Raw genomic sequence first — 288,358 nt, forward strand, 5'->3', positions numbered from 1 at the left:
ATTTTATTATTTATTTACATTACTTAATTATTTAAAAAGAATATTCTTCCAATGGACATATGATTGTATGCAGTACATCTATTACGCTGTATTCGAGTAAAACAGTGAAAACTTTAACAACAGCATGACATAGGCAGAAGCATATTTGCCCTAATGTTACATATAGCTTTAATGATATACGTATTTTTGAGCCACTTATATAGTTAGCATGATACCTGTCAATTGTTAACGTATGTTCTATATTTTTTATAATAGTACATTTGTTCTACTCATTGTACAGGGACCTGAAGATGGCATCAATGCAATGCCGAAACTGGTAGCGCATAAGAAGTTCATAAAATATATTACTACAATACATACGGCTGTTAGTAAATTATTGCATCAAGAAATACATGCCAGCCGTTGTCCCACAGTCCATAATGGATCAACAAAGACAAAATTCTTAAGTTTAGTTGGGAACTGATGTTAAACGTGGTGGAGGAGAGGGGGGTGTACTAGCTAATATCTGATTGCCCTCGGGGGTAATGGTCTCAGAAAGCTTGGGAAAAACTGCATTAGACAGTAGCTAAGGTATTACACCTCAATATCCTTCCTTCCACGAGTGTTAGTCTAGAAAGGTATGCTGGAGAGCTTCTGTGAAATTTGGACAGTAGGAGGAAGGTGCTGGCGAAAGTAAAGCTGCGCGCGTGGATCGTGAGACGTACGTGGATAACATTTCTGGAAGACGGTTGAATCTGCCAACAAGTTCCAAACTAGCGCACCATCTGCTCCAAAGTGAAAGACACATTCTGTCTCTTCTGACGACGTCCAGTTGATGTTATGCACGGTAAAAAAAATTTTAAATAACAGGTTATCCGTTTAGAGAAGTTGTATTACTCATTCTATGATTTGCATGCAATCGTAAGAAGAGCAAGTTATTTGGATGCTATCGTAAGAAGAGCAATTGACTTAAATTTCTTCGACACTGATCGATGAGCTACAGCTTCAAGAAAAACTTTCCTTATCACCTGTGCGTGTTCGTGTAAGGAAAGAGTGTTCATTTAAGGAAAGAAGAATTTTGCGAATAAAGAAGGAAAACTTTGAGCTATGAAGATTGATGATGTCTCCCTGTCCACATACGCTTTAACATCTTAGATGTAGCGTAGCCTTGGGTCATATGTATATTATTGTCTAGATTGTTCCAAAACTTGCAGCTAAAACGGAGAACGCGTAGGAAAACGTTTAGTATTACATACTGTTACAACCGGTATACTCGATATATCTCACCAAGGACTGAACGCGAAGACAAAGTGACGTGGCGCAATGCATTCATCGCTAATCTCTTTTCCAGCGCAAAGTTGGAAATGACTGAAAAGAGCGCAGATGACTCTCGTATGTAAGAAGGGTAATAGAGCGAACCCGCAAATTTACAGACCAGTATCCTTAACATCAATGTGATGTAGTATTCTTGAGCATATCTAAGTTCGAATTTAGTAAATTTCCCTGAGAGAGAAAATTTCCATCCACAAAGCAACACGGATTTACAAAGCCTCGTTCGTGCTAAACTCAGCTTGCCCTTTTCATGCACTGTACCCTGCTCGTCACGGATGCGGGGCAACAGGCAAATTCCATATTCCTGCATTTACGGATAGCTTTCGACGCAGCGCCACAATGGAGACTGTTAACAAAGATCCGAGCATGTCAGAATAGGTTCTCATATATGTGAGTGGCTCGAAGACTTTGTAAGTAATGGGATCCAGGATATTGTCCTGCTCGGCGAGTATTCATTGGAGACACAGGTATTACCAGGAGTGTCCTAGAGACGTGTGACAGCACCACTTTGTTCCTTCTTTACACAAACGGTCCAACGTGTAGGGTGAACAGCAATCTACGACTGCTTGCTCATGACGCTGTTATGTACGGAAAAGTGTGGTCTTTAAGTAACTGTAGTAGGATACAGGGTGACATAGTATTTCTGTTTGGTGTGATGAACGGCAGCTTGTTCTAAATGTGGTAAAATGTAAATGAATTCAGATTATCAGGAAAATCAGTCCTATTAAGATAGAATACAGTGTTAACGGTGTACTGCTTGACACAGTCACCCCGGGTGATATCTAGCGACGGGAAAAAGGAACGAGTGACGTCGGCTGTAGGAAAGCCGATTGGTCCACTTCGGCTTACCGCGAGAATTTTATCGCGTCTACAACGTACAGAAAACGACCTATTCTTCAGTACCTGCTCGAATGTTTGGGTTCCCTCCCAGGACGGATTAGAGGAAGACATCGAGGCAATTCAGAAGCGCGCTGCTAGACTTTTTACGGGTAGGTTCGATCAACACGCGAGTATTACAGCAATGCTCCGCGAACTCACATGGGAATCTCTGGAGGGAAGAAGGCGTTCTTTTCGTGAATCACTATTCAAATGGATCAAATGGCTCTGAGCACTACGGGGCTTAACATCTGAGGTCATCAGTTCAAATGGCTCTGAGCACTATGGGACTTAACACCTATGGTCATCAGTCCCCTAGAACTTAGAACTACTTAAACCTAACTAACCTAAGGACATCACACACATCCATGCCCGAGGCAGGATTCGAACCTGCGACCGTAGCAGTCGCGCGGTTCCGGACTGAGCGCCTAGAACCGCTAGACCACCGCGGCCGGCAAGGTCATCAGTCCCCTAGACTCACTTAAACATAACTAGACTTACTTAAACATAACTAAGCTAAGGACATCACACACATCCATGCCCGAGGCAGGAGTCGAACCTGCGACCGTAGCAGCAGCGTGGTTCCGGAATGAAGCGCCTAGAACCGCACGGTCACAGAGGCCGGCGAATCACTATTCAAAAAGTTTATAGCTGCGGTGTTTCCAACTGCAGAACGATTCTATTGCCAGCAACGTACATCTAGCGTAAGGATTGGAAAGAGAAGATAACCAGGCTCCGTACGGCAGCAAATAAACAATCATTATTCCCTCGCTCCTTTTGCGAGTGGAACATGAAGGGCAACTACTAGCACTGGTACAAGGTACCCTCCACCATGCACCCTATGGTGGCTTGAGGAGTATGTAAGTAGACGCAGATTAAGTGATTAACACATTGGAATCTGAAGCGAAACAAGCGCTGTATCGTGTGTGAGATACAGAGGCGAGCGAGTGTGCCGGGACTTTCCCCAGTTCACTGCTAGTAGCGCCACGTCACCTTAACGCGTTTGCGCGTAGCGCACAAGTATTTTACCATAATTAAGTATAAAATTAAAAGTAAAAATTTTATACTCAAGCTTTGTAAACATATACTTTAATGCAATAAGGTTTTAAAAGTCAAGTCTTAATGTAATTAAATCAGTAGTTTTCGTAAAAACACCGTTTTAAGAAGAAAATAAGTGGCACTAAATAATAAAGCTACAAAGCCAGAATTTGGTCATAATGTGCCTGTGGAGGTCATAAATAAGTGGTACAAGTTTCAAAATAATAGAATTAAAATTACAGTCGGAATCCACGTTTCAAAATAATAATAATAATAATAATAATAATTGAAGGCGCTCAATATTAGACTTAGAAGTGTAAAAATTTCTATGATGCTTCAGGTCAACCAAAAGATAATAACTAAGAAACCACGTTAAGCTACGTCTTATAGTTAGTAATTTAATGAAAACCAAATTTGTAACTAAAATATTCCCATTTGTAGTGTGAGATATTTTACTCAATAAACTTTATACCTTCATTTATAATCATAGTTCTGATCCCGCTAAGTAGAAAGAGAATAGAAACATTCCTTTCATTGGGCTGGTCCAGAATGTGGCCGTGCAGACTGGAAATTATGGTCACTATGTTCTCCATCGCTTTCTGGCTGACCACAAAAATAGCTGCCGGGCTCGCGTGAGAAAGACGGCGAACAATAAACTTTAATTAACTACATAAACCAACAAAAATAAACAGAAATTTATTTTACCCGCCGCCTCACAAGCCGTTTGCAGAGGGTCGTGGTTCAAACTCGGTGCGCCATCGAGATTTCGGTTTCTCGTGGGTTCCCTAAATCAACTAACAAAATTAAGGCGAATGCAAGAATGATTCTTTTGAAAAGGACACAGCTACTTTCCTCCTATCCTCGTACTACGCGAGTTCTATTACCCTTGTTGTTATCCGCCTCCGTAACGAATATCGCGAACGCAGGCTTGTGCGTTGGGGCTCCACTCGGATGTTCAGACCTTGGTGGTGGGTGAAAGTTTTTCACGGCCAGTGTTAGGCCAGGAAGGGGGACGGGAGGTGGTGGTGTAAAGTTCCTGATCACTAGACTTTGCAGCAATGCGCTGGATTAAATCCCAAACCTCTCCGTAGTGCTTCATGAACTGTTGATGTTGATCCATCCGTCGGATAGGGACGTTAAGATCGGCGGCTGCCTTGGTGCTGTTCGAGAGGGCTTTGCTCACTTCTCTCACCAGGATCATCATCAACATCGTCATCAGCAAAACTCGTACAACAGAACACTACATTAAACACGCAACTATTACACTCACATACTCTCCACAATTACACATACGACAAGTCTCATATTTCCGCAAGGAAAGGGGCCGATGTGTGCGGTAGGACACTATTTCCGATAGACAGCTGAAATTACCCCGTTAGATATCCCAGGCAAGAATGCTGTACGACATTTACATTTTTTACAACCTTCTTGCCGACGGATCGCTGGGTCCTGATCTTCCATACCTAGCACGTAATCGTATTTAATGAGGCAGTGTCCCTTGATTCTTTCAAGTTTCACTTTTTGTGTGGCGTAATTAGTGTAACGTCTGCATTAACAACGTTTGAAGATCATCTGTTGCGACCGTGTTTCAAATGATAAAGTGCTAAGAAGAAATGGTCTACGCAACCTGCATAAAATCGTCGCTGAAAGGATACTGAAACTCGCTGGCCACGTTCTAAGCATGAAAGATGGAAGAATTCCCAAGTCAGCACTTTTGTGGAAACCAACGGACATACACAGACGTAGAGGACGACCTCGTAACAGCTGGAAACGAACTTTCGCATAGGATGGACATGAAACTGGGAGGAATCTGCAAACCTGGGAGCTGATCGAGGTCGCTGGAAGAAACTTGTTCCCGATGCGGTATCTAGCATTGCAGTAACTACATCTAGCTATATAAGTAAATCTACTCCATTTGCCAGCTTACAAACAACGCATCTGAACTTCGTTAATGTCTAAAAAAAAAAACAATAATAATGAATCATTTACAGTGTAAAAATATCACGCACATTTATTTTTATGGACAATAATAACTTTACAAGTTAAAACCATTGATATAAAATTACTAATACCAATTGTATTTCGACACAATTCCATTTTAGTTAATCACGAGAGTCACAATCCATTGAATTCCCAATCAATTGTAAATTAGGTATTGCACAAAAAATTATTCTTTGGATAAATTTCCGGCAAATGACTTTGCTTTCTTCTCAAACAGTGAAAATCTTTTACCAACAACGCAACTTCAAATTACAACGATTTGTAAGACTAGAAAATAAGAAAGAGAATAAGGAGAACGTAAATAACATTAGATTTCTCCCCCTTCCCCCCTTTTATCTGTGACATCCTCAGTATCACTACTTCATTACCTGTTGAATTTACCCTAGACACATCAGAAATGTACGAATTTCTTCCGCATTCAGTGCAGATAAAAAGACATTTACTTGCGTACGTCAATAAACACTGTGCAGTATCTGTTGAGAGGTGATTATAGCCTAACTGAGAGACGCAGAGCAAAACAAGCCTTTGACGCTACCGTATCACACCTTCGGGGAGCCACTGACTCTTCTTTTATGGAAGTGCTGCTATGAGGGAGTATTATGCATAAGGCAGCTCCCTCCATACACTGAACCGCACGGCTCCTGTCCTGCGTCACCAAATAAATAATCCCTCGTCGACAGGTCCTTTTGACCGCTAGGGACGCCCCAGCTAACATCAAAAGCCACCTGCACCTCCTTTCTCTGCACTGGCACCTGGCTGACAAGCCCCAAAACTTGCCCCTGCCAGAAGAAACACGACTACTAAGACTACGTTTCCCAAGTCCCCGTTACTCACCAAGATCCTTACCGAAATAAACTCGTACAACCGGGTATAAAATTACCATAAATTACTGGAATCAGTGATATTATATGTTACAAACCAAAAAACACTGAAACACAGGGAAAACTCCTTTCAAGCGCTCCGTGCAAGAAACTGTACTTCATCACTAAAATCACAATTAAAAAGACTGCTTCAGGAAAACAAAGCCACTTTCCATATGGCAAATCTTAATTACAAACAATTTGAATTTCCAAAATAATACAACAATAACATTTTTCTCCCACTGCCAATCTCCATCTTGGTTTCACTTTTGTCAGAGCCAAGAGTCCATCTTGCTGTGTGCGAACGCTCGTTTTCCGTGGCAGTCCACCTAAAATGAAAAGAAACACAATTTTAGACCTCTGACCGAACAATAATAAGGAAAATATTACACATTCTGTGTTGTACACAAGTACATTACAAAAGGATGGAAGCATAACATTTCACTTCCAACCATCAGGAGCTTGCGTATTATAAAAATGGCCAGTATAATCCTTTCGCCATTTCGTGACACCGGTATTAAAACTGAAAACAGATCATTACTTAACTATTCGAAACCAACGCCAACATCTGAACACATTGCTCAAGTGGAAGGCAGTCTGCAGGAATGTCACAAAAGTTACTACATGCAATTAAATGAAGTGTTTATTTTTTTTCGTTTAAGATTGTAGGACGAACGACATACAGGCTGCACATAACGCCCCATTACCATTTCAAAATTTCATATTTGAGAAAGGGCGCAATGGTTTGTTGTAAAACGTTTAGCACCTCTCAGTTTTTATTCTATTGCATTAGAATTTCAATATGTGGCTCATTCTTCGTTAGTAGAATATCAAGGCGACATTCGAGTTCTGCCCATGTACGGGTCAGCATGGCAGCATCAATAGTTATGATTGTTTCACTGATTCGTGCACGAAGGGTAGCAATGTCACTGACTGGTGTGTACAAGCGTTCTGTGGAGAGACCCACAAAAAGAAGTCTAACGGCGTGGCACTGCGAGAGTGCTGGGGCTATGCGAAGGGATCATCACGACCCAACCATCTCTCAAGAAATATGTCCTCTAGCACATCCACCACGTTCAGACACCAATGTGACCGGCTGAGGTGGTGCAGTGGTTAGCACATTGGACTCGCATTCGGGAGCACGACGGTTCAAATCCGCATCCGGTCATCCTGATCTACGTTTTCCGTGATTTCCCTACATCGCTTCAAGCAAATGCTGTCAGGGTTCCTCCGAGCCACAATCCGTAGGTAGCGGTCATCAACTACAGTAGTAGCCCGTGGCCGGCCTCAGCGAGGCATGTCATCGACAGTCCCTGTTTCTCTGTATCTCCTCCACGTCCGAACAACATTGCTTTGGTTCACACCGAGGCGCCTGGACACCTCCCTCGTTGAGAGCCCTTCCTTTGAAAGGGCACGGCCGACTTCCTTCCCCAACCTTCCCTAATCGTTCCACCAAATCAACCAACCAACCAACCCCAATGTGGACGAGGACCATCACGCTGGAAGATGATAGAAGGCTGCAACTTTTCGATCTGTGGTAGCCCAGAACTGTTCGATAATATCCAGGTAGATACTCCCAGTTATGGTTGTCTTTACGAAGGGAAATGGGGCTATCACGCTGCCATGTGTGCTGTGAGCGTTTCTGGAGCCCGAAATCCAAATGTTGTGGCGATTCACATGTCCAGAAATGTGGACAAGTGGGGATGCACACACTGAAAATCGGGCGTAATAGGTGAAAAAAAAAACACCTTTGAGAGCTGCTAAACGTTTTACAACAAACCAAGATTCTCTGTTCAAAAAATGGCTCTGAGCACTATGGGACTTAACACCTATGGTCATCAGTCCCCTAGAACTTAGAACTACTTAAACCTAACTAACCTAAGGACATCACACAACACCCAGTCATCACGAGGCAGAGAAAATCCCTGACCCCGCCGGGAATCGAACCCGGGAACCCGGGCGTGGGAAGCGAGAACGCTACCGCACGACTTCGAGCTGCGGACAAGATTCTCTGTCTCTAATGGTTTCCAAGTTATGATTTTTTAAAACGATAGCTGGAATTTATGGACAGCCTGTAGATTCTTTGCGGAGGGAAAAGGATATATAGAAAAGGGACCAAATCATAAGTCAAGAATGTGGAGAAACTTTGCAAGAGCTGTGCGGATTTTTATAGAGAACTGAGTATAGTGTTTGCGTAAAACTTATATTATCAGTTAGAAGTGCCGTGTCAATGAGTACCACATTCCTTTACAAATTTTCTTTCTATCTTAACAATGGTTGTTACACCAGATACTGTTTTAATAGGATAGAAGATGTATTTTGGCTATGTACACACACCAAAAAAGTTTTGCATCACCCCTGTTTCCAGAACTCCTGAAGATGGACGTTGACTGTGGATACTGTATCACAGACACAGTCATTTGGCTGCTCAGAGATATTACTAAACCCGCCCAAAGATGTAAACAACCATGCATGAGCAGCGCGTATTAGACTGAGTGGGTCCGACAGTCGATCAGTTCCAGTCATTCCACCAGGAAGAAGGTACGTGGCTCGTGTTGTCTGTAGTTCACCCATGCCTGGACGGTCAATACCGCGGTTCGATCGCGTCTGCATTGTTATTTTGTGCCAGGAAGGGCTCTCCTCAACAAGGGAAGTGTCCAGGCGTCTCGGAGTGAACCAAAGCGACGTTTTCGGACATGGAGGAGACACAGAGAGACAGGAACTGTCGATGACATGCCTCGCTCAGGCCGCCCAAGGGCTACTACTGCAGTGGACGACCGCTGTCTACGGATTATGGCTCGGAGGAACCCTGACAGCAACGCCACCATGTTGGATAATGCTTTTCGGGAAGACACAGGACGTCGTGTTACGACTCAAACTGTGCGCAATATGCTACATGATGCGCAACTTCACTCCCGATGTCCACGGCGAGGTCCATCTTTGCAACCACGACACCATGCAGTGCGGTTCAGGTGGGCTCAACAACATGCCGAATGGACCGCTCTGGATTGGCATCACATTTTCTTCACCGATGAGTGTTGCGTATGCGTTCAACCAGACAATCGTCAGAGACGTGTTTGGAGGCAACCCGGCCAGGCTGAACGCCTTAGACACACTGTCCAGTGAGTGCAGCTAGGTGGAGGTTCCCTGCTGTTTTGCGGTGGCATTATGTGGGTCCGACGTACGCCGCTGGTGGTCATGGAAGGCGCCGTATGGCTGGACGATAAGTGAATGCCACCCTCCAACCGATAGTCAACCACATCGGCAGCATATTAGCGAGACATTCGTCTTCATGGACGACAATTCGCACCCCATCGTGGACATCTTGTTAATGACTTCCTTCAGGATAACGACAGCGCCCGACTAGGGCGGCCAACATGTTCTCCAGATATGAACCCTATCGAACATGCCTGAGATATATTGAAAAGGACTGTTTATGGACGACTTGGCCCACCAACCACTCTGAGGGATCTACGCCGAATCGCCATTGAGGTATGGTACAATCTGGACCAAGAGTGCCTTGATGAACTTGTGGATAGTATGCCACGACGGATACAGGTATGCATCAATGCAGGAGGACGTGCTACTGAGTATTAGAGATACTGGACCACCACCTCTGAAGCTCTCGCTCTATGGTGGTACAACATGCAATGTGTGGTTTTCATGAGCAATAAAAAGGGCGGAAATGATGTTTATGTTGATCTCTATTCCAATTTTCTGTACCAATTCGGGAACTCTCGGAATCGAGGAGATGCAAAACTTTATTTGATGTGTGCATATGGCCTCCCAATGTACACAGCACTCACTCGAGAGTTTCAGCATGCAAACGTCTGCCGTAATAACTTGGATTTTTCACAGAATATAGAAACGACTCTTCCGTAAAAGCGTCAGTTAAGGCAATAATACAGTTATTCCCAACCTGGGGATAGTTTACCCCGTGAGGGGTACAATGAAGTTTTCTACAGAGTAAAAACAAAAGTGTTCATCTTGTTTCGGCCACGAAACTAAGTTGCCAATAATAAAAGCTTTTTAATACTGCCATTAACATGTGACACAATGTGGTGGAGGTTATAGCCTATGAAACGAATTTACAAACATCTTATTTCTCACATAGTCCATCCACTTGCACACACAGTTTATGCTTTGCACCATTCATTATCACAGTAAAATTGAGACACAGAAATACATATGCTTCAATAGCTAATGAAAACGACTTCTCCGATTTGTAGATAATTACCACATTGGACAAAAAATTGCTTGGTCATTCACTTCGCAACAAAGAAAGGCAATAATTGACAGCACAACAAAACTCACTATGTAATGGCTAGTACATTGCTGCAGGGTCCGCAGCTCGTGGTCGTGCGGTAGCGTTCTCGCTTCCCGCGCCCGTGTTCGATTCCCGGCGGGGTCAGGGATTTTCTCTGCCTCGTGATTACTGGGTGTTGCGTAATGTCCTTAGGTTAGTTAGGTTTAAGTAGTTCTAAGTTCTAGGGGACTGATGACCATAGATGTTAAGTCCCATAGTGCTCAGAGTCATTTGAACCATTGTTGTAGGGCCTATACTATATTATTATTATTGTTGTTGTTGTTGTTGGTGGTGGTGGTGGTGGTGGTGGTGGTGGTGGTGGTGTTCTTAGTGACAGTGGTCATATGCAAGGCACTGGTAGTCTGAAATCTTCCAATTTCTGCAAGTTCTGAAACAAGGAGTCCAGCAATCAAAGTGATTTTATGCTTTTTAACGAGTGTCTACCCTCAATTTGGATAGTTAGCGCTCTTTTCTGAGGAGGAGTTGTAGGTAACACTCGCAATGCACTGAGAATTTTCTCATCATTCTATATATAAAAAAAAAAAAAATGTTGTTAGAAATAAGCATCACCATTTGTCTCATTGGCTGATTTGAACGTGGTTTAATAATACATCTACAACAACTAAATATCATTTATCTTTCTACATTAAAAAATAGTTGTTCGAAGAAAATTAATTTTCATTCTAAAGTTTAGTTAAGAGCTAATGTTGATTATGGTGGGTGGTACAAGCTAACATATGACTGCGCTTGGTGTTAATGGTCTCCCACGGAAACGATCACCAACTCAAATTCATATCTTAAGAAGGAAAAAAGTACGGTACAAAGGTATCAGCCCGAGAAATCGATCCCGCTAGAAAGTCTGCGCCATAACTCTGAGAGTACGCAATTATGACCTTCGGCAAGTACAGCCTTTAAACTTACGCGCGCACCGTTTGTCAATCATCCGCCCTGTTGCGATCGCTTAATGCCCGAACGCGAATGCTGCATATTGGAGTGAATGAGAGGATTGAGAAATACTGTTTTGACTTTGGTGTAACATGCATTGTTCATTGTGTCAAACTGCGCGATTTCTAAACTGTAACTGGTCCCAGAGATTTATTTTCTTTGAACGAAAATGCAGTGTATATGAATGAAACGAATTATAGTGTCATTAATGAAGTAGCGTAGCGCTATTCAATTATTAACATTGCTGTTGAGCGTTATCGTTTTTGGACTTTAAGGGTGGCACTGTTGAAATGAAGTATATTTGCAGGAGATGCGCTATTCTCCAGCGTGATTGACATGGTTAAATTGTAAATAAAAAATCATTAACTTCATTTCATAATAATTCTTCCGTTGCTTACAGTTATTCTTTCTAACTTTGAGGCATCTTTAGAACGTCAATACGGGAATACTGTTAAAGTAATACTGAATGAATATATGGGTGAGATTGACACATTAAGTACTCTTTTGTTTGCGTAAAGTACAGTGTTCTCGAATAAGATTTCAAAACACCTGCCGGCCGCTGGTGGCCGAGCGGTTCTAGGCGCTTCAGTCTGGAACTGCGCGACCGCTACGGTCGCAGGTTCGAATCCTGCCTTGGGCATGGATGTGTGTGATGTCCATAGGTTAGTTAGGTTTCATTAGTTCTAAGCTCTAGGGGACTGATGACCTCAGATGTTAAGTCCCATAGTGCACAGAGCAATTTTTTTTTTCAAAACACCTTGGGCAGATATGTTTACCTTCCCCCTCCAGTTCTCTCGCCTTCAACATACAGCGGATACGAGAGCTCTGTACAGTTCTTCGCGCTATGTCATTTGGCGGCAGAGCGGGTCGGAGCGAGTGAGAAACAAACGGTGTGCGCGATAGTTTAAAGCTGTACTTTAAGAACATTATAACTGCGTACTATTAGAACAAAGTCCTAAACTTTCCATTGGAAGGACTGCTATCTCACATGTGTGCTGTTTTCTACTTAAAATATGAGAGAGAGTTGGTATTTCGAAACACCGCTCTCGCCTAACGTGTAACTCTGGAAGAATAGCTGTGAATATTAACATTATCATACCGCCCAACTTTTTGCCAGTTGAGTTGCTGAAACTGCTAATCTGAGATCCTGATAAGTAATCGTTGTTCAGGGGGAACTTATTACATCCACTGCGTTGACATACACCGAGATGAAAAAGTCATGGGATACCACCTAATATCGTGTCATACCTCCTTTTGCCAGGCATAGCACAACAACTCTACGTGGCACCAACTCAACAAGTTGCTAGAAGCTCACCTGCAGGAATACTGAGCCACGGTGCCTCTATAGCAGCCCATAACTACGAAAGAGTTGCCGGTGCAGGAGTTTTGCACGAACTGGCCTCCCGATTATGTCCCATAAATATTCCATGCGATTCATGTCGGGCCATATGGGTGCCCAAACCATTCGCCCGAACGGTCAAGAATGTTTTAGCGTGGTACACAGTCATCCATAAAAATTCTGCTGTTGTTTGGGAACATGAAGTCCATGAACGGCTGCAAATGGTCGCCAAACAGCCAAACATAACCATTTCCAGTCAATGATCGATTCTGTTGGACAAGAGGACCCAGTCCATTCGATCTAAACACAATCCAGACCATTATGGAGCCAACACCAGCTTGCACAGTGCCTTGTTGACAACTTGGGTCCATGGCTTTCTATGGTCTGCGCCACACTGGAACTCTATCATCAACTCTTACCAGCTGAAACTGGGATTCACCCGACCAGGACACAATTGCCCTGTCGTCTAGGGTCCAACCGATATGTTTACAAGCCCAAGGGAGTCGCTGCAGGCGATGTCGTGCTGTTGGCAAAGGCACTCGCGTCGATCGTCTGCTGTCATAGCCCATCAACGCCACATTTCGCCACACTGTCCTAACTTATGTTCGTCGTATGGTTGGTTGGTTTGTGGGATTAAAGGGACCAGACTGCGATGGTCATCGGTCCCTTCGTCGTACGTCACACACAAGATTTCTGCGGTTATTTCACGCAGTGTTGCTTGTCTCAGCACTGTCAACTCTACGCAAACGCTGCTGCTCTCGGGCGTTAAGTGAAGGCTGTCGGCCACTACGTTGTCATAGTATTCTCGGCACACTCTTGACGCTGTGGATCTCGGAATATTGAGTTCCCAAACAGTTTCCGAAATGGAATGACACATACTTCTAGCTCCAGCTACCGTTCTGCGTTGAAAGTCAGTTCACCACTGTCGTGCAGCCATAATCGCGTCGGAAACCTTTTCAAGTGAATCACCTGAGTACAAATTACACCTCCGCTAATCCACTGCTCTTTTATGCCTTGTGTAGCGACACTACCGCCATCGTATATGTGCATATCGCTATCCCATGACTTCCGTCACCTGAGTGCGATTCACTAGGCAACATAATACACTGAAGCGCCAACGAAACTGGTATAGGCATGTGTATTGAAATTCAGAGATATGTAAACAGGCAGAACGTGGCGCTGTTGTCGGCAACGGACATATAAGGCAACAAGTGTCTGGCGCAGTTGTTACATCGGTTACTGCTGCTACAATGGCAGGTTATCAAGATTTAAGTGAGATTGAACGTGGTGTAATAGGCGGCGCACGAGCGACGGGACACACAGCATCTTGGAGGTAGCGATGAAATCGGGTTTTCCCGTACGATCATTTCAGGACTGTGACGTGAATATCAGGAATCCTATAAAACGTCAAATCTTCGACATCGCTGCGGCCGGAAAAAGGTCCTGCGAGAACAGGACCAACGACGACTGAAGAGAATCGTTCAACGTGACAGAAGTGCAACCTTTCCTCAAATTGCTGCAGATTTCACTGCTGGGCTATCAACAAGGGTCAGCGTGTGAAAAAAAAAATGGTTCAAATGGCTCTGAGCACTATGCGACTTAACTTCTGAGGTCATCAGTCGCGTCCGCAGCTAGTGGTCGTGCGGTAGCGTTCTCGCTTTCCGCGCCCGGGTCCGATTCCCGGCGGGGTCAGGGATTTTCTCTGCCTCGTGATGACTGGGTGTTGTTTCATGTCCTTAGGTTAGTTAGGTTTAAGTAGTTCTAAGTTCTAGGGGACTGATGACCATAGTGCTCAGAGCCATTTGAACCATTCATAAGCCGCCTAGAACTTAGAACTAATTAAACATAACCAGCCTAAGCACATCACACACATCCATGTCCGACGCAGGATTCGAACCTGCGACCGCAGCGGTCGCTCGGCTCCAGACTGTAGCGCCTAGAACCGCACGGCCACTCCGGCCGGCTCAGCGTGTGAACCATTCAACAGTGCGGGCCTTCAGAGCCGAAGGCCCTCTCATGTACCCCTGGTGACGGCACGACACAAAGCTTTACGCCTCGCCTTGGCCCGTCGACACCGACGTTGGGCTGTTGATGAGTGCCTGGTCGGACGAATCTCGTTTCAAATTGTATCGAGCAGATGGACGTGTACAGGTATGGAAATAGCCTCTTGAATCCATGGACCCCGCATGTCGGCTGGGGACTGTTCAAGCTGGTGGAGGGACCGTAATGGTGTAGAGCGTGTGCAGCTGGAGTAATGTGGGACCCCTGATACGTCTAGATACGACTCTGACAGGTAACACATACGTAAGGATCCTGTCTGATCACCTGCATCCATTCATGTCCACTGTGCACTCCGACGGACTTGGGCAATTCCATCAGGACAATGCGACACCACAAATGTCCAGAATTGCTACGGAGTGGCTCCGGAACACTCTTCTGAGTTTAAACGCTTCCGTTGGCCACCTAACTCCCCAGACATGGCCGCACGGTCGGGGCGCCTTGTCACGGCCCGCGTGGCTCCCCCCCGTCGGAGGTTCGAGTCCTGCCTCGGGCATGGGTGTGTGTTGTCGTTAGTATAAGTCAGTTTAAGTTAGATTAAGTAGTGAGTAATCTTAGGGACCGATGACCTGAGCAGCTTTATCCCGTAAGATCTTACCATAAATTTTCAAAGTTTTCCCCACACAAGGACATTATTTATCATATCTGGGATGCCTTGCAACGTTCTGTTCAGAGATCTCCACCCCCTTGTACTCTTTCTGGTTTATGGACAGCCCTGCAGGGTTCATGGTGTCATTTCCCTCCAGCACTACTTCAGACATTAGTCGAGTCTGTACCACGCCGTGTTGTGGCACTTCTGCGCGCTCGCGGGGGCCCTACACGATATTAGGCAAGTATATCAGTTTCTTTGTCTCTTCAGTGTACCAATTGTCTTGTGGCAGCTACGGTGATAAATAACAGAATGAACATTATAACGTTGGTGCAGTGCGCAGGGATACGGTTTTGAGTTTGTAAACTGTTATTTAAAACTGTGACAAATCACAACTAAAAATATCAGCTACCGAAAAGTACGATTAACCCATTAGCGCCATGCGTTGCCATATGGCAACGATTGTAACACTTTTTTAAAATCGTTGATTCCACGACATCAACGAAGCGAGAGTGTTGGCAGCACTGGATTCCATTCCGCAAGACTGTAAAGATCACTACAATGCAACTGTTTCAACAATACATTTAAATTCTGCCGCGTAAGCAGTGTTGGAAGTCGTTGTTTGCTGAATGACGAAGAAAAATGGAGTATAAGTTCGAGTAAGTATGTTTTACACAGTAACTTATGATATATAATTTGGTTTTTTAGTATGGTTGTGCTTTAAATACTCAAATATACATTCTTTAGAGGTTACTGCTTGCTGTGAAATGAATTACGTTCGTTTAGGCCGTTTGAACGTCGGTGTTGCCATATGGCAACGCTAGGCGCTTGTCCTCAGTAAAAGGACGAATTTTCTCTTTTTTGTTTTAGAAGAGGTTTCTCGCTTGCTGAGGCGCTGGAGATTCTTTATAATGACGATATTGAAGGTGATGTCTTTGTTGAGCCCCCAGATCCGAATAGAGAAGAATGATGGATTATTGTATGTGCGGTGGCTGGACAACTCAGTTGTCACAATGATCTCTTCTTCATGTGGTGCACAAGAAGTTGGCCAAGCCAAGAGAATCTCGCAACTAAAAAAGCGAAATATAATGATCCCCAGACCAAAACTGGTAGCCAAATATAATAGATATATGGGAGGTACTGATCAGATGGGTCAGAATCTAGCATGCCATCTCATTGCAATAAGAAGCAAGAAATCGTACTGGTGTCTCTTTACATGGATATTAGATGTCGCCATACAAAACAGTTGGATTTTGTATAATATAGCAAGAAACCAAACTATTTTTCAGCTTGATTTCAAGAGAGAAGTAGCAACAGTGTACTTGCAAAGACACCAAGCTTTACCAAAAGGAGCTGAGAGACCATTTGCATCAAGAGCATGTTCCGACAGCCGCATATCAGATTCAATTAGGTTTGATAAGACTGACCACCTCGTCTAGCACACATAAGGAAAGAAGAAGAAAAGGTGTGCACACAAGGACTGTAAATCTATTGTGAGAACAATGCGTTCAAAGTGTAATGTGGGATTGTGTATTGACTGTTTTATTCCATTTCATGTAAAATAATGCTGAGTTCAAGGCTTGATTTTTGATTATTAATTGTACTGTGTTATAAAATATCAATTTATGATGAAGACTGAATAATAAATTTGAACAAAACTTGTATATGTAATAAGAAATTTCAATAACCTACTTATTTTAGTTGAAGTTGTAATCCATATAAATTTAGGTAGTGAAAGCACCTAGCGTTGCCATATGGCAACATCAAATATCTCGCTAATAGCGGTAATGACTTTCGTCGAAACAACTCTGGTGTGTAATTTATGCCTTTTACAGACATAATAACGCAAATATTTTTAAAAAAATCACGAAAAAAATAATTCCGACGCTAATGGGTTAATGGAAATCGCCGTTATCGGAGTGTCACACTTTAGGCCATTCCCAGTCGCACTGGGCGCCGCCGTCTCCCGAGGCAGCACCCACATCCCGCGGCGCCCGGCCCACACCCACAGGCTGGCCCGAGATGCCGGCCTGCGATGGCGGCGCGGCCTTTGTGTGGCGGGGCCTTTGTCCCGCGCACGCAGCCGCCGTTTCTGATCCGTCTGCCCGCTATTGAGACCCTTACTGCAGCTCGCCGTCGCGCTACGTGAGCCTCCCAGGTGTTATAAGTGCGGCTGCTGACGCTTACAAAGGAAAATTACTCAAAGGATACTCCCTCGAGGCACCGGTCACCACGCTGCGCCGCGGGGTGCCACTTAATTGCTTGTATACTAGAGACAGGCGATCCGCTCCACTGAACTGATTCGAAGAGCTAGATCCGTCTATGGAGGGAGCGATCGATGAATCGCAAAAAAAGGAGCGGTAGTTCTTCGGATCCGAAATGTCTCCGCAGTGACGTGAGTGAGCAAATGAATAATCTAGGCTGGACTGCTGTAACAGCGTCCCACGCAACATGCTGAATTAGTTACTATGGCATACACGAGTGTACACTGCTCAAAAAATTAGGTGGACTTGTATATCGACGTTCAGTACGTTAAATCTATTTTGATACAGGATGCAGGCCTACCTGTGGTCTTACTACATAGCCTAAGATCCTAGTTTCCATGTATGCAACAGCTAAAGTGATTCACAATCTATCAGCTATGTTACGCATTAGAGTATCAGTTGAATCTCGAAAGGAAGTCACTACCAGTGCCCCAGTGTCATGCAGCGAGGCACACGGACAGCAGTTGTCATTTATGGACGTTGTATTCAACCAAGGATATGCAATACAACATCTTAATGCAGTGCAATTTCGAAGGGCAGTCTGTTTAATCCTAGAAGGATGGACTTTTCGTCATGTTGCTGTAGATGCTAATGTCTCTCCATGTGTGATCCATAGATTGTGGACACGCTACAGGGAGACAGGCCAGTTTACAAGGCAAGATGGACAAGGTCGTCGATGTATTACAGCCCCACGTGAATACGACTGCAGCTCGATTGCAGAACGATCACTGGAGCTGCTTTGTCCGATCGGACTGTAAGGAGCAAGTTACGAGAAAGGCCCTTAAACTCCCGACGTCCTGTTCGAGTACCCACTCTACACGTCATCTCGCAGCTGGCCTTTAGTTCTGCCATTCCCATATCAACTGGCGACTTCGTCACTGGCGAAACAGTGATGGCCGTGTTCGTGTTTGGAGACACCGTGGTGACCGGTACCTGCCAAATGTTGTCCAGGATATCGACAGAGTTGGCCAAGGTTCTGTGGTTGTGTAGGGAGACACCGGTGTTCACAGCCGCATGGATCTGGTCATTGTTCATGATCGCCTTACCGCCAGGCAGTACATGGGACAGATCCTGTTGGGCTATGTTGTAGCTGCTGCGTGCGATGGTGGCCCTGAATTCCTTCTAATGCATGATAATGTCAGAGCACATGGGGCGGGCATCACCAGCGATGTCTTGCGAAGCCTAGACATCGCATGGCGAGCGGGAGTCCCGATCTAAACCCAATCGAGCACGTGTGGGTCATGCTTGACAGACGTATTCACAGTCAGGCTGTTCCACCACAGATTCTCCCAGAACGCTGAAGGCCTCTCACTGAAGAATGGGAATGTGTACCACAAGGTGACCTCCGCTGACTTAATACGGAGCGTGCCACATAGGTGTAAGGCAGTGATAAACGGTGATATATGGCATACACGCTATCGAAGCTCTCAAGGTCCATTGAAAAGCATCCAGGATGGTGAGATAAACGACTGTTCCCATTTTGTTTTCGACACCTGGTGGACATTTCAGTTATTGCAATGTACATGAACGAGAACATAATGATGTTTTGTTGTTTACGTAATTTGTGAAAGATAAAAGTATAATATCTGTTGTTATAGGTTATTTGTCTTGAGCTGACTGCAATCTAATTAAAAAGAATTACACCAGACGCGTTTCGCTTTTATTTACAAAGCATCTTCTGTGGTATTCTGTAAATTGGATACACACTTTTATATATTTTTTAATTGTTTTGCGTTAAAAACAGCGCTTTCTTTATAAAGTTGGTCTGCAAGCTACTTCAGGTGTTTCTTTTGATAATCTGCTCTTTCCCTTCTTGCTAGCAGTGGTTGGTGTCGACTGGCTTCATTTCATATCTGCACTTGGCAGTTTTTGGCATTTTGCGTTATTTTCTGCGCTGCACTATTTACTATTGACTTTCTTAACTGTTTTACGTTTATCACTGCGACAGTGTTTATGCCTATACGAATAAGCATGAACACTGTGGCAGTGATGAATGAAAAACAGTTAAGAAAGTCAATAGTAAATAGTGCAGCGCAGGAAATAACGCAAAATGCCAAAAACCTGCTAAGTGCAGATATGAAATAAACACCAACCACTGCTAGCAAGAAGGGAGAGAGCAGATTATGAACAAAAGCACCTTAAGTAGCTTGCAGACCTACTTTATAAAGAAAGCGCTGTTTTTAATGTAAAACAATAAAAAACGTATTAACGTGTGTATTCAATTTACAGAATACCACAGAAAATGCTTCGTAAATAAAAGCGAAAAGCGTCTGGTGTAATTCTTTTTAATTAGACTGGAGTCAGCTCAGGACAGATAACCTATAATAACAGATGTTAACAGCTGCTGCGGAAGATGGCCACACAAACAAACGTACTATGCAAAAGAATAATAATTTGACAGCTACATACCAAGTCCTCAATTATTGCTCACTTGAGTATGGAAGACACCCAAAGTCATGTTCTCCTAAGTCTTTTTGAGCAGCATAGGAAGAAACTTCTCTCAGGCGCCACAAAAATACGCTATAGACGGTGTGCCTGTACGTGTTTATACACCTTAGTGCTGTGAGCAGCTTTTGTCAGCCAAGAAAAGAACAGAATGGGAAGTCAGGTCAGTTCTTTATGATGCTGCATTAACGCACAAAACAATTTCTCGCCTCTTACTTACCCAGTTCATTTGAAACGCAACTTGTAATGAGTTGCCATGCTGGCCCATAAGATGATGCTATACTGAGTGCAAGCTCTCGGCAGCTCATTCGGCAACGAACAAGCTGCAATCAACCGACTCGCGACACCGACTCGCGACAGATAGAAAGCCATGGGACGACTTCAAAAAGTACTCAAGTTACACATTAATACGACAGGCCAAGTAACTTCTATTGAATGCTGTACTACACTTTCAAAGTGGCACACACAGATGACAATGTTTTTCAACACAGTCACCTAGTCTCTGTAACTAACGGTCGAAACGTTTTATCAGTCGTTCATTTCCTTAGCGATAGAATTCCCCTCCGTGGTCATCGAGAACCGATGTGTGAACCTCTTCCCCACTGGAAAATCGCTTTACCGCAAATTTTCTTTCAGCTTGCCGAGAAGATGGAAATCTCAAGGCAAATGGTCTGTACTGTATGGCGGATCAGCAGCGCTCACAACTATTTGCACCATTTCAGCACGGCTAGGCGCGACATACCATCTGATCCACATACCCGCAGAATCTGACAGTGAATCTGTGTGCAATTTAGATGTTTTGGCCACAACAATCATAGTGTACCGCGTACTTCAACTCTGGAGTATGTTTCCAGCCGACACGCCATTTCAGTGGTACACAGCGATGCACCTGTTATCTGTATGGCAGCAGAACTGTGTCTGCTTGAAACCAGGAACATATACTCTACTCTGACAATGCGCCATTCTTATTGCACAATGGCCGGCCGAAGTGGCCGCGCGGTTCTGGGCGCTGCAGTTTGGAACCGCGAGACCGCTACGGTCGCAGGTTCGAATCCTGCTTCGGGCATGGATGTGTGTGATGTCCTTAGGTTAGTTAGGTTTAAGTAGTTCTAGGGGACTAATGACCTCAGAAGTTGAGTCCCATAGTGCTCAGAGACATTTGAACCATTTTTTATTGCACAATGATTTCAGCGCAATACGGCATGTGTAACTTCGTTTATAAACTCCGTACATAATTCTCCACTCACCGCTCTCGGCTCCACGTCAAGAAATGAAAAGCTAATACTTTGTTTCCACGGGGTAACGAAACAAGAAAGCCTCTACGCAAGTGGATGCCGAATACTGAACTATAAATCTGAGAAACTAGAGATATCAGAGTGTAAAATCATGAGGCAAATGACAGAAACAGCAAAGAAAAGAAGACATATTTTTTGGGCATTTGTACAGGGCGAGTGACACTAGGCTGGCAAAATAGATCTTCAAGCATCTCTGAGAACAGAAATGAAAAACAAGCAGGATCCAAGAAGTTACAAGGAGACTTAGAAACACACTAAATAAAAGCAGAAGTATTAGAAAGACATATTTTCAGAAGGAAAGAAGCATTCCTAAACAGAAGCAGTAGAAGAACAGGTGTGAAGTGGTCTGAAGAAAGACGATAGGGGACAAAGTGAAGAGATTAAAGAGGAGCAAATGACAAGGGAGAAAAACTATCACACACTCCCTAGCTCACAAAAACGGAAGGGCAAAAATGGACCCACAGATTTAGCGAAGATATGCTGAAACGTTGTATGGGCAACGAAATTAATAATATGACCTCAGTCGCATAACCTTCCTGCCATGACGTCTACGTTTGGCTGTAAGTTACACGTTGTGTAGACTCTTATGAGACTAGAGATGTATCATCTGACTTTCGGAAAAATACCATCTACACAATTCTGAAGGTAGCAAGGGCAGATCAGTGAGACAACTAGCGCACAAATAGCTTAACAGCTCATGCACCCAAGCGTCTGACAAGAGTAATATACAGAAGACTGGGAAAGAAACTTGAGGATCTGTTAGATGAATATCGGTTTAGCTCAAGGAATGGTAAAGTCACGATACAGACGCAGTCTCACGTTACGCTTGATAATGGAAGAAAGACTGGTAAGACTGAAGAAAAATCATAGAGTTTGTCGACCTAGAAAAAGCGTTCGACAGTGTAAAATGATGCAGCTAGATGGTAGAATTTCTGAGAAAAATAGGAGTTAACTACAGGGAAAGAGGGTAATATACAAAATATACAAGGACCAAGAGGGAACAACAACAATGGAAGAACAAGAACGAAATGCTCGGATTCAAATGGTTCAAATGGCTCTGAGCACTATGGGACTTAACATCTCAGTTCATCAGTCCCCTAGAACTTAGAACTACTTAAACCTAACTAACCTAAGGACGTCACACACATCCATGCCCGAGGCAGGATTCGAACCTGCGACCGTAACAGTCGCGCGGTTCCGGACTGAAGCGCCTAGAACCGCTCGGCCACCGCGGTCGGCAAATGCTCGGATTAAAAAGGGTGTAACACAGCGATGGAGTCTTTCGCCCCTACAGTTCACTCTGTACTTTGAAGAAGCACTGACGAAAATAAGTTAAAGATCCTAAAGTGGGCTGAAAATTCATGGTGAAAGGGCATCAATTATAAGATTGGCTGATAACACTGAGATCCTTATTGAAAGTTAACAATTACAGGATCTGTTGAATAGAACAAACAGTTTAACGAGTAAAAAATACGGACTGAAAGTATACAGAAGAAAGAAGAAGGTAATGAGGATTAGCAGAAAAGAGATTAGCGTTAAATTTAAGATAAAAATTGAGGATCACGCAGTATATGACGTCCAGGAATTCTGCTATCTTGGGAGCGAAATAACGTCTGCATCTACTTCTGTACCCTGCAAGCCACTTAACGGTTTGTGGAGAAGGGTACTTCTTTATCTTCATGGTATCTTCGCGAGATATATATTTGTTGACTCTTCCAGGAATGTACGGTCTGGGAACTTTACAGTAAGCCATAGCGTGCTGCAAATTGCGTCTCTTGCAGCGTCTGACAGTGGATTTGAGTGAACAGCTCCGCGAGGTTTTCGCGCTTGACGTTTCCGCAGTTACTAATTGAACTGGTAACGAAACGCCCTGCTCTTCGTGGGATCCTCTCTAGTTCCTCTGACAATCCTATCCGGTTCCGAACCCAGACTGACGAGCATTATTCAAGTATCGGTCGAACGAGTGTTTTTTTAGCTACTTCCTTCGTTGATGGATTACGTTTTCCGAGGATTCTTCCTCGGATTCCTGAAATAGATTCCTGAAAACAATTATCACCTGAAATAGCCCATTTCTCTAAGCAATCAAATGGTATGGTACAGAAAGCCACTGTCTCTTCCTCAAATTTCGAAGTCAAAATAATTATTTATTGGTTAGGGTCCTCATTCTTTAATTTGTTCCAATTAGTTGAGAAAGAATCGTCTTATCAGATCGCCGATTCTACCGCGTGGCACTGCTTAAATACGAGGGCAGTTCAATAAGTAATGCAACATATTTTTTTCTCGGCCAATTTTGGTTGAAAAAACCGGAAATTTCTTGTGGAATATTTTCAAACATTCCCGCTTCGTCTCGTATAGTTTCATTGACTTCCGACAGGTGGCAGCGCTGTACGAAGCTGTTAAAATGGCGTCTGTAACGGATGTGCGTTGCAAACAACGGGCAGTGATCGAGTTTCTTTTGGTGGAAAACCAGGGCATCTCAGATATTCATAGGCGCTTGGAGAATGTCTACGGTGATCTGACAGTGGAAAAAAGCACGGTGAGTCGTTGGGCAAAGCGTGTGTCATCATCGCCGCAAGGTCAAGCAAGACTGTCTGATCTCCCGCGTGCGGGCCGGCCGTGCACAGCTGTGACTCCTGCAATGTCGGAGCGTGCGAACACACTCGTTCGAGATGATCGACGGATCACCATCAAACAACTCAGTGCTCAACTTGACATCTCTGTTGGTAGTGCTATCACAATTGTTCACCAGTTGGGATATTCAAAGGTTTGTTCCCGCTGGGTCGCTCGTTGTCCAACCGAACACCATAGAGAGCAAAGGAGAACCATCTGTGCAGAATTGCTTGCTCGTCATGTGGCTGAGGGTGACAATTTCTTGTCAAAGATTGTTACAGGCGATGAAACATGGTTTCATCACTTCGACACCTGAAACAAAACGGCAATCAATGGAGTGGCGCCACACCCACTCCCCTACCAAGAAAAAGTTTAAAGCCATACCCTCAGCCGGTAAAATCATGGTTACAGTCTTCTGGGACGCTGAAGGGGTTATTCTGTTCGATGTCCTTCCCCATGGTCAAACGATCAACTCTGAAGTGTATTGTGCTACTCTTCAGAAATTGAAGAAACGACTTCAGCGTTTCGTAGGCACAAAAATCTGAACGAACTTCTCCTTCTTCATGACAACGCAAGACCTCACACAAGTCTTCGCACCCGAGAGGAGCTCACAAAACTTCAGTGGACTGTTCTTCCTCATGCACCCTACAGCCCCGATCTCGCACCGTCGGATTTCCATATGTTTGGCCCAATGAAGGACGCAATCCGTGGGAGGCACTACGCGGATGATGACGAAGTTATTGATGCAGTACGACGTTGGCTCCGACATCGACCAGTGGAATGGTACCGTGCAGGCATACAGGCCCTCATTTCAAGGTGACGTAAGGCCGTAGCATTGAATGGAGATTACGTTGAAAAATAGTGTTGTGTAGCTAAAAGATTGGGGAATAACCTGGTGTATTTCAATGCTGAATAAAACAAACCCTGTTTCAGAAAAAAAATGTGTTGCATTACTTATTGAACTGCCCTCGTAGTTCCAGCCCCATAACTACTGGAGAAGTCTGGTATTTTCTCGAATAATGGCGCTGGATCTATAAGGTGCTTGCATCGTCGATACAGGATACGCAACATGCAATACCATCTGTGAGATGACCCTTTCATTAGAAATTTGTTGACATAAATACAACTAACTGAGGATGCACTTAAGTGCTGCGCTAACAGATTGCGTACTTCAGTACTTGAGCCAAGCTCGTAACAGTATTTTGCAAAATCGAGTGTTGTCGGAGAAGAAAGTCCATAACGGTGGCGGTCCCGATGTGGGACAGATGCAACCCTAAACTAGTGGGATGCGAAAATCGCCTAAAACCACATACAGGCTGGCTGACACACCGACTCTCCGTGCTAATCCATCGGGCGGAATTCGACACGAGGCCGGCGCACTTATCCCACCCCGAAGCGGCGCTTAAACACGCACAGCTATCCGGGCGCGTAGTGAACAGGTAACGATAATCGAGTTTATTAATTAATGACTAAAGCAGAATTCATATTGGCATTCTTGCCAAAGGTCATGTGGTAATTTCTGTACACACCTGAGTACTGAAAGAATAGGAAAAGTATAATCCAAACATTTGTAGAACATGCACATTTGCGTGCTCGAGAAATAATGTACTTGCAATCACATCAAACACTATGTAGAACGCGGTAAATAGTGGCTTTTTGCTTTAGCCTATGTATTTTATTTTCTTGCTGAATGGCAAGTAACATCGAAAATTATACTCCTCGTCAAATAATTCTGACTTTTTCACTATGAAATAATTTTCACTGAATAAAACAGGTTAATCTATGAACATTCTTACTTATGCATAATGTGAGCTTTTTCTCTGTAAAACATAAATACGTTTTTGAGGGTTGAATAACACTTAGGCGGTTTTGTGTTATTGATTTTTATTTGTATGAACTAGTTTTCGGCTTATTAGGCCATATTCAGATAACTACTGGCTATTGTTTACACAGAGCTTGTGTTCTTACGAACCAAACTTTCTGGACTAAGATACAACGCACTTACATATGATCTTTAGTTGTGGTATTGTCTCTGGAATTGTCAAACTGGTCTTTTGACTTTTTGTTCTGTAAAACTGTTCTTTAACATAAAAAAAAAAAATCACACGTCATGGTACTGACAAACCACAAAATGTGCTTTTTTAATACCGAATGATATGTCATTATCGTCATGAAGGTTGTACGTGGTCTGGAACGAGTGTACGATACTCTTTGCCCGTCATGATGCATTGCACGAACTCCAGTGGACTTATGGATGCCCACGTGGATGTTTCCCAGAGCATAATGGAGCCGCCAGCGTTTCTCCGTCCCGCCGCACAAGTGTCAAGGAACTGTTCCCCTGGAAGGCGACGGATTCGCGCCCTTCCGTCGGCACAATGAAGAAGGTATCGGGATTCATGGGACCATGCAACGCTCTGCCACTGCGCCAACTTCCAGTGCCGATGGTTACGTGCCCATTTCAGTCGTGGCTGCCGATGTCGTGGTGTTAGCTTTGGCACTTGCATGTATCGTTGGCTGCAGAGGCCCATCGTTAGGAGTGTACGATGTACTGTGTGTTAAGACACACTTGTACTCTGCCCAGCATTCATGTCTTGTGGTAGTTCCGCCACAGTTTGCCCCCTGTCCTGTTTCACGAGTCTGCCCATAGTACGACGTCCGACATGTGGAATGGGGGCGGCCGCCCAACGCCGTGACGTCTGGATGTGGTTTCACCTTGGTTCTGCCACGTGGTGAAGACACGAGCCACAGCTCTCAGCGAACACCCAATAATTCGTGCAATTTCCGAAATGCTCGTGCCGAGCCTCCGGGCCATCATAATCTGTCCTCGGTAAAACTCAGATAGATCGGGCGCCTTCCCCATTCTTCACACGGACAGCACGTGTCTGACTAGCAGTCATCCATCGCGAGGTGATGCTGCTATCGTTTGGACAGGCTTATGTAGATAGTGGGCCGGTGGTCATAATGTTACGGCTGATCAGGGATATAAATAAAAAAAATATTAATCAGACGCGCATCGAATAAAATTAAACTTTATTCGAATTTGCCTGATTTTTATGGTTTCGTACCTCAAACGGTAAAAATAGAACCGTTATACGATCACTTTGTCACAGTATGTCTGTCTGCCGCCGGCCGCTGTGGCCGAGCGGTTCTAGGCGCTTCAGTCCGGAACCGCGCTGCTGCTACGGTCGCAGGTTAGAATCCTGCCTCGGGCATGGATGTGGGTGATGTCCTTAGGTTAGTCAGGTTTAAGTAGCTCTAAGTCTAGGGGACTGATGACCTCAGATGTTAAGTCCCATACTGTTCGGAGCCAGTTTTTTTTTTTTTTTTTTTTTTTTTTTTTTTTGTTTGAATCTGGTGAGTCGTTTTGGTTTCGTAACGAAACAAGGCCCCGGGAGTAGACAACATTTCATTAGAACTACTGACAGCCTTGAGAGAGCCAGTCCTGACAAAACCCTACCATCTGGTGAGCAAGATGTATGAGACAGGCGAAATACCCTCAGACTTCAAGAAGAATATAATAATACCAATCCCAAAGAAAGCGGGTGTTGAAAGATGTGAAAATTACCTATCAGTTTAATAAGTCTCGGCTGCAAAATACTAACGCGAATTCTTTACAGACGAATGGAAAAACTGGTAGGTGCCGACCTCGGGGAAGATCAGTTTGGATTCCGTAAAAATATTGGAACACGTGAGGCAATACTGACCCTACGACTTATCTTAGAAGATAGATTACGGAAAGGCAAACCTACGTTTCTGGCATAGAGAAAGCTTTTGACAATGTTGACTGGAATACTCTCTTTCAAATTCTGAAGGTGGCAGGGGTAAAATACAGGGATCGAAAGGCTATTTACAATTTGTACAGAAACCAGAAGGCCACACCAGCCGGCCCGGATTCCCAACTAAAATGTTATTCCTACGTGTACTCGGAAGCAGCGTCAAATCACAACTTATTGTTAACATCTACTTCCTAAAACATTCCAGACGTTGCGCTCTGGTGAAAACTCCCAAAGTGGGAGTGCCGCCACACGATCGTCGCAAGAAATGACCCCTGGCGCCAAATGCATGCCCAATTTGGTGGAAACTGAAAATGTCAATTCCTGTTACTCAGCCTCTCACCAGTTCACTGCACAAAAAGTCCCTTAGTGCTTAGAGTTATTTGACCATGTCTGTCTGCCCGACTGTTTATCACCTTTCCTCAGGGACGTGTAAAGGTAACGTCATGTTCACGCGGATGGTCTGCTGTGATACGTTTTTGAACAGCTCTAGGAGAGGAACTGGATAACCGCGTAAAATTGTAGGGTTCCGTGTAAAAATAGGTACAGCTGTTCAAATCTTTGTTACAAAAAAAGGCAGTCATGCTGGTTAATTCCCTTTGGTACCTAAAAACATTCCTTTGACATCTTTTTTTAAGTCTTGCTTCGACGTCTTGAAGCTTTTAAGAACAAATCTTTACAGTAAAATAGTGCAGAACGTGTGCAGGCCTCTGTGAGAAACAAAGCTATACGGGATATAACACATGTGAAACAGTCGCGGCAGAGTAAATAACTGAGTTGTCACTGCGAAACCGCACAAAAGGACCGGCCGCACGCAGCGTTCGTTCGTGGAAGTGAACCAGCGGGGCACCGCCGCGTGCGTGCTGTCCGCTGGACAGGTAGGGCTCTGGATCAGACGGCACACCGCCCGGGGTGGGGTTGGGGGCGCCTTACCTGTACCTGTAGACTGTGGACGACAAATCCGCCCGGCGCTTGTCTTCCCACGGCCGGAGGTCCCTCCTCGCATACACCTGACAGCGGAAACTCCGCCGTAAACGACACCCCATAGCGCAGGAGTGCTGCGCCCCAACGTCGGTGTGGTCCGCCTGGCGGACATAGCGGTTTTCTCCTTCCTTCGTTTCACCCGACTTCAGAGTACTTTAAACTCAGTTTTTAACGTTCTGTCCCTTTCATTAGCCCAGTATTGTTTCACTTTTTTTCTGATCTAGCTTTCCTTTCATCTTCATAGATTTCGATTATTCGGCCAGCTCATACAAATACCAGGGTGTAACACACCGTAGGGATATGAAATGGAATGATCATATAGCCTCAATCGTGGGTAAAACAGGTGGTACACTTTGGTTTATTGATAGAATACCAGGGAAGTGTACTCCGTCTACAAAGGATATTGATTATTCATCACCCGTGCGACCCATCCTAGAATATTGCTCAAGTGAGTCGGGTCCATAGCAAATAGGACTAACAGGGGATATTGAACGTATACAGAGAAGGGCAGCCGAATGGTCACAGATTTGTTTAATCCATGAGGGAATGTAACAGATATTCTGAAGGAGCTGAACTGGAAGACTCTTGAAGACAGACGTAAGCTATCCCGAGAAAGTCTATTAACAAACTTTCAAGAACCAGCTTTACATTGTGATTCTAGGTATACACTACAATCCCCTACGTATCGCTCACATAGGGACTATGAGGATAAGATCAGAATAATTACTTCGCGTACAGAGGCATTCAAACAATCATTCTTCCCGCGCTCCATACATGAATCGAACGAGAACAAACCCTAACAACTGGTACAATGGGAGGTACCGTTTGCCATGCACCTCACGTTGGTTTGCAGAGTATAGATGAAGATGTAGAAACATCCCCTCTTGAGGCCTGCGAACGACGCCGTAGAACTCAGAGCGTCCGATGCAGTTAATGTACTTTTAGAGTGCGATATCGCTACGTATGCATACAGTGGGCTTGAAAGCATCTACTTCTGCATTCTTGCTTTCGAAACCTATGTGATGTGCTGTGAGGCAAAGGGTACGTTCCTCTGCACCATTTACTGGGGCTACTCCGCGTTCCATTCGCCTACCGACTGCGGGCAGAATGATTGTTTTAATGCCTCTGTGCGAGCTGTAATTTAATCTGGTTCAAATGGCTCTGAGCACTATGGGACTTAACTTCTGAGGTCATCATTCCCCTAGAACTTTACTTAAACCTAACTAACCTAAGGACATCACACCCATCCATGCCCGAGGCAGGATTCGAACCTGCGACCGTAGCGGTCGCGCGGTTCCAGACTGACGCGCCTAGAATCGCTCGGCCACAACGAGAATCGCCGGCTGTAATTAAATCTGTTCTTTTCCTCGCGGTCCCTATGCGACTGATATGTAGGGGGTTGTAGTATATTCCTAGATTCCACCCTTAAAGCTCGTTCTTGGAAGTGTATAAGTACGCTTTCGCGGGTTAGTTGGCGCCTATCTTCAAGCATCCGTCAGTTCAGATTTCTCAGAATTTCTGAGGCCCCGCCGCAGGTCAAGCAATTGTGTCATTGTTCGTGCTGCTATTCTTTCCATACGCCCAATACCCCCTGTTAGTTCTATTTGATATGATGCCGGCCGCGGTGGTCTAGCGGTTCTAGGCGCTCAGTCCGGAACCGCGCGACTGCTACGGTCGCAGGTTCGAATCCTGCCTCGGGCATGGATGTGTGTGATGTCCTTAGGTTAGTTAGGTTTAAGTAGTTCTAAGTTCTAGGGGACTGATGACCACAGCTGTTAAGTCCCATAGTGCTCAGAGCCATTTGAACCATTTGATATGAGGCGCACGCACTTCGACAAAATTCTAGGATGGGATTCTCGGCTATTTTTGCAGACTGACTGCATTCTACCAATATCCCAACAATGTGCAGACCATTTTCTTTGCATACGACTGAGCCTGAGTGATGGTTCCACTTGAAATCTCTACAAATGGCTACACCCGGATACTTGTATGAGCTTACTGAATCCAACTGGTACTCATTGACACTGAAGTCATAAGATACTGTGTTTCTGTGTTTTGTGAAGTGGACAGTTTTTATATTTCTGAACATTTCAAGCAAGCTGCCAATTTTCGAAATGTTAAAAAGATCCGCTTGATTATTTTTCAGCTTTCCTTAGAGAGTAACTCATTAAAGATAACTGCGTCATCTGCAAAAAGTCTGAAGGTAGCAGTAATATTATCTGATATACAACATTAACAGCAAGAGTCCGACACACATTTCCTTCGGGCACAGGTGAAGTTAACTTTTACATCTGTCGATGGCTCTCCATCTAAGATAACATATTGCGTCCTCTCCATCGAGAAAAACTCAATCCACTCACAAACTTCGTTAGATACCCATTAACAATGCACCTTCATTAATAAGTGTTGGAATGCTACTGACTCAAACGCTTTTCGGAAATCGAGAAATAATGCATCTACCCGGCTGCCCTGCTTCTTGGCTCTCATGGTATCATGCGAGAAAAGTTGAAGTTTGGTTTCACGTCGGGAACGATTTCGGAATCAATGGTAGCCAGCATGGAGCAGGTCATTCTGTTCGAGATACCTCATTACGTCTGACTTGGAAATATGTTCTAAGATTCTAAAACGAATGGATGTCACGGTTATTGGACGGTAGCTTCGATGTTTCCTTTTTTCTAAAATTTTCAACCTTCCGTCACGTGCTAGAGCATGCAGACAAAAACACTTGTCGGGAGCAACAGGGCTCACGTTTCCGCCTCCACCGCCACACGCTAGAATTTTATTAATTGCTCAGAAAAAGTCAATATACGACACCTACTCGTGGGGTACTGCCCATTTCTCGTTTTGGACTCGGCGTAAACGAGGAGGCAGGGTAGCGCCTGTAATAACGTGGAAGGTGAGAAGTGGAAAATACACACACAGACGCGCTCGTGCGTACCACACAGGAACTTCTGCAGAAAACTCGAAGCTTAAACCGTGTGATGACGTGGCACTTCCTAAACAAGACACTCAGCAAACTCGGCACAGCTAACCAGCAGCCCCTCCCATTAGCAAGGAGGTCGTGGCGCCATGCAAACGCAACGGACGCCGCCAATGGTACACAACCACCCACGCATTACCGAGAAAATCAAGAGTCTAAGGAAATATTAGCAAAACGTAAGAGCGCGCGCGCGCACACACACACACACACACACACACACAGCACACACGTACACACAGCACTATTAACTAAAAATTTTCAAATCCAGTGAGGCCAGCCGGATTTCAGTTTTCAGTGGTGACCCTAAACCGAATACAGTGAATGCTGGATCAGTTCGCTTAGGGGCGAAATTGTCAACTTTCACCCTCACCTAACCGAGCTTGTGCACGACTCTAATGACCTCGTTATCGATGGGCCGTTAAATCCTAATCTTCCTTCCTTCCTTCCTTCCATCACAGGCACCGCTCTGTTGCCACGCGTCTTGCCCACGAGAAGCAACAGTACTGTACTACACTGCTGGAGATTAAAACTGCCATACCACGTACACAGCATACAAAAAACGTCAAATCAGAATCAAGATTACAACATGCTAATATAGGCAGATGTTTACCATTTCAGAAATAGAAAGGAATAATGTCATCTACGTTCTGTGTACACAATCTGATCGAAAGTAGACCCTGCGCAACCAGGATTTGACCATTAGATATAACAAGAGGCTCAAATGCCAATTAAATTGTCAGCAGAAGAAGCAGTAACGGCAGGCTGGGTCGGGCACGAGAGCTCAGTGACTTTGAACGTGGACTAGTTATTGGATGTCACCTGAGTAACAGCCAGATGGCAGTTATAAGAGTCGAAGGACATGAAAGGGAAGCAGTGGTTGGGAAGGGAGTAAGACAGGGTTGTAGCCTCTCTCCGATGTTATTCAATCTGTATATTGAGCAAGCAATAAAGGAAACAAAAGAAAAATTTGGAGTAGGTATTAAAATCCATGGAGAAGAAATAAAAACTTTGAGGTTCGTCGATGACATTGTAATTCTGTCAGAGGCAGCAAAGGACTTGGAAGAGCAGGTGAATGGAATGGATGGTGTCTTGAAGGGAGGATATAAGATGAACATCAACAAAAGCAAAACGAGGATAATGGAATGTAGTCGAATTAAGTCGGGTGATGTTGAGGGGATTAGATTAGGAAATGAGACACTTAAAGTAGTAAAGGAGTTTTGCTATTTGGGGAGCAAAATAACTGATGATGGTCGAAGTAGAGAGGATATAAAATGTAGACTGGCAATGGCAAGGAAAGCGTTTCTGAAGAAGACAAATTTGTTAACATCGAGTATAGATTTAAGTGTCAGGAAGTCGTTTCTGAAAGTATTTGTAAGGCGTATAGCCTTGTATGGAAGCGAAACATGGACGGTAAATAGTTTGGACAAGAAGAGAATAGAAGCTTTCGAAATGTGGTGTTACAGAAGCATGCCGAAGATTAGATGGGTAGATCACATAACTAATGAGGAAGTATTGAATAGGATTGGGGAGAAGAGAAGTTTGTGGCACAACTTGACCAGAAGAAGGGATCGGTTGGTAGGACATGTTCTGAGGCATCAAGGGATCACCAATTTAGTATTGGAGGGCAGCGTGGAGGGTAAAAATCGTAGGGGGAGACCAAGAGATGAATACACTAAGCAGATTCAGAAGGATGTAGGTTGCAGTAGGTACTGGGAGATGAAGAAGCTTGCACAGGATAGAGTAGCATGGAGAGCTGCATCAAACCAGTCTCAGGACTGAAGACCACAACAACAACAACTGAGTAACAGATCCATAAGAGACATTTCAACGCTTCTAAAGCTGCACAGGTCGAATGATGGTGATGTGGTTGTAAAGTAGAAGCGGTACCACAGCTAAAACAAGATCAGGTGGAACTTATGTACTGACGGACAGGGACCGCTGAACACTGCGGAGGGATGTTGAACAAATTCATATGAAATCAGCGGAAGAAATCACACACGAGTTCGAAAGTGCTACTGGCAGCCCAGCTGTGTGCAGGGAGTTGAAAGGAATAGGGGTACAAAATGGTCGAGCAGCTCCTAACAAGGCGCACATTTTTGTAGTCATTGATAGGCGACTCTCGAGGTGATGTAAATAGCGACGACATTGGGCTGTGCTTTACGGGAAACGAGTGATTTGGAAAGGGGAATCACGTTTTATCCTCTGGCAATCGATTGGGAGGGGGGGGGGGTCTGGATTTGGCGAATGCATGGAAAACGTTACCTGCCATCATGTCTGACGCCAAAGGTGAAGCACGGAGGAGGTGGTGTTATAGTGTGGGTCAATTGACTTATCTAGCGCAGCCCCGTAGTCAGGTAATAAATTACGTTAACCTATTCTTGTGTTGCAGTAGAGGACTTCCTAATTTTTATTTTATGGCTTGCTTCCTCTGTACAAGGTGTAATTCAGGGTACAAACCTTAAATCTCCGACACCTGCTACAACTGGCAGGTATATCGTAGTTATAGATAATCGCAGAGAAGATGGAATAATTTTCGCTTAATTGTCTTTTCATTATTAGACGTTTCATTGTTCATTGTCTGAAAGTAGATGCGGTCGTTCACTTCTTTGTCTAACACACTCTAAGACAACAAAAAAGATGCGCCACGAAGAAATTCTCCAAATGGGTCGGAAATCAGTAGATGTGTACATGTACAGACAAATAAATTATGACAATTTCAGAAAAAATTGGATGATTTATGCCTGAAAAAGAGCTTCTGAAATTGAGCAAGTCAATGAAGCGTAGATCCACTTCTGGTCATTATGCAAGCAGTTATTCAGCTTGGTATTGGTCGACAAGAGTTGTTGGATGTCTTCCTGAGAGATATAGTGCCAAATTTTGTTCAACTATCGCATTAGATCGTCAAAATTCCAAATGGTCGGAGGCCGTGCTCATAATCCTCTAAAAGTTCTCAATTGAGGAGAGATTCGGCGACCTTGCTGGCCAAGTTAATGTTTGGCAAGGACGACAACTGTCGTCGTGTGCAGGAGGGCATTAGCTCTCTGAAATGTATGCCATAAAGGGAAAAAAAGACCGTCGAATATCGTCGACGTACAGCTATGCTGTAAGAGTGCTGCAGATAACAACTAAAGGGGTCCTGCAGTGAAAAGACATGTCACACCACACCATCACGCCTGTTTGTCGCACCGCATGGCGGGTGACACTCAGCCCACTGCGGTGTCTCCAAAGGCGTCTTCGGGCTGGAATCTGATTGACTGGAGTACAATTGTCTTGAGTCCCACTTCGGAATGAGCCCCGATGACCAGCAAAGAAGTGTCTGGAGACGCCCCGGACAGAGTTTCTACTGCTTTTTTTCGTGCTTGCCAAACCCTACCGTGGCCAGCAAGGTCGCGGGATCTCTTCACAGAACGTTTGGGGCATCATGTGCAGAGCCCTCCAATTACAATGGAATTTTGACGGTCTAACACGCCAGCTGGGTAGACTTTAGCACGATATCTCTCGGAATACCCAACAACTCTGTCAATCGATGCCAAGCCGAATAGCTGCTTGCTTAAGTACCAAAGATGGACCAAGGCCTTACTGACTTGCTCAATTTGAGTAAATCGTCCAGTTTTTCTGATATTGTAAAATTTGTTTGTCTGTACATGTACCCCTTTTCCGTCTCATTCGGACACTTCCTGTGTGGTGCGTCTTCACTTTCTTCGAGCATATTTCCTTTAGTAGATGTTTCACAGATATTTATCTATCAATTCCACGTACTCACTGGAACACAGTTCTTTCCGTTATACAGGGTGGTGCATTGATAGTGACCGTGACAAATATCTCACGAAGTAAGCATCAAACGAAAGAACTACTAAGAACGAAACTCGTCTAACTTGAAGGGGGAAACCAGATGGCGCTATGGTTGGCCCGCTAGACGGCGCTGCCATAGGTCAAACGGATATGAACTGCGTTTTTTTAAAAATAGGAACGCCCATTTTTTATTACATATTCGTGTAGTAAGTAAAGAAATATGGATGTTTTAGTTGGACCACTTTTTTCGCTTTGTGATAGATGGCGCTAGAAAAGTCACAAACTTATGAGTAAGTGATATCACGGAACATTCCGCCGGTGCGGACGGTATTTGCTTCGTGATACATTACCCGTGTTAAAATGGACCGTTTACCAATTGCGGAAAAGGTTGATATCGTGTTGATGTATGGCTATTGTGATCAAAATGCCCAACAGGCGTGTGCTATATATGCTGCTCGCTATCCTGGACGACATCATCCAAGTGTCCGGACCGTTCGCCGGATAGTTACGTTATTTAAAGAAACACGTAGTGTTCAGCCACATGTGAAATGTCAACCACGATCTGCAACAAATGATGATGCCCAAGTAGGTGTTTAGCTGCTCTCGCGGCTAATCTGCACATCAGTAGCAGACAAACTGCGCGAGAATCGGGAATCTCAAAAACGTCAGTGTTGAGAATGCTACATCTACATCGATTGCACCCGTACCATATTTCTATGCACGAGGAATTGCATGGCAACGACTTTGAACGGCGTGTACAGTTCTGCCACTGGACACAAGAGAAATTACGGGACGATGACAGATTTTTTTCCACGCGTTCTATTTAGTGTCATTCACCAACAGCGGTAACATAAACCGGCATAATATGCACTATTGGGCAACGGAAAATCCACGATGGGTGCGACAAGTGGAACATCAGCGACCGTGGCGGGTTAATGTATGGTGCGGCATTATGGGGGGAATGATAATTGGCCCCCATTTTATCGATGGCAGTCTAAATGGTGCAGTGTATGCTGATTTCCTACGTAATGTTCTACCGATGTTACTACAAGATGTTTCACTGCATGACAGAATGGCGATGCACTTACAATATGATGTATGTCCGACACATAGCTCGCGTGCGGTTGAAGCGGTATTGAATAGCATATTTCATGACAGATGGATTGGTCGTCGATGCACCATACCATGGGCCGCACGTTCACGGATCTGACGTCCCCGGATTTCTTTCTGTGGGGAAAGTTGAAGGATATTTGCTATCGTGATCCACCGACAACGCCTGACAACATGCATCAGAGCATTGTCAATGCATGTGCGAACATTACGGAAGGCGAACTACTAGCTGTTGGGAGGAATGTCGTTAGACGTATTGCCAAATGCATTGAGGTTGACGGACATCATTTTGAGCATTTATTGCATTAATGTGGTATTTACAGGTAATCACTCTGTAACACCATGCATCTCAGAAATGATAAAATTGAGAGCCATTTGTTTACGACTATTACAGCGCCATCTATCAAAAAGCGAAAAAGTGGTCCAACTAAAACATTCATATTTCTTTACGTAGTGCACGAATATGTGATAAAAATGGGGGTTCCTATTTAAAGAACGCAGTTGATATCCGTTTGACCTATGGCAGCGCCATCTAGCGGGCCAACCATAGCGCCATCTGGTTGCCCCCTTCAATCTAGACAAGTTTCGTTCTTTGTAGTTTTTTCGTTTGACGCTTATTTCGTGAGATATTTGGCCCGGTCACGATCAATGGACCACCCTGTATATTAAGTCAGCGCACGAAAGTTTTTGCGTTGGTAGCCATTCCCAATTGTGTACAAATACTCGGCGACGCGAAAACTGCACAAAGCGAGAGTTGCTCCAAAAGTGAAGTTACGTTTTACAAACTTCGTCAGCACCTCCGCTCGCCTGTTTTGTCAAACCCGTGGAAAGCAAACTGCGAATTTGATCGTTTACAGGGAGGGACCTTTACAGCGATTCTCAACGACAGGGCGCGAAATCCCGTCCGCTTCCGTCTGCGTGTCGTCAGATTAGGACTGGGGTGAGTGCATGCGCAGCGGTGCTGCGCTTTGTTTCCCGGTGCAGTGCTTGGCTGTTGTGCCCGCGCGCTCGGCGCAATCTTGGCCGGCGAGCTGTGCGCGGAAGAGAGCCCGCGCCACTGCATAATGCATGAGCAGCGCCAGCCCGCGGCCTGAGACGGCGACAGCGGCGGCGACTGCGACTGCGAGATAGCAGGGCGTCGCCGCTAGGGGCAGCACCAGACGCACGCAACTGCAGCGCGCTGGCGCCAGCGGTGCGTGCGGAGTCACGAACTCGCGGAGCGCTCTGTACCACACCGGTATGAAAAACTCGGATCCAACAGAGTGTAGGTAGGATGGCGTGGATTCTTGATCTGGTATTCAGAAACTGAGACGTCGGTGACTATTCATTCAAGTGTACGAGAATGCTTTACCGCATCACTCACAATTTTTATGTTTACTTCGTTAATCGACACTATGTCTTTCGAGAATACAACATAGCATCAGGTGCTTTTACATTAATTTATGCTCGCAATATGACAGGCGCGGATACAGGGTTTCGGTGTTGGTTCTAGAAAGGTGGTGGTGGTGGTGGTGGTGGTGGTGGTGGGGAGCGAATGGGTGGTACGGGAGCGGGAAGGATTTTAGTTTCTTACTGTATTCCCCCCCTCCCCCTTTCTCAAATATAGCAGTCTATGACGTCAAATTTTAGCCTGCTACATATGTCTCGTATTTTAATCACGGTAACATACGGTTGTATGATCATATCAGTCCTTCATACTCCCAGCTAGGTTGGATACGCCCACATAAGGCACGCGATCTCCACACGATGTGCTTACTTCATCGATTTCCTAGTCGCTGGTACCCCCAATACTTATCTTCTCACATTAAACACCTATAATCATTCTACAACCGCAATACCAGATCGGATACGTCTAGCATCTTGGCTGTACCTTTACATAACATAAAATCTTTCTCCGTGTCGTTCTCCATCTCAGCCATACGACTACGGAACTCGCTCCCCTGTGATCTGCGTCTTATCCGAACCACTCAACATTCAAGAGGGAACTCAAAACTTACATATTAGGGACGGTATAGCCACCATTGTTGTGCCCCTCTCATCTCTTTCTTTCTCCTCTCCATCATAGCTTCGAATTTTACAATTCTATTTCTCTTCCTCTAACATAGCTACCTCTTCTATCTCTCTTTCACCCCATTCTATCGTCTTATGTCTCTGCTCGATGAGAATAACTCACAAGCTGCAAGAACATATCGAGAAAATTCCCAACTAGCAATAGGACTGACATTCATAAAAGAAAAATATGTTTACTTTCATATACATAGTCATTACTATTATTATTATTATTATTATTATTCTTGATTGTTATAATTATTTTTTGATTGTTATAATTATTTTTTGATTGTTATAATTATCATTGTACTACTGTTATAATCTCTATTTTTTTCTTCTTTAACATTAATACTGTATAACACGTTATATGTCCTTAATGTTCTGTACAAACTGAAATTCGTTCAATCTCAGTATGCCTGGTTAGGTGCAAGAGAGGGCCTGAAGGCCCTAATCTTGCCAGGTAAAATAAATGCAAAAATAAATAAATAAATAACAATGAAACTATATCTTTTTTGAGATAATAGTTGTAATTTGCTTACATCAGTGTTTCGTACATCGCTAGCATAACTTCAAGAAATTAAAATTCAGAAAAATATATCAAACCATATTATGTGACTGAGTCACTCGTGTCTTCTTGGATTAGTCACATGAAACGACACAACCAGTTCCTTGTAAATTTCCTATAAGACAAATTATAAGGGAAGAAAGGCCAAGGCAATCGTGTCTGGCATATTTAAAACAAGTTACACATAATGCAGGAGTTCCTAATTATGCACAAAGGAAGAAACTGGCTACTGACAGATGCAGGTGGAGAACTGCCAACTAACCCAAAGATTAATGACGACAAAGAAGAAGTAACTTTAGAAGTACTAGTCTGAAAATCTAATAAGTACACTGGCCATGCAGTTGAGGTAAGAACTATAATAGCTACAAACTATCACAACTTCAAAATCGAACTATGCACTCACATCGCTTTGCATAATATGGCTGTGCGAGCATGAAAATGAGGAGAATACTACTTCTTTCAGTCGTTTCCTCTGACGTTCGGGAAGGCAGTCCTTGTTAGTTTTTTCTTAATGGAGGCTCTTTCCCTTTTTGTCGTGTCCTACCTTCTTGGGGTTTGCGGGTTTCCCCTGTGGAATCACGAACCGTGTCGGATTTGTCGCTGGTAGCAGTTATACATTTTCAAAACATTGTTGTCTGGACATTTTGTCCAACTTGTTTTGCGAATTTGCCTTTGTCGTTAAAATTAATATTACTGTATCTCAAACGGCGGCTACGCAGCGGTATCCCCCGTTGCCCTTCAATGTCACTATTTCACGTCTACTGTGAAAATCCAGAGCTAACATACGACCTTTTAAGCATTGATCCATATACGTTTTGGAACAGAACTTTTAGGAGATGCATTACTGAATTTGTCACGTGTGTGGGAAATGTGAGATCAATTTCTGCAGTTCGTTCAGAAGATCATAACGGTAGCACTTTCGGAGAGACTTCAATACAGTTCCACAACACCAACTAGCAAACAAATTATGTATGCCTCCAGAACGAATTATCACCCTTCAGCGGTAAATGAGCTAGTTTAAAACTTCATGGCTGATTAGCACTGTGTGCCTGCGGCTTTTGCCTTTCGCGGGAACGTGCTGTATCGTCTGAGCCATACAGCACGACTCACAACTCACGAACCTCACAGCTCTACTTTCGCCAGTTGCTGTGCTCCTACTTTCCACGTTTCACAGAAGTTCTCCTGATACCATGAGGGACCCTACTCCTGCAAGAAACGATATTGCGGGGAATTGGCTTTAGCCGCATCCTTAAGGATCGTTTCCAGAATGAAATTTTCGCCCTCCAGCGGAGTGTGCGCTGACTTAAAACTTTCTGGTGGAGTACCCGCCCGCGTGAACCAAATATCCCAGTTTCGTGTCTCTCTGCAGCACACAATTATTAACTTCTGGACATTTTCAACAAAATATGTATTACGAAATATTAAAACAGGCATAAGATTGGAGTGAAAGCTTCCAACTTCGAAGACAGCAGAACTCAGTACGTCCTTCTTAATGTAGAGATATCATCACAAGGAATGCAGTGTTCCGTGTACCCGAAAGATGTGTGATAGGACCGAAATTTCAAGGTACATGGCAGAAGTTTATAGCACTCTGAAGCTCTTCGCTTCGCCACTGTTTTATACAGGAAGGTCACATCTTTAGAAAACTGTTAGTAAATGTAGACAGGCTTTTAGATGGTAAACGTTTGGCTGAAAGATTTACTGCAACTGCCGATATTGCTTGACAATATGATCGGCAGTCAGTCACAGAACTCAGTTACAACCGTCAACTATCTATGAATATCTGTCTGGAGCGATTGCATGTGCAACGGCCACCAGCTGTGGGGAAGGCAAATGCTGCAAGGCTGACATTTAGTGTAAGGATATGAGGACGCTTACTAAATACTCATATGACCGATTCTTGAGTATTGCTCGTTGGTTGGAAGTATTGCTCGTTGGTTGGAACCCTTATGAAGTTGCATTGACAGAATAGAGTGAGTGAGAGAGAGAGAGAGAGAGAGAGAGAGAGAGAGAGAGAGAGAGATTCAAAGCAGAGCTGCACAGTTCGAACCAAGTTTTAATCAGCGAAAGGACGTCACAGACATAAAGAACAGACTCTAATGGCAGACGCAACAGACGGACTGGCGAGAACCAGGGGACCACTGAGAACATCCTACTTAATAAATACGATCAGTGAAATTGGATGTTCTTTATACAAGAAGATGAAACTGGAGCTGTGGCTGTGGAGACAAGGCTTCGCCTTTTGAAAGAAGAAGAACCACCAGCTTAGCACTTGCTGTTGGCAGTATTCACATGAAGGTTAGGATTTAACGTCTCGCCGAGGACTAAAGCTCGGAATGCGAGAGGATGGTACAGGAAATCGGCTGTGGTCTTTTTTTCCGATTTTTACCCAAAGGAGCCATCCTGGCATTCTGTAGTGCTTGTAGTAGCATTAGTAGTTGGGTAATTGGTTATGGTTTTCACTGTAGTTTTGCAGTAGTAGTAGCAGCAGTTGTACTATTTAAAAATTAAGAATCAGAAATAAATGGTTAAAAATGGCTCTGAGCACTATGGGACTCAACTGCTGAGGTCATTAGTCCCCTAGAACTTAGAACTAGTTAAACCTAACTAACCTAAGGACATCACAAACATCCATGCCCGAGGCAGGATTCGAACCTGCGACCGTAGCGGTCTTGCGGTTCCAGACTGCAGCGCCTTTAACCGCACGGCCACTTCGGCCGGCTAAATAAATGGTTAATACGTAATTATTACTATTCAAGGAAATGTGATATGTGTGGCCTATTTTAGTTTTTCAGTTAAAAGGCTGTAACTATGAAGAATAAATAAATGAATAAATAAATAAACCATCTAAGGGTTTCTACAGTCACCCAATCCCACAGTAGCAGGCTGTCTACCTGATGGATCTCAGGGGCAACAAATATTTGATTTTCATCGTTTAAGAAAGAAAACGGTCTAATGTTTTGTGAAATTATTTGTCTAAACGTAAGAAATAAAAGAAAGTAGAGAAACATTTGACGTACAATTGAATGATGCTCGAAATCATGGTTCAAATGGCTCTAAGCACTATGGGACTTGACATCTGAGGTCATCAGTCCCCTAGACTTAGAACTACTTAAGCCTAACTAACCTAAGGACACCACACACATCCATGCCCGATGCAGGATTCGAACCTGCGACCGTAGCAGCAGCGCGGTTCCGCACTGAAACGGCTAGAACCGCTCGGTCACAGCGGCCGGCTCGAAATCATGTAAAGCAAATGAGATGCCGATTGAGAATTTAAAGTTTAATGTTTAACTTATATTATTAAACAGTATTAGAGCACATTGCCTGGTGGATTACGTAGATCGCACAGTCTGCTGTTGTGTGGCCTTGAGAAAGGCCTACTGTTGTTAGGTACAGTCAACCGGTAACATATTTTACCATTGAAGGTACTCCTGCTGCATAGGATTTCGAGTATCACACAAATTTTTCTCTGTTCTATTTTGCTGCTTTTAGACGAATCATTTCACACAACATTAGAACATTTCTTACTATTTTATTTCAAAGTTTTCCCCAGAAAGCATGAAATATCACGCCAAAATAACTTTTTATGTGCAAAATGGCTAGGCCTTGCCGAGGAGAACTTTTTATACTTCATTTACGTAGCTAGCAGCAGCTGTCTGTGAGATATTTCAATTGTCTCTCAAATCACTAACTAAATTTTTCTTAACTAGCCTAATTTCTTTCAAGCAATAACATATTTTTTCACAGAACTAGACATCACGGCGTTCGATTTGTACATTTCCCCCTCTTTGTTTGACTGCGAAAATTCGGGCAAAAATTTTCCCTCAGATCACTAAGTTTTTCTTAATTACCCTGATTCCTTCCAAGCAATTAAATCTTGTTTTGCAGAACTAGACCTCAGTCTGGTAGTTTGATACTTTAATTTGTCCATTTCCCGCTGTTCGTTTTATTACGAAAATTAAGACAAAAATTAAATGTGTAATTTCTAGGCAGTCTTTTTCGCTTCGCTCAACATCTGGCCAATAATTACTGACAGAATCTAAAAAGGTAAAATACGATCATAATCCACTCATCAAGAATTACAATTTTACCCTAAAGGCTTAACACAGTAAGTCAAGTATGAAAATTAAATAGAGTGCACATGTCTTGAGCTTCATAACTCATGGCACGCAAATTACCCAGACTACACCCATCCAGTATTTGAAATTGAGAGCACTTAGCGACTTCCAATAAACTGTACACGTAATCTGAAACCTGAATGAAATTTTCACTCAGCAGCGGAGTTAGCGCTGATATGAAACTTCCTGACTGATTAAAACTATGTGCCGGACCGAGACTCGAACTAGGTACCTTTGCCTTTCGCGGGCAAATGCTCTACCAACTGTCGTCTCCTACCTTCCAAACTTCGCAGAAGCTCTCCTGCGAACCTTGCGGAACTAGCGCTTCTTCAGGAGACAAGATACTGGCGGAATTAAAACTGTGAGGACGGGGCGTGACTCGTGCTTGGATAGCTCAGTTCGTAGAGCACTTGCCCGCGAAAGGCAACGGTCCCGAGTTCGAGTCTCGGTCTGGCACACAGTTATAAACAGCCGGGAAATTTCAGTTTGAAGCCTTTTCGAAGATATTTCTTAGTGACACCCCACACAAAATAATAAATGGGAAAAAGTTTATCGCTTACTAGAATTTGCACAGTTCATGCTGTATCCACATATATTACTGATGTATCTGCGAAGTTACAATCGTACGACACATAGTTCAGGAGATGACGTCACAAACAAAGAGATGCGTGAAAGAGTAGCTGTTTGCATGGTTAATGTCAAATATTCAACACATTGGTCGGCAGCTCGTGGTCTCGCGGTAGCGTTCTCGCTTCCCGAGCATGGGGTCCCGGGATCGATTCCCGGCAGGGCCAGGGATGTTCATCTGCCCCCAGATGACTGGGTGTAGTTGTGTCATCATCATCATCATCATCATTCATCCCCATTACGGTCGGAGGAAGGCAAGGGCAAACCACCTCCATTAGGACCTTGCCTAGTACGGCGGCGCGGGTCTCCCGTATCGCTCCCGTAGGCTCTGTCAAGAAGCATGCGCCTTCATTTCCATTTTCCCTTCAAAACATTAACAAATACAACACATTCAATTGTAATGACACTTACTGATTCGTAAATCGTTGGTGCAGTTCGGACTTACTGATTTAGGTTTTCTGTTCTTCTCTTTTTGGCTTTTCAGATTCGTAAGTTAACCCTGTTCCGATTTCACAGTCTTGTCGTTGGGCTGCCCACTAAGCTACTCCTCAAAGTTTTATAATGTAAGGTTCGCTTTGGGATCCCGTTCCTTCCACTCCTTTTTGTGCTGTGCAGCTTTCTCTCAAATGGATTTCACACCTAATTCTGCCCTTATGTAGTTGTTCCTTATACCGGGTGCAGCTACTCACAGAGGTCCAGCGTGAGCTGTAATTATCGTAAGGCAACGAAACTTGGTAGACATTTTAATGCGTTAATGCGGAACCGATTCACGGTGGGGGAAAAAAAATAGTTCCAATTTTGGCCGCCATGTGCAATTCTGGTGCAGCACTTCATCGACTTCTGTGGTGGTCACACTGAGCGAATTGTGTAAATGGTGGTTAATAACTACATCAACATTACGTCTTTCTCACTTGTTTGATCTTTTCGGCCCACGTCCAATTTCTCCTCCAACAGATGTGGAAACATTTCTGTATCTCTTTCTTGCGTTCATAGCGCCAGTTTTGCACTTGGTGCTCAAAATTGGAACTACTTTTTTTTCAGTGTAAATTGGTTTCACATTAACGAATCAGAGTGCCTGTCAGTTATTTGAATGTTGTGCAGGGGCAGTTGAATTTAGTGAAACTAAAGTTCTAATTGTTGTTGTTTATAGGTCCCATAACTCTGACTTCAGAGCATTTCTGTTCAAGCTGGAGAGGGTTCTTGATTCACTTCATAGGAAGTACCAGAAATTAGTTATATGTGGTGACTTTAATATTAATTTTGTATATGGTGGTGCAAGAAAAAGGATGTTGGTAGATTTCCTAAATTCATACGATCTGATGCAGACTGTGCTTTTTTCAACTAGGGGAATATTTTTATTCATTCTTCATTACTAGGTGGGCATTCTGTTAGTAAAAGGGTGAACGGCCTTTCAGGCCATGATGCACAAATTTTAACACTAAACGGCTTTTGTACTCAAAGAATGTCACATGTAATTACAAACTATGTGGGTAAGTTAATCCAATAGCAATAAAGAGTTTTTTAAAACTTGGCAAGTAACAAGAGTGGGAGAATGCTTTAAGTGCTGCTAACACAGACAATAAATATAATGCTTTCCTTGACTCATTTCTCATGCTCTTTGAGATTTGCTTCCCATTAGAACGTTCTAATTGAGGTACTAGAAGTAATAAGCAACCTGGGTGGCTGACTAGTGGGATAAAGATATCATATAGAAACAAAGCAGAAGTTATAGCAGAATGTCAGAAGCAGTCACAATCAAGCTACAGTATTCCATTACAACCAGTATCGTAAGGTGCTTAAAAATGTTATTATGAAGGCAAAGAGTACGTGGTATGCAAATAGAATAGCTAATTCACAGGATAAAATTAATACCATATGGTCAGTTGTGAAGGAAGTTTCTAGTCAGCAGTACAAGGTCGACAATATAAAGTGAATTCGTAGTAAAAATATTTCTGTAACTGATAAATGAGAGATATGTACGGTATTTAACAATCATTTTGAGAATGGTTGTGATATGGGCTCTGAGTGGGGTATGATCAAATGGGGGGTGCCCCAGGGATCAGTGTTGGGGCCACTCCTGTTCCTTATTTGTATAAGTGATATGCCCTCTAGTATTATGGGTAACTCTAAAATATTTCTGTTTGCTGATGACACTAGCTTGGTAGTGAAGGATGTTGTGTGCAACATTGGCTCGGTTTCAAATAGTGCAGTTCATGACATAAGTTCATGGCTTGTAGAAAATAAACTAACGCTAAATCACAGTAAGACTCGGTTTTTACAGTTTCTAACACACAATTCAACAAAACCTGACGTTTTAATTTCAGAGAATGGGCATATGATTAGTGAAACAGAACAGTTCAAATTTCTAGATGAACAGGTAGATATTAAACTGTCGTGAAAAGCCCACGTTCAGGAATACTTAATGCTGCCATTTTTACTATTCGATTATCTGAAGTGAGTGATCGTTCGACACGAAAATTAGTCTACTTTATCATATTTTCATTCGCTTATGTCGTATGGTAGTATATTTTGGGGTAACTATTCCCGTTCTAAAAGGATATTTTTGGCTTAGAAACGGGCGGTTCGGGCAGTAAGTGGTGTAAGTTCGCGAACCTCTTATAGATCCACGAGTCTGGATATTTTGACACTGGTCTCTAAATATATACATATTCCTTACTGTCATTTCTTGTTAACAATATTATCTTATTCCTAAGAATAAAAAGCATTCACTCAGTTAATACTCGGCAGAAATCAAAGCTGCATTTGGATCCGGCTTCCTTCACTCTTGTCCAGAAAGACTGCTGCATCCCTTTTCAATAAGCTACAACAAGAATTCAAAACACTTAGCGGTTATACACGCGCTTTCGAATCGAAACTGAAGAGTTTGCTATGTGTCACTCCTTCCATTCTGCTGAGGAGTTCCTTGAAAAATTAACCTGATTCTTGTTGTATTGTTGATTGCCTGACATTTTTCGGCTTCACAAACATTTTGTTTTTATCTGTTATTACTTTTATGATGAAATTTCAGGTCGTGACACGTTCCGTGACCTTGGAGATTTGCCCCTCAATTCGGTCCTACAGAACTTGACGTGTAAATAAAATAAAGTTTCGCTTTCGTAAGTAATTACAGCCCACTCTAGGCGTCTATGTGTAGACGCATTTTAATTATAACCGCCCAGTTGTATTATCTCTGCTACATCCTTCTACAGATCTGTGAAGCTTCAGTTTTGCTGTTTTCAAATGCCGAGAAGGTATTTAGTCTATTTCTTAAACTACTCAGACATACCTCAGAGTGCTTACATCAAGACAGGATGTGGCAGACTACTCCTTCAATCTTATCCATTCGAACTGGCAGTTCATACCTAATGATTTCCTTGTCGGCGAGACGTTAAATCATAAGGAGGAAGCTTGCAACCTTTCAATTTTCGTTTAATACAGATATCATCAGGTAACACCGCAAAGCGTAGCATACTGGCGAAGCGGGTGAAAGCTACATAGAAAAAGCAGAGAGCAGCAGTTTCCAGGAACGAGTGGAGCCTCGTCCCGCGCTGAAGGGATAACATTTCCATAGAATGGGGCAGCCAGAGTGGAGCCGCTCGGCTGGAGTGACGCCTGGGGACAAGGCGTGGCTGTTCGTGACTCGAACTCGTGACCCGTCGGCTATTGCGACACGGCCGGGTCGGGCGCACGCCTGACAACCAGATCGGGCTTCAAGGAAACGTCGCAACGGCCAATTCTGGCTACGTGTACCGTATGCACGCGCCATGCAAATCAGTGATATGGCGCCGTCTGCGAATGAGAGCAGTTTCGAAATTTATAGGAACAACCATTTTCGGCAGCAGCGTTTCAGAAAGTATTACTATAGTCTGACAAGGGCCGTTACAAGACACCGCTTCTGGTGCACTGTTAAGAGAGCACGATTTAACACCATTTTGCTGCCACCTCTTCGGTTGCTCTGGCCGAACCACGGTCTCATACCGTCAAACCGCAGCCACTGATACGACAGAGACGATCATGCGCTCTCCCTCCCCCCCCCCCCCTCCCCCTCACTATTTTCTATTTTACCCGCAACGCTGCAACTCTCCCCATCAGGGTGGTACGTTGAAAACCGCAAATTGGGACAAATGATACAAGGAGAGAACAATACGGCTTACCTGTACTCCCTTGGACGTTTCCTTTTAACCAAGGAAGCTCGCAATACCAAAACACAAGTATCCTCGGTAACAATGGGTTCGTAATTCGCGCGTTACTTCCCCATGAAGGTAGCTTATACATTAGGCCAAATACGTGTGAGAAGATAAATCTGAGCGCCGTTGGTCGAAAACATATCATACATTACCCAAGACGGAGGCCTTGTGCTGTTTTTTGGACACCATTGGGTCTCATGAGCGACCCCAGCTGCTATGAACTGCAGGTACCCCCACAGTTACTGCAAATTCAGCCCACAGTTACTGCAAATTCAGGGGCGTACTGAGGTTCCAAGTGGTACATTTCCTTACTCCAACCCATTCCCACAGGATAACGTTTGTCTATATACATAATGGGCTCCTGATATCGCTACTTCCCTGATCCGTCCCTTAATGGTTAATGACATTGGACTCGCTTTAAAAAATAACATGGTTCAGTTTTCCATCCAGCCATATGTTTTCCATGGTTTCCTTAAATTACTTAAGACAAGTGCTGGGGTGCTCCTTTTGATACGGCCAATTTCTTCCCTCATCCTTTTAAAACACGATATTCTGCTGCCTTTTATCTAGTGACTTGACACCCACAAAAACGTCTAGGATTTAGTCAGTTAACGAGATGTGATACTCGATTATAAGTCAATACTGGAAGCAAGCAAGGTTATTGTATACTGTCCCGTCGACGACACAGTTATTAGGGACGGAGCACAAGCTTGGAATGGGGAAGAAAATCGGCCATGTCCTCAGTGCAGGAATTATGCCAATATACGCTTTAAGCGAAAAAGCTGAATCTGGGTGGAACGAGGGGTATTCGAACCGCTGTCCTTCCGGCTGCTGCAAGACTTCGCTATTCTGCGGCGTTCTGTAGAGTTGTCAGTGCTAAGAGACAAGTAACTCTGCGTGAAATAATCGCTGAAGTCTATGTGGGACGTATCCGTTAGGACAGTGGGGCGAAATCTGGCGTTAATGGACTACGGCAGCAGACGGACAATGCGAGTGCCTTTGCTAAGAAAACATCACCTGCAGCGCCTCTCCCACGCTCGTTACCATATCGGTTGGCCCTAGACGACTGGAAAACCGTGGCCAGGTTAGATAGTCCCTATTTCAGCTGGTAAGTGCTGATGGTAGGGTTCAAGTGTGGCATAGAACGAAGCTATGAACCCAAGTTGTCGACAAGGCACAGTGCAAGCTGTCGGTGGCTCCATAATGGTGTGAGCTACATTTACGTGGAATGGACTGCGTCCCCTGGTCCAACTGGTGCTACGGTATAGGGCTGAATTTCGTGATCAGGGTGCAGTCCTCTCATTGAGCTTACGAAAAAGCTAAATGTGCCACGATATGCAAACATTTACAGCACTCTATACTACGTACGGCAGAGGAACAGTTCCGAGAAGATGACTGTAACATCATGACAATGCACCCTCTCATAAAGCAGCAACTACAGGCAACGGTTCGTGAACAACAGCATTCCTGAAATGGACTGGTCTGCCCAGAGTCCAGACCTGAAGCCAAAGAAACTTCACTCCAGATCCCAGCGCCCAACATCACTAACTTCTCTGGTTTCGATTCTGGAGGAAGAAAGGGCTGCCGTTGCTCCACAGACATTTGGGCATCTCACTGAAAGTGTCCGCAAGTCATCATAAAGACGAAAGGTGGACACATCCCACCTTAGTGTTCACTAATAAGTGTTCAGACTGCCATGTGTAGAACCGTGATTCAATTCCCCGTACTGCCAGAGAGTTTTCCACGATGGGCGGACTGGTACTGAATGCTCTCAGCCTCGTGAGGCCAACTAAGGTACTACTCGACCGATTAGCACCGTCTGCAAGGTCAGGAACACGACTTAGATCGGGAGAGCGGTATGCTGACCACATGCCCTTCCATGCGACATCCAATGACGCCATTGGCAGAGGATGACGCGGCAGTCGATGGGACCCATATGGCCCGTCTCGGGCCAGTATGCGGAAATTTACCTTACCTTTTTTAATAGCTGTCAAAATACTTCTGGTCAGATAGTGTATGCTCGATTTCCGCACACACTTGAGCGGTACTCAAATATGGGCTGCACAAGTGTCTTGTATGTAATGTCTTTTGCAGCCACACTGCCGTTTCTCAGTATCCTACCAACGAATCGTTACATGCAACTTAGGCTATGTTGTTGTTCCACTTTATATCCCTACACACTGTTACACCCAAATACTTGTATGGCGTTGTTGTAGTTGCTGCTTATTAATTCGGTAGCCGAAATACATCAATAATTTACTTTACTCGATGTGCACGGTTTTACATTTCCCTAAATTTTGGAAGTTATTAGGTTCTGTACCACGTTAATCGACATCTACCTGGATATTAGTGTAATTTTTACCGAATGGAATTTGTTAATCGTCTAGATATACAAATAAACTACGCAGACAACCTTACTGTACGGTGTGAGGCTGAGGGTATTTCTACAACCATTATAATTCCCCCAAACCTCAGTATAGACCCTAATGTAATAATTCCAATTCAAAAGTCACGGTTGCAAAATATTTACAAGAATTATTTACAGAAGAATGGAAAAACTGACAGGAGCCGACCTCCTCAGGAAACTGCAGTTTGGGTTCCGGAGAAATGTAGAAACACGCGAAGCATTACTGATCCTACTACTTATCCTATAATATAGGCTGAACACGGGCGAACCTATGTTTAGAGCTTTTGTATATTTAGAGAAAGCTTTTGGCAATGCTGAGCGGAATACATTTTTATAAATAAATCTGAAGGCAGCAAGGATAAAGTACAGGGAGCGGCAGGTTATTTGCAATTTGTACAGAAACCAGATGGCAGTTATAAGTGTCCAAGGGCATGAAAGGGAAGCAGCGGTTCAGAAGGTAGTGAGACAGCGTTGCAAGCTATCACCAATGGTGTTCAGTCTGTACACTGGGTAAGCTGTGAAGGAGAGTAAGGAGAAATTTGAAGAGAGAATTTTAAAGTTCAGAGAGAACAAGTAAAAACTTTGAGGTTTGCCGACGACATTATAATTCTCTCAGGGACAGCAAAAGACATGGAACAGCAGTGTCTTGAAAGAAGGATATAAGATGAAACGAACAAAAACAAAACAAAGCTGATGGAATGTAGTCGAAATTAACCAGGTGACGCTGAGGGTATTAGATTAGGAAATGAGACATTAAGAGTAGTAGCTATTTTGCTATTTCGGGAGTAAAATAACTGACGATGGCCAAAGTAGTGAGGATATAAAATGTAGATTGGCAATGGCAAAAAAGTATTTCTAAAGAAGAGAAATCTGTTAACATGAGATACGGATTTAAGGGCTAGGAAGTCTCTTCTGAAGGCATTTGTCCGTAGTGCTACAAATAAATGCATAAGACTGGATGGGTAGATCGCGTGGTAATGAGCCATGTAATGAGGAGGTAATGAATAGAACTGGGGAGAAAAGAAATCTGTGGTATACCCGGACTAGAAGAACGGATCAGTTGACAGGACACGATCTGAGACATCAAGGAATCTGCAATTCAGTGTTAGAGGGAAGTGGGGGAGGATGAAAATTGCAGAGGAAGACCAAGAGATGAATACAGCAAGCAGGTTCAAATGGATGTGGGTAGCAGTAATTACTGGGGGATGAAGAGGGTCGCACTTGATACAGTAGTGTGGAGAGCTGCATCACACCGGTCTTCGGACTGAAGAACACCACACCAACAACAATAAGCTCTAATAGTCTCTTCGCGGTCATTTCGCGAGAAGTGTGTGGGAGGAAGTAATGTGTTCGCCGACTCATCTTGGAATTTCAGCAGCAAAACCTCTCCGTTGTAGCGTTTGTCTTGGAGTTAGCTGAGCAGTCTCCATAATACTCGGTGAGGTTCTATGGGACCAAACTGCTGAGGTCATCGGTCTCGAGGCTTACACACTAATTAAACAAACTTAAACTAAATTACACTAAGGACAAAAACTAAATTACACTAAGGACAACACATACACCATACACCCATGCCCGAGGCAGGATTCGAACCTGCGACCGTAGCGGTCCCAAACTGTAGCGCCTATAACCGCTCGGCCACTCCGGCCGGCGGTTGTTCTTCTCATTTCCTCTACTAATACCGGTACTACTTGGTAAGGGTGTCCAACCGACGAGCGATACTCAAGAACACGTCGAACCAAACTTTTGTAATCCACTTCTTTTGTAGAAGAATCGCAATTCCTTAATATTCTTTTAACTGATTATAGGCTGGCGTCTGATTTTACTGTAGTTGCATCTCTTCTTTATTTACGTTCAGGCTAAACCACCAAACCCTTAACCTATCATCGATCTTCGGCAGGCCTTCCTACATATCACTAAAAGATATCTTGAGCTACCTTTACTTTTACCGAAATAAAAAATAATCAAGTAATATGCAAATTTTAAGAAAATTTTATTTAAACTGATTATACACATATACAAAGCAATGCCATCTTATGATATAACAAAGTTACAATTGTGGTTCTCTTCCTTAAATGATGAATTCTATACGCCTATTCTTCCTGGCAAATTGGTTAATTACATCATCAATAGGACTATCAATGTCATAGTGAGTGTTCAACAGAGCTAAGCCATTAAGTTGATCCTCCTTCACTGTCGACCTCAGCCATGCCTTTAATGCCGCAATGTTGAAAAACTTCTTTCTACCGTAGCAACAGATGTAATAGATAGATTGCTACAACTAGGACGTTCTACTTATTCATTCTTCAGTCTTAATGTTTCTGCTTCTGAATGTAAACTAGCTTCCTATTCGGTGAATAGTCCGTATTTATAACGCTACGTATCGAAGGTTCTCTGTACAAGAAAACAGTAGAATATTCGCGACTTTTCTCGAACAAATGCCAGACAGAATGATGTATCGAGATCACTAGAATGGCCGCGACTTTTGTCAAATGTATGTGTTGGCTATCTATGTGCTAGCAGAAACGTATAAAATACGATGACGCGGACACGGGTGCTACACAGTAAAGTACAACTAACTACTCGACAACTCGATTCAGTCGAGTGGACTGACGAAAGAAACGAACGAACAGCGTGCGGGCTGGCTGGCGGGGGCGGCGCGGGTGGCAATGCGGGCGGCTCCACAAGGGGGGGGGGGGCGAAGCACCCCCCCCCCCCTTACGTAATCACCACTGCAACTAACACCATCATCCGTGGGGAGCCTCGCGGAGTCTTTCATTTTAACCACCAAATCTTTAATATAATAACAGTAAAGGCCTACGTATAACGCTCACTTGGGATACTGTTGAAATTGCATTTACGAGTACACCTATCGTTTGCGTGCCGTTAGAATAAACTGTTATGTTCTATCTGCTAGAGAGCCCTAAATTGAGTCATACATCTGGTCCGATATTAATTTTGTTCACTGGACGACAGCGTGGAAATGCATCGAATCTGTCTGATATTGTACCCAATAGTATCCTCTAAGTCATCTGCATCTGCTTTCGTATAACCTTATGAACTTCCGCAATAACTAGGAACTGTGGCGTTTCTTTATTTTTTCTTTTTAAGAATGCAGTGTCAGCGCCACAAATGCTCAACAAAACACTACTAATACGAGATCTGTTCAAAAAATTCAGGAACATTCGTAATTTCACGCCTATGGTGTATTCGAGCTAAATGCGGTTGGCATCCCTGCACACGCCTGTGTTTAATGTGTAACTGCCGGAAGTTTCATTGTTGTATGTCTGTAAGCTGTTGTTCAGTGCAATATTGAGAAAAACGATGTGCTGCACGCTAGCGTTTCTGCCTCTGGATCACGGGGTCCCGGGTTCGATTCCCGACCTGGTCGGAAATTTTCTCTGTCAGGGGACTGGGTGTTTGTGTTGTCCTCATCATTTTCTCATCATCATTCATGACAGTGGCTAGATTGGACGGTGTACAAAAACTGTACTGTGTAAAAATTGGGACCTCGTACGGGCGCAGATGACAGCGCAGTTGAGCGCCTCACAAACCAAACATTGTTATCATGTGTCGCACAGTTTGCGAATTTCGAGACGGCAGAGCTAGAGCAGCATCGCTTCTGCATTAAATGTTGCATGAAATTCTAGAAAATCTTTACAAAAACACATCAAATGATGGAGGACGTCTACGGTGATGATGGTTTCACCCATACTTGGTATTATGACTGGTTCACACGGTTTAAAAATGGCCGGACGGAAGTTAAAGATGAACCTCGTTCAGGACGCCCTTGCCGTCCGGAGTGGCCGTGCGGTTCTAGGCGCTACAGTCTGGAACCGAGCGACCGCTACGGTCGCAGGTTCGAATCCTGCCTAGGGCATGGATGTGTGTGATGTCCTTAGGTTAGTTAGGTTTAATTAGTTCTAAGTTCTAGGCGACTGATGACCTCAGAAAAGTTAAGTCGCATAGTGCTCAGAGCCATTTGAATCATTTTTGAACCAGGACGCCCTTCGACGCTTATGACAGGAACGTCAACGAAACTGTACGTGCCAATCGAAGACAGACTGTCTGAGAGACTGCAGAAGAATGTAACGTTTCAGTTGGATCATGTCATGAAATCCTGACACAGCATCTTGGTACAGATCGTGTTGCTGCCCAGTTCGTCCCACGACTCAGGAGTTCAAAAAATGGCTCTGAGCACTATGGGACTCAACTGCTTAGGTCATTAGTCCCCTAGAACTTAGAACTAGTTAAACCTAACTTTAAGTTACGTTGTGCAAGACGCGACAGTTGGCTGCGACTGCGACGCTGCCCCCTCCTCTTTTCCCACCCTGGCAGACGGCGATACGGCCGCAACACGACTGGAGTCGTCGCCGTTTCCCAAGCTCCGGTCGGCGGCGGATTCAAATACATAAGAAAAATAAGAATTCCGATTTTCTTGCTGTAAAAAAATACTGTATGTTAATGCAACAAAGTTACATCGGCTCCCAGAGTTAGTTTTTCGATACAGATTCTCCTTTTACTTTAAAAAATTGAAAAGTATCTCTTCCGGTTTTGCGTGTTTTTTTCGCTGTATATTACTTCTCTATCAATTGTGAGGAAAGTAAAAGGCACAAAAAATTGATGTTTGCGTATCTTACAGTTTCACATCACAGCTTGATAATGAGGTGTCTATTTTTCCCATATTCGTCACAGTTATCCCGATACTTAATTTACAAGTAACCTACTGCATAAAATTTGAATTGTGTATAGTGAAAAATGTGGTCGCTGGCTACTTTACGTATGGTTCACGTTAGGTCATACATCGTTGCCGATGAAAAGAAGCTAACATATCGAAATTATTTTTTAAGTTGAGATCAGATTGATATCGATCTCCGTTTCCGAGATTTGGGCTCATATATCTCCGGGAGCGTCGCGACTAGCCGCCAGTTCTGTCGACGCGCAACGAGAATGGTGTGGTCATCACACGATAGAGAATGCATTTGTTTTGTTTCGCCGACACATTTGGACCTAATGAAACCATTTTATGTCATATTCCTCCGGTATGAGCTACTAATATTTCTCCATATGCTCTTGACAATAACATTTAAAATGCCACGAAATGTAGGTTTCTTAAAGCCAAGTGATCAAGCAGAACCCATTTTCTTGATTTTGCTGAGGCATCTGAACCTGTTCCAAGCTTTCTTTCTCGTTTATTTCTCTGATACGAGTCCCGAATATTCCTCCATCTGTTTTTGCACATTTCACCTAAAATTCCAATGAAAGATAAGCTTATTAACAATAAGCGCACGCTAGCTTCATTGCATTGTTTCAAGTTCTTGACAACAAGATAGGGTTACACCTTAAACATCTCTAGAATTTTGATTCTGAACGTCTACAGTATACACTGGCAGAAATGTGGAAGAAATAATGTCCGTGCTTGTTCACAAAATTTCCCCAAATTATATTTGTCAGTTTCTCCCATGCAGAAACGTTTGGAACAAGCTAAGGCAACTTTCATAGCCGACTGAATCTTTATTCCCATCGAAATGAACTTCCATATTCTTGTATTCTGACAGCATACATCGTTATGGATGACATCAACATTTAATCTTGCCAAGCTGCACTCAAAAGATGACTCCAGGATTTACAAAAGACGAATTTCAATTGTGAACTGTGTCAGACCAGAAGGGCCTTGTAAAACAGTAGTGCACTTTTGGCACAAGTTTTTTGAGCACCATCTTCTACCAATGAATTGAAGTGAATGTGACAAATTACTTATTGCAGCATACTGTTTGCGCAATCTGTTGAGAAACGCCTTCCTCAAAAACGAACATCTATTGATTACAGAAAGCTGTACAACAATCTGGTGGTGGTTTTTCACAACTAGAAGGTATCATCAAGACACCAATCTACCGTTTACTTTCAAAGTGAAGGTATTGTAAAATGTAACTTTCTCGTTGTACTTTAGATTGTTCATTTTATAATGTATTTGCCGTTTTCAATTTTTATCGTCACAAAAAAGAGTAATGCGAAAATTGAACTTCAAGTTCATTTTCATCATTCTAATTCTACATCTGCATGGATTATACTGATTTTCATAACAGGCCTGAAAAATTTGCATTAATGGGAAAATATTATATATTTCACTCACCTGCCAGTTTCAACTGTGCACCAATTTCTTCCCAAATTCTGTCTCTGAACATAGTGTCTCTATATTTAGGGTTCTTCAAATCGTAAAGGCAAGGCTGTTGCGAGACCAGCTCACAGAGCATCACATCCTGTGAGTGGCTCATTTCAGTTTTCCTTGACTGGCTCGACATCTTTCTCGCAGCCGTACGTCTTTGTGTCGTGCGACTTCCGTCGCAACACTGCTCACTGGTGCAGTGCTGCGACAGCTGCCGCAACAGTCGCGCGTCGCATCCCAAACTCGAACTGCGCATGCGCCAGCGGACAACTCCTGACGTCACGTAGCGACCCGTCGCAGTCGCTAGTGTGCGTCGCGTCTTGGACAACGTACCTAACCGCACGGCCACTTCGGCCGGCCGACTCAGGAGTCGAGACCAGAAATATCTTCGCTTCACAATCCGTTATGGAGGTTTTTGTGTCGCGCAAATGAGAACGAAATATTCCTTAAGAGAATCATAACTGGCGATGAGACGCGGGTCTACGGATGTGATGTTGAAACCAAGGTTCAATCTTCACAATGGGTCGAGAAAGCTTCTCCAAAAACAAGAAAAGCTCGTCAGGTCAGGTCAAATGTCAAAGCCATGCTGGTAGTTTTCTTTGACTTTGAAGAATTAGTTCATCATGAGTACGTGCCACAAGGACAAACTGTTAATTGGTGGTACTGTTGCGACGTCTGCGAGAAAATGTGGGATGGAAACGTCCTGAAATGTGACAATTCATGGCTCCTGCATCACGATAACGTACCGGCACGTTCATACCCGTTGGTGCGTGACTACTGTATAAAAGAACGAAATTACTCTGCTGTCTCGTCCTCTATACTCTCTGGACCTGGCATATGCGGACCTTTTTTTCTTCTTGCAAAGTTGGAAACGCCGTTGAAAGAACGAATATTTGCAACGATAGACGAGACAAAACAAAATTCGCAGACGGCGCTTCGCCTATCCAGCAAGAGGCGTACCAAGACTGCTTCCAGCGTTGGGGGCGATGCATCAATTGTGGAGGAGAGTATTTCGAAGGAGACCATGCACAATAAGTAAAGGTAAGTTTGAACAGACCTCGTGCATGTACGCTTGATAAACGTGCTATCTTGGCTGTTGACATCAAATAGCATACGATATTGTCACCAAGTGCTGGGAACTATGCCTTTTGACAAAACAAGCAAACGCGAAATGGGTCTTCCTCGTGCCGCCGTCACGCGCATGCGCAAAACTGAACGGAATAAAAATGTACACCCCGAGAGGGGGGGGACTGCACACGTTGTTGCTACGTTGGAGGTCAGCCCTCAGTGTAGCACGGTCCTGTGGTTAGCCGCGCACGAAGACTGAAGACAGCGACGTAGTTGCTTGAGCGGGGGACTCCGGAGGAGACTAGGGAAGCGGCGGAGGATCACGAGGTGTCAACGGCAGAGTGGGGGGCTCGGTCATCCACCCCCGGCGGCAGTATTTACATACGCACGCGAGCGTCGTTCTCGAGGATGCGCCTGACGTAAGAAACGTGAACCACGAGGCGCCGGCCCAACCAGTCTTACAGCAACAGCTTAGCTTGCCTGGCTCGCGGCCAATACGTACACAGCGCTGTTTAACGCCGTGCCGTGCGCGTCCCGCCAAAAGGAAATATCCTAATGCTTTTCATCGCAGCAGTCCATCCTTTCAATGTAAGTCTGGCGTCACGTTTTGAGGCCAAAGTTCACGAAAATTATTGCGCACCACCAAAATAATTCCCACTCAAATGGAAAACTTGGCCCCTCATTGACAGTTCCTTTGGTGCTGGACGGTCACCGGTGAGATCTATACTACCCGGCTGTCGAACTGCAGCAGAGCCGGCCAGAGATCCACGTAACTACAACATGGCGGCAATGAGTATTAATAGAATGCAAAAGAAAATACTTTCAAACTGCCCAATATCTTTTGGAGAAGACCAAAACAGTCTATTTCAAAATTAGTTGAAAGGAAATTGTGTCAGTACTGTTGTATTGTTTCACAAATCTCGAGAGGTCTGGACTTTGACAAGCAGATCATAAAATTGATTCTGCTTTATTCCACATATGCTTCGCCCATGCTTTCCACTGTAATGCAAAATAATGCCACGGCATGCAAGGAGAAAGCGAAAACTTTTGTACTAAATTAGTCAAATCTTTAATGCGAGTAATTCATAAGATCAAGTGTCGTAAGCAATGCTAACACCTCTCGAATATACACTCGTGCTCATAAATTAAGGATAATTGCAGAATGTGGTGCCACACAACATGGCACTACACAAAATTGGCGTTAATGGCAAAAGCACATAGGGAACACAGACGACACAGATCTGTAAGTCCACGGTATTTGTGATAAATCGAGAAAACCGTCCCAAAACACATGCACTACAAAACGTCACTGTTTCCTACACATGTACCCAAACACCAATATGGGATATGATCACCATGCACACATACACAGGCCGCACAACGGGTTGGCATACTCTGGATCAGGTGATCGAGCAGCGGCTAGTCTATAGCCTCCCATTCTTGCAGCAGTGCCTGTCGGAGCTCCTTAAGTGTCGTAGGGGTTTTACGACGTGCAGCGACACGTCGACCGAGAGCATCCCAGACGTGCTCGATGGCGTTTAGGTCTGGAGAACAGGCAGGCCACTCCATTCACCTGATATCTTCTTTTTCAAGGTACACCTCCACGATGGCGGCTCGGTGGCGCCGTGCATTATCATCCATCAGGAGGAAGGTGGGACCCACTGCACCCCTGAAAAGGCGGACATACTGGTGCAAAATGACGTCCTGATACACCTGACCTATTACAGTTCCTCTGTCAAAGACATGCAGGGGTGTATGTGCACCAATCATAATCCCACCCCAGACCATCAAACCACGACCTCCATACAGGTCCCATTCAAGGACATTAAGGGGTTGATATCTGGTTGACGCCAGATGAAAACCCAGTAAGAATCACTGTTCACTCTATACCTGGACTTGTCCGTGAACGTAACCTGGAACCACTGCTCCAATGACCATGTACTGTGTTCTTGATACCAGGCTTTATGGACTCTCCTGTGACCAGGGGTCAGTGGAATGCACCATGAAGGTCTTCAGGCGAATAAACCATGTCTGTTCGGTCGTCTGTAGGCTGTGTGTCTGGAGGCAGCTGTTCCAGTGGCTGCGGTAAGTTCCCGAGCAAAGCTACCTGCATTACTCTGTGGCCATCTGCAGGCACTGATGGTGAGATATCAGTCTTTTTGTGGTGTTTTACACTGTGGACGTCCCATACCGTAGCACCTGGACACTTTTCCTGTCTGCTGGAATTGTTGCCATAATCTTGAGATTACACTTTGTGGCAGACGGAGGGCCTGTGCTACGACCTGCTGTGTTTGACCAGCCTCCAGTCGCCCTAATATTCTATCCCTCATAATGTCATCAATATATGTTCTTTGAGCCATTTTCAACACACAGCCACCATTAGAACGTCTGAAAACGTCTGCACACTTACTCGCTGCACCGTACTCTGACATGCATCAACACGCCTCTGCGTATGTGGACTGCTGCCAGTAACACCGTGCAATGACCGCAGGTCAAAATGCACCACATGGTCATACCCTGAGGTGATTTAAACCCTCAAATGGTGCACCAAAGCGTTGTTTCACCATGTATCAGCATTACCGTTAATTGATGAGCATGAGTGTAGATGACAATGCTTTTTCACTGTCAAACATACCACTACCGAATGTATGGATGCAGTTATAGCAGAGTGGTGTGCGGCACAACCAGATCAGTGCTGGTGACACGAGCAAGAAGTGCTGCTCAGTGTGTCAGATTATAGTGGAGCGGCATAGAGTGGGAAGTGACTGCGGCTGCATTTGGGCAACGCCGGCAGCATTCGGCTGTTGCTGCGGGTAGCAGAGTCAGTACTATAGCCGGCACTTGCATTTCTTTTGTTGTGATGTTGAGAAAAAATTTCATCAGGGGAAGCATTGATTGTAGCAGCTTTTTTTAATCGGCATCCTTTATTGAGACCAGCAAAACAATTATCATCACAACTGATTCATTTTCAACAAGTTGTCTGCTCAGGTGTCAGCAGAATTACAAACTATAGCCAACACATTTCCTTAATCTCCTTATTTCTTTCATTGTCTTAAAACAGGAGGCGATAATAAAGTTCAAGTAATATAGTTGACCAACAAATGAAAATCATGTTTTGCTATGTGAGAAAAAGTATTTGAATCTATTATTCTGAAAGCTTTATCTGAAGTTCTGTTAAGATTTTGTCCTGTCTGATAAGTGCCTCGTATAGAATACTCAATTTCAACTCGATGTTGCTCGTCCACACTCAGGTATATTTCTAGCTCAATAATAGTCTTGAGGAGAACGTGTACATTTACAATATCATCAGCAGTTTCAACTGGCTTTAAAATATACTCCAAGTAGCGCTCATTATTCCAAAAGCACATTCAATTAATCATTGTGGCATGGAGACGTGCCTGTAGAAATATTCTTTCCTTGGATCTAAAACACATTAACTGTGATATTTGATAAAATGCCTCAATGCAGGATGTGCCTAATCTCCAGCGAATTAAAAGGCAATGCAAGCGATGTCTTTGGCAGTGGAGGGTCTGGTGATGCATCAAGGGTCTGGTGATGTATCTAGCAAAATACACTAGAAGAATGAAATCTACCACTTTCGTTTTCCTTCTCATACCCTCCAGCACTGATTATGATGAATTTCCTACGAGGATCTGCAACTACTTGTAGCAGAATTGAATGAAAACGTTTATAATTATAAAATATTGTAGCAGAACTTTTGGGCAATTTTAGACAAATCCTTTCCTGTCATCATCATCATCATCAACTGCCTTTTAAAAGTTCTGCATGTCATATAAATCATTTTCAGTATTTATAAAATTACTTTCAAAAGGCACTCTCATGTGGAGTGGCTGGAGGCATGCCCACAACACTCTGGTAGTTGACTCCACAATTCTTACAATGATTGTGAATGTTAGAGCAACGTCTCAAAAACTACATCTGATTTCTAGGAACAAACCTGTAACAATTTTCTGTAGTTTCACCTTTATAAACAGTATGGCACTGCAGCTGGTCGAAGACTTGAAGAAGACAGATACCAACAGCCATATTTCTATTAATTATTTTATTGGACTACCAGTTTTGGTGCCTCATTGGCTCTATCTTCAGGCCCCTGTACAAATCAACAAACTCAAGCTTAAAATAAACAACAAATCTGAAATGCAAAATCAGTCTTTATTATTAAAAATAAAGTAACCATACATATATATTAGCAACAAGTATAAGATGATATATCAAAGTTATCAAGATGGTAAACTGTGTGACATGTAAAAGTTTCCATATTGTGGTAACTAGAAGAGCCTTCACTGAAAAATATGCTGAGTCATTTTGTACAATCAATGGCATCACATACAGTGGTCATACTGTAACAAAACGCCCTGAAGACAGAGAATCTGTCTCAGTACATATAAATCGAAAAATAAGGAATCAAAATAATGAGTGCATAAGCACGATAAAGGAATGACTTAGGCTAACTCTAGCAGTGTAACTGAATTGTGAAGGAATGCAATAACCATTAGAAAACTAGAAATGAACCATGCATTTAGGTCAAAGTAAGAGCCTAAAAAAGCAATTTGTTGTTGTTGTTGTTCTTGTGTTTATGTGTGATTCACATGTCCTATTACATCGACCAAATCGACCAAAAAAAAATCTCAACTCAACAAATAAATAAATAAATAAATAAATAAATAAATTTTAAAAACATAACAAAAGGTATAAAAGACAAGATAATAAAACTAGAAGTCATCAACAAGGTAAAATTTCAAGCTGTACATGTTACTGTAGAAGCATAGAGGAAGTGAACTCTAAAACTCTAGTTAATGATGAAAACTGATATGTTAAAATAATGTGAACAGAGCCTCAAAAAAATGCAAGTGTACGCACAATGATTTGAGAGAGATTGAATAATATAAATAAGACAGGATATGAATCGATATCTGTCAAATTGTAGAAATTCTGCACAAATATGAGAGATGAGACATGAACAAGCACATAGATAACGTGTGCAAATAGAAACATGGATGGTGTGCTAAACTAGCCAATATCTAGGGAAGACAACTCAAACCATAGAAACCAATAAAGAAAAGCAGTGTGCAATCACTTTCCTGTCAGCTGATAAGACATGTACCTAAAAATTAATGATGAGAATGTCTAACGCAATGACAAAAAGGTTAAAAGCCAAAAAAGATTATTAACATATGAAATGAAGTAACACACTGACAGCATGCTCTCCCGAACCATAAAATCCACTGAGAAGCTAAGCAAATCCTGATGGATGACCTGCCAGTCAGACTTCTTCACTACATAAATAAATAAAAAAGTAAATTAATTAATTAATTAAAGTAAAGAACGATGCTAAAAAGTAACTGTAACCACATTGCGACATTTATCACCATAATTACCACAACACCAAAAATGTTGGTAACAGAATCAAACCTTATTACAGGTCCACATTTAGTGGACTGCAGTAAACTAAAGTGATAACAATACACATTATAGTGGACAATGTATAGAGGATACCTCACTTGTGAACAAGTTGGAAAATATTACAAGAAAAATGGCCAAATAAAATGCCAAATACAGAAAGTTCTGTTAAGGATGAGCTGTAATACAAAATAACAGTCAGCAACAAGTTTGTTTGTGTGGCCATCTTCTGCAGCAAGCATATAAATACTTGTTTTGAAATAAAACTGCCTTTTCTTGCTGCTACTTAATTTATTTATCCCATACGCGTTTCGCCTTATCTTGTTCTAAGGCATCATCAGTTTGTAAAAAAAAATCGTGACGTGAACTGTTTAATAATCTAAAACTAACAAAAATGTATTGTTGTAGATCCCACTGATGGTGCCTTAGAACAAGATAAGGCGAAATGCGTATAAGATAAATAAATTAAGTAGCAGCAAGAAGAGGCAGTTTTATTTACAAAACAAACCATCAGTAAAATTATGGTAGTACAAAGTAACATTGTGTATAGACACTGTTGCGTGTCAATGAAGCCAAAATGCGAAACAATGTAGCTAAGTTTGGAAGCTATGTTAAAGAAAGGGCGGTTAACAAAGGAGACTGTCAAATGAGGCAAGACTGCAAGAAGGAATTATATACATAATTACATCTGCAAAAAACACCCAATCATCAACTGTCAGATACACAAATAAGTATTTGAAGGTGAGTAATGGTCACAAATAGTTGTGTGTCATTATTATTATGCCCATACTACATGTATTTGTTGTGTGGCAATGTGTGTAAATGCCAAAACATATTATGTTAGTAACTTAGCACCCACAGTTTCAGAAGTAGTTAATAGTGACGGAGACAACAGGAGGACCTTTTATTAAAAATATAGTAGACGATTGATCACATAGGTGAAAGCTCATGTCAAGAAAGATCAGAAAGCCAGAAGGGATTTTCGAAACTATATAAAAAAGGAACACACTAACGGCACTACTTTGTTTCTATGGTTTGAGTTGTCTTTCCTAGATACTGACTACTTTGGTACACCATTCGTATTTATATCTGCACTTGTTTTCTATGTGCTTGTTCTTGTTTTATCTCCCATGTTTGCACAGAGTTTCAAATGATTTGACAGATATTTTTTCATGTCCTTCTTATTCATATTTTTCAATTTGTCTTGGTTCTTTATTCATACACTCATATTATTTTGAGCATCTGTTCTCATTATTTAAATATATCAGTTTTCTTCATGAACTATTTTATTCTACACTATTACAGCTTATAACAATTGACAAAGTTTTTAATGCAATAATTCTCATTTTACATTATATGGGGATAGCTCATGCAAAGGTTGAAGAGTTTGCTTCCTCTATGCTTCTACAGCAGCATACATGGCTTGCGAGTTTACTTTGTTGATGACTTCTCATTTTACTTTCCTGTGCTTTACACCTTTTGTTATATTTCTAAAATTTGTTTTTTTGGTTGATATGATACATGCGTAATAGGACATGTGAATCAAGCAAGTGAGGTGGCGTAGTGGTTAGTACACTGGACTCGCATTCAGGACGATGGTTCAAATTCGCATCCGGGCATCCTGTTTTAGATTTTTCATGATTTCCCAAAATCACTTCAGGCAAATACTGGGTTGGTTCGTATGAAAGGGCACGGCACACTACCTTCCACATCCTTCCATAGTCTGATGGGACCAGTGACCTTGTTGTCTGGTGCTCTCCCCCAAATCAACCAAGCAGGCAATATGTAAATCACAGCTTTAAAAAAATTACATTTTTGATCTTAGGCTCTTACTTTGACTTATGGTTTTTTAGTCTTTTTAATGAATATTGCATTCCTTCACAATTCAGTTATACTAGGGTTAGTCTGATTTATTCCTTTATCATATACATGCAATTATTCTGGATCTATATTTTTCAGTATTTATATAATGAGACAGAGTCTTTATCTTCAGGATGTTTTGTTACAGTAGAACCACTGTATGTGGCACCATTGTTTGTACAACATCACTCAGCTCATTTTTCCAGTGAAGGCTTTTCTAGTCACTTCAGTATGAGAACTTTTACTTTATTTCACAATATTATAACAGCACTGTACTTTATGCAGTTTTTATTAATACAGTTGATGGAACTATGACAATTCTGTGACTAAAGTTTGTACGTCATTAGTTTACCACCTTGATAACTTATCTCTCTTCTTATACTTTCTACTAATGTTTCTGTATGATTAATTTATTTTAAAGAATGACAACTGATGTTGCATATAAGATTTGTTGTCTATTTTAAGCTTGATTTTGTCAATTTACACAGGAGTCTGAAGGTGGTGCCAATGAGGCACCAAAACTGCCACTCCACTAAAATAATTAGCAAAATTACATCTGTCAGTATTTATTTATCTCATGTAACAATTTTTGTTTTCCTTATTCCATTGAAAAACAGGTAGCTAGTTGTACTTTATTGAGCTAGATAAGGAAGTTATGCACAGTAACCATACGACAACCTACAGTCCTCTTTGTATGCTATGATTTTCCAGAATCTTGTTTTGATACCTCAAACCATTTATGAGATGCAATAGTGTTGTGAATATATCTTTATTACTTTTCATTTGGGCACACTGTGAAAAAGCAAGCTGGGATCTTTTTACTTCCCCTCTCGTGATGCCATCTGACTCCTTAAATTCATTTTTAACTAATCACTATTAACATACGTAAGTATAATCTGCAGTTTCATAAAAGAGAAACGTTGATCCTTAGTTTTAAATAATATAACACCAGATCTAATTTTGTGCTTAGTTTTATGTATATAATTGATTTTCTAATTTATTTCAAGTATTCCTAGTTAATATCTTTTGTTATAGGGTGAAATCAGTAATTGTTTTGTAACTTAAATTCTATTGTTGGCTTATAAACAAATATAAATTCTATACTAACTATAAACATTTGAAAGACAGAACACTGGCATCCTTTAAATATTTATTTGGCTCTATTTGAAAACATGTTAGCACAACTAGCCCTTAATTAATTCCAAAATAATTAACGGTTTTGTCAGAAGTATTGTTTGTATAACTATATCTGTTAATTTCATCATTTAAACAAATAATTCTGCTTAACCCTTGTAGTAGAAGGAACTGTTAAAACAAAATTTCAAACAGAAACTTTTTATATTACTATACGGGTACTAAACATTGTTTACGAGCAAATTGACTGTACATAACATGGGCTAACATTTGCTTACCACGTTCACTTGCTGGGCGAATTAACGAACATAAACCTCTCAAAAATATACATTTAAAAGGTCTGAAATGATTCAGTTTTTGAAACTGAGATTTTTGCAAAATTAATCTCCAATTCAGCACAATATAAAATTAATTTTAGCAAGTACCTCGCTACAGCATGTAAAACAGGGTTAAGGATGGCTCTCAACATTCCCACCGAAACCTGCCATCTAAATTCAAGTAAACTATGGTACGGAACACAACTTAACATTGTTAACTTGCTTAAAAATAATATTAACATTTACATGATTAGCAACAATTTTTTATGCGCATTTGTGTTCAGCAACATATTCATGATAATTATCTGATTCGTAGTTGTCCACATTGTCCTCACATACACAAAAATTGTCCCTGAAAAGCATTTTCTGGGCACAAACACTGCACTTGTTACTAATACGCAGCAATGTTTTCGCAGTTACCACAGTTTACATGGACACACCGTGACGCAGCTGCCTTTAGTGAGAATCTGAAATTAGAGACGGAGCTCAGTTTATTGTGGAAATACCTATAAAATGAATAAAGCATATCACTCCCCATGTTCTACATGAAAAAAACTGTGTTCCTCACTGACTGTCCCTTTACAGCTGAGGTCCTGATTTTAGATGAAGAATGCAGCTACTAATTTTTTGTACTATTCCAAACCATGGATCTGAAGTGTTCACGTAAATAAATGGGGCAAAACATGACCAATGAGAATGTTTCTTGGTGGCGGGGCAGTGGGTAGTACAAGAGACACAAGGTTGGGTGCTTTGTGAGACCGATTAAGGCAGAAGGTTGGCAGACGCGGACACTCGCCACTGTGTGTGGATGATAATAGCAGCCAGCAGAGGTTCTTCAGCACAGGAGAATGCTGCACCTGGTTCTACATGATGTCGCCATTGTAGGCTATGCATCTGCTGCTGTTTTGGAGATTCTGCCCACAATTATGGGCTAATTCAGCCCATAAAATCTAGGCTCCAGGGATTGGATGGGTAGCAACCTTGAAAGTAAAGGAGGCTGCCACGTCCTCTGCCATGTAAAAAAAGGGACTGCCACCATCTTGCCAAACATCCCCCATAGCTTCAAAGGCTATCTGGAAGGGCATTTTACTGACTGATCTTAATGTAGTCATGGGTCAGAATTGCATTTACAAAAGCTACCACGTTTGCTGGGAATACAACACTCTTAAAAGATATCTGGACCAATGAGTTACCATCTCCTCAAGCCATTGTAAATCAGTGACTCTGCCTCATTGCAAACCTTCTCCTGGAATATTTAGAGGGGAACGACATTGGAGCATGTAGGGTGATGCCTGGTGTCATCTCACAGAAGTCAGTGCTATGAAGACATTGCAAGTACATGAACTGTGGCCAGTAAAATTTCAATCAATATACTTAATTGCATCAGTTTCCTTCTACTTGATTTACTCCGTTGCTGTCGTAACTTGATGCCGGAATATTAATTACTAATTTCTTTTACTCATATCTTAGAGTTAAAATTAATATGAAACCTTTATTTTCATAATGATCTCTCCCTCTACAGTGGAGTGTGCACCATTTGAAACTTCATGGCAGATTAAAACTGTGTGTCAGACTGGAAGTCGAACCTAGGACCTCCTTTCTTCCATGATTGCTTGTCCTGCGAGTTTCGCAGGAGAACTTCTGTGAACCCTGGAAGGTACGATATGAGGTATTGATGGAAGTAAGGCTGTGAGGTCAGGTTGTGCATCGTGTTTGAGTACCTCAACTCTAATAATAACATTGCAAGTGAGGTGCAATAGTTGAGGGCGGTACTGAGCATGCGTCCTATGGGTTCTGGTGTATGAATCTTTGATCGTCCCTGTGGGACAGGGAGCTGTCAGGAGAAAGATCCCAGTATTAAGAGTGAAGAACCACTGGTTCTTGATCAACTATATGCATGGCATTTATCAAATGTCTTCACTCAGAGACATGAATATGGAATTCTACTGAATGCACTGTCCCATCAATTGAAGATATGTTGAGTAAGTCACAGTCTGTTATACTGGTGTCTTATGCATATGGCTGTAAGCATTCATTAACAGGTGTTTCAGTAATAAGTAATAAGGGTATTATTGGTTATTTTATGACAGAGTCATCTCTGGCAATTATTAATTTTTAAACTGTGGGGTTGGAGCTTGAATTGCAGAGCACTTGCTTGGTGTAGCACCATGACACAGTCTTTGGACAGTTTGCCAGTTGGCACAATTTCTGCGAATCAACTGGGGTTTTGCTATTGCTTAAAATCTAGCATCTTTTTCCTCAGGAACAGAGCCATGAATGGTTGTGAAAGGAGCCAAAAGTGACAACAGCAGAAAGCAAGTTTCCAGCTCAGTGACAAGTAACGACAGACTGGAGAAAGATGTTCAGTTCACTAGGTGAACTCATGATGATGTGCTGCTGTAAGCTGCTGTGTGCTACCCATGGGTAGTTTTGGTTGTGGCCAGCAGTCGATACGAGTTGTGCGGATGAGCATCCTGTTGTCACTTGGATTTTAGAATACTGTCTGGTGGAATAGCGCTGGCCAGTCTCACATTTTCTTGTGTATGAATCTTCGATCTACCCTGTGAAACAGGGAACTGGGAGGATGAAGACCTCAGCATCATGAATGAAGGACTTGGTTCTTGATCAACTGTATGCATGGCATTTCTGAAAATGTTCTCACTCAAAGACACAAATATGGAATTATACTGGATGCTCTGTCTCATCAATTAAAGATATGTTGAGTAAATCACAGTCTATTATACTGATGTTTTATGTATATAGTTGTAAGCATTCATTAACAGATGCTTTAGTAATAGGAATTAAGGATATTGTTGGTTATTTAATGGCAGAGTCACCAAGGGCAGTTTATTAATTTTAAGTCAGAGGGGGAGGGGGGTGGGGAAGCCTTCAGAACTTATGGTACGGAAAAATTTATATGTTTTTGTTATAATGTATTGGACCAGTTGCTCTCAGAAATGCTTGTGTAACATTCTCTTGTCCCTTTATGAGCTGCTGTTTAGTATGGAGTAACAGATTATCCTGAGAGTCAGCTTTTTATAATATTTGCATGTTATGATTTCAGTTTGTGGTTTCAATGAATTAAAAAAATGTCACTATGGACTTCTTTCCTGGTTAATTCAAGAGTACCTTAAATTTCCAGACAGCTTGCACATTATGATTTCAATGTCCGGTTTGAATGAATGTCACTGTGAACCACCTTTCAGGTTAATTCAAGGGTACTGTAATGCCCCAGGATAGTATCCCCTGCAGACACTAAAAATTCATCCAAGTTCTACGTTGGCAGCTCCTAGAAGCTGAATTGCTTGTGTCAACAACCAGTAGACTGCCAGCTAGGGAGGGGGGGGGGGGGGGGGGAGGAGGAGGTTAATCCAGTGAGAGGCGAGGCTATGGAGATCGATCCTTGGCATGCATAGCTGTCTTTGATCATGTATGGAGTCAATAGTCCAGCTGGAAGGATGCTTCTGTTGTCTGCTGCACTGGCAACTTCTGAGACAACACTGATGGGATGGGGAGGCTACGATCACTCTGCAGGTCTACTGGAGGCTTGACCTGCATGACCTGGAAGCTTTCCATCACCCGCCTTCGAGAGGTGAGGGGGCGAGGGGCATTGCTGCTGCTCATCCCACTCCTGAGGCTGTTACTGATGCTACTGGGACCTGTCTCCTAAATGTGGGTTGAGAATTGACCCCTGCGAGCCAGCACATACTTCAGGTGGATGTGGGGGCATGACTGAGTGGCAAATATTTTATGTCAACAAGAGCACTTGGGAGTTGGTATATAGAGCTGGAGGCTACCAGTGTCCACAGGTCAATAGGTACCCTGTGATGTAACAGCCACCACCCAACGCTTTGCTGCCCTTAGGAAACTGCAAGTTGAGTGCATGTCAACCTTCTTCTGCTGATGTGGTGCTGCTCTGCCAGCCCAGCTGTGGTGAGGTACTTTTTAAGGCAGTGCTGTGTTACTGCTTAATAAATGTGTTACTATCAATCATTTTTCTTGATGCTCTCTAGTGCAGCTATGCCCTCACCAGCACATCCCACTCAGTTCTCTCCTGACAATTGTAGGAGTCTGGGACTGTAGCCTCACGGCTCAATTCCTGAGGATGGACAGTAATCGATAGCAAAACCCTAGCTGATTCACAGAATCATTTCAGCGAGCACAGGCACAATAGATTATTATAAGTCTTTAACAAAAGTAATGAGAAATGGCATGGATGCTGCCAAAGAGCACTGCACTAACAACTGTGGGTCGGCAGCCACAAGTGCGGTGACATGTGGATACTATTGTAAAAATGGATTGTGAAGCAAGAGTAGCCAAGCTCAGTGGTAAATGGTGCCACACAATGGTAACCATGTAGCAAATGGGGTGGTGTCACCACACTAGAGTAAGTCTCTTTTATAGCAACATGACTACTTGCTGAGTTCTACTGAAACAAATGAGTACCGAAGGCATATAAATAAATCTGGATTTCAAGGCATGGATCACTTCCTGTCACTGGAAACCAGCAGCTGCACCACCATGACACCAAAGTGACACAGCCAGTGAGACAACTGGGCTCCCCAAGCAGTAGCCGTGGGTTTGAGACATGGCTGCACCTGCCATCTGCACTAAGTCCTCCACTGGACTTGGTGCCACAGAGCCACTGAACTGTTGTCGTTGTCTGCTCCCACCAAAGCTAAATTCATAATGGGATTTGGCGCTATAGCGCCAGCTGTCATCTGACTCCTGTCCAAAGGCAGCGAGTTGTACTCTGCACGTAATGGACTCCATGTGCTGCCACAGCGCCCATGTGCAGAGCCGAGGAATAGTTTTCTGTGTGCAGCGCCACCACAGCACAATACATAGTGCTGATGACTTTAAAAAATGTGGGCTCCAAAGGCTGCTAGCCTTAGTGAAGGGCAATGGATCAGCAGCTCTGCACGGATGTCACTGTCCTTTTATCAGCCCCAGCCAGAGACAACGAGAAGACAGATGCCTGACTCATTACATCATGTACTGAGGTCAACAAAAATCATTTGCACCTTTTTGACAGTCTTTGCCCTGGACTCCATGGCCCATCATTTACCACCTTGGCAATTAAGAGTTTTGTCAGGGTGCCGAAATCGTCACAACCAGCAGGAGAGAGGGGGACTGGGTTGTCATCCCCGAAGTGTGACATCCGAGCCACAGCCCACAGTATCTTTATGTAGGGTGAGTCAGACCATTTTGTCCTAGTGTGGTGACTGCATGGGGTCAAAGTATAGGGGATGTGATATATGAGTGTTACCTTTGTAAAACTGGAATAACCAGTGGATTTGTCACAGTTTAGGGATAATGCTAGGGATGAACGATTGGTGCCTACAAGTTGTACTCTGTGTAATTTACACACACAAACACACACACACACACACACACACACACACACATACACACACACACACACACACACACACTCACTCACTCACTCACTCACTCACTCACTCACTCACTCACTCACTCTCTCTCTCTCTCTCTCTCTCTCTCTCTCTCTCTCTCCCCCTCTCCCTCTTTAGATGGCAGCACAGTCTACAGTTTTCTATACAACATCAACAGATGGCTTAACAGCCTCTTATTCTCCAACATCCTTCCTACCCTGTTATATCTCAAGAGGGATGACCAGCTGCACCAGCCAATAGATGTTTGTGCCATCCGGCTATTGGAGAATGATGTATCTTATTTTATCATCTCAGTAATGCGACACCTCCTCCACCGCAGTGGTTTGATGTCCTCCTGAAGTAGAACAACTACTCCAACTATTGGTCTTCAACTTGAAGGGCACCCATTCACCTTATATTTAGCTTCTTAGCAGCAGGAGGTATTCACTTTTCTATCTACATAAAATGTCACTGACCATTTGTCTTAGAGCTCTTGGCAGGGTCCCTTATAGTTGCTGGTTTTGGGCCAAATGTAATGGTTACTAGTTTGTCGCCATTGAGAAAACCAGTTGGCATCAATGCTGTATCATTCTCTCGTTGAGTGATGGATCTTGAGTTTATTGCAGCCTCTATTCCTATCGAATTGGTGTTTAGGCTCTCTTCTTCCAAGTGACCATCCACCTTCCTCAAGCAACGCTTTGCAGAGTGTATCGCGCATTCCCACCAGCCTCTCCACCAAACCACCTGTGGTAGTATATATTTCCAGGTGATTGCAGTGGGCACAGTAATACTATATATCAGTATGCTGGACTGTTCTGAAGTGCTCAGACATTTCTGTATTGGCTGCATGAAATGTTGTGACATTGTTTGAGTAAATAGTGGGTGGTAAGCTTCTACATCCTACAAAGTGTTGTATGGCTATCGGTGGACATACCAGTGACAAGTTAATGTGAACTGCACATGTTGTAGTGCATGTGAATAGGAGACCATGTACAACTTCCTGCAGGTTGAACTCTGTCTAGTAGTAATGGAGCCTCCATTTCTTCATATCGGTAATTGTACATTATCTTACAGGGAAGGCAAGAAGGGAGAACGCTCTTAACAGCTTGTTGTCCTAGCAAAATCCAAAATTCTTGACATAGTTCTCCTAGTACAATGTATACTCTGATATGGTGCAGTTGTAATGCATGCATTTTATGAAATTTTCCATGAAATTATGACTTCCGATCAGTGTAATTGGATGCGTCTCCAAGTTGGACACTGTAGCACATCGTAGCCTATCACCATGCCGAATCACGCTATCCAGCACGAAAGGATTGTATCGAGCTAGCTTTAATGGTTTGGGTAACTGTTCTCCCTTACACAATCCAGATAGATTGGTTGTTTGGAGGAAGAGACCAAACATCGAGGTCATCGGTCTCATCGGATTAGGGAAGGACGGGGAAGGAAGTCAGCCATGCCCTTTCAGAGGAACCATCCCGGCATTTGCAACAATCCAGATAGTTTGGTAGTGAAAAACTCCTCTTGAACTCTTCTGATCCATTATGCTCAGGCGTGTTGTATAAGTCCACAGCACTCAAACCAACAGCATTTCTAATCTTAATCTTCATGCTCTCAATAAATTGAAATATAAGGGCGCTTTTGTGAATTATTCACCAGCAGGAACTAAATTTTGCAATGTTGAACAGGGGTTCAATGATAGTGATCAGAGTTACATTTGTCCAGATTTTGGCTTCCACCATTACTTTGGGAGCAGAGGTTTTCCATTTGTTGAGATCATTTCATAGACATTCAAAGGTAACTGCTGAATCACTCCACAAAGTAGCCTTGTTGTCACCAAACCCTATTTCCTGGCAAAAGTAATGAAGGAGTTGTGGGCCAACCAATGCAGCAAGCAATTCCAACTTAGGTAAAGTTACTTTCTTGACTGGTGTCAAATTGTTCTTGCTGCAAACAATATATGCTATGTAGCTGACTCCAGTAGTTGAGAACATAGAGAACAGCACCATAGGTTCTTTCCGATGCATCGCAGAACACATGCACTTATGCACAGTCATTTATGTCTCTCAGGCCTATCCAAATGGAAATGTGCAGCTATGACAAGTGATGAAGCTTTGAGACCCAAGAGTGCCAACTACATACAAGATCTGTGGACAAAACTACCTTCCCTGCACAACCTCTTAGCTTAGCAATTACCCCAACAGGTGTGAACAGACCAACAGGGACATAAAACTGAGTGTCTGCTTGGTTGCCAGTTTGTCATTCAGGTCTTCCACTATCCTTTGGTAGTCAGTGGAGATGGAGTCATCTTTTTTATTCCAACTGATTCCCAAGACTTGTGTTGTGGGCTTGGTTCCAAGGTCTTTGGCATGCCATATTGTCCTCAGTTCCTTCGAATTGGTTGCCCATTTCAAAAGTGGAAGACTTATTTGCTGGAAGAGTACTATCAGCTTCTGGTAAATAGTTGCAGCATCCTCACTGTCTCTTACACTAACTAAAAAATTGTCCCTGAATATAGAATTGTCAAATAATGCTGACACTCACATGTATTTGTCATTATTTAGTGTTGCTATCTCCCTTTAGCAGCTGATAAAAGGAATGGGCTTGGTGTAAGTCCAAACGGTAAACATTTGAACTGATATGTTATCACATTGTCTGGAGTAGGCACTATTTTCAGTTTGTTCAACACAATACAAAAAGAACCTAGTGAGATCTCTGTCTTACTCATTCAAGGTCAACTGTAAGATGGCTTGGTCTACAACACATACAAGTCTCATCGGAATTTTGCAGAATTGTAACAAGGTTGCGAGTAAGTCTGGCAGTAAATCTGATCCTGTTTCCAGGGCATCATTAAAAGATGGAAAGTCTGGTTCATGTGATGATGCATTGAACATGATCCTGTACTTGATGTTTCCACTGCTGGACATCTTCACTATGTGGTGTGGCAAATAAAATATGTTTCTATCTGCGTAGTCCTCAGGTGCAGCTTCTACCTGAGCCCTCTTAATGTAATTTGACATAGTCTCTTGATAAATGAGCTTCAGTGCTTCATTATAAGGAGCAAAGATGTACTTCAGCAGTAGTGCGTTTGCTAGAGAAACGTACATCCTCCTTACGAGGCAGGCATAAAACTCTGCAGCCATTCTCCATGCAGTATGACTCTCAGAATTCCTTCTGGACAGGGTGGTGCATGTGTGTCAATGCTCACTCTTGATGCTCTGTTATGCCAATTGACTCCAAGTAAGAAAAAAGGCACATAGATCTCATTGCAGCTACCCTGCTGTTACTGCTTTCAAAACCTATAAGTGAGACATCGGCGTTGGTGGAGTATCCCATTGTATCAAAATGAACTTTTCTCCTTGAGAGGGATGAAGTGCAGGATGACTCTCATGTCATTATCTCCAGAGTTGTGGCTGCAGTGATCTTGAGTTGGAGGAATTTTATCAGTGGATGGTGTACAAAACTTGACTAACGTCCTGTGTCTAACATGTCACATCAATTTACTCCTACCAGTTGGTCTTTTGATACTGACACAAGCAGTTTGTATGTGAAACTGAATGTCACTGTTTCAATTCTGTTTATTGTTGCAAGACTAACCTACAATAAATTAGACCTTAAGGCAGATATCGATAGTTGACAATATGGCGGCAATCGTGGGGGAAAACAAACCAGCATGCTTATGTTTTTGTAATGTCTGTGTAACACTGTATACATGATGTTCAATAGATTATTAGCTAAAGCATTTATTGCTACCTATTACGTATGCTATATGCTCTGAATGTCATCACAAGTGCTACACTAGTATTTATTTTCTAGATTCTCTAGTAAGTTCACCATAATTTAAAGTGTAAACTGTTCTTGAGATGGGTCGTAACTGTTGCGTACAAGGGTGTAAATCCAATTATGGTAAAACAAGTTTCCCTAAGAAACAGCACTGAGGGATAAATGGATTAAACTAATTCATAGAGATAATTTAGAAGTAAACGATAAAACTGTGGTATGCATTAAGATTTTTGAACCTAAGTTTGTGGTTAGGGAAGACACTTTTCCTGTGGAAAATAGTGAACCCATACGTGTGACGCAAAAAATACTAAAACTAACAAATAATGCAATTCCAACTATCTTTCCTAATTGACCTTCTTATCATAAAGTACCAGTTCCTAAGGCAAGGAAGAGTCCCGAAGAGCATGTTCAAGAGCTACTGGACCATGATAGATGTAGTTTCAGTAATTGGTGCGTAAATGACAATATACCTGACTTTCAGCATTTTAAAAGTGAAATGCAGAAAAGGAATGTTTATCCATTTACACTTTTAGTAAAGGATGACTACATGTCTTTCATTAAATTAAAGGATGATTTAGTCAGTGATGTGCCATTTGTTTCAGTGTGCTTCAAGATATCAAGTTCCTTGGAAGTAAAAGTGTTTCACAAAAATGTGTGTTTGCCTGCAGAAACCTTGAAATGGATACTACAGCCTAGGGAGCAAGAGAATTTGAAATGTGACAAATGGATGAAATTCGACAATCTGATGAGTCACCTAAATGGTTTCACAGATTTGTACCATCGACAAGGTTATAAATTTAGTCAATGTTCTCAAACAAGCACTGAAAGCTGGTAGTCATTTTGATGATGATATAGCCCCTAAAATATAATTTGTTTTGGAGCAATTACAACTTGCAATAACAAAGCAAATTCGATATTCTCCTGAGCTTTTGATGTGGGCAGCAACCATTTGCTTTTCATTTCCTGGTGCCTGCCAGAGAAAAACAAATGTGCTAGCATTACCTCATCCTTTCTATGCAAAATGGGTCAAAATAAACCTTTTATGGATCTATCACAGATAGCTTTTTTGAGGGAAAAAATAAATTTCTTTATGGAAATGACAAGGCAATTTCAATGATGCTAGATGAAGTTTATGTTAACTCAAAATTCTCTTATGAGGCAGTTGCTGAGAATACTTCAGATACTACAAGAGCAGGTAGAATGCAGGTTTTCATGACATCATCTTTACATTCTGATTATAAAGAATGTCATAGCTCGCTTTCCTGTAAAATATGTTAATTCTGATACACTAATAAACTGTTGAAACTTGGCCCAAAGCTAGTGAGAAAGTGTACAGGATGAGTCACCTAGCGTTACTGCTGGATGTATTTCGTAAACCACATCAAATACTGACGAACCGATTCCACAGACCGAACGTGAGGAGAGGGGCTAGTGTAATTGTTTAACACAAACCATACAAAAATGCACAGAAGTATGTTTTTAAACATAAACCTACATTTTTTAAAATGGAACCACGTTAGTTTTGTTAGCACATCTGAACATATAAACAAATACGTAATCAGTGCCATTTGTTGCATTGTAAAATGTTAATTACATCCGGAGATATTGTAACCTAAAGTTGACACTTGAAACCTCCAACGTTCAGCTGCGTGTTGTAACAAACATGGGCCACGGTCGGCGAGCAGCATCTGCAGGGACATGTTTACGATGACGACCGTGTTTACTAGTGTGGCTGTAGTGCACTGTTGTGGTTTGGTCTAGCTGTCGCAGTGTCTGCATGTAGCGCTTGCTGCTATTGTTATTCTGCATTCGTCTCCGCACGCAGACCAACTGTAGTACACCATGTTACCAGACCTCTGTGATAGTGTAGTGTTGTAGGAACTGTGACCATGGTGTAATCGAACTCTGAAAAGGCGGAGATGATACTCATCTATGGCGAGTGTCGACAAAATGCAGCTGAAGCCTGCAGGGTGTATGCAGAATGATACCCGGACAGAGAGCATCCAACGTGCCGCACATTGCAAAACATCTACCGCCAACTGTATGCAACAGGTATGGTCGTAGCACGCAAACGGGTCCATAACAGGCCCGTCACAGGAGAAGCGGGTGCAGTTGGTGTGTTAGCTGCTGTTGCCATGAACCCACACATGAGTACACAGGACATTGCGAGAGCCAGTGGACTGACTCAAAGTAGTGTCATGCGCATACTGCATCGTCACCGCTTTCACCCGTTTCATGTGTCGCTACATCAGCAATTACATGGTGATGACTTCAATCATCGAGTGCAATTCTGTCAATGGGCATTAACAGAGAATGTGTTGCAGTTCTACCTGTTTACCGATGAAGCGGGTTTCACAAACCACGGGGCAGTGAATCTACGAAACATGCATTACTGGTCCGTGGACAATCCTCGCTGGCTCAGACAGATAGAGCGACAGCGACCGTGGTCTGTAAATGTATGGTGTGGAATCATTGGCGACCACCTCATTGGTCCTCACTTCATTGCAGGGGCCCAAACAGCTGCAACATACATCGCGTTTCTACGGAATGATCTGCCAACATTGCTCGAAAATGTCCCATTGGAAACGTGTCGACGTATGTGGTATCAGCATGATGGTGCACCTGCACATTCCGCAATTAACACTAGGCTGACCCTTGACAGGATGTTCGACGGGCGTTTCATAGGACGTGGAGGACACATAAATTGGCCAGCCCGTTTTCCTGATCTTACTCCTCTGGACTTCTTTCTGTGGGGTATGTTAAAGGAGAATGTGTACCGTGATGTGCCTACAACCACAGAGGATATGAAACAACGTATTGTGGCAGCCTGCGGCGACATTACACCAGATGTACTGCGGCGTGTACGACATTCATTACGCCAGAGATTGCAATTGTGTGCAGCAAATGATGGCAACCACATTGAACATCTATTGGCCTGACATGTCGGGACACACTCTATTCCACTCCGTAATTGAAAACGGAAACCACAAGTGTACGTGTACCTCACCCCTCATGGTAATGGACATGTGCGTCAGTGAAAAAGACCAATAAAAAGGTGTTAGCATGTGGATGTAATGTGCTGTTCCAGTCTCTTCTGTACCTAAGGTCCATCACCGTTCCCTTTGGATCCCTACGTAATTCGGTGCTCTCCGATACACACGATCGAACAGCAGAGGAGTGGTACTCAAGCGTCAACTTTAGGTTACAATATCTCCGGATGTAATTAACATTTTACAATGCAACAAACGGCACTGATTACGTATTTCTTTATATGTTCAGATGTGCTAACAAAACTAAGTGGTTCCATTTAAAAAAACATAAGTTTGTGTTAAAAAACATACTTCCGTGCATTTTTTTATGGTTTGTATTAACCAATTACACTAGCCCCTCTCCTCACGTTCGGTCTGTGGAATCGATTCGTCAGTATTTGATGTGGTTAACGAAATATATCCAGCGGTAATGTTAGGTGACTCACCCTGTATACAACTTCTACTGAGAGACAGAATGTTTCCCTTGCTCTCAGTGTTTTTGATTCTAAAAATGTGGCAGCACTAGAAACTTTAAAAAGTCAGGGGATTGAGATTTCTGATGGCTCTACTTAGTTTTCAAAATTAATCAATAAATGGTGGAGAGTTTCTAATGTGAAGCATCCCATGAAAGGCAAATACATATCAGATGATAATGCTAGCCCATTCACTGATCCACTGACTCCAAACTTCTGTTTCTTGAAAATTTGAAAACATATTTTGATATCTGACATGCACTGCATACTCATGGAAAACTAACCAATGAAACATATACTGCTTTCTCTCACACACTTGCAACAACAGTTCAATTATGCAGATATATTTTTAACACATACAACTGGTCCTGCATTCTTACAGCAAAATTACACACTGATTCTTTAAGAAGCAAGATCTGGAGCTTATAGAATGCTAAGTGGCTTAACACACAATGTTTCAGTCAAGCAAATATTGGAATCTGAGAGGAAACTCTAACTTAAAGTCTACTAAAGCTCAGATCTACTAAACATGATATATTTACTTTAAGTGAATTTGCAGCAAAAGTGAATTATAGCATAAAACACCAAACATATGAAAATTTAGATATATTAGAATTTGCTCTAGAGGAACTAGCAAACATTCCCATGATGAATGAAGATTTGAAAGTCTTGGTTTGTATTGCTATCTACACTAGCACAACAGTACTTGAAAAGCTAACAAAAGATGGTAAATGTTCAGATTGTGAAGACATGTTACAGAGAGAGGATGAAATTTTGTTGCAGTGTGAAACCAAAGAACTCCTTTCCTATTTCAACCAACTGAATTGCGGGGGATTAAAATGTCCTTCTTCCATTATGATTTCCTAGTCTTGTAACACATATAAATTTTTTCAAGTTCTGATTAGCAGCATATATGAATCAGAATTTCTCAAACTTGAAAATCAAAGAGAGGCAGTACTTGCCTTAGGAACTGAATTGTGTGAAAATGCCATTAGTAACCTCAGTAACAAGTGGAAATGTGGCATTCCTTTAAAGACAATAATCAACGAAAGCATTAAAGTGCTTTCCAATATTTTTATTAATGATTATACAAAACTCTTGAATGAAAAGTGTGTTTCTAAGGAAATTGCTCAAACACTAGTATAACAAAAAAGAGCAACTCATGAAGACATTGCAGCAAAAATGGCAAAACACAAAGAGGCCAAGCTGAGCAGCAAATAAATCCAACAGGTACTCAAAATCAAACCACTTCTAGCATATTACATAATGACAGTGACTAGAATTAACTGCACGTAATTTAATACAATTATGAGCTTTAGCTGCACCCTTCACTTATTATTGCTGTGTAGTTCCTTCTTTGTAAATTATTGTTAGTGTCCAAATATGCAATTTGCTTGTGTAGTGTAGTAGTCTGTTTGGATGTGATTTTGAGTTGCATCTCCAAATTTTACTTCGTCATAGTACTTGTTGCATAATTTGTGACTTTAATACAACATTTTTTATTTTAATATAGAAAAATACATAACAATACATCATTTCTTACACAATTTAGAACCTATTTTCCATTTATGAAGTTAGTAAATAATTCATATTAGGGTACCGCTGAAATACTTGGTCTAAGACTGCCGCCATCTTGGTTTCTGTGTTGTGGTCTGATTTATTGTAGGTGGTCTTGTCTGCTGTGAGGTGGCTGTTGCAGATGGAAATGTGGTGCTCACCCTTACATTTCAACAGTATGCCTTTCCCCATTTAAAGCACTGATTTTTGTTGTGGCCACACCTAAGGCATTAGAAGCAGCAGTTCATTTGCAAGGTTGCAACGTTTCAGCAATCTTGGCCCCTGTGCTCCCTTTCTTTGCAGTACACACAGAAAAGGAGTGAATTATGTTGTTTCTTTTTCTTGTCAGCCATAATTTTAAATTCCACGTGCAAGGCAGATGCTGAGGGTACATAACTATGTTGTGGAACAGTATCTCCATGTATTCTGCTTTTGGTGATGGTTCCTGTGACGAAGAAAGTTGAGATCTTTTTACTTCCTCTCTTGTTCTACCATCTGCCTCCTTAAATTCATTTTATTTTCATTTTTGCCTAATTCCCTTTAACATAAATGAGTATAATCTGCATTTTCATAAAAGAGAAGGGTTGGTCCTCAGTCATGAGAAATATAGCGCCATATCTAACTTTGTGCTTAGTTTCGTGTATGTAATTAATTTCCTAATTTATTTTGACCATTCCTAGTTCATACTTTTGTTATAGGGCGAAACCTGTAATTGTTTCATGACTTAGATTCTATTATTGACTTATAATCAAATATAAATTCTGTAATAATTAAACAATGTGTTTATGTTCCTCCCTTACCTCGTGACATTGGTGAACGAAAAATCAGAACATCAGCTGCTGTAGATTCGGTGACAGAAGACACCTTACGCTCAGTTTCGGATGAATTCGGCTCTCGGCTAGGTGTTGTCCGTGTAGCCAATGGAGGACATATTGAACATTTATGATGGATTTTTATAAACTTTTGTCTTTTCTGAGTAATTTAGTATGCAATATGTTGGTGTTAAGCCGTTCTTCCTAATAAACAATTCTATTTAAAATCAGGTCATTCTTCTTGGGACACCGAACTGGAAATTGCTTGTCTTCTTCCTTCGTTAAGTTAGAATGTTTATTACTCATTCACACTGAAGCCACTGGATGGATTTGGATGAACTTTTGAGTGGAGATTACCCATATCTGAATTAACACATAGGCTAAAATCAAACAATGGAAAATCCAGGATGCTACCTTTTATTCTGAAAAAAAAAAAAAAAAAAAAAAAGCACTGTTCCAATGGGATGGTCAACATGACTACTGTTCCCATGGGATCGGTAACATGAGTAAGGAAGTGCACATTTTTATGTGATCATTTCCCACAATTCTTCTGATTTTCTCTGTCTCCTCTATTAATTCTGTCTAATAAGGGTTCCAAATTGACAAGCAGTATTCTAAATTTGGTTGAGAGAGGGTGTTGTCAACTGCCTCTTTCATGGGTGTGTTTGATTTCCATGGTTTCTTCGAATGAATCTCAGTCTGGAATCTGCAATGAGTCTTATGTGGTCATTCTACAGGAAATGCTTCAGATCCGTATGCCTGCAAATTTTATGGTTGTGGCTGTGTCTGATGATTGATTGCTAATTGTTTTATCAAACAATGATGGGTGTGATGTGATTCTGTAGATTTTCCTAGTGTCTTAAATGTTTATGCTCTTCACGTGTATGCTGCCAGATATGATTGTCTTCACTACATGATATTTCGGTGATCCATTTGGCTGCGATCTTCAGGTGCAATAGCTGGGTACACAATCACACCGGAATTGAATGAACATCAGAAATGGCGGCTCCTTTATACCCCAGGTATAGGCCACTGCACCTGTGCAAGAAGCGGAAGAGCTGCCCCCTGCGAAGTGAAGAATTGCAGCACTGCCGATATGGAACACTATTTTATTTGATAAAAAACAACAACGGTCTGGTTACGACCCGCTACATCTTAATTTGCGATTTATCACTTTTGCCAGTTTATCACATTTGGAAGAAGAACCACTAGGTTTCCTACAGTATTTATTTGGCTCTATTCGAAAATATATTAGCAAAGCCAGCCCTTAATTAATTCCAAAGTAATTACCAGTTTTGTCATAAGTACTGTTTGTATAATTATACTTGTTAATGTCATCAATTGAACACGTAAATTGGCTTAAAGCTTGCAGTAGAAGAAACTGTTGAAAAGAAGGAATTTTTCTATATATTCAATTAATTGAATGAGTTATGTTTTAATTGTTATTTCTGTCAATCAAACATCGACCAACGTGTAGTTTCAGTACCTATTATTGTGAGGATGTATAAAGGCCCAATTTTTGGTTCCGAGTCAGTCAGTTTACGGCCGATTTTCAGTCGAGAAACCTATATTGGTTAGGTCAACAACAATGCATCAACTTAACCGTGAAATAAGTGCAACACAAATAGGCTGTGTGTTAAAATAATGACAGTGTCCGTTCAATAGTGCCACACATACCGTATTATTCTGCAAGAACTGAGTGGTTAGGTTTTTACTGCTCATAGACATTCAATAAACTATTGTAGCAGTATGCTGACATTTGTTTGTAAACTATAAATGAGGCTTATCAAAAGATAACCAATAGTGAACTGGCCATATAACTATGTAATATTGTGGGGTTGTGAACAGTGAAAGTAAAGAACTGTGAAAAGCAACTGTGCAACTGTTGGCTACATCATTTACAGTAGTCAGTGTTGAACTTCCACCCCCCCCCCCCCACCCCCCCCCTCCATTTTTCAGCCAGTATAAAAATGCAGTATGTCAACACCAAGGACTATCAACAAAGAAATAAAGCAGGCAAACGCCACATTCCCTCCCCCCCTTCATTGAGAAACTCCATGAGTTGAGAGAGATTCCCCTCCTGGATCTTTTTCCACTCACAATATGTGGGAAATTCAGGTTTGAGTCCTCGTCTGCCACAAATTTTCCTTGTCATCATTCCATTACACAGCTGATGGCTGCCCATATTCACAATTGTGAATACATTTCATATAAGACGTATTATTGTCCAGCTATAGTTGATCAGTGAGGTCAATGTTTACTGTTTGGGCAGTGACAACAGTCAGCACGGTGCACAGGGCCAGAAGGGTAAGAAGGGGATGGATACATGCAGTGGGTGTAGGATACTGAAAACATTGTGCAGGACGGCAGACACAAGTGATGTGAACAGGCTGAATGAAATTGCAGGAGCTGCAAAAGAGTTGGATGAGACAAATAGAGCAACAACGAAGTGGCATTCTACACAGATTATGAAGCTCAAGTGTGGTGCTACATGCATGCTTAGACAGCTTACCTAGGAGGTTATGGAGTATACTGGGGCCTCAGCTAGTGTTCTGAATTAAGATTTGGGCGCTGTACAAGCCCAAGTGCAGGCACAGGATGTGGGGATAACATTGACAAGATTCAGCATAGGAATCTCACAGCCAACCAGCTGAAATAATTGTTTGGTACATTGATCTATGTTCCAACGCCTCTAAGGATGTCTTCATGAGAATGAAATTTTAAGAAACTGTAAAGTTACTCTGTGAGAAATCAATGGTCAAAGTTCTGAGTAGATATGTTCAAGTCAAAAATCAAAATTAAACGCATTCAAGCCTCTGATACATATTCCTTGCTACGAACAACATCAGACTATTTCACTCCGGTGAAGACATCCTTAGAGGCATCAAAACCTAAGTCAATACGTACCACATAGTTTTTTGCAACCAGTTGGTTGTCTGATTCCTATGCTGAAACTTATATATGATTCCTGAGAGACAGCCATGTTTGAAATTGACTGACAAGATTGTTGCAATCCATAGGTGATAGCAGTTTGGTTGCAAGAGTGGAGATGACAAACTTACAGGAAACTCTGCATCACGCACTTCGTGGGCAGCTGAATCAGTCTTGCTGTCCCCTGAGGAGTATTGAAGGGATTGACGAAGGTTCAGGAAGACTTACCGACAGAACTGCAGCTAGGAGGTGAGCTGGGTAGCCAGAAATCCTCTGCCAATGCACCTGCCTGTCTTTCCTCACTCCTCTCATTTTTCATTCCATTTTCCCTGCTTCCATGCCCCACAACCTCCTGATGCTGTGCCTGCTGGCAGTCTAGTCCCTGCACAGTCCACCAGATAGTGCTACTATTTCCCCCCCCCCCCCCCCCCCCCCAATTGTACATTGCAACCCCTTCTCCTTCTCCTTCCCCATCACCATCCTCTTCAGATTGCTGCTTCCATTTCACATGACTGTTGCTTTCCGGTCCAAGCTGCCGAAGTTGGCAGTCACATGCGCATAAGGTGGGCTTTCTTGTGTGAATAAATGGTGTGTGTTTCTTTTTCTTTTTCTGACAATAATTTGAATTGCTTCAGGCGGGAATGGGCCATGAAGTGGTTTGTTATACATCACTTCACGCACCAAACGCTTCAATAAGTAGCTACCTGAACACTACTTTTATATGTAATAAATGTTGCTTACTTAATATTCATTCACCATTAAGTACTATCAATCGGGGTCCAGTTAGTACGTGCCCTGAAACTGTCTGCCTTCTTCCTCCAACTTGGCTCACACATTGCCTCCTTACATGCTGAAAATGAACATCTCATTCTCATTTACTCCAACACATACATAAGAATTGAATTCAATTCAACTGCTCCCTCTTTTGAGTCATCAGCCCTCTGACTGGTTTGATGCGGCCCACCACGTATTCCTCTCCTGTGCCAACTTCTTCATCTCAGAGTAGGACTTGTAACCTACGCCCTCAATAATTTGCTGAATGTACTCCAATCTCTGTCTCCCTCTAGAGTTTTTGCCCTGTACAGTGGAAGTCATTCCCTGATGTCTTAACAGATGTCCTATCATCCTGTCCCTTCACCTTGTCAGTTTTCCACATATTCCTTCATGTCTCCGATTCTGTGCAAAACCTCCTCATTCCTTACCTTATCAGTCCACCTAATTTTCAACATTCATCTGTAGCATCACATCTTGAATGCTTTGATTCTCTTCTGTTCTGGTTTTCCCACAGTCCATGTTTCACTACCATAAAATGCCGTGCTCCAAATGTACATTCTAAGAAATTTCTTCCTCAAATTAAGGCCTAGTAGAATTCTCTTGGCTAGGAATGCCCTTTTTGCCAGTTCTAATCTGCTTTTGATGTCCTCCTTGTTCTGTCCATCATTGGTTATTTTGATGTCCAGATAGTAGGATTCCTTAACTACATCTACTTCGTGACCATCAATCATGACATTAAGTTTCTTGCTGTTCTCATTTCTACTCCTTCTCATTACCTTCATCTTTCTTCGATTTACTCTCAATCCATATTCTGTACTCATTAGACTGTTCATTCCATTCAGCACATCGTGTATTACTTCTTCACTTTCACTCAGGATAGCAATGTCATAAGTGAATTTTATCACTGATTTCCTTTCACCTTGAATTTTAATTCCACTCCTGAAGCTTCCTTTTATTTCCATCATTGCTTCCTTTATTTAGAAATTGAACAGTAGGGATGAAAGACTACATCCCTGTCTTACACCTTTTTAATTCAAGCAATTTGTTCTTGATCGTCCACTCTAATTATTCCCTCTTGGCTCTTGCACACATTGTATATTACCAATTTCTCCATACAGCATAGCCCTATTTTTCTCAGAATTTTGAACATCTGGCACTATTTTAAATTGTCTAATGCTTTTTCCAGGTCTACAGATCCTATGAACATGTCTCGATTTTTCTTTAGTCTTGCTTTCATTATCAATCACAGTGTCAGAACTGCCTCTCTGGTACCTTTATCTTTCATAAAGCCCAACTGATCGTCATCTAACACATCCTCAATTTTATTTTCCACTCTTCTGTATATTATTCTTGTCAGCAACTTGGATGCATGAGCTGTTAAGCTGATTGTGCCATAATTCTCAACCTTGTCAGCTTTTGCAGTCTTTAATTTTTCCAAAAGTCAGATGCTATATCACCAGATTCATACATTCTACACACCAGCGTGAATGGTCGTTCTGTTGCCACATCCCCCAACAATTTTAGGAATTATGATGGAATGTTATGTATCCTTCCTGCCATATTTCATCATAAGTCCTATAAAGCTCTTTTAAATTCTGGTTCTAATACTGGATCCCCTAACTCTTCTACACCAACCCCTTTTTCTTCTTCTTTCACATCAGACAAATCTTCTCCTTCATAGATGCCTTCCATGTACTCTTTCCACCTACCCACTCTCTGCTCTGAGTTTAGCAATGAAATTTCCGTTGCACTCTTAATGTTACCACCCTTGCTTTTAATTTCACTGAAGGTTATTTTGACTTTCCTATATGCTGAGTCAGTCCATCTGACAATCATTTCTTTTTTGATTTAAGCACATCTTGGGTCAAACAACACAGACACTGGCCTGTAGTTAGTTGGAGGTGTGTAGTGTGGTTTGGTAAGTTGAAGTTCTTGCCCCTATTCAAACAAGGGACGGCGGTGAGTACGCTGATGGCTCAGTGAAGCACTTAGCCTGCACTGTATGGAAGCAGTAAAGAAAGAGTGTTTCCATGATGTTTTGGAGGTGTTTTTCAAACTATAAATTGGGGCCATACACTCAGGTTATAGTGAACATAAATCAAGGTGTTTATTTCAGTACTGTCAGGGCCCAAACATGGCCATTTCTTTTATATCGACATGAAGAGCAGCCAGCTTAGTTTGAAGAACACTCAGTAACCCTATCATACCTTAACTAGCCCACTATATTGCCCAATCTTAATGTCTCAGAAAATGTCTGGGACATAGGATACCAAGTGAACCATAGTAATCAACAACATTGCAACTAGGTAGCACTATGGGATCTGATCAATGTGAATGGTTCCAGCTGATATGGTATACCTGAAGAAACTTCTGGACACTCTCTTCCTTGCTGAATTGATGCCCTAATTGAGGCTAGCCTGATGTCTCCAGACGTTGACTAATTTTTTATTCAATGTGGATACGACGTGGAAAAGACTGGAAGCTATATGATGCTGTTCACACAGATGATGCTGCTGTATATCACGAAGTCACAATGCGAGAAAACTGTAGTGAAATGCCAGACGACCCACAGAGGATCAACACTTGATGCAAAGACCCATCACTGTTTGCGCTCTTCGCTGGTATGCTGCCAGATATGATCATCTTCACTACACGATATTTCAGTGATCCACTGGCCACCATCTTCAGGTGTGACCGCCAAGTACACAATCACACTGGAACTGAATGAACATCAGAAATGGTGGCTCCTTTACACCCCGGGCATAGGCCACTGCGCTTGCATGAGAAGCGGAAGAGTTGCCCCATGTGAAGCGAAGAATTGCAGCGCCGCTGGTGGTAGAAAGTGGCAAAAGTGATAAATCGCAAATTAAGATGTAGCGGGTCATAACCAGACCGTTGTTGTTTTATATCAGATAACATAGTGTTCCATATCCATATCGGCACTGCTGCAAATCTTCACTTCGCAGGGGGCAGCGCTTCTTGCACAGGCGCAGTGGCCTATACCTGGGGTATAAAGGAGCCGCCGTTTCTGATATTCATTCAATTCCGGTGTGATTGTGTACCCAGCAATCGCACCTGAAGATCGCAGCCAAATGGATCACCGAAATATCATGTAGCGACGACAATCATATCCGGCAGCATACCTGTGAAGACCATAAACATTTAAGACACTGGGAAAATCTACAGAATCACATCACACCCATCATTGTTTGATAAAACAATTGGCGATCAATCATTGGACACAGCCACAATCATAAAATTTGCAGGCGTATGGATCTGAAGCATTTCCTGTGGAATGACCACTTACGACTTGTTGCAGATTCCAGACTGAGGTTCATTCGAAGAAACCATGGAAATCAAACACACCCATGAAAGAGGCAGTTGACAACACCCTCCCTCAACCAAATTTAGAATGCTGCTTGTCAATTTGGAACCCTTATTAGACAGAATTAATAGAGGAGACAGAGAAAATCAGAAGAATTGTGGGAAATGATCACATAAAAATGTGCACTTCCTTACTCATATTACCCATCCCATGGGAACAGTAGTCATGTTGACCATCCCACTGGAACAGTGATTTGTTTTCAGAATAAAAGGTAGCATCCTGGATTTTCCATTGTTTGATTTTAGCCTATATGTTAATTCAGATATGGGTAATCTTCATTCAAAAGTTCATCCAAATCCATCCAGTGGCTTCAGTGTGAATGAGTAATAAACATTCTAACTTAACGAAGGAAGAAGACAAGCAATTTCCAGTTCAGTGTCCCAAAAAGAATGACCTGATTTTAATTAGAATTGTTTATTAGGAAGAACGGCTTAACACCAACATATTGCATACTAAATTACTCAGAAAAGACAAAAGTTTATAAAAATCCATCATAAATGTTCAATATGTCCTCCATTGGCTACACGGACAACACCTAGCCGAGAGCCGAATTCATCCGAAACTGAGCGTAAGGTGTCTTCTGTCACTGAATCTACAGCAGCTGATATTCTGATTTTTCGTTCACCAATGTCACAAGGTAAGGGAGGAACATAAACACATTGTTTAACATATCCTCACAGGAAGAAATCACATGGTGTTAAATCAGGGGACCAAAGAGGCCAAGAGTGTAAAGCCTGGTCTCACGGTCCTGTACACCCTATCCAACATTGAGGCACGTTGGCATTGAGGAAACTGCGCACGTTGTTGTGCCAGTGCGGTGGTGCTCCATCTTGCTGATTGATGAAATTGTCAGAGTCAAGTTGTGGGAATAACCAGTATCATAGCATTGCAAGATATGATTGTCCTGTTACAGTTTCTTCCTCAAAAAAGTAGGGTCCATAAACCTTGCTTTGCGAGACGTAACAAAAAACATTCACTTCTGGTGAATCACGTTCATGTTAAATTGTTTCATGAGGATTTTTGAGCCCCCATATACGCACATTATGACTGTGAACCTTACCGCTAATATGGAAAGTTGCCTCATCGCTGAATATCAATCGTGCCATAAAAGTATCATCTTCCATGTCCTCTAGAATAGCACTGCTAAAGTCCACTCGCTTCACTTTGTCAGTATCTTGAAGAGCTTGTACCAGTTGTAATCGGTACGGTTTGAGGGCTAAACGATGCCATAACACACGTCACACTGTCATGCGCGGTAACGCAAGTTCTCGGCTAGCGCGATGCATAGGCTTGCGGGGGCTCCGCTCAAATGTTTGTTGGATTTGTTCCACTGTTTGTTCAGGAACGCTTGGCCAGCCAGGACTTTTGCCTTTACAGAGGCACCCTGTTTCTTCAAACTGTTTATACCACCGTCGAATGTTCTTTGGTGATGGTGATTTAGCACAAAATCAAATGTGAAATGCCCACTGAAATGCAATCACTGACTGAGTGTGACTAAATTCAATAACACAATACACCTTCCGTTGCGCAGATGCCATACTGTGTGAGACTGGCTGCACACTCCAGGTCAGTGCTCGTAGCGACATCTAGAGGATTTTTTCTGAAACTCTAGACCATGCCAATTTCATCTAGCACTGTTTCAGTTACCTAGTGACATTTGTCTCAATATTATTACAAGTTAAAATTGGGTCATTCTTTTTGGGACACCCTGTTTTTGTACATGCAACAACGTCATTTGCTTTCATGTGTGTGCCTCTTACTAGCGGATGTACTTGCATATCTTAATCAAATCCAGCCTCACTAAAAGCCTACCATGTTCTACACATAAAGGCATGATGTCTCTGTTGTATAGCATTTAAATGACTCCGTTATGAGTCTTCAAGTGTCTCAGAAGCTAGAAGATAAGCTTGATGCTCAGCAGCTAATATGCTATGGGCTTGTATGGAAATAGAGAATAAACGCTTCGAAGATTGTACTCATTGTGTCGAATCGTATTATGTAGGACATATTAAACAATGAAAGCATTTTAACAAATATGATACAGTTCAAAAGTCAAAGTACAAATAGCTTTTTCTAAGAGTAATTAATGTTCCACATTTTGCATTATATTCTTCAAATCAATCAATATCTTTACTTCAAATTTTGAAAAGTAGCCTATTTGTTAATTCAGGGTAAAAGCTAATCTCATTCCAAATTTCTTCCAAATCCATTCAGCCATTTCAGCATGAAAGAGCACAAACATACTAACACACAAACTTTCACATTTGTAACAATAAAAACAAACAATATTTGACAAAATAATTTAATTGGATAGATAAAAAATCTACTCAACAAGCAGCGACAGAAGTCTTTCCTTCTCATCCCATCTGGTAAGTCTCTCCTGAACTGGCTCCAAAAGCTTGCCAAATTATAACTTTTTATTGTGTGTGTGTTCTGCTGTTGCTTGGTGAGTTGGTATTTTGTCCATTCAATTAAATTAAACTTTTGTGTTTATAATAAATATGGGATTATAGAAATTGAAGAGGATGTAAATGAAGTTGAAATAGGAGATGTGATACTGGGAGGAGAATCTGACAGAGGACTAAATGATCTAAGTCGAAACAAGGCCCCAGGAGTAGACGACAATCTGTCAAAAACTATGATAGCCATGGGAGAACCATTCCACCAACCTCTCCCTCTGAAATCAGTAAAATAATAAACTCACTGAAAAGTAAAAGCTCTTACGGAATTGATGGCATTTCCAGCAAGCCCCACAGATAAAAATGGCTCTGAGCACTATGGGACTCAACTGCTGAGGTCATAAGTCCCCTAGAACTTAGAACTACTTAAACCTAACTAACCTAAGGATATCACACACATCCATGCCCGAGGCAGGATTCGAACCTGCGACCGTAGCGGTCGCGCGGTTCCAGGCTGTAGCGCCAGAACCGCTCGGCCACCAGCGGCCGGCTCCCCACAGATAAGTGGGATTCTCAGCCATGTATGTAATAGCTCTTTGGAACAGAGTGTTTTCCCCGATAGACTGAAATATGCCATTGTAAAACCACTGCATAAAAAGGGGGATACATCGGATGTCAACAACTACTGCCAAATCTCTCTTCTGACAGCTCTATCAAAATTTTTTGAGAAAGTAATGTATTCAAGAGTAGCCTCCCATATTTGTAAAAATAAAGTACTAACAAAATGTCAGTTTGGTTTTCAGAAAGGCTTTCCAACAGAAAATGCTATATACACTTTCACTGATCAAATATTAAATGCTCTGAATAACTGGACACCACCCATTGGTATTTTTTGTGATCTCTCAAAGGCCTTTGATTGTGTAAATCATGGAATTCTTTTAGATAAGCTAAATCATTATGGTTTGAGTGGGGCAGTGCACAAATGGTTTAATTCATACTTAACTGGAAGAATGCAGAAAGTTGAAATAAGTGGTTCATGTAATGTTAAAACAACAGCTGATTCCTCAAACTGGGGGGCTATCAAGTACGGGGTCCCACAGGGTTTGGTCTTAGGTCCTTTACTGTTCTTGATATACATTAATGACTTACCATTCCACATTGATGAAGATGCAAAGTTAGTTCTTTTTGCTGATGATACAAGTATAGTAATAACATCCAAAAACCAAGAACTAAGTGATGTAATTGTAAATGATGTTTTTCACAAAATTATTAAGTGGTTCTCAGCAAACAGACTGTCTTTAAATTTTGATAAAACACAGTATATACAGTTCCGTACAGTAAATGGCACAACTCCAGTAATAAATATAGACTTTGAACAGAAGTCTGCAGCTAAGGTAGAATTTTCAAAATTTTTAGGTGTGTCCATTGATGAGAGGTTAAACTGGAAGCAACACATTGATGGTCTGCTGAAACATCTGAGTTCAGCTACGTATGCTATTAGGGTTATTGCAAATTTTGGTGATAAGAATCTCAGTAAATTAGCTTACTATGCCTACTTTCATTCACTGCTTTCGTATGGCACCATATTCTGGGGTAATTCATCGTTGAGTAGAAAAGTATTCATTGCTCAAACATGTGTAATCAGAATAATTGCTGGAGCCCACCCACGGTCATCCTGCAGACATCTATTTAAGGATCTAGGGATCCTCACAGTAACCTCACAATGTATGTATTCACTTATGAAATTTGTTGTTAATAATCCAACCCAGTTCAAAAGTAATAGCAGTGTGCATAGCTATAACACCAGGAGAAAGGATGATCTTCACTATGCAGGGTTAAATCTGGCTTTGGCACAGAAAGGGGTAAATTATGCTGCCACAAAAGTCTTTGGTCACCTACCAAACAGCATCAAAAGCCTGACAGATAGCGAACTAACATTTAAAAATAAATTAAAAGAATTGCTAGATGACAACTCCTACACATTGGCTGAATTTTTAGATATAAATTAAGGGGGGGGAAAACACAACTTAAACATTAGTGTCATGCAATATTTTGTGTAATGTAATATCTTGTACAGACATATTTTATTAACCTGACACGTTCGACATCATTACAAAGTGTCGTATTCATGATCTATGGAACAAGTATTAATCTAATCTAATCTACTCTTCCACTTGATACGCATGATGTATTGTTGTTGTTGTTGTTGTTGTTGTTGTTGTGGTCTTCAGTCCTGAGACTGGTTTGATGCAGCTCTCCATGCTACTCTATCCTGTGCAAGCTTCTTCATCTCCCAGTACCTACTGCAACCTACATCCTTCTGAATCTGCTTAGTGTATTCATCTCTTGGTCTCCCTCTACGATTTTTACCCTCCACGCTGCCCTCCGATACTAAATTGGTGATCCCTTGATGCCTCAGAACATGTCCTACCAACCGATCCCTTCTTCTGGTCAAGTTGTGCCACAAACTTCTCTTCTCCCCTATCCTATTCAATACTTTCTCATTAGTTATGTGATCTACCCATCTAATCTTCAGCGTTCTTCTGTAGCACCACATTTCGAAAGCTTCTATTCTCTTCTTGTCCAAACTATTTATCGTCCATGTTTCACTTCCATACATGGCTACACTCCATACAAATACTTTCAGAAATGACTTCCTGACACTTAAATCTATACTCGATGATAACAAATTTCTCTTCTTCAGAAACGCTTTCCTTGGCATTGCCAGTCTACATTTTATATCCTCTCTACTTCGTCCATCATCAGTTATTTTGCTCCCCAAATAGCAAAACTCGTTTACTACTTTAAGTGTCTCATTTCCTAATCTAATTCCCTCAGCATCACCCGACTTAATTCGATTACATTCCATTATCCTTGTTTTGCTTTTGTTGATGTTCATCTTATATCCTCCTTTCAAGACACTGTCCATTGCATTCAACTGCTCTTCCAAGTCCTTTGCTGTCTCTGACAGAATTACAATGTCATCGGCGAACCTCAAAGTTTTTATTTCTTCTCCATGAATTTTAATACCTACTCCAAATTTTTCTTTTGTTTCCTTTACTGCTTGCTCAATATACAGATTGAACAACATCGGGGAGAGGCTACAACCCTGTCTTACTCCCTTCCCAACCACTGCTTCCCTTTCATGTCCCTCGACTCTTATAACTGCCATCTGGTTTCTGTACAAATTGTAAATAGCCTTTCGCTCCCTGTATTTTACCCCTGCCACCTTTAGAATTTGAAAGAGAGTATTCCAGTCAACATTGCCAAAAGCTTTCTGTAAGTCTACAAATGCTAGAAACGTAGGTTTGCCTTTCCTTAATCTTTCTTCTAAGATTAGTCGTAAGGCGAGTATTGCCTCACATGTTCCAGTGTTTCTACGGAATCCAAACTGATCTTCCCCGAGGTCGGCTTCTACTAGTTTTTCCATTCGTCTGTAAAGAATTCGTGTTACTATTTTGCAGCTGTGACTTATTAAACTGATAGTTCGGTAATTTTCACATCTGTCAACACCTGCTTTCTTTGGGATTGGAATTATTATATTCTTCTTGAAGTCTGAGGGTATTTCGCCTGTTTCATACATCTTGCTCACCAGATGGTAGAGTTTTGTCAGGACTGGCTCTCCCAAGACCGTCAGTAGTTCCAATGGAATGTTGTCTACTCCGGGGGCCTTGTTTCGACTCAGGTCTTTCAGTGCTCTGTCAAACTCTTCACGCAGTATCATATCTCCCATTTCATCTTCATCTACATCCTCTTCCATTTCCATAATATTGTCCTCAAGTACATCGCCCTTGTATAGACCCTCTATATACTCCTTCCACCTTTCTGCTTTCCCTTCTTTGCTTAGATCTGGGTTTCCATCTGAGCTCTTGATATTCATACAAGTCGTTCTCTTATCTCCAAAGGTCTCTCTAATTTTCCTGTAGGCAGTATCTATCTTACCCCTAGTGAGATAGGCCTCTACATCTTTACATCTGTCCTCTAGCCATCCCTGCTTAGCCATTTTGCACTTCCTGTTGATCTCATTTTTGAGACGTTTGTATTCCTTTTTGCCTGCTTCATTTACTGCATTTTTATATTTTCTCCTTTCATCAATTAAATTCAATATTTCTTCTGTTACCCAAGGATTTCTACTAGCCCTCGTCTTTTTACCTACTTGATCCTCAGCTGCCTTCACTACTTCATCCCTCAAAGCTACCCATTCTTCTTCTACTGTATTTCTTTCCCCCATTCCTGTCAGGTGTTCCCTTATGCTCTCCCTGAAACACTGTACAACCTCTGGTTTAGTCAGTTTACCAAGGTCCCATCTCCTTAAATTCCCACCTTTTTGCAGTTTCTTCAGTTTTAATCTACAGGTCATAACCAATAGATTGTGGTCAGAGTCCACATCTGCCCCTGGAAATGTCTTACAATTTAAAACCTGGTTCCTAAATCTCTGTCTTACCATTATATAATCTATCTGATACCTTTTAGTATCTCCAGGGTTCTTCCATGTATACAACCTTCTTTCATGATTCTTAAACCAAGTGTTAGCTATGATTATGTTGTGCTCTGTGCAAAATTCTACCAGGCGGCTTCCTCTTTCATTTCTTGGCCCCAATCCATATTCACCTACTATGTTTCCTTCTCTCCGTTTTCCTACACTCGAATTCCAGTCACCCATGACTATTAAATTTTCGTCTCCCTTCACAATCTGAATAATTTCTTTTATTTCATCATACATTTCTTCAATTTCTTCGTCATCTGCAGAGCTAGTTGGCATATAAACTTGTACTACTGTAGTAGGTGTGGGCTTCGTATCTATCTTGGCCACAATAATGCGTTCACTATGCTGCTTGTAGCAGCTCACCCGCATTCCTATTTTCCTATTCATTATTAAACCTACTCCTGCATTACCCCTATTTGATTTTGTGTTTATAGCCCTGTAGTCACCTGACCAGAAGTCTTGTTCCTTCTGCCACCGAACTTCACTAATTCCCACTATATCTAACTTCAACCTATCCATTTCCCTTTTTAAATTTTCTAACCTACCTACCCGATTAAGGGATCTGACATTCCACGCTCCGATCCGTAGAATGCCAGTTTTCTTTCTCCTGATAACGACATCCTCTTGAGTAGTCCCCGCCCGGAGATCCGAATGGGGGACTATTTTACCCCCGGAATATTTTACCCAAGAGGACGCCATCATCATTCAATCATACAGTAAAGCTGCATGCCCTCGGGAAAAATTACGGCTGTAGTTTCCCCTTGCTTTCAGCTGTTCGCAGTACCAGCACAGCAAGGCCGTTTTGGTTATTGTTACAAGGCCAGATCAGTCAATCATACAGACTGTTGCCGTTGCAACTACTGAAAAGGCTGCTGCCCCTCTTCAGGAACCACACGTTTGTCTGGCCTCTCAACAGATACCCATCCGTTGTGGTTGCACCTACGGTACGGCTATCTGTATCGCTGAGGCACGCAAGCCTCCCCACCAACGGCAAGGTCCATGGTTCATGGGGGGGGATGTATTAGACAGGTGAAATATCCTCAGACTTCAAGAAGAATACAATAATTTCAATTCTAAAGAAAGCAGGTGCTGACAGATGTAAATATTAACTGAACTATCGGTAAGTCATAGTTGCAAAACACTAACAGGAAACCTTTATAGAAGACTGGAAAAACTGATAGAAGACAACCTTGAGGATGATCAGTTTGTATTCCAGAGAAAAGTAGGGATACGCAAGGCAATATTCACCCTAAGACTGTCTTACAAGATAGGTTGAGGGAAGACAAACCAACATTTGTAGTCTTAGAGAAGGCTTTTGTCAATGTTGGCTGGAATACTTTCTTTGAAATTCTGAAGATAGCAGGGGTAAAATACAGGGACCAAAAGGCTATTTACAACTTGTACAGAAACTAGATGGCAGTTAAAAACCCAGGGGCATGACAGGTAAGCAGTGGTTGAGAAGAGAGTGAGACAGGGTTGTAGCCCATCCATGATGCTATTCAATTTGTACATTGAGCAAGAAGCAAAGGAAACCAAAGAGCAATTTGGAGTACGAATTAAAGTCCAGGAAGTGGAAATAAGAACTTTGAGGTTTGTCAATGAAACTGTCATTCTGTTAGTGACAGCAAATGACTTGGAAGATCACCTGAATGGAATGGATAGCATTTTGAAAGGAGGATATAAGATGAACATCAACAAAATAAAAACAAGGATGGTGGAATGCAGTCGAATAAAATCAGGTGATACTGAGGGAATCAGATTAGGAAATGAGACACAAAGTAGCAGAGAAGCAGATGAGTTTTGTTATTTGGGCAGCAAAATAATGATGATGGCTGAAGTAGAGAGGATATAAAATGTAGAATGCCAATGGCCAGAAAAGCGTTACTGAAGAAGAGATGTTTGTGAACATCAAATATAGATTTAAGTGTCAGGAAGTCTTTTATGAAAGCAGTTGAATGGAGTATGGCCATGTATGGAAGTGAAACATGGACAATGAACAATTTACACAAGAAGAGAATAGAAGATTTTGAAATGTGGTACGACAGAAGAATGCTGAAGATTAGATGGGTAGATCATATTACTAATGAGGAAGTACTGTACAAAACTGGGGAGAAAAGAAATTTGTGGCACAACATGAGTAGGAGATAGGACACATTCTGAGACGTTAAGGGATCACCAATTTAGTACTGGAGGGAAATGTTGGGGGGTGGGGCGGGGGGGGAGGGGGGGGAGGATAAAAATCGTACCGGGAGACCAAGAGATTAATACATAAGTGGACTCAGAAGGATGTAGGTTGCAGTAGTTAATCAGAGATTAAGAGGCTTGCACAGGACAGAGTAGCATGGAGAGCTCCATCAAACCAGTCTTCGGACTAAAGACAACAACAATAACAGCAACAATATGGGATTGGCCGGATTGAAGAAAACCTTGGTCAGATGACACATTTTCTCTTCTTCTATCTTTCTGTTAAAATGGAAGACAAATATCATTGTTTGTTAACTCAAAAATATAATGAAATTAATAGGAAATTTGACTATTCTTACCTTATTTCTTCAGCTTTTTTACCCTGTCTTTCTGAAATGGCTGATGTAGCACCTTATACAATCTTGAGGCTTTTTGTGGGCCAAGCCCAGGGCAAAGTGTCAAAGAATCTTGTGATGCTTTTATTATCTTCCCTAATGATCCAAAAGTTGATAATAAGGTTGCAGCATCTGTCCGGTTAACTGATCTGACAGATGTGAGAGCATTTGAAATCTAAAAAGATATAGTAAAAAAATAAAATCTTTGTTACATTGTCTTACATTTCAAATATTTTCAACAGTCACATGTGGCAATGACAAATTAATTAGAAAATTTGCATAATTCCAGTGTGGTTGGCATGAGAATGGGCTTAGCCTGAAACCAATCACCGACTAAATAAACATCCCACTCGAAGTATGAATTAAAAAGGTTTATTCAGTACACGATGCATTTCTGACTCTGAGGGTCCATATTCAGGTGTAATTCGTCTTAATACACGATTTATTTGTTCTCTTGAATAAGATGAAATGCATATTCCTGTTACAAAAAGGTTTGATGTTAGGTTACGAGCTTTGTAAGTCTGATGCGGAAAATATATGCGAAATAGTGGAACAGATGAATAGTGTAAACTTACCAACTTTTTTAAATTCATACCTCAAGTGTATTGAGTACAGTGACATTTTAAGCTGCAAAATATGGATAAAATTAAATAAAATAAACATCCATTTTAATTGGAATTCTGGCTGTCTCTTTTTACATCACAATTAAAACATAATATAATGAATAAAGAACGCAGCACTTTCAACAGAGTTGATGCAGCCAAAAGTTTGCAGTTTACCACTAATTTACCTGTTCCTCAGAAACTGACAGAAAAGTTTTGCATGCTTACTATGGTAGTAGAGTAGATTCAAAGAAAGAAATGGGTAACATATTCCTGTACATAACAGAGCCATGAGGGTGAAACCTGTCTGTATAATCTGCACCACCCATTTTCCTCTTCTATTCTCCACAATTACCCTTCTTTTCTTATTATTCCTTCCTCATTTGCTCATTCCTTCCCACTAACCTTCTCACTCTCTTTCCACCACTCTTGTACACATTTGACTCTGTTCTGCTCCTAACATTACCCAGGTGTTATCCCACGTCTTCCCACCTTATGCCCCACCTAATACAAATCTCCTGTCACCTGAGTCACATGAGTGTGAATAATTTAGGCCCATTACCTGTCACATTTAAACCTAGCACATTCTATTGCAGGTCTGTCACTGCAATTAGAACTAGAGCCAACTGTGTAAGCAGCTGTGTCATACAGCAACTTCAATGGAACCATGGTAAAACTTTTTGTGTGGACACAACCAGTAATCAACAGTCCACTTGTAGGAATGACAACTGTCAAACTGTGGCTAAGTGAAAGTTTGACCATTGACATGCAGAATATGCAATTCAGAACAACCTGGTCAACTTAATAATGGTCACACAACTGTCATCTCTCTCTCTCTCTCTCTCTCTCTTCTCTCTCTCTCTCTCTCTCTCTCTCTCTCTCTCTCTCATCATCATCATCATCAGTCTGCCCCTCCAATATTCTAAAAACAACCCTATTGAATTGCACAGATAAGCAATCTCTCTCCAATACATTCAGTCATGTTATCAACCTGCTCCAATCCCTTTCTTAAATCTACACAAAAACCCACTTTTAACTTATCTTCCACCCCCCCCCCCCCCCATACTCTATCTTCATACTTCTCTCTGCCCCTTACTTTGACACTAGAGCAATGGAAGAGGTCAAAAGGCCCCTTTTGATATTTTTCCACCGAACTTCATAACTATCCTTATTTCTCTTACTTCTGACAACAGTGTACTGCTATTTGCTAAATTTCATGATTTCTTGGAAATTCCATGTAGTATACCTAGAACAGTGGAGGGTTCAATTGACCCCTGACACAACTCATTTTCTGAATATTGGTGATTTGATAATTACAAAGGTACTCACATTGCATTTTCTTTGTGAGGCATATCTGAAACGGTAGCACATCTACAGTAATCACTGGAATCGTATGGGTGTACCAAGTGAAACTTGTGCCGATAACTGAATTCGGGTTTTCTCGGTAGGAAGGAAGCAGCATATAATCTTGAATAAAGAGTCACCAACAGATGTAGAAGTAACTCCTGGTGTGCCCCACTGAACTGTGATGGGGCACTTGCCTTTCATGTTGTAATTAATGACCTCCCAAACAATATTAATTAGTAAGCTCAGACTTTCTGCAGATGATGCAGTTATCTATAATGAAGTACTGTCTGAAAGAAGTTGCACAAGTACTCAGTCGAGTCTTGATAAGATTTCAAGGAGGTACAAAAATTGGCAAATTACTTTAAACGTTCAGAAACGTAAATTGTAAACTTCATAAAATGAAAAAAGTGTAGTTTCTGATACCTACAGTGTCAATGAATCACAACAGGAATCAGTCAACTCAAACAAATACACAGATGTAACAATTTGCATTGATATGGAATGGAATGATCAAATAAACACATTTATAGGTAGATCAGGTGCCAGATTTTGGTTCGCTGGTAGAGTACAAGGGAAATGCAATCAATATACAAAGATGATTGCTTACAAAACATTCATGTGGACCATCCTACAGTGCCACTCAACTGAGTGCAATGCATACCAAATAGGACTAGCAGGAGAACTGATCGTATACAGAGAAAAGCAGCACAAGTAGCCACAGGTTTACAGAATGGTATTTGTTGTGGGCTGACTGTCACATAGTATTTTTTAGTAACTTCATGTTCACTACTGACTGTTCATTTGTTACAATATCCATTATTGCAGTTTTGATCTTTTGGTCATTTTCAAGCGGCTACTGGTGCTGAAACCGGTTCTCGTCAGATCACCGAAGTTAATCACTGTTGGGCTGGGCTAGCACTTGGATGGGTGACCACCCAGTCTGCTGAGTGCTGTTGGCAAGTGGGGTGCACTCAGCCCTTAAAGGGCAAACTGAGGAGCTACTTGAATGCGAAGTAGTGGCTCTGGTCTCGTAAACTGACACGGCCAGGAGAGTGGTGTGCTGACCACCTGCCCCTCCATATCTGCATCCAGTGACACCTGTGGGCTGAGGATGACATGGCACCCAGTCAGTACCATTGGGCCTTCCAAGGCCTATTCGGATGGAGTTTAGTTTAGTTTAGTTTAGTATTGGTGCTGAAAACACAGCAGCAGTCAGCATTAATAAAAAGAACAAAAATGAAGTAAGCTTATATGGTTTGTGTCAGCCTTTGCCCAATGCACCATTGTTATGTGACAGATAAGATAAAAACCTAGGAAATTGAATTAACTGCACATATCAGAAATGAACACCATATACTGTAGAGTAGGGTGCTCATTACAAATATGTACAGTAAGCACAAATTTAGTTTCATGTGTTCTTATCCTGTCGGTCACATAAGGATAGTTTACGCGACAAAAGCTGATACGAGGCATAGAGGCTCTCATCATTTTTATGCTTTTTAGTGATGTTGACTAGTGATATGTTTTCAGCACCTGTTAGCCAATAGGTCAAAATTGCAATAGTAGATACTGCAATAAATGTACAGTCAATGGTGAATATTAAGTCATTTTTTAAAAAGGGCACAGTTTTGTTTGAACTTTGAGAGTTCCATGGACATGCTGAAGAAAATGAATTGACTGATGCTTGAAGATAGACACAAACTATCTTGAGAAAGCCTACTTACAAAGTTTCAAGAACCAGCTTCAAATGATGAATTGAGGAATATACTACAAAGCCTCTTATGTACTGTTCTCATAGGAGTTCATGAGAACAGTGTAATGCATCATTCTTTCCAGCTGCCGTTGAGGAATGGAACGGGAAGAAGCCCTAATAATTGGTAAAATGGGGAACGTTCTCTGCCATGCGCTTCACACTGGTTTGTAGAAGTAGAATCACTGTCTCGAATGGTGCAATGGTGTGCACACTGGACACTGTCACATGATGTTTCAATCATGTTTTGTGTGTTACTGTTGCCATTCTCCTCCTCACCAGTTAGTTAGTATTTTTTCCTGGCAAAAGACATTTAAATTATATGGTTTCAGCACATTCTTACTGATGAAGAGATTTTATGTATTCTACAGAATCCATAATGTGATTTATCAGATTCAGATGGTGATTTTCCGTCAGACACAACTGGCAGTGAAAATAATGAGACTGAGGAGTTACAATCACTACACGACTCCCCATTTCAGTTCTCTCCACAACAGTGTCAAGAGACAACTGACTCAACCAAAGATGGCAGACAGAGATGGGACAGAATGAAAGGTCTCAAACATGCCGTCACATGAAAGAAGTCAGCACTGGACATACTGCAGGAGGGCTCACTATATGTGCCTGCCACCAAGTGGGTAGCTCATCATCAATGCATTCTGACTTGTTTTTGACTGATGCATCAAATCACCACAGCAATTAAATACTTGGAATGGAATAAAAAGCATCCACTGAACATTGTCACTGGAGTAATTTGAGACAATGATTGCTATCACATTCACCAGATGTGCTTTTTGCACTAAAAGTGTTTCCTCAAATGATCTTGGTTCTTGTGGGCCTAATTTTATAAGAGATAAGGTGATGAATGTACACAATGTATTACGCTGCCAACAGACTTCTACAAAATCCCAAACAAACCGATTCACAAAATCATCAGTGGCTCATGTTAACAGCCAAAACAATGATGTTAACACATCAGTTTCAACAATGATACTGAAATACCAAGTGAAGTGACAGTAATGAATCAAGACGAAGTTGTCAACCATCCAACAGAGTTCTTGAATTCACTCGTTTTGCCAGGAATGCCACCTCATGTTTTAAGGTTAAAAACTGGCATGCCTATAATTCTTCTCTAAAACATAAATCCAGTGTGACTTTGCAATGGTTCCAGGCCTTCTGCGAAGAAGATGATGAACAATATTATTGAGCTACAATTTAAAATGGAAAATTGTCAGGAAAGATGTACTGTTGTCGTGTACCCCAATGATTCTGACAGATGCCATCCGAATTCAAATGTTGGCAGTTTCCAGTGGGGCATGCATTTGCAGTGACCGTCAAGGAAGCACAGGGATAATTGCTACAAGTGTATCAACTAAATTTGCCAAATTTATGCTTCTCATATGGACAGATACATAGGCTGCTCACACATCAGAATATCCTCTGATTTATTCCTGTATGCAACAGACAGGAAAACAATAAATATTTTGTAACGGAAAGCACTTCAATAAACAGAATTTAAACACAAAGCCTTTTATTCTCTGAGTGGCACTGCAACACCTGTCAAGGTACTTGCTAGTGACTGATAAACCAGAATGGGAAATAACAAAAAGCAGGGCAATAGCAAGAAAGTCAATCAAACAAAGAAACAACTGTAGGACCAGGAAAGACATGTCTATTTGGAAAGTGCAAAGGTAACAAGACATCTGTGAGAAATGAAAAAAAAAAAAAAATAAAAATAAAAAATAAAAATAGGCTGTCTGCAGAAAATCTGTATTAAAAATATCAATAATCTGTTTAAAGTGTGGTTTCAATGTTTAGAACAAAACACAATGCTTTTGTAACCAAAAGTGTTATCTAAACGTGTTACAGCTTTAGGTTAAGAATCTGAAATGTGTGGATGCCATGAAAATATAGGTCTTACTTTAATCTTGTTGTGAATTTTAATGCAAATCTTATTGGGATCAAATGGCATCTTCCCACTATTCTAAAGGTATTGATTTTTTCACTGTTCTAGTGTTAATTATCTTTAAAAAACAACAGATTGTTTTATATTAGACCATACATATTAGTAAATCCTCACATATATGTGATATTACCAGTTTCGAATGTTCCATGATAATTAATAAAATATTTATTTAATAGTCTGTATAACAATATGTATTACATTACCTGCTGGTATGGGTCACGGTCCTGTTTCTCCATTATCATGTCGGGTGGCTTATGTTCAAACATTTTATAAGTTTCAATTATGCGTCCAGCTTCTTCTGGACTCCAAGCAAGCATTAATGTTAAATCTGCAAGGATGCACATGCGCGTTAAGTACTTAAGGGAATGGTGTGGATCCAAGGTGTCCACCTGAAGAAACACAAGAAAATTATTTATGCATAAGAAAATGGGTAACAAGTCAAAAACAATAAGCTATTACTTCCAAATAACCATATGAAGCATAGAAAGGGAAAGGTGTCTGTGCTCATGTACAACCTTATGTGTCAAAAATAGGTTTCACTAATTAAATGACTGAAATAGAACATCTATTTTAATTCACACTGCCACAGTTAGGTATAGATCTTCTTAGCATATGAGTGACATTAACTGTGGAATTGGCCCTTACAAACTATGGTTTCTTACCATAGCCATTATGTCATTTGTGTACAGAGTCATTGACAGACATCAAACTGAGAAGCAACTACTAAACACTGTTCAGAAATATGAGTATTTTGTTGGAGGCTGAAGTATAATTTATTTTCTTGTTAAGAAAAGGGAAAAAAGACACAAATGATTAAAGCAACTCTGTAATACAGGCTGATCATCTTATCTCACTTTCCACAGATATTGCAAATTAAAGTCTGTCAGGAAATATGCTGCAAGTTATCGATAATTTACAAAAATAGCTTAAGGATGGTGCTATCAAATCAATACAACATCCTCTATTACAAATGGCATCACACTCAGAAGAGAAGTAGTCACTAATCCACCTATTCAGCATATTCTATATGTTAGAAATGTCCAGATGTTCACGTAAATACTGTCGAGAATGGATAAAAACTAATTATGCCCATAAATTAATACCAAGGAAAGCAAAATATGCAGGACAACTGTTGGATGGCCCAGAATCACTGAAAGATCACATAAAGAGTAGCTGGAATACTTTGTGATAAGATTAAGGGTAATAGATAAGTAGTATATCCAACACACTCACACAAAATTGAATTAGAAGTACCTATTGTATAAGAGGGAGAAAACTACTGCCACTACAGTGACATAAATGGTTCACTGTATAACAAGATTGGGATGTCATTAGGTCTCCTACCAGTTAATGGCACAATGGTCGAGAACAGACTGAGCTAGATGCAGAAAATCAGCGCATTTTATCCTGGTTGCCCAACATATGAGATAAACTGTTTTAGAGGCCATCGAGGCACTGGGCATTCTCATACTGCATGGCTTCAGTCAGTCATCAGGGTTAAATGGGATGCTAGATGCCATTATGAAGGTATCCCTACTTCAAAGTTTATCATTACAGAAAACCTGACAGGATTTGAAACAATAAAATGTGACCAAGATTTGGTACGTGGGACACCCACAACTGAGAGGTATGATAATTAATTCAGATAGATCTGCTTCAGCTGTATTAATTATTTATTCAAACAAAGACCTGTGACAGGATTTTAAAACGCTATCTTCAGAAGTACGATGATATTGTATTTTGTAACAGAGAACATTTCTTCAGGCCAGTGAGTGTAAGAACTCCAATCGCTGCACATTGGCAGGAACTGCCCGCAGCTACGCAGCCGTACCGTAGGAATGCCAACCATGGTGTTCCTACTGTGCGGCTGCCCTACGGTGAACAGTTTCTGCCAACATGGAGTGATTGGAGCTCTTACACTGACTGGCCCGACTGCATGTTGTGTGTTACCAAATACAATAATTTCTTACAACTGACAATAGGATTTTATAATATCCCAAATCCGGTCATGGTTTTAAAAAATAATTGGTGCAATGGAAGCAGATGTCTCTAAATTAATCATCAAATAAAATGGGAATTAAAAAGAAAAAAAAGATAAGAACACAGTGTTCTATGAGGGCACCAGAGAGAAGACCCAGACTGAAGTGGGAAAGAGGAAAGTAACAAAAACAATAAAGAGGATCCAAAATATATCCAGTTTCATGCTTTCTCCGAACAACTAATCATATGCACAAATATATAATTTTCAATGACAAATTTTCAGAAAATTAAAAAATGACTGTCATACTTCAATATTAAATACTTCAGTTTCTGTAGTATGGTCTATTCTCTCTCTCTCTCTCTCTCTCTCTCTCTCTCTCTCTCCACACACACACACACACACACACACACACACACACACACAGGCATGTATGTAAACAAATAATTGAAAAATACAAATGCTGTACCTGCACAAGTAGCACTCTCAATTCATACTGGCTACCCAAGAGCTTGAGTCGTTCATGAATATAATCTGGATTCAAGGTGTGGTATCGTAAACTAAGAAACAGTGCACAGGTTGTTCTGCCCATGACATAGTCAGGAATAATTTCCGAAAACTCCCATGGAACATTATAAATACTCTTCAGCAGTGGGTTTCCTTTCTGTAAAGAATAATAATTTCAATATTGTCTTTTTCTTGGGAAAAAGGCACAGTTCAGTCAAGAGTACTAGTCACAGGTTCAAATACAAATATGAACAAACAGAGCAAAAGATGCAAACCTAAGATGAAAACATCTTTAAAAAAACGTTAGCTATTCATTTATTGTGTGTTTCATTTTGGTCCTGGAGTAAATTTTCCAGATGTACTGAAAGGAGCACAAGGGGCATAGCAGCATTTTTATGGTCCTGGAGTCACCGCTGGTTGTTTATAGAGTGTGCAGTGACAGTGTAGAGAGATGCTGAAGAAACAGTGCAAAATATTTTTCATTACAACTTATCTTGTGCAAACTGTGTACGAACAATAGAACATTGTACAGTAGGGACCAACCAAATGAGTTGTTAAGGTGCTGACCTCATTTTCGGATGGATGGAAATTTTGTCTCTGTCCATCCATCCTGATTTAAGTTTTCCTAAATCATTCAGGCAACTGCTGGGATGGTTCCTTCATCAAGGCCACAGCCAACCACCTGCCCTGTTCTCACAATGCATACTTACATATTTTGTGTGTATGTACATTTTTGAGCTATTTATTTTCATTCAACTGTGATGACAAATCCAATATGATTATAAGATGATCCCTGGGTAAATAAATGAAATTAAATTACAGCACTCATATAGTTTCATTACGTCGGAGGAAGGCAATGGCAAACCACCTCTGTTAGGACCTTGCCTATTACAGCAGTGCAGGTCTCCCCGCATCGCCCCTATGCCTCTGAGTATGGGACCTCCTCCTCCTCATCATCATCATCAGTTTCATTACTGGTTTTGACTCCTTAACAAGTCATCATCAGATGATACTAGACAAGCAGGCTAGATGATGCTTGTCTCCAGATGCAATCCACAAGTGCCCAAATTAACACATTCTGGCTGTTTAGTATACACTTGCTACTGCCAGTTTACAATGTGCTATTAGTGGATCATGCCTGTAGATAGGCATCGTCTATCCCACTTCCAGTATCGTCTGAAGTATCTATGTTTCAAAACCAGTAATGAAACTATTTGTGTGACTTGAGGCTGAGAAATATGAAAAGTACAATAAAAGAACTTTGTCAGAAGACCATCATTGCGTTCCCTTAGGCAGCATGCTTGGTTTGTGTATGTTATTTTATTAAGGTGAAAAACTATTAATGAATTACCAATTAAAAAATCAATAATTACTGTAATAGTTCCAAACAAAAATAAAATTCCATTGAGGAACTGTTAAATTATGAGAACACAGAATGGCTGGCCATTAACTACCTTCAGCAAATAAAATATGAAGTACTATAATACATCTGGTTACAAAACACCATGTGCTGTGGCAAGCGTGTGGGCAGCTGTGCAGGGCCAGAAATAAAGATAAGTCAAGAAGTAATTAATAAATATAAAATCAGGTGACAGATTCGGGTCCTTTTAATGAGGAACAAATCTCTGCTGTACCATAATTTGCTTATGAATTTTATTCCAAAGTATCTAAAGATTCAACCGTGAATTAAAGCATCTAAATAATTATAGAAAGGGAAAAAAAACCTTATAATAATAATAACAATTCCCTACCCACAGAGGAACTAAAATCTGTAAACAGATTTCAGTTGCCACCACTTGGAGATGAATTAATAATTTGTTCAACAAGGCAGTGGTTGTCAAAAAGATTCAAGTTTAAATGGAATGTCTCCTTGGTCCTGAGGGGCACATGAATACAGAAAAGCCCACTGTTCCAGTGGCTCAGGTTAGGAAACCTCTGGGGTGAAAAGAAGTGGCCACTTCTACAGCCCAGCAGGTGACAGATAGCCACTTGACCAACCACCAAGTTGGCACCAGAACTGTCCCCCCCCCCCCCCCCCCTCAGGTGTAGGCACACTAGTGCAAGGTGCCAAGCAGCTAACAAAAGCCCCGAGCATCGTTGCTCCAGAACATTCTGTAACAGCTCCTTGGAAGGACCGCCACCTTCCCTCAACTGCTTTTTGTCTATACATCCACTCCACCATGCTGCGGTAAAGTTTAACAGTCCGTTACTAAGGGTACAGTTAAGTAGTAACACTCAGACTTGATCGCCATTTCGGTAGTCTGGCAATTATGAGTATTCTGCGATACTGTGGGAAAGCAGCAGTGCAGTTATGCTGTAAGGTTCACCACAGTACGCTGCCCTCCTTCTAGTTGCCTAAATCTAGTTCTTATGGTTCAGTATCCTCTCTCCGAAATGTTTCAGTTAAAGTTGTGTAGTTACAGGTCAATGCTCTTTCTATATGTCGTTCTGTGAATATTTTATGTCAGTGGAGGCTGCTGTCAGTTAAGAGTACCTTGTTCTTGTACTGATTTCAGGATATCTCTGTTTTATTTTCTAATCTTGTGTTTTTTAGTGTTGTGATTCATATCGCCTTTCCCCAGTATCCATAAAAACAAGTAACTCCCTGCAAGTAGGATCATAGGCCAGCCTGATACTGGGTAGGATATTAATACGAGATCCTGATGATCTACGACTATTTATCTTGCCAGCAAATTCGGAGAAAGCTCTTTTCATTTATGCTGCCTGCAATATGAGAACTGTGGCAGTCAGTTTAAGCATGGTCGTGCAGTATGACCATTACTATTTCTTAATATTTATATTTTATGGTCATCATTAGACCACTCTAATCAGTTATGCACAGGTTTGTGCAAGGAGTTACCATTATTCAATAATACAATTAAAACTACAATGGTCGTATTAAGGATTATTATACTTTATTATTGTATAAAGTGGTTTTTGTTCTTCTGTCTGCCCAATATCTCCTCATTCTTTCTTTGTTTGGGATTACCTTTCCCGTAGTCCTTTTATTGATCTTCCTTTGCAGTCTGGTTTGTGTGTCTACCCAAATTTCAGTTTTGTTTCATAAGTCATCTGCTGCAATTTGGCATTATATCTTTCTTAACTTCTATAATCTGTTTAATGTTGCTCTTATTGTTCCACAAATCTATTATTCTCTTACTAACTCTGTTTCCCGATGTTCTGATAAGGTCTCCAAGGAATGAGATTTTTTTAAAGATGGTATGTTATTTTTGGCTGTGTCAATGTTTTATGTTGCAGCAATTGACAGACTTTTTTTGATGAAGTGATTTTGATAATGTAATTCGCTTTGTTCATGTTTTTATTCTATCTTGGCATGTTAGTTTCTCATTTAGGTTTATGTTATGATTACACCTAGATTTTTAACTTTATCAATGACTTTTTCTTTTGTAATTTTGTTTGCAATTGGGGACTAATTAACATAATTTCTGTTCTTTTTTTTCTCCAAACAATATTCTAATACTGATTATCTGAGCTGTTTCTTGTTGTGATTTAACTTATATGGTTTCTTGAACATTGTAGACTGGGAAAGCAAGATCATCAACAAATCCCAAGCAGTTTTAAACTTATATAATTTTCAGATCTTCCAATTCTGATGTTCTCTGGGTTACTGTCATTAGAAACACTTAAAATTAGAAAACAAAATTATTTCTAGTTTTCAGAAGTTGTATGCTTCTTCATAAGGAAACAAACTGTTAGCGGTTGAGGACATTTGAACAGGAGGGGGAGGTTAGCCACAACCCCCTACAGAAGGGACACATAAATCCCAAAAGCTAAGAATAGTTTTTTTGCGTTTTTAAATGTATACTGGAACCACATCAAGGAGGTAAAGTACCGGCCAGCCATTCTGTCTCTTTGTAATCTAATAGTTTTAAACAATGTGTTTTCTGATGCCCAGATGAGATACAAATGAATTTTTCCATGCAATGTTTTGACAACTGCCTTAATCATCTTCATCAGGTGTTGCCACCAGTGGTCTTATGCGTGACAAACTGAGAAACCTGGCCTTTCCTGGGTATTTCTTTATAGCTGTGCCCGAGACTTTGTACATGTGAAATTTATTTTTTACTTATAAAGCTTCTTTGTATACAATGTTTGAAGTAGTATGATTTGCGATAGGAATGAAGATCTTGTTCACTTTACTAATGCAGGAGACAACCACGAAGAACTGGCCGTGTGAAAAGCAACTGACCGTAAGCTCCATGCCCACAACAGGCAGTGTCTTGAATTGTTCTTCGTTTATGGTCATTGCATGACAAGTTCACTGGGGACTGTTCACATTTAAAGAGAAATGGTAAACTGTTAGGAATAGATGGTATTTTGGGTATAAAAACTCACTTGCATGTGCCACTTCCCATCAAAATTTCTGCTTCTATGATTTTGTGTTGGAGAGCAGTAAATTTAACCCTTTGTACTCTGTAATGCAAACACAGGGTGTTTCCATGCGCTCTTATTTAAACTGCTGTAGCTCGGAAGGGAGGAAGGGGGGGGGGGGGGGAGGGGGCAGCGCATCACAGAGAATTGTGCGAGTATCTTTGTGGAAACAATGATGCCACTGACCATCAGTTATGGTCTACATTAAAACAAAAAAGTACACTTTCATTCAAATATATTTAATTACTCATTACAACACAAAACTTTTAATTGTGTGATATTTTTTTGCAATCTTCAGTGTGGATTGTTTCCATTGTCGTTTTAATATGATTGTTTACAAATGGATGTTCATACGTCTCACATGCTCCATTCTCGAATACGACTTTACTAACGATCGGTGCTGCATAGTAATGTCATCTAGGGACATCGACATTAACTCAGTGTTGAACTGCAGCAGTTGTATTGAGCGAAAGGTTGTAATTATTACATTCAAGTTAGTATATGTGAAATAGGTAGTTCTTCACGCATAGTCCTTTATGAGGGAGAGATTATAGAGCTTTTAGAGGAGTGTCTAAGACAAAATGCGAATGACAATAATTTTGATGACAAATTACTCTCTACATTTCTACCAGCATTGGTTATTTTTCTGTCCAAATAGCAAAACTCATCTACCACCTTTAGCATATCATTTTCTAATTTCATTCCCTCAGCACTGCCCGATTTACATCAAGGACACTCCAGTAGTTTCCTATTTTATTGATGATCACCTTATACATTCTCTTCAACTGATCTTCTAAGCCATCCCTGACAGAATTCCAAGCTCACAGCCATACCTTAAAGTTTTTACTTCTACTCCATGAGTTTCAATTCCATTTCCAAATTTCTCATTGGTTTTCTTCACAGCCTGCTACATGTACAGACTGAATAACACTGGGGACAGGCTACAGCCCTGTCTCATTGCCTTCTCAACTACTGCTTCCATTTCATGTGCTGTTTGATTTTAGTACAAGTTGAAGGTAAACTTGCTCCCTGGATTTCTTCTCTTCTAACTCCAGAATTTCAGGCTGTACTCCAGTCAACAGTTTTCCCCCCATAAATCTACAAATGTGGGTTTACATGTCTGCAAACTATATTCTAAGTAATAGGGCCAGTATTGCTATCCATGCTCCAACATTTCTGTGGAGTCCCAACTTTTTTCCTCCCTGGTCAGCTTCTAACTCCTGTAAATAACTCATGTTTGTTTGTGCTTTGCAGCCATGACTTATTAGCTAATGGTTCAATAATACTCATTCCTGCCGTTTTTTAATTGGAATTATTACATTGTTCTTGAAGGCTGGTTGCACATATCTTGGATACCAGGTGGAATAGTTTTGGTTGTCCCTATCTCAATAATTCTGAGGGAATGCCCTCTACTCCAGGGGCCTTGCTTAGACTTTGGTCTTTCAGTGCTCTGTCAAATTCTTCTAGCATTGCTATATATCTCATCGTATCCTTATCTACTTCTCTTCCTTTTCCATACTACTTGTCTTCACGTATCCTTCCATTATTTAGGTCCTTCTATATATTCCTTCCAGCTTTCAGGCTTCACTTCTTTGCTTAGTATTACCTGAGCTGAGCTCTTTATGTTGAAACTACTGCTTCTTGTTTCTCCAAAAATCTCTTTAACTTTCCTATACATGGCAACCATCTTTCCTATAGCCGCACATGCTTCTACAGCTTTGAATTGTTCCTCTAACTACACCTGCTTTGCCATTTTGTACTTTTCAGCAATTTCATTTTTAGTCCACTTTCCCATTTGCTTGCACAATTTTCATATTTTCTCCTTTCATCAGTTAAAGTTCATACATTACATATTATTTAGGTATTTCTATTAGGCATGGCATTTGTCTAGTCCTCTGCTACACTATTTCATCCCTCCAAGCTACTTATGCATCTTCTATTATGTTTATTTTGCTTACTTCAGTCAGCAGTTGCCTAATGCTCCATCAGAAGCTCTCAACAACCTGTAACACTTATGTTAAACGGTTACCCTAATGTCATGCAATAATGTTTCAGACTTCCAATCTGGGAAGGAGATAAATGTGGTGTTTTGATGACCAGGAGCTTCCACCACGGCAGTTTGCTGACACGGCACAGCGACACCTGCCTGCTAACAACATCCTTGCTAGTTTTTCTCTGACGGTATCCGATTCATATAAGAGATAAGAAAAATCCAGGCCCCTGATTGGACAAACACTTTCAGACCAGGAACGCCATTGTCACTGCTTGAGGAGTCTTGCGTCAGTCACAGCTTGCACAAACTGTTGCACAATGTCTTAATTATCATTAATTACAGTCAATATGATATTCAAAAGGCAACAGAAAAAGGTTAAAAGAGTGTTGACAATAGTAATTATTAAATCGAATGTGAATGCATTGCACTGTTGGGCACCATTGGGTACATGTGCTGTATGACATCAGTGATTAAAAAAAATGTCTTCATACTGTGCTGTGCTAGGAAGTGCAGACAGCTGTTGAAGCTGGCATTCCTAAAATTTACTTGAAGTGTTCATTATTGACGTCAAGTTCCTCACTGTCCCACAATTTTCACTTAACAGTACTCCGACATCTCAACAAGTCAACGACCTGGTGCTATCAACTGCTGTTATCTGTGGAAAATGGCAGGTAGGAGACTTCTGTAGATACTCTTGGCGAGGTATAAGGGATCTGCCCCTGGTGGCGTTATTTGGTTCAGGTTCATAGGGATGTGAACTGGCAGTAGATGGCTAGCACAAGTTCGGTAGTTAACAGTTACCAGCTCCGAGCATAGCAGCAATAACAGGAAGAGACAATCCGGTGAATTCGTGGATTGCGAACCATTATTACCTCAGTTATAGCCAGCTGAAAACTTTTGGACGTGTGGGTCATGTACAGAGGGAAGGAACACATTGTAAGCTTCACTGATCAACCAGACCTGCAGGTGTACCACCACTCTGTTGAAGCTGTGTGTTGGCTCCACATTGTGTTTCCTGGATTGTTGTGTGGATGTGTTTATGATTATTGATTCCACTTGTGTCTCTAGGCAGGAAACTAGTGTGTGCACTCCTATAAAACTGATTTGTTTCTTTATTTAATGCTCCAATCTGAGTGCTATTTGCAAAATATGATCTCACCTCTCTAGATGGCTGCTGTAACACATTTCATTTGTGGCAGCACACAATTATATATCAAGTGGGTTAATTTCATGTGCCATGCCTTGCTTGTACTATTACTAGAGTACACAGTTTCATCTGTTATCTTATTGGATGTTTATACTATCAAGTTTGATTGCATTTGTTCATTATTTGTGGTTAAGGTAGGGCATCTTAGTCTTCGTTATTAAGTCTTTCTCAGTGAGGACTTTATTTTGCATTTGTTCTACTATCTTATATGTTGTTTTAATGTTATTTAAAAGTTTATGTTTATCTACTGTAAGTCAGGGGTTCGTTAGGCAACTGAACGCATTGGAGTTTAGTGCTCTGCTCCACATGACAGTTACTTGTTTGTTTATTTTGGCTGACTTTAAGTTTCCTCGATTTGACTCCATTAACTCATTGAAAAATTAGTTACTTGTTTTTCTTGTTGCTGTAATTCTGACCGTTGTGTGGCGGCATTCGGTCTACAGTAGAGGCCTGGCTGAATTCCTGTACTGAACTATTTATTTCTCTGTTAATTAGGCTGTCATCTGTGTTTCTTCTGGTGGGATTTGGTTGAAATCTGCCCGGATGGAGCCAAGTCAGCATTCCACTGAATGGCCACTTAATCATCCTGAGCCCACTATGCATTGCCAAGACAGGTTTGCATAGCATGTCAAGATACTTATTTGTGTCTTAATCATTGTGTGCCTACTGTAGCTCTCCTTTTACTTCTTTTTTATTTCTAACTCAGGTAATTTGCTGGAGTGTTAACTAGCTAAATTGGCAACTGAGTAGTAACTAGATTTACTTACTTAAATGGTTTATACAAGTGTGGCTGGGCTAACTGCATATTATTAATCTTATTCCTTGTATGCGCTATCGGTTTTTGAACTGGCTAAAAACTAGGAGGTTTCAGATCTATTAGTTTCATGAAGGTTCTCACTAACTATTTGTACCATTCAGGACACAATTGTTTTGTTGAAGAGTTAACCGGCTAATTTGCATTTGTTGGTATCACCAAAATGTGAAGTTGATGATAGATGAAGCCTATCTTAGAGCTGGCTACAAAGACCTCTTGGAAGTTCTGGTACATAATACTGATGGTTACAACTGTATGATCATGGGAAAATGTCAAGACTGTCCTAGCAAACAAGCTTTAATTGACATGTCTGAAGAACTGGAAGAAGGTGATTTGATGCCTGACAATACAGAATGCAAACAATGGGTGACAAAAGACAGAATGGAAATGGTTGTTGTTGTGGTCTTCAGTCCTGACACTGGTTTGATGCAGCTCTCCATGTTACCCTATCCTGTGCAAGCTTCTTTAACTCCCTGTACTTACTGCAACCTACATCCTTCTGAGTCTGCTTAGTGTATTCATCTCTTCATCTCTTGGTCTCCCTATAAGATTTTTACCCTCCACGCTGACCTCCAATGCTAAATTTGTGATCCCTTGATGCCTCAGAACATGTCCTACCAACCGGTCCCTTCTTCTTGTCAAGTTGTGCCACAAACTCCTCTTCCAGCCAATTCTATTCAATACCTCCTCAATTAGTTATGTGATCTACCCATCTAATCTTCAGCAATCTTCTGTAGCACCACATTTTGAAAGCTTCCATTCTCTTCTTGTCCAGACTATTTATCGTCCATGTTTCACTTCCATACATGACTACACTCCATACATATACTTTCAGAAACGACTTCCTGGCACTTAAATCTATGCTCGATGTTAACAAATTTCTCTTCTTCAAAAACGCTTTCCTTGCCATTGCCAGTCTACATTTTATATCCTCTCTACTTCGACCATCATCAGTTATTTTGCTCCCCAAATAGCAAAACTCCTTTACTACTTTAAGTGTCTCATTTCCTAATCTAATTCCCTCAGCATCACCCGACTTAATTCGACTACATTCCATTATCCTCGTTTTGCTCTTGTTGATGTTCATCTTATATCTTCCTTACAAGACACTGTCCATTCCATTCAACTGCTCTACCAGATCTAGTGCTGCCTCTGACAGAATTACAATGTCATCGGCGAACCACAGTTTTTATTTCTTCTCCATGGATTTTAATACCTACTCCAAAGATTTCTTTTGTTTCCTTTACTGCTTGCTCAATATACGGATTGAATAACATCGGGGAGAGGCTACAACCCTGTCTCACTCCCTTCCCAACTGCTGGTTCCCTTTCATGCCACTCGACTCTTATAACTGCCATCTGGTCTCTGTACAAATTGTAAATAGCCTTTCGCTCCCTGTATTTTACCCCTGCCACCTTTAGAATCTGATAGAGAGTATTCCAGTCAACATTGTCAAAAGATTTTTCTAAGTCTACAAATGCTAGAAATGTAGGTTTGCCTTTCCTTAATCTATTTTCTCAGATAAGTCATAGGGTCAGTATTGCCACACGTGTTCCAACATTTCTACGGAATCCAAACTGACCTTCCCCGAGGTCAGGTTCTACCAGTTTTTCCATTCGTCTCTAAAGAATTCACATTAGTATTTTGCAGCTGTGACTTATTAAACTGACACTTCGGTAATTTTCACATCTGTCAACACCTGCTTTCTTTGGGATTGGAATTATTATATTCTTCTTCAAGTCTGAGGGTATTTCGCCTATCTCATATATCTTGCTCACCAGATGGTAGAGTTTTGTCAGGACTGGCTCTCCCAAGGCCGTCAGTAGTTCCAAGGGAATGTTGTCTACTCCCGGGGCCTTATTTCCACTCAGGTCTTTCAGTGCTCTGTCAAACTCTTCACGCAGTATCATATCTCCCATTTCATCTTCATCTACATCCTCTTCCATTTCCATAATATTGTCCTGAAGTACATCGCCCTTGTATAGACCCTCTATATACTCCTTCCACCTTTCTGCTTTCCCTTCTTTGTTTAGAACTGGGTTTCCATCTGAGCTCTTGATATTCATACAAGTGGCCCTCTTTTCTCCAAAGGTCTCTTTAATTTTCCTGTAGGCAGTATCTATCTTACCCCCAGTGAGGTAAGCCTCTACATCCTTACATGTGTCCTCTAACCATCCCTGCTTAGCCATTTTGCACTTCCTGTTGAGCTGATTTTTGAGACGTTTTGTATTCCTTTTTGCCTGCTTCACTTACTGCGTTTTTATATTTTCTCCTTTCATCAATTAAATTCAATATTTCTTCTGTTGCCCAAGGATTTCTACAAGCCCTCGTCTTTTTACCTACTTGATCCTCTGCTGCCTTCACTACTTCATCCCTCAGAGCTACCCATTCTTCTTCTACTGTATTTTTCTCCCCCGTTCCTGTCAATTGTTCCCTTATGCTCTCGCTGAAACTCTGTACAACCTCTGATTTAGTCAGTTTATCCAGGTCCCATCTCCTTAAATTCCCACCTTTTTGCAGTTTCTTCAGTTTTAATCTACAGTTCATAACCAATAGATTGTGGTCAGAGTCCACATCTGCCCCTGGAAATGTCTTACAATTTAAAGCGTGGTTCCTAAATCTCTGCCTTGCCATTACATAATCTATCTGATACCTTCTAGTATCTCCTGGATTCTTCCATGTATACAACCTTCTTTTATGATTCTTGAACCAAGTGTTAGTTATGATTAAGTTATGCTCTGTGCAAAATTCTACCAGGCGGCTTCCTCCTTCATTACTCACTCCCAATCCATATTCACCCACTATGTTCCCTTCTCTCCCTTTTCCTACTCTTGAATTGCAGTCACCCATGACTATTAAATTTTCGTCTCCCTTCACTACCTGAATAATTTCTTTTATCTCATCATACGTTTCATCAATTTCATCATCATCTGCAGAGCTAGTTGGCATATAAACTTGTACTACTGTAGTAGGCATGGGCTTCATGTCTATCTTGGCCACAATAATGCGTCCACTATGCTGTTTGTTGTGCCAATGTTCTGAGGCATCAAGGGATCACAAATTTAGTATTGGAGGTCAGCGTGGAGGGTAAAAATCGTAGAGGGAGACCAAGAGATGAATACACTAAGCAGATTCAGAAGGATGTAGGTTGCAGTAAGTACTGGGAGATGAAGAAGCTTGCACAGGATAGGGTAGCATGGAGAGCTGCATCAAACCAGTCTCAGGACTGAAGACCACAACAACAACAACAACAACAACATGCTGTTTGTAGTAGCTTACCCGTACTCCTATTTTTTATTCATTATTAAACCTACTCCTGCATTACCCCTATTTGATTTTGTATTTATAACCCTGTATTCACCTGACCAAAAGTCTTGTTCCACCTGCCACCGAACTTCACTAATTCCCACTATATCTAACTTTAACCTATCCATTTCCCCTTTTTAAATTTTCTAACCTACCTGCCCGATTAAGGGATCGGGCATTCCACACTCCGATCCGTAGAATGCCAGTTTTCTTTCTCCTGATAACGACGTCCTCCTGAGTAGTCCCCGCCAAGAGATCCGAATGGGGGACTATTTTACCTCCGGAATATTTTACCCAAGAGGATGCCATCATCATTTAACCATACAATAAAGCTGCATGCCCTCGGGAAAAATTACGGCTGTAGTTTCCACTTGCTTTCAGCTGTTCGCAATACCAGCACAGCAAGGCCGTTTTGGTTAGTGTTACAAGGCCAGATCAGTCAATCATCCAGACTGTTGCCCCTGCAACTACTGAAAAGGCTGCTGCCCCTCTTCAGAAACCACACATTTGTCTGACCTCTCAACAGATACCCCTCCATTGTGGTTGCACCTACGGTATGGTCATCTGTATCGCTGAGGCATGCAAGCCTTCCCACCAACGGCAAGGTCCATGGTTCATGAGGGGGATGGAAATGGTGACAATTATAAAGCCATGAGATGATTTTTTGAAGCGTTGGTAGCTAACAATGAAAATGCATCATTTTATTGCTAAAGCTCAAGGTAAATTTATGATAGACAAAAAGGAAACATTGGCAGTTAATGATTGCTTAATTCTTGCTGACTTTTTGGAAAACTAATCCTTTGTTGTTCAAGACTAAGTACAAAAGCACCAATGAGTAAACAAAAAGGCTACAATTCATCTATTTGTGTTCTATTATAAAAATCAAGATAAACTACAGAGCACAGTTGGTATGCCATAACTGACCACCTTGAACACAACATTACAGAAGTGCACACTTTTAACTGTAATTAATGGACTACATAAGACAGCACCACCAATTCACAAACAAACTAATCTACTTCTCTGATGGTGCTATAACAATAATAATTATTTAATAGTAATAATAATAATAAATAATATCTCCTTTCACAGAGATGATTTTGGATTTGATGTGGAATGGCATTTTTTCGCATCATGCCCTGGGAAGATGGGAAGAACACACATGATAGTGTCAACTTGCTATAGTACATGATCAGATCAACATATAGTGATAGTGAACTTCAATAATGCGGAAAACTTGTACCACTAACACTCCAAAATAAAGACAAAGTGGGCTTGTATTTCTGATGAACTGCATTGGACTTCCAGAGTTGACAATACTGATTGTGAAAACCAAGATGCACATGTTACATTTTACCACCCACCAGGACCAAGGACCTCGTTCAAAAAAGTTGAGAAGAATGAAGTTCAGCTGCCAGTTAAAAGTGTACTGACGAGATGTCTTCCCTGGAATTTACAGCACTGTCTAGGTGAACTTTTAACCTAACACCCAAACTTAATGAAGAAATTTCTCAGATGTTTTATGAATGACATAACAAAAACAAAGAAGATGAGAACATAGAGCAATTAGTAGGATAATTTTCAATAAAAAATAACAAGTAATCATAGATATGTTTAGATTATAAAATTGATACTTTTATTGTATTAGCCTACATACTGCATATTCAAAAAACATATTTTTGACTCATATTTGCAATTTTTTCATAGCTCCCAACTGAATCTCAAAGTTGACATTTGTACCGAGTTTTGATATCATACAGTCTATTATGCATATAACTTCCAGATTTTTATCTGGTCCCCTGACAAAAATATTGCAGGCAAAAAAAAAAAAAGAAATAATTCAAAAAATCTGGTCTTTAAAATAGGGTATTTTTTATGTGTAAACTTCTCACCATGGATAGTCTATAAAATGTAACTATACTGTATAGCATAACAGCGCAAAAAATGTTTAGGCTGAGAAATTACTCCTGTGGAAAACTACTGTTAAAAAAAATGAGGGTTTTTTTATTTAATTTTTTTAATAGCTTTGAGCTATTAAAAACCTACTAAGGAATACATTCAACTAGGCTATACTGGTTTTAATTTGTAGTCCAGTGTGTGCTGAACCAAACACTTTTTATTTGAAAGACCTAGGGCAACCCATTACTGAATAACACAAAAAACTGCAGATGCCTGCAGCAAAAAATTGCTTGCCGTCTGAAACAAAAATGGCTGCCATTTTAAATGATAAACAACAAAACTGTTTAAAAACGTTTTTGAGTCCACTAAACATTAGGGAATGCATGCAGCAAATACCAAATTTTTCTGAGATGGTCAAGCTAACAATAATTTTTTGCCTGGACCACTTGGTACAGAATGACCCTATTACCAAACTGTCAGTCTGATAAGTCATGATTTGATATGAATTATTTACAAATGAATGAAAAAACTGATGGAAACCAATATGGGAGTTTTCGGGTTCCAGTGAAATGTAGGGAGCCATGACGCAATACTGACAATATGTCTTATCTTAGAAGACAGGTTGAGGAAAGGCGAACCTACAATTATGGCATTTGTAGATTTAGAGAAAGTTTTCGACCATGTTGATTGGATTACCCTCTTTGAAATTTTAAAGGTAGCAGGGATGAAATAAAGGTATTGAAAGGTCATTTATAACTTATGAAGGAAACAGACTGCAGTTATAAGAGCTGAAGGAAAGGAAAGAGAAGCAGCGGCTGAGAAGGGATGAAACATGGTTGTGGCCTAACCCCAATGTTATTCAATCTGTACACTGAGCAAGCAGTAAAAAGAGGAGGAGAGGGGGGGGGGGGATGAGTAGAAATTTAAGTTGGGGAAGAAGAAACGAAAGATTTGAGGTTTGACAATGACACTGTAATTGAAAAGATTAAATCAAGTGTGCTGAGGGAATTTGATCAGGAAATGAGAAATTAAAGTAAGACATGAGGTTTGACACTGGGCTGCAAAATAAGTGATGATAAACAAAGTTGAGAGAATACAAAATGCAGACTGGCTATAGCAAGGAAAGCAGTTCTGAAAAAGAAGAATATGTTAACACTTAATACAAATGTAACTGTTAATAAGTCTTTCCTGAGGGTATTGGTCTGGAGTGTAGTGTTTTATGGAAATGAAATGTGTACGATAAACAGTTGAGATAAGAGGAGAATAGAAGCTGAAGATTAGGTGGGTAGATCACAAAACCAATGAGGACGTATTGAGCTGGGGAGTGAAAAAAATTATGCACAATTAGACTAAAAGAAGGGATCAGTTGATAATAAACATTAAGGAGTTGTCAATTTAACAACATTAGGAAAAGGATAGATTGCTACTCACCATGAAGATTACCCACTGAGTTGCAGACAGCACAACAAAAAGACTGTTACATGCTACAGCTTTCAGCCAACACCTTCTTCAGGAAAGGAAACACACACACATTCAAATAAGCACGCACACCTCAAGCACAGATGACTGCTACCAATGACGGCTCTGACCAGGATTCCAGACGGAGCTAAGGAAGGAAGATTGTGTTTAATGTCCTGTTGACATCAAGGTCATTATAGATGGAGCAGAGGCTTGGATTTTGTCAGTAATAGGGAACAAAATCGACCATGCCCTTTCAAAGGAACCATACCAGCCTTTGCCTGGAGCAATTTGGGGAAATCATGCAAAACCTAAATCTGGATGGCTAGATGTGGGTTTGAACCATTGTCATCCCAAATGTGAGGCCAGTGTGCTAACCAATGAGCCACATGTGCGTGAAGTGTGTTTGCTTGCGTGAATGAGTGTGTTTTTTCTTTGCTGAAGAAGGCTTTGGCCTAAAGCTATAATGTGTAGCAGTCTTTTCATTGCACCTGTTTCCAACTCATTGTGTCATCTTTATGGTGGGTAGCAATCTACCCTTTTCCTAGTATTGCTGATATTCCAACCTGGAGTTTTTAACTGTTTGAAACCGTCAATTTAGAATTTGAGGGAAGTGTGTGTGTTTGTTGGGGTGGGGGGTAAAAGCTGTACGAGGAGACCACGAGATGAGTATGGTAAGCAGATTCAAATGGATGTAGGTTGCAGTATTTTTGAGAAATGAAGAGGCTTTCACAGGATAGACTAGCTTGGCGAACTGCATCAAACTTGTCTTCGTACTGAAGATGATAACAGCAGCAGATTTTATATAAGAACCATTTCAAAGTATAAAACTTCCCACACTCTTCTTCCCTGCCAATCAACAACTGAACAACCATGGAACCCCAAACGCCTGCATGAAACAACATGTAAAAATGATATAGAAAATAACAAGTCAAGTGAATGATATTTTGGATTGCTTGAATAGATTTTCTGAACCATGTTCCCCACTGAATTGATCATCACTAATTGTCTTCAGAACAGCACAATATAATAACCACCATTGCTGTTGGAAGGAGTCATTTTAACAATTTTGATAGGCTTTCCACATTTTTGACATTCCATACATTCTGCCAATACTAAATACGACTGAGTGAAAGTTATGGTATGTCACACAACTGCTTCACCAAAACATGGCTGTCAAGCATCACTGTCTGATCAATCACACAACAATACATCATCTACAAATGACAAAACACTCAACAACTTTCCTCACACAGAAATTTAGTTTGAAAGAGTATCACGTCAAGTAACACACTTGATTCAAAACTCCCTCTTCTCAGATGCATATGGAGTGAGCTCACTGACAAAAATCATGTGTCCTCTCCTCAGAACTACAAACTTTGTTAGTGCTTGTAATCAAAAGGTAAATGAAAGGTTCAAAAAAACATGTGAGGACTGTCTTGATGGGTATGTAGTGAGTTGTATGTAAGAAGTTGATGATGTTTACTTATCAAGGAAGCTGACAGTGTACAATTTAGTTAGAAGATTTAGTGGTATTTCAGGATTTTTACATTATTTTCATGTGACATATCATTTATTTAATTGGGGAAAAGAGGAGTTTGTGGCGCAACTTGACGAGAAGAAGAGACCGGTTGGTAGGACATGTTCTGAGGCATCAGGGGATCACAAATTTAGCATTGGAGGGCAGCGTGGAGGGTAAAAATCGTAGAGGGAGACCAAGAGTTGATACAATAAGCAGATTCAGAAGGATGTAGGTTGCAGTAGCTACTGGGAGATGAAGAAACTTGCACAGGATAGGGTAGCATGGAGAGCTGCATCAAACCAGTCTCAGGACTGAAGACCACAACAACAACATCATTTATTTATTTTGAAAGGAGTGTTTCCTATCATTTCCAAATAAATTTTAGTTCATATGGCATTTGGTGTAAGAATGTAGTTATTGGCCGGTGCATTTTTGTTTATAAGGGGGAGCAGGGATAAACAGAAATGGTTGTTTGGGGGAAGTAATTGTGGTATTTGTGGTATTTGTTGTATTATTTTTTATGTTGTCTGATTTATATACTGAATGGTGCTTTATTTTGTCTTGTTAGTATGGATGTTCTTATACTGTAGTGTTCTTGACATGTATGTTGTTAAGATGAGTTTATTCAGTTTTTGGATTTTATTACGAAGACATCCATGCGTGTTTGGTGGGTATCATGGGTTTCATTTTCTCTGTGTAGGTATACTGAAGTTAATGATAAGGGCATTTCACAGTATTTTTTTCGTTAGGCATCTGACATTTGAAACTTAATTTTATCATTGCTTCTTTTGTTTAATAGCTGTCATGTACCTTCCAATTTACAAATAATTATAGCAACTAATACAATTAGGATAAGTACTACATGCAAGTTAGAATTTTAGTTTAGAACATAAAGTAAATTAATTTACATCTATTAGGCATGTGATAGAGAAGACATGGCAAAAAGTCATTCTGATAATTTGAGAAAATTTTCTGAAGTTTTGTTCCATATTTGATTTTTAATATTTTACTGGTACCCAAAATCTTTCATTATTATTGAATGCTAATGGTACCTTATTTTTACATTTCTGCAACTTATTATGTATTATTATATACAATACTTTGAATTAACCATGTGACTTTTAGGCATGTGACATTTTGTCCATGAAAAAGTTATTGCTATAGGGCATAAAAATTATTTAAATATACCACAAGAACATTACAAAACAAGAGTAAAGGCTGGAAATATGGAAGCGTCCGATCCCGCCCGTCTGCTTTGACCCATGACGTCACAAATATGGCGGAAACAAAAACACACACACACACTTTGCACAAGAAGCCTAATGACACTAACGGGACAAGCGCGGGAAATGGGGTGTTTTGGGTGGGGGGCAAACTAAATATAAACAAATTTAGACGCCTTGCGTAGCTACAACGTGTAAGTGAAGACAGCCATGCATGAATACCCACCCACCTCCCCAGGGGTCGTAACCCCTGCAACCCATAGAAGATAAAGATGCTTCAGTAGCTGATTAGTGTTTTTTGTCTTTTTTTAAAAAAAATCTCACGGGATAGAACAAACAGATCAGAAAGATAAATATAATAAACTAAAACAGAAATTGGAGGAAACAGATAATTAAAATAAGTAATAAGTGTTTTTAAATTTAAAAAAAACTCACGAGATAGAACGAACAGATCAGAAAAGTAAATAAAGTAAGATAAAACAGAACTGGAGACAGCCACACTCAAATCAAACTCCGCGCCGTCATGACGTCACACACAACACCCTTACGCCACGGGTCAAAGCCGAAGCGTGGGATTGGACGCTTCTGTCGACCCTAAAGGCTTACATATTCTATGGACTTATCAGGAAACCTCTTAATGATGACTATACTTCACAAAAAGGTATCAGAATGATGTCCATAATTGCTTTGTACGGTGTGTGTGTGTGTGTGTGTGTGTGTGTGTGTGTGTGTGTGTGTGTGTGTGTGCTGTAAATGATGGATTTGAACTAACGCAAATGTGGTGTGGTATTTCGCCGCACTTCACATAGAGTGAGGACAATGTTCCTTGCACTTTTTGCAAATTTTTCCATCATTCCTTGAGATCAACAGTACTGTGGACAATTTTTTCTGTAGGAACATACAAAATGCTAGGTTCTCTCACAACTCTTGATACAACCTCTGCAAATGTGCCTGCATTTGTACATGTTCCTTCCCATGCAGTACACTAAGCCATACCATCCTCTTGATATCACTTCCAATTCCATCAACAGCACCCTTTCTGTGAGAAGTTGCAAAGCAGTTCCAGTCAGTGGGAAATCCACAGTCTCCTTCGCTGTGCAGAATATTCTCAAAAATGAATCTATTTTTGAACTGAGACGCTGTTCCATCAGTCTTATAATACAGAATGTGGACTCGCTGAGGAAAATCAATTAAAATAGCCTTATAAAAGGCAACAACAGCGCACTTGTCATGATTTGTAGGATCTGATACAACACCATGCGAAAGTGGCTTTAGTTCATTAGTAGGATCATGACAGTATATCACAGCTGTGAATAATGTGACACTTTAAGTACCCCTATGAGTTTGCAGTGTTTCCTTCTGCAACTTGATGACAAAATTCTCTGAGAATTCAGAATGCAGAATTCTTTCGCAATCCTTGAAATTTGCCTTCAGTACATGAAGTTCTCTATGTTGTCTAACGCTGCTGCAGACATGGATAGATAAATCTTTTAGCAACTTATTTAAAAGGCCAAATGCTTTTGTGATGGTCATGAATTGAATCATCTTGGTTGCAGCTCATTTTCTACAGAACCACTGGAAGAAAGTAGTTCTTCAGTAATGTCAACTTTAGAAATAAATTTGACCACAGTGTTTACTCAATAATTTTAGCATTCTCCCTTTGCACAGGTGATATTATAAGGTGCACAAACAGTTTCAGCAACCGATGCATCTGCGCTGCGTGGAAATGATGGTATCTTGTGAGAAAGTTTATTCATAAGTAACTGCCCATTTTCATAATATCTGTACTTTCAAACTTCTGATCTTTCTCTGTTGTAAGAAGTACGTGAAGTGGTCGATAAGAATAGAACTTTGGAAGATCTTCATTTATATGTGAATATTCCTGTTCAAATAATTTGTAAGCCTCTTTGATATGCATGTTGATTAGATTAGTACTTGTTCCATAGATCATGAATACAACACTTCGTAATGATGTGGAATTGCCATCCAGAAATTCTTTTAATTTCCTTTTAAATGCTACGTGGCTATCTGTCAGACTTTTGATGCTATTAGGTAAGTGACCAAAGACTTTTGTGGCAGCATAATTTACCCCCTTCTGAGCCAAAGTTAGACTGAACCTTGAGTAGTGAAGATCATCCTTTCTCCTAGAGTTGTAGCCATGTACACTGCTATACTTTTGAATTCATTCGGATTTTTAATAACAAATTTCATATATATATATATATATATATATATATATATATTTTTTTTTTTTTTTTTGAGAGGCTACAGTGAGGATCCCTAGCTCTTTAAATAAGTGTATGCAGGATGATTTTGAATGAGCACCAGCAATTATTCTGATTACACGCTTTTGTGCAATGAACACTCTTTTACTCGATGATGAGTTACCCCAGAATATCATGCCATACTAAAGCAGTAGTTGAACTCAAACGTATCAGCAGATCTTCAGCATGTTTTTTCCAGTTCAACCCCTCATCAATGCATACACCTAGAAATTTTGAATATTCTACCTTAGCTACTGATTTCTGATTGAAGTCTATATTTATAAATGGTGTCATTCCGTTTACTGCGTGGAACTGTATATACTGTGTTTTGTCAAAGTTTAATGAGAGCCCATTTGCAGAGAACCACTTAAAGATTTTCTGAAAAACATCATTTACAATTTCATCAGTTAATTCCTGTCTGTTGGGTGTGACAGCTATACTTGTATCATCAGCAAAACGAACCAGCTTTGCATCTTTGTGAATATAGAATGGCATATCATTAATATATATTAAGAACAGCGGAGAACCGAAGACCGAACCTTGCAGCACCCCATTCTTGATTGTTTCCCAGTTTGAGAAATTGCCAGTTTTTTGCATACTATGTGAACTGCTTATTTCAACTTTCTGCACTCTTCCAGTTAGGTATGATTTAAACCATTTGAGCACTGTCCCATTCATACCACAGTACTTGAGCTTATCTAGAAGTATTCCATGATTTACACAATCAAAAGCCTTTGAGGGATCACAAAAAATACCAACGGGTGACTTCCAGTTACTAAGAGCATTTAATACTTCATTAGTGAAAGTATATATAGCATTTTCCGTTGAAAAACCTTTCTGGAAACCAAACTGACATTTTGTCAAAACTTTATTTTTAAAAAGGTGTGTAGCTACTGTACAATACATTACTTTTTCAAGAATTTTGGATAAGGCAGTCAGAAGAGAGACGGGGCAGTAGTTGTTAACATCAGACGTATCCCCTTTTTTATGCACTGGTTTAACAATGGCGTACTTCAGTCTATCTGGGAAAATACTCTGCTTCAGAGAGCTATTATATATGTGGCTAAGAATTCCACTTATCTCTTGGGAACAAGCTTTTATTATCCTGCTGGAAATGACATCAATTCCATGTGAGCTTTTATTCTTGAGAGAGTTTATTTTCTTCCTAATTTCAGAAAGAGATGTGGGTGGAATTTCAATTGTATCAAATTGTGTGGGTAAGGCCTCTTCCATTAACTGCCTTGCTTCTTCCTTGGCACCTTTTGTACATTAGAACTCCCCTTTTACCAACTTTTACGGATCTGACATCCTTGCAGGTTGGAGACACTCGGCTAATATCACCACAAACATCAAAAGCCTAATATCATCACAAACATCAAAAGTCTCAATCATGTCACTGATACAGTCTAGCATGCAATCTTGTCAGATCTCTCTTTGTGTGTTGTTTCACCAAAAACTGTCTTTTTTTTCACAACTTGTTGTAGTACCACTGCCTGTCTATTTGGCGACTTCGGCACTGCTTTCTTAGCTCTGCAGACAGCTTTTCCTAAATGCTCGAGGAGAAACTTTAGGCACATTCGTGTCTTGTTGCTGCTTTTTACTATCTGCTTTTTACTATCTACCTCTCTCTTGCAACTTGGCTTTATAATGTTTTTCTTCTTCACCTGCTAGCTTCTTTCTCCACTTTTGCCATCTTACTTTCCCAGGTGTATTAGACATGAACACTAGATTTGGCAAATACTGGAACAAGACCACCAGAATGCTATCCTCATATTTCAGAAACAACCACAATTAAATGAGAACCGATTGTTCAGTTAGGCTTACTTAATGACGAAATTAGAGTATACAAGTTTTCAATCCAGAAAGCACTGTTACACAACTTCAGCACAGAAAAATTAGGTATGTTTGTTAGGCCTGTGACTTCAGCCACAAGTTCAGATTGTTGCCAGCCATTTTGAACAATTCAAGCATTGTTGCTAGATATTATTCACAGATGCTAGATCAACTGTCAATGGCACCAACTTTGTAAAATATTTTCCTCTAGATCTGAACAGAAACAAAAATTAATATCACATGCTTAACAGGAATTTTACAATTTTCATGTCTACTGTTACATCAGCCTGGTGGTTAATTTTGTTATATCTGCAAAATATGTACAATTACCTTACATTACATATGTCATTTTCCATAGTTTCTTAAAAGTTTAAATATACATATAATGTCCAAAATAGTGTGAAATGCCCAATTCCATACACATGTCAATATTGTCATCTTATTTTGTCTCTTTGTGAGTAGGCCTATTGTTTGCTCATGGCTGGTGCCAAGTTGTGCCATTCATTATACCCGGATGTAGATTTATTGAAAATAATGATATCTAATTTGTGGTGTTTTTAGTATGGTTTATATAATGTGAGGTTAATGGATTTGTTTCTTATGTGAAGGAGGGAGTGGCACTACTTCCTCCCCTCCCAAAACCATCATTTCTCAGCGAGCACCCCTTAAGTTAGATACTGGTTGTTAGGTGGCGGAGTGAGTGATTTCATGGTTGACATGTTGAATTACGTTGTACTGTTTATGTCCACCATTTTGATAACATCACAGTCAAAGATCAGCATCAACCACTTAAGTATTTCCAAAATTTTAATTATTTAGGAACTAAGCAGAAAAATGACAAACATCAAATCAAAACAAGTATTAAACTGGTTAACAAGTGTTACAAATGATAAAAATATAGAAAACTGAAGATAGGCTGTAAAAGGTAATAGCCACATTTCTCCTCTGAAACAGATTTACTTTCAGAAAAATCAACTAAATAATTCAGTAAAACAAATTACGTGCAGATTTGATCCATGTGCATGTGTTGCAGGTTTGTAGATCATGAAATGTGTTCTCATCCAGTTTGAAGTAGATATTTAAATAACATACACTGGCCACGTTGAAATAAAATAAGCATTGACACTGTGCAATTATGTTAGTGGAGAACAAGAAATTGTCACTCTCATATTTTAGTCCTTAAGAACAAACGTACACTGGACACGAAAACTTTCAACTTCTGTACTCTAACAAAAGAGATTGTGCTGAAGGTCAAGACCATAGCTTTCTCTCAACCGCATCAAAGTACTAAAGCAGTGTTTTGTAGGCAAACTAAGAGGATACACAATATGTTTACGTAAAGTCAATAGTTTCAATATACTTTACTTGTCTCGGATTGACTAAGAGAGCGTTAGATTTTGTGACGGTATTTCTTATTGTGGTTGAAGGTCCAGCTGCTGATGAATTGTTTACTCCGATATCTTTATCCGCTGACTCAGGCAGTTGCTCTTCAATATTCTTGTAAAATTCCGACTTTTTAAGATTCTGGAAGGCCGCTGGAATAGTACAAGAAGATGAATAAAATGTTGAAAACAGTAACACTTATAATGTACCAAAAAATGTAATACTGACATGTGAACGATGAATGTCTTTCCGTGTTATTTTCTGGCACCAACCAGCTCCCAGAGTTGCTATTACCATCTTTCACTCCTGCCATATATACGATACATGAAAATAATGCAAAATTCCTGTAAAACAACTAATTCTTCTAACAAAAACGAACACTGTCAACTTCCTTGATAAATGAACATCACCAACTCCTTAGATACAACTCACTACATACTAATCAAGACAGCCCTCGCATGTTTCTTTGGTAAACTTTTCGTTTACCTTTTGATTACAAACACTTACAAAGTTCCTAGGTCTGAAGAGAGGACACATGGGAGCTTGTCAGTGAACTCACTCAGTAGTAGAATGGACTTCCTTGTACTGCTGGCTCTTGTATTTACATCGTTGACAACTAGGTGATAGTCCGCTCCAGTATTGGGGAACTGTGTGTGTCACGCTGTCAGTAACACCAGCTGCTATTGATTCTAAATCCACAGCGTCACCGAAAGGTACCGTGTGTCATAGTCACAAGTGCCTTTCTCCACGGATAATAATAGCTACAGTTGTTCTGCGGGGCTTGTGATCTGTGGATCACCCTAAAGTCAAGAAAGAGAAGCATACAATGTTTGACATGCTTGTAAATATTTTACTCGAAGTTCGAAAAAGTGCCAATAACGTGCAAATGTATTTTTCTGACATTTCCTTTCGGTTACAAAATGTTTAACTCACTATACCTGCTTTAAATGCGCAGTTAAGATAGACATGAATTTCGGACGTGATGGAAGTGCACCGCAAACGTCGTCGGATTTGGGAGTGATGGAACCACACAGCCGACTGAAAGCCTTGTCTGATTACGGAAATACCGTGGATATAGACTACAATATTCCTCCTCGAAGGTAATAATCAGATGTGTTTTAGAGTAGTTTGTTTATAGCCTAGTTCAGTTGTCATCAGCACGTACATGGGAATGATTTTGTGAATACTTCTGATTGAGTTTGTTAATCCTTTTCGCATCATAATGATCTTAAATATTCGTTGACAGTTTCACAATTATCGTTCACAGATATTTTAGATCCGGTCTGGAAATGGTCAGAATGGCGAATGTTTACCTTGATGAAGGAAGCCTGGAAAACGCCTTCATTCTTTATATGAAGTTTATGACGTAAGCACATTTATACTCATTTTGCTTGTAGACTTAATGTTTTATAGTATAGCAAGTTTTGGTTGCGCTCTTACTTTTTATATCACACACTGTGACATAAATGTTCACATATTGTTTACATGAGATTCTTGTAGCTGTGGCTTTCAGTTAAATATATTGTACTAATCGCATGAATAGTTTTTGAATCTTAGATATGATCAGTATTCTGCCTGATTCCGATATACTTCCTGGAAGAGTAATTCATTTGGTTGCTTAAACATTGTAATAATCTATAGATCTCATCTGAAAATGCTTTTAATTTATAACAATAAATTAGGAAACGAACACACAAAATGAAAATGCAAGATTAATTTTCAGGGTGCATGGATCAATAATGAAATTCCAGAGAAGGGCCAATGTTTACTTATTTGCATGCATATTGCAATTTTTACGGTTCAGTATCCGATCAGCCCTAGAATTTTTATCTGTCATTTTTCACTTATTTCATCTTTGGCAGTGTTTGTTAATGTGAAGAATGTCAAATTGTATCTTGTTTCTGAGTCTGCGTTCAACTGTATGTCCACTGAGTGAGTCAGTTTATAGCTAGGCAACAGCATACCATCACCAATAGGACTGTGCCAAGCAAGGCACTGGTGGTGTTCAAGCCTACTTTTAGGTTGAAGATAGTGGTACCTTTTTATGTCCATTTAGTTATGATGTACTTCAGCCATGTTCTGCTTACTTCCTCCTGGCCTTTTAGCAGACTGCTTTTTTTATATAATTGTTCACATATTTCGTTGTGTATGTCTGCAGTAGCGACGTATTATCCAAAATGAAATGCTAATACCCAGTTGAATCTCAACAAAGTATCAGCCTGGTGCATAGGGAGGAAACTTGCTCTTAATACATCCAAAGGTAAAAGTATGCACTTTATGAAACATAAAGACATCAGGGTGCGTAATTAATGAGTCAGAAGTAGAGTAGCTAGAAATGTTTTACCAATAACTGGAAGCAACAGTGTCCAGAGATATTTTCACTAGATTTCAACAACAACCATAGTTATTATTTACTTCACACGTAGGCCTAATGTACTTTTGTAGGCAATATGATACATTCACTGTGTTTATTCTGTGATGTGGGAAATGAACTGCTTGAAGAGTCTGAGCATTCTGGGCATTTGGCAACCTAAGTTATACCAATATTCATTTAAATTATGGGCTACAGGTACTCCTGGTTTGTTCTTCCTTTACTTTTTATCTGTGGTGGAATTACTTTTTCATGGCAAACATATCCACCATACCAAACTCTTACATGACAGAAGTGGCACACAAGTGACTTCTGTCATGTAGGACTTCAGTCATTAGAAGTATTTTACCACTGTGGCATACTTGTTTATCACAAACATATTGCAGAACAGTTGTGGATGTCCCACAAATAAAAATTAGTTATTACATTATATTTCATAACTAATTCATTGTAGGTAGCTAATTAAATAAATGCATTTTTCCTAGATAGACTTGCCTGCTTCATTTGCATTAAATGATCTGCGCTACACACTGCAAAATATCTAATTACTGAGTAGTGAGTGTCAGTGCTTAGTTTTGTAGAATCTTGTTCTCTTTTGGTCCTTTTTTTCCTGAAATTTGGGGTGTAGTGGACAGTGTGAGCCACAGTATATATTCTTTGACATATAATGTCATATGTTGTGCAGAACGAGTGTGGGATGTTTTTCTTTGTGTATTTTACTTGTAGAAATAACAATACTGCAGTTTGTGTGTTGTTCCGAAGTACGATGCAATAGTTCTTCGGGTATGTGTGCATACATTACATGCAAGCAAATAAGTTTCTTGTAAAAAATATATGGTATGTTTATAATATGTTGTTCATTTATTGTGGGTGGTGGATTAGATTTTGTTGTCTCTAGACCTATACAGGTGTAGTGGAGATCTATTGAGCGAAACAGTGTTTCGGATTGTGTTGTCCACCAGAACATTAGAGGTTCTGTTGTAAGATTGAGCTGTAGTGTAGCCCAGGGTATATATTAGATTGGAAGATGACAGTTTGGTTGTGACTTGGTGTAGCCAACTACTGTGATGTGATTTTTTTTGGGTCGACAGAAGCGTCCGATCCCACGCATCGGCTTTGACCCATGACGTAAGGGTGTTGTCGTGTGTGACGTCATGACGGTACGGAGTTTGGTTTGGGTGTGGCTGTCTCCAGTTCTGTTTTATCTTACTTTATTTACTTTTCTGATCTGTTCGTTCTATCTCGTGAGATTTTTTAAAATTTAAAAACACTTATTACTTATTTTAATTATCTGTTTCCTTGAATTTCTGTTTTAGTTTATTATATTTGTCTTTCTGATCTGTTCGTTCTATCACGTGAGATTTTTTTTTAAGAAGACAAAAAACACTAATCAGCTACTGAAGCATCTTTATCTTCTATGGGTTGCAGGGGTTACGACCCCTGGGGAGGTGGGTGGATATTCATGCATGGCTGTCTTCACTTACACGTTGTAGCTACGCAAGGCGTCTAAATTTGTTTATATTTAGTTTGCCCCCCCCCCCACCCAAAACACCCCATTTCCCGCGCTTGTTCCGTTAGTGTCATTAGGCTTCTTGTGGAAAGTGTGTGTGTTTGTTTTAGTTTCCGCCATATTTGTGACGTCATGGGTCAAAGCAGACGGGTGGGATCGGACGCTTCCGTATTTCCTTTTTTTTTTTAAATAAACTTTGCGCATTCCACAGCTGTGTTTATGTTCATGATCAAAAGAATTATTTTCCCAGTGTGTTGTTGTCGTTTCAAGGTTGTAATATATTTGAAGGTGTTAATACCAAGAAAATTCTCAGCCCAAAATTGCCTTTTTCCGGTAGTGTGTTAAATTTTATTTTGCTGACATTTTCATATTGTTGGTGACATCAACTGTTGGCTGTTGCTTAAGGCTCTTATCTCCACCTTGTTTATGACATTGTCCTGTTGGCAAAGTATCACATTGTTAACTAATCTCGAAATTTCATTCAGCATTTGTTCTGCAAGTATTCTTGCTTGTGTCACTGCCAAGTAGCTCCACCAGATCATTAACATTTTTGTTTCTGGATTCATTAACATTTTCGTTCATTATGTCTGTATACCAACATGGAAGTGAGAAGCAAGTGTTAGAAGCTGTTTCTGTGCTTTGACAGCTAAAAAAAAAAATTAGTAATAATGTACTATCTAATGTTTCCCATGTATAATTGTTATGTAGTATATATCTGAGTGTTCATTAGGTTAACAGTTCAGCACTCTGTGTGTTCAGAAAGTTTCTGGTATGACTTTTACAGAGGAGTATCCTCAGCTTTATCTTTGAGTACTTATTGGGGGTAATGCTCTGGATGTCTTTCTGAGAAACGAGTATTTCTTTCAGCTGAGAAGAGCCAAGGATATCTCTTCTTGTCAATCATGCATGTGTGCTTGTCAGAGACTGGCTGTTTATGGCAGTTGAGTCTTGCTTCAGAAATGGGAAAATATATTGCAAAATCTTCAACAATGGAGGTGACTTACGCTGATGTTCGTTTGTCACAGACCAGGCCTGCTATGAATAATTGATGCAAATGATTTCATGGGATGTAACATTCCTTGGAGTACGATTTAGAAGTGGCTTGGACAAACATTTACAAAGTCTGATATTTAAAATAACAGTAAATGCATTGCATATTAGCAAGACTGTTGTTCAAACCATTTTGCACTGTGTTGTGGCAAAACAAAAAATTTGCATAATTTGTATCACATTTACGAAAAGAAGTGTAGATGCACATAATGATTTGGCTCCGCTAATCCCATCTTCTTGATGTCCCTTTTGTCACAGCAGTAGAACTTGCTGAACCAACCAATGGACAATCCTAAATAAAGCAAACTAACATAGGTAAGAGTTTTTAGATCAAATAACTTGACAGTTCTCATTATCATCATCATTGGATGTTTTGCAGCCAAAGGATAGACTGTTAATGGCCGATTGTAAATAGAGGTGCAGTGTCAGACATGAAACCCATCTTCATCAAAAATATGTGTTGCACGAAAATACTCTAATGCATGGCTTAACAATTAACAATTGTTGACAGTTCCTAAGAGCAGTGGGGGGGGGGGGGGGGGGCCTTCCCTGTTCCCTGTTCCCTGTAAGCTCTTATTCACAGGCTGTGGCTCTGGTGGATTTCTGTCTTTTTCCAAAACTGATGGGGCCTTCAGGGAGAACCATTATGGGTCCATTACTGTCAGCGACTGATCACCTGAAAGGCATACAATAAAAAACATCTCCAGTGCATTCCTGGGGACTGTTTGAAGCAAAGTGTGCAGTGATAGGAGGCTGGTTATCTAAAAAGTTTTGTACCCAATGTTGATGAAAATATTGACACAAAGTGTTTTCAGAAGCACTGAAAAACTGATGGAGGCCAACCTCAGGAAAGATCAGTTTGGTTTCCAGAGAAATGTGCACACACATGAAGCAATAATGACCATATAAAGCTAAAAAAATAGGTTGAAGATAGGAAAACCTAAGTTTATCACATTTGTAGCTTTAGAGAAAGCTTTTAACAATGTTGAGTGAACAAAAATCTTTGAAATTCTGAAGGTAGCAGAGATAAAATTCAGGAAGTGAAAGAATATTTACAACTTGGACAGAAACCAGACTGCACTTGTAAATGGAACTACATGAAAATACACTGGACTCGCATTCGGGAGGACGACGGTTCGATCCCGCGTCCGGCCATCCTGATTTAGGTTTTCTGTGATTTCCCTAAATCGCTCCAGGCAAATGCTGGGATGGTTCCTCTGATAGGGCACGGCCGACTTCCTTCCCTAATCCGATGAGACCGATGACCTCGCAGTTTGGTCTCTTCCCCCAAACAACCCCAACCCAACCCAACTACATGAAAGAGAAGCTGTACTTAAGAAGGAAGTGAAACTGGTTTACTGCCTATCCCCACTGTTTTTCTATTTGTACATTGAGCAGGGCAGGCAGTAAAGGAAACCAAGAAGAAATTTGGAAAGGTAATTAAAGTTAATGGAGCAAAAAAAAAAAAAAAAAAAAAAAAGACAACATTGTAATTCTGTCAGAGATGGCTAAGGATATGGAAGAACATTTGGATGAAACAGATAGTGTCTTGAGAAGAGTTTATGAAGTGAACATCAATAAAAGTAAAACAAGGATTATGAGGGGTAATTTGATTAAATCAGGCACATATCCCTGCAATTGTGTTCAGACTTAAGACCACAACAACAGCAGCCACACAGTGTTTTTAGTCACTTAGTCTGGAAACTTTCTGGAAGACTGAGACTTTATTAGTATGGGATCATCAACCTGAATGGACACCTGGTAACAAGCTATCTGTCATTAATAATAGGCCCCTTGTATTTAAATCACTGCAAGGAAACCTTTTATTCAAGGTGCAGGAATGTTCTATTTTGGGGAAACAATGTCCTGCTATTTTAGCCACAGCATCCAGTTGCTATATATCAGTTACTTTTAACCAAATAAAGATAAAAAACAAACTTTTGAAGCCTCTAACTTAGTAGTTTAATTTAGTTTTTTGCTTCTTCCATAGATCGTATCCACAGCAATGCATGTGGAACGTGCCTACAGGTTTACAAGTTAGATACTTTTTCTCTGTGAAATGATGGCTACATGCTGCCCTTTACACAACTTGATTTTTCCCCTCCCTCCCTTTTTTCCCATCTTACAACAATTTTCTTAAATACAACCCAACTGTATAAGAACTCTCCAATTAGAAATTTGTTTGTGGAGGAGTAGTAGTAGTAGTAGTTCCCATACAGTGATTATTTAATTTATTTTTAAAACTGTGATTATCTTTCAGAACCTTTCATTCACAAAAGATGTGGTCAGATATTTTTATAGCTTTGCACATTGATCCCTTCTGTGCAAGAGTAAGATTAAGTTGTAGAAAGTGAGTGTACTATTTGTTCCTGGTGTTATATTTATGGATGCTACAATCATTTTCAGATTGTGGCTGATTGCTCGCAACAAACTTTATAAGAGAGGAATTTGTTGTGAGGCTGTTGTTAATGGACTAAAGAAAGTTTGCAAACACCACTTTTAAATATCAGGAAGCAATTCAACTTCAAAAGTCTACTTTTACAAACATACTCTGTAACCACTATCAAGTGTATGGCAGAGGTACTTTCTATTGTACTACTCATTAGAGTTTCTTTCCATTCCATTCACATTTGGGGCACAGGAGTAATGATTGCATAAATGCTATTGTGCATGCTGTAGTTAGTCTAGTCTTGTCTTCACAGTCCCTATGGAAGCAATATGTAGTGAGCTGTTGTTCATTCCCTGAGTCCACTTAATACAGGTTCTTGAACCTTTGTAAGCAAGCTTTTGTGGTCTAGTTGACAGCTATCTTAAAATGTCTGCCAGTTCAGGTGTTTCAACAATTTTGCGGTGCTCTCCCATGGATCAAACAAATGTGTGACTTCTTCATAATGAACCTGTTACTATTTGTACTGCCCTGCTTTGTATGTGTTGATTACCTCATATTATTCGTATTTGGTATGTGAAGAGGAGCTTGCAGGAAACATGACCTGTCAAAAATGAATTTTCACTCTGCAGTGGAGCGTGTGCTGTTATGAAACATCCTGGCAGATTAAAACTGTGCACCAAACGGGGACTCGACCTGTTGACCTTTGCCTTTTGCAGGCAAGTGCTGTAACAACCCATCCTTACAGCTTTACTTCCTACCTTCCAAACTTCATAGAAGTTTAAAATCCATAGTTTCTAATGTAAAATTTGTTTTGTGGTTGACTTTGTAGCTTATGTTTGTTCCCTCCAAATTTTAGCTTTTACTTTAATTTTTAATTTACACAATTAAGTGTTTGCTAATTACTGAAATGAATAATTGTATTGCTAAGTACTGTTTTTGTTTGATAGACTGTTCATTGAAAAGATACGACAACATCCTGATTTCAAGACAGTATCTGTGGCAGATCGAGCCATTAATGCCCAGAAACTGAGGGAAGTTTTACCAAGAGCTGAGAAACTTAAATCACGACTTTTAGAGCAGTACACTAAAGAATATCAGCGATATCTGGAAGATAAGGTTCGCATTTTAAAAATACTAATTTAATAAAAAGTAAGATTTGTATTATGATGTTACGTTGAATTCTTCTCTGTACTTACAGCGGCGCAGGGAAGAGAAGGAGAGGGAGCTTGAACGTAAGAGAAGGGAGTCTGAAGAAAAGAAGAAATTACTTCCTCCCAAAGTTGCTGAAAACTCAGAAATTAATACTGGGGATTTGATCTCACCAGTGATACTTGTTCCTCCACCTTCAACAGATGCGATATCATATCCTGAGAGTTTGGAACCAGTGAAACCACAAATACCCAAGCCTGACACTCTTGAATTGCCTGCACCAGGGTAGGTACTGATTGGAATTTTTTTTATTTCTCTTGAGGAAATCTTATTACTTCAAGATTTAAAAACAAATACAAAAAAATGTATCTTTAGTATGATACTGTTTCCTGTTTGATGCAGATATGAGGTTTGGTTTCTTAGATAAACTACCAAATCTTAACACGGAAGTCACAAATGAAGGATTGATATATTAATGGTAAATGAAAATGGAGCAGCTAACGATGTGATGTGTATGAGAAATAGATTGTGGAAGGAAATGTACCTTGTTGATAAAGAGATTGTAATGTAATCATGGAATTTGTAGTTCTAACTAGGAAAGCAAGGAAACACTTGGTCGGCTTTGAAAAAGATACAGTTTGTTTGATAACAGAGTGAAATCTACAAGAATACAATGAAAATAGACCACTTGTTTTAGACACATTTAACAACTGAGGGCCCAGAGGGTCATGCGTGGCGAAGATGCTAACCACGTCAGGTGCCACAGGTGTAGTGCTGCATGCTCACGGCAGACGTGTTGATTTGTTGGTGGTCGGTGACCAGGCTGCACCTGGTGGCCGCCTCAGGTAATTGTGGGGATGCTGTTTGAAAGTTGACATGCACTATGCTTGCCTAACTTATGTCCACTGTGGGTGGTAGATGTAGTAACTGGCAGGTTACTACACTCCTCCTTCCTTGCAGGGTTTTAAGACCAGGCATCGCCCTCCAAAATGCTGTGAGAGAAGAGACATCCGTGATGATGTAGGGGACAGTTGCCAAAGACACAAGACATTCTCGATCTGCATGGACCGGCACGTATGGATGAAAGTGAGTTGGACAAGGGCACCCCTCACGTCTGCAGACCTCAAGTTAACTGTTTAATATTTTTTTTGTGGGATTTAAAATTTTAAAAACCTCTCTCACACCGGCCTGATTTAGCTTCACTGATCAGGATAGTAAAAAACATGCATATATTAAGGGAATTTTCATTCACAAAGCCAGCTTATCACATTCACACAGTTCAATACTGTTCTATCCTGATTAAATTGAGCTTAACTTAAATTCTATAAGGCAGTGAAGCAATTTCGAAGTCTCGGTGCGACGAAAATTGTCAGTCGATCTCCTGAAAACATTTGTAATAATTATTAACTTTCAGTGATCACATGGGGGAAACCGGAGATCTGCTGGTAAGACCATGTTAGCTTATTTATTTGAAGTAACTGGATATCTTGAGCATACAAAACGGCAGGTTCGTCCAGTGTAAATCAGACGTTCCCCACTGATCCCGTGCAACACAGCGTAGTAAGCAGACACTGTCAATAATAATCAGTTAAATAATACGCGAACACACTTACTTTAGTTTAGTTCATGTATTAAATTCCTTCTCATACAGAATCTCATCAAGATGGCGACTAGCTCAACAATACATACATATACATCCTCCTTCTTTCACAGCTAATCGGCAAGCATTGCCTCATTCTTTTCATAAGTGAAAACAGATAGCAGAGAAGCTATTCCATGGAGTAAATGGACGCTCCAAGGAATAATAGGACTTGAAACTACGTTGCATTGATAATCATCGTATATTAAAGTTTAGGAATCGTTAAGATAAGAAGAGATATTTCGAGATATGTACTGAGTGATATAATTTATAAAATTTCTGAAAATATTGCGGAGAGACCGCTGCAAGAGACATTACATCTGGTGGACAGGATTGGTGACAGGGTGGTGTGAGCCATCCGGACTACGGAGCATATGACAAGGAGTACTGGCATGGGCAGCGATAATGGCAAACTGGAGAGGAGAGACTATGGCAATGGAACCAGGCTTCTGACCCACCAATGACGGTGGCTGCTCCATGCAGTGGGAGGTGCCAGCACCAGCTGCAGGAAGCATACCCACCATCAGTGCTGACGAAACCCCAACCGCCAGGATAGGCAGGCATGACCAGGCCTGCTTGACCCCCAGAGGGTCCAGTGCCAATGAAATACAAGGTGTTGGGCCCATGGGATGAGCAGAGGTCCCTGCATCCATCCAGGGATGCGACTGGTTCTTGTAGCATGCTACGAATCAGTCTTCAGTGTAAACCATGAAGAAGCGACAACTGTACTTCCTGTGGATGACGGTCAGAGTCCAGTGAAGGTGCTCTGAACCAGACTGGTGTACTGGGTGTGAACGTTGACAAAACTGGTGCCATTGGGGGATGCCTGCCCAGCAGGAAGAGAATGAACAGTGTCTGTGGCTGACGAACTCAATGGGACCTTGGCCTCAATTAACGTTCTATGACCACTTCCTAAGCCAGAAATCTTCTACGTACTTGGGAATCTGAATCTTAAAATGTTTGGACTGGGTATTCGACCTCATTATTAGTCTGAGAATGGAAATAAGGCGCCATGGCATGGTGACTGTCATTGTGGGTACAAAAATCCTTGAAAGATGCACCACAAACTAAGGACCATTTTCCAAAACTAGGGTGCAAGTCAAACCTGCTATGGAGAATATTTTTGACAGGGCCTTGACAATCGCGTATGCTGTCACAGATGGACAGTGAATGACATAAGGAAAATGAGAAGAAGCATCAGTTGCCCACAACCAGATAGTTTCTAAAAAATTCCAACGAAATCTGTATGAACTCTCCCAAGGTTGTGTAGGGGTTGGCCATGGCGAAAAAACAGGGTATGGTGTTGCCTGCTGAACTGAACACTTGTTGCAGGCCACGACAAAGTATTCCATCTTCTGATCGATGCCCAGCCAAAACAAACGGTGACACACCAGCAGTTGTGTGCGAGAGATCTCCCAGTGACCCTCATGTAATAAGTGGGGGACCTCCCACTGCAGAGCCACTGGAATTATAACATGAAGAGTAAACATTTCCATCAATGGGAGACTAATGCCATGCAAGAGCCGATGGCGCAGAGCGGAAAAAATTCCAAAGCATATCCGGTGCCTAGCCTGATGAATAGTCGGGCCACCCATGTTGTATCGTGTACAACCTACCAGAAGAAAGGATCCCCTGCCACAGCAGAGCAATACAGGAACCAGTGATGGTGAAGCTATCCACCATGTGCCTTGCATCTCTGCATCCAGTTGAAAACAAAGCAGTTCCTTCTGCTTGAACATGAGGTCAGTGAAAAATCTCCCAGATAACTGAGAACAGGAAACACTCTCACTTAATATGTTTATTAACACACAATTTGAAGAAAACTGATCTGGTGCTTGAATCAAAAAAGGAAACAAAAAAAGTCTTTTTGAATATTTAACAAAAAGTTAACTACTTCTTAAAATGTCCAGGTTCAAAGAACGAAATTTGTGAGTTCCTAGAAGGATATTCAAACAACACTCAGAACAAAGGAAAACAGGCAAACTTACTACCATGGAGCATGTCTTGCAATGGTTCTGAGCTCAAGTCTGTTTCAAGCATAAGTTATGAAAAATTGTCTAAGTTTAATAGCCACCATTGAAGACATTTCCAAGTCTGAAAGTGTTATGCTGAGCAGGACCCATCCCCAGAAACCCAACATTGTAGGCAGATGGCAATGACGGTGAGCGATGGGCAGGTTAGCAGCAGCTGTGGTGACTTCAGAGATGAACATTAACCTCCAGCAGATGACTGAACTGCCGGTTGCAGACAGACATCTTCTTAAATCCTGGCTATGGATGACTACAACTTTCTTAGTGGAGGTTTCCCTTGTTGGTGGGTGCATACCTGCCAACTTTTGAAAAGGGGATGCTTTAAATGGGATACTTCATTGAAATCACATCTACTTACATCATAGGCCAATGATTCGTACATGAACCTAACAATCAAAAAGAAATCCACACCAAACAGCAGCATGCTTGGTGAATATTGGTTTGGAGCATACATAACAGAACTTCCTTGATAATTTCAGTAGACAGGCGATAATTGAAAAAGGCTTTACATATTAAAACTTGTTTAACATAACACAGGCAAGAAATAATATAATACACACTGCAGATCACATGCTAGTTTGACTTTAAAGTCATATTTATGGCCTTTTTAGCTTCCTGCAAAAAGTCTTGAGAAAATGTGGGGGACCAAAACTCCTGGTCTTCAAAACAGAAATAGACTCCAGAGATGCAGTGGGCATGGATGATCTGAACTCTGTTCTGTCATTGGCTCCATGAATTCTTGATATTTGTGTCCATCGGGAATCACTTGCAGCATCTTGATTTGCAGCCAAAGTGTCATCTACCTGAAGAGTTGCGAGCTGCCTCTGAAGTGCATTCACCACCTCATCGGTAGTTTCATTCTCTCCATTGCATAACATGATAGTAAACTTTTCCAAGAAAAAACGTATATCTCGCGAAGAGACCATGAGGATAAAATCAGAGAGATTAGAGCCCACACAGAGGCATACCGACAATCCTTCTTTCCACGAACAATACGAGATTGGAATAGAATGGAGAACAGGTAGAGGTACTCAAGGTACCCTCCGCCACACACTGTCAGGTGGCTTGCGGAGTATGGATGTAGATGTAGAATGGAAGAAAACTGTGCATCTGAAATTTTTTCTCACCTAAGAACTTGAGCATGCTTTAATACATCATACTAGAGTGGAAACTTGTTGATGATGTAGTCACAGGCAGTGCAAAAGTAGTTTCTCACTGATGAAATGAAAGGGATTTATCTGTATTCTGGAGATCACTCACTATGTTTGAAGTCTGAATGCTGATAGCTAATTCAACATCACTTCTTCGATTGTGAATCAGGTTGAACTCAGCTTTTTACAATTTTGGGCATAATAAACTTGGTGAACAATTGCTAATGGTTCTAATAAAAAGTGGTCTTTGGGGGTAGAAGTCTGAAGGGCAACATTTGAGTTTGTTAAATTAGGAGTAGTCACATGAAGGAAAGTGCAAAAGGCCTTGTTCAAGTTTAAGGACAGGAACAAAATCAATTTTTCCTCATGTGTTTTAGCAGAAGTTTTACTTTTTAGGAAGAGTTTGTCACATTTGGAGGTATATGCTTTTGTTTTAGTAGCAGAATTAAGAATTCTCTTCTTCTGATACTCTTTTGATCCAATTTGTTCAACTCTAGGTATTCTGAAAGATGTCAAACTTGTGGAAATGTTTTGGGTACATAATATTACTTCCTCCTTGAAAAAAGAAAGTATCAGATCCCACTGGTCCGGTAGTCTATCCAATCTTCTGCCTGGAGATAAAAACCTAGTACATACATGCTTTAGAATTTTCTTTGCCTCTTCATTGTGAAAGTTCTGAAATTACTGAAAGTGTTCTTTTTGTGTGACCCTCTTCTCTAAGAAATATATCAACAAGTGTCTCATCCACTTTAGGTCCTAATCTTCCAGCACTTTTTTCAGTTGATAGATTAATCAGGTGGCAAATGCAGCTTATGAACTGGTTGAACTTCCTTCACAACTGCTGAAATCCCATTTTTGCATCCTATCATAACAGGAACATTGTCAGAGCAGAAAGCCATGCAGTTTTCAACTGGTACGTTACGAGAATTCAGCTGTGATAACTTCAGGTTACCTATTTTTTGCCCTATTGAGTCACCTTCTAACGCTGGTACAGATAGCACAGTGCTCACTACTTCTTCCTGCAGTATACCATGGAATGTAAAGGTACGTTGTCCAAGACGCGACGCACACCAGCGACTGCGACGGGTCGCTACGTGACGTCAGAAGTTGTCCGCTGGCGCATGCGCAGTTCGAGTTTGGGATGCGACGCGCGACTGTTGCGGCAGCTGTCGCAGCACTGCACCAGTGAGCAGTGTTGCGACGGAAGTCGCACGACACAAAGACGTACGGCTGCGAGAAGATGTCGAGCCAGTCAAGGAAAACTGAAATGAGCCACTCACAGGATGTGATGCTCTGTGAGCTGGTCTCGCAACAGCCTTGCCTTTACGATTTGAAGAACCCTAAATATAGAGACACTATGTTCAGAGACAGAATTTGGGAAGAAATTGGTGCACAGTTGAAACTGGCAGGTGAGTGAAATATATAATATTTTCCCATTAATGCAAATTTTTCAGGCCTGTTATGAAAATCAGTATAATCCATGCAGATGTAGAATTAGAATGATGAAAATGAACTTGAAGGTCAATTTTCGCATTAATCTTTTTTGTGACGATAAAAATTGAAAACGGCAAATACATTATAAAATGAACAATCTAGCGTACAACGAGAAAGTTACATTTTACAATACCTTCACTTTGAAAGTAAATGGTAGATTGGTGTCTTGATGATACCTTCTAGTTGTGAAAAACCACCGCCAGATTGTTGTACAGCTTTCTGTAATCAATAGATGTTCGTTTTTGAGGAAGGCGTTTCTCAACAGATTGCGCAAACAGTATGCTGCAATAAGTAATTTTTCACATTCACTTCAATTCATTGGTAGAAGATGGTGCTCAAAAAACTTGTGCCAAAAGTGCACTACTGTTTTACAAGGCCCTTCTGGTCTGACACAGTTCACAATTGAAATTCGTCTTTTGTAAATCCTGGAGTCATCTTTTGAGTGCAGCTTGGCAAGATTAAATGGATTAAATGTTGATGTCATCCATAACGATGTATGCTGTCAGAATACAAGAATATGGAAGTTCATTTCGATGGGAATAAAGATTCAGTCGGCTATGAAAGTTGCCTTAGCTTGTTCCAAAAGTTTCTGCATGGGAGAAACTGACAAGTATAATTTGGGGAAATTTTGTGAACAAGCACGGACATTATTTCTTCCACATTTCTGCCAGTGTATACTGTAGACGTTCAGAATCAAAATTCTAGAGATGTTTAAGGTGTAACCCTATCTTGTTGTCAAGAACTTGAAACAATGCAATGAAGCTAGCGTGCGCTTATTGTTAATAAGCTTATCTTTCATTGGAATTTTAGGTGAAATGTGCAAAAACAGATGGAGGAATATTCGGGACTCGTATCAGAGAAATAAACGAGAAAGAAAGCTTGGAACAGGTTCAGATGCCTCAGCAAAACCAAGAAAATGGGTTCTGCTTGATCACTTGGCTTTAAGAAACCTACGTTTCGTGGCATTTTAAATGAAATTGTCAAGAGCATATGGAGAAATATTAGTAACTCATACCGGAGGAATGACATAAAATGGTTTCATTAGGTCCAAATGTGTCAGCGAAACAAAACAAATGCATTCTCTATCGTGTGATGACCACACGATTCTCGTTGCGCGTCGACAGAACTGGCGGCTAGTCGCGACGCTCCCGGAGATATATGAGCCCAAATCTCGGAAACGGAGATCGATATCAATCTGATCTCAACTTAAAAAATAATTTCGATATGTTAGCTTCTTTTCATCGGCAACGATGCATGACCTAACGTGAACCATTCGTAAAGTAGCCAGCGACCACATTTTTCACTGTACACAATTCAAATTTTATGCAGTAGGTTACTTGTAAATTAAGTATCGGGATAACTGTGACGAATATCGGAAAAATAGACACCTCATTATCAAGCTGTGATGTGAAACTGTAAGATACGCAAACATCAATTTTTTGTGCCTTTTACTTTCCTCACAATTGATAGAGAAGTAATATACAGCGAAAAAAACACGCAAAACCGGAAGAGATACTTTTCAATTTTTTAAAGTAAAAGGAGAATCTGTATCGAAAAACTAACTCTGGGAGCCGATGTAACTTTGTTGCATGAACATACAGTATTTTTTACAGCAAGAAAATCGGAATTCTTATTTTTCTTATGTATTTGAATCCGCCGCCGCCGACCGGAGCTTGGGAAACGGCGACGACTCCAGTCGTGTTGCGGCCGTGTCGCCGTCTGCCAGGGTGGGGAAAGAGGAGGGGGCAGCGTCGCAGTCGCAGCCAAGTGTCGCGTCTTGCACAACGTAACTTAACAACAGTACGATGCAACTCGACATTTGTATCATTGCTTCCATCCATTGCCAAAGAAAATGGTCCATTCTGAAAGCATTTTACTACTTCATATGATGCATTTTTTGCCATTTTATTAACAATGCTTGTCATTTTCATGTGACAACAGCTGTATTTCTTTGCAGCTGCTGATGTGGGAAACATGTAAAACACCGACATGATAAGGTGCACTTAAAGGCACGTTGTGTTCCACCAGAAAGGAATTAAACAAGACACTTGACCCTAATTACGTCACTGTCATTGTTTCCAGGCTTGGCAAAAAAGCTGTTGATTTTCTTGTTATATTCGTTCGATTTAACATAACTTACATTTTTACTGCACATTACTTAAATAATTCCTTCCACCTTGAGCAATATCACAACCACATACTGTGCAAAAGCCAAATTTTTCTCCCTTTCTTGATTTTATTATGCACAGAAAATCAGCAGAACATGATTCTTTAAATGTCTGGAAGTACTGTTTCTTATTGGATTTATTCATGAATCCTGCAGTCCAAGAACAAATTTCTCGATGTGTACAGAAACATTGAAAGGCACCTGGATCACTGCACATCACCTAAAATTACAATGTAAATGCCCAAGACAGTCAAATACTTCATTGAAACATGTCAAAGCACACAACGTCTTAAACCATTAAATGAAGACAATGCCCACCTCGTGAACAAAGAATATGCACGTGGTAAAAAACATACACTTGTGGAACGAATGTAATTAGCCCACACGTGGTCAAAGAAAATGGGTTAAATCACAACAAGCAGAGTGGCACAATTTACTGAGTGGATCCTGTCAACATGTGATTATCTCTCATTTAATTCTTTGTTGACTCCCTGGATTTTGATGATGGTTTCAACCTATCAGACATGGACTGTCACTTGCTACCTGTGCTCGTGTTTTGACAGAGTTTTGGAGACATTTTACTGATCATGTGTGGTTTGGATCAGATGCCCATCTGCCGGTTCACCAATGGTTTTCCTGAAGAGTGATATGTTTTTATGCCCACTTGCACCTTGGGAGTTGTGGCACATGAAGTATTAGTTTTATATGACGTGAAGATATACCTCCAGGATATGAAACCAGTCATCACACTGGGAAACAGCTATTGCGAACGTGGACTTTCACTCAGTTTAAGATAAACTATCTTTGACTTTAAACTGTTTGATTGTTCTTTACATTATGTACAAGTACTTTAGCTGTGGTTGCCTGACCTATAAAGTTATTTTAAGACTTAACTGTGATGAACCAACCGTGAAGCTTAGTCACCCAAACTTGACACAGTTGCTGCTGCTGTTTACAACATTGGTAGAATTCAACACGCGCAATGACCACATGTGAGTGCTTGTGGCGATAGGAGTAAAGCTGACTATACACCATCAAAAGAAACTGATACTTCTTCTTGCCAAAAACCTAACTGGCACAGTAAGTGATACAAATGAGGGGGTATCCATGATCTGTGTCGACAACCCAGAATACCGCGAAATGTAGGCGATACTGCCACTTGTAAATGTCCCAGTCTTCCATGGATTGATCTTTTTTTTTGGGGGGGGGGGGGGGGGGGCGCGCAGTGGTTGGTGAACAACTGACACACCTGAGCCTGGGTCAACACAGCCAACAACCATTCCAACACAGCCATATGCACATGCTGTTATCATAGAAGTGGCTGGGGTAAAGCCTCCATGGAAGAGCCAAATGGTGAAAAATCACAGAATTCAAAACACACAAATATTTGGCCCTCAACATCACACTTGTGTTCTAACTAGAAACACAAGGGAACACAAGACCTTTGAAAAAGGTACAATTTATTGGGTCATGGAGTGACATCAACAAGAATACATGTCTGAAACACATTATCAATTGGGGGGGTCTCAGAGGCCGATGCATACCATTATGAAGAAGCTATACATGTCAGGTGCTACTTGTGTAGTTCTGCACATGCATGATGGACCTGGTGATGGTTGTCAGTGACAAGGCTGCAGTTGGTGGCCACCTCGGGTAATTACAAGTGCACTGTTTGAATAGACGCTGTGACTTGTGTCTGTTGTGGGCAGTAGGTGTAGTAACTGGCAGGTTACTGCATTTGTAAACTGCTTAAGGTTGCCATGGTCCGGTTATACAAAATCAATTAGTGTCTATATTATTTGCTATTTATGTATACTTTTTACTAGTCATTTGACTTAAACTATCAGTAAAAGAATGACATGGTTTTGAAACTATATCTTTGCTTTCTTATAGTGCAATAATAATAAAAACAAGACACAGATAACATAAACACCACCATGTCGTCGTCTTCAGCCTGAAGATTGGTTTGACGCATTTCTCCACACAAGTCTGTTGTGTGCAAGCCTCCTCATTTTTGAATAATTATTGCTGTCTACATCAAACCGAACTAGCTTACTTTGTTCATCCCTCGGTCTCCCTCTCCTTAATCCATCCATTAACAAACTGATGATTCCTTGATGCCTCAGGAAGTGTCCTATCGACTGACATCTGGGTCATTCCATGTCAATTCAACCAGTTTGAGAAAATGTTCCAGCTGATAGTCTCAGATGTGACTGACATTCAGTACACTAATTCTACCATGTGTGGAACACTCGTGTACAAAGCGTTAGTTTCTCCTACCAATTAGTTCCAGAATTATGACTTGTGAAAGAAGGTGGCGTGACCCGGAAATTGCAGCCCGCATCTGGCAATCTATCTTCAGACCCAACTTCAGGTGTTAATAACTTTGGAACTATTCCACACAGTCTAGTGAAATTTTTACAGCCCAGTAACATACACTTAGAGAACACACTCTATGAATCAAAACACCAACAACATGTTTCTGAGGGAAAGTAAAAAATTCCAAAATGTGATTAAAAAAAGTGTAATACGTTAAAGGTACATATTGTAGGTGCCCTCTATGCCAAATATAATTCACTCAAAAAGGGTATAAATTTTTTGTGGTAAGCTTAATGTGGCCTAAACACACACAGGATTCATCTTGCCCATATCAGTCACACAAACAGAGTCACATGCACATGAAAATACAAAAATTTGAAAAATTACCTGAAAAACATGGATTTTTGAAGTGTTGTAGCACAAAAGGGACAAGTGATATCCATGCCAAATTTCAAACACTGCCTAAGTAGACCATAATATAACATGTGGCAAAATTTCAACTTGTTATTGCAAGGCATTTGTGTACAATAAAAGTTGTCAGAGATGTGTTTGGTTACATTTCTTTTAACACGATTTAGCAAGTAATAGTGATAGTGCAGACAGCTTGTTTCAGATCAAGCTGCAGCAATTAACAACAAAGGAAACAAGCAACAATTACAGGTTACTCATGTTTTTAAGATTCTAGTTCAGACTGGTCAGTACTGCTGTGGAAAGTCAGTATGGAGGCAGAAGAGTGTACTAGTGGTGCTTTTGTTCAAACAAGTTGCAGTATTGGTAGAGCACAAGTATCTGAATGTCATAAAACAACATATGGAACAAAATGTGGCATTCGCTTTGTACTGTATGATCTGGATGAATCGGACCAAGATTTGTTGCTATGGAGATCCAGGATACACCCTGTGGGCACAAGAAGTACAGTTCCAAGAAACTTTAGTGTTTGTTATCCTCATATGAAAGTGTTTCTGGATAAGTATTCTTTCCTGCAAAAAAGTTGTTTTGACCCATTTCGGATTCATAAGAAGACAGTGAAGTGTAGCCTCAGAGAAATTGATATAAAATTAGTGTTGAAAGTGAATCAGTGCATGGAATTTAACATGAAACCAGGACAAAAGTTATGTTCCAGATGCGTTACACTGCTAAAAAATGAAGAATATTCTGATAATTTACATGACAGTGATGAAGAGTATCTGCCACCTACAACCACAGAATACTTCAGTGACTGCTCTTGATTTGTCTCCCACAAGGACACACAAAGTTGGGAAAAGAGATAGGCCCGGCTATGGTAGAAGAAAACTACAAGAAGCTCAAATGGAATTAAAACACAAAATAGCTGACACATTAATGGTGGGAGAGGAAGCACTATCTACTCCAAAGGAACAGAAATCATGCCAGAAATGCTCCGATTTGGACAAAATTGTGCATGATTTGAAAGAAAAATGTGCCATATCCACACACCAGAAAAAGGTAGCTATTCTTACCCTTGCACCTTCCAGCTTGTCTGTTGACTACACTGCAAAGGAGTTCAATGTTTCTACATATATGGTAAAGCAAGCTAGGAAAATAAAAGCAACCCAAGGAGTGCTTCCACAACTTCACTAGGCTCAGGGTAAGCAATTTAGTTCAGAAATAAATGTGTTAGTGTCGGAGTTTATGAAAATAATGACTACAACCGAATAATCCCTGGAAAAAAAGACTATGTAATGGTGAAAATGGGAAATTGCGTGTACAGATGGAAAAAAAGACTGTTGCTATGCTACATATCAGAACTATATGTAGAATTCAAGGAAAAGTATCCCAATACAAAAAAGTAGGTTTATCATCTTTTTTCAATCTTCGGCCAAAATGGGTTGTGCCTGTAAGTGCAAGGGGCACACACAATGTTTGTGTATGTGAGACCCATCAAAATGCTAAGCTGATGTTTGCTGCTATAAAGGATTCTGGTCTGGATTACAAAGGTGCAATGAAGCTGCTAGTGTGTGACATCAGTTCCTACCAGTGCATGATACACAGGTATGAAAAGTTTCCTGGTAAGGCAAATCTTGCAGAAAGCATGAATAACAAACTGTTTGGTGAACTACTTATGGATGATGATGAACTTGTTTCTTATAAACTATGGACGCACATGGATTGCACAAGTCATGAAACAAAGCAAAGCACAGTGAAAGATTTTGTTGAAATGTGTTGTCAAAAAATGGACAAACTGACCACACAGCTTCACAGCAACAGCACAATCGACTTATCTCCAGTTTTGTAAGGATAATTTGAAGCAAGGTGAAATTATAAGATGAAATTATAGTAATACTAGACTTTTCTGAAAATTATGCATTTATAGTTCAAGAAGCCATCCAAGGAAATCATTGGGACAACAGTCGAGGAACTCTCCAGCCGTTTGTGATTTACTATAGAGGCGAATCAGGTGATGTGTGTGTCATGAACCTGTGCGTTTTTAGTGACTGTTTAATTCATGATGCCATTGCAGTTCATGCCCACATTCGCACTGTTGTGGCATATGTGAAAAACAAGCTGCCTCACATACATTTTGCGAAATACTTCTGTGATGGGGCAGCTAGTCAGTACAAAAACTGTAAAAATCTCAAAAATTTATGCATGCATTACCATGATTTTCAGATTCACGCATAATGGAATTTTTTCGCAACAAGTCATGGTAAAAATCTTTGTAATGGTATTGGTGCTACCATTAAGCACATGGCATCATGAGCTAGTCTGCTGCAACCTACAGAAGGTCACATTCTAACACCTCTTCAATTATTTACCTGGGTACAGAAAAATATCTCTGGCATACAATCATTCTGTGTTTTGAAAGATGAGGTGAAATCAGTCAAAGAGTTGCTAAAAAGCAGACTAGAACATGTTAAAACTGTTGCAGGCACAAGGAGCCATCATCACTTCTCTCCGGCGGACTCTGATAATGTGCAGATGAGCAGACTGTCCGGTTATAACGATAGGTTCATGCACAACGTGTCTTCACAGTGTGTCTGACTCAGAATTCAGAAGCAAAAGCGTCAGGATACAACTATATTGCTATGTTATTGCTGTTTATGATGACAAATGGTACTTAGGATGTGTTGCAGAGTGCTGTGAAGCAGAAGGTGATGTATTTGTGAACTTCATGGCACCAGCAAGATCATTTCATTGGCCACGTTTGGCAGACAGGTGTTGGATTTCTTTTGAACATATTCTTATGGCAGTTCCAGTTCCTACCACAGTATCAGGAAGACAGTACAATTTGCCACTCAATGTACAGAGTACAGTAGCTAAAGTATGGGAGAATTTCTGTTCGAAGCACAATCAACTGGTATTTAGCAGTTAAGGTGCAGTAAACGTTAATGATAGGTTGTGTTAATCTGTCTATATGTTGTTGCTTAGTGTTTAAACAGTTGTGGGAGAGGATAAAAAGAGGCAGAACAGTTTACAATATGTTTCTACAAAATTGTATATTCGGAACAATGGCCACATCACCAAATACATCTGTCAACTCCCATTGTACACATATGTCTTGCAATAACATGCTGAAAGTTTGAGATATATATCATTATGGTCTACTTATGCAGTGTGTGAAATTTGGCTTGGATACCACTTGTCCCTTCTGTGCTACCACACTTCGAAAATTCAGGTTTTTCAGGTAATTTTTCAAATTTTTGTATTTTCGTGTGCATGTAACTCAGTTTTTGTGACTGATATGGGCATGATGAGTTCTGTGTGTGTTTAGGCCACATTAAGCTTACCACAAAAAAATTTATACCCTTTTTGAGTGAATTATATATGGCATAGAGGGCACCTACAATATGTACCTTTTAACGTATTACAATTTTTTAATCACACTTTGGAATTTTTTATTTTCCCTCAGAAATATGTTGTTGGTGTTTTGATTCATGGAGTGTATTCTCTAAATGGGTGTTACTAGGTTGTAAAAATTTCACTGGACTGTGTGGAATAGTTCCAAAGTTATTAACACCTGAAGTTGGGTCTGAAGATAGATTGCCAGATGCGGGTTGCAATTTCCGGGTCACGCCACCTTCTTTCACAAGTCATAATTCTGGAACTAATTGGCAGGGGAAACTAATACTTTGTACACGAGTGTTCCACACATGGTAGAATTAGTGTACTGAATTTTAGTCAAATCTGAGACTTATGAGCTGGAGCCCCTGGTTGAACTGACATGGAATAACCCATCTTTCTTTAGACAGGTTGTACCATAAATTTCATTTCATATCCTCTGTATGTTGATCATTAACAGTGTCACACTAGGAAGAAAGCTGTTGTCATATACAAAAATAGTTAATATTGTAAATTTGATGAAACAAAAATTTCATTTGAATTGCTCCTTTGAAATAATCAAGCAGTATCACCATTTAAAACACTGAGGGAAAGAAGACAAAGGCTTTAAAAACTATATTAACTGGAAAAAATACTGAATATTTTGATGTATCATCATCATCATCATCATCATCATCATCAGCCATTTGACATCCGCTGACAGATGAAGGCCACCAGTAAGCTTTTCCATGCTTTGTAGCCTTTAGCTGTATCCATCCATGTTGCTCCTCAGCTGTTTCTAATGTCATCCACCCACCTCCCCTTAGGTCATCATCTCACTGTTTTTATGTCTTTGTATCTATCAAAGATCATCTTCAATCCATCTAACTTCTATCTGTCTTCATGTCTCATCTGCTTTAATTTCATTTTCATTACAGACATAAATACATATCCAACTACTGTCTGTTCCCTAATCCATTTGCTTGGTTCCCTGCTTTTTCCTAGCAATCCCCAGCATGCCTTAGTACAGTATTGAGATGCAGCACTCCATTATTCCCTGTGGAGACCTCAGCTTGTAAGTGGTCTCCATGTTCAAAATCTAAGTTTAATTGTCACAAGTCGAAACTGGTAATACACTCCAATTATAAGCTCTCCTTCAGGAGCTATTGGAAGATTTCTTTTGAAAATCCAATGTACTTCCATATAAATAAGTATAGGCAATTTTTGTCCATGTGTTTCTTTCGTATGGTGTGTGTCTGGCTGTTTTCTGTACAGCCCTAAACACAAAATCTCATCAACTTGTGCTGTGACTTCGTTGTTTATTTGTACTGTTTCCCTTTCCTATTTATTGTGTGTTATTTTAGTCTTATTTCTTATTTGTTTCAGGCCTACTTTCAAACTTGCTCCATTGAGTACTTCAATTTTTTATTGACATTTATCTGTACAAGTGGCATATAATACAGTGTCGTCACACAAACAAAAGTTGTTCGGATATTCCCATTAACACACACTGACTTCATTTCTCCCAGTTCAAAAGTCTGAAAATTTCTCTATAGCTGCTAAGGTATTTTTGATGAAATCATCATGCCTGATTCCTGTGTCAGTTTGAAGTTTCCCACTGCTTTGATGAGGTCTCCTGGAAGTTGTGCCACAGATTTTTATATTGTTCACTATACTAATATATTTATTCATTACTTTGATTCTCTGGTGCTGTTATTACAAATTTGTAGACTCTAGTCAAATTCTAACACACAGCCAATTAGTTCTAGATGGACATATTTCATATTCATTGCTCTGCTCTGTAATTTTAGTCACAACTGGTTTCTGTTTTGTCTTCTTCATAATCTTATTTTTTCGAATAGTGTGCTGTTATGTGCTGAATTTTGGTACTCAGCCTACTGAAATAAAATTATCCATAATATCTTTGTGCTTTCCTGTTTAGAAGTACGCAGACTAATTTGAAATATTTAACTGATACAATATTGTTGCTATTTTTTTCTTATTTTCAGAGTACCATCAAGACCAACTTTTGACAGATCAGCAAAGCCTCTGAGTTTGCTGAGTCCATCAATACACAGCAAACCAGGTCTAAGAGATGTTGTCATACCTTCTAAGCTTATGGGCAAATTCATGGCATTAGCTCAACGGAATACAGAACATAATGTTGAGACATGTGGTATTTTGGCTGGCAAATTGGTAAGTTCAAATTATATATAGTTTCACTCCATTAGAAAAGAATGACCTGATTTAAAAACTTCATATTTATTGACAGAAACATACTAGAAAACAGAGACAAATTATGAAGCACTTACGAAGTCTTAGAACTTTTAGTTATGATATTACAATTGGTCTCTTTGTCCACCTCCAACAACACAGACAACATATAGATGATAAGTGAATTCGTCATACAGACCATGTAATCTCTTTGTGTTGACAGAAGTCTTTGCTGCTCTTATCCTGTTTGTCAGCTCATCTATGCTTTGTGGTAAAGGGAGGATGAAAGCACTTTTCTTCACATATCCCCACACTAAAAAATTGCACTGGGTCATGTCTGGAGATCCTGGAGGCCAAGAATGTAGAACAGTGTCTCGGGGTCCCGTGCACCTTATTCAGCATTTAGGCAGCGTGTAGTTGAATTGTCATACAATATCGTGCAAATGCTGAGGAGTTCCAGCCTCTTGGAATATGAAGCCATTGAGAGACCTTTTCAAGTTCTGGGAAAAGCCAAGTCTGATGTTCACTTTAGTGAGTCTCTTTCATGCTCGACAATTGTGTGAGGGTTCTTAAGTCCTCATATGTATGTTGGTTCACTTTGCTGCTATTATGAAACATAACTTCATCACTGAAAACTAACTGTGATAAAATCTATCTTCTTCCATGTCTTCCAGACTAACAAAGCTGAAGTCAACACATTTCCTTTTATCATCAACCCAAAGAGCTTGCAGTAGTTGTAGTCTGTATGATTTGTAGACCAAATGTAGCTTTAGCACTTGTTGTATGAGGCATTGCAGGTTCACTACTCCTGTAGCAAGTAGACTTTCATGGCCGCTGCACAAACATTTACCGAATTCCTTCCACCATTTCATTAGAAGTACACAGTCAGTAACACATTGACAGATTGGAGAATGTGAAATGGTACTCACCGGGTTTTGTCATTGCAAATCTTCAGTGGCACTTGATAAAATGTAGTCCCACACTCTCAAATTTCTGTAATGGTGGTCTCTCAGTTCAGTAACAGACACAACACCATTGGTTAAGTTTGAGATATTTCACTCTTATTTGGCAATGATTAGCTCACAATAGAGCTTTTCATAGTCCTAAAAATTGGTCAGCAAGAAAAATCATCAGTAATACTCATCTGATCAGTCCACTTTCCTTCACACTAATACTTCTAAACAGAGTTGGTTACTGCCCATAGTAGGTTCTAAACAGTGGTAATTTGTCCAAAATATATTTCCGTATCAAAGTTGGACAACAGCTGTGACAGCAGCCTCTTTTTAAGACTTTTTGTAAGGTCACTTTCTTTTCTGTCTCTCTAGTAAAAATTTTGCACCTGTTTTTAAACTAACTTTCCAATGAACCATAGACTTGAAATTTTAAAAATAGCACAAAACTGGATGAGAATGCAATATTAACTCACTTTCTTGTCTGTCTAATCCACCTAGCTCCCATGGGCATTGGACAGGGATGGAGGTGAAAAGGTTTTCACTTTTGAGTTACTTATTTGAACTTTGTTATTCTGCCAGCTGTCTCCATTGTCCTTTTTCCTCTTATTGTTGTCCTCCTGTCCACGTTCAGCTAATTGCTGTTGACAGTCTGGCGGGTTGGCCAGCCTCTGCTCGTTCTCCGAGTCATTTCGGAACCTTCTCAAATTCTTGTCACAGTAGTTTCCAAAAATAAAAATTGGTTGAAAAATTGTACACACACAAGACTAAAAATCAGAAAATCGTTATTTAAATAAAAATAATTTTTAATGTTTTGGAAAAAAAAAGAAAAAAACACCCAATCAGATGTAGTGTTCAAATGGCGAAATTTTGGATGTCATATGGAATTTAATGATGTATTTATATTGTTTGTAGATTGCTGTCTGTCGGCTGTATATGTATGTTATGTTCTGGACATGAGTAAATAAATAAATAAATAAATAAAAATTTTGTAATGTAACACATTAAATTGGATAAAAAAAAGTATGTAATAATTTCCACTAGGCTGTTACAAATTGCTAACCCTGTACTAAAAGTTCTGAAAATTTGTGATTGTGTGTGTTTTTTATTTTAGCTATGAAAATGCTTGTAGGATATACAACAAATAATATTAGGTGTGCACAATACAGCGAGCCAGGGTGTCTGCCCTGGGCGGCAATTTCATGAGGGGAGGGGGGCACCAAATTCATATTCTTGAGGAAAAAAACATTGCTTCATAAGCGTCTAGCATCCAGCGAACTTTGTTCTAGCGATTATTCATAAGATTTTGAAATGCATCCCTGTTGATTTTTTGACATTTTTGAACACATTCCTAGTTGATTTCTTACTGAATAATAAGTTGGTTTTTGAATGGGTGCATAGTGTACACAATGTTTCTGCCAGAGGAATCCTGGTTGCATTAGAAATAAACTTCCCTGCAGACAAAACAGGACAGGGCTATACAAGCTGAGTGGACTGAAGCCGAACGGGTGAAAGCCAATTGCTGTTTGTTATGTGGATGACTGAGTTTGCGAATTATCAGCTTTGTTATAATTACTCGCGAAATCCATAGATTCAGACTATCAGAGTGGAAATAAACAACGAACAGGAATAACATACAAGAAATATCATAGATCTGGGGCAGATGTGCAGAGCAGTCTGAATTGTAGTGGGGAGGTGGGTAGTCTCCACGTGACCCATGTTTACATTTAGTGATTTTGATATTGCCTCTTCATTTACTGCTCTCACGTCAAATAAAAACAAAATGATTTCTGTGGCCGGGAACTATCAAGTGAATTAAAATACATTCACATAATTATGAAGGACTAAAATGTTATTAGTTTCAGATATTATTTTACTTTCACCTTTGTGAGAGTCAAGCATTAATTGCCGTGCAGAAAAATGAAGTTATTTTTGTCAGTTTGCTAAAGAAATTTGGCTTTTATTAATCTTTTCCGCTGAGGCAGTCAATTTATTTGAATCGGAAGTGTTTAATTCCACACTATTGGCTAGTTTCAACTGTTCACTGCATTTCAAGTGCACATTTTCATCTTCTAGCATGTATGGCATTATGCCATAATAAAGAACCAAACATGAGATGATACAGTACTAGTACGCCAAGAAAATTTACATCCTGAAAACCACATTGGAAAGCTTAATATCAGGTCGAGGCCTACTTCATTGGGAATATGGACATGCAAATGTGCACTATAAGCCGAATTATGAATTTTACTATGGTTCACAAAATTCTGATGCTCTTGGAGTATCCTCTGATGTCTTGTTTTCTTTAGGACATAGTGTAAGATCCTTTAATATACGAACATACAGGCTTCCTACGTCATCGTAGCCGCACAAGCGCGGTGACGTCCATTATCTGGCGCTCTCTGCCAACTGCTGAAATGAACCTATTTCTAACAGGTCGCAGGAAAATATTGCGAATGGTGTTTCGAAAAGCGTTAAGCGTAGTTTACGTGATGACATTGGGTTGCGCCACTCGTTGTGTGGAATGAGTGACAGGCAAATGGTTTCATAAATGATTGTAGACACAGCGACACCAGTATAAATTTCAGATTTGTCATTTTGTGGGTTCCTGAGTCATGTCTGAAATAAAAGTTTTGGCAGCTGCACACTGCACGAGTTGTGATGGAGTTACAGCTTGTTGCGTGGAGTTTCTGCATAAGGAAAAAAGTAAGAAACGTGTTTGGATTCGTGACTGGATGAAGAAACGATGTCAGCTCCATTGCTACCGAGCGAGGTAGCGCAGTGGTTAGACACTGGACCCGCATTCGGGAGGACGGCGGTTCAATCCCACGTCTGGCTATCCTGATGTAGGTTTTCCGTGATTTCCCTAAATCGTTCCAGGCAAATGCCGGGATGGTTCCTTTCAAAGGGCACGGCCGACTTCCTTCCCCGTCCTTCCCTAATCTGATGAGACCGATGACCTCGCTGTCTGGTCTCCTTCCCCAAAACAACCCCAATCAGCTCCATTGCTCAGCAGCCTTGCTGAAATAATTGATAATGGAAGACCCAAGTTCTTTTATTTATCTTAGAATGTCACCAGAACTGTTCATGTTCCTTCAAAATACAGTTAATTATATGATAGGGAAAATATAGTGTAATGCATGAAGCATTGTCGCCAGAACTGGAATTACACATCACATTGCATGCATTACAGTCGAGAACACTCGGCATGCTAGAAGAGAGCAGTTTTAGTTGGTGATGACGTTTTTCTCATTAACACCAATAATTATTAACATTAACTAATAATAATTAACATTAATAGCAATAATTATTCGAAGAAGACCACATTAAGAAGACAATGGTTTCCAAACTACTGTCTTGAAGATAGATTTGTACAGTGGCAATATTTCAAAATTCAATCATGTGTGAATGGGGAGTGCTGCTGCGACATTTTAAACAGATGAATATTGAATAAAGAATGAAGCTTCTTGATTTGTGTATCTTTCCCTCCTGTCAACAGTAGTCCTTAAAAAAAAGTCGGCCAACTCGAACAATGGGATTTTAGGCTTGTAGACGAGAACATTTCCACAGCCAGAATTGTACTTGCTTGTATTTTTCTTAATTCAATAGTATATGTGCTCCTAACTCAATAAATTTTGCCCTGCAGCTCAGATATTGTCAAACCCTCAATGTTCTGATTGCACATGATGGTCACAGGAGCAGCAATATGTTGCTTATTTTTGTAATCGGCATCACTGAAATCCCACAAACACCTATGCAAAGCATAGATATCCAAAAATCAAACATTATTATCCGTTTCCCACCTCATATTTCAGTTTGTCCACATGCACTATGAACAAACATAATCTCAAACGCACAGTGCGCATGCGCAGTGGCCGGTAGCGCAGTTGCCTGCAACCTACTGTATTTACTCGAATCTAAGCCACACCTGAAAAATGAGACTCGAAATAAAGGAAAAAAAAAAAAATTCCTGAATTTAAGCCGCACCTGAAATTTGAGACTCGAAATTCAAGGGGAGAGAGAAGTTTTAGGCCGCACCTCCAAATCGAAACAAAGTTGGTCCATTGTAATATGAGACATAATTTAGGTCGAATAAATGATGATACAGCTATGGTAGTTTGGTTCGAATCGTAAGCTTAGCAGTTAAGCTTTACCAGGTAGCCATTGCTTTGCGTCAGGCGCTCCGTCCTTATTTATACGGGTACCCTTCCTTCTTCACGTGCTTCGTCTGGTTTGAATTGATTGCTTAGTTTTCTTTGATCTGATGAGTGCCGTTCTCTTTGTTATAGGTGTTTACGTCACTTTAAGCTGAAAATGCATTACTGTACTGTGTCATGCATTGTTTGTCGCATTCTGATAATGAGTGTTCACAGCCTGTTGCCGCTCGCGGCATGGCTTGCTTTTGCATGAAACAATGGCAAGAGACTGCTATTTGTTGTTACTTACACTGCTGCCTTCTTTGATAATGATCAACAAGAACCAAATAATAGACTGCGTATGATAGATGATGTTCCGAATGAGAGTTTAGCGAAAAATTTTCTCCGTTTGAAAATCTTTGCAGACGCCTCTTTAGTACATTACATTCTGCACAGAAATTAGAGTCATCTGAGATTTAAAATCTAGTCAATTGCCGTGCTGCATTTCTGACTGTATCACTATTAGGCATAATAATAATATGAGTTTCATGACATGATATGTATATTCTTCCGCGTTTGCTGTTGTTTTACTCTAGTTTCTTAGTTTATTAGGCAGACAGGATTTAAATGAGATAGCAGCAAACATGAAAGAATACGTGGCAAAATGTTTATATTCCTATTATTCTTATGGTGAAGAGAATACTGCATGTGATTCACAATTCATGGAAGTTCCTATTAGCAACCATCTCTTCTCACAGGTAGAAAAAAATTCACAACGTAGAGTTGGCCATATTGACAAACATCCCTATCAGTCGGATTTTTGTAGTACAATGAAATGCTGCTACATTCGAAGGTGAACAATACAGAATTTGTATTTATTTCGTTGGATAATGTATGAAAATGCAGTGGTTGAAACTCGGGGCGGAGAAAAAAGCTAATCTTCCGCCTTTTTTTTTACTGACACAGAGATTGTGCCTGCAAAGTGTGCCTGTGTAGCGCTACATATATTCGACGCAGAAGTTAGTTGTGGCGGCACCTACCAATATTTTCAGAATTTCCGCTTACTTTGCACTCGATTCTAAGCCGCAGGCGGTTTTTTGTATTACAAAAACCGGAAAAAAGTGTGGCTTAGATTCGAGTAAATACGGTAGTGTTGTCGTGTAAACTAGGCTTACTTTCAAAGTAAATTTCCTTTTACACTAGATGAACTATGTGCGAGAATGTACAATGAATTTCTTAAATTACAGAGTGTTTGACTCTCATTTGAACAGCAACTCTTTGAGGACGAGCCATTTAGATGAATTTCGAGCCCAGAAGATCAGACATATATGTTGTTATTAAACATTTTACTGGCATATTTGTGTGATGTATCTTAAAGTGTAACCCGTGCAAAAAAAATCAACATTATATGTGAATGCATAGCTTCTCCTGCAGCTTATTAATCTATTACGATGATAGATAATCACTCACACTTCTGTCACTTACTGTGACACTTGCAGCATTATACACAATGCGTGTAGCATAGAGCGCGCACTACAGAGAACAGATCTGGCGAAGATATAGTTGTTCTCACTGTTTTAGGATAGTGATATTATTGGGGGGTGAGCCAGTGGTTCTATGCCCCTAGAAATCATCTTAGATGTATATATTAATTTAAACCATTAACTTTTCCTATTTGTATGTTTGCGCCACTTAAGTGATGTTGCTATTGGCTGACTACATCATGTATCCTATACTCTATCTGCTGTCATCGGCTGCCGAGATCACATGACATAAGCTGTGACTGGCTTACAAAAGCGCATCTCTCTTGATTTCAGTGCTTCAGAAAGTAATATGCTGTATTTGGTGCAATTCACATTTATACTTTTGTAATACAAAAATATGCAGCGTACGTGTTGCTGCACATCAAAGATCTTTCCAAATGTGTGACCCCCCCTCACCCTGAGATTCATTTTCTAAAGTGCCGAGATAGCCATTCAAAGGATTGATAACTTTTACAGTTCCGAGGGAAAGCATACTGTCATTTAACAAGGAAAAAATGTATTTTCACTCGTGAGAAAATGTATTTTTAACTGGGAAATCTGCAAAAAATCTGGGAATTTTTTTTTCTTGTCCATGTAAACACCCTGCATTAGCATCACCTGATTTAATTCAACTACACTCCATTATGCTAGTTTTGCTTTTGGTGATGTTCATCTTATATCCTCGTGTCAAGACACTGTCCATTCCTTTCAACTGCTCTTCTAAGTCCTTTGCTGTCTCTGACAGAATTACAGTGTCATCAGCAAACCTCAAAATTTTTATTTCTTCTCCTTGAACTTTAATTTCTCCTCCAGATTTTTCTTTGGTTTTCTTTCCTGCTTGTTGTTCAGTGTACATATTGAATAACATCGGGGATAGGCTACAACCCTATCTCACTCCCTTCTCAACCTCAGCCTCCTTTTCATGCCCCTCAACTCTTATAACTGCCATTTGGTTTTGTCTATAACTTAATAGCCTTTCACTCCCTGTATTTTACCCCTGCTACCTTCAGGATTTCAAAGAAAATGTTCCAGTCAACATTGTCGAAAGCTTTCCCTAGGTCTAAAAATGTAGATTTGTCTATCCTTTACCTATCTTCTAAGATAACTTGTAGGATCAGTATTGCATTGCATGTTCTTCCTACATTTCTCGAGAATCCAAACTGATCTTCCCTGAGGCCAGCCTCTACCAGTTTTTCCGTTCTTCTGTAAAGACTTTGTGTTAGTATTTTTCAACCATGAATTATTGTTGTGCGTATCTGCGACTCAGCATCTCCTCTATATGGTGAGTAGCAACCTTCCTTCTCATAACATAATTATTAAACTTAAAGTTTTGTAATTTTAACTCCTATCAGCAACTGCCTTTTTGGAGTTGGTATTACTACAGTCTTCTTGAAGTCTGAGGGTATTTCTCCTATCTCGTACATCTTGCACACCAGATGGAAGAGGTTTGTCATGACTTGCTCTCCCAAGGCTATCAGCAGTTTGATGGAATATCATCTACTCCTGGGGTCTTTTTTCGACTTAGGTCTTTCAGAGCTTTGTCAAATTCTTGTCACAGTATCATATCTCCTATCTCATCTTCACCTATTTCCACTTCTCTTTCTACAATGTTGCTTTCTAGTTCATCTCCCTGTATGTACTCCTTCCACCTTTCAGCATTCCATTCTTTACTTAGGACTGGTTTACTATCTGAGCTCTTGATATTCATACAGCTACTTCTTTTCCCCAAAATCCTCTTTAACTTTCCTGTAAATGGTATCTATCTTTCCCTTAGTGAAATGTGCTTATAAACCCATATATTTGTTCTCTAGCCATTCCTGCTTAACAATTTTTGTGAATCTCATTGGTGGCCGAGCGGTTCTAGGCACTACAGTCTGGAACCGCGTGGCTGCTACAGTCGCAGGTTCGAATCCTGCCTCGGCCATGGATGTGTGTGATGTCCTTAGGTTAGTTAGGTTTAAATAGTTCTAAGTTCTAGGGGACTGATGACCTCAGAAGTTGAGTCCCAAAGTTCTAAGAGCCATTTTTTTTTAATCTCATTTTTTAAATGTTTGTATTCCATTTTGTGTGCATTATGTGCTGCATTTTTAAATTTTCTCCTTTCATCAATTAAATTCAACGTCTCTTGTGTTATCCAAGGATTTCTACTAGGCCTTGTCTTTTTACCAATGTGATACTCTACTGCCTTCACTAACTCTTCTCTTAAACCTACCCATTCATCTTCTACTGTATTCGTTTCCCCTGTTCTGGTCAACCGTTACTTAATGCACTGTCTGAAACTCTCAACAACATCTTGTTTTTTCAGCTTATCCAGGTCCCATCTCCTTAATTTCCTACCTTTTTGCAGTTTCTTCAGCTGTAATCTACAATTCATAACCAATCAATTGTTAGCAGATTCCACATCAGTCCCTGGAAATGTCTTACAGTTTAAAATCTGGTTCCTAAATCTCTCTAACCATTATATGATCAACCTGAAACTGGTGTCTCCACATCTCTTCCATGTATGCAACCTTCTTTTATGATCCTTAAACTAAGTGTTAACGATGATAAAATTATGTTCTGTGCAAAATTCTACCAAGTGGCTTCATCTTTCATTCCTTACACCCAGTCCTCATTCTCTTACTCTTTTCCTACATCTACATCTATGTACATACTCCGCAGGCCACCATATGGCGCATGGTGGAAGGTACCCTGAGGACAACCAGTCGTTTTCTGTCCTGTTCCAGTTGCAGACGGAGTGAGAGAAAAACGACTGTCTCTATCCCTCCGTACGAGCCCTGTTTTCTCATATCTTAGCTTTGTGGTCACTACGTGAAAAGTATGTTGTCAGCAATAGGATTGTTCTCCAGTCAGCTTCAATTGCTGGTTCTCTAAACTTTCTCAGTAGTGTTCTTCAAAATGAATATCTTCTTCTCTCCAGGGATTCCACTTGAACTTCCAAAGCATATCCGTAACACTTGCTTGCTGATCTAACCTACATGTAACAAATCTAGGAGTTCTCCTCTGAATTACTTTGATGTCTTCTTTCAATTTGACCTGGTGCAGATCCCAAACACTCAAACAGCACTCAAGACTAGGTCACTCAAGTGTCCTATATGCAGTCTCCTTTCCAGATGAACCACACTTTCCTAAAATTCTCCCCACCTTCCCTACCACAATCCTCATATGCTCGTTCCTTTTCATATCGCTTTGCAACATTTTGCCCAGATATTTAAATGATGTGACAGTGCCAAGCAGGACACTACTAATATTGCATCTGAACATTACAGGTTTGTTTTTCCTACTCATCCACATTAATTTCCATTTTTCTTCATTAAGAGCCACCTGCCATTCATTACCCCCAATTAGAAATTTTGTCTAGGTCACCTGGTATCAGCCTACAGTCACTTATCTTTGAAAACTTCCTGTACACCACAGCATAATCAGCGAACAACTGCTGATTACTGCCCATGCAGTCTGCCAGATCGTTTATGTATATAGAAAATAGCAACGCTCCTATCACATTTCCTGGGACACTCCTGTGTCTGATGAACACTCATCACTGAGGACAACATACTGGATTCTATTGCTTAAGAAGTCTTTGAGCCAGTCACATATCTGGGAGCCTATTCCATATGCGCATACCAGCGTTTACAGTCTGCAGTGGGGTACAATGTCAAATGCTTTTCGAAAATCTAGAAATATGGGTGTTGTGACTTGCCGATCATTCAAAGCGCCGCCGCGCAATTACGTGCGTCCTCTATGTGCGGTGCTGTCTGTCAGCCATGCAGCAGCTGCGCCACCTAAGCGGCCAGCCGAGCAGCGGCCGCTAGACTGGGACTCAGTGCTCATTTGAATGCTAATGTGTACACATGTCTTGCTTGTCAACTTACTCTCTGACTTATATGTGTTGTGTCGTTCTGAAATATATTTGTTAAACTTGATGTTATAACAATTGGCGACAAGTTAGTGGATTTTTCCTTTTCACCGTTGACCCACAGGGTTCCATGGCTACTGTCGAGCAACTATTGCAAAATCTCCTTGAACTGCAAACGCTTCTCATGGCGGCGATTCACGATTTCGTCGCGGCGTCAAATGCGGGGCGTTTCTCGTCGTTGGCTGTACCTCCTTTTCCTCCTTACGACGAGACGGCGGAAGACTGGTCTGATTATGAAAAACGTCTTCGACACCACTTCTTGGCAATTCATGTCACGGACGAACAACCATGTAAGTCTCTGTTCCTTTCCTGGATTTCACCTCAAATGTATCGGTTGTTGTTGCAATTGGCTCCTTTGAGGGATCCTGCATCTTTGTCCTTTGCTGAAATGTGCTCACTTCTGTCTGTCTATTTTCAAAAGCAAACGCATGTGGTAGCCTCTCGTGTTGCCTTTCATCGTTGTCAAAAACAGCCACATCAATCCTATCGTGCTTGGGCTGCTGAACTACACGGCCTCAGTCGAAAGTGTCAATTTGTTACTGACGTTCACAAAGAATCCTATGCCGATTCCATGGTACGGGGTGGTATTATCCGGTCGGCGCCCAACAAAGAAGTTCGGCAACGTGCCCTTCGGTTGGCGAATCCGACTCTAGATGAAGTTCTCTCCATTGCGCAGTCTTTTGAAATTTCTCGTGCCGCTGGGGCGCAAATAGAGGCGTGGGGTGATGTCGGGGAAATACAACCTCTGTGCGCTGTTGATGACGCGTGCGGCACGTCCCCACCGGCCGACATGGCCGCAGTGCGCTCCCACGCGCAGCCTCGGCCTAGCCGTAAACAACCCGCTAAGAAACTGCAGCAAAACCCCCGGCAACTTCCTTCATGTCCGCGGTTTTTTACGAAACATTCACGCGAGGATTGTCCCCAACATTGGGCTGTGTGTCACAATTGCAAAAAGAAAGGTCATGTGTCTTCTGTTTGCAAATCCGACCGCATACATGATGTTCCTGAACATGATACCGATTCTAATTCTGTGTTGTCTGTCAATTGCACTTCTTCCCTTTCAGGGAAGTTATTCCTCACTGTCCAAATCCTTGGTCGAGATGTTCGCGTGCAAGTGGATACCGGTTCTGCTGCCACTATAATTAATTCTCAGACGTATCTTCAGTTGGGTTCTCCACTCCTGTCACCTGTCACTCGGCAATTACGGACGTACAATAAGCAGAAGATTCCTCTCTTGGGACAGTTTAATGCTGAGGTATCTCACAAATCCGTCGTTCGCACTGTTCCCATATTTGTGGTCGACCAGAGCAACGCAGAAAATCTTTTTGGTTTCGATGCCTTTCGCATTTTTGGGTTCTCCATAGATGACTCTGTCAATATTGTCTCTGATGCTATTCCTTATGCTCAACTGGATTCCTTGTCGACGACATTTTCGTCCCTTTTTTCTCCTGGGTTAGGCCGTGCAAACGATTTTGAAGCTCATTTCACGCTCAAACCCACTGCTCGGCCCCTAAGTTTTTTCGGGCTCGGCCCATTCCTGTGGCCCTTCGTGATCGGGTAAAACGGGAGTTGAATCGTCTCACTACTTCAGGGGTCTTGCTTTCTGTCACTTCCAGTGAGTGGTCCTCTCCTGTCGTTGTTGTTGCTAAGCCAAGTGGTGATATTCGTCTCTGTGGTGATTTCAAAGCCACTGTAAATGCTCAATGCCCCATCAACACTTACCCTATGCCCCGTCTTGAAGAACTGTTCACTAAACTTGCTGGAGGCCAGTATTTTTCTAAAATTGACCTGTCAGAAGCTTATCATCAACTTCCTCTCGATGCTGCTTCCCGGCAGTTTCTGGTCCTTAACACGCCTTTTGGCCTCTATCAATACCAACGCTTGCCATTCGGAGTCGCTAGCACCCCTGCTCTCTTTCAGCGATTCTTGGAACAATTATTGCTCCCTGTCCCTGGGTGTATCGATTACATGGACGACATTGTTGTCACTGGCTCCTCCACTGAAGAACATCTTCAAAATCTCCACACACTTTTTCATGTCTTACAGACTGCCGGTCTTAAGTGTAATCTTCAGAAATCACAATTTTTTCAGGCATCTATCACGTACTTGGGGTTTCAACTCTCTCGGGATGGTATTAGTCCTACATCTGTTAAGGAACTGCAGGCCTTCTTGGGGAAAATAACATACTATCACAAGTTTTTACGTCTGCGGCTTCGGTGGCTCAGCCGTTGCATCACCTGTTGCATAAAAATGTGCCTTTTCACTGGTCCGCGTCATGCAAAGCTGCTTTCCAGAAATTGAAGATGATGCTGAAAAAGGCCCCGTGCCTGGCTACTTGTCGACCTGGCCAACGTCTTGTTCTTGCCACAGACGCCTCTCAATACGGGGTCGGTCCAGTCCTTGCGCACTGTTTTTCTGACGGTTCGGAACAACACATTGCTTACGCCTCCAAAACGCTCACGGATGCCCAACAAAAGTATTCTCAAATTGAGAAAGAAGCTTTGGCCATTATTTATGCACTTCATAAGTTTGGTGTTTTTCTCTATGGCTCAAAATTTCATCTTGTTATAACAATGGGATCAGCCTGTTGCCCTTCATCCATACTTCGCAGTATATAGCGAGCTGGGTTTTGCACGAATGATGCTTTCGATAGCCATGCTGATTCATGGACATGAGCTTTTCAGTCTCTAGGAAATTTATTATATTTGGACTGAGAATATGTTCTAGAATTCTGCAGAAAGCTGATATTAAGATAGCAACAGACCTATTTTCTTTTCTCCCTTTTCCTACTATCTAATTCCAGTCCCCCATCACAACTAAATTTTCATCTCTTTTAACTATCTGAAGAATTTCTTCATCTCACCATACACTTCTTCAATCTCTTCATCATCCTCGGAGCTAGTGGGCATGCAGACTTCTACTATTGTGGTAGGTATGGGCTTTGTGTCTGTCTAGACTATGATAATGTGTTCACTATGCTGTTCATAGTAATTTACCTGCATTCCTTTTTTCCTATTCATTTTTAAACCCACTCCAGCATTATCCCTACCTGACCTCGTGTTTATAACCTTGTATTCATCTGATCAGAAGTCCAGTTCCTCCTGCCACCGAACTTCACTAATTCCCACTGTATCTTACTTCAACCTATCCATTCCCTTTTTAAATTTTCTAACCTACCTGCCTGATTAAGGAATCTTAACATTCCATGCTCTGATCCGTAGAATTCTAGTTTTGTGACCCCTGATGACAACATCCTCGTGAGTAGTCCCCACCTAGAGATCTGAATGTAGAACTGTTTTTCTGCTGGAATATTTTACCCAACAGGACACCCATCATCATGTAATCCACTGGTAATAATGACTGGAGGGTTTGGCAACATGTTGATCACATGTTCCATGATAAAAGATCAGTCCTTGTAATGCCTTGCAGGCAGCAGGCAGCCTAATCCATGAGTGGTGGTTACATTTAGGTGGTTGTGATGATTCTTGGGTGCACACTTTAATCACATAGAGTGTGCAAAATTTGTTGCTAACAGAGTAACAAAATGACTGCTGCTTGGTGATTACATGAACTGAACTGACAGAGATGTTAGCTTGTGATAGTTCGATGCAGATTGCTGACCTATTGTTCACTGAGTGTATATAAAGACAGGCGAAGGGATAATTAATGAAATCAGTAATCACATTTCACTTCATAATGTAAGGGTCAAATTTAGTAATTGTGTCATTCTATTAAACCAAGTAGTAATTTTGTTTAAGTGTATGAAAGACAACTGTATATGTAATAAAGTTCATTGGACATTTTATTGATACCATATGCACTTATGTGCGGTTTATAGGGTTCATGTAAATTTCTCATGTTCATAATTTCCATAATTTATTCAGATAATTAAATGTACTATCTGGATCACAAAAAGTAGGGCAATAAAAGTATAACATTAGATCCGGGATGAACAAGCTTAAAGGCTCAAATAACAGAAGTGTTTTCAGTTGAATCGACACTTTAATTACAAATAATTTCGTAGTTGATGTATTTTCAGGGACAGTAAACTGAATACTGTAAAGAAGGAAATTAGAGATTTTGAATGAACTATGTCTCTTTATAAATAAACAATTCGTAGCTCACAGAATTTTTATGATCACTTGATATTGGAACAAATTCAATTACAGATTTATCTTGAAAACTAAAGTTTTATAGAAAAGTAACTGTGTCATTTGAATTAGCAGCACTCAAATAATCCAGTGAACTATGAATTTCAGAAGTGCTGCTTGGATAGGGATTTTGACTTTTTAAGTAAATGAGGTTCATCTGCCACCGGTGTTATAATTCGAAGAAGAGAGATAGTTATCTAAAGGAATAGAATAGTTGCACAAGGAGTTAGTTTCATTTGCCATCTTTCTAGCCAATTCCATTAAGGAAAAGAAAATGGAATAACAATTTCCAAACTTTTGTATTCTTATAAACATAGGCTTCTGCGGCCATTGTTACTTTCAATAAAATTCTTCCGGGCTGTTACTGCATTGTCAATATATAAAATTGTCCGACATCAAGCATTTAATATTTTGACAGTGCGGTCAACAGTCCAGAAGAATTTTATTGACAGTTTTGTATTCTTGTTTCCTAAATTTAGAGTTAAACTGCAAAATCGTAACTGATTTTTTTTAAAAAAAATCCCAAAGCCAAATGTAACTGCTGCATCTTGTTTTATTGTTCATTTCCTTACTACCAAATCTGATAAACAAATAAGAGGTAAGTACTGGCAGAAGTAAATATGTGAGAGCGGGTCATTATTTGTGCCTGGTATTTCAGGCAGTTGAGCATTTCCTATGAAATGCAGGGGTTACACTTCCAGTCTCAGTCAAGCACACTGTTTTAATATGCCAGAAAGATTCAAATAAATTCATAGTTTGTAAAATTGGCAGTGCAGAGACAATATACAAAGTATATCCCAATAGATTTGCTTTTTGATTACTCTGCAGCTCCCGATTTGAGAAATTTATTGTAACTGAAATTTAACTGAGATGTTCTATTAAAAAGGTTTGATTATTACTTATAGAGGTATGTGCCTTGTGAGCTTATTTTGTGCACGTTTCTGCACTTCAGAAACAATTGTAGTTCAGTAGGTGCTCTACACATCAAGTTACTTAGGTGGAAGCCTTCTTCCCATTTTAGTAACATACACTGTGTTGATTATATATGACATGTTAAATCTATGCACTAGTCTGGGACCCAAAACTGGATATATTTTTTTCGCAGATATCTCACTGCCAACTTCACGCCACAGGGACTGGTGGACAGTTTTAACTTAATACAAGCACTGTCCATGGAGAGCAGTTTTCAGGTGTGATCTGAGTTGTTACACACAGTTTTAAATTGTCATTTCAGTTAACAGAGGCATACTCTGCAAAGGAGTAGAAGTACTCCATCCCAGTAACAAACTGTAGTTGATTGAGAAACGGAACTCAGCTCTCTATTCACTCTCCCAAATGTGCTAGCCCAACAACAGCATTGAAAAGTACCTGTAAAACTTGGCAGGAATGGAAAGAAGACTGTGGCAAGCTGCACTTGGATAGAATGTTATGTACTTGATAGTGAAGTGAACAGAAGACAGCCTGAGAAATGCAGGTATTGGATTTTGAGTCCTGTTCCGTTGTGCTTTAACTTGTCAAACACAATTCGGGATTATTTTTGAAATGGAGCTAAAAGTTTCAAGAGATGGATGTTCAGGATTCTTGGATTGTTGTTATATGGAACTCTGCCTACTCTCAACCCGTCTTCTTGCAGAGAAGTCGCCATAATGAATAAGATTCTTAGAATCATAAGAACCTGGAGGGAGTGGGGGTCTTGCACTGGCTCAGCTGTAGTTGGTGAAGTTTGGCAAGAGGCAGCAGGTGGTTACTGTTACTGGCTGCTAGGTGCCTGTGGTTCATTGCATTGCTCAAGGTGAGCCTGCACCCAATCTCTACCAGCCGAGAGGAAGTATAGGTGCTGGCATTCCGGCCTCAGTAGCAGAGCTGCACTGTGTGAGGAAAGTAGGTAGTGGTGTCGATTAATGGCATATCAACTGTGCAATGGTGACAGGCATGATGTTCTGATGATAGTCTAGCACTTGTGTTGGCTCAATATGATGCCCAGCACTCACAGGTCGTGTGGAGAAGGGACCTGTATGGCCGCACAACGAACACAGCGTGGCCAGCACGGAGCATTGTGAAGCAAGATGGTTGAAACAAAAGCAGCTGTGCTGAGGTGTGCTGCAGGCGATTCATCATACCTGGTCAGCCAACCATAGTTTATCCTTGTGTGATGAAGAGGTATGAAGAAGTAATTGTAATTGTAATTCCTGCGACAGTTTAACTAACCACAGTGCCCAGAGCGCTAAAGTCCAGCATGACCTCTGTCGTAACCTCAACATGAAGGTGTCATCACAGCTGGGAAGGGGTTCTGACGCCTACACTGTCATTGTAAATGATGCCATGGATTGCACCTGCTGGCATATGTGAAAGACACTCGATGAGGCGAGCACAAGCAGAAGCCTATTTGTTATGCTCAGGTGGATTTAGCAACAAGGCACTAACAAGATCCAGATGGTAATACAAATGGTTCGCCAAACAAACAAACAAAATGAGTACCATGATCTATAAAACTGTGTCTGTCCAACAAGTTGTCCACGTAGGTAAATCACATCATAGGGTTGTCCATTTGTATTGTCGGCAGCTTCGAAAAATGGCCTGGAGGGAGAGTTTGCAGCAGAGTCTGTAGGGCATGGACCGCGCGAGGGTTCAGAGAAGTAGCATCCACTGGGATCAACTGTGCAATGGCGACAGGCATGATGTTCTGATGATAGTCTAGCACTTGTGTTGGCTCAATATGATGCCCAGCACTCACAGGTCGTGTGGAGAAGGGACCTGTATGGCCACACAACGAACACGGCATGGCCAGCATGGAGCATTGTGAAGCAAGATGGTTGAAACAAAAGCAGCTGTGCTGAGGTGTGCTGCAGGCGATTCATCGTCCATGGTCTGTGTAGGAAGGGGCAGCACGTGACCACAAGCAAAACCTGAGGTGGAAGCATCAACGACAGACGTGGATGGATTCCAGAAGGAAGACACAAGATTGCAGTTGAGTGCCAAGTGACATGGCGGAACCATGGCTAGTTCGTCACTTGAGATCTGCACAGCACAGTAGGTTGGGCAGATGCAGGAGTATCCCAGCGCAGTTAACTAGAATGTCCCATTGGTCCGTCGGAAATGGGCGCATTAAATGGCAGAGAGTGATAGGTGAGAAAGTTGGCGTCAAAGGTGTGCGAAGCATGTAGTAGCAGACCACACTAGGGAGATGGGAGCCGTGCATGTCGACCCCAAAACTGTACAGCCAAGTGGTCCGTAGTGGAGTGAAGTAGAAACTCCAGAGAGAGGAAACCAGAATCTCCTGCAGAAGAAACTTCCTGCTGGACATAGAATCCAGTAGTAGGCATCAGTGCAAGTGCGTGCTGCACCTGGGTTGCCATGACAAAGGAGGCAGAATGAACAATGGAAAAACAAGCATTCTCATTGTATTTCTAGCACCCACAGAAAAATGTTGTGCTTCACAATCGAAAGTTAGTCCCACAATAGTGACGTCCTGCATTGTTGGGAAGGTTGGGAGTTGAGTCATTGTTTGAGTTGCCGTAAAACTGGTAATAAGTGATGCACAAGTGTATTCATGTGACTTGGACTCACCAATGTGGATTTTCTATCTATGCTAATGAGTCATTGGATAGAAATAACAAACATTTACGGTGAAACACTTTAATTCACACAAGATCACATGAAAGTACAGCACAGAATACGAAAACAGCCAAAGCTCACTGAATCCAAAGATAGAGCACTTCTCATTCCAGAGTAATTGCATATCAGTGGTTGCCACAAGTTGTAAAATTATCCTTTTGTTTAGGGACAAAATATAATATAGCTTTTTATGAAAATAATAAATTTCTGAAAATCTAATTGGCACTTTAATCTTTTTTTTTATCATAGGAACCGCTAATGAAATTGAGAATTCAGTTGGTGAACATAGTGGTCACCATTCTCTTTTTCCCAGTTTTCGTTTTTTTTTTCCATATATTTGACTGGTGATGTTTTTTTTTAACTTTTGCCAATGATAGTAAGGGTAGTTTTTCAGGTCCATCCAAAGTGCATCCTGCCAGAACATTAATTCGTTTGTTTGAAATAATTCCCCCCTGATCACTGTCATCCCCGAAGGAAAAAGAAGTAAAAAAGTCAGTTTTACTGACATTGAAGTTACCTTTTGCATCATATTGTACCGTGCTGAAGGCAATGGAGACTGCAGAAAATCTTAGGTGTAGATGGTAAATTCAGTTAACATTGCTGCAGATGTTTTTCAACTCATCATCATCATCATCATCATCATCATCATTTAAGACTGATTATGCCTTTCAGCGTTCAGTCTGGAGCATAGTCCCCCTTGTAAAATTCCTCCATGAATCCCTATTCAGTGCTAACATTGGTGCCTCTTCTGATGTTAAGCCTATTACTTCAAAATCAATCTTAACCGAATCCAGGTACCTTCTCCTTGGTCTACCCCGACTCCTCCTACCCTCTACTGCTGAACCCATGAGTCTCTTGGGTAACCTTGCTTCTCTCATGCGTGTAACATGACCCCACCATCTAAGCCTGTTCGCCCTGACTGCTACATCTATAGAGTTCATTCCCTGTTTTTCTTTGATTTCCTCATTGTCCACACCGTCCTGCCATTGTTCCCATCTACTAGTACCTGCAATCATCCTAGCGACTTTCATATCCGTAACCTCAACCTTATGTGGCGCAGTGGTTCGACACTGGACTCGCATTCGGGAGGACGACGGTTCAATCCCACGTCCGGCCATCCTGATTTAGGTTTTCCGTGATTTCCCTAAATCACTCCAGGCAAATGCCGGAAGGACGACGGTTCAATCCCGCGTCCGGCCATCCTGATTTGGGTTTTCCGTGATTTCCCTAAATCAATCCAGGCAAATGCCAGGATGGTTCCTCTGAAAGGGCACGGCCGACTTCCTTCCCTAATCCGATGAGACCGATGACCACGCTGTCTGGTCTCCTTTCCCAAACAACCAACCAACCAACCTCAACCTTATGGATAAGGTAACCTGAATCCACCCAGCTTTCACTCCCATACAACAAAGTTGGTCGAAAGATTGAAAGGTGCACAGATAACTTAGTCTTGGTACTGACTTCCTTCTTGCAGAAGAGAGTAGATCGTAGCTGAGCGCTCACTGCATTATCTTTGGTACACCTCGCTTCCAGTTCTTTCACTATGTTGCCATCCTGTGAGAATATGCATCCTAAGTACTTGAAACTGTCCACCTGTTCTAACTTTGTTCCTCTTATTTGGCACTCAATCCGTTTATATCTCTTTCCCACTGACATTACTTTTGTTTTGGTGATGCTAATCTTCATACCATAGTCCTTACATTTCTGATCTAGCTCTGAAATATTACTTTGCAAACTTTCAATAGAATCTGCGATCACAACTAAGTCATCCGCATATGCGAGACTGCTTATTTTGTGTTCACCTATCTTAATCTCACCCAGCCAATCTATTGTTTCCAACATTTGATCCATAAATAATGTGAACAACAGTGGAGACAGGTTGCAGCCTTGTCTTACCCCTGAAACTACTCTGAACCATGGACTCAATTTACCATCAACTCTTAACTGCTGCCTGACTATCTATGTAAAGACCTTTAATTGCTTGCAAAAGTTTGCCTCCTATTCCATAATCATGTAGAACAGATAATAACTTCCTCCTAGGAACCGGGGGTCATATGCCTTCTCTAGATCTATAGAACGTAGATACAATTTCCTATTCCACTCGTAACACTTCTCCATTATTTGCCGTAAGCTAAAGATCTGGTCCTGACATCCTCTAAGAGGCGTAAACCCACACTGATTTTCATCCAATGTGTCCTCAACTAATACTCGCACTTTCCTTTCAACAATACCTGAGAAGATTTTACCTCTGTAGTTGTTACAATCTTTTCTGTTTCCATATTTAAAGATTGGTGTGATTACTGCTTTCATCCAGTCTGATGGAACCTGTCCCGACTCCCACGCCATTTCAGTTATCCTGTGTAGCCATTTAAGACCTGACATTCCACTGTATTTGATGAGTTCCGACTTAATTTTCATCCACCCCAGCCGCTTTATTGCACTGCAATCTATTGACCATTTTCTCCACTTCCTCAAATGTGATCCTATTTCCATCATCATTCCTATCCCTTTCTACCTCGAAATCTGAAACATTACTGATCGTATTTTCACCTACATTGAGCAACTCTTCAAAATATTCCCTCCATCTGCCCAAGGCATCAACAGGATTCACCAGCAGTTTTCCTGACCTGTCCAAAATACTTGTCATTTCCTTCTTAACTCCCTTTCGAAGACTGCTAATTACACTCCAAAATGGTTTTCCAGCAGCTTGACCCAAGGTCTCCAACCCGTTTCCAAAGTCTTCCCAAGATTTCTTCTTGGATGCTGTAATTGTCTGTTTGGCTTTGTATCTTTCTTCAACATAACTTTCTCTGTCTACCTGAGTTCTAGTCTGTAGCCATTTTTGATATGGCTTCTTTTTTCATTTTACAGGCTGCCTTGACTGTGTCATTCCACCAATCTGTTTGCTTCATGCTACCTTTACACACTACTGTTCCAGGACATTCTTTGGCCACTTCTAGTACTGTGTCCCTGTACCTTGTCCATTCCTTTTCCAGTGACTGCAATTGACTACATTCAACTAACTGGTACCTTTCTGAGATCACTGTTATGTACCTGTGTCTGATTTCCTTATCCTGAAGTTTCTCCACTCTTATCCTCCTACACATGGACCTGACCTCCTGCACTTTCGGCCTCACAATACCAATTTCACTGCAGATTAAATAGTGGTCAGTGTCCTCAAAAAATCCCCTGAATACACGTGTGTCCCTCACAGCCTTCCTGAATTCCTGATCTGTTATTATATAGTCAATGACAGATCTGGTTCCCCTGCCTTCCCAAGTATACCGGTGAATGTTCTTATGTTTAAAAAAGGAGTTTGTGATTACTAAGCCCATACTGGCACAGAAATCCAAGAGTTGTTTCCCGTTCCTGTTGGCCTCCATATCCTCTCCAAATTTACCCATAACCTTTTCATATCCTTCTGTTCGATTTCCAATCCTGGCATTAAAATCACCCATGAGCAGAACACTGTCCTTGTCCTTCACCCTATCAACTACTTCACTGAGTGCGTCATAAAAACTATCCATCTTATCTTGATCTGTCCCTTCACAATGCGAATATACTGACACAATCCTAATTTTCTTGCTAGATTCTGTCAAATCTACCCACATCAGTCGTTCATTTACATACCTTATTGCAACTACGCTGGGTTCCATTTCTTTCCTGGTGAAAAGCCCTGCACCCCATTGTGCTATTTCTGCTTTGACTCCTGACAGGTAGACCTTGTATTCTCCCACTTCCTCTTCTTTCTCACCCCTTACCCGAATGTCACTAACAGCTAAAACGTCCAACCCCATCTTACTTGCAGCCTCTGCCAGCTCTACCTTCTTCCCAGAGTAGCCCCCATTGATATTAATAGCTCCCCATCTCATTACCATTCATTTGCCGAGTTGTATCGTAGGAGTTCCTGGTTTGTCAATTAGAGGTGGGACTCCGTCGCTTCCAAAGGTCCGAGGCATTTTGCTCTGATTGTTGCCAGCATCAAATTTATAGTACCAGGGAAGCAGGTTGCTAGCCCTACTTGCCCCGGGTCCCATTGAATTTTACCCCTAATGGTTGAGGGACTAACTGGTGGATTTGGTAGTCTTTGCCGTCTGAGCACAAAGGTGGCCAAGACTCGGAATATGTCCGAGATGCCCAGCCTTATTCCAAAGTAACTGGTATCCTGACTGTCAGGACCACTTACTTGGCCACTCATACGTTGCCTGTGGTTCATGAACTAGGACATGATACCAGGAACCCACACCGTGAACCACTTTTTCAACTTCCCTCGAAATTTTCCAATCAGCCTGGATTTGCAGAAAATTCAGTACACATTTGTTTTGAAAATTCATCGACTCTCTAATAATGAAATTGCTAATATCAGAGCATTCCGAAGCCTAGCTTGCTTGAATCAAACATGCAGTGAAATCTCTATATCTTAGTGTGCAGACATTCTGATGTGTTTTAACTCTGGTTTGAACAGTGCCACAATTTGATATCTGCCAGTAATTATCTTCACTATTGTAGAGTCAAAAATGAGAAACTCTTTAAGGACTTCTCTTTTTGACCACCAGTTTTCATCATCTGCCTTAAGCAACTCAATCACCAAATTAGAAAACTGTCTGAAGAGTTTTGACAATAACAATACCCAAAGACAGTTGGTAACATAGCAATGGTAGTAGCCATTGTTTACTTTTTGTCTAATGAAAAATAACAAGCTGATGAGTCTGGGTGATGAAATGATTACAGAAAGCATGCCTGAATAAAATCTTTTCAGTTTACAAATTGCATTGTTTCAAATGAAACACTCAAGCTTTCGATCCCTTTCTCCACCATCGGTGTTTCGAGTAATAAACCACTGACTGCTGGAGCTGGTATGGTTTTCCACTTAATGGGAATGATTACAGCATTTGCAACCAATCAGAAAGCACCGAACTGGTGTGTGTGTGCGTGTGTGTGTGTGTGTGTGTGTGTGTGTGTGTGTGTGTGTGTGTGTGTCAGTAAGGCAAATTGTGCATCTTCAGGCTTCAGTCCATCATGGGACCAATGCGAAAGGTGGTGCAAGAAGCACCACATTTGAAACCACCGTGCCCTCCTCTCTACAAGCATTGAGCATCTGTCTCTACCTTCTTCTGAAGTCCAAAGCCTGTTTTACACCCTACTAAAGTGCACGTCATTTATGTTGGCGGCCGAGTTTAGGTTCGTTCTGCGCATCTGAAGTCACAAAACACAGTCAGCCAATGAACAGAGAACAACGTTGCCAGATCTCGGCTGCAGTGCAGAGCATGGACGAGTGTCTTCAGTTTTAGAAACGTTCAGTCATAAATAAAGTAATAGAACAAAAGCAATGTCTTGATAGCAGACTTTCTTTAATAGAAAGTTTGGAAAAAGCATTCTTTATACCAATTGCTTCATATTCTATTAATTAATTAAACCAAACAAGCAATAAGACTCCTAATTCAAGCGATAGCAACGAAAGGTGTTTGTATCAATCTTACGAACCGCTTTTTCGCAATAAAGAACAGCGGTAATTGTTTATTTCCTATTGTACTTCGACGAAGCGTGAATATTCATAGTCATACCAACAGCGTTTGTCAGTTTTTTGCGTGATGTGTTATACATCTCAAGGAGTAATGTATACAGACGAGCTGCGTTACCGTAACGGTCAAGGTGTTGGGCTTCTACGCGAAAGGTTACGAGTGTTTTCTTTTTTTCCCGTTATTTGTACTATACTGACTAGGAAACAAGCATTACTTAGTGGAAAGTGCCAACTACTCATTATTATTATTATTATTATTATTATTATATATTTTTTAAATGATTTCTTTTACTTTGTGCCTATAAAATTCTATTATTTACTCACACTCTCCTTTCTGCTTCTCTTATGTAATATGACAAAATTTTCTCTCTTCTTCAATTTAGATATCTTCTGTAGTACATGTAAAAAAGTTTCTTCCACTTCTGCTCCATCTATCATGACGACGTTTCCCTCATTCTGTCCCACTTAACAGTGTAAACTAGAGGAAGAGATCAAACCAGAATACACAATGTGCCTGTGGCATCACAAGTGCATCACATACAGAAACATAAACTCAAAATCAATGCATCGATGCCAAATATAAACTGTTATGCCTGTCCTGAAATGTCTATAAGTCTGCATTAAAATTGTTACTGTTTATTCAAATCTTGATGACCTCCTTTATAACAGAATCACAATATGTTGACAAGTGAGACAAGGCTGTCGTCTTTTCAAATTGTATGTTATGTCTGCTGCACCAAAGATCATAAATCTATTTCTATCTGTATTGACAAAACCTGTGACTGATTAAAACTTGTATATCGGAGCGTGACTGTTATGTGTGCCTAGGGAAACAGAAGATCAGCAATAGCCAAACGCCATTTGGATTGTGGCTAACCTATTAATTTTCAAGAAGCCTGTGTGCTTGTTCCACAACCATAGGTAGAGCAGTAGAAAATAAGAGAGGGTATTAGATGATTAACTCCCCCAGCAGTGTGAACGGGGAGGATCGTTAAAAGGTGCCAATGTCCTGGCTGCCAGTAGTCCCAGTCCAATGTGCCATGTGCATTTGCAAGTCAGCATCTCTTCAAGACCTAGGTTAAATAGTATAAGCATCCACAAGAGAACTGCCGCGCAGCACTGGCATCTTGCCATAAGAAAACATTGCTCCTGGTTATGAACTGCAGATTCACTGCTGCCTGTCACATATCTGATAGAATAGAACAGGCAGTAAGTAGCGCCCCCCCCCCCCCCACCCTCCTCCTCACCTCTCACACCTGCCCCATCCACAGGCATCTTGGCTTTGGACTGCCTATTGACATTGCAGAATAATGAAGTCAGTTGTTACGTGACAATTGAAACAGGGCAGTACATAGAGAAGAGAACTAAGACTCGGATTTCTTTTTTGAAAAGAGAAAAATGGGCTGTGTTAAAGTAGGGTGATGCTTGTTAACATTTGCTTTTGTGCATTGTGACTAACCATATCAAGCTGAACAAATTCTGAGAATATTTTTTATTAAACAGATAATGTTTTACAGTCAGCACGGAAAATGACTGACATGGCAATGATTCATTTAGATTTTAATATTTACAATTCTGCTATTGAGTCTCTTCAGCAGGTTATTTGTAATCATCTTAATCCCTTTCCCCAGATTTAAAATTCTACTGAAATTTACTCGTCTTATTAAAACTTGTTGCTGTGAAAGTACACAGTAGTATACAAATTGTAACTGAATAATGTGAGTGGAAAAACAGTGGTTTATTTGAAAGCAGCAACTTGTTTGCAGATTGAAATTTGAAGCACATGTGAAGTTCACATAAAGGTGTTTGTTAAAAATATGAAAATCCAACATTGTTCTAACAATAAAATTACAAGGATATATAATGGTTGCCTAGTACCGCCAACAAATGTTTAGAAGCAGACAAGACCACTAGTTTTAGGAACAGTTAATTCCTTTCTCAAGGACAAAAGAGTAATAGGCAGTTGGAGTGTGTGAAACAGAGGTAAGTCACGCAGGGGTTCATGTAGTGAAGTCAAGAGTGGAGAAATTAATCACAGTGGTTTGTAAAAAGAGGAAAGCAGTTATCAGTCTGAAGATTTTTAAAGCACTGTGGTGTTCATGACCGTGGCTGAGAATAGGTTTACCCAACTGGTCACAGGGAAATGAAAGTTTAACATTTGTGTGGCACACAAATGCAGTTGCTAACAGCTACCTCTTTGTGCTAATGAACTTAATGGCTTGTAGCTCATCCCTGAAGGTTCTCCTGCATTATGAAATATACAGTTCACAATGGCTGATTATTCATCTCTTTTAATAAAAAATAATAATAAATGTGACTTTATTGTTTGATTTATTTTGTGTAATATACTCCTTTCTTTTGTACAGGAACAGAATCAGTTGATTATAACTCATTTGCTGGTTCCTAAGCAGACTGGTACACCAGATTCATGCACTACACAGAATGAGGAAGAAATATTTGACTATCAGGACCAGCATGATTTAATTACATTAGGTTGGATTCATGTAAGTCATAGTCCTTTTATAATTTCACTTATTTACTAACTGATGATTTATTGTTTTATCAATGTATTAATTCTGAAGATAATAGGCATTAATTTGTTAAGAGGAATCAGACAGCAACATAAAGAAAAGAATGATTATTAATAATGGGCATGTAATAAAATTTTAAAATAATGCACATGTATTAAAATTGCTGTAAAGAAACTAATGAGGAGTCAAGTGAGGGTTATAATTGCAAAAATTGAATTGTGCGGAAAACAACAGAAAAGCATGAGAGTTACGTATACTAGTAATGTTATACGCCACTACCATATAACTGACACAAATTTTCTGCTTTATAGAGTGGAGATGATTTGAAATAAATGATTTGTTGTGTTGAAACTTCCAACAAGAAGGAAACAGAATGCCTAGTTTGAATTTGACCTAAGCCCACAGTTCACTCGTAGTGAATGCAACTAGGTATTGATGAAATAGTTGTGAAGTAGCCTGACAGATTGCTAAGTGAAATACCTGCTAAAGAAGCAGGGCAGGGATAGGCCATATATCCTGAATTATGAATAAAGTTTCTGTATTCTGTGGTGTAAATGCAGCTTTTTTTTTTTTTTTTTTAGATAGCTCTTTCTGTTCTTTACAGAAATTTTTTGACAGTGTGTAATACTCTGTGAAATATGTGTAATTTTAATCATTACTATGTGAACTTTCTATGTAGCACTGGTATATCACTTGTTGACAAAATGCTTTTTATATTAAATAGAATGTAAGCTCTATAATTTGTTTATACGATCATTATTACTGCTGTTCTGTGTGTTAATGTTTGATCATTCGGGACTCACTTTTCATGTATTTGTTTACGTATGTTTTAGATTGACTATTTAAATATAGTTATTACTGTAATAATCTGACATGTTCTACATCCAGTGATACATTTACATCAAGGACCCATGAAATTAAAAAATAAATAAAGATATAGCAACAAAAATACTCAATTTTTGAAAATATATTATAATTGGATAGATAGAAAAAAGTCTACTAACCATGTGGCTCCAGAAGTTCACACGTATAAAGGTATTGAAACTTACAAGCTTTTGGAGCCAATGGGTCCATGGGGTTGAAGGGAAATGAAGAAGGGTGAAGGAAAATGACTGGTGAGGTTCAGGAAATGGGGAGAGTTGGAAAGGTTGCACAGAACTGTGGATTGGGGGTCGGGATGAGAAAGAATGGCTGAATGGCTGGGGACTGCAGTGGATGAGATTTGAAAACCTGAGAGCTGAAAGGTGGAAGATGAGGCAATACACAAGACAGATATTACTGATGAAACATTGTGCACGAATCAGTAAGACCAGAAAAGCTAAGTGATTTTATGTGGTAGAGGTGGAGGGATACACAGGTCAGAAGGAAAACTAAACAGGAGTGAAGAAAGGAATAGTTACTGAAAAGAAATGCGGAGGCCAGAGAAATTAATGTACATTATGGCCAGGTGGGTGGCGAGAACCAAAGATCTGTTCCACCTGTGGCATTCTGAGAAACTCATGTCTGGCAGAAGAATCCAGATGGCACGTGTGGTGAAACAATCATGGATGTCGTGACTACATTGTTGTAGAGCATGCTTTGCAACAGGATATCATGTGCTGCCACCATACATTCTCTGCCCTGTCCATTCATCCTTACTGATAACTTGGTGGTAGTCATGCCAATGTAAAAGTCCAAACAGAATCCATATAACAGCTGGTACATGACTTGTGCCACTTCACAGGTGGCTTTCCCTTTGAAAATATGTTTTTCTAGTTACAGGGCTGGTGTAGGTGGCGGTAGGAAGGGCAAGCCTTAGCACAGGGACAGTCACAAAGGTGGGAGCAATAGGACAGGGAAATGGATGCAGAAGGAGCATAGGGTGTGAAAAGGATATCGCAGAGATTGGGAGGGTGACAAAAAGATATTCTAGGAGTGGTGGACAGGCTGGACCTCATTTCAGGGCATGATTTTAGGAAGTCAAAGCCTTGTCGAAGTAGCTGATTGATCCATTCAAGGCCAAGACAATACTGAATGACAAGAGGGGTACTCCGAAGTTGTTTGTTGGAGAAATAAACAGTACCAAGATTGGTTGTGATGGCCCAGGAAGCCTGCTGTTGAACTAAACTGGTGGGGTAATTATGTCCAGTGAAGGCTGAGGTGAGAATGCTGGTGTGTAGATGTAAAGAATCTGCATCTGAACAAATATGCTTGCCTTGAATGCATAGCTGTATGTGAGAGACTGTTTGACATGGAAAGGATAGCAACTATTAAAATGTAAATGCTGCTGTGTGTTAGTAGGTTTAATGTGACCTTAATTTTTTTTATTTCAGCATTTCTTCTCTGTAACTATTCCTGTCTTGATTTCCTTTTAGTTTTCTGTATCTTTTTTTTTTCTGACATGTCTATTCTCCCGCCCCCTCCCCATCCAACCACCACTTAGCTTCCGCTCTTATTAACTAAAGCACGATGTTTTGTCAGTAACCTTCGTCTTGCTTACTATCCTATCTTCCACCACTAACCTCTCGTATTTTAAAATCTGGTATAATTCAGTCCCCAACAATCGGTCTTTCCTTCTCATCCTGTTTGGTAAGTCTTCCCAGATGTGGGGTTCTGTCAACTTTTCTGAAGTCTTCCCATATCATAAACCACGCAGTCCTTTTGCTTCATCCCTCTTTGTTCCCTCTTCAACCTTTCTGCCAGAATTAGCCACTGTCTCCGAAAGCTTTCGCATTTCAATACTTCTATATATGTGTGTTCTAGTGATGCTGCTTGGTGAGAAGATCCATCCAGTTACAATATAAACAAACAAACATATATATGTAAAAAAAGGAGAGCAAACCGTTACTTTCCACTATTGTTGTTCATACGTAAATATGTTTTAATATGGTTCCACTTGACTTAAATACATGTTTATCTAATTTTTACAGACACATCCTAGTCAGACAGCATTCCTCTCTAGTGTGGATCTTCACACACATTGTTCTTACCAACGTATGATGCCAGAGGCACTTGCTATTGTTTGTGCACCTAGGTACAATGAGTAAGTATAAATTCATTTTAAAATATATTACTGTGAAGTATTTAACAAAGCATATAAGAAAATTATTTGGTCTTCAGTGTCATAATTACTCTACCACTGATAGCTGCAGACTTCATACTGTTCCGAAACTAATTAGTAAACACTTTTTCATTGTGAATAATGCAAAGTTACTGATCTCACATTGTATGACAACATCTGATTGTGGCATTAAATGAGGTAGTGCACATATGTATGTACATCCTGTTGTCACAATTATGCATATGTAATGTGGCCATTATTTCTATGTGGCGTTCCTGTAATCCTAGTAAAGTTTAAACTCCTATGGTGTGGAAAGAACACACACACACAAACACACACACACACACACACACACACACACACACACACACACACACAGACAGACAGACAGACAGACAGACAGACAGAGAGAGAGAGAGTGAGAGAGAGAGAGAGAGAGAGAGAGAGCTCTTGTGTTATGAACTAAAGACAAGTAATTTCAAATTGTATGCAACATACAACCTTCATCTTTCACATTTACCCCACTATCCTGTTCACACAACATTCCTGTGCCACAATAACCAGTCCTAACTTACTGAGCCCTCTAAAAATCAAGGAAGTGTATTGACCAATCCTGGAATGCAAAGTAGGGCCATGATTTTTCAGTGATTTTGTTGTGAAATGTGCAAACACTTCTCAATATACTGGCAATATTGTGTGCCATCATTAACCATTTATTACCATATTCTGACCTTTCAGGGTTGCTCGGAGGATCCTATTGTAAATACTTTACCAGTGTTTGCCTCTGAATGACATTATATGAGTCCGATATTATTTCCTCAGAACACCAGTTAGATACCGTCAGGTGGTTACAGCAGTTACTGCTGCAAGACATGGATGATGATGTTTGCGCAGCTGCATCCAAATTCAGTGGGGCCACAGGTGGTACTCACACGTGTGGAAAAGCCCTTGTACTTGGAAAGACTCACAGAGCCCACTGCCAGAACCGGAAGAGAAACCTGACTGGAATGACTTTGCAGCAGTCTCATCAATAGAGATGTGAGATTTCATCTAAGCACTGCCTTGAATCATGTGCTAGCTGTTGTTTAATTAAAATGGTAGAAACAGGACCCTCTGATTACAGACTCAGTACAGTGCATTGCATAGGTTTAATTCAGCTTTTAGTCTCACCAACAGTTGGCAGCACAAGCTTTGGTCACAGTGCACATGTGGGAGGCCTCTAATCAGCTCCTGGCAGTAAACCCTACAAGCACTTACTTTCATTCAACTCTAAAAGCTTTTGCACTCATTCATGGTTGCTAATTTTGGCCCAGTGAACTTGAATGCTGCCATAAGAATGTCACCAGTCTTGTAGCAATAACTACTCTTATCAACTAACAATGACAAACATTTGCTTCGAAGAACTATTGTGAGGCTTATTACGATTATGTTAATATCCTTGTGAGAAGTGCCAGCAGGATCATCCTATCATAATATTTGCCAGCCCTGTCACTTAAGAGAACTTATGCACTAAAAGAAGTCCTACCTGGGAGATGACACACGTTACCTATATTATCAAATTTGTAGTGTATTTTAATTTCGAACCATTTCTTAGGTGTCAAATATTTTGTCAGTGCCAGCCAGCAAAGTGATGAAATGGTTGCAGGACACTTTATCACCATGAACTTGAGAAAATCATATTACAGTATTTTAAGCCATTTAGCAATTGATTGGTGCTTAAACTAGATTGAAGTTGTTACTAAGATTTAGGACATGGACAATGTTCTTTTCTGAGCTGACTGACTAACGAAACCACATACATACACACAGTCAGCCTGCGACACCAGGACAATGTATCACACTAGGACAATGTAGTTTTACATATTTGAGGTTTTGTTAATCAATTAGTTCTGAGGAAGCACTTTGTCCAGAAGCTTCAAAGATTTCATTCATGTGTATGTTCCTATTTGAAAGGTCAACATGTTGACTATTGGTGCATCATTGTCTCTCTCTCTCTCTCTCTCTCTCTCACACACACACACACACACACACACACACACACACACACACACACAAACAAACAATTAGTAATTTGGGCATGTTTTCTAATTTGTCTTACCAGTGTCTTGTGTCTTCTTTTTGTTACTTGATGCATTGTATTAATAATTTATTTTTACCATATGTCACTAATAGTATGGAAATGATCTTTATTTCAGAAATGGATTCTTTATGCTAACACCAAATTATGGTCTAGACTTCATAGCAAACTGCAGGCAGACAGGATTCCACCCTCATCCCACTGAACCACCACTGTTTACTGTAAGTTACTTCCTCTCATTTTTCTGCTATGAATAAGTTTATTGTAGATGAAGAATATAATTAGAACAAAACACTTTACATTTTTGCTGCTACCAAGAGATAATAAAGTATTCCCTAGCAAGCATTTTATTGACACAGATTAATTTATCAAATACGAGTCTTTTGTTTCAACAACAGACAAACACACTTGCTTCCAGAAATTAAGCATAATCAGGAAAAGAGAAGAGTAGAAAGAAAAAGGAAAGTAGTTACTGAAAACAGTAAATATTCTTACGTATGGAAATTACGCAGTTTGTATAGGAAAGGGTGTCTGATTCAGAAAGCAAAGTGTGTTAAGTTTTGACTTTTTAGAAAGTTATCATTTCATGATTTTAATATATTAGTATGTAACTCAACAAAAGGATATGTACAGCACTTCAGTAAAAGTGCAACTGAATGTACCAGAGGAGGCACTCATAACATGAATTGCTTCATAGTTGTGAGTGCCCTTGGTGGCCTATTCAGTTGTTCTTTTTTCAAAGTGTTGCATGCAGTGTGATCAAAAATATGATGGATGAAATTTTTTTAGCATCATCTGCTGATGCTACAATCATTTATGTTATTTGTCTGATAGCCTGATACATTGAAACAGGTAGCGTCTATGTTCTGACTTGTCAGTCAGCATCCAGAGACGATGGATTGAGGTTGTATTTACTGCGTCTGTAACACACCATGGATTTTAAACAGCGTGCAGCATGGATTTCGAACAATGGATGAACATTAGGCTCTGCTTCAAGTCTCAAAAAAGTGCCAAAGAAACTCACGTAATGTTGAAATTGGTGCATGGTGATAATGCTGTAACTCTCAAGGCTGTTTATAATTCATATGAACAATTTTAAATTGGGAATGAGTCAATAGAAGATGAACAACATTCAGAACGTCCATGAACCTAGATGCAGAAATTGTTCAGCAGGCCGAAGTGGCCGTGCGGTTAAAGGCGCTGCAGTCTGGAACCGCAAGACCGCTACGGTCGCAGGTTCGAATCCTGCCTCGGGCATGGATGTTTGTGATGTCCTTAGGTTAGTTGGGTTTAACTAGTTCTAAGTTCTAGGGGACTAATGACCTCAGCAGTTGAGTCCCATAGTGCTCAGAGCCATTTGAGCAGAAATTGTTCGTTCAAACAGGCAGTTAAGTTTTTGAGGACTTACTAAAGAACTTAGCATCTTATATGGATCTGTGCAAAGCATTTTACTAGGTAATTTGCAAATGAGACAAGTGATCGCAAAATTTGTACCCAGACTTTTGAGTGATGAACAGAAGGAAAATCATGTGCCAGTTTGCATGGAGGTGAAGGATCATTTTCATTCATATCTGGACTTCATATCCAAACTATAACTGGAGATGAAACTGGGGTCTGTTGGTCTGACCTTGAGATGAATATCCAGAGTTTCCAATGGAAAACGAGTGAATCTCCTCACCCTAAAAAGGCACGTCAGTCAAAATAGGATTCAGTCACACTCATTGTTTTTTTCCGATATTGAGAGCATAGTGCAGTCAGAGTTTGTTCCAAGGTGAACAACTGTAAATGCCCAATTTTATAGGAGTGTACTGCAGTGTTTGCAAAATGATGCACGAAGAAAAATACCAGAAAAATTGGGCCAATAGCTTTCTTGTTCATCACTACAACATGCTGTGCCGCACCTTGTTTTTGATTCATGAGCTTTTGGCCAGAAAAATGTTCCGGTCTGTCTACATCCACCTTACCCAAACTTAGTACAATGCAACTTCTGGCTCTCCTCAAAAATTAAAACTATGCTTAAAGGAAAATGTTTTGTCACCATTCCCCGACATTGAGAGGGCCACGGTGTAACAGCTGAATGCCCTTCCAATAGAAGCCTTCCAGAAATGCTTTCAATTATGGATTATAGTGTGGGTGATCCTCAGTAGCCTCTATCAAAGTCATGTGTGGAGTGTTGTCTCAAAAGCCTTGAATATGTGACAAAATATCATTTGAACCTTTGGTGACATTTCTAATATACAACAAATGTTCGTTCTTGCCAGTATAAAATTGATAAAGAGTACCATTTCATGAGACCATCATCTGGCCTCATGTACAGAACATAATTGAATGATGTTGTGCATAACCATTGTATGCCAAGCTTACAGCTGCTTCAGGAGTTGCAGTTTCCTTACAAGCTGTATATAAGAGGTTCAAAGTTGTTGGTCTGTATGCCAAACATCCAACACTGTTACTCTGTCCCACTTGTGAGAGTGCAGAGTGGAATCTGATTATTGTAGAGTAAGCATCACCTGAGATTAGACCACGAGTCAGTGGAAAGATGTCCACTTCACTGGGTGAAATCCCTTTCAGTTTGCAGAACAGTTCCAATCACACATTTGTCTAGTAGGAAAGTGGTAGTAAAATCACTAAAATATTATAGAAAGAGACCAATTTTTTGTTGGCTGTGGGTGGATGTGGTTGAATGAGCTTACATACTGTGAGGGATTCTGTCGGTGCCCAGAAGTGCAGAGATGAAGTATTGTAGCCACACACTTGACACGTTGAGGTCTGTTGCTCCATTCTTTCTCTTCATGGACACAAATGCTTGTCCATATGCACCTGCTGTGGTGAATGATTTTTTTTTTTTTTTTCATGACAATGCAGGGTTATTACAAATGATTGAAGCGATTTCACAGCTCTACAATATCTTTATTGTTTGAGATATTTTCACAATGCTTTGCACACACATACAAAAACTCAAAAAGTTTTTTTAGGCATTCACAAATGTTTGATATGTGCCCCTTTAGTGATTCGGCAGACATCAAGCCGATAATCAAGTTCCTCCCACACTCAGCGCAGCATGTCCCCATCAATGAGTTCGAAAGCATCGTTGATGCGAGCTCGCAGTTCTGGCACGTTTCTTGGTAGAGGAGGTTTAAACACTGAATCTTTCACATAACCCCACAGAAAGAAATCGCATGCTGTTAAGTCGGGAGAGCGTGGAGGCCATGACATGAATTGCTGATCATTCAAAGCGTTTGACTTTGTCAACGGGTGTCAAGGCTTGTAGCAATTGTAAACAGTAAGGCTTCTGCTTTAACCTTTTCCGTAAGATTTTCCAAACTGTCGGCTGTGGTACGTTTAGCTCCATGCTTGCTTTATTCGCCGACTTCCGCGGGCTACGCGTGAAACTTGCCCACACGCGTTCAACCATTTCTTCGCTCACTGCAGGCCGACCCGTTGATTTCCCCTTACAGAGGCATCCAGAAGCTTTAAACTGCGCATACCATCGCCGAATGGAGTTAGCAGTTGGTGGATCTTTGTTGAACTTCGTCCTGAAGTGTCGTTGCACTGTTATGACTGACTGATGTGAGTGCATTTCAAGCACGACATATGCTTTCTCGGCTCCTGTCGCCATTTTGTCTCGCTGCGCTCTCGAGCGCTTTGGCGGCAGAAACCTGAAGTGCGGCTTCAGCCGAACAAAACTTTATGAGTTTTTCTACGTATCTGTAGTGTGTCGTGACCATATATCAATGAATGGAGCTACAGTGAATTTATGAAATCACTTCAATCATTTGTAATAGCCCTGTATATCACATGGAACTGACCAGTGAGGTCATTGGATCTGAATAAAGCATATCTTGGAAGTTGAACTACACATGTGAGTTAACATCAAGGATTCTTGTGAGCTGTGCGCAGCTTCTTCTCGGGATGGGACTGATTTCCAGTGGAGACTGAGTCATTGTGTGTTCATTAGGGGTAATCATACACATGGTTGACATTTTTGTTATTACACAAGAGATTTTCCGTGTTCATCGCTTTTAAAAAAAATTGTTTATTTGGCTTTACCCTTTATAATTATTTGTATAGGACCCTATGCTGTGCCAGGTATTTTGTTAATAAGGTCCACATTGTTCTGTAGCCTGTTTGACATCATGTCCAGAAGTACACTCTTGTTTCTTGATTGTACTCAACTTTTGGGCACTGTTGCACTATGTTGTTGCTGTTGGAACACCACTGGACCAAGTATGAAGCTAAGTGAGTTGATCTCCAGATGGATTATGACAACTAAATCAGTTTGGAGTCAGATCAGTCTTCGGATTTTAATTAATTACTCATTGCAGGTTGTACACACATTATCACAAAATTAGTTATGTAAAATGTTTAATAGTTAACCTAACATATTTACCAGTGAGCCATGAAATTCTTGATGTTTCTTGACAAAGAAATGAGACAATCAAAATGAATAGGCTTGGAGACTGCTAATACACTCATTTCAAAATGCTTCTGACACTGGGGAAAATATGAACGTACACATCATATGCTTGGGAGGTGTTCAGAAAAACATGTTACTTATGAACGATGCTTCATGTAAAGCATTGTAGTAAATCGCAATTTCTTAAATGTTGGTTGATTCTGTTACTGTGTTGGTAGAACTTCCTTCAGAGGAGATGCAACAATGCTGATGCCCTGAACATGACTTTAAAGCCCAAACTGTATTACAGTCTTTTCAAAGTTTTTGTTCCATTGACATATCATTGTGCTAATATTTAAGTTCCTTGTTTTATCCAGTAATTTCTGTTATTGGCATATATTGTGCCAAATTGCTTTCCAACACTTTTTAACATTTGCACATACTTTTGTTGAGTCTTTTACAGTTACTTATGCATATGGCTTTGTTTTTGTTTCTTCAAAATCATCATTTATAGATTGTTGACATTTCTTGCCACTATGTATATAAATTTTCCAAATTATTTTGATAGTATTTGTGTCATGACTTGTTGATAATCTTAGGTCAGAAAACACTTTCCTTCCAAAAACCTGTCTGCAGTATCCACAGACTATAGTTTAATTGCCTCTACAATTATTAATAGCTATTTTTACCTCATGTTTTCTGTCAGTGAGATTTTGTTTCATTTACATTTCTATCTTTTGTACTTGATCCTGTGAATGTCTTAAGCCTAGGACGCCTAAGGGGGGGTGGGGGGGGTTCGTTGAACCCACAATTTTTTTATGTCCCCTGCTTTTGCCCAAGTAACTTTCATACTACATATTCCCTTTGAGTTAGTGTTTGTTGGCTATTTTATGAAACCTTAGTATCAATATATTTTATAGAAAATTCCTGCTTTGAAAAAAAAAAAATAATAATAAAGTTATTATGGGTCCAACAACCCCCCCCCCCCTCCCCCCCTTAGGCTCCCATGCTACAGAAAATTTCCCTTAGTAGGATTTCGTATTTCTCATCTCTAAAACAACGCAAGTTAGTTTCTTGTTGGTTGGTATTCTAGATATTCACTATTCACAACAATCGGTTTACTTTCAGAGGAAGTGATTGTTGATGTCAGTCAGCTGTTATTTATCTTGTAAACTTGCAGTGAGTTAGTGCAGTTCCCAACACGTAGGCCTCCAGTAACTTTGGTGTCCTACAGAGCAAAAACGAAACCAAGTAAAAACTTACTGATGTTTGGCAACACTGCACCAAGATAAAGGCACTGTTGGAGGAGAGAAGAATAAAACAGAGATAAATGCATATTATAATTCCACTAAAGGTGGCATTGATACCATTGATCAAATGGCGCGTATGTACACCTGCAAGAGAGGAACAAAGAGATGGCCTCTATCTGTATTTTACTCTCTCATCGACATTTGTGCTATCAATGCAACCACCATATACATCCAGCAACATCCAAGATGGAATGAAAAGAAACACAACAAACGGAAACTTTATCTTCTGCAAGCTGGGATGGAACTAGTGAAATTGCAGGAGAAAGAAAGAAGTGCCAATGCAAGAGGGTTATCCAACTAAATTGTTCAATCAATGGAGACTATTCTACAAAATAAAATCAAAGGAGTGACAACAGAAGCACGTCAGCCTCCTGCAGGGAAAGGTCGATGCCATATTTGTGTAAGAAAAGCTAAAACAAAGAAGCAGAAGTACAACAATCTAAGTAAACCACAACAGTATTGTGGACAGTGTCATAAACATGTGTGTACACACATTCAGAAAAAATTGTGAAGTGTGTCTCTTGCCTTGAAGTTGACGACTCAGAGTAGTCTATTGTATATGAACACATCTGTATTTTGTATTGCAATATGTCAATTTTTTATTCACTCAGTCCAATATTTATAACAATTAACAACATTTATAAACCGATGCCTTAGTTAAAATACATAAACCATTTTGAAAGTTGGAATTTTTCGTCAGTAAACTTATTTAATACCTGTGGGCTCGCCGAACCCCCCCCCCCCCCCCCCCCCCCCAATCCCCTCTTAGGCATCCAAGTTAGAAAAAAAGGCTTGGGCGTCCTAGGGTTAAGACTCCAGTTGTAATGTACAGCTAAGTCTTCTGGTGGCAGTCAGCACATTGCAACATCTTAAGCAGTCAAAACACTGCTACGTACTCTATGGCGAGTGATCAAATTAGAATATGACTCAGACCAGTAACTGGGATGGTTTGGGATGGATCACTAACCATGGCACAATAAAAGATTTTTTATGCTCACTCAGTTAATACTTGGCAGAAATCAAATCTGCACTTGGATCGGACTTCCTTAACTCTTGTGCAGAAAGGTGTGCATTATACTGCTGCATCCATTTTCAAATAGCTACCACTCGAATTCAAAAATCTTAGCAGTAATCCACGCACTTTCAAATCGAAACTGAAGTTTTCTCATGGGTCACCCCTTCTATTATGTCGAGGAGTTCCTCGATAAATTAAGCTGATTCTTGTTGTATTGTTGATTGTGTTACTTAAACTTGTGGATTGACTTTTTTCAGTTCATAAACATTTTATTTTTATCTGTTATTACTTTTATGTTGTAATTTTCTGTACTGACACGTTCCATGACCTTGGAGATTTGCTCCTCAATTTGGTCGTACGGAACTTGACATGTAAATAAATAAATAGATAAATAAACAGTCAGTGACATCAGCCAGTTTGCGTGTTTCTACATGAGCAACCACTTAGTTGCTTTATGGTCATTTGCGAAGATGACTCACTGATGTGTTCATCGTGTGTGTAGGTGGCGGCTTGTCTATCAGTGTTGAAAGAAGATTGTAATATGAATGTTGATATATTATTCCGTGTCAACCATGTCTTATAGTTGCTGCTGTTTGTGTAGATGCTGCGCCAGTTGGGAAAATTATTCTCCTCATGGTTTTTTTGGCTTCTAGGACAGTTTTGCGTTTCTAAGAATGAACATATCTTAAATCAAAGATGATGTGACTTACCAAACGAAAGTGCTGGCAGGTCGATAGACACACAAACAAACACAAACATACACACAAAATTCAAGCTTTCGCAACAAACTGTTGTGTGTATGTTTGTGTTTGTTTGTGTGTCTATCGACCTGCCAGCGCTTTCGTTCGGTAAGTCACCTCATCTTTGTTTTTATATATATCATCATCTTTGTTTTTAGATATATTTTGCCCACGTGGAATGGTTCCCTCTATTATATTAATATCTCTAAGAATGAACAGGCAGAAAAGCAAAAGACATCGTAGTAACTTTCCAGACTACTGCCTATGTGAGCTCAGTTTGTAAAACATGAAATTGAGGATCTATTTATATATTGGTGATAACATCTGGTTATATTTAATTGTTATTTTGTACATTTTGTGAAGATAAGGATCTTATTACACACAGTGAGAAGTGTGCTAGTCATTAGAGCCATATGATTTCTGAAATCTGTAGTATAACACTTGCCGTAACTTATGTGATTTCATTGGAGAGTAAAATATTTTTCACAACATTGGTTAAAAGTGAAGAGATGAAATTATTTACCTACCAAGACTCTAATCAATATGTAAATTAGCTAGAACTTCATGTAACACTGTTTATGATTGGCAACTGGTTTTCAAATTTAGGAATTTCAGATTGTCCTTTTTGCTTTCCTTCAATCTCCTATTCTTTTAGATGTCTCTCTTTGCCATTTTCCCTGTAATGTAACACAGTCCAAGACTGAGCTACTTTCGTGACTCAGTGTGTAACACTGCGCTTTGGGGCACGATACTCATTAAAGCCTGTACTATGGTAAGTTGACGGGCTTCACCTTATGAGAAAGGATTTTTGTATAGAAATTGACCGCGTGTACCTGAATGGAGGCAAATCAGACTTACACCCACTCTGTAATAACAATGATACATCAAGCAAGTCCGAAATGCAACTACACGTCAGGACGGACAAGAAACAACACAGAAGATGCTACCAATTTGTTAATAATATGGTCGCCAGCCTAATTAGGAATTAACTGAGTTTCTTCCCTGTACAAATTGATGTACGTTCAAGCAAAACAACACGTAGTAACACAGCATAATATGGTAAATTTTAGAACCAGAAAATCTATTGAACTGATAATTTCACTTTCTGTACTGATAGGGATAAACCATAAATACATAACACTACACTATAATGTTTACTACAAAACTTCGTACTGTCTATTGATCTGATTAAAATCGGGCATAGGTTACCCTAGAAATAGCACTTTTGAGTCACACATACAATGTCAATTTTGATAAAGATAAAACACTGATAAATTTTGGCTTTTATATTGACTTTAACTTTTGCTGGTCAAATCAATTTAGAACACTTCAGAATTCAAATGAATAAAGAAAAGGGGGGGGGGGACCCTGAAACTGTTATGATCACTGTATTAAAAAATTCGTTACTGAAATCATTATGTGCTCAAGATTTCCAATATATTAGTTACTACTCTTTTCATTTTATTTCCTGCTCATTTAAATACCATTATATCTGTCTCGAAATGATTAAACTTCACTACTAAATCAATATCAAATTTATCTTCCAACTTTGTCAGACCTTTGTTATTCGTCTATTAGTTCATTAACAAAAAAGTTCTTTAAACATCATTCTAACATAGTTAGGTCTGCAGGTAATTATTATTAACATAAACTTTAATTCTTCATTTCGGGACACTCGGATTGCACAACATTTGGAAAGGACCCTGGCTAGGTTAGTTGTGAGGATAATTAAATGATAGGGCAGTTCTGGTAAAATTTAAGTTGTTATTGAACAGTATGGAACAAAAGTAACACTGGTCCACACGAATACAGTACTAAAAGTTTCAACCTGTTCGTATCGATGCGGCGGTTGGCGGGCGGCGAGATGGCGAGGCACGGAGCACACATACAACCACAGCAATGGCTCTTGATGTATCGGCACTTTACTTCTTCATAGCGTCGCAATACTTTTCCATTTAGTGCCTATGGAATTTTGCCATGCTGTATGGGCGTCGGAACGGCATATCCGAGGCTCAATGAAACTACGTCTTCCAGGAGAGCCTCCTCGATCCAGAACGTGTTGCTCAGACCAGTGCCCAACTCCGGCTACTACCGCTGAGCCCGTTGTGCCGTGCAGCGCCCGTGTGCATTTTCCCGCGCTCACCTGCCATCCACCTTTTACCGCTCCCCTACAGACAGGGTATTCACCAGAGGTTTTGCATTCTACATATTCTAACACATTGCCTACGTATGGACCAGACGCACAATTACAATTTTAAACATGTTACAATAGATTCAACATTTGTTACACTTCAATTCTATTACAATATTGCTTGAAATTTGACATAAACATTAATATTGACATTGAAAATTGTTTACAGTTTCTTTAACATAATGGCATGAAACAAAAAAAAGAAATGAAATTGGTACATCGATTACACTAATTTATCGAAAAATCAGAAAAAAATATTATTTGTATAATAGTACAGCGTTGTTGTCGTTACAAGTGGATAGCTTCTTCACAGAACAATCAGAAAAAAAGTGGTGCAGAGATTGGCAACTTGCTTAAGTAGATCTAGATGCACTCATATTTGTCCACCAACCCTCCACTAGCCAAACAATTTGCTACTCCCCCCCCCCCCGTCAATATAGTCATCAAATATATTGATAACAGTCATTCAAGCATAATAGTAACCATATGACAGATTAAGTAGCTAAACTTAAAGTTCCAATGTTCTGAGAAGGAAAGTTGCCATTCGCCGCATAGCATAGATGCTGAGTCGCAGATAGGCACAACAAAAAGATTTTCACACTTAAAGCTTTAGGCCAATGGCCTTTGTCAACAGTAGACACACACACACACACACACACACACACACACACACACACACACACACACACACACACAAAAATGCAACTTACACACACAACTGTAGTCTCAGCAACTGAAACCACACTGCCCGTCCATGAGAATATATTGGCAGAAAAATTTCAAGTCCTGAATATTGCATACGGGTGTATAAATAGATGTAGATGTACTCGTATTTGTGCTTGAATGATTGTTATCACTATATTTTAAGCCTACTGTACATTGGTCATTGATAGCACAATATTTAAGAACCAGATAGATATATGTGCGCACTTGTACACAATGTTCAGAAATATAAAATACAACATTTTGGTCTGAAGATGACCACAGGCATGGTCAAAACTGGTTACCAGAATAAATAAATTTGTGATCAAGACTGATTTTAGTAGTAACTATTATAAAATTGTGGTTTTCACAAAATGCAGAATGTAATATCCTGTACTAGAGAATGGATAAAATGAAGCTGTCCTGGAAAATACGTATAAAACTTATGCAGATTGACCCTATTTGTTAAAATATGATGAAATAAGACCATGGTTCAAAAAAGGCTCACCAGATGACATGGGAAACTACCACCCTATTTCCCTGCTGCCAGTTTTTGCTAAGGCGATAGAAAGGATTGTTGCAAAACATCTTGAAAACTTTCTTTTAGAGAACAATATTATAGTTAAAAATCAATTTTCATCTCAAAAGTGGAAAATACAATAAATGCTATCAGGGAATTCACTGAAAAGATACACTCTGCATTAGACAAGGGTAAAAAGGTCACAGGCATTTTTTGGGATTTGACCAAAGCTTTTGACTTGGTCATTCATGTACTACTTCTACACAAGTTAGAGAGGTATGGGATCACGGGCAGGGCATTGCAATGGTTCAAATCTTATTTGTCAGAAAGATAACAGAGAGTTATTCTAAATTCAAATGGAAAAAAATCGTTCTCAGACTGGAAAAAGATTTGTACAGGGGTCTCACAGGGCTCAATTTTAGGACCTTATCTTTTTCTGCTGTACAGAAATGATTTACCTGTAAACATTGATGTTCACTCCATTTTATTTGCAGATGACATCTCAGTTTTAATTGAAAATGATAATTTAGAACAAATTCATGATACTGTGGAAAATATAATGGGAAACCTAGAATTATGGCTTCAGCACAATGGATTAAAACTCAATGTCACAAAAACACAATTAGTGCAGTTCAGTGCTAAAAAATCATCAGTATCCCCCATAGTGCATAGTGATCAGGAAATGACTGAAGCAAGTTATGTAAAATTTCTAGGTCTAAAACTTGACAACAATTTAAATTGGAAGGCACATATAGACTTCTTAGCAAACAAACTAAACAGCCTAGCTTATGCGATGAATGTCTTATGTGGTTCCACCCTTATGGACACCAGGTAGATAGTCTACCACAGCTACTTAGAGACTATAATTCGATACGGAATAATTTTCTGGGGAAACTCTACGAACAGCCCGAGATTACTTACACTTCAAAAGAGAATCATAAGAAACATTTGTTTAGTCCAAAAAAGAATATTATGTGGCCCATTATTTAAAAAAATTAAAAATACTAACCATTCCTTCTCTGTACATCTACGAAATTTTTATTTTCATATATAAAAATCAAAACTCACTTGACAATTTTCATTTCAACCACAATTACAGTACTCGCCACAGACACAGCTTCAAACTTCCCTCTCATAATTTAAAACTTTATGCTCAAACACCATTGTACATGAGATTAAAAATTTACAATAAATTAAATAACAAAAATCTGTTAAATATGGAGTATGACCCATGAAAAAGATTGTTATTTAGTACACCAGTGGAAAAATGTTATTATTAAATTGAAGGATTCATGCAAGACAGTTTGGTAATTTGAAAAGAAGAGAAACAATAAAGATTATTTATTGTATAATAAATTGTTAATATATCGTATAAATTGTATTGCAAGCTGCAAAATGACCATAAGTGTTATGTACGTTCTTGTTAAATTGTTCTTGTGTAAAAATGCAGAAATGCCTGCTGAAATATGTTACTTACCATAAGCCTATTTTTTTAGAGTAATTTGACTTGTCTCCTGTACAAAAATCTTTGATTTGTAATTGTACGTTATGAGACGAATAAACTACATTCCACATTCCTTGGTAATGAACAGGAGAACTAGCCATCACAGAAAATTTTCTCTTGTGCCCTAGTTAAAGTGACCAGACAAACTTTCAAATGTTGAGTTGTGCCAGTGGTTTCTAAGTGAATTGGAATTAGGACGTTTGGATCCTCGGTTTTTCATTTCTTGAGATGAAGCCTGGTTCAATCTGTCAGAATATGTGAACTCACAGACCATGTGCCATTAAGCATCAGAAAACCCTGTCAGTATTCTGAAGGGCTGTTGCGCATAATCTCAGGATTGATGCTTCGTGCACATTGCCCAGTCCCCGCATCGTAACACAGTGCTTTTGACAAACTGTTATTGCTAATCAGTATGTCCAGAAACTGCTTAATTCTTATGTGGAGCAACTCTCAGAAGATGAAAGACCGTAGGGATTTTAGCAAGGTGGAGCAGCAGCACATGCCACCTTGACAGCCTCGACACATTGCATGAGGTATTTAGCGAAGAGAGGACAATCAGCAGAGGCAATACAGTCTCTTAGCCACCTCGATCACCTTATTTCTCTCCCTGTGATTTTTACATGTGGGACAAAATACTCAAAATATTGTCACACATTGGAAGAGCTACAGCAGCACATTGAAAGTGCTCTATTACTGTTGTCCCTCAGGCAAAGCTGCTATGCTTCTCTCTCTCAGCTTGATAATTTGAGTGAGGCACTGCATAAGCGTCATTGGTGGTCATTTCCAGCATTTTCAGTGATGTTAATTAACAAGGGTTAATTCTGTGTCATCATGCAGTAAATATTTTTTGGTTCAGTTTTGTCTTGCCCACCCTGTACATCAGTGAGTAACAGTTGGAATCAGTTAACTCATACGAACACCTAGGCATAGGAATTTGTGGGTATATGAAATGAAATGATACAATTGTATGTAAACCAGATGGCAGAAAGGTTCTTTGGTAGGTTAATGGGAAAATGCATTTAGTTTGTAAAGGAGATTGCTCACAAAACAGTTGTGTGGCTCATTCTAGTATATTGCCCAAGAATGTGGGACTCACACCAAATAGGACTAACCAGGGGTATTTAAAGTGTACAAAGAAGGGCAGCACAAATGATTATAGAGGTTATTTTGCCTCTCAGGAGAGCATATAGAATTGCTGAAGAACTTAAACCGGCAGCTGCTTGATGACAGGCATTAAATATACTGTGAATGCCTACTTACAACCAGTAGTCCATGGAAAATTAGGGATATACCACATCCTGCTACATAAAACTTCCACAGTGACTGCAAAGACAACATTATACTAATTACAAGACAAGCAGAAGCATTTACACAGCTATTCTTCCCATGCTCCATATGTGATTGGTAAGGAAATAAATCCTCATGTGTGGTACAGTGAAAAGACCTCTGTCTTGCATGTCAGTGGTTTTCAGAGTATATGTAGATGTAGAGGAGAAGGGAAATTAAAAAAAAAATGTATGTTAAGATAGTGACCAAAGAAACATATGAAAACTGAGTATGATGGTAAATCAAATATAAACAGGATTTTAGTTTAAAAAATATTTATTGACAAATAAAAGGCAACTATAATTTATTTTTCTGCGTAGTTTCCTACTTTAGAAATACATTTTCCCTGGGGAGAAGGAAGATTTTTTTAATCTCAGCATTGAACAATCAAACTGGTTGTGTCAGTGTGTCAGTAGCCAATTGCACTCAACTCCCCCAATGCCTTGGTCATCTCCAAATCGTTACCTTCCTAGAAATCCTTTAAGCAGCCCAAACAAATGAAAATTGCAGGGCAGTTGGTCCAGGCTTTAAAAAGGGTGATCAATTTGAGTCCAGTGCATTTCTTCATGTTTTGAGACCATTAGACATGCAGTGTGGGATCTGGCAATGTCATGAAGAAGGATGGCCTCTCAGATTGGGTGGTCTCATGTTTTGTGGCAGTATGCAGATCTCACCTGGTTCAACAGCTCGCAGTTGTAAGCAGCTTTGATTGTGCTATGTTCGTATGAATTACGTGAATGCCTTGCCAGTCAAAGAAAACAGTTGAAAGAACCTTGCCAGCTGATAGTTGAGTCTTGGCTTTTGATGTGTCTGTCTCCCGTTTCCTCTGCCACTCTGTACCAGGTTGTTTTGACTCAGGAATGGTGTATTGGTGGAATCACATTTCATCGTAGGTGACAATCTGACAGACCTCAAAATGTCTCAACTCCTGAACTGTGGTCAAAAGCTGAGAGACTCATCTGGCACAAACTTTACAGAACTTCAGGTCATTTGTGATGATGGCTTGACAGGTCTCATAACTTATTTCGACCTATCCTGCAATTGCAGATACATTCACCAAATGATTTTCTTCAAGAATGTCTCAAACAGCATGATTGTTTTCATCTGTAATGCTGGTGAGAGGACGGGGATCATGTTCCATCGCTTGAACTGCTTCATGAGCAAGAAATTATATAATTATGTGTCGCACAATGGAGGGGTGCACCTGTTGCTCTGACATTGTGAGTACTACTGACAAACTGGTCAAGTGTGGAATGGCTGGCTCTCCCCACTCCTAATGAGACCTTCATCCTTCCCCCCCCCCCCTCCCCCCCTTTCTCCCAAAGTCATACTAGAAGTGTGCTCAGGAACAGAAATCTCATTTATATATTTATTTACTATCGTAATAAGACAGAATTGCCTATGTGTTGCAGTGTAGATGATCTGCTAGAAGACACAGGATGCACTTACTTTTAGAAAGAACTTGTATAATACTTTCTATTTTCTTACTTCTGAGCTCAAGGAATGGCTCTGTCAGAGCTGTGAAAATCTGTTTATTTCTGTTTATATAGTTATGATGTCTTCTATTGTTTGACAGTACTGTTTCATTCTTCGTAAAACACATACACATTATAGTTATTGGCTGTGTGACACATATTTTATTTCTTATTTGTACCAGTTAAATTACTTTAGATGTTTCTTGGTAATTGCTTAATCTTCATTTTAATGTATGTACAATATACGTGAAATTTACATGTCTTTATTTATTTTTTTTTTTTTTAAGACGGCAGAACATTCCAGACTGGATAATAGAGCCTGTATAGAGGTTGTCGACCTGAGAAGATGAATGTGATGGCAAATGAAGACTGATATCACGTGATATTCATAAATTTATAACAATTTTACGGGCTACCTCATCCTGTCTGCCTTTGGAAAGTTAAAAGTTGCTGGGCTTTTTACATGGTCTTGTTAGCTATTCATTTCATCATTCACAAATATATTTTTTATGACTTTCATTTTAATGAAAAGACTGCAAATATCATACAGTTATTGTTTGTGGTTTTATCAGGAAATTATTGCTTGTGATAATGCTTGTGATATTTGAAGAGCTATAAATCAGTGGTGAAGCATGTGTCTATTAAACAAAGGTAGCAAGAGATTGCATTAAAGTGCACACTCCGTATGCTTATCGTCAACAGATGTGCTGTGTAGAGAGGATCAGTAAAATCTGTTACTGGTATAATGTACTTGTTTTGTGTTAGGTTGTACTTTCCTAAGGTTACCATGCCCCAAACGGAAAAAAAAATCATGGATATGTATCATGAAAGGAGCAAAAAATTATAAAAAATTATGGAAAAATTTTCTAGTTGTATGCATTGCAGTCCTAATGTACAACATACAACCACAAAAACTACAACTTACATAGCACAGTTTTATAATGTTCCTGGTATGGTGTGACTACCTTTGTAACAGTTAACTTTGATAAAGTTCCTGCTTCAGCTACACTGAGTTACGTGTGGGGCCCAAGTGGATGTAGTGAAGATATGTGTGAAACAGTCACATTGTGTAAGAAAGACCAGAATCACGATCAGTTTTCATAAATCTTTGTATAACTGATCTGTAATTATGATAGTTTTGTTTGCGATGCGTGTAAGGCACATTACTGAAAAATAGACTATACTATAATTTATACTGCAGTTCAGTTCACAGTGGTACAGTATGTGAACAGGTAATAAATGAATTAGGAAGCTGAAGACATGACTTCTTTAAGATAATCGTATCCACAGGGCACAAACGTAACAGATATAATCTGTAAATGTGCAGTTGCTCTAATAATTGTGATTATTTGTGGCTAGTACACTGATAGTATATTTTCAACTACTATCAATTTACATTTCTTTGTGGGCTTCACTTGTTATTCTGTGCCGGCCACTTTGGCTGAGCGGTTCTAGGCGCTTCAGTCTGGAACCGCGCGACCTCTACGGTTGCAGGTTTGAATCCTGCCTCAGGCATGGATGTGTGTGATGTCCTTAGGTTGGTTAGGTTTAAGTTGTTCTAAGTTCTAGGGGACTGATGACCTCAGCAGTTAAGTTCCATAGTGCTCAGAGCCATTTGAACCATTTTTGTTATTCTGTGGACCTGTTGATGATGGTCTTTATATATGTTTGTATTCAAGCAGGTTATGAGGGGAAACCAAGACTTTATTTCTGGTGCATTTACAAAATAATTCACTTGATCTCATGGAGTTCAGTGTAATTAGTCATTACATTTTTATTGTTTACTGGAACTGACATGAAATACAGCAGAACTTTGTTATCAATACTGAGCCATATGTGCAATATTATTGTGTCATGATTGTTTGCTTGTGTTAACAAAACCTAGCAAGTTGCATACACGAAACACAATCAGTAGGTTTGTAGTGCAATGTCTGCAAACTGGTTCACATCACACAATCATATCTGTAAATAGAACAGTGCAGTAATTAAGTGCCAACTAAACAATTGCAACAATTACTGCATGGGGCTAAAACATTGTAAAGTATGTTCCTAATGAGAGAGGAGCAGAATCTATAAATTTAGAATATTAGGCTACAATTCAGCCTCTATGCCAGTGGTCGTCAAACTGTGGCCCATGAGTCACATGCAGCCCAAATCAAGTATTCATGTGGCCTGCAGTTCCCAGCCGTATTTTATAATAATATGCATACACTAATTAACAACTGAATCTAAAAACTTCAACTAACATTAAAAGGTTCTTAAGAGTAATTTAACTGCTTTGTAACAAACAAAATTACTTACAGAGACAGTAATATTTTAAGATGTGCTTACTGTAATTGACGTGGCATGGCCACTGCATGATTGGAGAATGAGAGGGGGAATATATTACTATTTGTGTTCCAGTACTAACAATTCATGGGTGTATGCAACTCATACTGATCAGCAGCTATGGTATGAATTTTGAGATGGAAGTTACATGGACTTGTGAATGTGTGTTGCAGAATGGTGATCTTATTATGTGATACCCAAAGTGTAAATACGAGTACTGTTATTAAGCAAAGGGATTCACAGACATAATGAAACCAACAGTGCTTCATCATGGAACTGTAGTATCACAACTGTTAGGCTGCTGAGGCTGGCTGCAATCTGGACCACATCTCAGTGAACATGAAGCGTCTTCCGAATGGTGCCGACTTTTAACAAGCAGTACGTGGGGGGCCGGTGGCCAACTTGTCGTGACCTTACTGTAGCTAGTCTGTTGGGGGCTCATGACATACTAATTGATGTAGATTACCAGTTAATAATAAAATCAGTACATATGCAACCTTAGATGCTGCCCCACATCAGTATTGTCTCTTGAACCAAAAGTTTGACGACAACAGCTTTAATCCATCATTAGGATAGCAGTAAAATGGCATAAACAGTACAATCATTTCAGTAAAAGTGAAACCAATGAAATATTCAAGAAAGTAAGTAAATAAAAAGTTGCAATGGTCAGACTTTTTTTGATCATTTATTTCAATTAAGATCTGTTGTTATTTTGTTAACATATTAGCAGCTTTACATTCTGAACCAGTCCTGGCATCACTATGATCAAGAACAGCAGTTGAGGATAATTAAACCTGTGCAGTATATGAACAAAATGATTTCTGTTGGATCACAGTTATGGAAACTTGTAATAGCAAGTCTTAACATTTCATTGCACTTATCAAATATGAAAGATTGCAGCACATTGTTGGAGACATGGTGTGGTCTCATTGAGAAAGACAGAGAAATAAGTGGAACAAAAGAAGAGCCCTTAATTCCATTTTGCAAATAGTGGGTGGATGTTGTATGTTTGTCCACATATCACATATTATCAGCATTTAGAAATGCATGTCAGGTAATAAAAAAAACATCGAAAGCAGACATATTACAATTCAATTTTGGAGAATAGTGATTGCAAGTACAGTGTTAAAGACTGCTAAGGAAAATCGATACAAAGTGATGGTATAAAAGTATCAAACACAGTTCAGACACGTAATGGGCAGCTGTCCATTTTATATATTTTATGACAAATGTAAGGATTTATTTTTCCGATGGTATTAATGTCTTCCGTTTGTGGTCATTTATAACCACTGTAACTGTGTGTACTTTTTTTCAGTGGCATGGCTTCAACAATTCATTATGGGCCCTATTATTGTATATCTGTAACATAACACATCAGCATCTGCACTGCAGCAATCATAGTATTATTGTTGGGTCTCTCTCTTTTATAATTTATTATTTTTGTGTGATTTATACTGAATTAATATAAACCACTATGCACACATGTCAGTTTATGGTGCAGTTACAGTTTTGATAATATGGAATTTTTGTTTGTCAGTTCTATTAACCAGTCATAGCCATTTTGTCTTAGATGCGGTCACTATCTACAAGCCACTCTCATTTGTGATGGAGGCAAAGAACATAGTTTTCAAAATCACTATATTATTATTTTTTCCTTGAAAATTCGTTTTTATGTCTATTTTTTTAAAAAAAATTATTGCTGTTTTTATTTCAGTTTGAATTAAGAATTGTAAAGCAATAAGAAGGGAAAAAATCTCCATCACTGCATGCAGATCATCTTTTGTTAACACATATACTGCATCATATTATCTTGCAGAAGTTTACTGTATGACAGTTGTTACAATTGCAGAAATTTTGTAGTGAGAAATTTATAGCCTTTTTCTTTTTTCTGTTTGATTCTGGAATCGTGTTTTTGAAAATGCAGGAACATGGATGAGCAGTTTTAATTCTGACCAGTGCTTTGTAAATTAAACTTGAGAAGTCCCTTAATCTTGTGAATGGCCAGAAGTGTAAATTGTTAAGATTGTGGATTTTGCACTTTACATACATGACTCTGTCTGTGTGTGTGTGTGTGTGTGTGTGTGTGTGGTTTTTTCATAATTTTTTTCAAAATATTTGATTTATTTGCACTGGTTTGATCATAAATTGTGATTACTGGGTAATACTACTTCTGTTGTGTTGTTATGAGTATTCTTTTTGTAGTACATAGTTGGGTTTACAATTGTGCGCTTTACTACATGGATGACAGACAGCTTGAATGCAGGAGTGTTGATAGAACCACTGACATTTTTGTATTTAATTAGTAATACTGGTATGTGCTTTATACTGTTAGCAGAAAAAACAGTGCCTACTTTTGTAGTAGCAGAGTGCAGTGGAGGCTGTTTAATAATTTTGTATTGAAAAATTAGACTTGCTTCACCAGCTGACTGTCTGTTGTAAACATGTGTAAGTTATTTTAGTAACATTGCAGTATTTATGCAAAGAAAGCGTAATGTGATAAATAAAACACTGAACACTCGTAATTTTATTTCTTTTTATCAAACACGAGCATGATAATATTGCACCATGTGAATCTACATGTGCAGTTTCATAAAGATTCCTGTATCTCTATCTGAAAAATTGTGTATTTGTTGTCTACACAAGGATTTGATCAGCTACCGTTATGAAGACTCGTAAATTGACTCACTTCTATATTTTAGTTAATTTCTTGTCTTCTGTCTTATCTCGCTCTGGCGTTATAAAACTCAAATATAATACTTTTTCTGCGTATGATGAATTAATTAATAAGCTAAACAAGCATATATTGAAATAAAACTATGGAAGGTCCAGATTGGAATATCAACAGTATTACGAAAATTGCCGTACCTGGATTAGAATAACAAAATGATCGACAGTGAAGCACAACTGAGCATAGAAGAGGCCAATGTTACTGGTTTGCCAGTGCATGCATGCACAGTGTGAGTGCAGCACCAACATCTGTGTGGTTCCTCACTGGATGACCTTCTCACGCCGCCTTTTAATGTGCGGTATTTGCTTGTCACCATTGATGCCACCTCCATCCATACCAACATCCACCACATACATGGTTTGTCTGCTGCTGAACATTTCCTTGTCAGTTCCCACCTTATTCCAAACCTACGACATCTTTCCTACTCACCGTAATCAGTTTTATACTTACCAATGACTACTTCACCTTTGAGGGGCAGACATACAAACAGATCAGTGTACGGCCATGGAAACCAGGTTGGCTCCTTCCTATGTCAATCTTTTCATGGGTCACTTGGAGGGCACTTTCCTGGGATCCATAAGTATTCAGCTCCTGGTCTGGTTTAGATACATTGATGACATCTTTACCATATGGACTCTTGGTGAGGCTGACCTGCTAAAATTCCTGGAATCTCTGAATATCTTCTCCCAATTAAATTTCACATGGTTGTATTTTGAATCCCACGCCACTTATTTTGATACTGATCTTGTCCTCACTGAAGGAGGCCACGTTAAACCTACCAACAAATAACAGTACTTACATTTTGACAGCTGCCATCCCTTCCATGTCAAACATTCCCTCCCATACAGCCTTGGCATCCAAGGCAAACGTATTTGTACTCTTTGCTTCACTCCATTTCAGTTTTCTAAATCTTTCATTGTCTTACCCGTCTATTTTTCACCACTCCGTCTCACCTCTGTTACGTACAATGCACTTAGCTTTTCACTCTTATTAACTTATGCATGATGTCTGCATATTATCCTGTCTTCCACCTTTAAGCTCTCAGGTTTTCAAATCTCGTTTGAGGCAGTCCTCAGCAATCAGTCTTTCCTTCTCATCCTGTGCAGTAAGTCTCCCCTGACCTGCAGTTCTGGGTGGCTTTCCTTAAATCTGTACCTTTTTCTAGACCTCTCCAGTCCTTCTACTTCACCCCCCTTCTTCCTTCCCTTTCAAATATCCTGCCTGAAGGAGGAGCCACTGGCTCCAGAAGCTTGCCAATTACAACCGTCTTTTATGTGTGTGTCTGCCGCCACTTGGTTGGTAGATTTTTTATCGATCCAGTTAAATTATTTTGTCAATAATGGATCTGAATCGATGCACATACAACTAACAACATTGAAATAATAGAAGCTACTTATCAATCACTGTAGTGAGCATGTAGAGTGTCATACTTGTACAGAGGAGTACACACCATTCAGCCAAAGATATGAAACACAAACACAAAAATAATTGCTAATTAAGGCAAAGTGTAAATGCCACTTAGTTCAGAATCACTTTCTTCCTCAACACTGTCATTATCTGAGCTCTAATCCATGGAGGAGTCTCTGGAATTGCCTAAGGATATAATTATATTTTCAATATCACTCTCTACACTCACTCCACTTTTCCATGCTTCTTTATCAACCGTTTCTGTGTGGCATACAACATTACTCCACTTCGCTGGTGTTATTTGTGCCACTGCCTCCTCCAATAGTCTTTGAATTTCTGCCACAGTGAGGCTTTTGTTATTTGTTGATGCATAACGTTTAATCTGTGTCCAAATCATTTTGATGGTGTTGAAGTGGCAGTAGTATGGTGGAAGCCGAAGAACCCTGTGGCCATATTCTTTAGCTATCTCACCCACAACATACATCACTATTTCCATTAGCTCAGCCTCACATAAATCATCCTGAATTTTCACACTGTGGCATTTCAACCATTCAACAATGTTCGCATTCTTTGTTGCCGTTGTTGGAGCTTTGTTTTAATAACTGAATGGTATGGGGCACAGTTCATTACAATGGGAGACAGCTGATTTAAATTTTCCAATAGTTGCCCCTTGAACAACTTCAGAAAACTATTGTTGTTCATCTCCTCTTGGTAGCTGCCTGTTTTCTCAATTTGAAAACAAGATGATCATTAAGTACTAAACTAGATGCAGTTCCAGCATGCAAGACAGTAATTCTTGCACCCTTTCCCATTAGAGCAGCAGAACTTCCACATATGCTATCATCTGTCCAGCCTTTCCTGACAGAATGACAACTGTTTATCAAGGTTTTATCAAGCTGCACAATGTCGTCAAATGGCACTTCAACAATGTTTCTTAAAAATCGACAATGCCATGCTACAATGTCACTTCTCTCCATTATAACTTTCTGTCCATTAATTTTTTAATACCGAAAACTGAGTGCTCTGACAACCATTGAGAGAGACCTCTTGCTGGCCCTGAGTAGCTCTGCTTCACAAAGAGAATTGCATAGCTTTTTAATAGTTGGATCTCGTCTCTGTAATATCCATATATGTGACGATTAACTGCATCTTGTTGAAAAGAGTTCAAGTTTGTTACACATGCTAATGTCCTCTTTTTACTGGGTATCCGCTGTTTGGATGAACCAGGCTCTTCCCCTTCTGCACAGTATTTTTCCTTACAAATTTTGAGGACAGTATTTTTGTGTTTCCTCAAAGCGTCTGCAGTTCTTTCATCTACCTTCGTTAGGGGCAGTAGAATTGCTCCATTGTCTCTCACCTTGTTGATATATTACCATACCAAGCAAACAAACTCAAGTGTCCGATCATGCAAAACATGGAAAGATTGCCGAACTTTCTGTTGAACAACCACACTTCTTTGCACACTTTCGCTACGAGCTTCAGACATTCTGTAGTGCAAAATAAACTCACCACACAGAGAAACAAAGCACACAACAAAACCGACCACAGCTGTTTAAATTAGCAGCTGCAAGCATTGTTTGCAACTGACTACAGTAGCTGCTACCTGCAAAAGCAGAGAGATTTGACAATGGTGAATGGAATAGGCGGTGCGCCAAGGATGTTCTCTGATTATCGTTTGCAATGATAACAGCCCTGTAGACAGCTAGTTGTCAATCACTCTGTTGTTCTGATCTGGGTATATTTTCCATGAAGATGAAGATGACTTGTTGAGTTGCAGACAGGCACAAAGAAAAGAGTGTTACGTAAAGCTCACTCCAAAACAGAGAAACACATTCCCACAAACAAGCACACCTTACGCACACATATAACCACTTCCTCCAACCACTCCAACCAGACTCTGCTTTTCTTTTCTGAAGGAGGCTTTGACCAAAAACTTATATGTAACATTCTTTCCCTAGTATCTGTCTGCAACTCAACTTATCATCTTCCTGGTGAGAAGAAATCTATCCACTTCATATGTTGAAATTACATCTATCCATCACAGATAAGTCGTTTCCTGAAGTCATAACAGAATGTTTTGACAACAATAAAATGAGACAGCCAAACAAATATCTTACACATATTCAGATAGCTGTAGCAGCCAAGTAGCTGTACACCCACAACTTGCTACGTTTTATTTAATTTTCAGGCTGCTTTTTCCTTTAATACACTCTGACGTCTGAGTACATACTTAATACACAAATCCATACATATTATAAAAGAATGTATGTGTGTGTGGGGGGGGGGGGCTTCCACGTCTCTTAAATCAGTGGACCGGATTCACCAAAACTTGGTACACATATTCATTAGTGTTGGGCAACAATTACTGTTGAGGTAAGAACCAGCTACCTATCAAAAAAGTTCATGTCCTGTGACATCATAACAGTGAGATGTTTGAAAAACTGCCACATCATACACGACATTTAAATTTATTATTTTTTTGCTGATAACTCCATTCACAACATATTTTGCAGATAGTGTCCACTTATGTCACAGAAAATACCTCCACAAATATATCATTGTACGATGTACAGTTCAAGAGGTATGACATCATAAACACTGAGATGCATGAAGAAGTTCTATATCAGAATGAAGTTTTAATACATTTATTCTTTACTACCAAGACTCTCCTAGAGTTGAGTCAACTTGAGGAAATCCCTGATGCTTGGCAGCACTTTTGATGGTTGTCAACAGCAAATTGCAAATGGCTGTAGGTAAAAACAGTTGCCATCTATAGAGCTATGAATAGGCACTGCCATAGAGATTTTTACAAAATTGCGTTGTAGACACGTGAAGCAGCTATGCTCAGCATATACAAACTGTCTGGGATGTTACACTACAAACACAGTTCTTTTTTTTTGTTCTCTATTAGAAAAGAGATTGGCAAAATGAATAACCGGGCAAAGTGGGGTTGGCAGCTAGTTATAAATATTGAAATGAAAGAATACTTGTAAACAATGGAAAATCTGGGATGGAATGTAACAATATTATGAAAAGGATAGTTGCTGCTCACCATATAGTGGAGGTGCTGAGTCGCAGATAGGCACAGTAAAAAGACTAGCTTCAGCTGCCAGAGCCTGATCATGTGTGCGTGAGCTGTGTTTGTGTGAGTTTGTGTGCATATGTTGTCTATTTTAAATAAAGGCATTGTGGCTGGAAGCTCACTTTCCGACAGTCTTTTTCCTGTGCCTATCTGTGACTCAGCCTCTCTGCTATATGGTGAGTAGCAACTTCTTTTCATTGTATTGAAAGAATACTTTTCTACTTCTCAACTTTCCCCCTCTCATTGTAATGCTATTGCTTTAACCGTTGCTCTGTTTAGATGCAGTTTTCCCATAATAAACTTCATATAGTTTGCTGATACATTTAGGAGTCAGAGTTTCTGAGTTCCTGTTCTCACAAGTGTCTCAGAAACTGTTGGCTGTGGCGTATGATAATACAGTGTCTCCATGTGAAGAAAAATCACCGTAATTTAACAATGTATTCTCCATTTTTAAGATTGATGTCCTCATAAATGTAGAGATAGTGCATTAAAAAAAAATTGAGAGGGGAATATTGAAATTCAATAAATTTTCAGTGGTTAGTAGAACACATCCTGAGGCATCAAGGAATTGAGCAGCATTTTTCAAAACTTGATAAATGAAAAAAAGTAAATTTTTGAGGAAATGCATTTTTTAAAAATCATACCAAAGCACTGATTACACAAATGAGATAATTTAACATTTACACAGATTTGTTAGCACCATTCTAATTGTGTGTTTGACTTTTCTAAAGTTTTCATTGTTTATTTCAGAATAGTGGAACAACGTTTCCAAGTTTGTTGAAAAGTTGATAAATGCAAAGGTGGAAGTCGAAAGTTGTGTTAATATACACATTAAAATTAATTTTTTTCTTTTCTTTTTTATCCTTAACATCAAATACAAAGACAGCTGCTTTATTGTTCATTTTGAATAGAAATGCAATAAACCAGCCTTTGTACTGAAGGCCATAACAGCAACATATTGTGGTGTTGCCATAGTTGAGAGTTTGTTGCTATTATACTTGTTAAAGTAATAGCATGGCACATGAATGCCTCAAATTTTCAAACCAGTATTTTACACATTTTCTTGAACTGCAATTTCTTGCAAGTCAAGCCAAGTAATATACATGGTTTTTTGCTTACAAGGCCATAATCAGACTTATAAGTCAAAAACTGTAACATAACAAATTAATATAGCAGAATAGAAAATATTGTACTTTTCATTTGTGAATTTTTTCTACCAAGAAGTGACAATGATTTAATTAACAAACAAATTATTATATTAAAACATTTTATGTATTGTTGGTATAATTAAAATTCTAGACATCTAAGGTATGTTAAAAGTAAGGGCGACAGCGTATCCATTGGAGTGTGCAGGAGGAGGAAATAAGAGACTGCGACACCCACCTCAGAACCCAATGTGGAATCCACACCTGCTTGGAGGAGATGAAGGGAAGGAAGGAAGGAAGGAAGGGGAAAGCTATAAGAAAGACATTGATACAGAAGAGGCAGTTAGGAAGTAGTTCTCGGAGAAAGCTTACAGGCATGGGCAGTGACTATTGCATACTGTTATACTGTGATGGTGAGGAGGGGGGAAGTTACTCTGGGTAGTGCGGGGCAGGAAAGCAAGTGCCTGTAAATGCATGCAGTGATATTGAGAGCAGTTCTTATAACAACGCTAAATGGGTCACTTGAAATGAACTGGTCACTTTGGACTCATATGCACAAGTTGTGAAATAGCTCTTCCTTTTTCAATTTATTATTTACGTTTTTAGCATATTCCATAGATGCATCAGCATGTGTAGATGCAAGGATGTGGAAAGTCAAAACCTGAATTTAATTAGATATATGTCATTTATATATTATTATAATAATAATTACACACATCATTACATTATGTTAGTTATATACAAATTCTCACCCACATCGACCTAGTTATGAATACTGTAGTAACACGATTCATGTTTCCGTCGCACTTCACCTAGTGTAGACCGGGAACTGTCTGCTAGGCATGCCCAATGTGAACTGGCTGGGCACGGCCTGTGCTACCCGAGTTGTTGTTGTTCCGCCGGCAGAGGGTGCGGCCGAATTCTTGTGTGCCCTCTGGTGAGCAGGACTTCACTTGCGGCAACTACTGTCCGTGATGCCGATGTGCGCCTCCCGCGATCTTTCTGGTGGCTGCTGCACTCCTCCTCCTTCGGGAAGGGGGGGGGGGGGGTGAAGCCACTGTGATTGACTGTGTCGGAAGGTGGAGCATCGTGCAGTAGCGATGATCTCCACGTCCATTGGAAAGCTGGAGTCGGGGGGGGATCTGCCAACCCTCGAGCCAGAACCTTCGAATACGGTTGGAAGTGATCCACACGAAGAGGCCCCCGTCGTCCCACAACCGGAGCCTGCGACAGAACGGGCGACAAGCTGTCGAGCGCCGGATCCCGGTCCACCTCGGGAGGGGCAAGACCCAGTGGCGGGGATGATGGGGAAGGGACAACCACAGGTGAACCAGCCTCCCGGGAAACCAGGCCTGTGAGGGGGGCCGGCTCTCGCCGGGGCATCTCTAACGATGGCGATGCCGGTGCTGGAGCTACTGGAGGCCGCCAAGGCTGAGGACCCTCGCAATGTGGCAGAGTCACAGGTGGGAGGGGTGGTATTGTCCCCTGAGAAAACAATGTGGGTGCCAGCAATGGGGAAGCCGGCGCCCGAGGGGTCGGAGGGTGGGTACCCAAACGTGGACGTAGCTGATTTTGGTGACGACGTACCTCGCGGTCCCCCGCCTGCAAAGTATAGAGCCGGCGGCCATTGCAGCGCAAGACCACCGCCATTATCCAACATGGATTGCGGCCAAACCCACGCGCCCAGACCGACATACCCGGTGGAAAGCCAGGTACCCCGTTTTGCGAAGACTGGCGAGGAACAGGCCAGAGGAGGTGCAGCAGAGCCCTAGGCTGGTGCCCGTGGAGGAGCTCTGCTCGGTGTTGTCTGCTATGCTGTCAGGAAAAACGTCAACGCATCCTCCGCGGGAAATTCGTGCACATACTTTTTCATCTGCGTCTTAAATGTGTGCACCATGCGGATTCATCGATTGTGGATGAAAGGGGGAGAGCAAACATGCCGAATACCGAAGTGCCTACAAAAATCCTGGAAGGTCTGCGAAATAAACTGAGGTCCATTGTCCGATACCAGGGTGACTGGCAGACCTTCCACAGAAAAGATTTTTGCTAGTGCCTGGATTGCAACTTCTGAAGTGGTTGAGGAGCAGTGAACCACATATGGGAATAGGGAATAAGCATCAATGACAATGAGCCAAAAGCCATTGAGAAACGGGCCCGCAAATTCTATGTGAACACATTCCCATGCCTGGGTTGCAGGCGGCCATGAAGAGAACGCTGACCTGGGAGACTCCTGTTGGCTTGCACACTGGAAACAGGCGGCCACCAAGTGCTCATTTTCTCTGTCAATACCCTGCCAATACACATGTCTGCGAGCCAAGGTTTTAGTACGGGAAACACCCCAGTGCCCCTCACGTAATAACGTGAGGACCTCGCTTCGCAAAACCACATGAGGAGCTGTATCATCGGTAGCCAGAAGGAGAACTCCTTCCAAGACTGAGAGGCAGTCTCATAGAACAAAATAATTATGAAGAGGGTCCGAGGACTGACCTGGAGGTCGGGACGACCACCCCTGCTGAACGAGGCGAACTACTTGCCAGAGATCTGGGTCAGCTGCCGTTTCCATGGCGACTCTACAACTAGTGATCGGGAAGCCACCCATCGCTTGGCAGGACGCCACATCCAAATGAAAACACATAATCTTCTCCCAATCGAACTTAGGATCCGGGCCCACCGGAAGACAGGAAAGAGCGTTGGCGTTGGCATGCTGTCAGGTAGGGTGAAAATGAATGTCATAATGGTAGTTAGAGAGGAACAAGGCCCAGCGCTGCAGTCTGTGGGCTGCCCGGAGTCTGAGAGGCGGGGCCAAATAACAATATTAACGGCTTATGGTCAGTGATTAACTGAAACTTCGAGCCATACAAGAAAGGGTGAAACTTGGTAACAGCGTAGACGATGTCCAAAGCCTCTTTTTCCACCTGGGAGTAATGGGCCTGCGCAGGACTAAGAGTTTTAGACGCAATCGCCAGTGGCTGTTCAGAGCCATCCGCGTTGTGATGGGCCAGGACCGCCCCCACCCCATACTGCGGAGCATCTGTAGCCAGGACCAATGGCTTATTGGGGTCAAAAGTAGCCAGACAAGGCGCTGACGTGAGGAGGCTCTTCAACGAGTTGAACGCTCACTCGCATGCAGGCGACCAATCAAAAGGAACACCCTTGCGCAGAAGGCAGTACAGGGGGCGGACTATGGTGGAAGCCCTGGGAATGAGATGGTGGTAATAAGCAATCTTGCCTAAAAAAAGCTTGCAACTCCTTCAGCGAAGTGGCCCGGGGAAGGTTGACGATACCTCGGACCAAACCTCCTAGTGGCTGGACGCTGTGTCAAGAGATGGTGTAGCCCACACACTCAATGGACGGTTGGAAGAAGTTCGACTTACGCAGGTTGCAACGCAGGCCCACGGACCTGAATTTGAGAAAGAGGGTTCGAAGGTTGTGCAAGTGTTCCTTCGTGCTGCAGCCTGTGACAATTATGTTGTCCAGGTAATTAATACAATGAGCGATTGTCGACGTGACGTGCTCAAGATAACGCTGAAATATCGCCGGTGTACTGGATATTCCGAAGGCCAACCGCTGGTATTGGTAAAGGCCAAACAGGGTGTTGATGACCGCCAGCCGTTTGGAGTCCTGATCAAGTGGTATCTGATGATAAGCCTCCGAAAGATCGATTTTGGAAAAATATTGGCCTCCTGCCACGGCGGTGAACAATTCATCAGAACGAGGCAAAGGATAGGTGTCCACCACCAATTGGGGATTAATGGTGGCCTTGAAATCGCCACAAAGACGTAATTTTCCCGAGGGTTTCCTGACAATAACGAGGGACGAAGCCCACTCACTAGAAGAAATGGGAAGAACGACCCCAAGGGCTGTGAGCCAGTCTGGCTCTGCTTTTACCTGAGGGCGGAGAGCCAAGGGGATCTGCCTCGTGCGTAGAAAACGCGGGCGAGCCGACACCTTCAACGTTAAGTGAGCTTCAAGGTCCGAAACACGCCTCAGGCCCTCCTCAAAGATATCCTGAAAGTCAGAGATCAAAGATTCCAATGATTGATAGGGAACGTCTTCGGAGACCAACTGTATGGTGTCTGCAACAGAAAAACCGAAAGCTTGAAAGGCATCTAATGCAAAAAGGTTAGCGGAGCTCGCATCACTGACAACAATAAAAGTAAGAGGCCGAGTTGATTTGTAAGTAACGTCGATAGTGAATTGACCCAGGAGGGGAATGAACTGTTTACCATAACCGCGTAGACGCTGGTAAACTGGCTCCAACAGGGGCGACCCAAGGTCGGAGTACGTTTGTGCATTCAACAAGGAAACTGCCGCGCCCGTATCTACTTGCAGTTGGAATCGGCGCGACCGAACCGACACCTCGATAAAGAGTTTGTGTGCCGATGCGTTGGGAGCCTGGCCCGATGAAACCTCCTGAATGTCAAAGTCCATGTCCTCTGTACCTGCTTCCTTCGATTCTTTTGAGGCTGAGCGGCAAACTTTAGCAATGTGTCCTTTTTTATTAGATTTGCGACAAACGACCCAATGCTGGGGGCACTCTGACCGATCATGATGTATATAGCACGACGCACAGGACGGTAACAGGGGCCGGCGGCTGGAACTCTGTTTACGCGCCGTGCGGGAGCGGCCGTACGGCCGGATTGTACCGCTCGCACGTCGTCCACCCCGAACGCAGTGACGCGGCCGCGCCGCCCTAAACCGCCGCGACGGTCGCACCACCCCTCCAACTGTTGACCTGCTGCGTGAGAGACTTCATACGATTGAGCAATGGACAGGACTTGCTCAAGGGAATGGTCTTCCAACTGCAGGGCCCATTGCCGAACCTCCCTATCAGGGGCCGAACAAACAATGACGTTGCGCACCATAACGTGGGCATACGACTCTCGTGACTGCTCCGTGACAAAATGACACTTGCGACTAAGACCGTGCTGGGTAGCGGCCCACGCCCGATGGGGCTGTTTCTTGCACTGACAGAACTCGACCCTAGCCGCCACAACATGCGTGCGGCGGCGATAATATGAAGACAGAAATGAACACAATGCGTCAAAAGACAAGGACGAGGGTTCCTGCAACGGCGCTAGCTGCCGCAAAACTTGATACAGCGAGGGAGATATCCGAGACAAAAAAAGAGCACGACAGACCTCCGCATCGGCAACATGAAACGCTTGGAAATGCTACCGAAGGCCATGTTCATATGCGTCCCAATCCTCTGCCGTCTCGTCATACTGGGGAAAGGGAGGAGGGAACGGCGCGGGAGCAGACTGCGCGGAGAGCAACGCCGGAAGCACTTGTTTCGTGGTTGCCATGAGCTCCGTCTGCTGCTCAACCAAAACCCGCACTAAATCCTCCATGCCGTGGATAAGCTGCGAAACCGGAACAACGTCGCAACACGCGAAAGAACGACCCTACTCGTCGCCAGTTGTGTAGTAACACGATTCACGTTTCCGTCGCACTTCACCTAGTGTAGACCGGGAACTGTCTGCTAGGCATGCCCAATGTGAACTGGCTGGGCACGGCCCGTGCTGCCTGAGTTGTTGTTGTTCCGCCGGCAGAGGGCGCGGCCGAATTCTCACGTGCCCTGTGGTAGGAGGGACTTTACTTGCGGCAACTACCGTCCGTGACGCGCCGTGGCGATGTGCGCCTCCCGCGATCTTTTTGGTGGCTACTGCAAATACAGACTCCTCCTGTCTTCTTCTTGGAAACTATAACCAATACTATGATAACCCAGCTTTACTATGACAACACAGTTACAATTACAGATTTGGCTTTTTACTCTTGTTATTTGGAGTCTCCATCAAGCTACGTTATAAATATGAAGTCTGAGACTCTGTGGCTGGTAAGTAATAACATCTTCTCATCAGTCGGTAAGCAGCAGAAGCAGAGAGTACAATGGGCAGACTTCATCTCTAGAAGGCTTTGAACTGCAGAGTTTGGTAGGGTGTTGTTATTATTACTTGTTGTACAGTTTCATTCTTTCGGTATTCCCTCTACACTGATCTCGAATGATTATGACAAGCCTCCTGTGTTTTGGACTGTTTCTAGCCAGCCATTCTTTGCATAAACTTAGTTGTTACTGACCATATATGATATGTTTTAGTACACAATCCAAATTTCAGCCTTAGGCCATTGTCAAGTGTTACAAATGTCAAAAATCATCTAACTTGTGTGGAATTAAAATACATATAACCTGATGATTCCTAAGTAAAAGTGAGAACATTTTTGTGATGTGTTAATTGGCAGGCAATTTGCGTGACTTATTAACATGACAAGGCTGTGAAATAAAATTGATGACCAAATCACAGGTTTGCACTTCGTTTCACTATGAACACACTTATTAATGGACATGGACCAAGGCTGAAATCTGGATAGTATAATGAAGCATATCATACAGTCAAATGGCATTTATATGTTTCCGTTAAGCCGGCCGGAGTGGCTGAGCGGTTCTAGGCACTGCAGTCTGGAACCGCGCGACCGCTACGGTCACAGGTTCGAATCCTGCCTCGGGCATGGATGCGTGTGATGTCCTTAGGTTAGTTAGGTTTAAGTATTTCTAAGTTCTAGGGGACTGATGACCTCAGAAGTTAAGTCCCATAGTGCTCAGAGCCATTTGAACCATTTGTTTCCGTTAAGTTTTATATGACTGCGGTTCCACATGAAGGAAAAATTTGTTCTAACGACCACCAAATCACTATGTGGCAAGTGATGCAGGACTTTTGGTATCTACACTGAGTAGGACAGTAAATTTATACCTTAGCAATTAAGTCAGTGTTTTGACAGCACAAGTACAGTATGAAAGTGTGGCCAGTGTGATGGACATGTTTGGTATACACGAATAGGCTCAGTTGCAAAAGACAGAATGTTCCTAACATATGGCAAAACTAATTGAATTAGCAGGTGAGGAGAAGTGGCTACAATTATTGACAATATCACCTTATCTTAGTCCTATAGAAAATTCATGGGAACATCAGGTGAAACGTGGATAAAACGTAGCTGCTGCTGCTTCACTGCTACAGTGTTTAGTAGAGGCTGCTTTCTCCATAGCACTGACTGATCAAAGTGATATAGATGTAATAGATTTATGTTTTTAGTCATCATTCTTCAGACTGATTTAATGCCACCTTCCATGACCTCCTCCTCCCCCTGGGCAAACCTCTTCATCACAGAGTAGGACTTGCACTCAACATCTGCAATTTTTTCCTGACTATATTCCAATCTATATTTTCTCCTACAGTTTTTGCTCTCCACAGGTCCCTCAAGAACCATGCAAGTTATTCCTTGGTGGCTTGAAATGTGACCTGTCATTCTGCTCTTCTTTGTATCAATGTTTGCCACATGTACTCTCCTCACCAATTCTGCAAGGAACCTCCTCATGTCTTTATCATAGCAGTCCATCCAATCTTTAACATTCTTCTGTTGTACCACATCTCAGACACTCTGATTCTTCCTTTTCCGGTTTTCCCACAGTCCGTCATTCACTACTATACAATGCCGGGCTCCAAACGTATATTCTCATAAATGCCTTAATCAGATTAAGGCTGATGTCTGATACTTATTTTGGCCAGAAATGCCCGCTAGCATTTTTTATGTCCTTGCTTCATGTGTAATATTTTGTTATGATGTTAAGTTTATCACTACTCTCATTTCTATAGTGTCCTGCAGTCGGCAAGAAAGGACTAACGATCAAGTTTGAACAGACTTTATTATAACTAAAAACGCCTTCTTGGCATGCACTAATTAAAACGAGAAGCACAACGATTCTTGTGGTGGCAAAAACCAGATGAGAATACAAGACATTGAAAATAAAATAATAACCAAATGATGGAGAATACTCGTCAGGTAATGGAATGCGAGGCTTTCAGGTCCGATGGTGTCGATTTGTGATGGGCCTGTGCATCTGTGGGAAGCGTGGCATCGATGCGACATTTCTGGAAAGCCTGACACACAATGGCGATATGGCCCATTAGGCTACAAGTTGTGCACCTTGCTTGCCAGTGGGGGCACTTCGACCGTTGGTGAGTCCGGAAACTGGCCGGGCAAAAGACTTTGTCACGGGATGTGCCAACATACCGACGAGACTCCCGCTTAGCACTAGGCAACTGGCGAGCCACAAAAACAACCAGATAAATACGCAGTGGTTGTAGCCGGTGAGATTGTTCAAACACACCAATGATTGGCCGACAGGTGTCGAGGGACGCGTCCCGTAATTTCAAAATATCAGCCCTAGGCCCTCGTCTGGTGCATGAAACACCACCATATCGCGAATCAAAGAAGAGGAATTAGACTGCTTGCAGGCAAAATTTCGGGGACCGGAATTTCAATCGCGTGAGAGACCCTGGAGCGTCATAATCCATTCCTGATATGTCTGACCTGGGGACTTTCAACAAGAAAAGGAAGTCTGACAGGCAGAGGTGACATGTATTTGTGTGTCAAAGTACTCAAAAAGGCAGCCCTTAATATGGGTAAATGAGAGATCGCGAGGGGACTGCTCAGGGTTCAGTTGTTGAATTAAACGATACACCTGTGGACTGACTGTTGCTAAAGATAAAGCCTGACTTCAATTTTCGTTGTAGATCCCATGTACCAGTAAATGTAGTTCCAACCATTTGACCAGGGTTTGACAGACTGCTGGAGTCTCGTATTATGTCAACCCATGCTGCAGCAATCTCTTGTGGTGGTAACCATTGTCTGGTGTACCGTATTAGGTCTGCTTCCAGGTTGTGCAGTGCCTGAGTTTTCAGGTGGGTGATGGTGTCTGTGGCTGCTGTGGCTATGCCTGGAGGAGGTAGTTGCTGCATGGTGCTTTGTATGAACACTGAGCCTGTTAAATACACCCATGATCATCTGAGGTTCATTACCGGAAAAGGGAACTTTTTTCCGGTGCTCCTGTAGTATTTCAAAAGCCAGGTTCTACATTGTACTGAGCTAGTAGCCTGCTTCCCAGCCAAGAAGGTTCTCGGCCATCTTGATTTCAGTAGATTCATTGATGACACTATCACAGGATGTGGGGGTTTGAGCCATGATCCTTGTTTTGTCATAATTCACAGTGTGTGCAAGTTCCAGGCAGTGTTCTGCTATTGCTGAATTAGTGGCCTGTCGTGGCTTGATATGTTTTTTTGTGTTCTTTCCATCTTATGTCCATGTTCTGGTGGTATGACCAATGTAAGACATAACTGTATTCGCAGGGTATATGGTAATTATGAGGTTTTCTTTACTTCAGATCATCCTTGACCATTCCAAGGAACATGCTTGTTAACTTTCAGCACTTGAGCCACTTCATTCTCAATGCAGTTTCCTTCATAACTTGTAGTAGTTTGCAAGAAATGCCTTTATGCATGCTACAAATGAATTTTTATTTATGCGTCCAGATGCGATTCACCTTTCTAACAAGGCATACTCTGCGATTGTCATGATTTTCTGTTTTCATGTATTAGTTTCTAGATGAAAACATTTCATATAACTATAATTAAATGAAAAGGTGTTAACATGATTTTTCATTTTCACATATTCATTTTTAGATTTTAAACCGTTCATAAATATTTTATTATAATAAAATGAACAAATACATTAAAATGTTTAATTCATTATTTGTAGATCATGCAGACCTCCCCCCCCCCCCCCCCCTTTCAGTGGAAAACAGGTCGAAAGTTGCACTTTTTCGTGTTTAGTAACATTAATTGAACTGCCATTTTCAGTGTGCAGTATGTCATTTGTTTCTGTAAGTGATGCCAGTTGCCAATGTTCATGATTTTTATGTTTTTCCTTGTTCTCTCTCTCTCTCTCTCTCTCTCTCTCTCTCTCTCTCTCTCTCTCTCCCTCCCCCCCCCTCCCCCTCTCTCCCCCCTCCCCCTCTCAGATAGTGTAAACAATGAGTTATTTGTCTCTGCAGGTACGTAGATGTAAAACAAAGCACAGGGCTACAGATAGAGAGATGCTGAATGAAATAAGTTTGGCTTTTAAGAGAGCAATGGATGAATCCTTCAGGGAATACCATGGCAGGATACTGTCAAAAGATCTATCGCAAAATCCAAAGAAATTCTGGTGGTGTGCAAAGGCTTTTAATGGCACCAAAGTTTCGGTCGCAGATGAGACAGGCACTGAAATTGATAGCAGCGAACCAAAAGCAGAAATGCCAAACTCTGTTTTCAAATGTCCCTTTACAAAAGAATATCCACCCAGAAGTATTGCCCCAATTTAATTCTTGTACTACTGAAAAGATAGATAGATAGATAGATAGAGAGAGAGAGAGAGAGAGAGAGAGAGAGAGATATTAGGTGTCAATGATATTGAGAAACTTCTAAAATCATTAAAATTGAACAATGCCACACAGCCCAATGGAATCTCTATCATTTTCTGTGCTGACTTTGTGACCATGTTAGCCCCTCTTCTAACTACATTCTACCATAGATCCTCAAACAAAAAACCATGCCCAGTTGCTGGAAAACAGCCCAAGACACACCCATCTCCCAGAAGGTAGCAGAAGCTATCCACTAAACTACCATCCAGTATCCTTGACGCCCATTTGTTGTAGAATCTCAGAACATATTTTGAGTTGAAACATATGAGGTATCTTGAACAGAGTTATGTCCTCCATGCCGACCAGCATGGATTTTGGAAACATTGATCATGTGAAACGAACTCTCACTTTTTTCACGTGATATACTGAAAGCCATGGATCAAGGTAGTCAGGCTCAATTTCTGAAAAGCATTTGCATCAGTGTCACATCTAAGCTTGTTATTAAACATATGATTATATGGGGTATCAAGTAAAATTTGTGGCTGGTTTGAGGAATCCTTTGTGGGGAGGACACAGTTATCTTAGGTGGAGAGTCATCAATAGATGATAGTCCTGGGAAGTGTGTAGGGGGCACTGCCATTCATTTTATGTATTAATGACTTTTTGGACAATATTAATAGCAGCCTCAGACTTTTCACAGATGATGCAGTCATCTATAATTATTAAGTACTGTCTGAAAGAACCTGTACACATATTCAGTGAGATCTTGATGAGATTTCAATGCAGTCCTAATATTGGCAACTTGCTTTATATGTTCAGAAATATAAAACTGTTCCCTTCACTAAACGAAAATATGTTGTATCCTATGACTATAATATCAATAAGTTACAGTTGGAATCAGTCAATTCATACCAATAAATGGGTGTAACACTTTATAGGTACATGAAATGGAATGATTATGTAGGTTCAGTCAGGGGTAAAGTTGGTGGAAGACTTTGAGGTATTGATAGAATACAAGGGAAATGCAATCAATCTAGAAAGCATGTCGGAAGTGTATCAAATAGTACTAAAGGGGACATTGAACATATACAGAGAAGGGCAGCCAGAATGGTCAGAGTACCATGGAGATGCTGAAAGAATGGAACTGGCAGGTTCTTGTAGACTATTCCAAGAAATAGTACTAAAGGGGACATTGAACATATACAGAGAAGGGCAGCCAGAATGGTCAGAGTACCATGGAGATGCTGAAAGAATGGAACTGGCAGGTTCTTGTAGACTATTCCAAGAAATGGTACTTATAAAATACCAAGAAGCAGCCTAAAATGATAACTAGGAATATGCTATGATTCCCTACTTATTACCCCCATAGGGGTCATGTGGACAACATTAATTCCAGTGCATGCAGAGACATTCAGTCAGTCATTCTTCCTACACTGCGGATGTGAATGGTACTCAAAAAAGGCATAATAACTGGTACAGTGAGATGTACCCTCTGTCATACACTTCACAGTGTTTGTTGAGAATAGATGTGGATGCAGATAGATATGGATTAAGTTGGTCATTTAATGGTAGTTTCTGTTCTGTCTTTGCTTTATATATGAGGTAACTTTTGTAACGACAGAAATGCATCCTTCTATTTCCATCTATCGTACTATAATTTTTTTTCCTTATTTTGTTACCTGAAGATATGACGTTTCTGTGTCTTTGTATATTGTAATTGTTTTACTATTTGTATATATATATATATGTTTATGCATTTATGACGATGTATAATTGGTTTGTTTTGTAAATACTATTTGTATTTTTACGCTGGGTCTTGCCTAGGGAAAACTATGCTATCGAAGGAATACATCGATAGGTCGTGTGGGGAACCAAAGTGTTTAGGATCTTTGGTAGTGTTAACTCTGCCGTGTGTAGCGCGGGCAGAGCAGATAGGGTCTGGCTGGGGTAGTGCAGTGGAGCCAGTGTGTTGTGTGACGCTCCCGCGAGTTGTCGCGCTTTCGGGGTTTGGCAGCATGTAATTGCACTCGAATTGCTATGATAGTTTCTGACACGGTCACGTGGACGGGAAGCATTAGCTGGCGCACGTCAAGAGCCCATTTCGCCTGGTGACCATGTCGAGAAGAAGGCGCGCCAACATCCAGCTTCTGCAACAGCGACGGCCGACAATGAGTGACTGTCGCCACCTGCTCGACAGACGACTGCAAACCTTCAATCAACCAACAAGGAAGACTGGAAGCACGTAAAGTTTTAGAACTGTATGGCAGACCTCAGCTTTTCAAACTGTTAAATTCTTCTCACTAAATTACAGCAACGTAGCATGAACCTTTGTTGCTCATTGTCCCAATTGCATTACCAAGCAGGGTCCCTTCCTTTTCCGGAATGAGCCCGAGTGTCGTTGAAATTCAAACGCCAGCATTAAAGTAATATGATTCGATTTCACTGCTTTAATTTCAAAGTTCAGTTAAGGTATTCATAGCTGGCTACAATATTTAGATTACACAAGCACAAATTAAGAGTGTGAGTTTTGTTACCGTATTTTAGCTTACCTGTGACTGCAGCTCGGCTTGGTATGTACTAAATTTTACTATTGTTAATTGTTCAGAATCATTTAATACAAGTTCAAAGTTAAATCTCTTATTTCTAAATTGCATAGATTCAAGTAGCTTTTGAAATGATTTTGAGGTAGCCCAAGACTAACTGTCTTTTACTGAATTTCGATGTGCTTCAGAAACAAAGCTCACTATTAATTTCAGTCACTAAATTAACTTTTAATTTTCCGGTTTTATTAATTCTTTTGCTAAATTAAGTCAAAGTGTAGCGAAATTTATTACTTCTGACAAACATTCAGTTTTCACACTACACGTGTCAACCTTTAGTTGCCACGCTTCTAGTGCTAATTATATGTGTAATAACCTTTCTTTTTCAGTTACTATAGTAATTGTCCATAGGACTGGCGACTGTAATTTCCCCCAAATCTCAAATATCTAATTACCGCTAGTTAATTGTTAACGTAACGACCGCACTTTTACTTTCTTTATTAATTTTACCCTTTTCTCAGAATTAATTTCCACCAGTTTCATTTGCATTTTTCCTTTCATTTAGATGTAACCCTTTCCTCCCTCTTTACCGACAAATTAACTTCGGTGACGATTGCTTTTCCCAAATTTCCATTAGGTGCACGCGGTTTAATTTTTTCACTGTCATTAAGGTCGATAAGTGAGGGGGAGGTTCCACGTGGCGACCTGGTGACAGGACAATCTTCAAATTTGAGGTTGTTCGGGACACGAATTTTGCATTGTGCAAATCTCGTAACAAATACTGATTACGAACAGGTCGTTACGTCAGCGAGAATAAGTAGTGGTTGTAATCCTAATTATATTTGAGATTTGGCATTTATATTGAAAATTATTAAAATGAGTGAAGGCAACGATTACCAAAATTTGGTAAACTTGGATACGGAACAATCGGTCGAACAGTGGGAAACACGCACCGCAGAACCCATTGTTCAGGGGCAGGCGGCTAGCATGAAAGTCGCGACCGCCGAAACGCAACAAAGAGCAGAAATGGAATTCCAAACTTAAGAAAATGTTTCGGAATCGGAAGCGAAAATCAAATCTGTACCCCTTGATGACGAATACGGAGGAACATATATAGAGGAACCAGCTACGGAAGTAAAACCGGTAGTTTCCGGGAATTTAACTGATTTATTGAATGTTTTGATTAATGAAATCAAGAGTCAATCGGCAGAAATTAAAGCTCAGGCTGCCAAGCAAGAAGTTCAGTCTGCCAAGCAAGAAGCTCAGTCTGCCAAGCAAGAAGCTCAGTATGAAAAAATTGAACGGAAGTTAGACAATCAGAACAAAGCTATTAATGTTGTTAACAACAATGTTGGAGTTGTTAATACAAAAGTTGATAAAATCAAACAAGATATTGTTGTAATTAATACCGAAATCGGTAATCTTAAACAGGAAATGATAAGTGTTCAGGCGGAAATTGCGAGCATAAATACTCGTTTTGATTCCGAAATTAGCAGAATCGAGAAAAGTGTAGGAGAAGCAGTTGCTCCGATCATCGAGAATAAGGTGAAGGAACAAATTCAATTAGTGAGAAAAGAGGATCAACAGAAGGTGTTAACTTTAAAGGCTTCAGTGTCCGAAGTAGATACTAAAGTGAGGAAGCAGGCTAATACCTGCGAAGAGAAAAAGAGGGAAGTGGAAACGCTTGCGACAACCACTTGCCAAGTAATTACGAGAGCGTCGGAATTAGAAAAGAAACTTGACGAAAAACAGAGCTATGTGCACATAGTTCGGAATTGTTGACGAAAGAGGAACGGTTCGACCCCTTGAAAAAAGGCGGTATACACGCGACGGATTTCATTAAAAATTGTGAAAGAGTTTTACCCAGATCATGGACTAATGAGAGAAAAATTAATGCAGTTATTGACGTGTTGGCTGGTGATGCCAAGCGTTGGGGCTTAAACCTCAACATTACAGACCTGACTTTTGACGCGTTTAAAAATTTGTTTCTGGCTGAATACTGGTCAGAGCAAAAACAACGAAGTGTCTGGCGCGAATTTGTCGTATCGAGGCCTTTCGATGCGAATTCGCGCGGCTCGATGAAGGAGTTTTGTGAGGGCTGGATCCGCAAGTTGGAGTATTTGCGTGATCGCCGCACGGAATCCGAAATAGTCTGGGAACTCTACAAGAAGCTTCCAGATGATACAAAACGATACATAGGAAGCAATTACAAGACAATCAATGATTTCCTGGAAAGAGTTGAGGACGAGGACAATTGGCGCAATAATCGCGACAGTGGTAGAGGCCGTGGTAACAACAACAGGTACCACAACAACGATAACCATGGAAATAATGCATACCGCAACCATGGCAGCGATAACAATAATGGTTCGGACCGTAATAACAATCGGTACAATGAAAATAATAACAGGAATGACGGAAACCAGTATCATACTAACGTGATACGGGCTTCACAGAATAGTAATAACGCCAGAGGGTGTGACCAGCCGCCTCAGCAGTATCCGGGGAGCGTATCTGCTGGGACGAGACAGGGAAACCATTAGCCGCGCCGGTGAGGGGCCGACTGGGCGTGGAGAAATTTTGGCGGCCCAATAACAGGAGAAAACCCAGGTGTCATCGATGTGAAAATTCCGTGTGGAATAATCAACGGCGGGAGAGTGTGCCAGTGTTAGGAGAAAGGAGTGCGCCCACGAGTAGTAGATCAGCTGTAGACACGGCAGTAGAAAATACATTCACTGTGAGAACAATTTAAGTAGTGTTTCGGAAATCGATTATAAAGTGGCAGCTGTAACACCCACAGCGGAACTGGAGATTGAGTTTAAGAATGATTCGCAATTGTTGAGAGAAGATCAGATGTCGGATAACACGTCCGTCATCGAGCGAGGGGATGCAGAGAGGGATGAGGTCTGGTTAAGGCAGTTCGGTCGCTTATACGAGGAACTAAGAGATTATAGGGGCCTGTACGGGAGAAGTGTTTATGGGGGGCGCGGGCAGGATTTGCTGCGTCTCGTCCCGCAGGAAGATAGTGTTTGTGAAGTGATAGAAAGTTCTGGCCCTAACCGGCAGACTTTACCAGAAATAGTTGATGTTAATGGGGAGCACGAGCAAGATTCGTCGTGTTTCGTCCCGCAAGAGTTGGATGTTGAAGTAGTAACGGAAAGTTCTGGCCCTGACCGGCAGACTTTACCGAAAGTTATAGTGTTAGAAGTGGCCGACCCATCCGACGCACAACTCCAGTTTAAACACTGCGAAAGTATTGAGGAGAAAGATTACGAGAATTTTAGTGATAGCCGGACACGATTGGTAGAAAAGCACGTAGATTACAGCGTATATGAGGTTATAGCTGACGTTATACGGTCAGACGGTATCAGTGTGGGCTGCACAGATCCAGAGGAAGCAACTCCAGAGACTACTGGGCACATTCCTCCAGGTAGATTGGCGGATGAGATCAATCTGGCCGAAGAGGAATCACCGAAGGTGACAATTAGTGAATTGATAGCAAAGCAACACTCACTAGTTGACGAGTTACAGGAAAAGGTTTCGGCATTGGAGGTGAAGCTACAGACTAAGCCTCAGGACAAACGTGCTGAAATTAAAACTGTATGTGAACAGAGGCTGAAAAAGCCGCCAGATAAGCCGAATTTAGGATCAAAGCCGGATGGTTTTTTTCTGGAATGACCTGGATATAGACGAGGATTTACTGTGGGAAAATAAAGAAACAGTCGAGAACAAGTGTAGACAGATAGTAGTGTCTGTTAATATGCACGGCCTACAACTAAACGTGTTGATTGACACCGGTGCAGAATTGAGTGCTTTATCTGGGAAAATATTTGAGTTACTGAAAGACAGACCTGGTATCGTAGTTATGCCAGTAACAGGAGTGAAAATTATCGGTGCTACTGGGAAGGCCAGTAAACCGGTCACAAAACAGATTTTTGTCAACTTCGAGATATGTGGGGCACGATTTGAACAAGAGTTTGTCATCGTGCCAGACTTAACTACGGAAGTAATTATCGGGTTAGATTGGCTATTAAAGTACCGTGCAGTGATTAATTGCGAAAGCAAAACTTTGACATGTACGTCACAAGATAAAACAATAGTAGTTAGTTTTGACGAGGCAGGAGACGGTGTGCATAGGCAATACCAGCCTATACAAATTTTTAACTGGCCGGATGCCATTGACGTAGGTATGAATTTGAACTACTGTAATGTGAGGAATCTCGGCATTGACAATAGTGTAGAAAGTGAATTGGAAACTATTGTAGACGGTGTGTCAAACGTAACACACGAACAAAGACGAGGCCTGTATGAAATAATAATGAGGATTAAGAGTGTGTTTCCAGACAAACCGAGTATTGGTATGAAAAAAGATCGTTTGCGAGAAGTAATTAAGCTAAAAGCCGATGCTCGCATACGTCGTCATGACGCTAAAGCGCGTTTCGCTAAGTTTGCAATCGGAGACTTAGTACTTGTAAAAGCCCATGAGAAATCGAGCGAGATAGACAATGAAATCTCTAAATTTAAGTTTGTTTATAATGGACCATATAAAGTCATTGGTATACCTCACACAAATGCTTATTGCTTAGAGTATCCAAGCTCAGGAAAACTATTAGGTATACGGAACATTGTAGACTTGAAATTGTACCAACCACGGATTGATTAATACCACAGAATGGGTAATTTGTACAGTATGTAAATATAGAGTGTAATATTTAACGATTTGCTAGATTGCCATGCTTTTGCCTGACCAAGAGGACATTAAAGAAGTTGTAATTAATAAGTAATTAATTTTACTAAATGATTTAAGAGAGAGTGATTATTTATCAATTGAAAAATCCAAGCTGCTAGTTTAAGTTTTCAGCTGAGTCACAGTAGATTAAGCAATGTAAATATGATTTTGTAACTACCTGTAAGATTTCATGAATATGTGTTTTACTAGTCAGTTGCCGATGTACTTAGACGCTGTTTTAAGTTTCAGGCTAGTACATGCGTGCGATGATGGACAGTGTCAAGTTATCCTCTGTGATAGTGTTAATGGACTCCTTGAGATTACTTCGGAGTGAGTTTTTCCGAAAGAATTCAGTGAAACGGACGTTCTGGAAATGCCGTTACAAGGGCGAGTAAGATCAGACGTGCCATTTTCTATGTTTTCTATGAATTTTAATATGTTGTAAACCTGTTTTATTTTGTGCAAGATGACAGAGTGGAATAAGATTAGGAGTGTCTCCACTCAATTATTATGGTCTAACAATTGATTTATGGTTAATTAGACGAATGCTAAATTTTGTTGATGTTTTGAGCATATGCATTTCCGCTGTTTCTTTTTTGGGACATTTTCTGAGTCTGTTTAGGTTACACGAACATCCTCAGACAATGTGTGGCACGTGTAACGCCGGAAATGCGTATCCTCCTATTTCCATCTATTGTACTATAAATTTTTTTCCTTATTTTGTTACCTGAAGATATGACGTTTCTGCGTCTTTGTATATTGTAGTTGTTTTACTATTTGTATATATACGTTTATGCATTTATGACGATGTATAATTGGTTTGTTTTGTAAATACTATTTGTATTTTTACGCTGGGTCTTGACTAGGGAAAACTATGCTATCGAAGGAATACATCGATAGGCAGTGTTGCCAACTTTAAAAAACCCCAGTCGCTAGATTCAATATCAAAAGTCGCTAGAAAGTCGCTGAAACTGATTTTACTAGGGGTGTACTGAAAATTTCGTCCTGTGAAAGGTGCAATAAGCCAGTGGGGGGGGGGGGGGGGGTAATAAAACGTTAATAAAAATTGTCTCAAACGTAATTGCTATATTGTCTTAATTAAATGACGCATCGCTTGCAACAACATACATATAAAATACGCTGTTATCGTAACTGACGCAACACATAAATTGTTGTTTCAATCACAGTAGTCAAATATACTAGAAATATACAGCTATATTTGTAACAAAAGATAGCAAGAGCTCAAATTAGGTTACAAAATATATACATACCGGTATGTGAGCTATTCATGGTCGTCACTCAGAAGTTCGAATAACTCTTCTGTTTCGTGCTCTGACAGAGGTGTAGTTGATGTAGAGGGTTAAACGTCGCTGAAAAGATGATGTTGCATTTCGACTGGTTTTGTCGCAAAAGAGTAACTTATGTTCGTTCCAGTAAGCTCCAATACGTCTGACAGTATGTCAAAACATGCACAATCTTTATTTTGTTTCTTCAGCTGGTCTCTCAATATGATCAAAGCATTAATTGTCTTTAAAGATAATCTGTTACGTTGTTTAGTTTTTATAATGTTCATAGAACTGAATATTCTTTCCACTTCTGCATTTGAATGCGGTAGACATAGAACAGTCATTGCTAGCTGTGAAATCAAAGAGAACGGATTCACCCATGCGGCATTTTCATACTGCAAAACCTTACTCCAAACTCGAACAGTGTTCGAAGTGTTATTCCACCTAATGAAGTTGATATTATGCCATTCTTGCAGCATACCGTCTATGAAATCGCCACTAAAACCCAATTCTTTGGCTACATACGCTACACCACTATTTTCATTCACTTTTAGTGTTTCTTCAACATTCATCATTGACATTTTTTTCAGGATCGTAACGTTACTTGGCAGTATTTGTTGAATTTCTTTTATGAGTTTCACACTAAACTGAATGCATCTCTTCTTCAAATAAACTTTCTTTTCTTCAGACAAACTTGACTCAGACAATTTCTGTTCAAACATAAAGCCAAGGTTCGGATTTGTGTACATACATTCGCTTGGAACTGGTGTTGTCAACAAATCAACGGTTGGAAAAACTATGTTTTGTTCGAGTGACTGTATGAGAAATACAAATGTATCTAATAATTCAGTGGGGTCATTGTCTTCTCCATCAAAAGCTTTTATTGCTATTTGTACGTCTTTTAAAGCATGTTTAAGGTAAAACATGTAAAGATTGTACAAAAGATCGGCAGTGTAACAATTGTCTTGAAACATGGCAAGTGAAAAATGTAGCTTTAGTTCTTACAACTGCTCCAGAATTACTCGTATTGCTGGTTCAATTGAAAGCCAACGTGTTGCACAGACCTTCAAAATTTTTAGTGGCTGTTTTCCACAATTTACGGTTTCAGAAAGCTTTTTATATTCCTTTTGTCTTTTGGATGAAATGGAGAACCAATTGTAGGTTTCCCGTACAAGAAACTCTATGTTTCCAAGTAGGGTATTCACTGAGGCGTGCGAAACTGCAAGCTGAAGAGAGTGACAACTGCAACGGAACAATACCAAATGCTTCAAACCATATTCTCTCTTGAGTTGTTCGAAAAGCCCATTGTTTATTCCAACCATTGCAGATGCATTATCTGTGCCAATTCCCACCATATTAGCGATTGGAAGTTTGAGATCTTTCAAAGAATTCACAAGAAAAGCAGCCAGATTTATTGCATCAGCTGTTTCTACTACAGCGAGTTTGAGAAATGCTGATCTAATGATTTGGTTGTTTACACTATAGTACCGTATAACGATACCTAGCATTTTAGATATTGATACATCTGTGGATTCATCTATTAGTACACTGTATTTTTGGTTACCTATATCTTCAACCAATGATTGTGTAAAATACGGAGCCAAAACTTCAGTTATAATGTTAGTGCACTTTGTACGATGTAATTGCATGTTTTTAGCGCCCTCATCAACGGAAAAAACCTTCTTGCACAGTATTCCTAAATGATCTACAGCTAAAATAGAACAATGTTCAGCAATAAATAAAGAAAGGGCGCCTTCCGCTCTGCTTGCTATTCTAACTGTAGTTTTCGGAACAATTTTCACAGGTAAGGTGGTTTGTGTTTCTTTTAAATCAATTTTTTGTTTATGCTTAATAGTTTTCGAATGCTTTCTAATATCACACAATTTAGCATAAAACTCTGTTGCACGTACTTGACATCTTGCCTTGAATAAGTCTCCAACGACTGGTTTCAGCCACCCACTGATTTAAAAAAATTTTTTTTTATATGTATAAAATTATCGGACTTAACAGCTGTGGTCATCAGTCCCCTAGAACTTAGAATTACTTAAACCTAACTAACCTAAGGACATCACACACATCCAAGCCCGAGGCAGGATTCGAACCTGCGACCGTAGCAGCGGCGCAGTTTCGGACTGCGCGCCCAGAACCGCGAGACCACCGCGGCCGGCCACACCCATTGAATTAAGGTTCTGCTTCCCACGCATCCCGATATTTTTGAGCGTACTGCTTCTTCTTCTGTGGTAAATCCATTATGTAAGCCACCGCAACATAAGTTTCACCAATTTATAATCACTGAAAATACATTAAAACTCAGGCGAACTAGAGGTCATGAAACAATCTACTCACTCGGTTACTCCATATCAGTCCTATTGTTCATTGTTTAAAACGTAATAGTGTCTGAGATACCCCCACCGAATTGTTCTTGCGTTACCACTGTGCATGTGGTAATAATTTGACTGCGACTTAACATTTCGAAAAATTAGAGGTTGCTGGACAGAAATGTATTTTATTATACTTAATATTACGTTTGTTTTTTGTCAATTCGAAAAATAAAGGGAGTTCAAAAGTTGAAGAGTTATAGATCGATAGCTATCGACGATAACAGGTTAGTGGGTAATGATTAATGAATTGTTCTATAGCCAAGGTTTTCTTACTCTGCAGGCAATTCCCACATTCAGGTTTACTAAATGCTGAACAATGCTACATGATCTGCTAAGAATTTAATTAAACTTAGTAAATCTGGATAAAGTCAGTGTAGTACCCATTCTATAGTTAAAATCTTAGTTTTGTTAATGAAAATAGTTTTGATTTGTACTTCAAAAGTCGTCAGTACTCCAAAAGTCGCCAGATAAGTCGCTAAATAATTTTTGTCGCTAAATAATTTTTGTCGCTAAAAAGTTTTTTTGCCGCTAAGACGAAGGCAAAAGTCGCCATTTCTAGCGACAAAGTCCCTAAATTGGCAACACTGTCGATAGGTCGTGTGGGGAACCAAAGTGTTTAGGTTCTTTGGTAGTGTTAACTCTGCCGTGTGGAGCGCGGGCAGAGCAGAGAGGGTCTGGCTGGGGTATTGCAGTGGAGCAGGTGTGTTGTGTGACGCTCCCGCGAGTTGCCGCGCTTTCGGGGTTTGGCAGCATGTAATTGCGCTCGAATTGCTATGATAGTTTCTGACACGGTGACGCGGACGGGAAGCATTAGCTGGCGCACGTCGAGAGGCCGTTTCGCCTGGTGACCGTGTCGAGAAGAAGGCGCGCCAACATCCAGCTTCTGCATCAGCGACGGCCGACAATGAGTGACTGTCGCCATCTCCTCGATCGACTGCTTCAAAACTTCAATCAACCAACAAGGAAGACTGGTAGCATGTAAAGTTTTAGAACTGTATGGCAGACCTCAGCTTTTCAAACTGTTAAATTCTTCTCAATAAATTACAGCAACGTAGCATGAACCTTTGTTGCTCATTGTCCCAATTGCATTACCAAGCAGGGTCCCTTCCTTTTCCGGAATGAGCCCGAGTGTCGTTGAAATTCAAACGCCAGCATTAAAGTAATATGATTCGATTTCACTGCTTTAATTTCAAAGTTCAGTTAAGGTATTCATAGCTGGCTACAATATTTAGATTACACAAGCACAAATTAAGAGTGCGAGTTTTGTTACCGTATTTTAGCTTACCTGTGACTGCAGCTCGGCTTGGTATGTACTAAATTTTACTATTGTTAATTGTTCAGAATCATTTAATACAAGTTCAAAGTTAAATCTCTTATTTCTAAATTGCATAGATTCAAGTAGCTTTTGAAATGATTTTGAGGTAGCCCAAGACTAACTGTCTTTTACTGAATTTCGATGTGCTTCAGAAACAAAGCTCACTATTAATTTCAGTCACTAAATTAACTTTTAATTTTCCGGTTTTATTAATTCTTTTCCTAAATTAAGTCAAAGTGTAGCGAAATTTATTACTTCTGACAAACATTCAGTTTTCACACTACACGTGTCAACCTTCAGTTGCCACGCTTCTAGTGCTAATTATATGTGTAATAACCTTTCTTTTTCAGTTACTATAGTAATTGTCCATAGGACTGGCGACTGTAATTTCCCCCAAATCTCAAATATCTAATTACCGCTAGTTAATTGTTAACGTAACGACCGCACTTTTACTTTCTTTATTAATTTTACCCTTTTCTCAGAATTAATTTCCACCAGTTTCATTTGCATTTTTCCTTTCATTTAGATGTAACCCTTTCCTCCCTCTTTACCGACAAATTAACTTCGGTGACGATTGCTTTTCCCAAATTTCCATTAGGTGCACGCGGTTTAATTTTTTCACTGTCATTGAGGTCGACAAGTGAGGGGGAGGTTACACTTTGCTTATAGAGTTGGCAGGTTTCTTTCATTATTTGTTATAACTATTCTGATTCCTTTCTCTCTTCTAATTGGTCTATGATCCATTTCCCTTAAATGTTACGCAAAATTTGAGTAGTTTGTACTACACTTTCAGGCTCTCATATGTTTTTTCAATTGGATGTCAAATGCTGTATCAGTTTGTCCTAAATACCCTCTGTCACATGTGTTACATAGTAATTGGTATATTCCTGCCTTCTGATACATGTCTATGTCTTTTTTGTTCTTGGGAATACTTTTAGATTGAGTTGTCTGGTTTGAAAGCAATGTCTATGCCTTGTCTTTTGAAATGGCCACCGCAATGAACTTGCTTCTTCATAACTTTTTATTCACACCTTTTCTGCCGAATCCTCCAATTTTCTTCATCTCATCACATTTCTACATCTTATCTACCATTGACATTTATTTCACTTAAACGTTAAATCTATTCTATTTCCACTCAAGACTACCTCCAGTTGCAACACGGCCCATTGGTCCAGTTTCCAGTGCGCACACTATTATCACGCTCGAGAAACGCGCGACGCAAAAGCAAATTCTTGAGAATTTCTTGGTCCTCTCGAGAAGTTATCGACGGTTCTGCGCTCTCTATGAGATTGTGCGTAACTATTGTAGAACGGAACAACAAAGCATTGAGCCGCAGACGTGGAGGTCCATGGTTGCAGCACTCGTAATCGTTGTCTTCCTTGTGTGCAAAGAATAATTTGTAATTGTAGTTCCTACATTGGTATCAAGTATATTACTTTCATTAATTTATGTTGAAGTAGTTGTATATTTATCAGAAGCCGCGCGGTTTTGGGCGACTTGCACGGAGTGCGCGGCCCCTCCCGCCAGAGGTTCGAGTCTTCTCTCGGGCATGGGTGTGTGTGTGTGTGGTGTTTTTACAAGGGAACCTCCCCATCGCACCCCCCTCAGATTTAGTTATAAGTTGGCACAGTGGATATGCCTTGAAAAACTGAACACAGATCAATCGAGAAAACAGGAAGAAGTTGTATGGAACTACGAAAAAAATAAGCAAAATATACAAACTGAGTAGTCCATGCGCAAGACAGGGAACATCAAGGATAATATGATCTCAGGAGCGCCGTGGTCACGTGGTTTGCATGAGCAGCTGCGGAAGGAGGGGTCCTTGGTTCAAGTCTTCCCTCGAATGAAAGTTTTAATTTTTTATTTTCAGACAATTACCAAAGTTCAGGCACTCACACATAAGCAACTTCGCTCTCCGAAATTCCAGGACATGTTCAGATTTGCTTGGACACATGCAGGATTTTAACGGTCTACACACGGAAAAATTTGAAAACGTTAAAAACATGTTTTGACAGAGCACAGGGAAAACTGTGCGGCCGTGAAACTGTTGTATTCATTTGTTGCAGTTTATGTGACAAACTCTTATGTTTTCATCACTTTTTTCGGAGTGATTATCGCATCCACAAGAAACCCTTAATCGGGCAAGGTAGAAGAATCTTTTTACCCATTCGCCAAGTGTACAAGTTAGGTAGGTCGACAACATATTCCTGTCATGTGACGCACATGCCGTCACCAGTGTCGTATATATCAGACGTGTTTTCCTGTGGAGGAATCGGTTGACCTATGACCTTGCGATCAAATGTTTTCGGTTCCCATCGGAGAGGCACGTCCTTTCGTCTACTAATCGCTCGGTCTTGCGGTGCGGTCGCAAAACACAGACACTAAACTTATTACAGTGAACAGAGACGTCAATGAACGAACGGACAGATGATAAATTTGCGAAAATAAACTTTTCAGTCGAGGGAAGACTTGAACCGAGGACCTTTCGTTCCGCAGCTGCTCACGCTAACCACGGGACCACGGCGCTCCTGAGCTCATAATGTCTTTGATGTTGTCTATCATGCGCATGGACTACTCAGTTTGTATATTTTGTTTATTTTTTTCATAGTTCCACACAACTTCTTCCTGTTTTCTCGATTGATCTGTGTTCAGTTTTTCAAGGCCTATCCACTGTGCCAACTTATAACTAAATCTGAGGGAGGTGCGATGGGGAGGTTCCCTTGTTAGCATAAGTTAGTTTACGTAGTGTGTAAGTGTAGGGACCGATGATCTCCGCAGTTTGGTCCCTTAGCAATTCACAGACATTTGACCAAACACATTTATCAGGAAACACAGATCTCGCATGAAACAAAAACTTTGTTCTTAAAAAATAACTTACGCATTCTGCCCGGATGTGTTCTTAAATAAAAGAGAAATGCTATAACCTGTTGTACCCAGGAACCGCTTACACACATTTACTTACTGTTGAAAGAAAAAAAAAAGTTATTCATCAGAATTTAGTTTTACGCCCTGTTAAACGTACTACCGTCGATTTTTGTTTAGAAATACGATTTTATTAACCAGTTGGCCTTTTAGTCTGCCTCTTTGTTTGTAAGTAGTCCTGTTTTGGAAAATATTCTCTCACTGAGCATAGAAGTTGCAGATATTGCGAGATATCTTTTTGTGACGACAGCAAGACCTGGGTAACTGTTCTCATTTCCCTTCGAGAACATTGCATTGTGGACACGGTTCTTCCAAGTCCCGTTGGACCTGCAGGTCCACACTATCATGCCCGCTTTTCATTAGATTTTTATTGGAAGCTTCTTCATCGAGAAAGCCCATCAGGAACTACTGGCGTTTTGCCCTAAATGGTAATCGTGACGAATGTCTTTAGCGAGCGAATTAGTGGATCTTGAGGCCTCTATCACGTGCGTGCGATCCGCAATTAGGCTTGCAACAGCATTGTTTGAATGAATGGGACTTTGAATCTTGGATTGAGCACGGTAAGCAGCGGTATACACTGCGTTTGTTTCTAGCCTAGCTATAAGTGAGTTGTGTAGGTGTTGCCGTTCTTGCGCTATCGCAGTAGCCCACTTTCCTTGGCGTACGGTCTGGATTTGCTGTTTCGGTGTTGGAACAGATCTCGAGAAGTGTAGTTTTCAGTTCAGATGTCACCTGTTACCAGTTCAAAAGTCTCCATTACATTTAAACATTCTTTCAAAAATCACCACTCGTCAGCAGTGAAGTTCTGCGCGCTTGAATACAAAGACGATAAACAGGTTGCAGTGCATTCCTTTTGCTCCAGTAGATGTTGTAGCATACAAAATGTACTGTTCCATCGGATTTCGGTTTCCTGAATCAATTTATGTAGAGTTCTTTTTCTATTAGATCTTGGATGTTATGGAATTTTTCATTAGCTTTGCAGTTTGTTTCAAAATAACTGACCATTTTTCTGGACTTTTCCCGCGCGATGAATGCTTTACTGTTACTGTTTTAAGAACTTTTCACAACTTAAATGATGGTGTGTGCTAAATAAGACCCCTGTTGCCTATCTATACCGCTGCTGTCAGTAAGCTGAATGGCTGCTGTAATGTTACTGGCGATGTCAACTGTGATATTTCCGACGTTGTTTTCGATGTTCCATTTTGAAACAACTTTATATCTAAGTACTCCCTGATATTTAGCGCTACATGATTTTCTGGGAAACGGAAAAAAAGTATGAGTTGGGTTCCTTCTCTGCCAATTAAAATATTTCAAAATTTTAAAAGAAAGGAGTTTGTAAGTGTCTTGCATATCGTGGTTTGATAACCTCTCCATGCTGTATGATTGATTTGAAAAAGTCTGACCTCTTCTCTGGATGATTGCAGGCTGCAATCGTACAGTTACTCACTGGATTTTCATCACTTTTTCTTTTGATCTCACACCTTTCTCCAAAGAATTCAGGAGGACACTCACAGTAGCATACAATTTGTCTATATATTATCTCGACTCGGGATGTGGCGTCGTTGAGGCAAAATGAATCATTTGCTACGGATGGGCAAGCGTTATGGAGTCTTCCAAGCGTCCATCTAGAAAGTGGCTCGTTACGTGTCTGAACAAACATGAGATTCCCATGTAAAGCGCAAAAGTAAAGGCTGCGCCTTTTATGTTGAGGCCGGCCAGGGTGGCCGAGCGGTTCTAGGCGCTACAGTCTGGAACCGCGCGACCGCTACTGTCGTTGGTTCGAATCCTGCCTCGGGCATGGATGTGTGTGATGTCCTTAGGTTAGTTAGGTTTAAGTAGTTCTAGGGGACTGATGACCTCAGAAGTCCCATAGTGCTCAGAGCCACTTGAACCATTTTATATTGAGATCACGGTTTTTCAGAGTTCAACGGTTCAGCATAACTTCAGAAAGAACTAAGTCGACCACACAGAAATATAATTTTTTTTCTTAAATAAGGAATTATCTGATTCACGTTACCGCAGACATCAGTGTCTTCGTGTTTTATTACAGTCAGCTTTGCGCAGGTCCTTGGCTGGCCGACAAAAGATTACTTATGTAACATGCAGTGTGAGACATTCAGTGTGAGACCGCCATATGGGCAAACGATATAGCGGATAACTTATCTTTTACGAAAAATCTGAACGTGCTTTCCTGGACAAATTTTGGTTAGGCTCGGTTTTGGGAGAGATTTAAAAAATATGTTTTTGAGTCAGAATCGTTCAGTCCACGTGAAGGTAGGTTATTAAGTTATTTTGAAAACTACCTAAATATGACGCAGTATTGTGGCGTTCCTCTCTCTAAACTTGATCTATTGAGGATACTTACAGATAAATTACGTTTTGGGATATGTGAAGGACTTATACAAGTTCAAGAAATAGACACAGAATGCTTTATGTCTGTACTCGACTCAGTGGATTTAATCCAGGAAGACATGCGCGGGGCCGGCTAATCAGCCGACAAATGTGAATCCGGTTCTTCAGAACTATAGCCAAATAAGAAAAGAAAGAATGGAAACCGTTTCCCTCCAGGATATAATGGCAGTTAAGACAGACGAAACAACTGGAATGGAAACAGGAATGACAATGGGAACCATAATTGTGGTAACTGCCATAGTAACGGCAATAACACTACTCATGGAAACGGACAATGGCAGTGATACCCATCAAATAAAAATAATAATTGTCCTGGGAACCCGTTTACCTACAATAGTAAAAACAGTAACAAACAAAATAGCTCGCCAAAATAATGTGGTTCAGTGTGACTGGAGGCCACAGCGTCTTCGTGTGAATATAATTGAAGTGGCGAATTCCGAATCGTGAGTTCAGCTGGCATTAAGTTACATGGGGTTAGGATGCAGGTTTTTGTGAGAAACTGGGAAACAGAGTGATATAATGCCCGTTCCTAGTAACTGATCATTTAGTTGCTCATTGCCTGATAAACATAGATTTTCTAAGAGAAAAAGATGCAATAATTAATTTCTCCGTGGGAAAATATTTCTTGATGCACAATGGCGAAAAGACTTAAGTAATTCTAGATAGACAAAAGTTAAATCATGGCAGATACTGCCAGAGCTATCATATATAATTGTTAGGCAATTACGACAGCCATAACATTAGCCATCACATAACAGAAGATAAAATATCAGACCTGAAGGAACTCGTAAGCGATAAAGTGATTGAATCTACAGTAACTACAAGGGATCAACAAAGTAAGTTACACGACCTCCTACTACACAATTTGCAGGTATGTGTTATTAAAATCTATACTTACAATATATAAGTTCGCCTCCGCGATGTATTTTGCCACAACACGTATATGATCTCTTGGTCAAAGCGAGCAGCAGTAAAAGATGAGAAAATGCACATTTTAATGTGGAACGTAACTGAACCATTTATATCACCATACTGTGGTCCGTTGTTAGTGGTAAACATTCCTTTCATCTCGTTTTAGACGCTTGAGCCATAAATAAAATAATTGTACCTGTATGCACATGACTTGGAAACCTTGAAGAACAGATACAAAAATTCCATGGTGTCAAATAGTGATTTCAAAAGTTCATATTTGCAGGTAAAACTAACGCCAGAATCTATAAGGCATGAGGCCTTCAGTTTTGGTGGTAGAAGTTATCAGTTTTGTGTACCTTTCGTACTTAATGTTAGTTCTGGAGTCTTCATCACTGCTTTAGAAACAATTCTAGGTCGTGTTAGAAAATATAAGACTGTATGTTGATGACATTCTCAGTGCAACAGATACTTGGGAAGACCACTCACGTTATTTGGGCATATAACATCCTCACAAGGAATATGACCAGATCCTGATAAAGTTAGCACAGTCAAGAACTTCCCATATCCAAACATCAAGAAACAGTTAAAAGCATTCTTTGGACGCCGCTCTTTCTTTCGATGTTTCGTTCCAGACCAATTATTAAGTAGAAAAGCGTCACTAGGTTTACTTAAGATGATCTCTTTATGACTTTGGACACAGGAACGCACCAATGATTTCAAGAAAATAAAAACCTTTAATTAATTCAGATATCCTGTGACATCTCGATAATTGCAAAGATATCTGTGTCACTACAGATGTCTCAAACACAGGTATGGGTTCCTGTATGTTTCAAATGGATCAAGAACAGGGTAAGTATGAAGTAAAAGTGATTAGCTTTGGAAGTAGAACACTCACTGGTTGCGAGTGTTCGTATTCAGCAACAGACCTTGTGATGTTACAAAATAGAAGTGATGTTGCTATTCAATGGAAAGTTGGAAATTGAGATTTAACTAACTGTTTTATCAATCACAATTGGCGTAAGAATCATGGATTGACCATTGTCATAAAATATTGCATTATGAGATGTGAATAGTTTTTACTTGCAGTTTCGCGTGGCTTGAGGCAGTCACAACTAGCGTGCTGTTGAATAAGAAATTGCGTTATCGTCTTTCTAATTACTTCATGATCGTAGATACGATCATACCCGGTTGTGAAGTTATTGTTATGACAAAACAATTTCCTAAGGGACCAGAAAGTTCTTAAGGGCACAAAAACAACTGTAACATCACACAAAAGAGAAATTCAATATTAAAGCTGATGCAAGAAGACGATAAAACAGTTTTCTTTTTATCAATGTAACACGCACATTGGACTGCTGATCTTGGAGTCTGTAATATTAGCAAAATGCATAATTAAAATGAAAATAATACTGAGGAGATAATAGGAATGAGCACTGCTAAATGATTCAGTATTCCCAGAACAAATATTTATTATAACTAAAACATATATCGTACCTTAAGCTTAATACAACAATGACGGTAGATTTTTATGTCCGTATCATGTCCATTTAGCGCTCTTTTATATAGCCATTGTCTTCTTTGAGTCGCTCGTGCGTCGTCACGGTAAGTTATAACAGTTCTTTACACTTCACTCAACTCAGACATACACGTTTTTATACATTTAGTAAAAATTAGATCAGACTGCCACAAATCTGCGTCCGTCTTACTTCAGAAAAACAGTAAAAGTCTTCTTAGCGCTCAAGGCTTCATTTGTTCTCCCTCGAACAAAATAGTGAAGGATCGTATATCTATCCGTATTTTTCTGTTTTTATTGCCGCCCAAAGACGACGAATTACATTATCTAGAAAATTCCACCGTCGCCATGCGACGCCTTATTATACATTAATCATTATTTACAAACAAGTATTTGCCTTCTGGCTGAAAGTATTAACTACTCGTATTTGTTGTTTTAATGAAGTCAAAAATAGCGAATATCTCATTGCCTCCCATGAGGAGAGAGGGAATGCCGAAGGATTACCTCGATCCTCATGTCCTCATGAGATATTCGTGATTTTTTTGTGTGACATTTACATAATGTTACTGGCGTACTATGTACTTAAATTGAAATCACATTTATAAACATATATCAGATATTTATCATTTTTCAAAATAAAGTTTTTCATTCTTTGTTCATCAGTCACTTCATTCCATAATACCAAGATTAACATTTATGTGCATATTTAAGTTTGGTCCATATTTGCTTATAACAATAAGTGAACGTTCATTTCGCACTTCAGGGGATAGAATTCAGGAATTACTTTCTCTTGAGCTTAACAACTAATACATGAGTACAGTGAGTGCTTATTTTCACTAAACTAGAGTGGACAATGTTAGAGCATCTGTTGACTCCTTGTGGTTCAATTACAGTTTAATAACGTAGCACTACACTTCGTGATGCTTTCACTTTCTGTGTTAGCTGTCTACGGCGTTCATCATGCAGTACATCTGTCCTTTCCACTGTGGTGCCAGGAATTCAAGTGGCTTCCCGGGTTTTTATTTACAATATGAAACAGAAGAAGTGGAAAATTATTAGTATGACTTACAAGCTACTGGATACATTTATTAAGGATCGGGACTGGTCTGGAGTTTAGGGTCTTCCTATAGTGCACATTCATTTTCTTTGTCCATCAAGAGACAGGATTATAATTCATTTTAGCAGTGTTCAGGAGTGCCGGTATTAATGGCTTTAAGGTCTGAGTAATCTAACAATCTACTTCTCACTCATCTTAACTTTAACTCAAGAAAATTGCATAATTTACATATGAAAATGTAGTCACACAAGTGTACAAATGTCTTTCCTCCAGTATGTACGATGGAAGTCATGGCGATTAGCAGTTTAAAGTTTGGATTGTTTCGTCACCCACACGTCAGCCACTCACAGCGACTGCACAGTGTTGCGTGAGCTCCAACACTCAGTATCCGTTCGCGCTCAGGCTGTAACAGAGCTGGTGGTCGTCGAGTGCTCCTTTTTTTTGTGAACTTCGTATCACACGAGTGCATCGATACAAACACCTCGCGCGCGTTTTCCATCGGAGGAGCCAGACACTGAAGCTGCCTCCATACTTCTCTGTCAACTGCCTCCCATGAGGCTCACAGGTAAGTGACGACGAATGTTTTAGCTGTCGCTGCACTTAGAACAACACTGAACTTTGCGTTGCACCTGTTGTCGTAGCCTTGACTTCTTTTTTACACTTGCAGTACAACACTACCACTAGTATACAGTGAACAGTTATTTTTATTGTGCACGTCGCACTTTAGTGTGCATCTTCACACAGCATTCGTGCTTAGTTCCTTCGCCGATGGAGTTCATTTACAAAACAATCAATTTTGCACGTTTCCTCCACTGGTATAGAAAGACTTATATTCTACTATTTACAAAATATCACTTACGAGCTAATATTTACAATTAATGGTCACTCCTTTTGTTAAGTCCAGTGAACAACTGCTTTATGAATGGACTCTTTATATCTCAAGATTTGCTTTCACTAGTGAACCTAAAAATATTCTTTCAAACTTTCTTTTAAGTGCTCATCTCCTCATTATGAAAACTACAGGTTTCGCAACACTCGTTGCATTTATTCTTTAGTGCACCCAAGATCATTTTCTACTGCCACGCAGCATATCTACTACTTAACGAGTATGCATTTAACGCTGAATCTTTTTTTTTTTTGCTTGCCAAATTTGTTTTTATATTTGAGGGCAGACTGGATAACAATAGGTCTCCCTCTTCGCTTCATGTACTCAGCAATCGTTCTCTGTTAAAAAAAAAATAGGGTAACGCGTGTCTACTATTTTTTTTTTTTTTTTGCATGAATGGAATTACCGACAGTTCACTGGGTTTACGCAACCGGTCCATAACAAACATTACCAAAGCTAGCGAAGTTCATCACGCTACGTGTCTCATTTCTCATAAGCACTGCTTTGCTTCGAAGCACACGTGCCTTTTACAAGTCGACCCTTGGTCTGGGTTAATGAACCAGGATCAAAAGGAACGGGCAGAAGGAAAATGGATTTCATAAGAGGAGTGTCTTAGGAGACATTTTTGCAATAAAATCTGCATGTAAATAAAATTATCTTAATAAACATAGGCACATATATAAACTTCAACGTCTTTCCTTACAGCATGCTTTGCTACTTCTACGTCTTACTCAGGTTATAGTCAATATTAAGTTTAAATATCACTGCATTGCTTGTTCTTTAGATTAGCCTTCAATTAGGGTATTGAATGGTCGCTAGATTACACTACAAATCTTCTGAAGATCTTTACTTGGACTTATTTATGATACAGGGGGCTTGCTGTGTGGTTATTTAGTAACTTGATTCTACTGAAATCAATTCGTCAACTAACATTCCTCATATACTCTTTACATTGGGCTCAGATCACAGGGAAATAGTTTACTTTCATAGCAATTAATGGCCTCGTGGAGTACTTACGCTACATTATTGATGCTTCATGGTTTGCCTCCATTTGTACTGTATTTCACCTTACTTAGTTTACTACAGCTTTTTGTCTCCTTGCGTGAACACATGCGGGTTACCACTTGTTTTTTCCACTTAACAGCACGCTTTAACTGAACTTTAAGCTATTTCTTCTACTCCTGTCCACTGTCTGGACTGTTTGACCATGTACCTTTTTTTTTTTTTTTAAGCAGGTAATTTGGGCTTTTACTACAGAACTTCAAGTACTTACATTACTAAAAATAAATCTATAAATATTCTTGTACCTTGAGAGAAGTGCTTATTTACGCATCCTTCTCCATTTCTCACCTTTACATATTTATATAGCTCCGGGCAATCGCCTCGCAAGCATTTTTTTTTTTTTTAATACTAACTTAAAATTAAATTGAAATTCTTGGTGCAACCCCAGTTTCCTGCTTCAGCTTGTTGAAGAAATATCGGTTCATGTCCATCACTATAAACAATTTTTTCATACATAGCATTTAATACTTAAAGTTTACATGTAATAGCCGTTACCATGCAGTCAGTGCGCTGTTCAACACAATACTTATCATTAACAGTTCACACAAGGAAATTTCCAGTAAGCAAGAATTCATTTCCACGACAGTATTTAACCACTACCATTATAAAATTTCTTTAAGTCTTGATGGTGAAATAAGCCTTTTACTCTCCCCGTAGCCGGGTCAGTTAACAAATAACTCCCTATGTGCGGTTTCCTTAAAATAAGGTAAGGACGTTGGTACATATGTTGCCACTTGCGATTTTTCTTACATATTAATGATGGCTTGAAATGAGTCTTAAGTAATACCTTTTCACCTACATGGTAATTTACAACCTTGTTTACTTTTTTATCATAGCCTTTCTTCCTTAATTGAGCATTGGTGGTAATGGAACTTAAAGCTTCTCGAATTTTGACATCTAGATCTACCTCAGGGCTAGGTATCTTGGGAAGAGGATCAACCCACTCATTCTGTTCCTTCTTTCGAGATATCAACTCGTGTGGAGTAAAACCTGTGGAAGTGTGTGGCAAATTATTAACTATCTCCTCAAAAGGTGTCACAAAATCAACCCAACGAGTTTGCTTGTCTGGAATGTACGTCCGAACAAATCTGTTAAACTCCTTGAAGATCCGCTCAGTCAAATTCGACTGAGGCCTAAAACGTGATATTAAGTTCTGCTTGACATTGTGATGGGCCAAAAACTCACGCCATTTGCGGCAAGTAAAGTTGGATGCATTATCTGAAAGTATAGATTCGGGGACTCCGAATCGAGGGAAATAGTCATTTTCAAGACAGCGTATAATAGGCGGAGCACAAGATGTCTTCATAACATACATTCGAACGTATTTAGTGAAGTTGTCGAGAACAGCAACGAGGTATTTGACACCTCCCCTACCCATCGGTAGAGGGCCAGCCAGGTCAATGCTAATGAGCTGATTAGGTCTTTCTGCGATGATCGGATTCAATGGAATTAAAGTAGGAATATTCAGAGCTTTCGCCTTTTGGCAGATGACACAGAATTTTAGCAACTTGTGTATCCGACAATGTAGGTTGGGCACATAACAGTAAGTAGCAATCTTCTTTTTACACTTCTCTGGACCATAGTGGCCCCAAGAAATGTGGGTATACCACAAAAGATGTTCGACAAAACTGCTAGGTATACAAACAAGCCAGTTGTCTGATGACACAGAGGTACGATGAAATAATACCTGATTATGAATCTTGAAGAATTTGGACAACTTATGGTTTGGATTTTCTTGAAGAAATCTGATTACTTTTCCCCACTTAGGATCTGTGGTCTGTAGTGTCTGGATTTGCTTGCACAGTTCCAAGAAATATTTTCTATGAATGGGATCCTGCATAAGAAGAACTTTGTAATTCGACATCTGTTCTACCAACTCACTTGTCTCAGGCAGACCTTCTGGTGAACGAGAAAGTGCGTCTGCAATAATGTTATCCTTGCCCTTTATATACACAATATCAAAATCGTATTCTTGCAGAAATAAACACCACCTGGTCAGACGCGGATGTTGTAATTTACAGGTCAAAAGATACGAAAGTGCTTGATGGTCCGTAAACACTTTTATCTTTCTGCCAAAAATGTAATAATTAAACCTCTTGAAGGACCAAATAACTGCAAGTGCCTCCAGCTCAGTAACTGAATAGGACTTTTCACATTCTGTTAAGACCCTACTCGCAAAACTAATCACTCTGATCTGCTCTGTTTCGTCTACTAATTCAATCTGAAACAAACAAGATCCAATTCCAACAAACGAAGCGTCTGAGGTGATACAAAATTCTTTGTCCATTTGTGGATGACAGAGAATGTTATTGTTTACAGGACCATCTTTAATTGCCTGAAAAGCTTTCTGACACTCTGGTGTCCAAATCCAATGCGTACTTTTCTTCAGAAGATTGTGCAAAGCGGGATTGTTCATTACTTGACCAGACAGAAATCGTCGAAAGAAAGACGAAAGACCGAGAAATCCTCTTAGTTGCCTCTTAGTTACCGGCGTAGGGAAATTCTTAATCGCAGACAACTTTTCCGGGTCGGGTTTAATCCCTTCAGGTGTAATCACATGACCTAAAAACTTTACCTCACGTTTTCCAAATTTTGACTTTTTCAGATTCGCTGTAACACCATGTTCTTGAAATCTCTGAAACACCTTTCGTAGAATAGCTAAATGATCTTCCCAGTTCTTAGTGGCTATCAACACGTCATCTACATAAACAGTTACCTCATCCAGAAGTTCAGGTCCTAATACAAAATCGAGAGCAGAAATAAATATTCCCGAGCTTACATTTAAACCAAAAGGCATGACCTTAAACTGATATGAGCGGCCGGCAAATATAAAAGCAGTATATTTTCTGGATTCCTTGGCCAATTTCACCTGCCAATAGCTACTTCTTAAATCGAGTGTACTCAAAAATCTAATGCCATGAAATTTTTGCAAGTGCTCCTCAAGTGCTTCAGGCCGAGTCCTTATCGGTACAATTATTTTCTTTATTGATCTGGCGTCCAGTACTAGTCTGACACTACCGTCCTGTTTAAGTACGGACAACAAGGGACTTGAGTACGGCGAATTCGATAACTCGATAACATCCCAACACAGCATTTTCCTAATCTCATGCTTTACAGCTTCTCGTCGGGCGTAGGGTACTGAATAGCTTGCTTTGCAGAACGTTGAGTGGGGAAGCACTTCCATTTTATACTCGAACCCTTTTATTACTCCTGGTTTCTTTGAAAAGATTTTCTTGTAACTTACTAATAAATGGAACAACTCATATTTCTGCTCCCCCCTGAGTTCAGTCGATTCCTTGGCTTTAGCCTCGATCTCGTCTGTGTCAGGAAGTAAGTCTTCATACTCATTGTCATTTATGTCATCCCATTTACTCAGGTCATTTGTCTGATCAAAGCACGGTTTGGCGGTCCTCTGTCGTCTCCAAACCTGATGCAATGTCAACACTGCCTTCACTTTACTCCTTAACAAGTTAACAACAACTTGTTGTTGATTTACGATAAAGGTACACATTCCAGATTCAATATCTATCACTGCTTTTGTTTGTCGAAGAAACTCCATCCCCAGGAGACATGGAACTGACAAGTTCTTTACTATTAGAAAGTGGCAAAAAACCAAAACAGATTCTATCTGCAGTTGAAGCTGCGTCTGTAAACTAACTCTCTGTTTCAATGGACCAATCGCTCCCGATATGGAGCAGCCCTGAATCGGCAATGATAAAACTTTTGAAACAGAAGACACCTGTCTGAAGAGACATGATGACATCACATTGATGTTTGCTCCTGTATCAACAATGGCTGTGACAGGAATGTTGGCAATAGAAATCTTAATCGAAGCCTGGACCTGTTCATCATAAATGTCATTAATGTCTTGAGCTTCTAGGTCAGGTGCAAGGTCATCTCGTAAGTCGGTCTCATGGTCGTACCGTATCGCATTAACATACTCAGAATCAGAGTATTCGTTAGTACCCCCACTGGAACCGGCAGCGACCTCTAGGAGGCTGAAAGGTGCTGCCTCTAATTTTCCGCAGGATGTTTAACCTGTTTGTCATTCATGGCCTTAAGTGTTTGTTCCGTTTCATATTGGTGCTGGCTATGTGGTACAAATGCCGGTGTAAAGGGGTAAAATCCACTGGGTGCATTCACTTGTGAATAGAATACTTGAGAAGGCTGATGTCGCCCGATCTTTTGGTTGCCGGCAAAACCATTTCCTTGTGAAGGAAAGTTCGCATTTGGTGCCATTTGAAAATTGTTCCGCGGTCCTCTATCCTGTGAATAGTTGTTCTTATGTTGTGCTGGGTGGCCTCCGCCTTGCCCATGCCACTTGCTATATTTCGACCTATAACTTTGATTGTACACTGGTCCATTTGAAAAATTACCACTAGTTTGTGGAGAATTTCCATGCTGCTCAGGCGCAGAATTAAAGGGTGGGTTTCCGTACTGATGTTGTACCTGGTGGTTGTAAATTGGGTGGTATCTCTGCTGATTACTGTAATTGGTTTTCTGCTTCCGTTTAAAGTTATTGCCGTTTGCGTTTTGATAACCGCTGGCAGGTTGGCAACAGCGGTCGCAGTAGCTCGCTCTCTCCTTGGGCGCATTGTTGTCCGCGTGCGATGCATTCTGCTGGCTGCCAGGGAAGAATTTGCCGCTGCCAACCTTGGAGCGCACATCCTCGCTAATTAAATCTAAGGAATCCAGCACAGAAAGGAATACATCCGTGTCTTCTTCGGACACATTTACTAATTTCTCTCTAATAGACACAGGGAGTTTGCTTTTGAGAATCATAATTACGTCCTTGGAAGAAATCGGAGAATCCCAGAATTTAATTTTTGCTAGATACTTCTCAAAGTATCGTCGGAGACTTCCATGCTTCTCATTGAAAATTTCCGCACCATACACCTCCTTCCTTAATCTTTGCTGTACCCCATTACTCCAAAATTTTGCCAAGAACATTTTCTCAAACTCTTCATAATTCCTACACGTGTCTACCATTTCCGTTCCCCATAATGCTGCATCACCAGAAATAAAGCCAGTGACGAACTGAATACGCTGTCTGTCTGTCCAGCTCCTGGGAAATATGCCGGAAAAATTCTTTAGGAACACGATGGGGTGTATTTCTCGCTTCTGCGGATGAAAAACAGGAAAAGTGCGATGCTTAATCACACTTTCCTCTTGCATTAAACTCACAATTGTGGGCGGATCATTTAGTTTCCCTACTCGGGACTCAACAGGACTGTTGTTTTGCATGTAATCAGGCGGTGAACAATAAGGAGTTGACTGACATTCGTCACCGTCTAAATAGTTGTTCCCTATAGTTTGCGTATGCGTGTGCGGATTTTCTACCCAGTTTCTCAGCATTCTGACTTCGTCCACTACTTGCTGCTTCCACTCGGGAAGATCCCGTGTGAGTGTCCTCCGAATCTGTCCCAATTCAGAAACTACTGTGTCTCCCGACTTACCAGGAGCAGCTAAGATTTCATAAGTTACATCCTTGACAGTCTCCCTAAGCTCCTCCCTGACCTTCTTTTCGATAAAAATATCTTTACCCTTTATCCATTCACCGTAGTGTTCCGACAATGCCTCCGTGTGTGCTTTCACAGTGCTCTTAACCTGTTCTTCAATATTGATTGAGTCTATCTGCCTCGACAGATCCTCCACTACACCTTCAATGTCAGATACTGCATTTCTAACTGAGTTTATTTCTTTGGTAGCTGCCTGAATTTTTGTGTTTAATGTTCCAGATACTTCAGCTATTTCACTTTTCACCTGTTTCTGCATTTTCTGAATTTGATCACTGATCTTAGTTTGCACCTCACCCAAATGGGTATTTAATTCAGCCGTAATTTCTTTATGCAGATCTGTTTTGATTGTGCCTAGCTGTGTTTTTAATGATTCGCTTACAGCATCTAATCGGGCGTTAACAGTCTCATTTTGTGTTTTTATAGTCTCATTTTGTGTTTTTACTGATTCGCTTACAGCATCTAATCGGGCGTTAACAGTCTCATTTTGTGTTTTTACTGATTCGCTTACAGCATCTAATCGGGCGTTAACAGTCTCATTTTGTGTTTTTATAGTCTCATTTACTGCGTCAAACTGTTGTTTCAGCATTTCCATTAACGCACCGAGGTCATTTGTAGCTGCAGCGGGAAGAATTTGGACTTTAGGGTCACTTTCCCCTGTTACAGACATGGTTAGTTCAGTTTCCACACGGGAACCTACCGTTCGCGATCGTAAAGGGTATGGAATACTATTAACGTCTTCACTCCCGTCTCCTGTTGTCACCTGTCTCTGTTTACTATCTGCCATTTTCGTTAGTAAATCACGTGCTACGTAAGGCTTTCGTCGTTTGTCAGTGACGTGGTGAGTCCGCTAAGAGCACCACTCTCGCGTGAGCAACAAATGAAATTCTATCTGGCAAGAAGACAAGATGGAACCTAACCGTTTCAGACAAATGAATGAAGATGCTCTTCACTGCAAATTGCGCACACTATCCACCATGTTGAAAATGCAATACAGGTATACTAACAATGGGGAGAAATAATTTCTATTATCAGACTACGAAGAATTTTACTTTGAAAGATAAAATAAAGCAGATTTTCTATAGCGGGAAGGAGATAGAAAGGATGTGGATCGACTTGGAAAAGCAACGTTGCTACTGAAGCACTACACTGCGTATGCAAAATTCTGACTTACTTTTTGATGGCTTGAATACCGCTATGTTGTCTCAGCAAATTCACGTCTCTTTTCTTTTCTTTTCTCTCGGTAATTAAACTGCATTATTGACCGTTATTCTCACAGAGATACGATGTGTACATGAAACGACAGAACATTTATTAACACAAGCACATAGAAAATTTTCCAAGAATTTGAATTAATTTTTGGTCAAGTCCCTGTTCGGGCGCCAAGTGTGATGTTACAAAATAGAAGTGATGTTGCTATTCAATGGAAAGTTGGAAATTGAGATTTAACTAACTGTTTTATCAATCACAATTGGCGTAAGAATCATGGATTGACCATTGTCATAAAATATTGCATTATGAGATGTGAATAGTTTTTACTTGCAGTTTCGCGTGGCTTGAGGCAGTCACAACTAGCGTGCTGTTGAATAAGAAATTGCGTTATCGTCTTTCTAATTACTTCATGATCGTAGATACGATCATACCCGGTTGTGAAGTTATTGTTATGACAAAACAATTTCCTAAGGGACCAGAAAGTTCTTAAGGGCACAAAAACAACTGTAACATCACACAAAAGAGAAATTCAATATTAAAGCTGATGCAAGAAGACGATAAAACAGTTTTCTTTTTATCAATGTAACACGCACATTGGACTGCTGATCTTGGAGTCTGTAATATTAGCAAAATGCATAATTAAAATGAAAATAATACTGAGGAGATAATAGGAATGAGCACTGCTAAATGATTCAGTATTCCCAGAACAAATATTTATTATAACTAAAACATATATCGTACCTTAAGCTTAATACAACAATGACGGTAGATTTTTATGTCCGTATCATGTCCATTTAGCGCTCTTTTATATAGCCATTGTCTTCTTTGAGTCGCTCGTGCGTCGTCACGGTAAGTTATAACAGTTCTTTACACTTCACTCAACTCAGACATACACGTTTTTATACATTTAGTAAAAATTAGATCAGACTGCCACAAATCTGCGTCCGTCTTACTTCAGAAAAACAGTAAAAGTCTTCTTAGCGCTCAAGGCTTCATTTGTTCTCCCTCGAACAAAATAGTGAAGGATCGTATATCTATCCGTATTTTTCTGTTTTTATTGCCGCCCAAAGACGACGAATTACATTATCTAGAAAATTCCACCGTCGCCATGCGACGCCTTATTATACATTAATCATTATTTACAAACAAGTATTTGCCTTCTGGCTGAAAGTATTAACTACTCGTATTTGTTGTTTTAATGAAGTCAAAAATAGCGAATATCTCAACCTGGAAACTCTACCAACTGTGTGGGCATTCAAAAAATTCAAATACTACATTTATGGCAGAAACATAAAGGTATACAGTGATCACCAAGTTTTGAGTTTCTTGGTGGCATACAGATCACTACACCCACGCCTCGTACGTTGGGCATTGTCTTTACTAGAATATTCATTTGAAGCAATTCACATAGCAGGAAAACAAGAAACTGAGGTGACACATTATCTAGACTGCCTCAAGGTCTAACAGAAAATGCAGAAATACTAGAACAAGTAACAGATATCGCATTTTACTCATGGAGGCAAACGCCGCAGACATGACTGCACATTGACACGTGCAGAAACAAGAAAGAGTTACAAGAAGCAGACCCACCTTGGCACAAGGTGAGAACACCGTTGAAATAGAATCATGCTAGCAGTTTGAAACAATATTACCTCTCAAACAATAACGTTTTGTTCTACAGAAGGCATTCCAACACTGACATTTGGTGAGTATCTGAAAGCGAAGGTAAACTTACTTTGTATACATGTCATACCTCGGAACATAACGGTATCAAAAAATGTGTAAGGAAACTCAGCCTATTTCGCTGCTTTGCCAATATGAGACGAACAGTACATCGATTACTACGCCATTGTGTCATCTGTCAGAAAGCAAAATCCACCAACAAAACTAGTAAGACTGAACTGCGCTCTATTTTGCCCAGAAAGCCATTTGAGGTCTTAGCTCTTGATATTGCTGGTCTATATCCGACAGCTCTTAGAGGTATCAAATACGTTATAGCTTTATATGACATTTCTTTCCAAGTTTTTAAAGCTATATGCTGCGGCTGTAGTAATTATCAAAGAGTTTCAAATGATTACATTCCCACAGCAGAAAAACCCAAGTCACTGCTAACAGACGATGCATCTTACTCCACTGGCTATAAATGGAGACAGGTTTTGCAAGAAAACGACATACAAATCGTTGACATAGTATACTTTAACCCGCAAACAAATCCTTGTGATTGTGTGTTCTGCGAATGAAATAGGTTCACACGCACTTACAGCTATAAGCAACACACGTGTTGGGTGCAGTGACTAGATTTGTTTGAGTAGGTTGAGAATCATCTTCCTATTTATGACACACAATACACTCCTTCAGACTTGATGTTGGATTTCAACGAGTAGGTAGACACTTTTAGAAAATTTCCAAGACAATTTGGGACGTTAAACACTAATCTCCTCGTCCAAGACAATTGTTAATTGCACTCACTCGCCAGGCTCATCTTAGAAAATTTCATTACGACAAGACTATCAGAAGCAAGTAAACTTGTCAAGTAGGAAATTTTTTTCTGCTCAGCACTCACCGCAAATCTTCACAGATTAACAACAAAACTGTAAGTCGGCACTACTTTATGAAGGTTCATATGTCATAACACACTTTCCAGGTAGTTATTTGCTCATAAATCCTAGAACCAATAAGATTCAAGGTTTCTATCTACACAAAGATTTTAAAAAGTTTCACTGTACACAAAACCAGTGAATAAACACTGCTGTGTATATCATAATGCCAAGTATTGTCTTCTGTAGGGGTATAAGGTTGTTATCTCTGTGTGTTAGAAGCAAGACTTAGACATTGCTGAATATTTCTTAGGCTTAACGCATTTTAGTACTATGACGTATATTTTGTGAAGAGAGTAAAAGGTGATCATGAAAGGTTGAGCGAATAATTGGGTTGTTTTGAAAATCAGCCTATGTAAACACAATTCATTTTTTATTCCTGTATTTATATTTTTATATTTTATTTTTATATAGTGGGAATAGTTAAAATGCTAGAGAATTATGTCCCAACATAAAAACATTTATGCAGGTACACTGCACAGTGTGTCGTGCAGCACCTAAACACTAGACGATCACTCACATGTACGTAATGCACTGCCTATTCACAAAGGAAACATCAGTATTACGTGGTTGATTGGGTGTGCGAATAATCAGCGTTGTTATAATTCTTAGCGAAATCCATAGGTTCAGACTACCAGAATAGAAATAAACGACTAACAATGTAAATAACAGGTAAGAAAGATAATTAATCTTCTCGGTGCATCGAAGAAAACGAAATTTTGAGAGAAAATTTTTGCCAGATCGGTACACCACAAAGGGCCAGTTGTGTAGTCCCTGGTTAGCTGCCGCTGTAAATTGTAGTCTCGGAATAGCGCGGAAAACGCGTTGTACGAACACGTAATAACGCCTAACCGGAGAATAAAGGTGGGATAACTAAACTGGTAATTGTGGCACGGCTAGCGAAGTTAGCCTGAGAATACATTTTGAGAATGGCAGGACTAATTACAGAATTAGTGATGACAAGATTTTATTAGAACAAGTAAGGTGAAGAAACGGGAACATTACACAAATTATATGGAAAGATATAACGATTCCAAATTTATACAAAAATTTTGTACTACGACTTTTCGACTCAATGCTTGAGAAACCGGAGCGTATGAATGAAATGTGAAACTATTTCCTGACCCAAACCTTCTTGCTTGTAGTAGGCCTAATAGGCATTTAATACTGGTACTTTGTGAATTATATTCTGTCGTGTTATTTATGTAAATGAGGTGGATAAAAATGACCATTTATGCCAAAACAGTCTCGCTTATTTGGCGTGTGTTACAATTGCCGCAATATTAGAAAGATTTTGTTTCATCTAGCAGTGTGTGACAATATAGACGTTATCAAATCGAGAAACCAAACCAGTCTTGTGTTGTTGTTATTGTGGTCTTCAGTCCAGAGACTGGTTTGATGCAGCTCTCCATGCTACTATGTCCTGTTCTAGTTTCTTCGTCCCAAGTAACTACTGCACCCTACATACTCCTGAATCTGCTTAGTTTATTCATCTCTTGGTCTCCCTCTACGATTTTTACCCTCCATGCTGCCCTCCAATACTAACTTGGTGATCCCTTGATGCCTCAGAACATGTCCTATCAAACGATCCCTTCTTCTAGTCAAGTTGTGCCACAAATTCCTCTTCTCCCCAATTCTGTTCAGTACCTCCTCATTAGTTACGTGATCTACCCATCTAGCCCTCAGCATTTCTTCTGTAGCACTACATTTCGAAAGGGGTTCTATTCTCTTCTTGTCTAAACCGTTTATCGACTATGTTTCACCTCCATACATGGCTACACTCCATACAAATGCTTTTAGAAAAGACTTCCTGACACTTAAATCTATACTCGATGTTAACAAATTTCTCATCTTCAGCAACGCTTTCCTTGCCATTGCCAGTCTACATTTTATATCCTCTCTACTTCGCCCATCATCAGTTATTTTGTTCCCCAAATAGCAAAACTCATTTACTACTTTAAGTGTCTCATTTCCTAATCTAATTCCCGCAGCATCACCCGATTTAATTCGACTACATTCCATTATCCTCGCTTTGCTTTTGCTGATGTTGTCGGCAAACCTCAAAGTTTTTATTTCTCCTCCACGGATTTTAATTTCTATTCTAAATTTTTCTTTTATTTCCTTTACTGCTTGCTCAATATATAGAGTGAATAACATCGGGGATAGGCTACAACCCTGTCTCCCTCCCTGCCCAACCACTGCTTCTCTTTCATGCTCCTCGACTCTTATAACTTCCATCTGGTTTCTGTACAAATTGTAACTAGCCTGCCGGCCGGTGTGGCCTTGCGGTTCTAGGCGCTTCAGTCTGGAACCGCGCGACCGCTACCGTCGCAGGTTCGAATCCTGCCTCGGGCATGGATGTGTGTGATGTCCTTAGGTTAGTTAGGTTTAAGTAGTCCTAAGCTCTAGGGGACTGATGACCTCAGATGTTAAGTCCCATAGTGCTCAGAGCTATTATGTAAATAGCCTTTCAAATGGCTCTGAGCACTATGGGACTTAACGTCTGAGGTCATCAGTCCCCTAGAACTTAGAACTAATTAAACCTAACTAACCTAAGGACATCACACACATCCATTCCCGAGGCAGGATTCGAACCTGTGACCGTAGCGGTCGCACGGTGCCAGACTGTAGTGCCTAGAACCGCTCTACCACTCCGGCCGGCTAAATAGCCTTTCGCTCCCTGTATTTTACTCCTGCCACCTTCAGAATTTGAAAGAGAGTGTTCCAGTCAACATTGTCAAAAGCTTTCTCTAAGTCTACAAATGCTAGAAACGTAGGTTTGCCTTTCCTTAATCTATCTTCTGTGTCGTACCTGTGGTCTAGGGTTAGCCAGCACGGTAGTTCAGCGTGTTCGATCAGAGGGTTAGCTGCCCTCTGTAATAAAAAAACTGTGTCAACGGCTCATCATGACCTCGAACGGGTGTCATGGGACATCCACACTTGAACAAATGCAACAAACAAAATGAGAACAATAAAGAAGGGTAGTTTTTCAGTAAGCATATTTACGTAAAAGATCAGATTAAAACTTGTATCATGAGCTAAAAAATACCAAATGGACCATAAAGCATACAGATAACCACAAACTAACAGAAAGATACATGGAAACACCAGTTTTTTGAGCTTACTTGTAACCTCTAATTGTTCAGCAACAACTCGTCAAAAATGATAGAGAACCATTATGTAACAATATCACTGTTTGTACTCAAGCAAAAACAGCCTCAGCATTTTGCAATCGGAACAAAGAGGTAGAACACTGGATATCCTTGAAGAGATTGAAATTTACACTAACTGCAGCTTAACCCCAGATTTAATAATTAAGGAAAAGGTTACCAGCAGTAGAAAATGGTTCTTTAGCACATATATATAGGGTGTATCGTGATTAATAGCGTAATATATCGAAACCTGGACCTCTTAACACGAAATACTATGGTGCACTATAGATTATCCAGATTAATGCAATCTTGAGCGTTAACACAAACCTGCACGAACGATCAAGCTTGTCTGGAAGATGACATTTGTTCTTTTCAAAAGCAGTAAACGAAATGTAATTGCGGACCTACCATCGATTTTTCATTAAATACGCTGCCATAGCACATCGACGGCTTCCGGTCGATCTGTAGCGAGATAATAACAAATTTAAATGAGGTTTCAGCTTTCGCCGAGAATTTGCAGCGTCTTCCACGAGGAGACAGCTAGATTCTCCAGCAAGCTGTGCACCCACTACATTATTCAAAGTATAGAAAGGAGTTTTTCGTAATTCAGTGTACTACTATCAAGAAGAAAAGTTTATGATGCTAATTATGAGAAGTAAAACTATTTTCCAAAATTTTTTACGTCTTTGAATGTAGCTGAATTTTTCCACGCAAGGAATTTTAAGTAAGATGCGTGAGGTTAAAGTCTACAAATGGAAAGTTAACTGAAGTTAGTGTCCTTTTCTTCACTTTCATTCCCCTTTTGAGAGATAGTATAGCGTGTTTAACCTACGAATGAGGCTATGTTTTCGTTCCATTTCATATCCCTACAGAGTGTTACACCCAATTTTTTGTATGAAATTTAAGATAATTAACATTTATTGTTCCACCGCAGCTGTTCATATTTAATTAGATCACATGTTCCGATCACTCATGATCCTGAGTGATGGAAACATATAATCTAATTAAAAATGTGTAACTGCGACAGAACAATAAATGTGAATTATCTTAAATATCGTTACAGTTGCTGAATCTCTCAAGTCGAATATGTATGAGTTGTATAAGTCGACTGATTCCAATTAAGACTCGTTGACACTGTAATCATAGGATATTATGTTTTTTTTGTTTTGAGAATTGCGTAGTTTCTCATTTCTGAACATTTTAAGTAATTTACCAATATTTACACTATTTTGAAATCTTATCAAGATCCGACTGATTATTCTGGAGCATTTTTCAGATAGTACTTCATTCATATCATCACCAGCTGACAAAGTCGACATTGCGCGGATATTGATTTTGCCAGTTTTCTATTAGAAACGTACAGTTTCTGAATGCTGGGGGCAGCTGCTTCGCGTATCTGCAACGTGATTTTGTAAACGTCTCTAAGGCAACGCCTCTTCATAACTCTATAGAGAGGTATTTTTTTCCGCCTACAGCCGTTAGCGCTTCGCAGTTGAAAGCTGTCAGAAGAAAGCGCTGCCTGGTGTCAGGGAATTCCTTAAGTTGACTCGATTGTAAGAGCCTCTTAGTAGAAAAGAACGAATGTACCAAAACTTCAAGCATGGTGCGGCATTTTTTCACGCATGTCAGTGTGTATGGAGTCATAACTCTAGAACTGTATATCGTACAGTGATATATTTTTGTCGGTACATTCATCTGTGGATACTGCGTGCGAAATGTGTTGCGAATACAGTTATTAACAAAGAAGTAACAGATTTAAACGTCATGCATGATGCGGCAGTTTTTGATGGACCTCATTGTTTATGAGGCCATGTCTCTTGATCTAAGAGTCATACAACGATTGAAAGGTCTCTGTTGGATTCCTTTCATGTTAATTTCTTAAATATGTTGTCATTTACGGCATAAATTCCTTTTCTAAATTTACTGTGGTGTTTCTGACTATCTGGGAGGACACTGAGCAGTGGAACGTCTTACTTTTACACATAAGCAAGAACGAACTGTCACACTACTACACTTTAAAACACAGTTTATATGTAATTCATGTCACACAGTCTCATACGGAACCTACATCCGCTTTCTTTTATATACTGTATATGATAAGATACTGTCATCCCCCTTCCCTTCTGTGTGAGAGGATGAATGAGCAAATGTATTTCTAGTTGCATGCTTGATGGTAGCAGACAAACATGTCTGCTAGAGAACAGTAGGACCAACGTCGGAACAAGTAGCTACGCTTTCTAAAAGCAAAGAGGTTTCTATTCTTAGTATGGTCCTGTCCGTCCCTTGTCATGTTGGTATAGGAAGCTGCCTCTCTGTTCACTTCCGTTTGGTATCGGGAAGCACCCTTGGTAGGGGACCCACGGCAGTCTGTCCGCGGCGAGCGTCTGAAGTGGTAAGATCTCCGGCTAAGCGCGTGTCTGCTAAGTCCGTAGGACAATGGATTTCTTAAGTTCAGCCTAACTGAAAATTTAATCACCTTTATTTCAGGTTTAGCTCTAAAACATCTAATGTTATCTTAAATTGCAACGCAGTGTATTTCGAGTGTGAAATTCAGAATATCTTCTGCTAGTTGCTTTGTCACTACTTTGTGAGTAACGTGGAACCACGTATTGATCAGTAACTCTAACTAAGATCATCAATCTTAAATGCGAATGTGCGTGAGATTATAACGTCTCGTCTTGACAATATTTTTCAATATAGTAACTTTTCTTTATGTTCAACCCACGCGGGCTGTACTTTGTGAGACCAGTACCACGTGCTTATACAATTGTTTGACCCATCAGGTTAATAGTAAGACGATAGTAACTAGTTCGAGGTTTTTCTTTTGTAAATTGCTTTTCGATCTAATTTATTTTAATTATCAAAATTATTATGGAGTTACACTCTTTGTGTAAACCAAGTTGACCACATGAAGCATGTGGTGTAATCATCAAAGTACCCCTCAGCTATTCTTTTCGGGAAGATTTCACAGAGAGTTAGTATGAATTTAGTACACCAGTGTGTGGTAATTTCATGACGGACAGGATTGCGCTACGAACGTAACTTCTTTGGGTGAAAATTGAATCGGTTGGTTGTGGTTAATTTCCTCTTGGTATGTTTCAACGTTCTTCGTGTGTTATTTTATGAATGCACTGTTGTATGTAGTCTCCCAATCTTGGCTCCCTATTTGATGTGTTCTGTAAGATTACAAACTCACATTTACACAATCCTAAATAAGGCACCAGTTTAGTCATGAATCAAGTTTGATATGTTGAAATTTTAACGGAACAATGATCAATGTTAAAATAAATGTCCACATATAAACTGATTTATTTCTTTTTATTTAAATTGTCTTTATATATATATATATCACCGGTTATCGTAAGATGATTACTAAAAGATTATAATTAATGTTAGTCTGGTTGGGAATTTGGTAAGCTAGACTGGATACCTGGTGAAACAGTTGCGCAGAAATGCAAGGTTAACTTCCTCAGATAGCTCACAGCTTTTAACCCACTTTTATGGTCTTGAATATCAGCACCGCTTTCAGAACAAATTAATGCAACAACATTACACGATATTACTTTGCAGGTACATTCAGCGGCATATGTGGAACTGTTTGCAAAATGTATTGGGAATAACAGCAAAGAAGGAATAAATCTAAACATCATGCTCAATGCGGCTTGTATCAAGCATCTCAGTGTTTATGACGTCACGTATCCTGAACTATGAGTGGTACCATGATATAATTTTGTTGGAGCATTTAGCGGCATATGTCAATACTGTGAGCGAAATATATTGTGGATAGAATTAGTAGAACAGAAGTAATAAATTTAAACGTCATTCATTACGCGGCAGATTTCATGGATCTGAGTGTTTACGAGGTCAATCTGTTGATCTAAGAGTCATACTATGGTATAAACTAGTAGGTACATTCAGCGGCATATCTGGAACTGTGTGCAAAATGCGGTGGGAATAGAGTTAGTAGCAAAGAGGTGGTAAATTTAAACATCATGCACAATGCGGCATTTTTCAAGCGTCTCCGTTTTTATGACGTCATATCTCCTGAACTATGAGTGATTATCACATAATTTTGTAAGCGCATTTAGACGCATATGTGGATACTGTGAGTAAAATATGTTGTGAATCCATTTATTAACAAAGAAGTAATAAATTTGAAAGTCGTACTTAATGCGGTAGTTTTTCAGACATCTCATTGCTTATCATATCATATCTCCTGAACTATAGTAAGCCTGTGGTTCTTACTCCTACAGCGATTTTCGCCTGACAGTAAGGGGTATGTGTAGCACGTTTGGCTGAATTCGGTCTAGTGGTTTACACACATACACACACACACACACACACACACACACACACACACACACACACACACATCCATTTCTATACCATATATGGATTATATACTATGGTATGCAAAAAAGTCTGCAAGTTCCACAATATACATAGCGTGAACAGTAAGAACCCCAACACACTTCCCTGTGGTATATCTGAAGTTGCTTCTACTTCTATCAATGATTCTCCATAAACGATGATATGCTGCTTCCTTCCTACCAAAACATCCACCACCCACTTGCAAATTCCAGATACGCCATGCAATCGTACTCTTGATAATAAGCATAGGCGAGGTAGTGAGTCAAATGCTTTTCGGAAATCGAGAAATACTGCTCCTACATGACTTACTTGTTCCATGGCTTTCAGTGAGTTATTTGAGAAAAGCTAGAAAGTTTGATTTCATATGACTCATGTTTTCCGAATACATGCTAGGAGTTCATTCCGTTCGAGGTATCTCTTTACACTTGAGCTCATACTATCTTATAAGATACTACAACTAGTGGATGTCCGAACTACTGGGCGGTAGTTTTGTGGATCACTTCTGCTCCCTTATTGTATATGGGTGTGACCTTCCCTTTTATCCTACAGTTAATTGTGGGCGGCATATACTGGTACGTATCGCACGCTATGTTGCAGGCGGTTCAGAAGTGTTAAATCGTACTTCACACGTACAAGTAGTGCCCATATTTTAGCCAGTGAGCAAAAAAGAAGAAAGAAACACGCCAGAAGTCAAGAAGTGGAGACATTATACAGACGTGCTACCTGCAGTCCCATTTGATTTGAGGTTCTGAAGTCTGTAACTTGTCAAGAATAGCAATATAAGAGTTAATAAGAGGAGTGCTCCTATGTTATGCCTCCTAATTTTTTATGTAAAAACTTTTAAAGCATTTAAATACAACAAACTTTATTATCATTCTACATCTTTAATCTTCATGCATGCACATTTATTTCTCTACGTAGTCACCCTTTCGACAAACATTTCTCCCAACGATCGACCTGTTTGTTGATACTGTCACTGTAGAATGCTTGACTTCGTTTTGACGCAGCCACAGCCTCACCTCTGCTTGCACCGTTCTTCACTATTAAAGTTAAGTCCCTGAAGATGGTCTTTAAGTTTTGGAAATAGATGAAAATCGGATGGGGCCAAGTGAGGACTGTGTGGAGGATGGTCTATAACAGTGAATCCAAGGCACCGGATTTTTGCAGATGTCGCAGCGCTCGTGTTTGGTCTAACACTGGAATGATGAAGGAGTGTGTGCTCCATGTGTGGATGAACCTTCTGCGGTTAGAAACTCGTTTATAATGGGCTGTTTCTCGTGCACCGACGTTACACACAGCCATGTCACATGCTACAGTGCGGAGACCTCTAGCGGCAGAGGCTTGCAGCTTTAACCGGGAAAATCGACCGAATAACATTCATGACATGCTGAGAATAGAATAAAAAATTACTCGGATGCATTGCTTTTCAGTACGCCCTCATAATATTCGTCACATAGCAGCTTTAAATGTATGCATTTACCACTTTCCGTGCTTTTGTTGGCAGCTTCTCATTATCAGTGCTGTCGACAAGGGATCTCAGATCGATTCCATATTCCTATGTTTCCAGAAGGCTTTTGATACCGTTCCTCACAAGCGACTATTAATCAAATTGCGTGCATACGGAGTATCGTCTCAGTTGTGTGACTGGATCTACATCTACATCTAGATTGATACTCCGCAAGCCACCCGACGGTGTGTGGCGGAGGGCACTTTACGTGCCACTGTCATTACCTCCCTTTCCTGTTCCAGTCGCGTATGGTTCGCGGGAAGAACGACTGTCTGAAAGCCTCCGTGCGCTCTCTAATCTCTCTAATTTTACATTCGTGATCTCCTCGGGAGGTATAAGTAGGGGGAAGCAATATATTCGATACCTCATCCAGAAACGCACCCTCTCGAAACCTGGCGAGCAAGCTACACCGCGATGCAGAGCGCCTCTCTTGCAGAGTCTGCCACTTGAGTTTATTAAACATCTCCGTAACGCTATCACGGTTACCAAATAACCCGGTGACGAAACGCGCCGCTCTTCTTTGGATCTTCTCTATCTCCTCCGTCAACCCGACCTGGTACGGATCCCACACTGATGAGCAATACTCAAGTATAGGTCGAACGAGTGTTTTGTAAGCCACCTCCTTTGTTGATGGACTACATTTTCTAAGCACTCTCCCAATGAATCTCAACCTGGTACCCGCCTTACGTGATTTCCTCTCAGAGAGGTCACAGTTCGTAGTGATAGACGGTAAATCATCGAGTAAAACAAAAGTGATATCTGGCGTTCCGCAAGGAAGTATCACAGGCCCTCTGCTGTTCCTGATTTACATAAATGACCTAGGTGAGCCTCCTTAGATTGTTTGCAGATGACGCTGTAATTTGCCGTCTAGCAAAACCACCAGACGATCGATTCCAATTACCAAATGATCCAGAGAGAATTTCTGCACTGTGCGAAAAGTGGCAATTGGCAGTAAACAAAGAAAAGTGCGACGTCATCCACATGGGTACTAAAAGAAATCCGATAAATTTTGGGTATACGATAAATCGCACAAATCTAAGGGCTGTCAGTTCGACCAAATACTTGTGAATTACAATTACGAGCAACTTAAATTGGAAAGACCACATAGAGAATATTGTGGGGAAGGCGAAACAAAGACTGCGCTTTGTTGGTAGAACACTTAGAAGATGCGACAAACCCACTAAAGAGACAGCCTACATTACACTTGTCCGTCCTCTGCTGGAATATTGCTGCGCGGTGTGAGATCCTTACCAGGTAGGATTGACGGAGGACATCGAAAAAGTGTAAAGAAGGGCAGCCCGTTTCGTGTTATCGTGCAATGGGGGTGATAGTGTCACTGATATGATACGCGAGTTGGGGAGGCAGTCACCGAAACAAAGGCGGTTTTCTTTGCGGCGAGATCTGTTTACGAAATTTCAATCACCAACTTTCTCATCTGAATGCGAAAATATTTCGTTGACACCCACCTACGTAGGTAGAAATGATCATCATAATAACATAAGAGAAATCAGAGCTCGAACGGAAAGGTTTAGGTGTTCCTTTTTCCCACGTGCCATTCGAGAGTGGAATGGTAGAGAAGTAATATGAAAATGGTTCGATGAACCCTCTGCCAGGCTCTTAATTGTGAATTGCAGAGTAACCATGCAGATGTATATCAGTTTCGCACAGTAACTTTTAACCTTCCTTTATTGTACTTCCTACACTCCATAAGCTCCTCTATTATTTTAATGCTGACATAATTCTTTCTTCTTCCAGTTCCAATCTTCGAATGCTGTTGACTGGAGATATCGAATCTGTCGAGGTGAAATTTTTGTTGCACTATAAAGGCACAGGCCTAAGGCAAGCGCTCGATGCTGAGAGAGGGCCATTTGGCGCAAGATGCTGGTACAGCATTACACCACGCCGCCCACCTAGGGGCGCTACCTGTCTGCCTGGTCGGTGACCTACGAAGTTACCAAAATGAGGGACTCTTTGGTACGCGGTGTACGTGACATTTGCGACGACCACTCAACAACAGACACGGGCTGGCTCATGTAAATGCTGTCCGTTTGGCCTGGCTACTCATCGAATCGCCGAGCCATCGAGATGGCGTTCGCTGCAATATGGCAGGCCGCTCAGCTGTCATCAGGAAGTCGAGCCACATCACTGATGGGCCGAGAGTCGAACTGAGACTCTCCCAGCCACCGAGCCACTCGGCGCCCGCCGTTGTCAGAGGCCTTGATCAAGATCCTGGTCCACGGCTTGTACCCGTCGCCTTACACCAGAGCCGTTTATCAGCCAGCTTCGTCTGTCGTCAAGCCTGACCGTGGGGCATTGCTCTGCAGCTAATGAGCCAGAACCGTCAGTTGCCTGGGAATGCACACAGCCCAAGGTCGCCTTGTTGCCACGCTGAGCCAGGCATAGCGACTGTCAGCTGCGTCTGCCCTACACAACGCGCACCGTGGTCCGCGGTTCCACAATCACCACTTGGCACTCGCCTGATGTGAGCATAACTTACTATTGTCAACTGTTTGGCACTGAATAAAGGTTTCCGTTTTCATCGAGCTGCTTGTGAATCATCCTGTCCACCAACCTTGACCAGAAAACATACACACTATTGAAAGCATAGACTGTTCTAACAGAATTCGCTGTCTTTATTATCACGATGTTTTCACCTTGATAAAGTTGGAACAGTTTACTTATTAATACGTTTGTCAGTGGACACCGAAAAGCATTTCCTTCATCCTCAGTTTCTGATGCGCTTAAATAAACCGGGAAAATGTAAGAAAAACTTAAATGTAGCTCAGACGATTTTAAAAATCCCCAGTTTCCATAGCGATCAACAGAAAGGCGTGTCCTTTGTTAATTCTATATCTGAGGGTAGTTCTAAAAATAAGAAAACAAGTAGCTGTGAGAAATATTTATTTAAGAAATTAAGGAGATACAGGGGATTCTTTGATGACACTGATCATTATTTAATCTGCAGTGAAATTGGGATTGCGAGGCCGAAAGTGCAGGAGGTCAGGTCCATATGTAGGAGGATAAGAGTGGAGAAACTTCAGGATAAGGAAATCAGGCACAAGTACATAACAGCGATCTCAGAAAGGTACCAGTTAGTTGAATGTAGTCAATTACAGTCATTGGAAAAGGAATGGACAAGGTACAGGGACACAGTACTAGAAGTGGCTAAAGAATGTCTTGGAACAGTAGTGTGTAAAAGTAGGAGGAAGCAAACAGCTTGGTGGAATGACACAGTCAAGGCAGCCTGTAAAAGGAAAAAGAAGGCGTATAAAAAATGGCTACATACTAGAACTCAGGTAGACAGAGAAAGTTATGTTGAAGAAAGAAACAAAGCCAAACAGATAATTGCAGCATCCAAGAAGAAATCTTGGGAAGACTTTGGAAACGGGTTGGAGACATTGGGTCAAGCTGCTGGAAAACCATTCTGGAGTGTAATTAGCAGTCTTCGAAAGGGAGGTAAGAAGGAAATGACAAGTATTTTGGACAGGTCAGGAAAACTGCTGGTGAATCCTGTGGATGCCTTGGGCAGATGGAGGGAATATTTTGAAGAGTTGCTCAATGTAGGTGAAAATACGATCAGTAATGTTTCAGATTTCGAGGTAGAATGGGATAGGAATGATGATGGAAATACGATCACGTTTGAGGAAGTGGAGAAAATGGTCAATAGATTGCAGTGCAATAAAGCAGCTGGGGTGGATGAAATTAAGTCGGAACTCATCAAGTACAGTGGAATGTCAGGTCTTAAATGGCTACACAGGATAATTGAAATGGCCTGGGAGTCGGGACAGGTTCCATCAGACTGGACAAAAGCAGTAATCACACCAATCTTTAAACACGGAAACAGAAAAGATTGTAACAACTACAGAGGTATCTCTTTAATCAGCGTTGTGAGTAAAATCTTCTCAGGTATTGTTGAAAGGAAAGTGCGAGTATTAGTTGAGGAGCAATTGGATGAAAATCAGTGTGGGTTTAGGCCTCTTAGAGGTTGTCAGGACCAGATCTTTAGCTTACGACAAATAATGGAGAAGTGTTATGAGTGGAACAGGGAATTGTATCTATGCTTTATAGATCTAGAAAAGGCATATGACCGGGTTCCTAGGAGGAAGTTATTGTCTGTTCTACGAGATTATGGAATAGGAGGCAAACTTTTGCAAGCAATTAAAGGTCTTTACATGGATAGTCAGGCAGCAGTTAGAGTTGACGGTAAACTGAGTTCATGGTTCAGAGTAGTTTCAGGGGTAAGACAAGGCTGCAACCTGTCTCCACTGTTGTTCATATTATTTATGGATCATATGTTGAAAACAATAGACTGGCTGGGTGAGATTAAGATATGTGAACACAAAATAAGCAGTCTTGCATATGCGGATGACTTAGTTGTGATGGCAGATTCGATTGAAAGTTTGCAGAGTAATATTTCAGAGCTAGATCAGAAATGTAAGGACTATGGTATGAAGATTAGCATCTCCAAAACGAAAGTAATGTCAGTGGGAAAGAAATATAAACGGATTGAGTGCCAAATAGGAGGAACAAAGTTAGAACAGGTGGACGGTTTCAAGTACTTAGGATGCATATTCTCACAGGATGGCAACATAGTGAAAGAACTGGAAGCGAGGTGTAGCAAGGCTAATGCAGTGAGCGCTCAGCTACGATCTACTCTCTTCTGCAAGAAGGAAGTCAGTACCAAGACTAAGCTATCTGTGCATCGTTCAATCTTTCGACCAACTTTGTTGTATGGGAGCGAAAGCTGGGTGGATTCAGGTTACCTTATCAATAAGGTTGAAGTTACAGATATGAAAGTAGCTAGGATGATTGCAGGTACTAGTAGATGGGAACAATGGCAGGAGGGTGTCCACAATGAGGAAATCAAAGAAAAACTGGGAATGAACTCTATAGATGTAGCAGTCAGGGCGAACAGGCTTAGATGGTGGGGTCATGTTACACGCATGGGAGAAGCAAGGTTACCCAAGAGACTCATGGGTTCAGCAGTAGAGGATAGGAGGAGTCGGGGCAGACCAAGGAGAAGGTACCTGGATTCGGTTAAGAATGATTTTGAAGTAATAGGTTTAACATCAGAAGAGGCACAAATGTTAGCACTGAATAGGGGATCATGGAGGAATTTTATAAGGGGGGCTATGCTCCAGACTGAACGCTGAAAGGCATAATCAGTCTTAAATGATGATGATGATGATGATGAAGGAGATACACAAAGTTGCTAAGGTATTTACTTTTCCACACAGTCAGCATGGCTGTCTAAGGATTTGTTCCATTGGTAAGTCATTCTGTCCCAACCGATATAAAAGAAATCAGGGTCCCGGCTTAGGAGCCAAATGCCTCCTGACTTGAACCTCTATGCTGAAGTGGCGACTGGCGGTGTGTTTTTTTAACTGTCCAAAGAAATGAAAATTATTTGCTGCGAGATGCGGGCTGCAGAGTGTTCCATAAGAGTCCATCAGAAACGCCAGACCAAACCACCTGTAACAGAAACCGTATGCAGTCAGGTGTTGTGGTACGAGCGCAACAACAAGACACTTTTCGAAAGCAATTCCAATCTTTTGATTTGATTCACCGTCTGCAACTGTTACAGCGTGGCACAACAAATGGCGACATTCGCCATCCCTCCATGAATGAGGAAACCAGTCAGCAGCATACCCCTGCGTTTCCCTGAAGACTGTGGCTATAAAACTTTCATTGTAGACGCCGTTGTTTTCAACTTCTTGATAAATGTAAATGTCGTGTGACTAGGGCCTCCCGTTGGGTAGACCGTGCGCCGGGTGCAAGTCTTTCGATTTGACGCCACGTCGGCAACTTGAGTGTCGATGAGGATGAAATGATGGTGATTAGGACAACACAAAACCCAGTCCCTGAGCGGAGAAAATCTCCGACCCAGCCAGAAATCTAACCCGCTGGCCTCTAGGATTGACATTCTGTCGCTCTGACCACTCAGCTACCGGGCCGGACAACTTCTAGATGAGGGGCGGAAGCCGAGTGGTGTCTCCATGACACTGATGATTTCTTCGCCTGAGGTGTCACATGACGCACCCAAATTTCATCTCCAGTGATAGCACGGTGCACAAATGGAACCTCTCTGTCTGAAGAAGCCACATTCGATAACAGTGCATCGCGAGTTCCTCGCTCAAATACAGGTGCCAATGTCCCACCACATGCCAGATTTAGCACCTATATACCATTTCCTCTTCCTAAAACTGAAAATTCTCAAGAAAATTTCAAAATTCCACCTGAGCGACAAATTCCCGCAAGCTACAGTCGGTGAACTGAAGGCGTCTGAGGTCATGGAGAGATTTAACCCATGAATACTGTACCGATTTCAAACCCTTCCATACCTATACCTTCGTCGATTCGACTACCACACCTAGGTTTGGCCAAGAAAACTACTAAAAGTGGCGCAACGGTAGAATTATAAACCCTCGCTCTGCTACGAGCATGGCTTGCCCTCCTGTCCACAACAATAGAGGGGTTATTGTTTATTTATTTATCAGCTTATGACGTAGATCTATGGAGTAAGTCCAAGTACATATATTTACTTTGTCAATTTTCCAGTAAAATACATCACTTTTACTGATTCTAATTATAGTTTTGCTAAGATAACTAATAAATTTTAGCCGCAACATTTCTGGAAATTTACATCATAATTTAAAAAGATTTACATTCTGTAAACTGAACGGATTTTATGAGGCCTACGTAATCTATGTACCTAAATTACAGAACATTTAATTGCAACAATTCTATACTTGGATCCATCATTTTATATATACAGTATAATACAGTCATATAGCACATACATATTCTAGATCCCGTTTTGTTTACATTTATGAAAAAATTTAACAGCAATAATACTGTAGAAAACAAAATATTTAGATAAAACAATGCTGTTAAGAAGTTAACACATTTTACTTTTTCTTGTGTACATTTTTTTTTTTTTTTTTTAGTGTACTATGCCTGTTTGCTTCAGTTATTTTCGTATGAAATAAATTCTCTGATTGAATATAAAGGGGTTTCTAATAACAGTTCTTTGACTGACTGTTTAAAATTATCCTTCGATTTGGCATTAGTGATCTGTCATGGTATAGAGTTGTACAACTTTACTGCCATGTACCCACTGCTTCTCTCATATTCAGTTGTGTTATGCTACGGAATTCCTAATTTCTTGGGGCTTCTGGTGTGGTTGTGGTGTACATTTTCATTTTTGTTGAATTTATGATCCCAAGCAAGGAGCAGAATTTTATATTAGAAGGTTAGAATCTTATATTTTTTGAAAAGAGGCTTGCAACTATGTCTTGCTCTTTTGTTTCTTATTATTCTAATTGCTCTTTTTTGTAATTTGAATATTTTAATTGCCTCAGTCGAGTGGCCCCAGATTTCTATAGCATAGCTCACTGTAGCATTGAAGTACGAAAAATACACCATGCGGTCATCATCTTCAGTTATTAGTGGCTTAATTTGTCTCAGAGCAAAAACAGCACTGCCAAGTTTATTGCTCATATTGGAAATATGATCTTTCCAACCTAAACAACTGTCCACGGCGATCCCTAAAAATTTAGCACTTTCAACTACTCTTACATCTAGCTCTTGCAAATTTGTCAATTCACTTGTTTTTCTTTTGTTGTTCTTAAATAGGATTGCATTAGTTTCCTGATAATTGAGAAATACCCTATTCATTCAAGCCAATGGATGATCATTTCAACTGTTCGATTGCTTTTACTTATGGCCTCCTGTAAGCTCAGTGTCACAGTTATGCTTGTTGTGTCATCTGCAAAGAGTATAAATTCACTGTCTACGTTACAAGGTAAATCATTTACGTATATAAGGAAAATATGTTCATCGAATCGACTACCCGTAGTACTCTAGGGTTAAACTCTCGGGAAGCCATCTTTAGAGTCAAGTTTTTAGTAAATAAACTGTCGAAAATCATTTTATACTTTTTATCTTCTTGAGAAACGTGGTCAAGAATCATATCATATTGAAGAACGGAGCAACAACCACAACACAGATGATGTGTGAACATGAAACACGCCAGTATATGATCGCTGGGATAAGTGTGACATGAAGGTTTGATCTCAGGTGACAGGCTACCACATTTATTGGCTTATATAAATTTTGTAGAATTCATTATCTGGTCATTTTAAAACTCAACTTATTGTAATGCTTCATATTTCGTAATTAATTCCATTTAAGAATTATCGAGTGCAAAAACATCTCTGCTCTGGTTCGTCTGCTACTAATTGATACTCAAACAAAAGTCATAACAGTTCTCATTTTTCAATTCTAGAATACTTTTCACAGTAAGTGAAAATAACTTTTCTTTTGTATTTATGCAGGGGACTTATGTACATGTTAGGAACATTTTCCAACCATTAACTTTCATGATATAAGTGACTGTGTAAAATGCATTGGTTGCAAAAGTATTTTGTAAAATTCGCTACTGTAAAACTAAGAACCAATCAAAATTATTGTTGCTGCATGGTGAGAGAGAACTGGTGCTTGATATTCTGGTATCAGTTTCTGAATGCCAACATGATTTTGATTGTTATCCTCAAATTTTCTGTCTGTAATAATGGATGAAGTAATCTGTAATTACTGATACATACACTAGTAGTGGCGGATCAGCCATGAGAGAGCCAGTTTTGCAACAGTTTTTGTGCGCAAAACATGTACCAGACGAAACAATAAATATGTAATTGTAAAGGTGAAACTTCGTATCAAATCTATCACTTAAAATTTCTCTTGGCGCACCAAATCGTTAGCTGCACTGTGAAGAGCTCAGGAAGTTGCAGCAAATTTGGTGGAGCACATACAATTCCTCGACACTAACTGCAATGTCGTAGTTCGCCAAAAACGAGGATGAATATTTTCTACTAACTGTTGCATCCAAAAAAGCGGCGCATTTAACTGACATAAATCGGGATTGCACACCCTTGGCCCGGTGTTATTTCTAACAAAAGAAAGAACGACTTGATTCGGTGACGAATGGGAATAACACAAGTAAGGTAATGGAAAATAGTCTTAATGTCAAATACTTTTCCAACATGAAATGACTCTTCGCAGGTGGGAAGTTCCGCATTACCGGTACTTGGAAAGCAAGTGAGTCATAAGGCCGAGCGGACAGCGAGCTTCAAGGCACGGCAAGGAAACCGGCTTCGGAAGGTCGTTTGCTGGGATAATAGGGAAACGTAGCAAATTCCTGCTCTTTTTGCTAGCCGTCAGAATAGCCGGAGGGAAATGTACGAGCGACGGGCACTGTGTCTTGTTTCCACTCAAGTGAATTCACCTGACAAATATGCGGAACGTTGCTGGTATTACAATTCGTCTTCTGTGAATCTAATGATTCGCTGTTACGGCACACTGATCTTTCTACCCTCCCCCTCACATCTACGAATGTGATTCATAAAGCAAGGAAACAACAGCTCTCACAGATGAGTAAATATCCCGTGTGAATTAAATGTCATGTCTCGACAGAAGAGATGATCAGAATTTTTGAATGCGGCCAGTAGATGGAGGGAGTTTCGTCGCTGTGCTTCAAAACTCGGAGGCGTTGACACATATATGGTCGGCGACTAAAGTGGGAAACGTAAGGTCGTATATTTAAACAAAATCACACAGCTGCAATTCATCGCCAAATAGTGGTAGTCCACGCAGCGAGTGTACGGTCACGAAAACAAATGTGGTTTTGGTATGGCAGACGCGCGAGGCAACCTAAGACAAGGTTGACAAGATGTTCTCTCTCAAAGTGTTGATTCAAGCCAAGCGCCGTGAGGCAAACTGCACACAAACTCAATATCTCTATCCGCAGTGTAGTGGATATTGTGCATAACTCATTGGAATACGGGAAGACGTGTTCTCGTTTGGCATCGGGGAAACTCTCCGACGAGAAAAAAAAGCCGGGATTGTGTCGCCAGCATTTAATGCACCATTGTAGTCAACCAGGATGAAATAATGATGGACGAAGGAGTCCGGGCAACCTTATGGACTCTAGCTAACAAGAAGGTTCAGAAAAGGCACAAACTACTTCGACCAGACGCCGACAACAACTTTAAGTAGACTGTTTAGGTTTTTATGTTGGTAACGCCACTTAGCGCTCTGTATGAAAATCACTGACTGTGCTGTGTGTAGTCTGCGGCTGGTTGGCATTGTCGGAACATTCGCTATTGTAGTGTTGAGCAGTTGGATGGGAACAGCGCGTAGCGTTGCGCAGTTGGAGGTGAGCCGCCAGCAATGGTGGATATGGAGAGAGAGATGCCAGAGTTTTGAGAAGTTACTATAAGCGAAAGATCTGGACGTGTGTCCGCCAGAAAAAGGAAATTTGTAAAGATGGAGGTCATGGGTCATGAATTGATAGATATGTATATGATGACTTATGAACACTATTAAAGTAAATACATTGTTTGTTCTCTATCAGAATCTTTCATCTATGCCTATCAGTAGTTAGTGCCTTCAGTAGTTATCTTTTATTTAGCTGGCAGTATTGGCGCTCGCTGTATTGCACTAGTTCGAGTAACGAAGATTTTGTGAGGCAAGTGATTCATGAAAAGTATAGGTTATTGTTAGTCAAGGCCATTCTTTTGTTGGGATTATTGAAAGTTAGACTGCGTTGCGTTAAAAATACTATGTGTCAGTTTAGTGATGATCAGAATAAGTACAGAGAAAACTGTTTGGGTACGTTGGGTTTTGCTCAGTTGTTTGAAAATCAAATAACGTAAGGGGTTTACCAGCACAGTCATTCATAATTTTTGAAAGGGGCTGTTTCGCAACCACATTTATAGGTTGTGGTTACGAGAATAAGAAGAAATGAGGTACAGTGTTTCTCGACATATCTTCAACACAAGATACAGTGTGGGTGAATGACCTACTTATTATACTGTTGTTGTAATCTTCAGTCTGAAGAGTGGTTTGATGCAGCCTTGCACGCTATTCTTTTCTGTGTAAGTATCTTTAGCTCCGAATAACTACTGCAACCAGCATCCATTTCAACCTGCTTACTGTTCTCCTGTATTGGTCTCCCTCTGATTTTTATCGCCCATAATTCCCGCCAAGTACTAAAGTGACTATTCTCTGATATCTCAGATTGTGTCCTATCAACAGAGCCCATCTTTTAGTCAATCTAATCTTCAGCAGTCTTCTGCAGCACAACATTTCATCAGATTCTCTTCTCTCCTTGTCTGCACTGCTTGTGGCTCACGTTTAACGTCCTCAGTAGGCTACACCCCAGACAAATGCCTTAGGGAAAGATTTCCTAACAGTTGAAATGAAATGAAATGAAATGTCGTGTGGCTAGGGCCTCCCGTCGGGTAGACCGTTCGCCTGGTGCAGGTCTTTTGAGTTGACGCCACTTCGGCGACCTGCGCGTCGATGGGGATGAAATGATGATGATTAGGACAACACAACACCCAGTCCCTGAGCGGAGAAAATCTCCGACCCAGCCGGGAATCGAACCCGGGCCCTTAGGATTGACAGTCTGTCACGCTGACCACTCAGCTACCGGGGGCGGACTTCCTAACAGTTAAATTTATATTCGATGTTAATTAATTTCTCTTTTCAGGAATTGTTTTTCCTGTCGTTGCCATTCTACATTTTATACCTTCTTTACTTCGGTAACCATAAGTTAATGCACCACCCAAACAACAACACTCATCTACTACTTTTAGGGTCTAATTTTGAACTTTAATTCCATCAGCATCACCTGATTTAATTCAACTACATTCCGTTGTCCTTGTTTTGCTTTTGTTAATGTTCACCTTATATCCTCCTTTCAAGACCTTGTCCATTCAGTTCAATTGCACTTCCAAGTCCTTTGCTGTCTCTGACAGATGTACGTCCATGTTCAGAAAAATCCGAACACCTTGAACGACTAAAAATGAGGCGTTCATATTCGCAGGACATGTAAATTAGTGTGTTCTGCAGAAACGATTAGCATTTCAGTCACCTCGGTTCAGCAGGTATCGTACCTAGTAGGCACAGCTTCCGCCATGGGCCCCTGATAACTTGCTCCATGCGTTATGGCATCGATGCGTATAAGGCGCGAATGGCGTCTTGTGGTATAACCATCCATGCTGCATTCACCTAGTTCCAAAGTTGATCTGTGGTGACTGGCACTGGGTCGCAGCAATGCACCTGTCGTTTCACCACATCCCACACATTTTCGATTGGCAACAACTCTGGTGATCTGGCGGGCCAGAGCAAAAGGCTGACATCCTATGACACCAAGAAGGCAAGTGTTCGAGCAGCAAAAGGTGGCCTGCATTGTCTTTCTGAAAAATGGCTTCTCAGGTGTGGTACAGAAAGGGTATGGCTACGGATCATTCGCGTAGGTCACACTGGTCACATTGCCCTGGACACCTACAGCTGGGGTTTGTGGCTGTACCCAGTAGCAATCCATACCATACGGCCTTGAGTTGGCACTGTATGCCTTGTGCGAATGCAGTCAGTGTGACGCCACTCCCCCTGTCTGTGGCGAACCGAAATGCGGCCATCATTTTCAAGCTAACAGAACCTGGATTATTCCTACCTCCAGTGACATCGCTCCATACACCATTGTCGTCTAGCATGTTTCTGCGCATTCGTCAAAGGCAGGTGGGGAAGTGGACGACGCGCACGTAATCCATGCCGTAATAAACGGCGACGGGCTGTCACGGCTCATACACTCCTGGAAATGGAAAAAAGAACACATTGACACCGGTGTGTCAGACCCACCATACTTGCTCCGGAAACTGCGAGAGGGCTGTACAAGCAATGATCACACGCACGGCACAGCGGACACACCAGGAACCGCGGTATTGGCCGTCGAATGGCGCTAGCTGCGCAGCATTTGTGCACCGCTGCCGTCAGTGTCAGCCAGTTTGCCGTGGCATACGGAGCTCCATCGCAGTCTTTAACACTGGTAGCATGCCGCGACAGCGTGGACGTGAACCGTATGTGCAGTTGACGGACTTTGAGCGAGGGCGTATAGTGGGCATGCGGGAGGCCGGGTGGACGTACCGCCGAATTGCTCAACACGTGGGGCGTGAGGTCTCCACAGTACATCGATGTTGTCGCCAGTGGTCGGCGGAAGGTGCACGTGCCCGTCGACCTGGGACCGGACCGCAGCGACGCACGGATGCACGCCAAGACCGTAGGATCCTACGCAGTGCCGTAGGGGACCGCACCGCCACTTCCCAGCAAATTAGGGACACTGTTGCTCCTGGGGTATCGGCGAGGACCATTCGCAACCGTCTCCATGAAGCTGGGCTACGGTCCCGCACATCGTTAGGCCGTCTTCCGCTCACGCCCCAACATTGTGCAGCCCGCCTCCAGTGGTGTCGCGACAGGCGTGAATGGAGGGACGAATGGAGACGTGTCGTCTTCAGCGATGAGAGTCGCTTCTGCCTTGGTGCCAATGATGGTCGTATGCGTGTTTGGCGCCGTGCAGGTGAGCGCCACAATCAGGACTGCATACGACCGAGGCACACAGGGCCAACACCCGGCATCATGGTGTGGGGAGCGATCTCCTACACTGGCCGTACACCACTGGTGATCGTCGAGGGGACACTGAATAGTGCACGGTACATCCAAACCGTCATCGAACCCATCGTTCTACCATTCCTGGACCGGCAAGGGAACTTGCTGTTCCAACAGGACAATGCACGTCCGCTTGTATCCCGTGCCACCCAACGTGCTCTAGAAGGTGTACGTCAACTACCCTGGCCAGCAAGATCTCCGGATCTGTCCCCCATTGAGCATGTTTGGGACTGGATGAAGCGTCGTCTCACGCGGTCTGCACGTCCAGCACGAACGCTGGTCCAACTGAGGCGCCAAGTGGAAATGGCATGGCAAGCCGTTCCACAGGACTACATCCAGCATCTCTACGATCGTCTCCATGGGAGAATAGCAGCCTGCATTGCTGCGAAAGGTGGATATACACTGTACTAGTGCCGACATTGTGCATGCTCTGTTGCCTGTGTCTATGTGCCTGTGGTTCTGTCAGTGTGATCATGTGATGTATCTGACCCCAGGAATGTGTCAATAAAGTTTCCCCTTCCTGGGACAATGAATTCACGGTGTTCTTATTTCAATTTCCAGGAGTGTAGTATACGATGTGTTCCACTGTTGCGTCACAGCCGAGAGGACATAGATCTGTCTTGCAATGCCATTTGGATGAGGTGTCGATCTTGTCGAGGGTTGCTCATGGTGGTGTGACCTGACCAACCTCGTTCTACGGCCTCCCGTGAACCGTACGGCCCACACGCGTTGCACTGCCGAAGCACTTCATCCCACACCAGCAGCAATTTCCCAGATGGATGCATTACATTCTCTCATGCCAATAATGCGCCCCCTTTCAAACTCACTGATTTGACAACAAGGTTCGGCCATAAGTCTGCGAGGCATCCTGCACATCTGCTCAAGTCACACAGATCCATTACCTTCGGCTGATAGCGACAGCGAGAGTCGCAGACACATTTCACCGGTAGGTGGCTTTGCGCCATTATATCGACCTTGAACCGGCGGGCCCACATGGTTCAAAAGCTAATCATTCCTGCTGTACATACTAATTTACATGTCCTGTGAGTATGAACGTCCAATCTGTAGTCGTTCAAGATGTCCTGCTTTTTCTGAACATGGGTGTACAATATTGTCGGGAAAAAGGCAATTTTTTTAAATTTTTTCTCTCTGAACTTTAATTCTTACTACAAATTTTTCTTTGGTTTCCTTTACTTCTTGCTCAGCGTAGAAACTGAATGACATCAGGGATAGGCTACTTTCCTGTCTCACTCCCTTCTCGACCACTGCTTCCCTTGCATGTCCTTTGAATCTTATAATTGCGGTCAAGTTGTAAATATCCTTTAGCTCTCTGTATTTAGTCAGACAACCCTCAGAAATTTAAAGAGTATATTCCAGTCAAAATGATCAAACACTTTCTCCAAGTCGATGAATGCTACAAACAGAGGTTTTCCTTTTTCGGTAGCACCAAAACCTAAAGATCAGGCACTTTCATATATCGATGATCTGGCCGTGTTGGAACCGACAACATTTCAAGAACTCCAGGAGATATTACAAAAGAACTTATTAATATCACTGTGACACACTAACTCCCTTTATTTTGCTTTCATGAGTAGTCAGTCTCGATAACGAAGCTTTTTCCAGATGATTACATAGCATAATATAAGAAGAAACTTGAAACATTTAAATCTGGGCGGGAGCATACAGAAGAATTCTGGCTCAGGTTTAAAAGAATAACTGATCAAGCATTGGATAGAAGTGTACCAAGTAGAACAGCTCGTAATGAGAAGGACTGCTTATGTATAAAGTCACTGTAAACGAACTTCTAAATAAATAACGATTATTTCACAATAGGTCTAAAACGCATCATAGGGCTACAGACAAAGAGATGCTCAGCGAAAAGCATTTGTCATTTGTATCTGTTTTCCGGCTTTCTATTAGTTGTTCTAAGTTCGTGGAGGTATGTACCGTCTATGCAACTAAATGAAGGCAGTTTTTTTCTTTACATACGGGTTTCGCTTCTTTTATTTGGGAAGCATCATCAGTGGCCTGAAATACATGTTTCTTTTCATACATACAATAAACGTACAATGTTATAGATATAATATGCTGCTATATTACATTTTGTCATGTTTTTCTCCTGCTTTTTAGGTTAGAAGCAACTTTTGTAGCACAAGTGCCTTATTGTGAATGAGTCATTCGGTGTTACTTGCGATTTCCAGCGCTGTTAACACATTCATGTGGTCCTGGAGATGTATTTGTTAGTCTTCATACTCCAGCTGGCAGATTTCTGGTGTTGTTTCATCCACATCTGTCACATCGCATGTTTCACTTTCACTTCCATTTCGTGATCAACATATGTGTATTTTCGGTGTGTAGTGTTGCCAACTGTTGTTGTGTGTTTGTCTATCTTTTGTTTTTGCTGTGTTTGATGTTTTTCATTTCTTGTGTGTGTGTGTGTGTGTGTGTGTGTGTGTGTGTGTGTGTGCGCACGTGGACGCACGTGTGTGTAATCTGCTTTATTTTATTTTTTTAGTAAATATGAGTCTATGTGTATGAGGTGTATGTGTGTGTGTGTGTATTTTGCTGTGTGTAAGTGTGTGTGAGTTTTTTATTTAAATTTGAGTTCATGTGTCTGTGTGTGAGGGGGGGGGGGAAGAAGGGGAGGAGATTCATTAATTGTTTATCATGGTTACATTTCGGTTTGTTATTGTTTTGGTGGCTAGCATGAACGGGGAGTTATTGTTTGTATGGATTTGGACGTTGAGTTCGTTCTTTTCCATAACAATGGAATGTTTTCTTGCAATGACAGGAGCTTTTTGCTGCGATTATTCACTCTGATAACTGTCATGTCACAATCCTTGTTGGATGGTTCATGTCCATGTTTTATCAGGTGTTGGGCATAGGTAGAATGGATATTTTCGTATTTCCAACTTCTTATATGTTCGTTATATCTAGTTTTAAAGATTCTGCTTGTCATCCTCAGATACACTGATTTACATTCTTGGTAATCTAGCTGTTATATACCTGCTCCTTGGTATTATCTGGTTTTTCTGTTGTTTGTAATTGTGATTGGAATGTGTTTCTTGTTCTGTAAGCTATTTGTAATCCCTGTTTCTTTAGTATATTTGCTATCTTGTGTGTTGCTTTGTGTTTGTATGCAACAATGTATTATTTTTTGTGTTATTCATGTCTAAATGTTATTGTTTTGTGTTTCCGTGTGTGGTATAGTGTCTGTAGAGTTCTGTGCTCTCTGCTTGTGTTGATTTTTCTATAGTTGTGTTTGAATTTTTTGACTGAGTTTTTATAGTATATTGGTGCTGTAACAATTGTTTACGGCTAAGGATTGTACTGTTCGTAACTCTTTTTCATAATTTTCTTTGCTGAGTGGGATGTTATTTAGTCTACGTAACATGTGTCGAAGGGCCGCTAATTTTTGATTTTGTGGGTTGTTGGAGGAAGCATCTATAATTATGTCTTTGGCTTTCTGGAGATGTCAAATATGTGTTTATTGTTCTCTCTCTTTATTGTCATGTCAAGAAATGTATTTGCTTTTGTGTTTCTTTTTCCATGGTAAATTGAATATTTTTGTGTATGTTGTTTATATCTGTATGAAGTTTATCAATTTTCTCTGTTGGTTCATTTACCATACAGATTATGTCGTCCACATATCAGTACCAGTAAACAATGCTGTATCCTTTCTTTGTGATGACTGTATCAAAGATTGTGTTTTCTATGTGGTTTATGAATATGTTTACCAATGTTCCTGAAATTGGGGATCCCATTGGAAGCCCATCTTCTTGTAAGAAAAATTCCTTTTCAATTGGAAGTAATTTTGGGATGTGATTGCTTTGAGGGTTTTAGTTATTTAATTACTTACAAGAAGATGGTCTTCCAATGGGATTCCCAATTTCCAGCCATTGTGCTGTTACTGCCTCTCTATGACAACGCAATATTCGCTGTGTTCTTTTAAACCGGTGGGTCCATCTCTCATGAGATCTCGTGGTCAATTCCGCATTACACAGCGATATCCGGATAGTTTAGAAGATCATTTCGTAGGCGTGTTGCAACAAATGATTCTGGATGGAGAGACATCAACAGAGTATCTGATAACGTGGAGTAATGGATCCATGTATTAGTTTGAGATGCAGTCAGATTTTAGGGACACCTCGTTACGTACCATTTTCGGTGCGCGTTTCAGTAGAAATGCCCGCCCTGCGGGGACAGATGCTTCGCGCTGTTTCAGGAGCGGCCATGCATTAACGCCGAAGAGCCTTTGTGAAGTCGGTCGCAGTGCGCGCCTGCCCGCCCATTCCGCAGGTACCGCGCTCGCCTTTTTGCGCTTTCTCGTTTTATTTCAGCCTTTGAGACTGCAGCTGCTCTCAGACGCCGTCGGATTCCATCGTCGAGGACACACGACATCAGCAGCATATTCGTCCTGCCCCCAAGGCTTTCTACCCGTCCTTCGAACCTGTGGGAATGTGAAGCATCGTGTTAACTCCGGCCGCGTATTGTTGCAATCGGATACTAGTTGCTGGTGACCCTCTTCGCTCGGAGTATTCTTACTAATATTTTTTTCACTTTTTGAGGCGTATGAAAAGCGAGCAACGTGTCCCTTCTTCTTGACAGTGTCTTCCATATTCTCCTTACTTAGCCAATTCTACGGAGAACCTTCTGATTCCTTACCTTATCATTCCACCTGATTTTCAGCTTTCTTCTGTAGGGCCACATTCAGACGCTTCGATTCTCTTCTATTCGGGTTTTCCCACTGTCCTTAATACTACCGAATATCATAGTAAAATGACAACACTGTTGGAGGACAGTACGTATAAATGTCTTAAACGGGACCCAACTTTGACGTACAGTAGAAAAACCAGACTGACCAGAAGACTGGAAAAGATCAGTATTCATCCCCATTCCAAAGAAGAGAAGTTCTAAAGAATGCTCAGATTACCGAACAATCGCACTTATCTCACATGCTAGCAAAGCCATATTGAAAATCTTACAAAATAGACTTCGCCAATATCTAGATCGAGAGCTACTAGAAGAACAAGCTGGATTTAGGAAAGGAAGAGGAACTAGAGATCAAATTGCTAACATTCGGTGGATTATGGAAAAAGCAAGAGAATTCCAGAGAGATGTGTACCTCTGCTTTATTGACTACGCCAAAGCCTTTGACTGCGTCGGTCAAAACAAATTATGGAACGTACTGAAAAACATAGGTGTACCAGATCACCTCATTCATCTGATACGGAGTTTATACCTTGACCAAGAAGCCACAGTGAGAACTATGTATGGAACAACAAAATCGATAAAGATTCAGAAAGGGGTCCGGCAAGGCTGCATACTGTCACCGTACTTATTCAATCTGTCTGCAGAACATGTTATGAGGAATGCTATGCTAGATGAAGGAGAAACAGGAATTAAAATAGCTGGAATAAATTTAAACAACCTCAGGTACGCGGATGATACGATCCGGTCGGCAGAAAGTGAAGAAGAATTGAGAATACTCTTGCCGAAGGTGAAAGACGAAAGTGAAAAGGCCGGTCTTAGGCTGAATGTGAAGAAAACGAAAACTATGGCAACTACACCTACGAATTCGTGGGATACAGCAGGAGAAACCATGGAAGTAGTGACCACATTCAGTCCCCAGATCTCTGCTGATGGCGACTGCAGGCATGAAATCCGGAGACGCCTGTTGCTCGGTAGACAGGGGATGTCAAACCTTGACAAGGTTATTAGGTCCAGAGATATAACACTAGCAACAAAGATCCGTATTGTGAGGGTTATGGTCTTTCGAGTTGTGATGGATGGATGTGAGACCTGGACCATTAGAAAGGCTGACCGGCGAAGAATTGACTCCTTCGAGCCGGCCGAAGTGGCCGTGCGGTTAAAGGCGCTGCAGTCTGGAACCGCAAGACCGCTACGGTCGCAGGTTCGAATCCTGCCTCGGGCGTGGATGTTTGTGATGTCCTTAGGTTAGTTAGGTTTAACTAGTTCTAAGTTCTAGGGGACTAATGACCTCAGCAGTTGAGTCCCATAGTGCTCAGAGCCATTTGAACCATTTTTTTGACTCCTTCGAATTGTGATGTTGGAGGAAACTTCTTAGAGTTCCATGGACTGCAAAGAGATCAATATTGGAGTAAATAAAACCAGATTTCTACCTGGAAGGTCTAATGTTAAAACAAAGGCTGGCCTACTTTGGACACACAATGCGAAGGCATGCCTCGCTGGAAGAAACATTAATGCTGGGGAAGATTGAAGGAACTAGAAGAAGAGGACGTCCGAGGATGAGATGGATCGATGGCATCACAGAAGCCATGTGTTCCAACCTGGAAGGTCTACGGGAGCAAGTGCAAGGCAGGAAAAAGTGGCGTGATTTGATTCATGGGGTCACGAAGAGTCGGAACCGACTAAACGAATAGAGAGAGAGAAAAACCATGAAGTTACTGAAGAATTCCGGGCTGCCAGACGATGTTACAAAAAAAATCTGAGAGTCCGAGGTCCTAGACCGCCCAGGTTGTACGGACTACCGAATATCCACAAGGATAATGTTCCCATGAGACCTATTGCCAGTGCAATTGGTTCTCCTACTTATCAGCTGGCCGAATACCTAACAAGGGTGATGACTCCTACAGTCGGCTGGTGTGGACATCACATCAAAAACTCCCAGATGTTCATTGAGAAAATCAAACAGATTAGAGTTGGTCCAAATGACATTTTAGTCAGCCTGGATGTGGTATCGCTGTTCACAAAAGTTCCTGTGGAGGACACTTTGAAAATCCTGGCGGATCTTTTACCTCCTGAAACTATAAAGTTGTTCCGGCATGTGGTGACGACCACCTACTTTTTGTATAGTAACAAATTTTGTGAAATGATGGACGGTAGACTAAGTCGATGGGCTCTCCGTTGTCTCCATCACGGGCTAATTTTTTATGGAGAATTTTGAGGAAAGTGCATTAAATTCGGCTCCCCTCCGTCCATCCTTATTTTATCGTTACGTTGACGATACATTTATGATCTGGCCACACGGCGCAGAAGCTCTCGAACAATTCATGGAACACATGAACAGCATACTCGAACATCCAGTTCACTTTCGAGATGAAGAAGGAAGGGAGACTGCCTTTCTTAGACGTTTTAGTACAACGACAGGCGGACGGGCGTCTTGGCCACTCTGTATATCGTAAGCCGACGCATACCGATTTATACCTGAATGCACAGAGTTTCCATCATCCTGCTCAGAAGACAGCCGTTTTGAACACGTTGGTATACAGAGCAAAAACTGTTTCTGACGAGGACCACTTAAGGTCCGAGATTAACCATCTGAAGTACGTGTTCCGAAAGAATGGCTATGGTGCACGCGATATAAAGGCAGCACTCTCCAAAAAAAGGAAACGTGAAAATGCTACACACTCACAGGATGAAACACCGATTGCGGCTCTTCCTTTTTGTGGCGCGATTTCCAGCAAAATTGGAAGAGTTCTGCGTAGACGAGGTATAATACCGATTTTTCGTCCTCCTAAGAAAATTAACGAAGATGATGCGCCCTGTTAAGGACAATCTCGGGCTCAGGGTCCCTGGTGTTTATAACGTCCCCTGTGAGCGTGCAAGCAATTATATAGGTCAGACAATTCGTACCGTTTCCGACCGCTGTGCAGAACACCAACGCCATATTAAAAATAGAAAAATGGAGAAATCAGCAATTTGTAACGCCCGAAATGCATATCCTATTTCCATCTAATGTACTATGAATTTTTTCCTTATTTTGTTACCTGTAGATATGACATTTCTATGTCTTTATACATTGTAATTGTTTTACTATTTGTATATATATACATATTTGTGCATTTATGTCGATGTATAATTGGTTTGTTTTGTAAATACTGCTTGTAATTTTTACGCTGGGTCTTGCCTAGGGAAAACTATGCTATCGAACGATTACATCGATAGGTCGTGTGGAGAACCAAAGTGTGTAGGATCTTTGGTAGTGTTAACTCTGCCGTGTGGAGCGCGGGCAGAGAGAGTCTGGCTGGAGTAGGGCGGTGGAGCAGGTGTGTTGTGTGACGCTCCCGCGAGTTGCCGCGCTTTCGGGGTTTGGCAGCATGTAATTGCGCTCGACTTGCTATGTTAGTTTCTGACAGGGTGACGCAGACGGGAAGCATTAGCCGGCACACATCAAGAGCCCGTTTCGGCTGGAGACCGTGTCGAGAAGAAGGCGCGCCAACATCCAGCTTCTGCAACAGCGACGGCCGACAATGAGTGACTGTCGCCACCCGCTCGGCCGACGACTTCAAACCTTCACTCAACCAACAAGGAAGACTGGAAGCACGTAAAGGTTTAGAACAGTATGACAGACCTCAGCTTTTAAAATTGTTGCATCACAAAATTAGAATAACTTAGCATGAACCTTTGTTGCTCATTGTCATAATTGAATTACCAAGCAGGGTCCCTTCCTTTTCCGAAATGAACCCGAGTGTCGTTGAAATTCAAACGCCAGCATTAAAGCAATATCATTCCATTTCACTGCTTTAGTTTCAAAGTTCAGTTAAGGTATTCATAGCTGGCTACAATATTTAGATTACACAAGCACGAATTAAGAGTGCGAGTTTTGTTACCATATTTTAGCTTACCTGTGACTGCTGCTCAGCTTGGTACTTACTAAATTTTACTATTGTTAATTGTTCAGAATCATTTAATTCAAGTTCAAAGTTGAATCTCTTGTTTCTAAATTGCGTAGCTTCAAGTAGCTTTTGAAATGATTGTTGAGGTAGCCCAAGACTAACCTTATTTTACTGAATTTCGTAGTGCTTCAGAAACAAAGCTCACTATTAATTTCAGTCACTAAATTAACTTTCAATTTTCCAGTTTTATTAATTCTATTGCTAAATTAAGTCAGAGTGTATCGAAATTTATTACTTCTGACAAACATTCAGTTTTCACACAACATGTGTCAACCCTCAGTTGCCACGCTTTTAGTGCTAATTATATGTGCAATAACCTTTCTTTTTCAGTTATTGTAGTAGTTGTCCATAGGACTGGCGACCGTAATTTTCCTCAAATCTCAAATATCTAATTAACGCCAGTTAATTGTTAACGTAACGACCGCACATTTACTTTCTTTATTAACTTTATCCATTTTCAAAATTAATTTCCACCAGTTTTATTTGCATTTTTCCTATCATTTAGATGTAACCCTTTCCTCCTCCTTAACCGACCGATTAACTTCGGTGACGATTGCTTTTCCCAAATTTCCATTAGGTACACGCGGTTTAATTTTTACTGTCATTAAGGTCGATAAGTGAGGGGGAGGTTACAAATTGCAGAGCACAGCCTCACGAGCAAACATTAAATATTGTTGACTGGCGACTCCATGGAGCGTCCTGTGCACCACGACCAGATAATGGATATACTTGGAAGGAGGGACAGCATTGGTCGTATTTTTTTGTTTTATTAACCGCAAAATCGATTTTCGGTCACTTAGTGACCATCCTCAGTGCTGTAATATACAATTTAAATTGGTAGGCACTGGTGTCAACAAGCTTAGAGCGATCACAAACTCTAATCGCTCTGATCGCTCTAAGCTTGTTGACACCAGTACCTACCAATTTAAATTGTATATTACAGCACTGAGGATGGTCACTAAGTGACCGAAAATCGATTTTGCCCTTAATAAAACAAAAAAAAAATACGACCAATGCTGTCTCTCCTTCCAAGTATATAAAATATTGTTCGATGAAACAAAAATTCTGTTCCATGCCTCCACGTACTGGAATTCTGTTATTAAAGAGACTGTTGAAATAAAAATGAGCCAAAAGAACTTAAACCGCGATAGCGGATACCATCTGAGCTGTGCGTGGAAACGAGCGCTTGATGCAGAGAAGGAGCAGAGTTGTTACTTCCAAGGTTTACGTTCCAACGGAAGCGGTGGCGCCACCGGCGCACACAGTGACACCGTCTGCGACAGCTGTACGTAATCGCCGACCAGTCATAAGCCGACCAACCAGAAGCAGACCACGGGCTATATAAAAGGCTACCACAGCAACAGTGAAGACAGTCAGTTGCTCCTGATGATGACGATGGAGGTAATCGTCGAAAGCTCGAGATTTTATGCAGATCTGACGCTGCAAGAATACCGAGAATGTTTTACATAGATGATTCACTACCACAACATGCTGTGCTCCAAAAGTACATTCTCAGAAATATCTTCCCCCGATTAAGGCCTATGTTGAATCCAGTAGACGTCTCTTGACCAAGAATTCTCTCTTTGTTCTCTTGCTTTCCTTGTTTCGTCCGTCATGGGATACTTTGCTGCCTAGGTAGCAGAATTCCTGATCTTCATCTACTTCGTGATCACCATTCCTGATGTTAAGTTTCTCGCTGTTCTCTTCCTGCTACTTATCATTACTTTCATCTTTCTTCAAATGGTTCAAATGGCTCTGAACACTATGGGACTCAACTGCTGAGGTCATTAGTCCCCTAGAACTTAGATCTAGTTAAACCTAACTAACCTAAGGACATCACAACATCCATGCCCGAGGCAGGATTCGAACCTGCGACCGTAGCGGTCTTGCGGTTCCAGACTGCAGCGCCTTTAACCGCACGGCCACTTCGGCCGGCCATCTTTCTTCGATTTACTTTCTATCCATATACTGTAATCATTAGAAGGTTCATTCGATTCAGCACATCCTCTAATAATTCTTCATTTTCAATGAGGACACCATTGTCATCAACGAATCTTATCATTGATATCCTTTCACTCTGAATTTTAATCCCACTCTTGAAACGCTCTGTTTTCATTATTGCTTCTTCGAACAGAAGGGGTGAAAGACTGCAACCCAGATTTACACCTTTTTTTAATCAGAGCACTTTGTACTTGGTGCTCCAGTCTTACTGTTCCCTCTTGATTTTGTACATACGAACATCACCCTGCTTTCCCTGTAGCTAACTCCCATACTTCTCAGAATTTCGAACATCTTGTACTACTTCACACTGTCGAACGCATTTTCCAGGTCGACAAACCCTGTGAGCGTATCTGATTCAGCGAATCGTATCATTGATATCCTTTCACCTTGAATTTTTCTTCCACTCCTGAACTTTTCCATCATTGCGTCCTCAATGTACAGATTGAATT

General features: G+C 40.7%; 2 protein-coding genes across 6 annotated transcripts; one reads left to right on the plus strand and one right to left on the minus strand.

The window, feature by feature from the left end:
* Nucleotides 1–5,222: 5,222 nt before the first annotated feature.
* LOC124781101 (DNA excision repair protein ERCC-1) lies at nt 5,223–130,274 on the minus strand. Of its 4 annotated transcripts, none has more exons than XM_047253830.1 (6): nt 129,775–130,272; nt 129,529–129,698; nt 106,215–106,409; nt 103,971–104,156; nt 98,067–98,277; nt 5,223–6,415 (listed from the first exon to the last, which is right to left on the minus strand). In XM_047253830.1, exons 1-5 carry the CDS (start codon nt 129,857–129,859, stop codon nt 98,068–98,070), a joined length of 846 nt encoding a protein of 281 aa, XP_047109786.1. In that variant the 5' UTR covers nt 129,860–130,272; the 3' UTR covers nt 5,223–6,415; nt 98,067. The 4 variants fall into 4 exon arrangements, with proteins under 4 accessions (XP_047109786.1, XP_047109789.1, XP_047109787.1 ...); XM_047253833.1 differs by lacking the exon at nt 5,223–6,415 and adding an exon at nt 61,858–61,877 and having other exon boundaries at nt 129,775–130,274; XM_047253831.1 differs by lacking the exon at nt 5,223–6,415 and adding an exon at nt 66,325–66,965 and having other exon boundaries at nt 129,775–130,274.
* Nucleotides 130,269–206,295, plus strand: LOC124781075 (STAM-binding protein-like A). Of its 2 annotated transcripts, XM_047253829.1 has the most exons (10): nt 130,286–130,387; nt 130,502–130,646; nt 130,814–130,912; nt 137,814–137,982; nt 138,065–138,300; nt 154,602–154,788; nt 180,985–181,122; nt 184,059–184,171; nt 186,385–186,487; nt 201,733–206,295. In XM_047253829.1, exons 2-10 carry the CDS (start codon nt 130,513–130,515, stop codon nt 201,793–201,795), a joined length of 1,242 nt encoding a protein of 413 aa, XP_047109785.1. In that variant the 5' UTR covers nt 130,286–130,387; nt 130,502–130,512; the 3' UTR covers nt 201,796–206,295. The 2 variants fall into 2 exon arrangements, with proteins under 2 accessions (XP_047109784.1, XP_047109785.1); XM_047253828.1 differs by having other exon boundaries at nt 130,269–130,646.
* The last annotated feature ends 82,063 nt before the right edge of the window (nt 206,296–288,358 follow it).

Source organism: Schistocerca piceifrons, chromosome 1, assembly GCF_021461385.2.
Source record: "Schistocerca piceifrons isolate TAMUIC-IGC-003096 chromosome 1, iqSchPice1.1, whole genome shotgun sequence".
Taxonomy (NCBI): domain Eukaryota; kingdom Metazoa; phylum Arthropoda; class Insecta; order Orthoptera; family Acrididae; genus Schistocerca; species Schistocerca piceifrons.

What these genes read in the sequence shown, in the direction of transcription:
- LOC124781101 (XM_047253830.1), bottom strand. Translation starts at nt 129,859, where the DNA reads ATGGCAGGAGTGAAAGATGGTAATAGCAACTCTGGGAGCTGGTTGGTG. An exon ending in TCTTAGTCAATCCGAGACAA is followed by an intron (nt 106,410 to 129,528) that starts GTAAAGTATATT and finishes TATTCTTTACAG; the next exon opens with AAAGGAAACCCACTGCTGAA. An exon ending in ACCGTGACCCATACCAGCAG is followed by an intron (nt 98,278 to 103,970) that starts GTAATGTAATAC and finishes ATATCTTTTTAG; the next exon opens with ATTTCAAATGCTCTCACATC.
- LOC124781075 (XM_047253828.1), top strand. Translation starts at nt 130,513, where the DNA reads ATGAATTTCGGACGTGATGGAAGTGCACCGCAAACGTCGTCGGATTTG. An exon ending in CTTGAATTGCCTGCACCAGG is followed by an intron (nt 138,301 to 154,601) that starts GTAGGTACTGAT and finishes TCTTATTTTCAG; the next exon opens with AGTACCATCAAGACCAACTT. An exon ending in CTGAACCACCACTGTTTACT is followed by an intron (nt 186,488 to 201,732) that starts GTAAGTTACTTC and finishes TTTTTTTTTAAG; the next exon opens with ACGGCAGAACATTCCAGACT.